This window comes from Notamacropus eugenii, chromosome 6, assembly GCF_028372415.1.
Source record: "Notamacropus eugenii isolate mMacEug1 chromosome 6, mMacEug1.pri_v2, whole genome shotgun sequence".
NCBI lineage: Eukaryota > Metazoa > Chordata > Mammalia > Diprotodontia > Macropodidae > Notamacropus > Notamacropus eugenii.
In genome coordinates, this window is record NC_092877.1 from 294866647 (window position 1) to 295120650 (window position 254004).

The 254004-nt window shown below is 38.1% G+C and overlaps 2 protein-coding genes and 1 non-coding gene across 13 annotated transcripts in view; 1 reads left to right on the plus strand and 2 right to left on the minus strand.

Annotated features, from left to right (window-relative positions):
• SERP2 (stress associated endoplasmic reticulum protein family member 2) overlaps positions 1 to 1706 on the plus strand; it is a 5188-nt gene extending 3482 nt beyond the window's left edge. The window contains exon 2 of the mRNA XM_072621509.1: positions 1605 to 1706. Coding sequence (XP_072477610.1) covers positions 1605 to 1706 — 102 coding nt within the window. The remainder of the gene's footprint in view (positions 1 to 1604) is intronic.
• A 154-nt stretch (positions 1707 to 1860) lies between these two features.
• LOC140513011 (U6 spliceosomal RNA) lies at positions 1861 to 1964 on the minus strand. The gene has a single exon (XR_011970054.1). It is a non-coding gene; the product is annotated as a U6 spliceosomal RNA (small nuclear RNA).
• Positions 1965 to 47940: 45976 nt separating this feature from the next.
• TSC22D1 (TSC22 domain family member 1) lies at positions 47941 to 205665 on the minus strand. 11 transcript variants are annotated; one of them, XM_072617171.1, is made up of 4 exons: positions 205539 to 205665; positions 202094 to 205126; positions 50028 to 50079; positions 47941 to 49131 (listed from the first exon to the last, which is right to left on the minus strand). In XM_072617171.1, the coding sequence occupies exons 2-4, from the start codon at positions 204877 to 204879 to the stop codon at positions 48874 to 48876; spliced, it is 3096 nt and encodes a 1031-aa protein (XP_072473272.1). In that variant the 5' UTR covers positions 204880 to 205126; positions 205539 to 205665; the 3' UTR covers positions 47941 to 48873. The 11 variants fall into 11 exon arrangements, 8 of the variants coding, with proteins under 8 accessions (XP_072473272.1, XP_072473279.1, XP_072473280.1 ...); XR_011968815.1 differs by lacking the exons at positions 47941 to 49131; positions 50028 to 50079 and adding exons at positions 145917 to 154111; positions 154974 to 155143; XM_072617173.1 differs by lacking the exons at positions 47941 to 49131; positions 50028 to 50079 and adding exons at positions 145917 to 154111; positions 154974 to 155130.
• Between the last annotated feature and the right edge of the window lie 48339 nt (positions 205666 to 254004).

The window sequence follows — 254004 nt, forward strand, 5'->3', positions numbered from 1 at the left end:
TGCTTCGGGTTTTATGCACTTTCAAATATTCAGTGAAATTATTGGTTAGGCCTGTATTTTTGCCGTGATGATGATGACAATGATGATGGCTGACATATACACTGTACTTTATGTACATTCTCTCTTTGTAATGTAACGGTGGCACTGTGAAATCTCCACTTAGAGTAATCATTTTCAGTTATTTAAGACAATATAAACTAAGATTCTTCCCTCACTATATGGGATCAAGAGCAATTGAGAGGATGATGGATAACTGCCCTATAAAGAAGGTACTAGAGGTATTATTATCCCCATTTTACAGATGAGGAAACTGAAGTGAGGAGAGGTTAAGTAATTTTTACCCAAGGGCATACAACTAATGTCAGAGGCAAGCTTAGAACCCAGGTCTTCCTTGACTCTTAGACAATCATGCTCATAGAGTATGATACCTCCAAGTACAAATGGGTTTGGAGATTCCCTGAGATGGATGAAATCTATGCGAGAAAGGAAAATTATTTTTATGAGGAAAGTTTGGAGGGAATTATTTCATGTAGAAACGTTTAGATTAAGCTTTCACAGATCATAGAATGTCAGAGCTAGAAGGTCCCTTAGAGATAATCTAGTCATTTTGCAGGTGAGAAAACTCCTGCTTGATGGCCTGAGGCCTTAGGAGGCAGAGCAACATGCCCAGGTCACACAGCTGCTTAATGACTGGAGCAGCGTTAGAAACCAAGCCTCCTGACTTCTAGTCCAGTTGTATCAAACGCTGTTTAGAATGCTGCTACTTTTCTTGAGTAAAAGATCCTAGGCTTGAGATATCCCATTCCCTCCTTGCAATCTGTGTGACCTTTGATAAAGTACGGACTTTCTCTAGGCCATGGTTCTCTCATGTGTAAAATGGCAGGGGCAGGGGGAGGGGGGAAGATATAGGTAAGAGCTGGACTTGATCAAGGGTTCTTGGCTTGGGGTCTATGACTTTTTAAAAAAATATTTTGATAGCTATATTTCAATATGGTTTCCTTTGTAATCAATGGTTTCCTTTGTAATCATATGAATTTTATTTAATACATTTAAAAACATTATTCTGAGAAAGGCTCCAGAAGCTTCTACAGACTCTGAAAGGAGCCCATGACACAAAAGATGGTGAAGAACCCCTAGGCTAGATCTTTAAATTCCTTTCCAACTCTAAAGGATATGATTCTATGGCATTGTAAGCCCCTCCAATTCAGGATTATTTTTATCAGGGTCTTTGCTTGTGCCCCTCCTCCATTGGTACACAAAAGAACATTGTGAGAAAGGAAAAAGAAATTAATTAACTTTCTCTCTCTCTTTCTCTCTCTCTCTCTCTCTCTCTCTCTCTCTCTCTCTCTCTCTCTCTCTCTCTCTCTCTCTCTCTCTCTTTGTGTGTGTTCCTTTCCTCTGTCTCTTCTCTCTCTCTTTTCTCTTCCTCCTTCTTCTTCTCTTAATACTGTTAACTGATACACTCCATCTATTCAGAAGTTGGAAGTGGATGTAAGTTAGCTTCAAGATCTGCCTTTGTAAAAATGTGAACTAAGAAGGCAAATTATTTTTTTAAAAAAACAAGGCAAATCTAATTCTCTTTTCTCTGGTCCCTTCTATTTTAGAGACCACAAGAAGAGAAATACCCTGTGGGCCCGTGGCTGCTGGCACTGTTTGTTTTTGTTGTCTGTGGATCAGGTATGGACACTGCCCCTGAGAACAAATGAAGGGTGTTTCAATGCTAGCCTTCACCTCCATGTTATTCTCTACCAGTGGAGCAGATGTGTTTTATTTGTAAGGACAACCTATTAGAAGCATTTCAGTTTCAGTTTCAGACTCATAGTAATTATTGCCTTGGTCTTGAGCTGATCCATTTTTTTTTTTAATATGGAATGTTTCACCAAATTGATGTCATCTTTGTGCAGGGGCCATCCCAATCTTCTCAGTATCATTCCAATTATACTATATGGGCTATCAAAGCTAGCATGAATTGATCCATTGTTAAAGGGGACCTAGGTCTCTCTTGCCCTGGTAAGCAAAGCTTACAGGAACCATGTGACATCTGTTCAGCCCTCTTCTGTCCCCTGCCACAGCAAAGAAATAACCGTAATGAAACCAACAAGATCAAAGATCAAATGGGATAAGCACGAAAAGAACATCATAAACTCTAACACATTAAATAAATGTTAGCTATTGATTTTATGGTTGTTTCTGTTACAGCAAATCAGAACAGCATAAAAATTAATATAATATATCATACCCAAGTGAACTGACTGAAGTAGATCGAATAATAGCAGCTAGCATTTATGTAGCACTTTAAGGTTTATAAAGAAAAAGCCATTTACAAGTATTATCTCATCATCATGACAATGCTCTGAGAGGGGAGCTATTATTATTCCCATTTTACAGACTAGGAAACTGAGGCAGACAAGTTAAGTAAGTTGTCCAGGGACACATAACTAGTAAAAGCCTGAGGCTGAATTTGAGTCTTCCTATTTTCTATTTGGTTTTCTATAGAAAGAACTACTTATTGAATCATCTTCCTGCCTAAACGTCTAAAATTTAACTTTTACTACAAACCCCCTATTCAAAGAAGAGTTAGAACTTCTTGGGGGAAGCCACAGTAAGGGTGCTTTTTCTGAGATAAGTAACACATTCTTCTCTAGTATTAATACCCTGGGTTTTCACATTGGATTGAGCCTTTGACCTATAGTTCATATGGTTATCTCAGACTTGAGAAACTATATATAAACCACAGGTTTCACTTTCACATTGATTTCCTCCCAAGATCACCCATGGTGAAAAAATACCCTGAGGAAGCATGAAACATTGGAGTTTTGTAACCTTTCAAATGACTATCAAGATTCCTGAAGTAAGAGATTTGAGCTGACCAATGGAGATATGGATCCCTGCTGTCCTGGTGACTGAAGTAAACAGGTTACCATATCTATTCAGTCCTTTTCTGTTCTCTACCCCAGCCAAAGAACTTTTTCTTCCTAGACTACTCTAATGACACCAGCAAGACATGCAAAAATACTGGATTTAGAGTTAGAAAGATCTGAGTTTCAAATTCCGCATCTGACCTATCACTGACTCTGTGACCATGAACAAGTAGCCTAATCTATCTGAGAGACAGTTTCCTCATATATTAAATTAAGGGTTCATTCCAGCTCTGACTCTATGATCCTATTCTCTATGCTCTTTGACAAGGTAAAAGCTATTGAGTAAACTATTTTCTTTTGACTCTTTAAAGTACTGGCTTCCCCCAAAAAGACCAAATCCCCTAGAAGGCAGAGGAAGGTATCAGTCCCAAGGTGCTGCTTGGTCTTCTATGGCTCAGAATAGTTTTTCCAATAGGATTTTGGTTTCTAGGACTATCTGCTAGAAATTCTTACCCAATCAAAAAAGCATTTATGAGTAAGGGAAGCAAATGAAAAACAAAATAGAAAGAGAAGAAAACCCTAAGAAGTACGGTAGGTGTAATAATAATAATAACAACATATAGAATTTTAAGGTTTACAGAGTGCTTTACAAATATTATCTCACTTTTTTCCCACAACAAACCCAGGAGGCAGATGGTCTTATTATTTCCATTTTATAGAAGAGGAAACTAAGGTAGAGATCAGGTGATTTTTTCCAAGGTCACACAGCTAATATATGTCTGAGGTATCATCTGAAACCTTCTGTTTAAGAAAAAATATATAGGTTTTATTTTTACATCACCTTCATTCCTGTGTATAGCCCTTCCACCTGCCCTATGCAATGAGCCATCCCTTATGCCAAAGAATGAAAAAGAAAGAAAGAAAAAAGTAATTCAACAAAACTAAGCAAAGCATCACTGAATTTGACAGTCTATACAGGGTTCCACACCCACCCATAGTCCCTCACCTTTGCAAGAGAGGGAATTTGTGATTGCAAAAGACTTCTATCCAGTCTCCCTTCATCCATTCCTTCCATCCCTATATGTCATTACCAGATTAATCTTCCTAATGCAAAATTCTGATCACTTCCTGTACTCAGAAACTTTCAGTAATTCTTCATTGCCTGATGAATGAAATTCGAAATCCCTGTCTTGTCATGGAAGGGCCCAGGGTTCTTGGAGAATGGAGGAATAAAAGGTTTCTTGGAAAAAAATGAAAGAAAACATTTAAGAGGAAGTCATGGAGGAAAAACAATCTGAAGGGACATGGATATTCCAAATCCAAACCTTTGTTAAAAGGCAGAGGTAGAAGGATATGATTCAGAAGTAAGGGAGGAAAGAGCTTCAAACCACTGGGGCTATGTAATAACTTAGTGGGAATGACATGGATGAAGCTTTGACCAGGAGCAGTGAGACAGATAGAAAGAAAACCAGGACAGAAGGGTATCCCAAAAACCTAGAGAAGAGAGAGTAGCCAAGGGGAGAGAGTGATCAACAGTGTCAAAGACTACAGAGAAGTCAAGAAGGATAAGGATTGAGAAAAGGTCATTAGATTTGGCAATTAAACCATCATTGGTAACTTTAGAAAGGGCAGATGGATGAGCCCAAAAATAAGGTAACAAAGGGTTAGAGGAGAGGAAATGAAGGCCCCAATTGTAGATGGTTTTCTCAGTGAGTTTAGTCAAGAAGAAGAGGAGAAATACTACATGTGATGTGGTCAAATTGGGCATGGTCAGATCAGACAAGGGTTTTTTTTAAGGATGGAAGAGAAATGAGTGTGTTTGTAGACAACAGGGAAAGAGCCAGTTGGTAGAGAGACGTTGAGGATTATAGAGAAGGGGTATGATAATAGAAGAAATCTGCTGGCAAAAAAATGGGAGTGATGGGATCAAGGGTTAATGTAGAGGAATTTGCCTTGACAAGAAGGGCCTCTTCTTCATTGAAGAGAGACCCCAAAAAGTATTGATGAGGTTTCTACTGAAGGGCCTCAGGGATGTATCTTTGACTTTGTTCTCATCTACGTTTTTATTAATCCTTTGGCTTAAAGAAAAGATGGAATTTTTGTACTTCCAAAGGACACAAAAGTGGGAGAAATAGACTACCATATTAGATGACAGAGTCATCATCCAAGAGGATTTTGATGATTGCAATAAGGGACTCATTTAACAAGATGAAGTTTAATAATGAATCTTACCCTTGGGTTCAAAAATTCAACTATCCAAGTATAAAAATAGAGACATGGTGCCAGATAACAGTTATTAAGAAGAAGACTTGAGAGTTTTAGTGACCCTCATAGCTTTGTGGGGCAGCTAAGTGGCCCAGTAGATAGAGTGCTGAACCTAGCATCAGGTAGACACATCTTCCTGAGTTCAAATCTGGCCTCAGATGCTTACTAGCTGTGTGACCCTAGGTAAGTCACTTGACCCTATCCACTTCAGTTTCCTCATCTGTAAAAAATGATCTGGAGAAGAAAATGGTAAACACTTCAGTTTCTTTGCCAAGAAAATCCCAAATAGGGTCATGAAGAATCAGACATGACATGAAGAATATAGTTTCATATGAGTTCAAAGTGTTACCTGGAAGCCAAACAAGCTTATGCTATTTTAGACCATAGTAACGAAGGCATAGTGTCCAGAACTGGAGAGTATCCACATAATTGTATTGTATGCTGTCATGATCATACCCATCTGACATGCCATGTTCTGTTCTGGGAACCACATTTTAGGGGGAAATGGTGACAAATTTCCAGGAAACAGTGATCAAGATGGGGACGAAATGTGATATAATACAAGAACATTAAAAATTTGATACAATGCAACAATAACCTTAAGAAACTTTGAATGTTTATCCTGCAGAAAAGAAGATATAGATGGCACATGGCTAATATCTTCAAATATTTTAAGGGTTGCTCTAGTTCAAGATAAACTAGAGATACTAATGCAAGGAGGAAAGTGGGTCCTTCTGGGTCTCACTGTAACTTTTTGAGATAAGGCAGTGACATAATTGCAGCTCTATAAAATGTTAGCTTTATTTGAAAGGAATAAGAGAAGAGGGGGAGAAGCACTGTAGTGTGTGTGTGTATGTGTGTGTGTATATGCATATATACACATTCATATATATGTACATGTGCATGTGTAACTATACACACATACACATCTCTGTGTGTAAAATTGTACATTTAAAAAGTAATATGACTTGGAAGGATAAACTTGGAGTGTAGAACAGCTGACTTTAAAATCTGCCTCTGACACTTAATAGTGGGGTGACCATGGACACATCCCCTCCCACTCTGGGCCACCCTTCTTCTTCTTCCTTCTAATAATACCTTTAGTAGCTATCACAAAAAGCTATTATAAGTTTTAAGTGAGCTAAAGTATGTAAATCACTGTGCAAGTTTTAAAGCACTTGGTTATTCCTTACCCTCTATTATATAGAGAATATAGAACTCATCAAGTGAAAATAATAAGAACTAAGAGTAGCAGTCTTGGGGATACTAGACATGGAATCCATACTGAGAATCTATATATCTAAAATTGAGCTAATTCAATCTTCCCTTTGGTTGTTTGGTCTATTGGTTGGTTGCTTGTTAGCCTGCATTCTTGAAGAGGACCCTAGTAACTATCGCTATGTTAGAGTCAAGTTTCAGTGTATTTGACTGTGGCTGATCAGATGAATACAAGCTTGGAATGCTCTATCATAGGTTGGGCACAAATAGCCCATGTGAACATCTGGGGTGGATTCTTGCATTTCTTTTGAACTACTTCAATTCTGCTTTGCTCATAGAGTACAGCACTTTCCTTGATGAGGTCATGCCATGTAGGCAGCCCTGTGTCAATGTCTCCCATGTCACACAATCAATTGCTAGTTATTACCATCATCATTGTAAGTATTATTACTATAATCATCTAGGATTGAAATGCCTTACATCAGGAGGAAGTGGGTTCCTGCTAGCTAGAAGTCATCCACCAAAGGTTTGATGACCACTTGGCAGGTATGTCGCAGAGTATATCCCTGTTCAAGTTCAGGTTGGGGCCAGTGGTCTCTCTGCTCCCTTCTGACTCCCACATTTACAAATGGAGCTGTCAGCAAAGAGCATGGGCTGCTTTAGAGGGATATTGATTTCCTTCTCACTGGAGGTCTTCAAACAAATGCCAGGTGACCCATTATTTGACTATATTTGAGGAATTCTGTAGAAGACATATATGTTTTAAATATAAATTAGGTTGGACATTCTCGAAGGTCCCTCCCAATTCTAATTTTTACTTCTGGCACTTTACCTCATGGAGAAAAATTAAGTGAAGAATAATTAGCCTTCCTCCCTTTTCCTTTTGGGGCAGCTGGGTGGTACAGTGGATAGAGTGCTGGGACTAGAGTCAGGAAGACCTGAGTTCAAATCCAGCCTCAGACATGCACTATCTGTGAATGAAGAACAAATAACAACAACCATGTGACCCTGAGCAAGTCACTTAACCCTGTCTGCCTCAGTTTCCTTATCTGTAAAATGAGGGGCAGAGGAAACAGCAAACTACTCCAGTATCTTTTCCAAGAAAATTCCAAATGGGGTCATGAAGAGTCCAATATGACTAAAAATGACTAAACAACAACCTTTCCTTGGAGAGGGGAAATAGGGGCTCCATTTTTTCCCTAAGAGCTGGGATCTAGATAGGCCTTCCTGGCTGATCCTGGGCTGGAACTGATACATCCAGTCATTGCTTCTGAAAGTTGTAGTCTCTGTGAGTCAATTGACCAACAGTGGCATTCTTCTCCTGGCTGTGGCCAGGAATTACCTCCTACCAGATACACATCTGGCTGGGTACCTCTACCTAGACCCCACATTCACCTTTCTGCTCCTGGAACTACTTTGTACACCTAAGAGGGCAGAAGACATACCTCTTAGAGCAGAGTGTCCATCTAAGTATCATGTATGAGTATTATAAAGTAGCATTTGTTTATTGTTCCAGTTCAAGTTCCCTTAATGGCTACCCTCACACTTGGCAAAACCAGCTTAAGAAGTCCAGCCATTAAGAATAATTATGGCATTTCCAAGGCTATTTCCTTTGGGAAACATCACTGCCTTTAGCATACCAACATACGTCACAGACAGAGGTTTGGTTTGGTTTTGTTTTCATAATCTCTCTAACCAGAACATGAGGCATGGGCTCTTTGGACCTCTTCTTAGTTCCACCAGGGTATCAGGATAAAGTTCATGAGGATAGTGTGCTGTTAAGATTCCTGGCTTTCACCTTTGGGTGTACCTTGATCTCTCCTATGGTCTCTAAATAAGAAAACAGTTGACATTATCTATTAAATACTTAGAGCACATGTCAGCATTTTTAATGATAACATGCTTCACATATAATAATATTTTTCCTTGTGATAAGGAATTGAAGAAAGTGTAGCAAGCTCTGAACCAAAGCCAGCCCTTGGTGGTTTGCGTGTTAGCCTGCTGGAGGTTGTTTAACAGTGAAAACAAAATGTGAATTTCACTTCCCCCCAAACAGTTCTAAAAACCAGTGGTTTGCGGTAGAAGTGTTTCTACCAAGATAAAGTGAGCTATCAGCAAGAGCTTTTGGTACAATATGTTTATTTCAAGGAATGAGAGGTTTTTTGTTCACTAAATTGGATAACTCAAGGTCTTTTCTTGTATCCTTTTTTTGCATTCATTTTTAGTTGACTTCTTAAAAATGTTCAAGCATGTCAGAAATCTGAACTGTTGCTAACTAAAATACCTTTTATGGCTCTTTCAAGACTAAACATTCTTCTCAATGTCTCAGAAACTTCCCATCTTCAAATCTTAAAATTAGCTCCTTGGGATCACAGATTTAGAGACCACCGACTCCAACCTTCCCAGATGAGGAAATTGAGGCTTGGAGGTTATGACTTTACCAAGGTCCTACTGCTTTAGGGTATCCTAAAATCTAGATTCAAGAAAGTTGAAGTTTATAGGAGTTGAGCACACCTCCCATCTTGACAGTTTGTCCTTGTTTCCTACCTTTTTCATAAAAACACTGTCTTCCATCTTTATGCCATGCCACCTGCTCTCTAGCTGTACCTCCATTCAGAACTAAAAGGACCACCCCTATGACTCCCTGGGTTTTCATTGATGAATCAGACTCAGTCTATGATGCTACTTCCCAGCCACCTCCATGTCATGTTTCTGGGCATGTACCCTAACCCCCTTTGAATGCTAGCTCTGAGAACAGTTATTAAATCCATGCTGCCATTCCTGGAAAGGATATGCCAATCATTCATCCAATCACCATTTATTAACACATACTTCTAGCCACTATTCCCCCATATGTGTTACCTTCCCCATTACAATGTCAGCTCATTAAAAGTAAATACTGTCTTATTTGCCTTTGTGTTTTGTTGTTGTTGTGGTTCAGTCATTTCAGTCATGTCTGACTCTTCATAAGACCATTTGGGTTTGTTTGTTTATTTGGCAAAGATCCTGGAGTGATTTGCATTTTCTTCTCCAGCTTATTTTACAGATGAAGAAACTGAGGCAAAGAGGGTTACATGACTTTGCCCAGGGTCACACAGCTAGGAAGTGTCTGAGGCCAGATTTGAACTCAAAAAGAGGAGTCTATCTGACCCCGAGACATTTGTATTTGTATTTCATTCCATCCTTTGCATATGGTCAGCTCACCCTGGTCCTCTTGAAAAAACCTGTGATTCAAAACATGGCACCATTTTGGAAGGATTTGGTAGCAAAACTAGGTCCAGAGTCTTTGCTTATTTTCACTGTCCACTCACAATTAGGATGTTGACTTCAATAGTCATATCAGGGCTGCTGCTTCACCTGGTGACTTTTGGTTAGGACTCATAACCCCACTCCATTGATAACTCCTATTTCTCTCATACTTATTCAGCATTCAGCCTCATTTTCCTTTGTTTCCAGATCATTGCTTGTTGGCAGAAAAAGGTATGAACATCTCTCTCTCTCTCTCTCTCTCTCTTTCTCTCTCTCTCTCTCTCTCTCTCTCTCTTTCTCCCCCTCTTTCCCTCCCTCTCTGCCCATCTGCCTGTCTGTCTCTCCGTATGTCTGTCTATCTCTATGTGTGTGTCTCTCTTTCTCCCCTTCCTTTCCTCTCTCCTTACCTTTTCTCTCTTCTCCCTCTTTCTTCTGTCTCTGCATCTCCTTCTCTCTGATTCTCTTCCTCTCCTTTCCTCTCTCCTCTCTTCTTTTCTCTTCACATTCTTTCCCTCTCTTCCTCTCTTTTTTCCTCTCCTCTCTCTTTCTCTCTCTTTCCTTTCCTTTCTTCTTTCCTCCTCCCTTCTCTCTTCCTCTCCTCTCTTCTCTCTCTGTCTCCTCTCCCCCATCACACACACACACACACACACACACACACACACACACACACACACACACACACACACACACACACACACATACCAAAGTGTTTCCTGGGTAGCTACTTTAGGTTTCTTCACCAGAATTTCTCCTGTATATTATGACTCTGATTAGTATCTTAGTTTTCTAGTCTATCGTATAATCAGTAGTCAGCTCATATAGTGTCTCCATCTCCCTCTGTTATTTTTATTTTTTTTACTTGGTTGATCCCCACTGGGCCTTGAGTTGACTGGGGAGTATACCCTTTTCATAGACCTCAGCTACTTTATATAGCTCTATGTATGTATCTGCTCTGTTCATCCTCCCCTACTAAGTTATATTTAATCCAGGGGTCATCTCCAGTTATTCTGATCTGTATCTTGCCACTGGACACAGATGGTTCTGGAGGAGACAGTGAGGCTGGTGATTTTACCCAGCCTTCCCTCATTTAAATCCAATTCACTTGCAAGTCATGGCATCACCTCCCTGATGTCATGGTCCTCTTTGACACTGAAGGGCAAACAGTAACAACATTTAACCCAGGATCACAGTTTAATTTACATCTTCCTTTGAATCACAGAAGAAAATATTTGAGTGTGTATTCCAGTTTCCTTCTCAGCACTCTTCCTCCCTCCAGTATTTCCAAACATGGCCCCATTTATGCCTCTTGTATGTATTACTGGTTTTGACATTTGACATTTGATTTTCATTGGTCACTATAACCTGTGTCTTATAACCTGTGTAAGCTCCTTAAGATCAAAGATTGTCTCCTTTTTGTCTTTCATCCATGAAGTGCCTCACTTGGTGTTATGTATACTATGGGCACTAATAAATGCTTGTTGAATTGAATTAAATATTTCCATTTAAGTGTAGTATCAAAAACTGGATCAGGGTCTATTTCTGATCATTTTTGTGTCATGATTTGACAATCTGGTAAAGACCCTTTCTCAGAATTATATTTTTTAAATGCATAAAATAGAAAGAATTGCAGAGAAAACCAGTTATACTGAAATGCAGTTAGCAAAACACATATATTTTTAAAGTTGTCAGGCCCTAGGTTAAGAACCCCTGCTCTAGATAAACTGGGCTTCATGGGAAGGAGAGAGTATTCAGAAAGGAGAGAAAAATTCCACCAGTACTCTCAGTCTACCTTTTTCATACCCCCAGCAAAGCCATACCTGTGGTGAAGGGATCTAAAGAGCATGGGGGTGGAACACAACAAGGCCCTGGAGGATAGAACACCAGCAGCCTGGCTTTACAAAGGGAGCCAGGTGATTGGGCCAGGCTATCTGCAGAACATTCTGGCAGCCCAGGCCCCAGCAGGTAGCACACATCTGTGCCCCTCTTACCTTCTAAACTAGTAATTATGTCTGGCATCTAGCTGACAATCAGCGTGCAATGAGTATGGTTCAGCGAAGCAAACCCTGGACTCTTTTGGCATGGCCAACTGTTAATAATCCAGCAATCTGTCCGCAGTGTTGTCTGCTTGGTCTAGGAGCTCTTTGGACTTTGCAGTTCCTTATGCACGCTTCAGGTATTCTCCCTAGGGGAGAGGTCAACCCAAGGACAAGTCTTTCCTTGGCTAGCCTTCCCAAGAGAAAGAATGAGAAGGGGTGATTGTCAGTCACATTTTTCTCTGGGGTGAATCAGGCAGCCTTGACTTCCCATACCACTAAGCCTCCTCTAGTTCTTTACTGCTTTCATTTTCAGACAGCCTTGATGCCTCAATTTAATGATGAGATCCCACGTCTCCCAGTTCCTAGGGCAGCTGACTCTTCCTGGGCCTATCTTTTCTCTCCTTTTTTTAATCCCCTTCCCCTTGTACTCTGGTTTTAAGGCTGGTCTGTCTTGGTCCAGTCTTAATGCTACATGCTGCAGGAGAAATGAAGCCAAGGTAAGGGGGACCCTTTCAACATTTCTGCTAGCCAGAAGGTTGCCTGAACAACCATTCAGTCATCTGACCATCCTCTCCTCTCTGCCTTCCCCAGCTGGTAACTCTCCTCTCCCAAGCGTGTACCACTCAAGGCTGCCTGACCTAACAAATCAGGAAGTTGTCATCGAACATATCCCAACAGCTAGAGAAAGTAGTGATGCTGGGATTTTCTTTTTCAGTCATTGGCAACCATCCTTAGTCTCCCAAGAATACTGAATAATTTGAGAGGAGTTAGAGTTTGTGTGTACACTTATAGAAGCAATATGGCAGCATAATGGATAAGGGTATCAGCCTTTGAGACGTGAAGACCTGGTTTCTAATCTGGTCTTAGATATGTACTGGCTGTGTGACCTTGGGCAAATTATGCTAACTTCTCTGTGCCCCAGGCAAGTCCTTAAATGATAAATTCCAGAGAAAATGAAATCTCCATTGGATGAAGATGTCCTTCACATACCACTAAAAACACAGATCTAATTCTCTTCCCTCCCTCACCCCAAATAAATATAACCCATAGACTTATGTATCACAGAACATAGTGGATAGTGAGTCAGTCTTGGAGCCAGGACGACTTGCATTCAAATTCTACCTCTGGCATATACTGACTGTGGGATCCTGGACAGGAAATTCTTAGCCCCCCAGAAAGCTCTCTAAAACTGTAGGGCAGTAGCCTATCTGCATTGATGGAGGGAGTCTCCTTACCTGCAGCTCTCCCACACCAATGAAATCACAGGTATAAGCCAAAAGAAAAAACAAAGTCAATTTGTGCATTTCCATCAACCCCTCCCTTTCTGCTCCTAGCAGCATCCTGGGTTTCCTGCCCAAGGTTTTCCAGTTGGTTTCTCTTCCTGTTTATTGGCTTGGAGTCAGGAAAATGAGTTCAAATCTGACCTCAGACACTTACAAGCTGAGTGATGCTGGACACGTCACTCAAGCCTGTTTGCCTCAGTTCCCTCCTCTGCAAAATGAGCTGAAGAAGGAAACAGCAACCACTCCAGTATCTTTGCTAAGAAAACCTCAAATGGGATCAAAAAGTCAGACGTGACTAGAGTAACTGAACAACAGACAAGAAGGGAAAAGATAACAATTGGACCCCTGGAGAGACTCAGTCCTCTTGCTGATCCTCTAGCAGTGAACCAAGTGAGACCACACACCTAGTGGGTCCTCCATAAATACCTTGGAAACTAATTTGTAGGAAGGTGAGGGAGGAGGGGGAGCAGAGAGAAGAGTAAGGCTCCAAGGCTGCATGAGTCACCCTTCAAACAGCCTTTCTACCTCCCAGTCTACCTGAATGACAGGTAAGGAGTCAGGTTTGAGAGCAAGATCAAAGCTGTTACCAGAATCCAAGGATGGCAGTGATTTCTCCTGCCAAAATCACTATTTTATATCATTAACTATTTACAGATCAACCCTTTGGGGATTTCTAAGGGGAAGTAGCAAAAAACAGAATAATTTAAAGGGAACAAATGCACATTTTCAAGTGGTTATTGATTGTAAGTTGCTGCAGCTAAGGAAACATTCTTCAACTTCCTTGCTAGAGAAAGGTCAGTTTTCCTAAGGTTCCAGGTGGGATTCTATCCCAGTGCTCTTGTGGTTTTTCTTTTCAAGACAAAGAAATTCCAGGTTCAGCCATATGCCCCTCCCTAGAGAGACAGAGCCCCACCCTCCCACACACACACACACACATCTCTTTTCTTGATGTTTGCTCCAGAATAGACTTGGATTTTTTAGGTCCATTCATTCAAACACTGCTAGGGCTTCTCTGCAGGCTCCAAGGTCTTTTCCAACATGATGAAATTCAGTGCAAGCCTCAACCCACAGACTGGCCAGTGGAAAGGTTGAGATGCTGCAGGAGGAGTCTTGGAGAAAATCTTCCATTTCACCACAGCCGAAAACTTCACTCTGTCTCAGGGCCTCTTTCTGAATGTCTGTCAAAGCAAATCTAGAAAATGTAGTTTTTAAGTCCTTCAGACTTCTCAAAGATTTGGAATTCATTTTTAAAGCCATCCGTTGTTTTCCTGACTGTCCCTCACCTCACAATCCTATGGCACTTGAGATGGAGTCAGGTCCTCACATTACTGAATTAAGAGCTGAACAGAACCTGAGTGACCATGCTTGCATCCAAGCACACAGGCAAAGGGATATTTATATTGCATGATGTTTGTGTCTCTGATGCCTCAGTGGAGGGCAGATGCCGTTGCCTTCTTTGCACAAGACCCAAATGATATTTACCAACTCTTTTTGAATCCTTTGGCTCCCTCTTTTTTTTTTTTTTTTTTTTTGATTCTCCTTTCCAATTCTTTGGTCAGTGGTCGCAGATGGCTTTCCTATTTTCTCATGTAGTGAGAAAAGGCTTTGAGATTATCGGTGCTGGTTCTTTACAGATCTCTAGGCTCCATCTCCTTGCAATTTTCCAGTTTTTCTGACTCCTCCTTAATTCTCTTTCTTAGACCATAAGTTTTTTGTTAACCATGCTAGACTTTTCCCACCATTCTCCTATTTTAATTAAAAATTCTATACGTTTGGGGATTTTCTTATTTTTACCCATAATTTCACCTTCTTTGCACTCTTTCTACCTTCTCTTTTCAGCATATCCTGTGGCCTCCCCATCGTTCTTCTTTCTCATTTTCTTGTTAACATTATCTGTCATGAAATAAAATTCTCTGGCAGGATTCTGACTTCTAGACTATCTCCTCTGGGACCAACTTGTTGAATTTTACTCCCACCTTCTCAGCTGAGAACCTTGTCTCATACTGAAAAAACAAAAAAACAAAAAACTGAGTTCATTATATGAGCTCCCTCTTTACCTCTCATCATCCGGATACCTTGAACATCTGCCTTCTCCTTCACCAGGTCTCACATGAAAAGAGGAGACCTCTCTACTTGCCAAGGTCAACCTATCTACAAGCACATATGACCTCAGTTCCATCCCACCTTCTCCAGTAGATTGTCCCCTCAATCATCCTCTCTCTCTCTCTCTCTCTCTCTTTCTCTGTCTCACTAATCTTCAATCTCTCCTTGTCTAGGCACCTGTCTAGGGATGCTTCCTTACTGCCTACAAACACATCCATATCTCCCTGTCCTCAAAAATCCTCCCTTGATCTCCACTAGCTATTGTCTCACAGGGAGGTAGTCTGCAATCCAGGTTTTCACTTTCATTTCTCTCCTTTCCTTCTTAATTCTCTGTCATCTGACTTCCAAGGCTATCATTCTACTCAAACTTCTCTCTCTAAAGTTATTAACAATCTTGTAATTGTCAAACCCAATAATGGCCTTTCCTCAATCCTCATTCTTCTTGACCTCTCTGCTATTTTTGACTGTCAATCACCCTCTTCTCCTTGACATTCTCTTCTCTCTAGGTTTTTCTGACATTATTTTCCCCTCATCCTCCTCCTATCTTTCTGACCATTCTTTCTTGGTCTACTTTGCTAGATCTTCATCCAGATATCACCCACTTATCATGGATGTCCCCTGAGTCTTTACCCTGGACCCCCTTCTATTCTCCCTTTATACCATTTCATTTGGCAATCTCATTAGCTCTTATTAACTCAATTATTATCTTTATGACGATGATTCTCAGGTCTATTTATTCAGCCCTGATATGTCTCTTGATCTCTAGTCTCTCATCTCTAACTGCTTGTTGAACATCTAAAACTAGATATTGCATAGACATCTTAAACCCAACATGTCCAAAGCTGAACTCATTATTATTGCTTCCATCCACCTTCCCTTCACTTCTAAACTTCCCAGTTACTGTCAAGGGCACCATTAGTCACCTGCTTCAGTTCTCTGTCTCCTGTTCTCATCTTCCACCCAGCTGTCAAATTGATCTTCCTAAAGCATAGGTCTGAACTTGTCAACACCTTATTCAATAAATTCTAAGGCCTTCCTATTACCTCCAAGATAAAATGAGAAATTTACTATTAAGTCCCCTTCATAAACTGACCTTTCCCTCCCTTTCCAGGATTCTTACACCTTACTCCCTCTTCCACATTTACTGTGATCCAATGACATTGGCCTCCTTGCAGTCTTTCAGATAAGACCTTCCATTTCCCCACTTGGGGCTCCTTCTCTGTGAACAGAGCTCCAACAGATTTGGCATCCTCAGGTATAAAATAAAGGGATCTTACCAGGTGACTACTAAGATCTGAGTTTGGGACTTTTATAAGATGACAGACCTTGAGTCAAAAGGGAGCTCAGAGACTATGGAATACAACCCTCACATTTAACAAGCAGATCCCTAGGAAGCTGAAGTGATTTGCCTAAGGTCATTCAAACAGACATCCTCAGGAGCAAGATTTGAAAACCAGGTACTCCTGTTCCAGAGACATTTGCTCATTCCATCCTGCCAAGCTGTATTTGTGCCTGATCCCAGGGTTTTAGGAAGCTGTAATTCTACTGTGGGTATACTGGAGATCCCTTTGAGCTCTGGTGGTTCCTTCTCCACCTAGATATCTGGGAGCTCTCCCCATAAAGCGCTCAGGGCCAGCTTCTCTGGAGTGATGCTTTCCTGCCTTACCTCACCTTTCCTGGGCCTCTTTCCTCTTGGCTTTGTCCTGCCTTTAACCCAGATCCTTTCCTGCAGTCTCCTCAGCTATTATTTTCTCAGCTTTGTTCACCCACTGTTAAGTTATTAACTTGTCAGGGTCTAGACTCCCCACTTCCGCTCTCTCTTTGAACTCTCTGTTGACTTTCTTCCTGCTCACTGCATCGGAAAGTCAGGGTTTGGGAGACAGAGGTTAGTAGACAGGTCAGCTGTGGCTTATATGCAGAATTAGATTCAGTATAATTGCCATAAAGTCATAAGCTTTCTAAGGATTTTTAAAGACAACTAGAAGGCAAACAAAAAACTCTACCATTTCTCCCCATTTTGGAGGAGTTGGTAAACCAAAATGACCCATTTTAAAAAAACAAAACCCTCCATTCCTTGCAATATTTTCTTAAAAGAATTCTTTTCAAATTGATCCCTCTATAAATACGCCTGAGAAAGAGAGATAGAGACAGAGAGACACGCAGAGAGAGTCAGGGAGAGAGACAGACAGAGAGATAGAGATACAGAATGTAATACGCTGCTACGTACACTCAGTTAGGATAAGGAATCACTTTTAGCAATATTAAAAAGAAATAAATGAGTTGTGTTAATTCAAGTTAATAAGATGAAGCTGATCCAGAGTGTTTTGATTAGAATTCTCTAAGGAAATGGTCAGTAGCTACCTAGAGTGAGCAGAGGTAATATTAATGTTTGCTCAAAGTTACCCAACGATAATTGGAGTCAATGAGCTGTGACCGGGACTCACTGATTGGACTTTTCCATTCATTGGGTCCTAACGGTATAGCTGAATCAGTCCTGAAAACAATGCCTAACATAAGACAAATAGAAATGTTTCTTGGGAAGGTAATTTTGAAAAGGTTTATTTCATTTATATTATTTCCCATACTTCTCCTTGGGGGAATATTGTAGAGTCCAGCTACTTCTGATTGATTTTATTGCAGCAAACCACCTCACCTATCTGGAATTCATGTTTAAAAAAAAAACACATCTCTCCAGAATACAACTGAGAACCAAAAGAAAGCCAAAAATGCCCAAGTATGGCCAAAAATCCACGCACCAAAGCTCATTCACTTTACTCATGGAGAGCCCCTCAAACTGAGTCCAACAGTTCTGGAGCAGAGTTTCACAAGCTTAGGTCTATGCTTTCCAAACCCAAAGCAGAGCAAATTAAAAACCAGGAGAAGGTCTGTTAAAAGCAGTAATGCCGACTAATGCAAGAAGGCACAAGGAAAAATCTGCAGAAGAGAAAAGGCAGAAAAAAATACAAAAAGTAGAAAAAATAATGCAAAAAACACAGTCATCTGAAGCCACTTGCCTTATGGGCTAATAGTTCTTGCCACCTCAGTAGTATCTGAACAGCAGAAAATAGATTTTATTGCTCATGGTTGGAGACCCTGAGGAACCAAGGAAGAGTTTAAATTTTACTCTGCTTAAGAAGGCAGGGAAGTTGCTGGGGGGAGAGGGAGGGACATATGAAAAACTTTTGCACTCAAATCATTTAAAATAAAAAATTTCAGTACCATTATCCAAGAAATTTATCCATCCACTGATCTTACTTTTGTCACCTGCTAGGCTAGTAGATAACTCCACAGAACCTTTTCAAAAAGACAAATCCTCTTTTGAATTCAGTCCTTTAATCATTCTAGAACTTGGGGCCACTCAAGGCTGATTATGTTGAACAGCTGAGGAAGATATAAGAAGAAATCTTTTTAAACTTTTGCTTCCTTGGACAGCCTACACATATAAAACCTATTTTAAAAAGCAAGCTTTCCAAGACGGTATTATAACCTCAGGTAAACAGGCAGAGGGCGGGGTCAAATTATCAGCTCTCAGCTAAAAGCCAGAAGCAGAGAGCAAAGGACTCTTTTCTCCCTGGAGCTATTTGTGAGTTGCTTTTCTGAGGCCCTGCCTTGTGGTATCAGCAGTCATAGTTCTAATTAAGACTTCTGGGAGTCCAGAGGCAGTGAGTAGAAAGACCAGTTTCTTAAAAAATCTTAAATGAAGGTTAAGTCTTCCTAGCCTCTGGAAGATTAGCACACATAACTAACCAATACAGTCCTAATTTTCAGCTGCATAATGAGCCAGCCCACATTTCAGAGGCTCCCAGACAGCCAGATGCCAAATTGTGATGGAAGTTATCAGTAACTGAACAGTGCCAGCAATCTTGGAGGTCAGACTGCTTTATCAGAGCATCTCCCTGCTGTCACCCAGCTGTCCTAACCAGCATGTGGGGCTGGGTTGTTCCGAAAGTAAGGTGAAGGCAGACAACAGCTATTCCCACAGATATGACTGTTTGCAGGACATCTGGTCAGGCCTTGCAGTATCTGGTACATTCGTATCTGTAACTCTCACTAGAATTAAGTGCAGGCTTCTGGACAAATCCCTCAGTCATCAGTGGGAAAAGCTGAAGGTCTACTTTTTAAAGTTCATTGAACTTTTGTTAGCATAACCCCTGAGGAGGAAACATTTAATCTGTTGCATGCTCACATGTCAAGTTTGGGAGGGGTCATTCTAAGGAGGACACCAGAAAATTGAGTTCCCGACCTCCTTCATGCTGACCAGCACCTGAATGAACCTATTCTTTTTTCTTCTTCAGCTATATTTCAGATCATCCAGAGTATAAGAATGGGTATGTAAAACGACCGAGACTTGACGCCCCTCTTCTTCCATCGGGAGGGTGGACTGGATCAGCATTTAGCTGATGCTCAAATGGAACAGACACAAAAAAACAAAAGCCACATGGGACCATGCCCTGCACGCATCGTCAAGGATGCCAAACCAAACTACCTCTTTATGTGATGTCTTGGTGCTTGCGTGTTCTCAACAGGAAAGGAAAGGACATTCTCTCTACTGGCTGGACAGGCTGTCCCAGCCTTGAGGAAGAGAGGCCCTGAACTGCATCGGTATCATTTCCCGTTTTCCCATCAGAGTGTTTGTAACCCTGGGAGTGATCTGCTGGTGTACCTTTGAGGTGTGTCATCTGTCATGAGCTGGAAACTGAGTTTAAAAATAAATACCAGTGCTCACCCCTGCACTATTTGTTGGCTATAGTCAGAAAGTCAAGCCCAAGAAAATATAGGCAAACTCCACTGACCTTAATTGAGAAGCCGTGGAGAGTAAAACATCACCAGGCAAAGCAATGTTGTTATCAGGGACTAAGTCCTAGGGGAGCAGGGTAGTAAAAGTGCCATCAGCCAGAATAGTATTAAAGTGGGGATTAGGGTCACCATAGAAGTGTCAGCTTCTACTGGACTAATATCACTATGGGATAGGGTGTTGATTGGGGTAATAGGAAGCACACTTTTATCTTACCATAAGAGAAAAGAACAGAAGTCAGAAAGTTTCTGCAGAAAGCATTGTGATTATGTGGTTGGAAGATAGTTGCAATGTACAGTAGCTTCATAATGCCTGAGTTATGTGCCATTTCAGCTACCTACTAGTTGTGTGACCATGGGCAAGTCATTTTACCAGTCTGGGCCTCAGTTTCTCTCTGCAAAAATTGGATTAGATGATTGATTGCTAAGGTCCCTTTCAGCCTTCTATCCTATGGCCTGGGGATTTGAGTTGGATGATACTAACTGGACTTTGAAACACACTTGAAGCGTAGCCTGCAGTTCCTCACTGTCAGGCCCACCACTTTTCCCATCTTCATTTCCTTTGTGTGGTGGTAGTTTTTTTCAGTCCATATAAGTAACATGTGAAAATCTATTGAAAATTATAAAGCACAATACACATGTATTTTGTACTCAGGACGAATCAGAAAGTGTTAGAGACCTTAGAAATTGTAGAAACCAATCTCATCATCTTGATGATTAAGAAATTGAGGCAGAGAAAAATTAAATGCTTTCCTTTCTTCCTGGTCTCATGGGGAGTAAGCAGAAGAGACAAAATCTGAACCTAAGTCTTCTGACTCTAAATTCAGTGCTCTTTCTTTCTTATTGAAATACCCCAAATCCTCTTTCTACAAATGAGAAACCTGAAAACTCAGTTGGTAAAATGATACCATTTATAGCCATCATCATCATTATTAAATGCAGTTGGCTGTTTGATTCTTTGAGTCTGAATGGGGAAACCATTTGAGCCTGGGAGCCATTCTACTGTTAATTTTGTGCTTGAGAAAAGTTGAGGTACAGTGAAAATATAGCTAGATTTGAGGCTAGGGAGCCCAGTGCTTCAAGTTACTACCTAGAGGTGGCTAGGTGTCATGGAAGAGAGAGCGCTGGACCTGGAGTAAGGAAGGTCTGAGTTCAAATCCCACCTCAGATACTTACAAGCTATGTGAGCCTGGGCAAATCACTTTGACTTCTCTTAATTTCAGTGTTCTCATATATAAAATGGAGGCAGTCATAGCACTTACTTCACTGTCATAGTCCTGTTGTGAGGATCTGTGCATCAAGCACTTTGCAACCCTTAATGCACTATGTATTATTATATATGTGAACTAGAGTCAGTTACGCTTTGGGCCCTGATTTCCTTACCTGTAAAATAAGGGAGATAGATTAGGTCCTTTTCAGTTCTAAATCTATGATCCTCATTGAGTAAGTCAAATGAATACGGCCATTTTATCAAATGAGACGTTGGTCATCCTTAGTTTTTGAAAAGAAACGATGACATCACAGGGTGATGTCTTGACTTCTGTATGAATTGGATTTAAGTGAGGCAAAGTTGCACAAAGTCGTCAGCCTCACTCTCTCTTCCACAGCCATCAAATCCAGAGGCAAAAAGTCAGGATGATTGGCAATGACTCAGGATGAAGGGGATGATCTTGGCATCTTTGATGTCAGACCAAGCTCTATCAAATGAGATGATGTCTGTGTAAAGGGATGGGGTTTGCCCGAAGACTTCTTAATCAACTTGATGAGATGACAGAACATAAATAAGCCTTTATTTGTATGCATTGGAGGGGCACTGACCCATAGAGCATGGGTATGGCCATTGCCACCTTACTCAGAGAACATGTGGAGCTCCTGATAACTGACTGACTGGGAGTCTACAAGGACAGACTTGTCCAATCAATCACTCCACTCCATGGTCTATAAAAGTTAACTGACAGACCAGCTCTTTCTTTCTCTTTTGGATTCCTTCACTGTTTTCCCTTGAGCCTCTCTGCTAAAAGGGTAGAGAGGGGATTACTCCCTTCTCCACTCCAACCCAACAACTCTGGCAACTTGCCACAGATGTACAATGTATTTAGGTGGCCTGAGAGGAGAATTCATGGACAATCTCTCTGACCACCAACTTCCTGTGGAGAGGAGGTAGATGCTTTCATCTCCTGGGCACCATGGTCTCAGAATCTAGAGGCTTCTAGCTACTAAAAAGAGATTTATTGGGTAGGTTTAGGGACAGACCTTTGAGAGTAATACCCAAATTCAGGAGTTCCTAAATTCAAAACTTAGACAATAGCCTTCTAGACTAGAGGAAAAAGATTTTTTCAACAGCATGCTTCATGGAGAAAGAAGAAAACATCTACAGAGTTCCTGAGCAGTCCTACTTGGAGAATAAAGCCAGTGTGTTATTTGGACAATGCAAGAAAGGGACTTCCTATTGAGAAATCCCCAAAGTATGTCTACATTTGGGGGGAAGAGTCTAACCATAGGGTAATGCTACGGATCTCAGGGAAGCTATATTGTTTTAGGAAAAGAGGGACTCACCAGACCACCTCAAACGGTTGCCCTGACAACCATCCCAAATTCCTTTCCCTATGGAGGGGGCTGATGGACTAGTTGAGTTCTGTATGTGTTTTCTCTGACTGTTGATGGGCTCCCATGAGTCCTTTGCACCTTCTGCATTTTCTGTGAGATAAAATAAAGGCTGTTCAATGCTCTGTTTGCATTTATTACCTTGAGCGTTCAAGAGATGGGGAATGCTATTACCCACATTTGGGGAATCCTAGAGAAAACTACACTTAGGCTATATTTGGAGATTTTTTTCCTGGAATAATTCTAGGTGGGAACAATGAACCAAAGAGAGGTACTAATTATCTTGGGGTCAGTCCCACTCCTTGGGAGCCCAGAGTCTTGAGGGGCCTTAGGTCCCGCATTTAAAATTCTTTTGAATGCTTAAAGTGCCTGTGATTATTATCCTCACCATTATCTAACTTTTAAATATTTTGTTGTGTGCTAGGTATATGTTATCTACTTGGGACAGTACAAGGAAGGGGATGCTCTTTTGCTTAGATAATTTAGAGCTGTGGAAGATTCTACCCATCTCCAAAACAGGAGGGTAACAAAAGCTTCCACCTAAGTGACCTATAGTTCATTCTAGGAGCAGCCAGATGACTCAGTGGAACCAGGACCTGAGTTCAAATCCAACCTCAGACACTTACTAGCTGTGTGACCCTGGGCAAGTCACTTAACTTCTGTTCGCCTTAATCCATTGGAAAAGGAAATGGCAAACCAGTAACATTGCCAAGAAAACCAAAGAGTTGGACATGACCAAATGACTGAACACCAACACAGTTCATTGCTTGGGGATTCCCTTTCTCTCTCTCCTTGTCTGTTGTGAGCTTTGCCCCAGAAGGGCTGTTGCTAAGGTCTTGGAGGCACTCCCTCCTCCCCCGTCCCCCGTTCTCACTCTTGGCCTCCTCAGCCCCCACGTTTAGAGCCAAACTGACTCATGAACAGCACTGCTGCTCTGTAATTAGCAGACCTTGGTTGCTCAAGACAGACTAGGAGCCCCACCCTTCCTCCAACTCTAAGCTGAAGGAGCAGTTTTCTTACAGTTCTGTGGACAGCAGACAATAGAGGTTGGGCACACCCATAGCCCCAGGCATCCTGTTTGGCCTCGCCAGGGCTGTACTATGTGCTATCAAAGATCAGACCCCAACTGCTGGCAGCCCCAGTCCAGGCTGAGCCCAGGGACCAGGAGAGCGTTCTGGCCTTAGTGAGAAGCTCTGCAAATGTGAAAGTACTGTATAGATGGGAGTGGCTGTTATCATTTTATCCTTAATCCTCACACACACACACACACACACACACACCACACATACCACACACACACACACACATACCATACACACACACACCACACACACCACATACACATATACCACACACATACCACACACACCACATACACACACACCACACACACCACACACATACCATACACACACACACCACACACACCACATACACATATACCACACACATACCACACACACCACATACACACACACCACACACATACCATACATACACACACACATCACACACCACACACACATACCACACACACACACACACACCACACACACACCACACACACACACACACACACACACACCACACACCACACACATACACACACACCAGTGGCCTGGGCTTGATTTGAATTCTCTGGGAAAGCATACCTCTCCTGGTCTCCCCTAATGTAAATGAAAGCACATTTATGGCTGCATAGTTAAGGGGCATCACCAGAGTGTAAGCTCCCTCACACTTTCTTCTCCATGGCTGTGATGTTTATCATTTCCTGGGGACTTTACTTTGAAGTCCTTTTCACTGGACTTCCTCCTGAAAACAACAGTGGGTTAGTTGATGCTGCTGTGATCCCATTTCTTAGGAGGGAAAACTAAGGCAGAGGACTTCTGTTTGGGGTTGGGCCTCATATCAGTGCAGCTGGGAGGTAGCAATAACAAAGCAAAAAGAAAAAGAAAAGGAAGGAAAATGTAAATGAAATCATTTAAGCATGCATGGAAGAGCATTGAGAAGGGGACAAAACAATTGGACATTTGTTACTAGCATGTTAAATTTAATAGATAATTTTTAAAAATTATGGTACAGAAGTTCACAGTTTCATGCAATCCTCTACTAAATTGGAAGGAAATGCTAAATTTCAGTTAGAGATTTGTGAAAATAAAGATTTTTTTCCCATCCAAGTTCATGGACCTTCCCCTCTGAATCTAGGAGCCCGTAGATCAGGGCTAGAGAACTGGCAGCCTTGAGGCAGGTCATAGGTTCCCCACCCCCGCTATAGACACAAGCTAAAGGTCCTCAAAATAAACTAAGCCCTTCATTTTATAGGAAAGGAAATTGGGGGCCAGGGAGGCAGAGTAATATGTCTATGGTTATAAAGCTGTGAGAACTAACATCATGTTTGGAAGGTGAGCTGGTGTAGTGAGAACCACATTGGACCCAGAAGACTTGGGTTTGATTCCAATGTCAATGCCATGTGACCTTGAGCAAGTCACTTCCTTTACCCCCCATAAGTCTTGGTTTCCTCATATATAAAATGAAAAGACTGGACTAGATGATTTCAAAGTTAATTCATGAGTCCACATTCTGTGACTGACAAGTTTCAAAGCTGAATTCAGATACTAGGTTTTCTGACCTTCTAGCCAGGGCCTTTTTTTTTCCTGTAAACCAGAAGCCCTGGCTAAATAAACAACAAAAATTAGCATTATGGGCATTTGAGCCTTGAGTCTCTGGTGGATGGTGAATTTAGCCTTCTGAGCCGGACTTCTTCCTGAAAAACTGCCTCTAGATGAAAGCTGTAAGGTGGATTTGGTCTTCCAGATTTTGGGTTCATCTATAAATTAGTCTTCTAAACATTTCTCAGCAGCTTTCAATTAAATATTTGTATATAACCATCATATCTCTGTAGTGAATTAATACTGGTAGCCCTTTGCAAGCAGAGGTTTGAACTGAAATAAATGTGTGTATAATGTATGTGTGCATATATGTATATGTATATATACAATTCAGGAAACGTTAGCCTCCTAATGATAAGGACATTAAGGAAAAAGCATCTGTGTTGGGGTTGTAATGCAGCCCTGAAGGTGAATCAAAGTCACCACTGGTCAGGGAGTGCTTCCCCAAATGGAATAGAAGAAGTAATTACAGTTGAAACTGGAAGTCTTAGTAGAACCCATAAAGAAAGCTGGTACTGGAACTTTGGTGCTTGGAGAGAGAACTCTGTCCCCTTGCTTTATCATCCACAGATTAGGCTGACACACAGGGAGAGACAGAGATGAAATTAATTTTGCTTGGTGGCCTTCAGTAGTTCATTTCATGCACACCTCAACTCCACAAATGTGTTAAGTAGCTCCTGCAAGCAAGGTATGGGGTTAGGCACTGGGATTATAAAGACAGAGGCACCATGGAGTCTATCCTCAAGGAGTTTATAATCTAAAGGGAACTGGAAGTCAGGAGGAAAATGTACACAGATAATTGATACAAAGGAGAATGTGGTAAGTGCCAGGGAGAGATCCAGGCAAAATGCTGTGAGAAACTTGATACCATCTCCAGGTGAGAGAGGAAGAAAGATCAGAGATTTCATGGAGGAAGTAGGACTTGAGCAGGTAGAGAGAAAGTGGATTCCATTCCTGGAATAAAAACTACATGAACAAAGATGGGAAGAGGCAGTACAGGAACAGAGGACAGAGAGTAACTTGGTTTCCCTTGAAATGAAAGCATCTGAAAGGGTGAAATAGCAGAAAAGATTGGAAAATTAGGTTAGACTTAGATTGTGGTGGGTTTTGAATACAGAATCAGGAGTTCAAACATTATTTGGTAGACAATGGAAAGCCATGTACCATCTACTCTCTCCTTCCTTCTGAGAGCGGTTCTTAGTCTCCTTGGCTTCTCACTTATACTTGTCTCCATCCCTGGGTCCTAATATTCTTCCTTTAATAGTAACTATTCACTAAGGCCCTATTCCTTGGTCACTTTTTCTCTCTGTATGGTCTCTCCAATGGCAAATCTTATTAACTCCTACAAGTTCAAGCCTTAACACTATGCAGATAACTCCTAAATCTATATCTCCAATCCTGGCTTTTGAGTTTCAAGTGGCACATCTCCAACTGAATTCAAGACAACTCAGACTGGATGTTCTTTCGGGACCTCAAACTCAAAGTAATTGATAGTACTTCTCAACCTTTTGATTCCATGGGCAATTCTGTAAAACAATTTGTAATAAAGTGGCTAAAATATCTATTCCCTTTTACTTCAAGATTCTATACAACATATACCCCAAGGAGGTCATTACAAAAAAAAAGTCAATATTTATAGCAGTACTTTTTTTGTTGAAACAAAAAACTGGAAACAAAATAAATGTCTATCAATTGAGAATGACTAAACAAATTGTGGTACATAAATATAATGGATTTTACTGTATTGTAATTACTGTATTGTAAAGTGCTGTAAGAAATGACAAACATGATGAATATGGAAAAGCTTAGAAAGATTTATATGAACTTGTGTAAAGTAAGTAAGCAGAGACAGGAAAACAATACACAGAATGATGACAACAACGTAAATGGAAAGAACATTCGATAAAATAATAAAAAAATGAATGATGCAAAAGTAGATTGTTTGGCAGAAAAGAAAAAATATAAAATGACACCTCCTATTTTGTTTTTAGAAGTGGAAAATCCATTGGGATGAAAGACTGAATTTGTCAGATTTTTTTTCTATGTATTGATAGACTTTGCTTTCTCTTTTTTCTCTTTTTTTTAAAAGTCTATCATAAGGGATAACTCTCTGGAAATAGGAAGGGAAGGAATACTGGGGGAAACCTAAGCAATTTGAAAACAAAAAAGATCAATAAAAATCTATTTTTTAAAGAGATTCTCTGGTTATCTATCCTTTTATTTGAGAAGTGGGGGACTACAGGCATAGAATATGGTTGATGAGCTAATAAAATTTTGGACATGTTAAATTCCAAGGGCCAGCAGGTTATCCAGGTAGAGATTCAAAGATTCATAGATCTTATAACTACTTAGAGATAGTCTAGTCCAATAATTCTTAAAGTATAGCCCAGAGACCCCTAGGAGTCCCTAAGATTTTTTTAAGGAAGGGAAGTACTCAAGGTCAAAACTATTTTATAATTAAATAAAGATGTTATTTGTCTATTAAAATGCTTTTCCCTTTTCCAACTACATATCTGCGTGATGTCAAATTTTCCTCATGTACTTTAATCAAAACAACATATCACAACAGATTAAATGCAGAAGGAGATATGAGAATCCAGCTATCCTGTGTTTTATTAATCTAAACATTAAAGAAATATGAAAAAATGTATAAAACAATGCCACCTTTCTCATTAATTATTTTTGTTTCGGAAAAATGGAGTTTTTTTATTTTAAATATTATTTATGTTGACATGTAATGGAATTTATTGTTATTTTTAAATGAACTAAAAATAAATATTTTAAATCATCAGTTTAATTTCAAATACAATGGAAATTGAATACAAAAAAATCTGCATCAGCAATAACTCTTTAGGCTCCTCCATCATTTTGTTGTTGCTTTCGTGAGGCAATCAGGGACAAGTCCTCTCTCATTTTTAAGGGTTTAAAGGAGTCCTGTGACCAAAAAGTTTGTGAACCATTGATTTCATTTAACTCCTTCACTTCACAGAGGAGCAGAAATATCCAAGGTCACATAGCTACTTAGTGGCAGCAGGCAGTTTAAAATACAAGGCTGGTGCTCTGGGTAGAAAAGTTGGAAGTTAAAATGAAGATTTGTCATTTACATAGAGGTGATTGGTGAAGGTATAGGAAAGTTTGAGCTCATCAAGGAAGGAGGAAATATAATGGAATTTTATCCTTTGCTCCCCTCAAGCCTTGATCATTTCATCAGAGGGCTATACCTCAGGGGCATTATATGATGATTCTACAAAGAAAGAAATGACAGGTAGTACTAGGATTTACCACTTATCCATTACCACATGTGAATCCTACTCATATGCCTCACTTCTACTCTGCTCTTATGTTTTCAACTCCCCCTCGCCACAGAAAATGTTATAGGATTTTTAGGGGAATGTTTTATGCCAACTGTTTTTCCTATACCATTTAAATAAATGCCTTGGCTAAAAGTTAACTTAGTCTACTAGCTGATTAGTAATAAGGAGCACACTAGTGGGCTCCTGTGAAGCTTCAGTAGTAGCAGAAATTACTCACAAAGCTAGAACCTGAGTTAAGAACTGTCCCTTAAATATCCAGCTAGCTAATTCCAGTTCAAGTTGGTAAGTAGCCTGGAGAAAATATTAAATAAACTTAAAGTAAACATTTTTCTTTCTTAGACTTTTAGATTGATTGCTTCAGCTGACTCATTTAAAGTGTCTTCTCCATATCAACAAAAATATCATATAACGAAGAAGCAATTTTAAATTTAAATTTAATCAATCAATTAATTACTTTAAAATTAATATTTCAAAATATATCTGATTTAAAATTTATCTGAGATAAGGCATTTTAGCCTCTTTTTCTTAACAGAGTATTTTTTACACTTGAATTTTTCTCTCTGTAGCTGATCTGAGCACAGTATTTACTGATTATTGTCATACTGAGCCATGCTGAATGCTGGATGCTCAGTTCCAGAGACTAGGATCTAAAGTTGAATCATCAGGTCACAGGAATGAGAAAATTGATCTCTACTCATGACCCATGAAGATACACTTCCACAAATCACTATATCTGGGAGCTGAGATGAGAGTTAGGACTGAATAGTGGAGATGAGACAGATGGCGAGGTTGAGTTACATTGGCAGAGCAGGGAGTTGGTCTTCAGGGAAGAGCCCACATTTGACCTTTCTGATGACTGTTCTGGGGGAAAACAGGGTGTTCTAACAGGGCTGCCAGCCTCTCTGTATTCTTTCTGTTCAGACATTTAAGGACCTTTAGCCCTGCATATTCGAAATGCCTTCATTTGTCATAATTGAGATACACACACAGTGCCGTTGTTCACTGGAGGTCTCAATGTTCTATGACATTCAGATTTGGATGCAACAAGCTTCATTTTCTTCTCTTTCTTTGTGAAGTACAAAAATCAAATCTGGCTTTCAGGATGTCATGAAATCTGATTCCACAGTTGAGATAGCTTTCTCCAGTGCTTCTCCAGTAGAGAACCATCCCTCCCCACCAAATAATAATATATAATCAGATATACAATGAGGTATTTACAACTAACTCATTTGCCTTTGGTGGGGCATGAATGTATCCTAAGAAACAAATTATTACTACAAGGAAGAAAAAGTCAAAATAAATATTTTGATGGGAGGGAAGAGAAATGGGCACCCTCATATAGATATGGCAATGACAGCTAGAAATGCCTAGCTCATGCTTGAGAGATAGTATATGCTGGGATGAGTACTGGATTTAGAATTAGAAAAACCAGATTCAATTTCCTGCTCTTTTGACCTGTTACATGTGATGCTAAGCAAATCATTTTCCCTCCCTGGGCCTCAGTTTCTCCATTTGTAAGAATAATAACTTGCATTGACATAGCATTTAAAGTTTGAAGGCATTGTACATAGTCTTTCCCATTTCATCTTTGTTTAATGAAGAGGTTGGATGACAGGGTTTCTCAGGTCCTTCCCAGTTCTAAATCCCATGACCTACGATTTGAAATTTGAGGTGGGATCCTTCCTACTGATTTCTTATAGTCCCTTACAGCTGTCTAATGAAGGTGATCAGGGTCCATATCCCCATCTCACTGAGATAGAGATGAAGTTGTCCAAGTGAATGTCAGCCAAAGATGCTTCCTTTGAAAATTTAGTGTAAATATGATCTGATCAATGTACATCTTTTCTTCAGAGGTAGCGATCACACAAAACCCATCCATGCCATCTGATCCAGGATGGCCCTGGCTTATGTCCTCCAGTAATTCCTTCCCAGGAGGGGTTCATCTAATGTCCCAGAGTCCTCTACTTCTCTTCATCCTTACACAGACACTAATAAGACAACGAGATAACCCTGTAGTTATCCTTCCTTCTCCTCTCTACGGGACTGAAAAACCATTCTTGGGGGTCATAACTCTCTCTCCAATCATTCTTTTTTATACCACTTCTGCACAACTCTTGGTTGTCAATAAGTCATGGCCTACTCCCATTCACTGGCTATGTTCTACTATTGGATGACTGGTAACAATCAGAATTAAAGCAAAAGCTTTGAACGCTAGGATTCCATGATTCACAGTCATTCAGCATTAGCAGATGGCAATAGGTTTTGTTTTTAGGAAGAAAAGAAATTATAATTTCCCAAAGGGAGTCCAGCCTTCTCTCTTCCTCTTTTTCAGTTCTTGGTCTAAAGGACTATCCTTCCATTATCCATACTCTATGACATGTATGCTAAAGGATAGATGAGCTTTACCTGTTGTCCATCCAACTGAATGTCATAGTCTGTAAAACAAGACTTTGTCATCCACTTGGTTTTTCCTGACTAGATAGTTAGGCTGAATTTTTCAAAAGAGTAGGCTATCTGGGCCAAAAGAATCAATCATTATTATCAATCAATATTATTATTATTAATCAATATCAATTATCAATCAATAATTATCAGTATTATATATCAACCAACCAATCATTAGAAATTATATGCTCCAAAGTTGGGCTCAAAATATAATCAACATAGCTATATGGCTCGGGGTGGGGAGGGGAGGTTCACAAGTTTCTCTGGGATTAGCATCAACCTGTTGGGTGGGTTGATATGTTTACTTCTGGGAGCTAGGGTGCAGGGCACATTATCATGGGTGGAATAGTCCATACTCCATAAAAATAAATCCTGTACCTGATAGTTCAGTCAAAGAGGGGAACCAAAGGACTAAATTACTATTATTAACTCTTATTAGCAAGAGCACACTTAGCAGAGCCATTTAGAGGGTGGTACAGCTTGTACTTTGCCCCAGGTGGCAACATCAGGAGGGCACACTTCCTACCCCCAATGGTAAATTGAGCACCATTCCCAGTCAGAGAAGAGGGAGGGGATTGGCTGGATTGGATTCTTGCTCCTACCAAGACTGTACCTAAGGTTAGACTGTCCTTTTCCCTATCCTTGTATGCACTTCATTCTAGGAGCATTCCACTGCATCTTCCCCAAGACCTGGGATTCCTATTTACAGCTCCAGTAGCTGGGACACCAGCTAGGAGTTGGAGGTGTAAACATGTCCATGAAGTCTACCATAACAAGTAGGATCAGGAACATTATAAGAACCCATGGACACCAGAAAGAGGGAAGAACAGTCACAACAGCACAAATGCAGACAAGCACTCAGGTCCAATAGCAAAGGCAAATGGCAAGCTATCAGCAGCCCTGTACTAGGCAGGGTAATGAAGTATGATGTAAAGAATAATGAACCGGAATAGGGAATTAGGGCAGTGGGGCTAAAGCCTGGCTCTGCCATGAGCTAGCTGGGTAAACTTGGGCAACTGGCATGCTGTTGGTTTCCATGTCTATAAAATGAGTAGGTTGGACTAGATTTCTACAAATAATGATAATATATACCTCCCAAGCTGGTTCTATTAAGACAAAAAAGAATGCTATATTCCATAATCAAGATATCCAGAATTATTTGCTTTTGGCCACATAGGTATCCAGGAGAGACAGGACATGGATATCTTCAAATAGTCCATCCCCACTGGTGTACAAATAACTTCAACACTGTGTGGATGAAAGTCAGTGGGCAGCACTTTTATGCATGATGAACAATACATATTTGATCATGTGGTCTCACCCTGAGAACGGAGTTTTGTGAAGAACTAAAAATTGAGTGAAGGATGGGAAAGGCTATTTTTGGTCTCAGGAGTTAGACTGGTACTCTGATCACTCTTAACTACATGTTTATGTTTAGCAAGTAGATGCTTGAGCAAGTGAGTTATTTTGACAAAAAATAAAGGTTGGAAATGGAAAAAAAATAGATTCACCTCTTCTACTCTTACTGTTGTTAATTTAGCAATTCTAGAGCGTTCTAGATGATGGAATTTTCTTGTCATAGAGCAGTTTACTTCTTAGAATTAAAAATAAGTACCAAGTTTGTTTTTCTTGGAAACAGTAGTGTAGACAGGGCACATCACACCTCATATTATGCAAGGCTGTTGCCATCCAACCAGAAAGAAGGGGAAGTGCCTTCAAAAGCAAAAGGAAAACTTGACTGCTTTGTGGATGAGTTTATACAGAGTGTGGTCCAATTTACAGCACTTTATTTCAAACCAGAAAAATTCCCATTTATCTCTATTCTGGCTATCACTTCAGTGAATTGGGTTCAGGTCTGCATTCAGTCAATACTTACTCAAAGCTGTCATAACCAACAAATGCCTTAGCTGCTGGCAAGGTGAGAGTTACAAATAACTATAAAACATAATGCCTGCCTTCAGGGAATTCACAGAGATATTAAGAAAACTAATTTATCATGTAAGAACCAATTCAATAAAGTATATACTCAAGCTCTCCTAATATTTACTATGTGAGAGCAAATCATTTAGCTGCTGTCTCAGTTTCCTAATTGTCAAATGGGGATAATAATATCACCCTACCTCCCGGGATTATTGTAGATAAAATGAAATAATATTTATGAAGTGCTTTGCAAACTTTAAAATGCTATATAAATGCTACTAGTATGATTACCACCACTGTCACCACTACCACCACTACTACCACTACCTGTGAGACCTGGGACAAATCGTCTCACCTGTGTAGCCCTTAGTTTGCTCATCGATAAATGAAAGGTTTGGGGTTCTTATTCTCAGTCTATGGATAGAATTCAAGGCATCTGAGAAGTAGGAAGGGGGGGAATATATCTTTATTTTCACTGAGCTCTAACTGAAAATTAGCATTTATTTGTATTATTTTAAAACATGATTCTGAGGAGGAGTCTATGGACTCACTAGATTGACAAAGATGTTCTGGACACACAAAAAAGGGTAAGTAGCTTTAGGTTAGATGGTGTAATGGAGAGCATTCTTGTCTTCCTGAGTTCAAATCCAGTCTCAGACTCTTACTAGCTGTGTGACCCTGGGCAAATCACTTTACCCTGTTTGCCTCAGTTTCCTCATCTGTAAAATGGGCTGGAGAAGGAAATGGCAAACCACTTCAGGATTTCTGCCAAGAAAATCCAAAGTGGGGTCATGAAGAGTCAGACACAGCTGAAAAGACTGAGCAACAGACTATCAGATGATCTCCAAAGGGTCCTTCTCCCCCGCCACCCAAATCTATGATCATCATCGTAAGTGCATGATATGAGACGACTAGAGGAAGAAGAGAGCAGTGTAAGCTGGAGTAAATGAGAGAGGGAGATAGAATATAGCCTGGGTTGCTTGGAAATTTATTAATAAAGAACCTTGGATTGTTTCCCCACTCAAAATCTCTCTGGGAAATCATAATCTGACTCATTTTAGCTCTTCTCTAGGGAATTAGGCTCCATTCCTGCAAATTAATCAAGGCTTCCAATCTGCCTTCAAACACAGAATATTTATTCAGAATAGTAATGAATATAAAAAAGGCTAACATCCCAATCCCTTTAGTGAAGCAATAGGAAATCGTTGTCATGCACCTACTTATGGATGATGGCAATTTCTCATTCCCCTCCCCCAGAGAATGATTTAGTCTTATCCCCCCCCCCCAAAAAAAAGAAATTAGAACTTTAGTTGGGAAAGTCTCAGGGAAATCCCAATACACTGGGAAACACTGCTGGATGAGTCATGGGATCTTAAATTAGAACTAGGAGGGACCATAGAAGTCATTTAGTCCAATCTCCTCATTTTATGGATGAGGAATTAAGGGAGAGACTGGATGACATGTGCTAGGATACAGTGAGATAGCTAGCTCGATGAATGGATGGGTGGATGGGCAGGCAGATTAGATGATAGATAGATAGACAGACAGACAGACAGATAGATCACCCAGGCTTACTGATAAAACATCACACTTACAACGTGATCTAAACGTGCATTGCCAGAACTGCAGACCAGATCCTGACTCCACATGAAGCAAAGATTTCCCATTGTCCCACTCTGTCCCTGTGTCCAGGGGTGTTATGGGGCCGCTGGAACTCTCTATAAATACCAGTTATTGCGATAGTTTTTCATCATCATTATTATTATTCGTCAGTCAAGTATGCCCTCAAAGTGTTTAGGGTAGGGAATGTTTATAACTGTGAAGTAAATATACCTTTCTAAGATCTAAGCTATATCAAGTGGCTTCAATGGAACTAGAATGTTTGTTATTCACTGATACCTAACAGTTGGGGAGAATATAAACATGGCGGGGTTTAAGAAAATGACAATAGAGAAGAGATGCCTCTGACCCCTCCAGCTTCCCTAGAACCATGATATAGCCAGGCTTTTTCTCTACAGGCATCCCCATTCCCGCAGACTCCTCTCACCCAATGCCCTCCTGCCTCCCTCCACTCACTAACCAAAAGGAGGGGATGGGGAGGAGGGGAAAAGATGGGAAGGCTCAGCCATCTGCCAGCTCTCATGCATGCCTGCTACAGAGGTATTTGGTAGATGTGGGATGAGGGATTATAAGAATACAACTTTAAAGGGAAAATCATCTGTCCAGAAAAAACATTCTCTATTCCCGGCCCAGTGGTGTAACACCCTTTATATTAGTGCACAATCTAATTTTCCTCATGAGGAGTTCCAAGACAAGGCCAGCCTGGAAAAGAGGTGGTCGCTCACATGATGGGTTTCTATGACAAACAGCACATCCCGCATGTGTACAATGGAAATAAATGCCTTGTGAGATTGACTTCGCCACCCCCTTCCCAGAAGGTTGTTTTAGGAAAAAAAAAAAAGAAAGAAAAAGGAGGGAGGTTGTTGACAGTGTTCATTGCTCTGCATAGGGGACTGTTATGTTTTTCCACCATGGAAATTGCTTTGGTTTGTCTCCCAGTCATCCTATTGTCAGACCTATTTTACCTGTATCTTTTATCATCTGGCTCATTCTTCAGACCAGGCAGAGGCTGGCCTCGGAATGCTCCCCGGTGAATGTGGGCCATTGTCTAAAGTTGCCAAACCTGTCTAACAAGAGATGTTTTCTCCCAGCACCAGTCTGTAAACCTGAAGAGAGGACCCACGGGTGCTATAAGGGAGCCCTGCTAGAAACACTAATTTTCTTTCAGGCAGAGAGAAATAAACAAGATATCTTTCCCAGTTTCTTCCCTCAGTGCTCCCACCTGAACTCATCATTTGTGCTGGAAAAGCTTCCTGCTGCTTTCCAACCTGATTTCCCTACCACTAGGGCCTAAGAGGCAAGAAGCCACTGACCTCTGAGCTGCCCTGGCTTGACCTGCCAAGAGTGATCCCAGGTGGAGCAAGGAGCTGGCCCAGCTCAGTGCTGATGGGCCGGAAATAAGTCCTAAATATTGCAAAAGAGTCCTCCTGGGAGCACTTGGACTGCTTCAATAGTCTCAGCTCTGGTTTTTGGTTTGAGGATCCATCCTTGACAACAAATGCTTCTACAATTGGAGGGAGAGGGGTGCACTTTGTAGCCTGGGCTTCAGTCTATTCCTTATGTGTGTGGATACTCTGGACTCCAAAATGCAACACAGACACCATGCCTAGGCTTTAAATCCCATTAACTCTATAGGTGCCATAAATTATGCTCACTAGAGACTTCTGAGAAGTTTCTTGATGCAGAGAACTGGACATCATCATGACCAGAGGCCTCTTTCTTCACTGGAATGAGCCTGGACCTCCATGTTGTGGTCTCTTCCATTTCCTTCAGCAGTTTTAATTACCTCTACATGCAAACCCAGGGACCTAGAGCAGTGGGGATGGTGAATGCGTACAGTTCTTTAGTTTGGTCACTCAGGCTTTTTCTTTAATATGTGTCCAAAGGATCAAGTAGAAACTCAGCTGGTAACAGGAGATATCTCCTCTTCTCCCTCCCACCATAAAGACAGCTCAGAGCTGTCAACTTATGCCTCAGGCTTTTTGGTGGTTTCCATGGACAACATACCAGGCTTCTCTCTACATTAAGAAACAAGAAAGCAAGTATCTGTTCAACACTGGAGATGGGGACCACCCTTGACAATGGCCAAGAGTTCATCAGCACAGTTAGAATTGAGAATGTGTGTCCTCATACCTTCTCTATCTTCTTCTCTGGACACAGTATTCATGATAGAGGAAAGAGGAATCAGAAGTGGGTTCAAATCCCCCCTCTTCCACTTACTGTCTGTGATTTTAGGCAAACCATTCAACTTTTGTGCAATAATAATAGCTAGAATTTGTATGGCTCTTTAATACTGGCAAGATGCTTTATGTAGATTATATCAATTGATAATCACAGCAACTGTGGGAGGCAGGTGCTGTTATTATCCCTATTTTGTAGATTGGGAATTTGAGGCAAACAAAAGTTAAATGACTCGTCCAGGATCACACAGCTAAGGAAACGTCTGAAGTAGGATTTGAACTTAAGTCTTCCTGACTTCAAGTCCTGTGCTCTACATACTTACATACTATATACCTATATACACTATATACCAAGCTGTCTATAAAATTAGTATATTGGATTAGATGCCCTCTAAGGTCTTTTAGGAGGCAACTAGGTACCACAGTGGATACAATGTTGGAGCTGGGTTCAGTGAAAGACCTTAGTTCAAATCTGACTTCGGACCCTTTTTGTGTGATTCTGGACTGCCTCATTTTCTTCAACTGTAAAATGGGGATAACATGAGTATCTTCCTCCCAAGTTTGTTGTGGATCAAATACGAAAATATTTGTAAAGCACTTACAGTGCTTGGCACATAATAGATATTTAATTAATAGATATTTAATAAACACGTTTCTTTCCTTCATTCTTTTCTCCCTCCCTCCCTCCCTTTAAATCTATGACTCTATCAATTTTCGTTCATGAACCTTCATGGGACAAGACCAGTGTCTGCATTACAAAGCTAAGTGCACTAGTAACAGGTTTCGGCTCTCCCCTTGTACTTCAGAAGACATGAGAGGAACCATCTGACTTCAGCCGATAACAAAGTGCAGAATCACAGCGCTCTCTGACATTCAGGAACGATGAGAGGTTTTTGTTTTTGCTTTGTTTTCATTCTTGGCTGTTTTCTCTTTCTTTCTCCAGTGCCTAGTGTAATGCGTGGTATACAGCAGGCACCTACTAAATGTTGTTAACTTTAATTCCTACCCATCTAGGAAGCACCCAGTTTCAAGTTGCCAAGATTTGCCTGCAGCCAGATGACTTAAGTGGTTTGGGGAATCCAATGCTGGGAGCTATAAGAAAGAAGCACCATTTGCTAGTGTACAGGTCTTAGGAAAACTCCTTTCTCTGCATCCTGGGTCAATAAGCATTTATTACCATGTGCCAAGCACTGAAGATGCAAATAAAAACAATCAGAAAGATAGTTCCTACCTTCATGGATCTTACCTAGTAATGGGAATATTCCACATAAAAGGGACAGGAAAAGGGGGTCAGGAGAAGGGTCCTATGATGCAGAAACAAGTCCAGACAGTCAGGATCAAGGTCCAGAAAGGAAAGAAGGAACAAACACATCTGGTTAGAGGGCTTGTCCTTCAAATGGAGGATCTGGGAGCATGGAACATATGTCCATGTCCATGAGCAACGGGACAAGTTATATGTTCAGGAAGCATGAAGGTGCTGGAGAAGATTTATTAAATGATCTTCCTTTACACTAGGAATTAGACTTTTTTTCATTGAACAATCAGTCTGGAGAAGCCACTGGGCTCCTTCTCAGAATCATGCTTTCAAATGCACAAAGTAAAAGACAAAGGAGGTACAAAACAACTCAATTATATTGAAATAAAAAGATCAAAGTATTTTCTATAATCAAGTTTAGATCTCAGATTAAGAAGCCCTGCTTTTACAGAGTGAATAGCATCCATTAGGAAGATTGTATGTAGGTAGGTATACGTATATATACATATACACACACACACATATATACACACATATATTATGTGTATATATGTAATTAATACACACAATACACATACATACACATGTATACATATATAGTGTGTACATACACACATACATATATACATATATTGTGTATGTATATATACATATGAACAGGCATACATACACATATGTGTGTATGATTCAAGATACAATCGGAATGGAAGGAGAAAGATAAGCATAACAGGAACATTAAAATACTTAGACAAAGGACCTTTGTTTATTTCTTGCCCCAGTATTCAACTTTGATTTTTAAAATTGTCTACAGTTGAAAATCAGCCAAGCTATTGCTTTTTAGCATGGTTTTCAATCCCAAATCCCAACCTCCACGTAAATAGGAAGAGATAGTCTTAGTAAAGCAGAATTTAAGTTCTTTGAGGACAACGATGTTTGTAATTTATGTCGCCGTTTCTTCAACAAAGTGCCCAGAACAAAGGAGGCGTTTAACAAACACTTGTGGAATTAAATTGAATGAGCCAAATTCAGTAAGTGAAGGAAGTGCCACTTGCCATCAGGGCAGCCTCGAGTAAGTCACTTCAACATGTAATGTTGCTGCTTCTCTTCTGTAAAATGAGGGGGCCAGACCAGATAATGCCTAAGGCCTCCTCCAGATAAAAAGGCCTGTGAACTCTACAGCTAATTCTGTTTGCTTGAGTGTCCAAGAGCCAGCTGCCCAGCTTCATGTGTCTTTGTACTACCCTTTGGAACATCAGTCTTACCATGGTGCTGAATTTGATTATATGCAATAAAAAAGTAAATAAGAATCTCTGAATCTTATGGTTATGCAAGAATGATAATGTCTGCCCAGGGGCACTGACATGACTCAGTGAATATCAACGAGGGCAACTATTCTTGGAAAGAGGTCACTGAGGCTAGGTCCTTGGGATCAACTCTATCCTCAGTCTTTCATTCCTCTCCAATCCCACTCATTCTTCTAGAAGAGGGAAGAGAATATATAAGTAAAAGAGAGGGGAGAGACCAGGAAGAAAAGGAAGACAGTTTCTCAGCCCCTTCTCTTGACTGACCATGTAGGGTACTAGGAAGAACTTCAGGAGATAATGCATCCTAGTCCTGGCTGTTCCACTAAACAAGAGTGGGGAATATATGGCCTCAGGGCCAAATGTTGCCTTTTAGGTTCTTGGGTGAAGATTTTTGGTTGAGTACAAGTTTTACAGAGTAAATCTTTTTATTAAGGGGATTTGCTCTGTGAAGCTTGGATTCAAAGGGCCAAACCTGAGGACCTACAGGGTCACATGCGGCATCAAGGTTGCAGGTTTCCTGCCCCAGAACTAGCCTGTGCCCTTGGGAAAAGTCTTATCACCAACTTCTGTTTTCTCAATTGTGAAATCAAAGAATTGAACTATATGACTGCAAGAGTGTGTTCTGGCTATAAAATGCTATGATACTAATATATATAATTCTGTAGTTCTTCCTTCCCCATTGTATACTTGACCTTGTCCACTTCCCCAGAATATGATCACAGGTGGATTACATGAATTTTTGGGCTTGTTTTCAAAATGTTTTTTTTTTTTTGCCTTTGCATCCTTTATATTGTATTCAATAAGTATTTAAAGAATACTTACTCTCTACCAGATCTAGGCCTCTACCTCAGGGAGAACAAAGAGGAAAAGTTCCATATATACAAAAGTATTTATAGCGCCTCTTTTTGTGATGGCAAAGTACTGGAAAGGCAGAGGGTGTTCCTCAACTGGAGAATGGCCAAACAATATGTGGTGTATAAATGTAATAGAATACTATTGTGCTGTGAGAAATGGAGAAAGTGATGGTTGCAGATAGACCAAAGCAGGTTAAAACAGATAGACCAGGAGAACAAGATCTTTTGTAATAGCAACATTGTAAAGATGAACACTTTTGAAATACTTAAGAACTCTGATCAATTCAATGATCAGTTATGATTCTACCCCATAAAGCATGCCACTCATCTTCTGAGACAGGTGAGAGACTCAGGGAGCAAAACAAAACATACATTTTTGGCTGTGATCAGTACAGGAATTTGTTTTGCTTGGCTACCTTATTGTTACAAGCATTTTTTTCTTTTGCTTTCCCCAAGGAGGAGGGAAGGAAAAAGATGCTTGGTAATTGAAAAAAATTAACTATAAAAATAGAATATCTATTCTGTGACAACACTGTGGAAGCTTTTTCAAGGTCATCATCTTCCTGGAAGTCAATAAATGAAAGGGCATATGAGTAAGAGCACTTGTATCAGTAATTCATTAAGCTAAAAAGTTTAGGAGACTGAAGGAAATAGTCAAGTTCTTTAAGAGAACCTGTTTTAGAGGAAAGATAATTTTATTTGGGGTCAGAATTAAAGTATTTTAGAGCTAGGAAAAAGTCCCTAGAACTTTTATAGTTTTCCAGGTTAAAAAGTGTTGAGTTACAGGGGAGGGAAAAAGGAGCTTTTTCAGTTATATGAAAATCACAACGTGAACTTTACCAATTTGTAAATCTGGTGCTATGAATAATGGTTCCATAGATGTATTCCAGTATGTTCAAAAAACCTGGTTTCTAGTCTTGATATATGCATGAAAATATTATCTACCTTACCTACCACATAGGGTTGTTGTGAAGGTGAACAGACATTGATGACAGATTGGAAAATGTTTTGAAAAATAAAGGTATTTTATAATTTTACAAGTTCAAGGTATTCAAATCTAAAACAACTCAGTAGGATGGATTTTCTTTCACAGCTTTTCATATACTCTGTCCTGTGGCAGATTGCCTTCACAATTATTCTCTCTCCCTCTAATCTTCAATCTCTCCTTAACTAATTCCTCATCCTTGCAAACATGCCCAGGTTCTCCCCACTTCTCAAAAAATTCTCCCTACATGCTATCATCTTCTCAACCTATTCCATATTTCTCCTCCTTTTACAGGCTAAACTTCTAGAAAAACCTATTTATACTCATTCCTTTCAAATCTTCTTTTCTTAATCACTTCACTTTTCCAATCAACTGAAACTTTTCTCTGCAGTTTTCTCTGCGGTTTTAATTGCCAAATCTCATGGCCATTTTCTCATTCTCCTCATTCTTCTTCACCACTCTGCAGACTTTGACACTGTTGATTACACACTCTCCTCCTACAAATTCTCACCACTAAAAAAAAAAAAAATTAAGTCATATTTTCTCTTGTTTTTCCTTATGCTTGTAAGAATCAGTCTTTTTTGCTGAATCATCATCTATATCCTGCTCCCTAAATGCAGGTATACTCTAAAACTCTGTTCTGAGCCTCTTTTCTCTCTATACTCTCTTGGTGGCCTTATTAATTATGTATTTAATCATCACATTTATAGAAAGGACTCTTAGATCTATAAATCCAGTCCTAGTCTCTCTCCTGAGCTCTAATTCCATATCCATATTAGGACATGCATGTCCCTTATGAACATCAAATTCAACTTATACAAAACGGAACTAATTTTTCTTTCCAAAATGCAAACTTCTTCTGAACTTTTCTATTTCTATTGAAGCTCCAAAGACCCAACCCTTCTGATCATTCAGGGTTGCAATCTCAGAGACATGCTTGACTCCTTACTCTGAATAGCTAGCCCTTTATTTGCCCACTCACATGGTCACAGTTCAGGTACTCAGCCTCTTTTATCTGGAGTATTGCAATGGCCTCCTCCTTAGACTTCCTGCTTGAAGTCTTTCCCCTTTCAAAGTCAACTTCTATACAACTGGCAAAGTGATATTCCTAAAGCTCAGGCCTCCCCTAATCAATAAATTCTGTAGCTCCCTAAACTTGGGACAAAACATGAACTACTACTTAAAGCCCTTCCCAATTTGGTTTTAACCTAATCTTCCAGGATGAAGCATTCTTTTCCTTTCAGGCATTTACTAGTGCAGAGAAAGTAGCTTTATTGATGTTCTTCACATGTGACATTCCATCCAGCTTAAACATTCCTGCACATGGTATCCCTTCGCTATGTCTGGAATGCACCCTCTCTTCACCACGGCTATTTAGAATTCCCCAGTTTCCTTCGAAGATCAGCTGAAATGCAGTCTGTTATATGAGCCGTCTCTTGATCCTTTCCCCTTTTGCAAGTGCATCTCGTCCCCTCCAAAGAATTACCTTGCATTTATTTGTGTATTTGGGAGGCAGTATGCAGTAGATAATAAAATATTAGACGAAGTCAAGAAGACATGTGAAATCCAATCCTGACTCAACAGACTTGTCAGCTGGGTAGCTCTGAGACATTTTTACAAGTGAAAGGAAAACTCATCTTCCTGAGTTCAAATCTGTCCTCAGGTGCTTACTAGCTGTGCCACCCTGGGCAAGTCACTTAACCTGCTTGCCTCAGTTTCTTCATTTGCAAAATAAGCTGGGAAAGGAAATGACAAACTGCTCTAGGATCTTTGCCAAGAAAACCCCAAGTGGGATCAGCAAGAGTCAGACATGCCTGAGATGACTGAACAATAAACAAACCTGTTAGTAGGTGTAATACCAGATATAGCATGGAAAGAGTATTGGTTTTGCAGTCGAGTGACTTTTATTCGATCCATCTCTGGAACTTACTAGATGTGTAACTGTATCATTCCATTCCTCTAATCCTTGGTTTCTTCAGTAAAACTAGGATACCTGCAGTGCCTGCATCTCACAGGCTTGTTACAAGAAGGTAAGACACATAATAAAACTTAAAGTGCTATGTTAAATGTCTGCCATTTTTCTGATTCATCTTAGGCACTGGGGACAGATTAGATAAAACAAGACTCATAATCCGTAGAGTTTATAATCTATTGAGTTAACCAGAAGGACTCAATACAGAAAGGATATATCATATACAAAAGCCTGACCCATGGTGGTGGTTGCAGATGATTCCATGTTTAGTTTACACAGTGTGCCTGAATACTTAATGGGAGTGAAGTGATGACTGAGGTAAACTCAAGAGCTGGGGAAGAGGTCCTTTGCTGAAGAGTGAATCCTCTTCCCAGCAACGCCAGACCAATCACTAGCTGAGGCATGGGGTCATCCTGTATACAGGGTAAAAATCTTTGACTACCCTGTAACCCCACTCTAATCTCTACTACTCAAGACACAGGCAAGCTACAGAGAAGAAAACACTTAGCTGGGAAAACAAACAAAGGAAGGTGAATATGTTAACCTATGAGAATAATACAAAGAATTCTCCTGGATGAGTCCTTCTGTGAAGGCATCTTACTAAGTACCCTCTGGTTCCCTGTGACTCTGTGCCCCAGATAAAGGACGGTTTTTAGAATTTGTGGCAGTAGCATTCATGGCAAAGAGAATATAGCAGTCATGACACTGGAAAGTGGACTACGGTGGAAACACGTAGAATATGACAGTGTTTCCAGTGGACTCAAAGTTACAGACAGGTAGGAAGCACATAGAGGCTCCCCCCAGTATCTTAAGACTTTTCTTGAGGTTTGAAATGGAAAACATATTCTAAAATCTTTTGGACTTGGGCTTACTATATTGTTTTCCTTTCCTTAACAAAATTTGCTTTTAATATATTATGACCAGCAAGTGGGAAATTGGCACCAAGTGTTTGGGTTGTCCATTGGGCAGATTTGCCCAGATTTCTACATGGGGGCTTTATTTAACACAACAAAGCATAATTATCACTTCTACTCCCCCAAGGTGTAAGCTGAATCCTTCATGGTGGGGAGGGGCACTGAAATTACAAGTTTATAAACATGAGATGATAATATTTGGATCATATACAATTCATCTAAATGCCTATTTGCAAAAACCTAAGACTATAGGTCATTCATTCCAGTCATATGGGGCTGTCTTTCCAGGTCTTTGAAAACTCGGCCATAGTGATACAGGTGCCTTTTCTTTGCTGCTTTTTAAACTTGGATCAAGACCCAACCATACCTTGGGTAGCAAGGTGGTACAGTGTGGACAGAGGGTCAGACCTGGACTTAGGAAGAGTCATGTTCAAAATTGCCTCCAAATCTGGCCTCAGACCCTAGACAAATCACTTAACCTTTGACTCAGTTTTCCCGTACCTAAAATGGGGCAAGATTGTTAAGAGGATCTACCAAGATATTTATGCCTGGAACGTGGGTGGTTTATATCAACTATTATGACTACCTATATTTATATTATAGACTCATATATTTATTTTATTTCCATTTTATATATTTTTATTTCATATGCTTATGTATACAATTTTACATTTATATTATATACCTATGTAGGTATAAACGTATACCTACCTGATCCTACTCACAGTGCCTTAGCACCAAGACATTCATCCTCTTAAAGTTCATGACGATGTGCTCATGTCTTTAGTTATTTCCACCTCCTGAGTTTCCTCCCATTGGTCTGATGACAGTTCTGTGCACACAGTGGGCCCATTCAACATGTTGATGCATGGGACTTGGTCTTCAGACTTTTCTTTTACTCATATATCAGCTCTCAGAATTACTTTGATTTCATTTTCCATAATGGAAGTTACAGAGTAAAGCAATCTGGGTTTAAATCTGTTACTGGGTTGCTTTGGGCACTTTGCCTCTCCATGCCTTGGTTTCCCTATGTATAAAGTGAAGGATTATGGATGTAAGCTTCAGTACAGATCAGTTTTTGTGACTTCTATTTGATTTTACTTTCACCAGTGAACTCTTTTCCCCCATTCCAGTAGTCTATAGAAGGACTGGTCACCATTTAGGGTGAAGGTCTGGCTCCAGAAAAGAAAACAGAAGATTCTGAAAACAGATTTAAACTGTTCTGTAACAGACAGGCATTCGTTCAATAAACACTTATTAGGGACATCCTGAGAGTCCTTTCACTTAAGTAAACTATAACCCCTTGGGAGAGGTAAGTTGGGCATAAATAACAACGTAGTTATTCTAATTTTCATTCTAGAGGGGGAGCATTAGTAGGAAGGAGTGAGTTCTAGTCTTCCCTCTGACATACATCATTTTGTGTGACCACGGACAGATTTCTTAACCTCTTGGAGCTCCAGGAAGTTACAGACAAGTCATCACTGCCCTAACAGCTGGAAAGGGAGTGTCCATATTGGCCAGTTCCCCTAATGACACAATCACAAGTCTAGAAGTTCTTGCTTCTCCTTATCACCTCATCCTCCAAAAAATACATATAAGAAGAGGTCCAAGGTAAAATGAGATTTAAAGGAAGATCCTTTCACTGATTTCCAATCTTCCCTGTTAAAAATTTTGCTGCTTTTTCTCAGCACTGAAATAACTGGTCAAACCTGTACCTGACATGGTACCCATTACCCTTCAGACTCAATTGAAATGGTTGCCTCCTAGGTTTTTACTTCTCTATTAAAGCAGAAAGGCCCTGCCTCACCTACTATTGTCCTCATTCTGAGACATCTTTCCCTTTCTGTGTACTGAACCATTCATTATAAAATAAAAACAATCCTTTGTAGTACCAAATACTAACCTGCTTTGAGAAAAGTTCAGTCTTGGCCTTATTCCTAATTTAAAATAAAAAAAAAAAACTTCCTGAAGCCATCTCAAACTATACCTTTCACTTTAGATCTATGAGCAATAGATTGCTATGCATTTTATCCACATCATTCCTAGTCCAAGGTGAAATATAACATAAAGCTAAGCTCAAGAGAAACCAAGCAAGCCCAGAGATCATAGAATTCTACCCCATTACAGCTGTAAGGAACCTTAGAGATCATCTAGCCCAATTCCCCTGCTTTTACACATACGCAAGTCGATATTTATATGGCAGGGGGAGAACAAAACATAAAAAGCTTAATTTGAAATAATCCCCATGGCTGATGGTGAGTGAGATTCTCTGTATTTCTTTGGTTCCCCTGGAGGAGGTACATACTGTCCTGCCCTACTCTAATTAATATACAATTTGTGTGGCCACTGCCCAAGGGCACAAAGGAGTCTGATGTAGATTTTTAACTTGACCTTCTGACCTAAGTGATTTCCTTCAAAAACAGTAAGCAAAATAAAGCAATTGAAAAAGTAGGGTCCACTATGGAATAAACAGCTCTTTTAAATCTGATTCATTTAGAAATTAAATTCATAATTGGTTAGGGCACTGCATATTTTCCCTGCTTACCATGCTGGGGAAATGTCTGAAGGAAAAAACATTCCCATTAAAAAGGGAAATCTCCTTGAAAAAAATTCAAGATTCAAATCACTAAATAATAAACAATGATTATTAAAACATACAATATGCGCGGGCTTTCATGGTAAACATTTAAATTAAAATTCCTTGTATGTTTTTCCTTTGATCACAAGCATTAGGGCATGTACTGCCACTAATGATGATGTCAGACACCCAGTGCTAATACAGCTTATTCCATTCTCCTTTCCAAGTGTGATAATCAATTATAAACTACCTAAAACAAACTTCAGACCTGAAGCCCTACTAAAGGACTGCACATAATAAAGCCTTTAGAAACTATGATCTTAGAAACAACACAGCGTTAACTGTCAGAACTAGCAGAACATTTAAAACTGGCAAGTCAGTCTTTGCTTTGGTTTTAAGCATTGGTGGGGTTGGATGACTTTTAAATGCCACTTATTTTAGCTGAGCTTTTTCTGCACAATTTTTGTGAATAATTTTATAAGCTCATAACTTAGCGATTGTAAACTTCAACATAAAATGTACTTTTAGGGGCAAAATAAACTGTTATTCTCTCAGTTGAATTTCTATGGACCTGCTCCGAACAAGTATTTGGTTGGGCCCTATAGCTAGCTAACTTGCAGTGTGTGCTCTGGGCTAGGTGCTGGGGGAGATTTGCCAATTACGTGAATGTTAATTTCAATAAGTATTTAAAAGTCTCATTTCCCACGCTCAATTCACGTACTACATGTAAAGTTGATTTTAAGTTTGTAACAATACAAAGGTCTAAAGAGTTCTACTATACATGACATAAGGTACTTTTTCCAGCATTTCAGGCACAGAGAAGGACGATGTTCTTGAAAGTCTCTGCCAATCAATTGCAGTTCTGTTGTGGTGGGTGTCTACCAAAAGCTTAAAAAAGGGCATATTTTTAAACAAATGCTGTACATTAATTTTTAAAATAAAAGCATTTCCTACTTCCCTTAAAACATGACCACAACAAAAAAACTCATCCATTTAGATGCATTTTGCAAAAGCTAGGTGATTTACCCTCCTTCGTTGGGCTATCTGGTAAGTGCGGAGGCATGATAGCCGGCGGACAAGGGAGCCAGGGCGTTGGGAGGTCCGCTCAGGCCCGGCTGGGGCGCCCTAGGGCTCGGGATGCCCGATCCACGTGAAGGGGCGGGGCTGGTTGCCGGGCGACTGCCTCTGCCCAAGGCTGCTTACCCAGCCGTGCTCCAGGTGCCCTCCCACCTCCCCTCGGCTTGCACGTGGGAAGGCAGGTCTCCGCAGCCTGATTCGCTTAGATAAGCTGCCACTCAGTTCTTTTTTTGAGGCTTAAGTTCTTCTGTTCCCACCACAGCAGAGGGTTGAGACAGGGACCACCACCTTGCCAACTTTCTCCAACAGCTCTGCCCTCCCCCTCCGTCTCACCTAGCAAAATATGGGGGGATCTTTTTGTTCTCACATGCTGACCTTCACACTTCAGTATTTAAACCGTGGAGGCTCCCGTCACTGTGAAAACCTTCAACATGCAAACATTTTGTTTATCAACACTGTATATGCTTTATTGAAAGTCGACAAGCGCCACAGTTAAATACAGGGACCGGTTACAACTGTTTAGAGAACATGCACAAAACATATGCACAGAACTACTATACAAGTAATATGCAAAAAACCCAGGCTGGCAGATTCATTTCCTTAGCTACAATCAGTCCTATTGGGGAGCATTTTACTCTGTCTTAACCAACAACTTTTGTGAACAGGGGCTTACGTCAATATTCATCAAGCAGCCCAGGGAATTTCAGAAATGACACAAACAGCATAAATCTTCTAAATTCCGAACATGTGCTTAGGTGCATTTTTCTTCATGTAGCATTTAATATATATAACATATAAAAAAAGACTACCCAAACTTCAGATCAGCCGATGAAACAACTAAATTTCAATCTGTACAGCCTAAGTGTAGTTACAGTCTTCTATTTTTACAAAATACTTACACTACGTACACAATATACATTAGGGAGAACAACCTTCATGGTAAATGAACCTCGGTCCCAGCTACCTGTCGCCGTCTCTGCTGACAGCTCAGTGCCATCCACGCTTCTTCAGCAGGCAGCACGGGCCCTGCGGGACGTGGCGATTCTGGGTGACAGCGGCCAGCTACCCACGGCCCCGTCCTCGAGGCGCCCTGCGCACCAGTCCTGCCTTCTCCCCTCCGGGGCTCGCGGGGTGCCCAGCGTCAGTCCTTGGGCTAGAGCGGCGGGGAGGGGCCCGGGGGCTGGCACGCCCTTCACAACCTAACAAGTGTCTTCAAGCCAAGAGCGCACGAGTGTTTAATACTGGAAAGAGAGGAGAGCGGCGTCTCGGTCCGTCTCCCGTCCGTGTCTCGCGCGCGGTGCGCGATGAAATGCTGACCGGGCAGGCGCCTGCGAGTTCGTCTGGGGCTCGGGCTCGCGGGGGGCCATGGCGGGCTACGCCGAGGGGCCGGAGCCCTGGGACGCGGGCTGGGCCGGGGGCTGCGTCGTGCCCTGGGGCTGCGAGGTGGCCGGCGGCGAGCCGGTCTGCAGCTGGGCCTGGAACTGGGCGAGCTGCTCGGGGCTGGCCAGGGTCTTCAGCAGGTTGTTCTCCTGCTCCAGCTGCGAGTTCTTCTCTATCAGCTCTTTGATCTGCTCTTTGAGGACCTCCACTTCCTCTCGGACCGCGTACATCAAATGGCTTTTCACCAGATCCTGGAACAAAGAACAGTCTCACGGTCAGGCCGGGCCGGGCCGTCCCCCACGGGTGACCTACTTGGGCCCGGTGGGCCGAGGCCCGGCATTACCCGGCATGCAGGCGGCCCGAGGGCGGGGGGAGGGAGGGGGTCCGGCCCGGGGTCCCAGCGCTCGCCCGCCCCGCCCCCAGGCCGGGCGGCGGCAGCCGGGCTTAGAGCCGCCACCGCCTCCTCCTCCTCCTCCTCCTCCGAGCAGCGCCGGCTGCAGCCAGTTCCAACAGAGCGTGTTGCCGCATTTCTCCCCGCCCCCTCCCGTTTCGTGACCAGGCCTGACGTCACAGAAACCTGGGCAGACTTCGGAGCCAATGGGAGCCCGAGATATTTATAGCTCCGAATTAAAGGTTCCGAGTTTGCCTAGCAACAGTGGGCAGAGAATCCCGTGAGAAGAGCTACAGGCGCTGCTCCAATAACAAAGAACAGCCAAGGCGGAAATAAAAAAATGGGAGAAAATCAGGCACAGGCTTGGAAAAGCAAACTTTTCTCCGACGCCCGCGTATGGAGCGGGGGGCACTTTCTAGGGGCGCCGCGCTTCACCAGGCCCCCCGCAGACCCCACAGCAGGGGGCCGAGAAAGGGGCCCCGCTCCAGCCCGGCCGTCTGGGGAACGCGCGCCCGGCCGGGGCGTATTAAAACCCCCCGTTACGTAAGGAGCCCAGGGCTCCATCTCCATCCACCCGCGGGCATGTGGGGCTAGGCGGGCAAAACCTGGATCTATTCTTTGCGTTTTTAATCGTTTGCCACACCACCGGGAAAAAACGGATGCACTGATTCAAGCCCCAAGATCTGTTTCTAGTGGAGTTTCCCCTATTTAAAAACCATTTTAGACGGCACTTAAAATAATCAGTACATTACATACCATAGCTTGTTCGATTTTGTTGTCAATAGCGACCACACTTGCGCCAGAAGAGCTAGAGAGAGAGGAAAAAAAGCCATCAGTAACTGCTTGATTTTCAAATACACACCAGAACCTCGCCACTCCACGACCTCGGCTCCCTGGCCAAGGCTCTTCCATACAGTGCACCGTAACCACCACCTCTTCCCAACACTTCCCTTTCAGTACACCACCAAGAGCTCAGTTACATAATGCGGGGAAGCATTTCCCCGAAGTCCAGGCCGTCCAAAGGGGCTCAGCGAGCAGCCCAGACCCCGTCACCGCAGCCCTCGGCATCCTCCGGAGCGACGGACAAAGGGCTCGGCCCGAGAACGTTCACCTGCCAACTCTAGGGGCCCAGCGCGGCCAACATTTACCTGCTGTCAAGTCTCACGGAGGCGTTTTCAGTGCCCAGCAAAGACGACAAGAAAGAGATCGAGAAATGTCTCAGCTGATAAACTCCTAGATCCATTGCCACTGGTCTACACCATTGGGCTTTCATGCAATTGCAGCCAAAAAACCCCCACGGAAAACAACGCCGCGCCAGGCTCCGCGCTCAAGCGGTGCGAAATCTTCTGGCTTTCCGCAGAAAAGACGGCGGCAAGTCTGCTCTTAAAGACCCTGGGCTGCGAGGCGCCGCGGTGCTGGAGAGAGCTGCCGATGCACCCACGACTCCGGCAGAGCTGCAGCTGCGCTCGGCTCCCTCTCTCCACTGAAGACCTGCCTGCCCAGCCTCGTGCATAATATATGCCGAGAACCGCAACGACCATTGGCTGGGAGAGCGCGGGGAACCGCCCTCCTCCAGCTCTCCCTCCCTCCTCCCGCTCCGGCCTCGGCCGCCCCACCCCCACTCCTCGGCAGTTCCTTAGGGATGGGTCCGCCTCTGGATCCCGCGACGGGGGTTTGGGGGGGTGGGGGGAATAGCCCGATACCCTAATTGTCCTCCGAATCTCTAAGAGACTGCCGAGTTCAGCCCCAAAGAGATGAGTATGGACGTTGAACGGCGGGATCGGGGGCGCCCATGTGCTTACGTTGAAGGCCGCGCAGGCTAGCCCGTCCAGCGCCGCGGGCCCGTCCGCCCAGGCCGCCTCTGTGCCCCCGCCCCTCCCCCCGCCTGCGAGCGCCCACTGAGCATGCTCAGCGCGGCGGCCGGCGTTCCGTTCGGGGGCGCCCGCTCGGAGAAGCGGCCCCTCGGCTGGACCCTGGGGGGCCGGCGTTGTAAAGTCTCCACAAAAAGCCCCCTCGGGCCCTGGGCAGCACTCCCCTTCCAAACACTTTTTCCCCATTACCTGCAAAATCCCAAATCCCTACGCCTTCCGGCGGAGCTCCTGAGGAGGGGGGTAGTGGGCAGCCGGACACAAAGGCCAGGGGGCAAGCGAGGCAGGGGCGCGGCCCTGGGGCGGGGGGAGGGGCTCGCCAAGACCGGAATCCCCAGCCCCTCCCCGCCTCCCCCCGGCCCCACGCCTACCCTAGACGGAGGAAGGGCAGGGAGTCTGAAGCAGGGTCTCCCCCCAGCCAGGAGCTACAGGGTTGGCCGTAGGATGGTCAAAGACGAGGCGGGCCGAGCCTAAGCTGCCTTATCCATTTAAAACGTCTGCCAACGCGCACCCCACGAGGAAACAATTTGGTTCATAGTGAAGTGTAAAGTTAGTTTGGAAATAGAAAAGGGTTCCCAACTCATCCGAAATGCAAGACGTTCAGAAGGACGGGTTTAACTTGACAACACTGCCCCCTGCCGGGGCAGGACTCCACGGGCCCGCCGCACGGTGAGGCCTCCCCGCCCCCCGCGGACTGCGGAGACCGCCCCAACGCTCGGGAGCCCGAGGCCTGCTGAAGTCCGTTCAGTCCGTGGGAAGACCAAGAACCACCTCCGAGTGCCCTCCCTGTTTGGCATCTGGGAGCTGGGGAACAGGAGGTCACCACTCTAGGTAGTACCATCCGCGGCGGAACCAGAACCTGCCAGCAGCATGGGCCACGAAGGATGGCAGGGTTCAAAGGGCTTAGCAGCGGAATCGCACCTTGACTATGCTACGGCGTGTCTTTGAGATCAGAGATACCTGGGTACAACAGACGTTTAATGTACTCCCGTCACAGGCTCATGGAGACACCTGCCAAGGGCCTTAGGGAGGTCGTCTACTACACTTTCTTTATTTCACAGATGAGGAAACTGAGGTGTCCACAAGTTAACAGGACAACCAAGCTAGAAGGATCCCATATTAAATGACCAATTTCTGTTGATCTCTTGACAAACCTGATGACCTTTCCTCAATCCTCAATCTCCTTGGCCTCTCTGCAGCGTTAGTCACTGTTGACCACCTCCAACCAAAGACTCTCCCTCTCTCTCTCCCTCCCTCCCTCCCTCTCTCTCCCTCTCTCCCTCTCCCCCTCTCCTTTCTCTTCTCACCTGTGCAACCACTCCGTCTCTTTTGCTGGATCAAAATGCATCTTTTCCCCCGCCCCAAAGGTGCGTGTACACCCCAAGGCTGCCCCGAGCCTCTCATTAGCTCCCAGGCTCTCCTTCTCCCCATGCTGATGACCAAACGTCCGGCCTCCGTCTCACTCCTGAGCTCGTCAAGCATCCTCAACTGTCTACTGACCATGCACAACAGGATGTTCCATCAGCATTTCCCATCTCCCCAACGCTGCATCACCCCACCTCCCAAACGCCTGGTCACCTTGATTCCAACCGGAGCGCGTCCCCACCAAGCCATCTTCCTAATGTGCAGGCCCTCCTCCCTGATCATTTCGGGGCCTCCCAGTTACCTCTGGAATTCCTTCTGGCCTTAGCACACCATCAGCCCCTCTCCATGACCACCCAGCCTACCCGGCTCTGGCCCTCTCCCATGTCAGCCTGCATTCCCTGTTCCTTTCTCCTCTTGAGACTCAACTCAAGCAGCACCATCTCATGGTGGCTACATGTGGACACGCTGTCTCCCCTAGAGAAGGGAAGGCTGAACACAGGAACTGCTTCACTTTATGTCCAGTGCCTGTCCAAAAACATGTATTTAACAAATGCTTATTGATTTCCTGGTTAAAATTTCTCAAATCATTTTTAAAAAGCATCTGGAGCTTTCAGGCCACATTAAGTCAAATCTGATGCAATCCTCAAGCTATAAAATCCCAATACCAACAAAACTTTTTCTTAGACACTAAGATAATGATGTTTTTAATATGAAAATTTCTAATACTGATGATTTGTCTTTAATACAAATTAAATGCTTTTTGAAACATATTTCAAAAATCTAGAAAATGCTGGTTTTGGGGGAGAAGGAAACAATTCTTACAGAGATTTAATTTTTGTTTCTTTGCATGTATTTGATCCCATATTAAGATTCTGGGATAAAAATATTATAAGGCAAAGGTTTTTTTTGTTTTTTGTTTTTTTTTTTGCTTAGCAATTACTAAACTGTGCCTATTACTATATATTCAAAACAAATGTCCAATCATGGAGGTGCTGAATATATTTAAAACAGCTGAAAATCTTGCTGATCTCTGTTGATAAGTATTTCTATTTTTAAAATGCAAATAATATTTATAAACCCTCAACTTGAAGAAGGAATCCTTACAATTCCTTTCCCCACTTCCCTAATTTTATGGGCTGTTTTTAAATAATCTTTCCCCTGTTTTTATGAAGGTGTTCACAGATGGAAACTATACAACATCACATTTCTACCCTCATGACGTTCTGCAGATAAAGTCAGGTTGCATGTATAAATGTTGAAAAATATAATTTGAAAATGGGAATAGTCTGGATAATCTCTTGAGGTTTCTTCCACCTATGAGTTTTAGAGAAATGAAGATGAGGCGATGAGGTAAACTACTTTAAGTTGCTGAACAATTTGGCTAAAGGATCAGAATCTCAAGGCCTAATCACTCATCCATTTACTTACTAAATCAGTTTGTTTAGTAGTCAAAACATCATGATACGATCTCTAGCTGGCATTTAAAAACCATTTAATCTCATAATTTATCAGAAACAAAAACTGTATGCAGAACTACATAAAGTTTAGAAGCCAATTTGGCGTATTTACAAATGTTACTCCTCCCCCCATCACTTAGGATTTTTTCTTTTTTTTTTAAGAGCTGACTTTTCCTTTTATGTATAAGAACTGAGCAAATTATTTCAAAGGAAGCTATTGTAAAGGTAGAGGCAGCATGGTTTTAAGTATTCCAGCATAAAGAGTCCAGTTCCCTTGCCCCCACCTACTAAAACATGTGATTCATAAAAAAGATTATACCTTTAAAATTGTGGTGCTACAGAATAGGGCTATAATTTATAACCTTAAAAAGCTTTTATTTTAAAAAGAATGTTAATATTAGATGGAAAAAGAGAAAAATGTACAGAAAGATGCAAAGATTCACAAGGTAGAAAATCATTGGTCAGGAAATCAGGGAACTTGGGATCTCATCCTGGCTCTCATCATACTAATTAATTCTGTGGCACCAGAGAATTTACTTAACCTCAGTTGGATTAAGGGCTCTCTATATATCTTTTCAATTCTAAAACTCTAAGACTGTGGGATTAAATTTGATTTCACATTCTCTAAGATTGTTTCAATTTTTAATTCCTAAAGTTAATTGCTTCAGTAGGGGGAAATCAAATTGTCTGATAAACAAACACCTAGTGACTAAGTTATTCAGGCAACCAAAAAGTTCAGAGAAGAGCTTTTCCCAGACAACTGTCATTGTGCAGTGATAAGCAGCCTGGCTGGGGAGCTGCTCAAGACAAACAGGTTCAAAGTGGCAGTCAGGACACAAATGTAGGCCCTCTGACTCCAAATCCAATACCCTTTGCACCCGTACTTAAAATTCTGGCAGAGGTTAAGTTTTAAGTTTCTTAAGTGAATCCTGAGTTTGACTTTAGGTTTTCATCATGTTTTTGTTATGCTTATCTCCAAATGACACTAATAAAAAATCACTACTACTAGAAAATTGCTATTTAAATCTTTATGTCCTAGAGTTTGCTCACTTCTATGAATGGCAGAAAACTTTTAAAAAACCAAACCTTTGTTAATCAGCAGTGCCCTGGGAATTAGACCACCTGGGTTCAAGCCCTCTCTTCCCACCTACTAGATAACCCACTTCACTGATTGAGGCTCATTTGCTTATCTTTAAAAATGCAGGGTTTGATTCATATTTCTCTAAGGTTACTTCCATTCGGATAATCTCTAAGTGTTAGGCACTGGGGACATAAAGGTACATAGTCAAAAAGCACAGAATTTTGGAGGCCATCTAGTTCAGTCTAGTTGCTTCTACTATACAATGTACCTGAAAGTGGTCATCCAGCTTTTGTCTGAAGCCTTCAAGTAAGGAGTAACGTAGTCTGGAGTAGGGAGAGGCAGTCTGACCAGACGAGAGTAACCTATCCTTTGATACTAGATGCTGTGCCTTTTTTTGTGGACCCTGAGATCAAGTTAGTGAGAGTTGCTATAACTCATAGCGGACTTGCAGTTTTCTAAACCCCCTAGATCTGATTCAGAGGAAGTGCTGCCTAGCTATTCCTTGCCCACTTCAGACATGTGAAAGTAATTTTTTGAACCCAAATATGAAATATTACATTGATTCCCTACTATACTTCATTTTATAGATTTCAGTCCAATGTCAAATTCTATCTGAGCTCTGACTGCCATCCAAGATATTACCAATTCCTCCTAGCTCTCGGCTATATACAGTCATCTGTGACCAGAGTTTATAGCTTCAAAAAAACAAAACAAAACAAAAAAGCCAAAGGCTGAACCTTATTAACATTTGGGGCAAAAAATTCCAAAAGTATGGCACTCTTCCTTGTGCCTCATCATAAGAGGGAAAGTGACCCTAGATTACTAGGTTATGTCAGCAAAGCAAAGTAAGTTCTAGCAGATTCCACCCCAAAGGTTTGGGAGTGGACTAGATGTTCACCATAGGAAGATTAGCCCTGACAAACGTGAACAGGTTCATCACCACCAGTTTGGCCACAGGAAGATAAATTTTTCAGTCCCAGTAACTACTGAAGACTATCAAAAAAGTTGTATCAGGATAGTGATCTGCCATAGTGGAGAGTGTACCTGGAATGAAATCACTGATTCTAAAGCATTTACTCCTTGAGGGCAAGAATCATATTCAGAAGAAGGCACTGACTACTTGTTAATAAGGCACACATAATGCTTCTGAGTAATCAGAGAAGGAATCACCCAGGCAGTTAAAGGGCATTTGTTTCTCCTCTCTTTTCTCATCGTTCATTCATTTGATTCCTTATTTTGCTTCTCTTTATCCAGCATCTCCACTGGGGAAATAGTAATACAAGAGAGGCTCCTCTGAAGATGTGACTGAAGCCACTGATGTGACAAAATCAACTGACCATTGAGTATTTACTTAGTGACCACTCCATAAGAGAGAGGGCTATAAGCACCTCCCTTGTACAGAATTGCTTTAGGGGGAAGAGAGAGATGATGTAGGAAATGGGAGAAGAGATGAGGGAAGGTAACTATTACTATTCCGAGGGAAAGTTGTGAAGTACGTAAAGGCTGCCTTTTTAAAAACTTTTTATCTCGAGTCATTTCACTCCAGACATTCTTGCCTGTTTCTGTGATGGTCCCTCTTTAAATCACCATGAAGTGGTCAGGACTCTTGCTTTCTTTCAGAAAAGGCTCAAAGACTTATTCACACTATAATGTAAATAACTAGTAAAAGCATAAAGTTATTCCTTTCAAGGACATTTACTTGTAAGTGGCGATACAATCCTTAAACTAAAGAAATGGAGCTCTCTAAAATTTCAGGTATCCTAAGTGTGGGAGGCGTGTGTGTGTGTGAGTGTGTGTATGTGTGTAGTTTTAAAAGGTACAATGCTTTACAGATCCAATCATAAGAATCATCTAGTCCAACCCCCTCATTTTAGAGATAAGAAAAAGTACAGTGAGTGGAAGTCACTTGCTCAGTCACACAGCTAGCAAGTAGCAGGGTGATGGATTTGAACTCCGGTCCTGTGACTCCAAATCTAGTGTCCTTTCTACTGTACCAAGAGTTCCCAGAGTCACAGTTGATATCTCTGGGTTGGTTGATATCTTGTGATGAAATCTGTTTTCCACATCTTCCAGAGGTCCACAACTATTTCCAGATACTTTATACATTACAAGAAAGTAATCTAGGAACTTCCCTTGTGCTCAAACCAGTAAATATAACTCTTCCAGCAGAAAATACAGCTCTTGTTAGAGATGCTGCCTAGATTTCAGCCCACATGTAAAGTCAAACAGATCCATAAAACAGAAGATTAGAACAGGCATTTCCTCTACTGACACATTCCTGTTTGACTAGGGGCCCATCGCTGCCAATCCTACGGGCAATGACTTACTTCACCCTTTCTGGGTATCTTTCCAATGGAAGATGGCAGCTACCCTCCCTCAAGCTTCCACACAGATAACAGGGTAAGGAGGACTACCAGCGACTCAGTTTTACTCCCAGAAGGCAAGGACAGTACATTTTGCAAATTCAGCATATTTCCCCTTTCTAAAGGGGTTGACCCTCCTTTTCAGGTGTTCCACAAGAGGGTTAAAACTACATTTAATAAAGGAATGCTTGAAGACACTACCCACAGAGGATAAAACAGTTTAGCAGTTGGCAAGGAATTTCTAAAGACACCTACATCTTCTTCCAGAGATTTCATATATTACAAGAAAGGAATCTAGGAACTCCTCTTCAGCTCTAACCAATGGATACAGCTTTTTCAAGAGAACAGACAGCTCTTGATATAACAGTGCTAGATCTCATTCAGATTTTGTCCTGCTAATTTACCCCCTCAGTCCCCTCTGTGATCATCTTACTGTCTCACTGAATTACGAATAATCTTTAACAAAGGGCTGAGTGATAACTGAGAAAGCTTAGATAAAAAACTCAATTTTTATAGTCCCTTTTCATTCCCAGTGGGATAATTACTGCTCTTTATGAAAGGCACTAAGTAAGTTTTATTCTCCCTTTTCCATTCCAGGGCTTATATTTGCAAATATGTCATTAAATCTGAGATCTGAAAAATATGAATATTCATGTAAGTGAAAGAATATTTAAATCTTCTCAGGGCTTACAAGATACGAACAATTTTCATAAGTTCTTGTCATTTAAAAACAAGTTCTTATCATTTTAAAACCTTATTCAGGCTATTCTCTATTACAGGTTTATAAAGATGGCTCCACTCTATTGACCTCTTGTGGTCAATCAGTTAACAGAATATTTACTGAACAGCTTCTGTGTGAAAGGGAATGTGTTTGTCTCTGAGGGATACAAGAGTAAAAGATAGAGAAATGTCATGGAGTTTACAGTCTAAACAGGATCACATATTTCTGAAAAGATAACTATTCAACATGGCAAATAGGTATCATATAAACAGTCACACTGCTATTAGAGTTCAGAGAAGGGACAAGGAGCTTTGCTGGGGGAGAAAGATTTCATAAAAGGGATGAAGTTCAGTTGAGCTTTAAAGAGTGGATAGATGGGGGAGGTGCACCAGGAACACCTGAATGGTTGGGGGCAAGTTGACTTGTGTAGGTAATCCGAAGTCAGCTGAGACTGAGTAGGAAACTGGCATAATGGACAACAGAAGGTTTGAGGAAGACTAAGCTGGAAGGCTTAGAAAAAGCCTGCTGGCAGGGGCCGCAGTTAGGAGGCAGCAGGAGTCAGGAGAAAGTCATCCTAAACCTGAGCATGTTAACAGAGACACCATGCCTGAACACTGGGAGGTAAGGGGAAGGAAGGAGCCCCAAAACAGCATCTCTTTCAACAAAAATAAGTGACTTTAAAAAAACAGGAACAAAACTGAACTAAAAAAACCAACCAACCAAACAAACCTAAAGCCCATATTTTAAGACTAAAAATGATTTGGTTAGAATTCAATTACAATATATGCCATTTTAAGCAAACCAGAAATAAAAATCCATCTTTACAAAGTACTAGCTCAGGGGTGAGTTTTGGCTTTACAAAAGGTATTTGTTTTATAAAAGGATTCTAGGATCCCTTTAAATAATGAAAGCCTCTAAAACATTAATGAATCAAAATTTGCAAAAACAAAAATAAAAAACCCTACAGATTTAATATTTCTAATAAAACAATTATTCAACATTTACTAACTGCCAATTGAGGAAGGTTTTTCAAATGAAAAAGTCAGTGTTGGTAATGTAACAAAAGAAGTACTCATCTTACTTGTAATAAAAAGATACAGAGTTCCAGAATTGTTATGGTCTCTCTGGACTCTTTACATTAAGCATTCAGTGTCTTTCAAAGTTGGTAGGCCTCTTCTGAGAAAAAATAGTTTTTAAAAATGGGACAATCTAGGACTTCTTACAAAAGTTATCAGTACTTGAAAATAAGCTCTGGAGGTCCCAGCAAATATAGAAATATTCCACAGGTTGAAAAAAAGACCTCAATTGCAGATCAAACTAAGTGTAAACAAAAGAAAATTCAACTGGTAGGATCTGTCAAGTATTAAAACACATTAATAAAAAGACAAGTCATAAAGGAGAAAGCAAAAGGCTATCAAATTTTGTTAGAAAATTTGTTAGAAAATGTTGAATAAATAAGATTCAGTAAATTCCTCAGTTCTTTCTCAGGCTTTACCCCCTGCAACAACTACTCTGTCTTCTCTTTCCCATCTTGACCTCTTGGTGAATCAGGTCAAGTCCACACTGACCTCTTCTTTGGTCCCTTGCCCATTATCATATCTTGGATCTCTCTGTGCTTCAGCCTTGGATCACTCCCACCCTATCCTGTCTTCTCTCCTATACACATGCTGGTTGGACAAAGCTGGATAAAAATCATGAAACTGCTGTCCAGGTTCACTACAAATTTTATACAACTTCAACCAGATTGTTCCTTCTATCATCCTTACTCTCTCACTTCTCTTCAGTCTCTACATGTCCGTTTTCATCCTCACAAAGGCCTCTCTTGACTTCTATGTCCCCTGCTAGTTATTGTGACAAATACTGACTCTCTTCTGTGGTTTAACTTCTTGAAAAGGCCATCTACAGTTAGCACCTCTACTTCTTACTGTGTGGCTTCCCACCTCATCCTTCACCCAAAACCCCCCTCTCCAAAGTTACTGAAGATCTCTTAAGTGCCAAATCCAATGAACTTTTCTCAGTTTTTATTTTTCTTGACTTTACATTGCTGATCACCGTTTTCTCTTTAATACACTCTTCTCTCCAGGATTTTGGGATATAATTTTTTCCCCAGTTCTCCAACTAACTTCTTTCTCAGTCTGCTGGATCTTCATCCAGGTCACACCTAGGCAATCTTCCTTCTTCCACCTCCATTACTTTGTTTGGTGACTTCATTAGCTTGGATAATTCTCAAATCTACTCTCCTGATCTCTTTTCTATTACTGCCTAGTGGACACCTCATACAGAATGTCTTAGCCATCTTAAACACAACATGTCCAAAACTGAACTCATTCCCCCCTGCCCACCCCAAACTGTCCCCTCTTCCTAACTTTCCTGTTATTGTGTATGATATCACCATCTTCCTCTCTGCTTCTTCTCAGCCCCCATATCAGAATTGTTGCCAGTTTCTGTTGAATTTACTTTTGTAGCATCTCTCCTCTATCTCCTTGTCTCCAATGACACCAGCACAGTTCAGGTCCTCATTACTTGATCTCTGGACAACTACAATAGCCTCTGGTTGGTCTCTCTGCCTCAGGACTCTCCCCACTCCAGTCTAGCCTTTCCTCAGCTGTCAAAGTGATCTTCCTAAAGCACAGGTTTAACCATTGTCAACCTCCTCAGTAAACTCCGGAGAGTCTTATCGCCTTTAGGACTAAATATAAACCCCTCTGTTTGGTGATCAAAGCCATTAATAACCTGGTTTCCCCTTACCACAACCCTCCCTTCCTTCACACTTTTCCTGTGTCCTTATACCTTATACCTCCATGCCCAACCCCCAAGGATATACTCTGGGATCCAGGACCACTGGCCTCCTTGCTGTTCCTCAAACAAGAAACTCCATCTCCTGACTCCAAAATTTTTTCCAGCTTCTCTGTCCCTGTGTCTACAATTCTATCACTTCTCATCTTTGCCTCCTAGCTTTCTTGGCTTCCTTCAAGTCCCACCTAAAATCTTACCTTCTACAGGAAATCTTTCTCAATCTTTCTTAGTTCTAGTACCTTCTCTGTGTTGATTATCTCCAAATTTATCTTGTATCTTATTTGTACAGAGTTGTTTGCATGTTCTCTCCCCCATTAGGCTGCGAGCTTCTTAAAAACAGGGGACTGTCTTCTCTTCTGCCTTTCGTTGTAGCCCTAGTACTTAGCATACCCAGTACCTAGCACATAGTAGGCATTTAATATATGCTTGTCAATTTACTGACTGGAAGATGATCTTGTCATCACATTATGTACCTGGTCTTTAATAAATGCTTAATCTACTGACGCACTCCTCTTGGTTCAGTCACTTCCCGTCATGAAACATCCTCCTAGGTAGCTAAATTTATTAGTTCTGAGAATCACACTTTTGTCCTTATTCACTAAACAAGATGAAAAAGCATGATGCTAAACATACAAAATGACCAGAAACTGAGTAAAGTGGTATTTGCAGCAATGTCCTAAAATTTAAAAGAAAAAGAGATACTCCTTCTATAGACAACTAGGTTACGGGACTGGGGAAGTTATTTCAGAAAGGCACACATGGAATTAGTCAAAAAATGTGAGCCAGGTAAGGTAAATCCTTTTGTGCAATTGCAAGGGCAAGGCATAACAAAAGCTGGTTCTCTAAGGGTAGAAATCCCAAGAACCTGTTTTTGTTGTTGTTATTAAAAAATAGATTGTTCTTTAATCATTCAGTTGTGTCAGACCCTTCATGACCCCATTTGGTGTTTTCTTGGCAAAGATACTAGAGTGGTTTGACATTTTCTTCTCCAGCTCATTTTATAGAAGACAAAACTAAAACAAATAAGGTTAAGAGACTTGTCCAGGGTCACACAGCTGTCTGAGGGCGTCTGAGGGCACATTAGAACTCAAGAAGTTGAGTGGTCCTGACTTTAGGCCCAGTACTCTATCCACTGCACCACCTCACTGCCCTAAAAAGCAGACATCACATACCAAATACAAAGGGTCAAATACCCTCAGATGAATTCCCAGAAAATGCATCACAGTGAGACGAACAGAAAATAGATCATTTCCCCCAGCATGCTATTTCTCTTAATTATATTTAAAGTTATCCTCTCTAGTAAGACAGAATGCTGGCCTGAATATATGTTTCTGGTTGTTTAGAGATGCCTGAGTCATTACAGAAACCGTGGAATGGGAAGTGAAGCCTGACTAGAAGAACAGGAGAGGTTCTGCTTAGAAATTTTCCAATAAGTGGATCAGCAAAACTTATGATAACAAAAAGCAAACACTCTTTTCACCTTGGCATTATAGTCTTATCAATTTCCTAATGTGCTGAATATTTCCATAATCATTACATTAGTAAGTTGTGAATGGAAACCTTAAAATCTAGGAAATATATTTTATCTCTTCCACCATCACCACTGTTCACCTGCTGCATGCCTAATCAACACCACAACCTCAATTAACTAATCCTTTAGAGGATAAAACATTTCTAGTAAAGTCACTTGAGACATGAAAGGTGTTAAAGGAAAGGACACTGTATTTGGAGTCAGATGATCTGGATCTAAGTCTCTTCTTAGTGCCTTTGAGACCTGAGGCAAATCACTTAACTACATGAGCCTCAGCTCCATCTCTGAAAAGACATGAGGTTGCATTAAATGCTCTCTTAAGTCAAGATTCTATGAACTAACGCTGGGTCCATGATGGCACTGGGGGCTTCTAAAGGTGTAGGCATCTCACAGTAGGAGAGAACCATAAGTATAAATTTTGGGCTAGAAGTGGCCTTAGAAGTTGTATCTAGTCCAAACCCTTCACTTTACAGAGAAAAATAAGGTCCAAATGTTAAGTGACTTGCCCAAGCGGCAAAGACAGTAGCAGAGCCATGATCCAACTTCAAGTCCTCTTACTCCCAATCTGGTTCCTTTTCTATCAGGCTTTGTGAATGGGGTGAGGCAGCGGCCTAGGACAGACAAGAACATATTGCTAGATGAGGAGGTTTTAACCTTTCCTGAGTCACGGACTTCTCTGGCAGTCTGGTGAAGCCTACGAATCCCTTCTCAGAATGGTTTTTTGAAGACACAATAAAGGAAACTACAGAGGATTAAAAGGAAACCAACTTGAAATAGTCATCAAATTGTTTTTTTGTAAATATTGATCATTTCAGGTTTAAAACATTTTAATTATCTAATGTTAAAAAATGTTAAAAGAAAAAAAGTGAATAGACCCTAGATTAAGATGCTCTGCTTGGATGGTGGGGTGAACTGAACTCCAGCCTGCCACATCTGAGAGGGCTGAAGTGAGGAATCTAGGTAGGTCCCAAGAGGAAGGGACAAAGATGGAAGGGATATCCTGAAATACAGCCTATGCCTTTCAGAGGTTAGTTCTGCCTTTGGTAATGGAGTTCTAGAGTCTAAAGGAGTAGGTGAAACAAATGCTTTATAACAGAGGTGATCATTAAAAGATCCTCCAAATATACAGGTGTTTCAGATTTTATTGAACGTGTCACTACTAACATTAATAACCAGAAATTTAGAACACTACAATTGTCAGGACACTGTTTTCTCCCCTTGTTTGCTTATGCAGTATATGGCTGCTATTCTCCATAGAAGATAATGGAAGGACAAATGTCTGCTGAACGTTAATGAACTTTTTGTTACGATTTTGTTCCCAAGGATCAGCATCAGATCTCTTCCCCTTACACCCTGAAGTGGCAAAAACAATGCTATTGTTTTCTTTCCTTAGTGCCAATATTAAAGAGCTGATTGTAAAACAAGATCCATGTAAGGTATTTTGTTAAGCAAAAACTGATAATACATTTTTTATTTTAAAGGCAGAGTAGATTTGAGATAGCACCTTATATAGCCCTCTTATTTACTTTTATTTCACTTTCATAATGATGAATAAATACTCTTATTTAATGCCACTAAAGTATATAATGGTAAGGAAGTGACCTTGAGTTTTCAAATGCTATTCATTCACTCAACAAATATCCATGCCAGCATAATTTAAGCTCTGACAGGTCTTTACTAAGTTGGAAAGGTGGAGTAATAAAATAAACTTTCATCTAAGGCTGTCAGTCTAGTTAAGTTCATCACCATAAGATGATTTTTGAGGCCACAGAAATGTAGGAAGCAGGAATTTTCTTGTAAAGGAAAAAAACTGTTAATTCAGTCATCCTATAATCATACAATATTTACAAATGAATTTGGGGAAAAGGATCAATAATATACATAAATACCCAAGAAAAGAACCAGCAATAAAATCTATAGTCTAGATGATTATAAACAAAGTGTGAGTAATAAAAAAGATAAGCCAGAAATCTTCATGCAAGGAGGCAAATTTAACCTTGTTATCACTGAGACTTGGTGGGACAGTATTCCAATGCTAGAATACGATTATCAGTCAATCAGCAAATACTCATTAGGTGCCTGCAAGTCCCAGGCACAGTGCTAAGTGCTAGGACCTAACATTCTACACTTGAAGGTTATAGAAAAAAAAAAAGGTAGCTGAATGAGGAGAGGGGGCATGTAATAGCTAGGGAAGGAGGAAGAGTCAGGAAGGACTCTACACAGAAAGTGGCAACAAAATTGAAATTTAAAGCAGATTTTAAAAGGGATTCTGGAGGTACATACACCTTATTCAAAAGAAATGGAATAAATGGAGTGGTGAAAGAGAATCATAAACTAAGAATGTATGTTCTTATGAGGACATCCATGATCCAGACCAGAGGAAGAGAAGAAGCCTGCTGAATTGGGAAAGGATAACCAGAGGGAGAAACAAAAGGGCAAATGTCATAGGAGTATCTGTACCACAGAGAACCTGGATGAGAGAGACAGAGAGAGACAGAGAGAGAAAAAGAGAGAGACAGAGAGACAGACAGAGAGAGAGTGAGTGAGTGTATGTGTGTGTGTGTCTGTAGGTCATGGTTTCTGGAGGGGAAATGGATTTCACTGAGTTCTTCGAATAACTAAGTAGGATTAAATTCTACAGTGGGACTGAAGCTCAAGAAATAGAAAGCTTTCAAAAATAGAATTCAAACCAAGACAAATAATTCTGATAAAAAATTAAAGCAAAGGAATTCAGCCAACAGGCAAGTGTTAAGTGCTTATGATGTGCTAGGCACTGTGTAGCAGCTTAGGTTTTTAGAAGACCTGTAGAGAAAATGGAAGCAAGGGTAGGTAACAGAAGTTTCCTAACCAAGGTTGGCAATAAATGAAAAGAATGACCAAAGAGGGTTTTTTTCTTTCAGACCTATACTATGGGCAAAAGATCAGAAAGGGATCGTGCTTTTGTGCATACTTATGAAATGGTAACAAGAGATGAAAGGTGTAATTAATCTTTATTTGATTTGTTTTTCCCCCTTATAAATATGCATAATCTTCAGACTAGGAAGGATAGTATAAAAATGATTCATAGGGAATGGAAACCATCCCAAAGTGGAAAGATGGTAAGATGTTAAAGTGATGGCAATTCATTGTGGCTATTAATGAATCTGGACAAACTGTAACCTAAGGTACTAGTAACATCCCATGAATATCATTGCTGAGTGGTGGTCAGGGATCTCTGGAAAAATTGTACAGAATGTAAGGGCTCCCCAAAGGAACAGAGACTAGCAAAAGAGGTCTGGATATTTAGAAAAGAATAAAAGACTAGGCCTGTCAGTTAGATTCCTGAAAAAATTCTAGAATGTACTATGACCACATCACTGAGATGGAAAGGACCTCACAGGCCATCTAGTCCAATGGACAGGTGAATAAGCATCTCTTGAATTGCATTTCCTCTCATCCAGCTCACATTCCTTCATATTTTCAATAAGAATAACCTGACACTTTATTACTGTGGCTTAGGTCAGACAAGACTGGGTTATTTCAGGATTACTAAAAGAGTATATCTGCCATAGTATGTCAGGATTTGAACAAACTGTATCTGTGGAAAAGACAGAGACATAAAACCTAGATGCCATTTTTATCCCCAGGAGGAAACTGAGGTACAGAGCAGTGAGTGACTTGCCAAAGAGCACACAGCTAGGAAGTATTTAAGATGTAATTTAAATTTAAATCTAGGTCTTCCAACTCTAAGCCCAATGCTCTATTTACCATGTCATTTAGGAAAGAGTTTTTGCAGTTATATGATTGAAAAATTATATGTAATATTGGGCTTAGAGGACAGAATTACATTAGTTTCTATCATAAAAATTTATGTGCAATAGGACAGAGATAAGAATTTTCTTCTCTATTTTCTATGAAAGAAAATCACTTCAGAAATGTTACAGAACAAATCTGATATTTCATTCATATGCATATGGTTCTCCGTCAGTTGATCTTGAGATTAACAAATAATCTCTTAGATGTGATAGCTGAAGCAATACGGTATTCAGGCTAACAATCAAAAAATGGAGATTACAAATTCAAATTAATTTGAAAGCATGAATGGTGAAGAACAAAAGAAACTTCTTTCTCTGTTGTAGGGCATATGGTGTATTTTGTAATGCAGTATTGTGTATACTTCAAGAATCCAAGATTTTTCTAGAGTGGGTACTGTCTTGAATGATACAGACTAGCCTTTTGTGAGTTTCCACGGCTAAAAAGATTTCCCATCTGGATAACCTTCTACTGAAGAGCCCACCTGAACTTAGTTCAGTGGGTTCTCAGGTGACAGAGAAGGTCTGTTAGTGGACCCATACTTGGAAGATTTTCCAATGGTAGGACCTGCCAAAATTTGGAAGAACACTGGGTCACCTCTATGATAAAGAAGATACTGGAGGAGGATTTTGGTGGAGGGGTATAGTAATTGGGTACTTTCACCACTGGATGACTGTGTTAATTCTGAACACGGAAGTTAGTCACTGAGGTCACATCCATGATATAATAAAGTGTTAACAGCAAGAAGTGTTGCATCTAATCTTAAGAAATTTCCTTAAAAGTATTTAGGGTACTGCCCTCATTTTCCCTCCGCCAGTGATGTAATAACCCTGAAATCCAATCCCAGTCCAACATATATACATAAACATACATACCACATGTAAGTACATACACATACACACATATATACATAAATATATATATACATATACACACACATATATATATATTCACACATACACACATATCCACTATGTACAAGGTATTGACACAATGACAAAAATGAAACTGTTCCTGACTTCAAGAAGCTTAAAGTCTACTTGCTAACAACTGAGGGTGGGAGGGGATATTCAGGAAAGAGTTCCCACAGAGCCCAGGGAGCACCTGATCTGAGCCTTGAAGAAATTAGGGAATTTACAAGGCAAATGAAGATTAAATATGTTGTAGGGATAGGGAACACCTTGTGCAAAGACAGATATGGAAAACAGAATGTCCCACTTGGGAAACAGCTAGTAGGCCAGTTTGGATATGCTCTCTAGGATGCCAGTTCCACAGTTAGCAAAGTTGTATCATCTTGAACATCATCCTTTCCTCCTCCTTCTAGGCGATCACTGAGACCTGGCTCCCTCCTTGTGGTACAGCATCCCTTCTCATGCCTTCCAGTTCTGGGTGCACTTTGACTCAGATGCTCAGATTCATAGCTCAAGGTGGGGGAGCTAGAATATTCCTCATTCTCCACTGCTACTTCCAGACTCTTCTTTTACTACCATCACTTAATAACTTTTTCTCCTCTGAGGTTCATTCAGTCCAAATTTATCACCCTATCAACATTTTGGTAGCTATTACCAACTGATCCCCTGGACACTCCCTTTCCTTCCACAATGAGTTCACAATCTTTCTCTCCACCTCAACTCCTGCCCTCACACTAGCAGACTTCTACATACTGATACGAAATTTGAACAAAGCCATTATCTGTGTGGAAAAGATGGAGACTTATAAGCTAAATCACAGTACTGCTGATTAAATGATCAGACTCAAAGAACAGTCATTAACAGTTTGATGCTACTTTAAAAAGAAGGTTCTCCAGTGCATTAATGGGCACATGCTAACTTATGGACATACCTGTCCTATTCCTTCAGCAGGTGACTGATGATTACCCCCTCTCCATTCTACCCACATCAGGACTTTGGTTCGGAGGTTCCCAGAGAATCTTAAGGGCAGCAGGTTCAAGTGCGGTGTGCTAAGGCCCCCCAGCCAATCAATCTGGAACTGAGTGAGCACCAAAGCTAAAGGAACAGTATGAGAAAACAGACCAGTGCTGGGTCTGCCGGAGACCACCAAGCATAACCCTCCTACTGAAATGCAGAAAGAAACCTTTCATGACTTTAAAGAAAATACACTGAATCAAATGGAAAATGTAACCATCCTTCCCAATGCCCCACCCCCCTAAATAGGCCAAGATGCTCATTATGAAAATATAGTTTTCTTAAATACATTCCCTGAAAATATTTTCTTCTCAATTACATGTATCTCTGGTTTTAAGATCTCATTCAATCCAGGTGCTGCTGAAAGTTGGCTGTATTTTTAGTAATACAAATAAGAAAATGACAGAAAATGTGAATATGATATTTTCTAAGTTACACAGAACCTCAATATTGGAAGAGACTTCAGCCACAACCTAGTCCAGCTGACACCCGACTTAAGAATCTCCTTTACCATGTATCTGACAAGTGACCTCGTGCAGCTTTGCCTGAAGATCTACCCACATTTAAACCCAACTAGGAAACCTTCCATAGCTACCATCTTAGCCCATCACACAGTTAATGACACACCTAATTTACTCTTCAGAGTAACAACACAACATTCATCCCTTCCACAAACATTTGTTAAGTAACTACTTGGGATGCACAAAGATAACGTAAAGATAAAGAATACAGTACTTATCAATCCGGTAAATAAGATGTGTACCCAAATAAACATAATGGAAACCAGAATACTGTAGGTACTAAAGGGAACAAACAAAGGCCTGTGAGTTCAGATGAAGGCAACAGGACTGTGGGGTATGAGGGAAAACAAGGGGACCTGAAGGATAAGTATGATGATAACAGACAGCTAGGAGGGGAGAGGACATTCTAGTCAATGGGCACAGGTACAAAACAAAGTACTAGATGACTGTGGGGGTGCCGAGTAGTCAAGTCAGCTACAGCATAAACTATGTGACTGGTGTTAAAATTCAGCACTGAAAATCATCTTCAGAGTTCACTCAGTTGTTTCCAGTGCCCCCCCACTGCAAATAGGAAAACCAAGGTAGAAAGGATATGACTTATCCAAAGTCACACTTTTATGTAGTAGCAGAGCAGGGATTTTAAACCCCTGACTCCAAATCAAGTGTTATTTCCATCAAATCACAGAGAAACAATATGAGAAGGGTGAAAAGTAAATAAGAAGCTAGGCTCTGGATATCGTGGTAAGGGGTATAGACTTTATTTGGATTGCTCTGCCAGTGAAGAAGGCTTTTTGATTAGTGAAATGGCACAACAAAATAAGCTTAATTTAAAAACTTATGATGCAATAGAAATATTATCACTTTAAAAAGCCTGTTATCAAGTTAGGAGTATATTTTTTAGCACAAACTGGAATTAAAGGATGTTACACAGTAATTGAAATACCATTGTGGAAAATGTTTTTTACAACTAGGAAGGGTTTTCCCTTTCTAAGTTATTATCCTAGAAAGGATTTCCTATTCTTCTTCTAGAAGGGAATTTAAAAAAAAAAAAAAGATAAACCTTATGATTGGGGGAAATTAGACACAGAGTTTTTTCCAAGCCCGAAAGCAAAAGGGCACTATTGACACCTCCTGGCTGTGGGCAGTCAGGGTTATGAATCCCTAAGGAGAAACAGGCCTTGAAACAAGTGAAACTTGGGTTAGCTTAATGAAAAGAAAAAGTCTAAAACTTTTAAGGAAAGGGCAAGATAAACTATAAAAATCCTGGAGGCTAGAAACTATCTTATTTCCTATTTGTTGTGTTTCTTGCATAGAATAGATGCTTAATGAATGCTTATTGAAGTGGGGAGAAAAGGTAGCATACATATTAGAGACATTTTGTTGCATCAGTTTTCCCTAAAGCGTGTTGTTGTAAAAACTGGGTTTTATGTAGAAGTCAGTTGTAGTTGTAGTCAGTTCTATGTAGAGGTTAGTTATTTTAAGGCTTATTATAGGGTAAAACAGGTTTTCTATTTTTGAAAGATGTAAATTTCATATAACTGAGGACTAAAGCCTGACTGAAATCATGACCCCACTGCCTTTTTGTGAATTCAAACATTAATTAAGTGCCTGTTATGTGCAAAGAAAGAAATGCAGGGGGGTACTCAGAATACAAAGATGAAAACCTGCCCCAGTCCCTGCCCTCAAGGAACATGTTCAGAAATAAACATTTCATAAGAAATAATGTGATATAATGCGCTGTCTTGGGGTGGGCAGAGGGGAGGGATGGGGAGAAAATCTGGAACCAAAAATCTTGTGGAAGTGAATGTTGAAAACTAAAAATAAATATTTTTAAAAAGAAAAAAAGAAATAATGTGATATAATCACATTATATCAGAGAGAACTATAATGTGCTATAAGAAATGTGAGGAGGGAAAAATCACTGTCAGCTGGGCATGGAAAGGCAGGAGTGGGATTGGATGGGGTAGGAAAGCAGCAGGGAGGCAGAGTCAAGGAGGACTTCATGAAGCAGAACTGCTGGCACCTGGCCTGGGATTTGTATTTTTTTCAAATGTTTTCCCATGAAATTCTCTCATGATTATCAAGCACTTGGAAAGGTTAGCAATTAAAATTTTGTGATATTAAGAGTTCTCTGCATATCAAACAAACAAAATGTCAGGTTAAACATTTGTCAGGGAATTTTTCAACTTTGCCTAATTACAAACTAATTTAGCATCTTTTGCTCAAAAATTTCATTAACTTGAAGGCTGAGATTAAGGCAGAAATTAGCAGTGTCTTAAGAATTTTATTTTTTTTAGAAAGAATCATCCACAAAGGAATGACCTTTTCATAATAGTGATGCTTAGAAGACCTGCAGAGCCCATGTACACACACTTTAAACGATGTATGTTGACAGTGAACAACAGTATTTTCATATTAGGTAAATGGCCTGTGCTTTAAAAATGGGTTAGAGAAGCACAAAAGAAAAGGGCCTGTGCCATACAAAATTTAAAAAGTAAAATATGAAGGCCCATTCTTGGTCTTTGCATTATTCAGAGGGGTGGAAGGCACAGTGCAATGAATACATTAAGTGTTGAATAATGAATGGTAGGGTCTTAGTAGCAATGAGCAAGAATAAATAACCTACTGCAATTACCTAAAAGCCTGTTTTGCAAACATTAGAGCAGAGGATCCCAGAAGGAGAGATGAGGGGGGAACCTTCGTGGCCATGTCATCTATTTTTCTCATTTTGTAGATGAGAAAACTGAGGCCCAAGTGACACAGGCAGCAAGCAGAAGAGATGGCTTTGAGCCCAGGTCATTTTTCTTCCCAAAGACAGTGAATCTCCTTAACACTGACCCAGATGTCTACCCAAGTAACCTGGGAGCTATCCTTTCATATTTGCTCCAGCAGCCTGCCCCACTGATCATTCTCTTTATTTCATCTTCAGCCTCTCCCTCATCTTTTCTTTTAAAAGCCTTCATTTAACCCAGTCAGTTACTCAAGCTATTATCCTCTTTATTCTCCCACTGTAAACTCTTAAAGAGTCCATCAAGATTTAGGCCCTCTACTTCCCTCCTGACTCACTTTACTTCTCAATCCCTTGCTTGCTGGCAATCCCACCACCTGACATTCTCTGACTGGCTAATCCCTCCATTCGCTGACCTTTTTTGGCCTATCCTTGACCCAACATTGGGGAACACCTGAGCTCTCCAGACTGTTCCTTCTGTTTCCTGTATCCATCACACCCTCTCTGCCAACCAAGGGCATTTCCCCCAAGATTCTGTCCTAAGTCCTTTCCTCTCCCTTTTATGTATATTTTCCTCTTGGTAATAATCTCATCTCTTTCCATGGGTTCAATTAGCATCTCTATGCAGATGACTCAAAAATCTATATATCTAGTTCTAATCCTTCTCCTGAGCTCCAACTGCCTGCTAAAACAGAGCTATTTATACTTCCCTTTCGCACCTCAAACTCGATACGCCTTCAATTTAACACATCATTTTCCCTGCTAAATCAACTCCTTCTATGAACTTTCTGTTGAAGGCTCCACCATCCCATCCTCCCAGTTACTAGTTCTCCTGGTTCTCATTGCTTTTTTCTATTTATATCATCTGGCCTTACAGCAGAAAAAAAAAAAAGACATTACATTAGATTTTATTTGTAAATTCAAATTTTAAATGTTATGGGGAATATTTTCTAAAAATTCGGAACAAAAATGTAACCAATCATTAATGAACTAAAGATTTTAATTGAAATAAAGACTTAGGTACAATTTCTCATTAATTCACAAGCGATTACGATCCCTAATATCTCTCTTCTATTTATGTCTTCTTCTTTGTTCTTTTCCCTCATGTCATAATAATTTGATTTTCTGCAAAAATTTCCACTTTCCTACTAATTCAAAATATAGATTTAAAGCTGAAATGAGCTTCTGAGGTCACCCAGTACAATTTCCTTATTTTTCAGATGAAGAAACTAAAGCTCAAAGAGACAATCTGACCTGTCCAAAGTCACGAGTAGTAGGTAGCAGTCAGGATCTGGACCAAGGGCCTCTGGTTCTAAGTCCAACACTCTTTGCTTTTCAATTATTTGATTAATTACTTGATTCAGTGTCAAAATTAAAGATAAAGTCCCTTTAAGCTTCACTAAAATTGAAATTGATACCTTATTTTTGGGTGAAGGTGAACCAAGGAACTCAAAAGCTATGCCAGATGGTTTCTGACATGAGTTTTTGGCAGGTCTGGCCAGGCTAGTCAGGCCTAGAGTTTGGGTCTGGCAATGATCTTGGGTCTAAAAGAGGTCCACCTGGCTAAGCTTGGAGAAGCTTACTCCCAGAAGGTTGTTCATTAAATCATTTATTTTTTCAGCCACAATAACTGAAGATTGTTGACTGAGGTGTGCAGGGTGCATGATAAGATGGCATCAGTTCCCACAGCGATGAAATCAGAGCCTTGAAGAGCTGGACATTCCTTTAGTTTCTTTCATAGCTCCAGACACGTTAGTAGTAGTGACTGAATGTTTACAGAGTGTTTTAAATATATGTCATTGGATACTATAACCGTGTTAAGTAACACAGACATTATCACCTCCATGTTACAGACGAGGTGTAGAACTTGAGTCCTGGACCCAGAGGTGGGATCTGAATGATCTCTTCTCATTCTGGGCCCAGGGCTCTTTCATCATTCTGAACAACCATTCTATTAGCTCATTTTCTTCCTCCTTCAGCAATCTGGTACAGAAATGGGATAGCAAGGTCTCAAAGAAGGGGAGGGGCAAAGGACATCTCTTCTCTTTTACCCCATGTGTCTGCTATTCTCTTCCTCTCTTCAACAGAAGAGAAACAGAAAAGGAAACAAACACCACCAATGTAACTCTTCTGTGAGTTCTTACTTCAGTAAGAGAAAAGGTAAGATTCCACCCTCCTATTAGGCAGAAATCTTCCAAAGCCTTCGCTGGAGGTGTTCCTTGAAATCTGCATACCATTGCTCCTCCTGATAACTAAGATTACTCCGAGCAGCCAACTCATGGGCTATATGCATTCTAATACAGTCAGTCTTCCAGTAACAAATTCAAAATTGCAGAAGAATTAAAAAGAACTTTCAATAGAACTTTTTACTTTTTTTTAGTCACAAATTTAAAGAGGTTTCATGCTGTCATCAAGGCAAGTTAAGGACAGAACCTGACATGCACATCCTTTTGCCAAGTTTTTTGTCCCACAAGAGATACACTGATAAACAGCAACCCTTCATATTTGTAGAGATTTGAATTTAAGATTCACAAGGCATTTTCCTCAAAACAATCGTAACCAGAACAAGTCCTATGCCTATTTTACAAGTGAGGAAACTGAGATGGAGAGAGATTAAGTCAACATTTCTTGTTGTTGAGTTGTTTTTCAGTCATGTCTGACTCTTCATGACCCCTTGTGAGGTTTTCTTGGCAATGATACTGAAGTGGTTTGCCATTTCCTTCTCCAGCTCATTTTACAGATGAGGAAACTGAGACAAACTGGGTTAAGTGACTCACCTACAGTCACAGTTAGTAAGCATCTGAGGCCAGATTTGAATTCAAGAAGAAGAGTCTTCCTGACTCCAGGCCTGGTGCTCTATCCACTGTGACACCAAACTGCCTTAAGGCAACATAGCCAGCCTTTTAATAAAGACTTTGTCTTTGTGATCATTTCATCATTAAGTCAAAAAGCTCTAATCTGGACCATATTACTTTCAGAGATTTTCATACCTGACTATGCATCTCTCTCTCCTCAGATGATTACAAAATTGGGAATAGCAGAACAGAAAAGTCTAGCAAAATATTGTGATTGGCACAACAAAAATGTTCCATCATTATCATTGAAAAATTATGACATAATTGCAAGATCCAGCATTAAGAAAGAGAAATATTATTTTGTTTCTATATCTTACATTGACCAAAATAGGGCTGAAGAAGCCTGAACCTCAAAGTGGCATCATACCTCTGCTTAACAGGGCTGACAACTGTTAGAAGAGCCACATGAAAGAAATTCTACAGTACAAACCTACCAGTTTTAACCAAAACAAATATGCACTGACATCTTGACTTTTAAAGGCCTTACACACCACTCATGATGAGCTTTGGTTAACAACAAAGGTCTGGTCTAAAATTCTCAAGCCCTATCCCACTTGATCCGTGTCTCAAAGCACTGAGTCCTCACTAGGGTATCATCACTTCGCCAGTCCTCTAGCAGTTGCCCCAGACTTTGCACTGGCCCCTCTTCTCCCCTAGGCCACCATGTTTCCAGCCCACTCTTATCTCCTCTATTCTTGTCCCATCCTTCAATGGATCAAGGCCAGCTTTTTATGGTGACAAATAACTGACCTTATTAAACTTATGATATTAATGAGAGAAGACTAGAATAACTCCCTGTAGTTCCTAAACCATATATAGGCCCTATCAGTGACCCACACAGATGAATTATGAAGATTATCCAGCATAATTCTTTTATTATATAAGGTGAGGAAACTGGGGCCTGAAAAATTAAGTGATTTTTCTCAAAGTCACAGAGCTTATTAGAGCCTCAGGGATGTGTCACCTATTAGTGTACTGTTCCACTCCTCATAAGTAGGAAGATTAGAGAACTTTATCACATGGCCATCAAGCTCTAGAACCTTCATAAGCTAGAATGATGGGCCAACTGTTAGGCTAAGAAATGGGGAGCACTGGGCTAGTGTAGCTCAGAGAAGGGAGGACCAATAAATAATTCAGGAGGGAGAAAAATGAATTTGAGTGTTCAGTGAGCTTCCTGTTCTTCACTGTCTCTTAAGTTTTAATGAGAGACACGTGAAAGTCCTATTTACTCTACTCTGTCCTAGTTAGGTCAAATCTGGAATCCTGGGTGTCACATTTGAAGGAACCTACTGAGAGTACCTGATTAACTGATAATAGGGAGCACATGCAGAAGAGGGTGGTGATCAAGATGGTAAAGGGACTGGGAACAAGTGATCAAAGAATAACATTCAAGAATGAAATGGGCTTTAGAATTCATCTAATCCAACTCTAATGTGGAACCTAGACAGGTCATGTAACTTGTCTGGGGATGCAAAGTAAGTGGCAGAGCCAGGCTTTAAAACCCAGATCCTCTGATCCTACCACACACTGCCTCCCAGTCACCTGGGAGAGACTGGGAGTATTTGTTTACCTTGGGGGAAAAAAGGGCTTATGACAGTGCTCTTCAAATCTATGAAGAGCTCTTATATGGAAAAGAGAATGGACCCTTCCACTTTATCTCAAAGGGCAGATACACCAAGGAAGTGCCAGAAAATCAGATATCAGCTCACTATAATTCTGAACAATTCAAGTCATCCAAAAGCTGTGTGAGCCACCTTTAAATTACTCTCATATTCACTGGAGCTCACTCCAAAGGGAGGCTGGCCACTGGTCATACTGTCAAGGGAATTTATGTTCCCCTGGGGTTGGACTAGATGGCCTCTGAGGACCATGACAGCTCAGATTCTGTATAGCTATAACCTATAGTAGTTATTGAGTCTCTGTTTCCAAATGATTAACTTGCACATCTTTCAATGCCCATATCTTAATAAGTGTGAAGTAAGGGCCAGAGGTGGTGGTCTGACAGTCCTGAAGGGTAACTTCCTCTGGAGAAGCTGACTCTACTTCCTCATAACCCTTAATACCTACAATGAGAACAAGATCCTCTTGTGCAAAGTCTCCATATTGAGCTCTCACCTCTTTATTACAATGGGTGGGAACAAAGCATTCCAGGAATCACGAACTCTTGATGTGTTTATCACTCTAGAGAGCAACATACTCAACTCCCTTTTAGGTTCCAGTTTAGACAGCCCCTTCATGTCACCTGGACTCTGTGGTACTTCAAAGTGGGGGAAGGATCCTGATTCTGACCTTATACTCAGCATGACATATGCTTTATCCAAGTCTAGTTATTCTCCTACCCCTAGTAGGAAAAAAGGTAAGCTTTCTTCTCCCAGAGTATCACAATTAAGCTCTTTAAGGACCTTCATTGTTACACTAAAAAAAATCTACAAAATAATATTAATTCTATTCCAAAATATGATTAAAGTAAAAACAAATGAAAAAGTCCTTACCTATATGGAAGGGAGGAATGTATAAGAAGGTATATCATAATTGTTGAAGAACACAATACCAAGCAGTACACCAAATCATGAAAGAAAAAGAAAAAAAAATTAATCATCTCCCACATACTTTACTCATGTGACCTATGAGCTTAATAATAACTGATATGGGTACGTGCTTTAAGGTTTGCAAAGCACTGTACATAATTAATTCTTGAAGGTAAAAGTTTTATAAATCCAGATAGAGCTAGAAAGGATTTTACGAGCATGCTATCCAACCCCCTCATTTTATGGATGAGAAAACTGAAGCTCTGAGAGGCAGTGACTTACCCAAGGTCACATGAACAGAAAACATCTCATGACACAGGAGGTATCATTCTCCCCATTTTACAATGAGGTAATTGAGGGATAAGTGACTTACTCAATGATACATAGCTTGTGACAGTATGATTTGAATCCAAGTCTCCCTGCCTTTCTGGTGATCTTACAGATTCCTCCGCTCCATGCCCGCTACACACTGTCTAGCCATATTGGCTTTCACTCCATCTCCTTTGCTCCTGCCTTGTACCAGCTGTCTTCCCTATACTGACCTCCAGGGATGGTTGTGAGAATAAAAAAAAGATCATATTTATATAATGCATTTTGCAAAACACCAAATAAATGCTACATTTTGTCTGAAATGCCCTCTCCTGGGGCTTTTAGAGTCCCTAGTTCCCTTCAAGACCCAACTCCAGCAATCCCTTCTGTATGAGACTTTTGCTGGTGCCCCCAAGACACCAGTGCCTCCCCCTCCAAGATTATTGTGAATCTGCTTTGTAGGTGTTTTGTGTACAGGCACCTATACAGACATTTGTTGTTTCCAGGGCAGAATGGAAGCTCCTTGGGGGCAAGACCTGTTTGGCTTCTTTCTTTGTATTGCTATCTTCTAACAGTGCCTAGGACATCGTAGGGGGGTTGATAAATGTTTGCTTGCTTGATATCCATTTATAGCTTTCAGGACTGTGAATTAAGAATATGAGAACTGTTTAGAAATATAAAGTTCTTTTTTTCTAGAGAAAACCAGAGTGTATAATTATTCCATTTCTGTGACATCATACACAGAAATAATTCAAATGAAATCATCGCATCAAACTGCAATCCCCCCAATATCCTTCATTATCCCTGATTTTCTTAGGAAATCTTTACCCAAATGAAAAGAGAACCATTGTTCAGATATTCTCTAACTTAGCTACAAAAGAAATCGAAGCTATTGAAAGCTATTTGCCTTCCTTAGATGAAACAGAATATTTCTTTAAGGAAAAGTATTAAAGATATATTAAGAAAGATAGATAAGAAAAAGTGACACCACTAACCCTTTCCAGGCAGCATTGCCTTTTTGAAAGCTGTATGCTCTACTTACTAACTGGGCCATCTATGTCCTATTTTTTCTCTCCAGTGATAATGACAAGAAACACTTGTCAAGAGGGTCAAAAGGAAATTAAAAAAGAAAAAACAACCAACTCAAGGTATTAGGTATATATGAGGTATATGAGAAAGAGCCCCAAAAAGTTTTAAAAACAAAAGCAACACCTCATATTATTCAGGGAGAAGTAAACACAAAATAAGAACTTGCTGAAGTACACGAATAGTTGCCTATTACTAAGGAAAGTTCAAAGAAGTGCTCCCCTAGGAAATGGTACAGTTGGAAAGTGGAAAGGGCAGGGAGGATGGAGCATCCAAACCATCAGCCTAGAAGCTTGGTTAATTGTCAGAAACAAGGCTGCTTCTGGCACCTCGTGCTGACACCTCTGACCAACCCCATCACCTAGATAAATGGCATCCTATCAGAGTCCTGTGGGGCTAACCCCACTTTAACCGAATCATTGAACTCAGGGATTTGTTTCTGCTGTGACCCACAATGGAAAGAACACCACATTTTGAACCAGAATATCTGGGTTTGAATCCTGGCTCCATCACTAATGGCTAATTCACTGGACACCTGGCTGAGAGCTCCTCACCTCTCTGGAGCATCCTGTGAATGTGAGGGGGTCCCTTCTAGCTCTAAACCCTGCAACCCTGTGTGTATGATGTCACTAGCTGAATGGACAGAGACTTTCCAGGTAGAAGATGGTACCAAAGACTTTTGTCTTCTTCCATAAGTAGACATTTTTTTTTAGGAATTTACATGTTTGCCTCCTTTCACACGCCCAAATTCTGATACTTGCTTCATGGTATCTTTGTGATGCAGATCTTTCTTTCCATTTTCACTGTCACAAATCAACATGTTCCTCACAGGCTACCTTCCTTAATCTATATTTCTTCCAGTTCACATTTTAGACCATTTCCAGATTAAGCTTCAAAAACAAAGCACTCCACTCCCTAATTCCTTCACTGGCTCCCTATTATCTACATGATGATCCCTAAAATTCTTAGTTTGGACTTCAAGGTCCTCTACAACCTGGCTGCTACCTGCCTTTTCTTATCTCAAGATCCTGTCCTATAACTAAGTTTTGTCTCTTGTTCAGTAAGTAGACTTGATCATTTCCTACTTCAGAGCTCTTCTCAGGCAATTCTCTCTCCTTGGAATGCCCTCCCTTTCTCACTTCTGTCTGCATCCTACCCATCTTGCAAAGCCCAATTCAAGTTTTAACCTCCTCTTGATGAGGCCTGTTCTTACCACTGTAGCCTGACGTAAGAGTTTGGTCTAGAGAATTTCCATAGAAGGAAGGAAGGAAGAAAGGAAGGAAGAAAACAAGTACTAAGTACCCACTACTTGCCTGGCACTGTGTTAAGTGCTTGACAAAGAGTATCTCATTTGAACCTCACCACAACTTTGGGAGGCGGGTATTGCTATTATCCCCACTTTACAGATGAGGAAACTGAGGCAAAGAGCAATTAAGTGACTTGCTGAGGGTCACACAGCTAGCAAGTGTCTGAGGCTGGATTTGAATTCAGGTCTTCCAAGCCCAGTGCTCTGTTCCATTGTGCCACCTTTTAGCCCACCCCTAGGACTAGAGGATGAGAACGGAGATGGGGGTGTTTACAACCAACTTATCATTTATTGTATAACAATGTAAGTCAACAGATAAAACTCAATTATATTGTAATCTCCTAAAAGACAGGAATCATATCTTATCCATTTCTTTACCCCTAATACCTTGCTTAGGGCCTACCACACCGGAAGTATCCAGATATCTGATGACCATGATTAGCAAGTAGTTTAGGCAGGTGCTTCCCACCAAAGTGTACTAAAGACTGGTAAAATGTTCCAATTTTTCCCAAAGAATCTGCCCTTCTTAGATTCACATATAGTTTTTGGTGAATAAGGGGAAGTAGATACAGGAAGAGGGGAGAAGGCAGATCGAAGAGGCCAGGGAATGGGAAGACCAAAACATAGGGAGCAGTAGGAAAAGGAGGCTTTTTCAGTTTATAGGTTTTTAGAAATAAAGAATTTTAGCCGTCAAGTTTTGCAGGTAGGTAAAAGAAATTGCTAGAGATAGTTACTACCATACTATATACATATATACATACATATATATACATACACACATCCACATGTATGTATGTACGTATAGTAGCTACTCTAGTTTTTATCTGATGGTGCAAACTACTTCCATCTGTTCCTGGTTGTACCAGTGAAGTCTTTAGCTCCATAGAAGAACTGTCTGTATAGTGGAACATTTGTGGCTCTTTAGGATGATTGTGTTACATCCCCATAAGGGAAGACACTGATTGTGATGAACCTTTGTTGTCTCTGAGACAACATAGTCTCAGTATCACTTTTCCCTCATAAGCTTAATTTAAATGAGCAAAGGATTCTCTCCTATAGAGTTGCCAAATGGTACTCTAATAAATGATCTACTTTAGAACTAGAATTGAAAACTGCTAGCAAGTTTGGTTACAACACTTACCACCTAGCAAGTAAATAGAGGTAAAATCCACATTTCCTATTATAAGCTACACCTCTCGGTAGGCAACGCTTGTGCTCTTTGGAGGCAGATGAGACAGGCTTTTCTTCCCCCTGCTGTCCTGGAGCTGCAGCAAATTGTGCCACTGCTTGGAATGGTCCCCTCCCCATCCCCCAAGTTCCTTACTCTCAGCCCCAATCTCGAGTGTCTCAGTAGCCCCCAGGGACCACAGGGTGGGCAGGGCTGCCCCAGCTCTGGGAGCATCAGTAGGTGGGCCAATGAAAGAGACAAAGGGGAGTAGTGGGAATAAGGGGAGAGTCAAGGAGGGGAATGTAAAAGGGAATCTACTTCAAAGGAAAATCCTGGCAGACATTCTTCCCACCCTGACCCCAAGGTTTATCCACTCAGTAGTGATGAAAAATATGAGGGAGAAGGGGGATGAGGGGAAAACATCTGGTATGAAGGAGAAGAAAATGGTGACTGGAAAGATAAATACAAAGGAGAAAAGGCTTAGAAGAGCAGGAAGTCAGGAGAGGCAAAAATTATCTACTGTATTTTCTTACCAACTACCCTCCTCAAAATCCCAGGATCCCCAGTCTGCCATTTCTCAAATAACTGAGATTTCTCCTCTGCTCCCAGGTTTACCCCTTGCTCCTAACCCTCACTTCAACTCCTTAATGCCCCTCATCTCCTGGAGTGGACCCTGGCCTATGCCTCTGCTGTGTGTTATCTACCACCAAGGGGGCACAGGAGAGGGAGTCTTGCTCCTCCATACCTAAAATTAGAGATATAGAAGGAAGAGGAGTTACGTGTTACATGTACATATAGAATGTGTAACCTATTCCAGAAAAATCTCCATCAAATATAGGGAAATATGGTTTGATCTATAAAAATTTGGTTGATATGCTGATTTTTCAATATATCAGTTGTATAAGTGAAGTGTGAACAAAAGTAATTCCATTTTTTCCCTTGAAATAGAACCTTATGAAATCTTGCAGCCAACAATTAAGAGGACAGAATCAACTGTTAAAAATCTTCAGTGAAAGAATTATATATAATTACAACAATGATGAAAGATTAGAAATGTATAGATGTTCATAGCTTTCCTAGATAAGGGGAACTTGGCAAGATGACACTTATGTCTTTGATTTCTCTCCTCCTTTCAGTTCCTGCACTGTACTCTTCTTTAGACCTTACGACCTGCTGACTCTTTCAATCAGTCTGGATTAGTACAGCCAGGTGTCTTTCAAAATGTCACTCCCCTCCTCAAAAGCATTCAGTGGATGTTCATTACTGCTATATTGGGAGTCTACAACAAAGTTTAGTATTTAAATATTCATCCTACGAAGTTTCATTGATACACATGAAATTGCATTTACCTTAGATTCAAAGTCCAGAAACTCCAAACTCCTTAACGTGCCATTCAAGGCCCTTCTTAATCTAGCGCAACCTATCAGTCTCAGGTCCCACAATTAAATACACACCAGCACTCCTCTGTAAGCAGGCTGCTCCACCCCCTATTCCCTGGGAACGTTCCTTAGCTTTCTCAGTTCTCTGCACACAATTCTCTCTGGCTAAGCCACTGTTGAAATTCTAACCATTCTCCCAGGGGTGCAGTTCAGCTCCTCTTTCTTCAGTGAAGCGTTTCCTGACCACAACATCCCAAAGTGATCTCTCCCTTAATGCCAATAACACTAATTATCTACTATTGTGATTTGGCAGATGAAATATATGCCAAACACCTTACGTACTTTAAAGAAAAGCACCCTCTCTGTGGGCAAGCTCATTCATCTTGGTGTAGCGAAGAATTCTTTTCCTTTATTTTTCCTAATAGTACCTAGCTCCCAGAAGGCTTACCACTTGTTTATGTACCCATGGAGTACCATACAGCTTAGTGCTTCACAGTTACTGTGGAATTGTATTTACCTTCATGTGTTAAAATGTCCAAGTCTTATTCCAATGTCTTATTTCAACACAGAGATGACCTTGGGTTTTAAAAAGCAACATCAGAGGAATGGAAACTGGTAGCCAGCCCCAAGCTGCAAAGATTGGAAGTTTAAATATGAGCTAAGTTCAGAGGCTCATTACAATAAAGTTGGCCACCAGGTAATGACTGCCTACTAAGGTATAGAAAGCTGAAGATCTGCATTGCTAGAAGGACAGACCTATGCTGGAAGAGAAACTACTCATTTAGAGTACTGAAGCAAAAAGCTGAAATATCGAGTTGATTTATCACCCACATTCTATGCCATGTCTGTTGACATCTGAGGCCATAAGTATTTCAGATAAACACAGAGAACATTTTAAAGTCCCAAACTTTCAGATCGTTTAGGAGCTATAGATAAATGAAAATGCATTTCAAAAGTGAAAAAAAATTTCCTTTTAAAAACAAACATAGAAGAGATATCATTGACCATAAAATGTGCTCTAAAATAAAAATGAAGAAAAAGAAATTTAAGTTGGGTATGTTAATTTTTAAAGTTCTTTAAACAGATTCTAGTCACCTCCAAGTTAGCATTTCACTAGTATGGCACTATTTCAACCAATCTGCTTTTGCCAACTGTTCTTAAATTATTTGTGCAACCACCAGAGATGTTCTTAACTGAAGGGTAGCTCTTGAATTTATTCTTTCAGATAAACTTAAGGTACAAGTTAATTTAACTTCAGAATATAAAGAAACAGAAAATTTTTACCTAACTTACAACATGAATTCTGGGAGTAATTATAAAATTTTTAACTCTTTTGATATTTTTGATGCCAGTGAGCCAATTTTGATTAAAATTACACTTAAAAAATTTAAATATGTTGGATGTAAATTTACATATGTATATACAGTTATACATTTAAATATGGTGAAAAAAGTATATATATTATAAAATAAAAACAATGCAAAGAAGGGAAATCTACACATACTTATATCAACCAAGAACATACTGACATTCAGCCCTTTGTGGATAGTGGAAAGCTTATTGTCTGAGTGGTACTTGACAGTTTTCCAAGTATTTTCACGAAACAGTTAGAATGTCCATACATCCATCCTACTGTTAGCTGTATCCCCCAAAGAAGTCAAAGATATAAAGTAAAGCTACATACATACCAACATATGCATAGCAAACACTTTCTGTCATAGCAAAGATCAGGAAACAAAGTGGATGTCCATCCAATAGTTAAACAAGTTATGATATGCAAATGTAACATTAAAGTGCCATAAGAAATGATGACTATGAAGAATTCAGAGAAGCCTGGAAACACTTACATGAACTGATGGAGAACCAGGAAAAGAACATGGTAATATGAATGGAAAGAATGACAAAAAACTGAATGTTGTCAAGTTATGATGACCAAGCTTGGAGCCAAGAAAGAGATGAGAGAGAGGAGACAGTGCACCTCCTTTGCAGTACAAGACAGACTGTCAGACTCCATGGATGGATTGATCAGTTTTGTGGAACTACTTCTCCCCACCACTTTTTGTATTATTAATGACAGGAGATGGCTATCTGGGTCAAGGGAGAGAAGGACAGAGGGGGTTAAGAGGAATAAAGACAGAGATCTGGAAGTGAAGGTGATGTAAAAAAAGATATCCGTAGCATTTCACAAAGTTCTCCACAGACGTAACAACACCTGAAGTTTAAAAGCACCTCGCAAGGTCAATGAGGCATTGTTATCATTTCTGAGGGAAGGCCACCTCTCAAGGTCATCAAGGAAATCATCTGGCTTCACAGGGAAGGGAGCCCAGTTTTTTTACCTCCGTGCCTACAGCTACTAACTTGAATCCTCAGTGCTTCTGCTGCAGTGATCATTGGAGCACAGGAGCCACATAGGCAGGTGGCTTCTCCTCTGGCTGTTGTAGAGGTCACATGAATGTTTCCAACTGCCACAGAGTGGGGTAGAATGTAGAGGGAGACAAAGAATCGGGTGATAGCCAGAGAAACTCAGGCCTGGAAACACAGGCTGGGGGAAACTAGCAGGTTTGTGAAAATCTTGAATTGGGGGTTGAAACCACATTCTTCCTCCTTTCCCCCGACCTGTTTAAAATCAGTTTTATCTTCTTTTTCATTCTGAATCCTCTCCCTCCCTCTCCCCCACCCAAGGAGAAAAGTAGGAAAAACAAAACCGTTACAACTACGTAGAGTCAAGCAAAACCAAACCATACATTCACCACATTTGCTCCCCCTACCAATTTAGAAGAGTTGTCCCTAATTAGGGGTGGAGAATAGCCTCTGGACAGTGATTTCACTGGCAGAAGAAACTAACTTCCTGTGAAGAAATGCCCTCTACCAAAGCAAGTGGGCCTTCTAGGCAACGTATAATTTAGGATTAGAGTTGCTTGAGATTCAGAGAAATTAAGTGATTTGCCAAAGGTCACATAGTTTATATAAGAGGAGGCACTACCCACTAATTCATCCTGGAATTCAATGAAACAAGTTTTTACACAAGAAAGTTTTTTAAAGGCAGTATAAAAAGTTGAGTAAGAAAGAAATAAAAAAACACAATATATGTCTAATAACTACATTTACACGGCACTTAGGTTCACAGTCCACACTTTATATTATCTCATTTGATTCTCACAACATCCCTGTGACATAAGTGGTAGATGTTATTATTATCCTCATTTTACAGAGGAGGAAATCGAAGCTTAGAAAGGTTTAATAAAGGCTGAATTGCCCAGGATCTTATAGCCAGTGAGTGTCAAAGGTCAAATCTGAACCTAGATCATCCCGACTTGAAGCCCTGCAATCTGTCCACTATTGTGGAACCTTAGCTATATACAGCCCGGCTTTCTAGAATCTTCAGTTTTCAAGGATGCTTGAGACCTGAAGTGATGGGGCAACTCCTATGGCAGCAAGAAACACTCAACACCTAACAACAATTAACTCAGCAGAAAGGAATCAAAGATGGTATGGAGAAATCCGATTTGCTCATTATAGGATGTAAAAGGTGCTTTAATTAGTTGGCAATGGCCTTTTCCCTTGAAAGGCAAGAGGCATGGCAGAAGCAATAGTCAAACCACAGTAGTGATGAGGACCATGAGGGAAGAAAACCAATGAAAATGAGAAGATAGCAATTCTCTGGGGGATGGGAGATAAAAAGAAGCGATGACTCCATTTCAGAAGCCTCCTAGAATATCAGGGTGCTCCATTTGGGTTATGGTAATCACAGGAGGCCAAGAGCACTTTAAATCTTAGGAAATCCCAACTTAATATATCCAAAACAGAACCCCAAACCTGGCACCCCCTTTCAGTCACCCAAATTTGTGACCTTGGGGACCTCAACTCTTTACCCTCCATCATGAAAAAGAGTCAGTCTCTTACCAGTTCTGGTGAAGTCTGGTTCAGACCCTGGGCTATCATAAGAACTTTCTTATTTGTCAGTCTCCCTGCTTCTGGAGTCTCCCTGCTCTAGTCTGTCCTTTGAACAGCTGACAATAATCTTTGAAAACATAGGAGAAGGAAGGTATCACTGTATTATGCTAAAGGTCCTTTACATCAGAGGCAAATATTTTATCAGTGATAATCTACACAGCTCATCTAAGTAGTAGGATTTGTGTTTCTTCATGTTTTCATCATTACTCCTGAAATTACTTCATTAATGGAGCTCACAGCTCAATATGGGGTTCAGCAAATGTATTCATATAAGATGCTCAGTTAAAAGATTTCCTAAGACTTAGTTTCATTATAGCACTCAATCTGCAATTTATGATGTTGTGTATATTGGGAATTCTAGAAGTTAAATGTTAAGGAGGGCTTAGAGAAAACTCTGATTCCATCATGTTTATAAAATATGTATCATCAAAAAATGTGAAAGCTTCTCCAGCATCAGTTCTGAAAATAACAAGGGGTATTCTTCACAAGCCATTAGCGAACTTAGTGGGGTCCACTGTAGTAGCAAGAAAAAAACACATAAATGTTTCAATATTGTACAGACAAGAGCGATAATGTCACAAGGAACAAAAGACAGTAAATCACTTTGAAAAAGGCTGCTTCCAGTGGGCTTTAATTTCCCAATCAATTGTGCAGAAAGGTATTGTGCACATTATATTACTATCCAGGAAGCCATGCCCTTCACTCTACCTTTATAATAGGTACACGATTAAACAGTAATATATCATGAGTGGGCCTGGGCCCTCTCTCTCTGTCTCTGTCTGTCTGTCTCTGTTTCTGTCTCTCCCCAATTTCTAGAAGCATGACTTGCATCTGTACTCATTTAGCTCTACAGTTCACATATTATCTGTATCTGTAGCTACATTAAAAACCTATTATACTAGCTGACATTTATAATGCTCATCCTGAGACTTCAAGAAATGGTTTATTTAGACTTATCATATTCTGTTTTCTGTAGTAATTCCCTACTCTGATGCTTAATCTGATGTGGAGATGAACCTGAGTTCTCTTAGACTTTTCAGAGCACAAATCTGGAAATATCCCATTGAACCAGAAGGACTATAAGCCCTGTCCTGATACCAGACCAGGCTAAGGAGTTTGGAGAAGCCCATCATCAATTACGTGCCCTCATGAAACACCTCCTAAGCAGTCCAGGGGTCTTTCTCATTGGGGCAAATATATCCCTATAACGTCATAAATGTATTCTGCTTTAGAAGGCAGGGAAGCATAGGGCATATATTATAGAGACTTACATGAAAAGAAATTAAAAAGAATTAAAGTCTAAGTCTCAGAGCAAAAAAGTATTAAAGAAAACCAAGTGAAGTTTTATTAGCTCCATTTGCAATAATATTGTCCTGCCACCTTGTGGTACAGTAAAGAAAATCAATTTATTATCGTTCAACTTGGAAATTACATAGTAATTTCTTACAAAACGATACAGGCCTCATGCTGGAAATGTATTAATACTGCATAACTCAAAAGATTTATTCATCTTCTCCTTATATATGCCACTTAAAAATTACAATTTTGTCAAAAAGGTATCCTCAAATTCTGAAAACAACCAAATTTGGCTTCCTGAAGTTATTCCTTAGTTTTCAGACACCTCTCCTGTCGCATGTACAGGGTATAATTGCAATTAGAAAGGAATTTTGAGAAGGTTAGTCATGCAGAAATGCACCGAAAATGCCAAAAGCTATTAGGCAAAGCGTTATCAGGTTAAATCAATCTAGCTGTCAAGTTTATATTGTCCACCAGATGGCAGTACTTGACCAATTTATAAACTATATGACCAGTTGAGATGGAAAATTTCTGCCATCTTATTTCATTTTATAATTTAAAAATCTTATTCTTCAGACACCCCAGTGAAGACTGATTTTTTTGAACATCCTAAATTAAAAGAAATTAATCTTTTTTAAAAGGCTAAAAGCACATCTCTAACTTAAAGAGTATCATGAACTTTGAATTAGGATTCACTTTGTCCATCTGGCAAATGTAGAACACAGAAAACACTGTAAGATACACTGTTGCAAGTATACTTTCAAGTACTTTTTGGCACATAAAGAATATTAGCAAGCTTGAGAGCTTTCCTGTGAGTATTTGATTTCAGGAAGGGATAGAAATAAAAGAAACAAATAGAAATAAACTTCACCCATTTACTAACTTAAGGTTCTGCAAAATAATTCAATTTAGCCCTTCAGGATGCTTATCATCAGAAAGAACAGAGTTACACAAGGAATCAAAGGTCACCTTGTCTAACTCAAACTTCAGCAGTAATCCCCTGCACAACCTCCCTGACAAGTGGCCAGCCGACCTCTACTTAGATCTGCCAGGACTGGGAGCCCACTACTTCCTGAGGCAGGCAGTGACGCTTTTAGAAAGTGCCATTAGGATGTTTTTCCTTATACTGAACCGAAATGTGCCCTTGTGCAAACGACTTCTCCAGTTCTGCCTTCTGTGGATGAGTAAAACCAGTCTACACCATCTTCCACCACATCAGAGGCCTTCAAATACTTGGTAATGACTCTGCCTACCTTTTTCCTAACCCCAAGTCTTTTCTTCTCAACACTCATTATCCTCAGCTGCTTCAGTTGGTTCCTGTATAGTATGGTTTGCAGGCCCTTTCCAACCTGGCCATCCTCTTTGGACCAGTGCTTTTTAAAAATGTGGTATCAAGTATAGAAGCCAAATCCTTAAAAATTCAGATCACATCTCACCTCTGGCAAGAGTACTTTCCTGGTTCCCCCAGTGGCTAATTTCTCCCTCTCTGGATTACTACATACCTACTCTGTACATATCTTCTATGTGCCTAATTGTGTAGATGTTGTCTGTCCCATTAGAATGTAGGGCTCTTTGTATCCCTAGTGCTTAGCATAATTTCTGGAATATATAAGTGCTTAATAAATGCTCACTGACTGACAAAAAAAGTATAGAAGCCAAAGCTCTGCGACTCATATTAAATCTGCAGGAAAAGAAGAAAAACAAGGATCTTGTTTGTACCACTTGACTGTTGCTGCCTAGTCATGCCTGCCCCATATTTTACACTGGTGAAGTTTGTTATCTGACCCCAAGGACAGAACCTTAGATTTATCCCTTTTAAATTTCATCTCAGTAGATTTGGTTCATTTGACAAGCTATTTTAGGGCCCCGACTGTCCTCCCCATAGAAACCGATCCATAAATCATTCTTGGGCCTAGTCACTCCAAGAGCTTCAAATCCACATCTCTCCATCCTATCTGGATCATCCTGAAGGAATTTTGTCTATGTCTCATGAAGTCTAACATATTAAATTGAGAGCATATAGAGCTACCAAGCTAATAACACTGTGAATAAGAATGAAGATGGTTTGGCTTACAAGCCTAGGCCTTAAAATTTATACCTTTTTTTTTTTTTTTTTGAAAATTGGGACAAGATGTCCCTTTCTCAAGTTCTGCCTCATATCCTCAATGTCTTTGATTACATAAGTGCCAGGACTCTCACTTCATTACTAAGGGGGCATCTAGGGGATATATCCAATTATGCTTGCCTTTACCCTTCACATCAATCATTGATTCTAAGATAGAAAGGTCACTTTCTCCCACTGTTCTCATCACTTTGACTTGAGCAATGAACTTCTCTTTATCAGAATTGGGTTGAGAATAGCAGTTCTCATTTAAAGGTTTTTACATTTCTGATCAATATGGTGACAAAAATGATAACAAAGCATGACTCACTTCTCTTTAGAGATGGTAGACTACAGGTACAAAATAAGGAATACCGTGTCCAACAAGACAAGTGTTCATCTCTTATGCTTACGTCTTCCATGTCTTTGTTACAAGACATTTCTTTTTGGGGGAGGGAAGAGAACATCATTGGAAAGTGACAGTGATATTTTTAAAAAGCATCAATAAAACATTAAAAAAAGTCAGCTGTCACTCCATTTTTTGAAGAATGAAATAAATCAAGTTTCAGTGTTGCTCTATTTCTAGCAGATAAATTAAATTCTACCAAAAGTATCTAATTGAAGTCCTCTGTCACTGTTATGTCCAACTTCCAATGCCAGGCTTATGATGTATCCCAAATTCACAAAGACATTTTTCTCCTTCAAGCCAAGTGTCTGCATACTTATTCCTCGATATTGCTTTAGTTGTTTGTTTTTTCTCCCCCTGATCTTTACCCAGCAAGTCTTTACCCAGCTTTCCACATCCAGTTCCTGAATTCTCTCACTTGAGTACATTTTTGCTATTAAATACTAGTGCACCACCCCCTTTCATCTGTTCCTTCCAAAGTCAAAGGCATCATCTCATCTAGTCTTAGTACTAGCTATGAAGTTGAATTCAGCTACTTGTGATAAGATTTCTAGTTTATTTGATGTCTTATGTATGCTTCTAGGAGCTTATATTTAGATATCTCTAGCCAAGGATTTAATGACTTTTTCATAGAGATTGACTTCTATGAATTGCTGACCCTTTATACTGATAGCCTCCTTATATCATACCTGTTACTATGATATCTTGGTGGAAGTATGAGCAGTTTTCTTCCTCTCCTATTTTCAGTTTAAAGTCCTCTCAATTCCCAAGTCTTCGGGCAAATATGTTTTGTCAGTCCTCATTAGAAGCACTATATCCCTAAGACCATCATTCCATTACCTTACTGTATGGTTCAGAAGTCTAAATTGTTCACAGGTACCATCTTCTTAAAGCTCTGCTACTAATATGGATGTAACTTTGAGCAAGTCACAACCTTTCTGGGCCTCAGACTTCTCAACTGAAAAATGAGAGGCCTAGCTTAGAGACTGTTTTCATATTCATTCTACGTTCGACATTCCTAGAATCAGAAAAATGTAACAAAAGGTAAACTAGGGATCTTGAGGCAAATAAGCAAACTTGACCTCACAGGTATTCCTGAGACTTGAGGCTTGTGACTGGAAGATGTATACCTTATTCAAATGGGGGGAGGTGGGGGAGAAGGAAAGGAAGCCTGTAGCACTGAATGTATATTCAGAAGAAATATCAAGTGAGAAAATCCAGGAACTGAAGAGGAGAAGCTTAGTGGAGAGTATTTGGGTTAAGTTCAGAAAATGAGAAACATCACTGTGTTGAGGCCTATATAACACAGCGCCAGGAGACTTCAATTATCTGGAAATTCTCTTTTTCTCATCTTTGCAAAGGTGGAAGACACATCAAGGGGAACTGCTATTTATTCCATGACTGATTTTCACCACCAACAAGGAACTGATCATTGAAGGAGAGCTGGAGGGAGCCATGGGAAGGGAAGAAGTGGTTGCTCCAACTTTTTGTGATAGAGGAAAATCCAGGAATAAACAGACATACACTTGAGATTTTGGAAGAGTAGCTTTCAAAGTGCTCAAAGATGGGGACAGGAAGTATCCCATGGCTTAACATGTTATACTGAGAATCAGCAAAGGTGGTACAGGAAGCTCTCCTGAAAACATGAAAATAATTCTGAGGGCAAAGAAAAGGGAATGAGTTTTCTTAAAAAAAAAAAAAGTATACACATAAGGAATTAACTGAACAACCTAGGTTTAAAAGAGATTTTCACAAGAGGGAAGCAATGAATGCTAATAGAAGATGTGAAAGAATGGCATGGTTCTTTAAGAACAGTGTCAGAAGGGCTCAAGCACAGAACAAGCTGACTCTGGCAAATAAAAGACAACCAAATCAAAAAATGAGAAGGATCAAAGAAGGGATAGGTCACATGGGATGATAACAGCTAAGAAAAGGCTGAATTACTCTTAATTCTGTTTTCTCTGCCAAGGAGAATGACTTTCAGACTGGAATGGAGAGGACAAAAATGCCTAATAGGAAACTGAAACCCAAGATAAGTCACAAGATGGTAAGAGAGCACTGTGTTCAAATCAGCAGATTCAGATGAACTATGTTCTTGGATACTGAAAGAACTGGTGAAAATGATTACTGAACCAGTCAGGGATCTTCAAAAGTTTTTAGAGAAGAACAGAGAGAGGTGGCACAGGACTGACGAATGGCAAATATTATTCCAATTTTTTTTAAACAGAAAAAAGTTATGCCCGTAAACGGTCAGTTGACTTGTCACTAATTCCTGGCAAAATCCTAGAAGGAGTCAGTAAGGGGATGGTAAGTGAACATCTAGAGAAAGAAGCAGTTATCATAAAGAGTCAGATTCACCAAGTATCTCTCATGCTATCTTTGTGGACAGGAAATTAGGTGGTCTCAGAACTGGATGAATGGCCAAGTCCAATAGAAGTAGGTCTCTGGTGGAGTGACCAGAGAGCTGGATTTGACTCTGACTGGTTAATAAATTTATTAATGGCTTGGATAAAAGCACAGATGGCATGCTGATCAAAACTGCAGATATGAACGCAGAAGGGACAACTAACGTGAAATGAAGGAGTTAGAATCCAAAAAGGGTTCTGATGGGCTAGAATATCAGGTAAAAATGAAGAGGAACTTGGGGTTTAAAAAATCAACTTCACAACAATAAGGGGTAAACAGAGCATTTGAAACAGGTCAGCTGGGGGTTTTCATGAATCGTAACCTTGCTCTTAATCAAAGGTATAGTACATCCACCAAATAATCTAAAATAACCTTAAACAGTATTAAAGGAGTCCTACTATCCTGAACAAATATGAGATCACAGGTCCACGGTATTCTGATGGGGCAACTCTGCTTCATTCTGATCACAACATTTTAAGAAGGACATTGATAAAGTGAAGTGTGTCCAGAGGAGGGCAATCAACATGATAGAGTCCCAAAAATATGTCACTGGAGGAGCAGTTGAAGGAATCTGGAATGTTTAGACTGCAGAAGAGATGATATCCTTCAAGTATTTAAAGGGCTACCATGTGTAATGGAGATGAGACTTGTTCCTGGGTCCAGAGAACAAAGCTAAGAGTAATGGCTGGAGGTTACAGAGAGGCAGATGTAGGCTTACTGTAAAGCAAAATCCCTTGTAACAATTAAGAGCTGTCCAGCATCTGAATAGTCCAGCTCAAGTGGCAGTGGAATCCCCATCCAGTAGAGTTCTTCAGAGGCCAAGGCCAGAACCATTTCCATCTCCCTATCACTCTTGAGTGAGCAAGAGCATAGCAAGAGGAGTGGAGCTATGTCCCAATCACAGGAACTTGCTTCTTCAGGCTCATATGGCATTAATTCAGATACTTAAATTTACATGAAGGCAACGAGAAAAAAATTAAACTACTCAAGAAGAGTCTGAAAAAAACAAAAAGGTGGGAGAAATTTCTAGAGAGGTAGCTTCTTGCAAACAAAGTAGCAGCAGTGATGATAATGTTCCAGATTAGCCAAATGATTATGCTTTCTCAGCATTCTGTGATTTTAAAGGGAAAGTCCTAATGGATATTAGAGAACACTGGATGGATCAGGAAAATGAAAGGAAACCTGGCAGAAAAGGTATTTTTTTCAATCCAGAACAGTGGAGTTGCCAAAGGAACAGACTTTTAAAATTGCTGATAAAGTAAGAAAGCTCTAAAATGGAAGTTAATATAAAAACCCATCCTGCTCTAGCTGCTTCAGTCAGTCTCTTTTTTTGTAACACTGGCTTTTGTCTTAATTTGTAAGGTAAATATTTTTTAAACATAAGCATTAAAAGTGTATTCTGAGTGAAGCTCATTGTCTAGATTTCATTAAGAAAGAATACTTTGTACCTACCACTAAAAGAAATTAAGGAACAAAATCGTAAATTAAAAATCCAAGCCTGGAAGATCTCTTCTCAAGTATGTTATGCAAGTTAATTATTCTTTAGTTATAGGCTGAGTTAGTTGGGACTTTAAGTTCTTTTCCAATTGTTGAGATTTTGTGACATGACAGTATGCTGTCAAGGAGCTAACAACAAATGGAGAAATGGAGAAATTATCTCAGGAAGTGTGCTGAACCAATCCACAAACATTTGTCAATGCATGATGAGTGCAAAGGAGGACTATGGAAAGACTTTTATAAGAAATTTGGGGAGGGATGGTTTTACTTTCATGTGGGAGAGTTAGAAAAGACTTTTTCTGAGGAGGAGTCCAGTTCAACAGGCTGATTAGGGGAAGGGGAAAGGCACAAGGTATGAAGTCCATTCTCTGGCTAGGGGACAGCATGAGCAAAGTCACAGAAGAGAGAGATGAGAAGAGAGTAACCCTGGTCACCTAGAAAGCTGAGTATGTGTGAAGGGGGATGGGGATAGATAAGCCTGACAAAGCAGAGTGGAATGAGAAGGTGAAGGCTCTCAAATGTTAGGATCAGGAGTATATACTTCATCCAGGAAGCAGTTAGAAGACATGCTATCATCAGAGCAGTGCTCTGGGCAGAAAACTCAGGTGGCAAGGAGAGGATAAAACAGAGGTAATTACAACAGTCTCATCCACAACAGAGGAGGCCTGAATTCAACTAGGCCCACCACAAAAGAAGTCCAAAGTTAGGGCTGCCAGGCATGAGAGATCATTAAAAGAACTAGGTGACCAATTGGGGCAAGGAGGGGGACGGGGGGAGTGAAGATAAAGGAGAGGGCACAGTCTAAGATGAGTCTGGAGTTGGAATCTGAGTGAGGAGGGTAGAATTTCATTAAGAGAAATACAGAAGTTGAGCTGAAGGGCATGTTTCGGGGTAAATACAAGACATTTTATTTTGAACTTGAGGCTGAAGTACTGATGGAATTTCTAATGCAGATAAACAATAGGGTCTGGAGCTATAGATCCAAATTAAATTTAACCACATTTGTTTATTTTGCCCCCATTCCAAAATGTGAATAACCAGTGAAAAATTTAAAAAAAAGATCAGGAAGGAAGAAAAGGAAAGGATTAACAATTCTCAAACTATGAAATGAGATCATAGACTGCCTAGGGAACACTATATCTGGAACATTCATGGTGCTTAGCAGAGTGGATGGAGAGTGGAACGTGGAGTCTGAGGAGCTGAATTCAAGCCCTGCCTTGGACATAGACTCTTTGACTTTAGACAAATCACTCTGATGAGTTGGTGTTGATCTTCGATGGTAGAGAGACCTTTCTGTTGCCAATTAAATCACAGGTTCAGTACAAAAAAAAAAAAAAAGCCTTATAACCCCAATAAATTGGCCTAATGATTCCCTATAATAACTTTTCTTCTGAAGATGATATACTGCTTCCTAAGTTTTTACTTACCAACCATCAAGGATTTATTAAGTGCCTACTATGTGCCAGGCACTATACTAAGCTAGGAAAATATTCAGGAAGAATAAATTTAAAAACTCTTTTACAACACATTTCCTGACTCGGTGTATTAGATGCCAAGTAGTAAAACACAGAAATAGGTTCCAGAACCACTCATGAGGTCTGTCCTCTAAATTAATCTCCCAAAACAAACATAGGAAGAGGAGAGCAAGCTTAATTTAGAAAGACTGCTGAGATGGTGCTCAGGTGAGCAGTATACAAGACTGCCATGCTCTTTTCACATGTCTAAGGTACTTCTGGATAAATTAAAAAGAATACTTGAAGGGAAGTTCAAAAGTTAAAAAGGAGAATATAAAGAAATTTTTCAGGTGTATGGGACACAAAACAAAATAAAATGTTTTAACCAAAGACCAAATCAACAAACTATAACTGTACTGGTCTAAAGAGGTTCATACTTTTCCTCCAAATCTCACTTTTCAAAGACTAAATGACCTATAAAGAATTTTTATTTGAACGGAAAGAATTAAAAATATTTCCTGTAATTTTAAAAATTGTCATACCCTATTTTTCTCCTTTAGGATATAGCTCATGATCTGGAGCCAACATTCAGACCACCATAATGTGCCAAGCTCTGTATCAGATAGTGTGGAGTCAAAGAAAGAGTTTACAATATAATAGGGTTAGTCATTTCACAATTTTCAATGTAGGAGTTACAAGTTCACCTCCACTAACCACCTCAGTATCCTGCAAGATTTCAGATGGGTGAAGGGAAGAAAAGACATCCCAGAATAACCACAATTCTTCAGTCATTAGTTGTCAGATGTAGCCATTGTGAATAATACACATGCCCACCTAGAATTTCCCAAAGAATTGTTAAGGAAACCATGAAAGAAATTGACTAGGAAAAGGAAACGTAGGAACCATCAAGATGTGAAGAGTTACCTTTAAGAATACTGTATCCTCTTTTACAGATATTGGATGTTTATCATCTACCAAACAATGAAGCAGTATTTCTGACCTAGTGAGGGTGTAAAGAGACAAGAAAAAATATCTAGTTGCTTTAAACAAATTTCAAGATTCAAAAGGATCTTGAAAGGCTGGAACAATAACTTGAAATCTAAATGAAATCAGATAAATGCAAACTCCTATACTTAAGATTTTTAAAAAAGCAATTGTATATACAATATGGAATAAGAGCAGTGAGGTGGCCTAGGGATAAAGAGGCAGGCCTGGAGTCAGGAAGACTCATCTTCCTGGGTTCAAATCTGGCTCTAGACACTTACTAGCTGTGCAATCCTGAGCACCTCAGTTTCCTCATCTATAAAAATGCGCTAGAGAAGGAAATGACAAACCACTCCAGCACCTTTGCCAAGAAAACTACAAATGGGGTCACGAATAGTTGGATACAACTTAACAACAAAATATATGGGATAGATATGTATTTTGCATGAAAATCAAGTAGCCACAGACTCAATATGAACCAACAGTGTCATATAGCTACTTGAAAAAAAAAAAAAACCACTGCAATTTTACTATGCATTAACAAAAAGTCAGGGGAGGAAATAAACTGACTGCACTTTATACTGATCAGACCACAGGGAACCACATTTTAATGGCAACTGATAAACTAGAGCACCCCAAGAAGAGGGCTAATAAGTTGGTGAAAAGCCTATAAAACGGGGACTGTGCCACATAAAGGAGTTCTGATAGGCACTTTCTTCCATTTAAAAGGGGTATCAATCATGTGCAAACAATGTAGGCATTTGTGTAGCTCCACAGGATAGAACTGTATTAAGTACAAGTAACAGGTAGATTTGGTTCAATGTAAGAAAGAACCTGCTAATAACTAGGGAATTGGTTGTCCTCATGAAATTAGAAAGGTCTCAACAATGAAGTATTTCAACAGTTAACAACTGACATCTACATAGCACTTCTGAGGTTTTCAAAGCACGTCACATCCATCTTATCTGGACTGGTCCTCTTAACAGTACTGTTAACCAAGTAGTATAGATATTAACCCCATTTTGGACAAAGAAACTGAGTCTCTGAAAAGTTAGGTGATTTGTCTATGGTCAGACACAGAGTGAATATCAAAGGGAAAATCTGAACTTAGGTTTCTCCTGACTAAAACCCCTCTTTCTACAACATCACACCATAACAAGTACCTGTGACTGGTGACCACTGTATGATAATATTATTAATAATACATAATCTAGCATTTATATATAGTACTTACTATGTTCAAGGCACTGTACTAAGCACTTACAGCCGTGGGAGGTAAGTACTATTACTATCCCCATTTTACAGCTGAGGAAATTGAGTCACAGAGCTAGTAAGTGGCTACGGCTGGATTTGAACTCTGGTCTTCCTGATGTCAGGCCCAGTACTCCATCCACTATAGCGCCCTGAAATACTGTATTTTTCTCTAATATTAGGAATATTACAGAAAGAATTCTTTAACTAGATGGGTGTTTTTTGTTTTTTTTTTTTTTGACTTCACTATTTGAGGCTGCTTCATCACCATTTACCCAGTCCCCTTCATTTTGCAACCTTGGAACTCTGTCCTTTGTTGAGAGACCTGCCTCTTTTACCTTCTATTTCTTTCAAATCTGTTTCCTCTTCTCTAGCTCTCAGTTGTCACCTTCTTAGAATCAACTCTCATTTTCATCTTTTCAGACAATTCCAGGAGCTTCTTAATAAGTGATGACTGAACTATTTTCTCTTGATTCCAATTCAGACCCACACGGCTGTCGGAATCATTTTTCTTAGGCACAGATCTGGTTAAGTCATCTCTGATGCTCACTAAATAAAGCTCGGATATTTAAGCTTGATATTTAAGGTTCTCCACAATCTGGCAGCAAAAGTGAAAAGAGAGAGAAGAGCCTACCTAGCCTTGCATTGGTGGAGGGACTGCACACACCTGTGATTTCACTGCCCAGGGAACTCTCAGGTGAGGAATCTCTACCAATCAGTGCTAGCCAGCCACTCAGGGACTTAAGTCTTCTAATATTGCCTAGGACATTCGGGGGTTAAATGACTGGTCCAGGGTCACATAACCAATATATGTTAGAGGTAAGATTTAAACCCAGGTGCTCCTGGTTCCTACACCATGGAACCACCATAATCTGGCACCACTCTACTTTTCCAGTATTTTTATATATTCCTTCCCACCATGCACTTTACATTACAAACCAGACTGGTCTCTCTGCTCCAAACATATCCTCTACTCCTCCATCACTGCTTTTGCCTTGACTGAAATGTGCTTCTTCCCCCCACCCCATCACACCCCATTCCTCTCCACCTGCTCAATTTCTAGACATCTTTTAAAACTCAACTCAAATGCCACCTGTTTCATGAAGCCTTCTCTGATTCCCCAATTCTAACCACTTTCTCTCTTGTACCTCACATAGCACCTCTACAATTCTAATGCGTTTATGGTTAGAATGAACCCCAATAAAACCTAGGTTCAGAATAGGCACTTAACAAAGGTTGGACTAGAAATCAGAGGTCGGATGAAGCATCTCTTCCAGCACTGGTTATAACCAAAAGTATTCAAGGAAGATTGTTTCTCAAATCATCAGGCAACATTTAAAACTCTGTCACTTCATGGCATTTTGGTCTCAATTATTTAGCAACTAAAGCTTTTCATAATTTTAACACTAAATTGTACTAGACTGAATTGTTCAAAAGCCCTCCATATATTTTCTTATTCATCAGCAAGCATGCAACTGTAGCTCGTAATAAGTTCTATTTTAAACTGTCTTGAACAAAAACTCCTGATTATCTATTACTGTAAACTATTAAAATCTAAATGGTATTTTGAAATACTAAGAAATAACCGTTGCCATATTACTCTTCTATTAGGAGAAAACTACCATTTTCCTACCCTCAACATCATTAACAGGGAATCTATGCAGGTACTTTCCAGCTCTAAAAATCTGTTGATTATAGAAATGGCATACCTCACATACTGCTAGCATAACATTTTGATATAGTAACATTCATATATTACAAACAAATCCCACTGCAGTAGTCAGTTGTCTACATTGGACTCTATAATACTTTCAACTGAACTGTCACATATTTAAAGAGTCAATTAACATTAAGTGGTGATGCACTTTTTTCTAGCATATATTTTCTGTATTTCAACAGAAAAAAAGTATAAAAGTCACAAAGAATAAAAATCGTATTAATCAAGGATATTGGTTGCTTTTTTTTCTTTTTACTGAGGAAAATACAAAGGTTTTTGGAATTGTGTTTCAAAGAGAAGAGATAATTTTAGGAAAAAAATTCAATCTCTTTTTAAAAGATTCTTAAACACTTTCCTGTTGGGATAAAATTATATTTCTTACATAATTTCATGTACATAATAAGAAAAAACTCTCAAAACTACAACTACTTATGAATTTAGAGAAATTACCAAACTGATTTAAGAATTCATTATTCTACAATTTTTTTGATCATTTCCCTTCATATATGGATTACAAAATACCTTCCACAGCATTACTACAAAACTCTTGGAATCAGTATATTTCAGTTTTTAAAAACATTGAAAGTTTGAACTTAAATGAATTTAAATTTCTAATAAAAGACCATAAATATTAAATCAAATGCGTAAGTACTCACTCGATTTACTATGGTAGGATTGTTACTGTCCCTTATATAAAATACAAATTTGAAACAAGTGCTTTTCTAGGATCGAAACACATGTATGATCTATATTGCCTACTGGTTTCCTATTTCAACAAGCATTTATGAAACTTAAAATATTCCAGAAGACTTAATACACAAATGATGCCTTAAAACTAAATTTAGAGGTACCTGTTTCTAAACATACACTTAAATAAAATTACAAACTAAGTGCTTAAGTCATGAACCCAATATTTTCTTTTGTACATTCTTAATATGTAATTTTGAAACATTTATGGTTTCACACCAGTTGTTAGTTGGTTCAGTTAAGGAATCTAATCCAAAGCCAACTCATTAAAAAATGTTAGAAGCAAAACAGAAAGGATAGTCCTCACAAGGTTATCTCAAAAGCACCTATCTGTAACATTCTTTTATGTATCACTTGAAGGAAAAGCAGTTGTTTTTGAGATAAGAATACATTTTAGAAAATGGAAAAAAAATCTGTGGTCAAGAGTTGTTCTTATTTCATCATCAAAAGTGAGCTTTAGAAATGAACAGCTTTCTAGGACAACCCCCTAACAACTCCTCAGCTGACCATCTGATAAGTCTGAACAGGCCCATGGACTCTTCTGATCAAAATGGCAATCGCACCACTAAGCTACAGGAAAGGAAAACAGGCCATGAACCCCACAAGCAGGGGCCTCCCTCCTCCAGCTCTCACTTGTTCACATCCAGGCCCAACGGACGCTCCAGGTGGCCAGGGGACCTTCTGGAAGGTGCTGCAGCCACCGTTCTACCAGTTCTTCGGAAGGACAGTTTCTATTTAAAGGGACGGTGATCCAATTTCTTTTGTCACCAAGATTACTGTTGTGGTCCCAACCACTATGACTGGAACCATGCTTGACTTGTTTAAAAACCAATAGCAAATCTCTGCTTTGAGTGAGACTCAGCAAAGTCCAAAAAAGCTGTACTGGCCACAGAAGACGCCCCCAAGGTCTCACAGCAAATCTGAATCCAATCACACAATGCCTTTGCTGAGAACTTCCCCATGGCCAATGGACTTTTCAAAGGCAGGAAGAATTACAAAAGTGAGAATTGAAGCAGCTAGGTGGTGCAGTGAATAGAGCAGCGACCCTGGAGTGAGGAGGACCTGAGTTCAAATTTGGCCTTAGGCCCTTCACACTAACTAGCTGTGTGACCTTGCACAAGTCACTTAATCTAAACTGCCTTGCCTTCACCTCTCCAAACAAAAAAAAAAAAAAAAAGATGAGAATTATACAATTGTACACAGAACAAAACATTCCTTATTTCCTGTCTTCAGATAACCATGATACATATTTGGGGAAATACTCTGTAAGGTACTACGGGGAAGACTGTATAACTTAACAAGGGTTCAGGAAAGGCTTTAAAGAAGTGTCTTTGAATTTTAAAGGACAGATAGGAATTCAATCAGGCAAGAAAGTGGGGTCATTTTAATCAATGGGAATCAGAACAAGAGTGAACCAAGGCATGGAGAAAGCTGTGCAGTGTGACTGGGAGGGGAAGAACAGGCTACAGAGGCAGTGCTCTGCAGGGTTAGGGAGGGTCTTGGATGTCAGGCAAAAGAACTTAAATTTTACTCAGGAATCAACAGGGAGCCACTGGAGATTTTGAAGCAAAGGAAAAGACTAGATTTACACCAACCACCATCTCAGTAGAATGTGAAACGAGAGTAATAGCACCTACCTCAGAAAGTTGTGAGCTCCGATAAAATGTGTGTGTGTATGTATACACATTTTACAAACCCCAGATGTGCTACATAAAGATGAAGCAACCTAAGCTAGAAAACAGTGCAGTGACATGGATTATGAAGGCAGCTGAATGGCTGTCCCAAGAGTCATCAGTGTGGGCTTCATGCTGCCACGGGGCTTGGTCCCAGGCTGAGTGCTTCTATATAACTTGGGGTTGGTCTTAAAATATTTAATGTGGATAAAGGTAAATTGGCATGCTAAAATACTGGCCAGAATTTAATAGGATTAAGTGCAGAGGGACAAATGTAAAGTCTTATGGTTGGATTCAAAAAGTCAGCTTCCTAAGACTGTGTGGTTCATCTGAACAAGATAAGGGAGTTAAAGGATGGTGGACTATGGGCAATCAAAGAAAGCTAACTTAATTTTAGGCAGTGTGAAGACAGGCATAAGGCCTATCACTAGAGAGTCACTGCTTATTCTCGAGGTACTTTTCCCATATCAGATCCCATCTGGACAGGGCACACAGTGCTGGAAGTCACCTTTTAGGAAGACATATCAGGCCTATTCCAATTGGCCCCAGCAAACCAACCTCGAAGTGAAGGACAGACACTGCACAGAGGCAGATTCCTGTCATGGAATGAGTGGCTCTTGGAGACAGTGAATGCCCTGTCACAAGGCCTTCAGCAAAGCCTGGAAGACAATGGTCAGGCACGCCGCAGGGAGATGCTTGGTTTGGAGGACCTCTGAGATCCCTCCTAACCCAGTGAGTCTGTGCCAGAATGTGGTCAGGCTGGTGCATGGCCCACTGGGACAGCTGAGTAATCACAGGGTCAGGATGAACATTAAAGAGGATAACTGACAGCTGGAGGCCCTGAAACCTATGGAAGTCACTAGACATTTACTTTCTACTTACATTCTTTGAGCCCAGTCTCATTTGGCTATTTCTTAATTCCCAGTTAACACAATCATTAACATTCAGTGTAGGACTATTTCATTAAGTAATTTTCTCAAGACACTGGTGGTCCAAGACCTAGATTGACATAATTTGTATTCTGTTATCAAGTTCATTCAGGGTTTAATGTTAGGGCAAAAATGACAGATTTTTCTTTTATTGCGATCAGGACATTTTCTACACACCCTCAATAAAGGGAGGGGGTGGGGGAGTGGGAATTCTGCCATAACTTAAGATGTGGATTTCTCTCCTATAAGCAGGAAGTTTTCAGTCAAGAACTAAGATAACAAGTCTGGTTTCACTTAGATACCAGGACATTCAGATGGAGACGTTAAATTGACTTCACTATGATCAATGTAATATAATAAAATATGATATGATATTCTATTAGAGAATCTGTAATGCTGAAGTAAACAACATGAAAACCTTCCTACATTTACTTAATGATCTGGATTTTGGCAAACAGTAACTACATCCCTTTTATAACTTGTTGGTGTTTAACCAAGACAGGAAAATAACTGGTAAGTTATTTTTTAAAACAATGAGTCCTAGGATTGGTTTTATAACATCCTAGGGTTTTTCTTAATATGGCATAAAAATTTTCAGAAAATGTTTAAAAGAAAGTTGACTTTAATTTAATTTGAAAAAAAATTCTCTCCCTTTTCTCTCCAACAGATTATGAGAAAGCATACAGAGAATAACATGATATGAGAGAAGTCCCATGTTTTATATCTGATGAGGTCACTAATTTAATATGACCTCAGCCAAGTTCCTTCATCTTTTAGGGCCTTGGTTTCCTCTTTTGTAAAATGATCCAATTAGCCTAGATGCTCTAAGGTTCATTTGAGCCTTAACATTCTGTGAAAGGTTATCACAACTCTAAGAAGATCGGGGTGATCGCTGCTTCAGAGTAATAGGAACCATAATACAGTCCCACCCTCCCTATGCTTAATTGATTCAGGGGGAACATGAGATCAGCTGAAAGAACAGTCGAGGGAGCAGTTGTTTCCTTAGGAGCAATGTTGTACACAAGCAACTCACCAACTGACACTGGAGTTGAGTTTTGAGATGACAATGTTGTTTACAAATAATGTATTTATGACACTGTTGCCAAATTAAGCTGGTCAGAGTAACTCTACTTTGCACATGCTGATAAATAGAGAGGCCAAACAACAAAAAAAGCTCAGCTCGAGGAAAACTGAAAGAATTTTCCTCACTATGGCAGTACATCAAAAGCAAAATGTCTTTATAACTGTAAATTATTTTCTTTGGGAATCTCTACTAGAAACCAATGCTAGAAGAAAGCATATAACTAAAAAGAGATGCTCCATGATGCACGCAGCTCGTAGGAGAAACTAGCAGTGAAAAGTCAGCATCTGTCTAATCTGAACATTTAACACTCAAAAATTAAACTTAGTGTCACATGGAAAAAAAACTATAGTACCTTCAATGCCCTTCAATTTGACCAACACTTTTGAAGTCTCTTAAGTGCTGGGATTTCAGACACGGAAACAAAAATAGTTCCTGTCTTTAAAGAACTCCTATTCCATGGAGGGATATAATATGTACAGAGATAGGTAAACAGAACACCATCTGAAAGAGAGCGCATTTGGGATAATATTCATAACCATAAATTATTCACTTATCTGTTTTCCAGTATAGAAAATGTTAATGAAATATGAAGTTCTATGGGCATATATACAGGGCAAGGCATAAAAGGAGGGAGAAACACAGACATATATCCCATACCCTATATCTTGCAGATTTGGTGCTTACCACTCATCACCAAGAATAAACCATTGCTTTATTTGCCTGTGTGAAGTTACATCTGCATCTGTTCTTATCAATCTCATGTCCTCTCTAGTCACCTCCTTAGAAGTCTGCTCCCATGAAATTAAGTATTTCCCCTTCCCCAAAGCATTCTGACTTCAGGCCTACACCCCTATTCATACAATAAAGCATGCTCTCCTTTTACGCTGTCATAGGAATAGTCAGAGAAGTTTAAAAAAAAACACTGAAGAAAACATGAATTATAAACCCAGTGCATGGCACCATCCACATGGGGCACCACTAGGTGCCAACTCCTTGGCAAGCTCTAACAACACAAATCAGTACTGAGACCTGAAGCTGGAGGTCGGGGAGAGGTCAGAAGTCAATGCCACAGCTGTGTATCCATAAATGAAGTAGAGTGGGGAGGTACCGTAGTGGGGTCTGCCATCAAAGTCAGTGATAATCCAAAAATCACTGGTGTAGGCTTCAATATTTGCTCTTATATTTTTCTACTGAGGTAGAAAACTTCACAAATGAGGCGGCTGATCCTTTTTTAAAGAACATTTTATGCAGAATTACAATTAGATAGGATTTTATATCTTAGCTATTATTAAGAGTCAAATAGGGAATATTAGGACTTTTCAGCAAAACTGTTCCTACATACGTATGTGAGCTCCTTGAGAAGAGGTTCGGTGTCTTTCCTCTCTATATCCCGAAGTACAAGGGGACTTAATAAATGATTTTCCATTTATTCATTCAAATAGGCTAATACTCATAAGTTATTTTGTGAAAATGTCAAAATAATCTGATCATATTTAAACAAAGGCAAGATGGTAGTTGTGAAGCCTAGAAAAGGAGAAATTAGAAATGCAAATTTCTCAGTAACTATTTAGTTCTGTACAAGGAAAACAGCGCCCTGACGATGAAACATGAATAATCTATCTCTGATCAATTTACTAGAAATCTCAGGCCAAGACTGAGGTGCAGTATAAATTAAGCTTTCAAGGACAAAGGAAGTTAACAAACTTTTGAACTCTTGAATCGATAATTTATCCAATCTAACAACTTTCTGTTTTCTTTTTTTTATTATTATTATTATTTTTTAATGTTTAACAATCACTGCCACACAATTGAGATTTTATCCCCCCCACACCTACCCCCTACTAACCCCCTCCCTCCCCACGACTGCATACAATTCTGTATGGGTTCTACATATACTTTCCTACTGAGTATATTTTCACTATAGTCATGCTATGTAGTCAGACTAAAATAAATGAAAGAAATCCTATAACAAATCAAAACATGATACACAAAAACATACACATACACAAACATGATCTGCTACATTTTGCGAATGACTTCCATATTTCTTTCTCTGAGTGTGGAAGGCATTTTGCCTTGAGAACCACCATTGGGATTTTTTTTTTTTAAGAAGTTCTTGCGTTATTACGAAATTCCAAGTCTACCAGAAAAAACTCTCACACACTGTGGTCGTTGCTGTGCACAAAGTTCTCCTGGTTCTGCTCCTTTCACTCAGCATCAGGTCATGTAAGTCCTTCCAGGCCTCCCTGAAGTCTTCTTGTTCATCATTTCTTATAGTGCAGTAGTACTCCATTACATTCATACACCATAATTTATTCAGCCATTCCCCAATTGATGGACATCCCCTTGACTTCCAGTTTTTGGCAACTACAAAGAGTACTGCTATAAATATTTTTGTACATGTGGGACCCTTTCCCATTTTTATGATCTCTTGGGGATATAGTCCTAGTAGCGATATTGCTGGGTCAAAGGGTATGCACATTTTTGTAGCCCTTTGGGCATAGTTCCAAATTGCTCTCCAGAATGGTTGGATGCGCTCGCAGCTCCACCAACAATGAATTAGTGTTCCAACTCTCCCACATCCTCTCCAGCATTTATCATTTTCTTGTTCTGTCATGTTTGCCAATCTTATAGGTGTGATGTGGTACCTCAGAGTTGTTTTGATTTGCATCTCTCTAATCAATAGTGATTTAGAGCATTTTTTCATATGATTATAGATATCTTTAATTTCTTCCTCTGAAAATTGCCTGTTCATATCCTTTGACCATTTATCAATTGTGGAATGACTTGTATGATTATACATTTTAGTCAGTTCTCTATATATTCTAGAAATAAGGCCTTTATCCCCGAGCTTAGCTGTAAAAATTCTTTCCCAATTTACTACATCCCTCCGGATTTTGGTTGCATTGGGTTTGGTTGTGCAAAAACTTCTCAGTTTAATGTAATCAAAGTTATCCAACTTTCTGTTTTCTATAACCATGCTTCTAATTTATAGAAACTGAGGGTTTGACCTAAGCAGGCAAAATTATTTCACTTCTACTGCCCTTTATTTTTCCAAATAGGAGATATTCAAGCAACTTCAGGTAGCTATTTTTGTCCCTGTTTGTAAGAAAAGTGATTTAATTTTCATGTAAAGTTCTGTTCAAAAATGTTCTGTTTCATGATAAGGAAAGCTACTCTTTCATTTTTCTGAGGCAGTTTGTAGAGAAGCCAGCAAAGAGGAAAACTGCTAAGGGAATCAAGCAAATGGCTAATAAGATAACCAGAAACTATTATACAGGAAGATTAAAGAAAACAGACTTTGCCTGTGAGAGCTAAATGGAAAAGGGGAAGAATAGGGAGAGGAGGCTGGAAGTACATGTCAAAAAGGAAAGCAGAGAAAAACCTAGGATTGCCTAGAGGAACACTGGGAGGGAGCTTTATTGCTTACAGTGGAAAAGATTCTGTGGAGGACAATTCGTGGGTAATATAAAAGATGTAGCTTTGGGCTAGGAAGCAGGGTTGACCAGGAAAAACAAAAGAGGAAGAAGCCAGTAGATTATCTTCTTCTTAGGTTTGCTTTGGCAGTGAATCTGCCAAAGTTGTGAAGAGAAAGTTTGTTCCTGTTAACAAATAAAGTGAAATCATGAAAACCAGACTATACAGAGAAAGCCATAATTTTCCCTAGAAAATTGTTTTGAGGCAATGTGTCTTTTCATTTAGAAATACTATAAATAGTGCAGAGTAAGGATAAACCTCTAAGACAACACAGTCTTAAACTCTTCTTTTCAGGAACTACCTAAATAGGTCGTTGAGCAGGTCTAGACCAGAGCCAGAATGTATTTCTATTAAAAAAAAAACAAAAACAAAAACCTGTATCATTGAATTCATGGCTAATAAAGTTAACTGGAATATATATACATATACATACATATATACACACATATATGTATGTAAAACATTAAGAAAACATTGCCAACATACAACCCTACTTGATATTTGTCTATTAACTCTGAGTGAGAAAAGTGAAAAAGTAAAAAAAAAACTGTCAACTTGGATATGCTGAGAAGGAAAGACAGGGCTGAGGGACATGAACTCTACTTTGATCTCTTGTTCTAGGTCTTGGGCTTGCAACCTTTTTCAGTCCCTGTACCTCTTGACTTTCAGTAGCCTTCAACACCAGCTGTTCAATATGAAAGAAAATCTATTCTAGAGTTTACTATGTATGCGCACAGAAGCAATATCTTCCTTTAATACCAATTCCATATGTAAGGAACTAAATCCTGTTACTTATACAAGCTCATCCTACCGCCAAAGAAGTATATGTGCCCCTGGGGAGGAACCCCATTTCCAGAGGAAGACTGTGAATGGAAATGAAAAGGAATTGGCTTGCTAGACTCAGGCTTATGATACTAGAATCATGGGTTCCAGACAAGGGATCGAAGTCTTCTCATGAAGTCTTGGGACATTACATTTGGTCAAGGTTTGCTACAAAGTTCAAATAGCATTTAAACTAAAATTCAAGTATGAGGAAAGCAGGTATACAGATTATACTAAAAATAATCAACACTATAGATGGAAAGCAACTGTTAAGACAGAAAACAAAGCAGTGTGGAGAAGGAATCTGGTAATGATTAGAAAAAAAATTTAAGGGAGTTTTGGGGGGTAAAAAAAAACCCAAACAGCACTTTTCCTCAAATATTGGGATAAGCAACTATTCTAATTTTCCAAAAAGGAAATAGTAGATTCCAAAAACTCTGACCTAGTGAGCTTAATTTTGATCTCTAGCAACATTCTAGAAATTCACAAATAACTCCAAGAGCACAGTAAAACAGACCACTGAGAGCCAGAAATTGCAATGTGCTCATCATAGGATTGTGCTCATCCTTCATTGCTGAAGAAGACCATGCCACCAGAGAAATGATGACTTACACTTGACTTTGTTTTGAGTGAGGGAGGGCTGTGCAGGTCACCAGTCTCACTTCTCCTCCAGAGCCATCTGAATCCAGTGACCAGATATTCATCAGGATGACTAGGGATGGCCCAGGATGCACTGGGAGACCTTGGGCCCTTTAGACCAAGGTCTTTGCAGGCACTCACTTAGGGTGAGGCAACACCCATTCATTGAACAGGCTTGTTTAAGAAGTAGCCAGGGCATGGCCCCTTTAATGAGGCCAAGAAAAAGAAAGACATCAGGCTGGGAGGGAAACAGCAACACTATTGATAATCACTGTAAAGCTAGGAGGGTCCAGAAGCAGCCTTAGGCAGGGGCCCATTGGCATCCCAGCTTCAGAGTGCAGTAGGTTTAAGGTTTTGGGAAAGGACAGGACAGGACAGGACAGAACAGAGGAAGGGAAGGGGAGGGGAGGAGAGGGGAGGAAAAGAAAGAATGAAAACAGAACTAATAACACAATGTGTAGAAATTGCAGCTTTTGAGAGTCTTTAAACAAGAGTTTGATTAAGGGAACTACATAGTGTCCAATGGTGCACCACCAGGCTCTATCCTGTTCAACATTTTATCACCAACTCAGACGAAAGCATCAGTCGGCTGGTCAGTTTTGCTGATGACACAAAATTGAAAGGAACTGCTAATTTGATATATGACAGTCAAATTTCTCTCTCAGAATAGAGTAATATCTGTCTTCTGTAAACTATGGAAGAAGAAGTCTTTCAGTGTAAGATTACAAATAATTATCATAAAAGACTCCTTCCCATAATCAAGGGAAATGTACATCGTAGAAATACACGAAACTAAAAGGGCCTTACAAGATTTTCTCATCTCTGCCTTTCATTTCCTTTAAGAAATAGTCTGTTCTTAAAGTATTCTGGATAGACATCCCAAAATAACAAAATTCTGATGATTTGTTACAAATTACCCAATTTGTATGGCTCATGTTATTGTGTCTAATATCTTATAATATGAAAGTTTCCACAAAAGAATATTTGAACCCTTCTGATGGATGTTATTTACTGCAGTTTTTACCATAGCAGTTAAGAGGAAAATCTGGAATAGTGACACTGTAGAGTTAGCTATCACTTTCCTTATTTAGCATAAGATTTTAAGAAAAATAAAATACACTGCCTTATGAAATTAATACCAAAATCTGATTCAACTCTGCAGTACATTTTTCAAAAAGTAATTTCCAGATTAAATTTTTCTCTGTGTTCAAAAGCGATTTCATATTATTTGGTATGTAGTAGGGTATCAAAAATGATATGAAGAGCTCATATTATATAATACATCCAGAGAAAATATAATATGTTAATAAACCAAGGAGAGGGAATCCAACCCAGTATCTAGACACAAGGCTCCACACTTTGCAGCTTTGTCTCATCACATACTCTATGTTCCAGGAAAATGGAATTATTTATGAACACATACTTTGAACCTCTGCTCACATGAGTGGAATGAGTGAGTGCCCATCTTCACATGCTGAAACCCTATTCATCTCTCAAGATTAAACTCAAAAGCCATTTTTTTTCCTGAAGCCTTAATTGACGTCCACAGTCAGAAGTGATGTCCTTTCAGTACTATCATAGTTTCCTATTATGGTGACTTGTGGAACTCTTGCCTTATCTCTTTCCTACTTCCCCACTGAAAACTTCAAGGGAAGGAGTTATCCTTTATTATTACATCTCCTTTATACAGTCATTCTTCTTGTAAATTAAAATCTTTCAAAGGTTGAAAATGAAATAAAGTAGGAAGTCATGCCAAATCATTTGTCTATGGATCTACATGTGAAAATAGCAGACAATCATGATCATAAGTCTTTTAAGTGATCTTAAATCACTTAAAATATCTACACTTATACTTGGAATGAACAGAAATGAACTTTCCACTAAAAAAACAGAATATGCAGTAGCAATAAGTTCAATATATTATTTCAAAAGTACCATGGCATTATCTATGGGTAGCCCCCAAGGCTCAGTGAACGAAGTACAAATCCCAGCTCAGACAGTAGCTACATGACCCTCGGCAAGGGCACTCTGTTTGTCTCAGTTTCTTCACTTGTAAAATGGGGATAATACAGGACCTAGCACAATATCTGGCATATAGCAGGTATGTAAATATAAATTTATTATTCCTTTCTCCCTTCCCATGTCTCTTCTTTTTACTCTATACATTCTAGCTTGATATTTTATCAGTTTCCATGGGTTCAATTATGATCCCTACACAGATAATTTCCAGGTTTACATATTGAGCTCTGATCTCTGTCTTGAGCTCAACTGCCACATCAACAACTGCTTTTTGGAAATCTTAATTTTCATATCCTGTATGTACCTCAACCTGAACAGGTCCCAATTACAACTCATTATCTACCTCCTCCCACCCAACCCAGCCCTTTTCTCAAATTTCTTATCACTGTCAAGAATATCATCATCCTACCCGTTGCCAGGCTGGTTTCATCCTCAACTACTCACACTCACTCATCCTACATGTTCAGCCCATTGACAAATCTTGTCATTTCTACCTTCATAACATCTCTTAGATGTGTTTTGTTCTTTTACCCATAAAAACATCAGACCTTCATCACTTCTTATCTTCTCGGTCTCCCTGCCTCACATCTATCTATTCCAATCCATCCTTCATTCAGCTGTCTATATGAGTAATGCTCTCACTTTGTCACCCCCTGCAAATAACCTTCAGTGTCTTGCCACTATATCCAGGATCAAATATAAGCACCTTTGTTTTACATGTAAAGCTCATAATTAGTTTCAATGATTGGGAGGACAGTGGTGCCCTCAACAGCAAGAGGGAAGTTAGAAAGGTAGAGGGATAGTTGGGGGAAAACCATGAGTTCTGTTTTGGACTTGTTGAGTTTAATATGTCAGTTAGGATAGCCAGCTCAAGATGTTCAAAAGGGAGGTGGAAATGACAGTCTAAAGATCAGCAGAGAGGTTAGGGTTGAAAAGCAGAATTAAGAATCATCAGCATAGAGAGGATAACTGAATCCATGGGAGCTAATGAGATTATCAAGTTGAAATAGTGTGGCAGGAAAAGAGAAGAGAGGCCAGAACCCTGTGGGAATTACAAAAGGAACACCTTGGTCCAGATGAATTTACATGACATTTTTATCAAACTTTTAAAAATAATTAATACCTATACTACATTAAATTCTCAAAAATTATTAAGTCATTCTATTTAATTCCATATATGAGACAAATTTAGTCTGAAAACCTAAGCCTTGGGGGAAAAAAGTAGAGAAAAAATATTAGAGAACGCAAAAAGAATACTTCAATTTATCCAAAAAATAATCTACTATGAGCACGTTGGATTTATACCAGGTGCGTCAGGATGGCTCTACTTTGAGAAAATAATTAACCTAATTATGTTAAAAATAAAAACATAAAAACATCCCAAACCACATTATATCAATAGAAGTCCAAAAAGTCTTCAACAAAGTTCAAGATTCATTATGATAAAAGTATCTATCTAAAACCAAAAGATGGCATTAAATACAATCGGGAAACATTAGAAGCTTCCTCCAAAAGCTTACCCCCTCACAAAAGTCAAAGAACCATGCTTCCTTTCTCAGCTATTATTTGACATAGTTCTGGAAAGGTTAACAAGACAGCCAGACAAGAAAAGGCAATTAACAGCATAGGAATTTTTGGTTTCTTTGCATATTTGCTAATAACTGATTGATTCACTTAGAAAGTCTTAGGGAAACTGAGAAAATAGCTTCTGCACAGCAGGGGATTACAAAAAAAAATCCACAAAATTCAAAAACATGTCTATCTAGCAAAATCAAAAAAGGGTAGAATAGAAAGAGAAGTCTCATTCAAAATAACTAGAAAATGAATAAAACATCTGGGAGTCATTTAAATTCAGGCACTGTGTTAAGCGCTAGGAATAGAAGACAAAACAAAAACAAAAAACAAAAAGAGGCAAAGGGAAGCCCCTGAGACCAAGGAACTCACAATCTAATGGAGGAGAAAACACACAAACAACGGTGTGCAAACAAAATATATATCAAATGAACAGGAAATAATCAACAGCCTGGGAAAGGCTACTGGTAGCTGGCACCTGAAGGAAGCCAGGGAAGCCAGGAGGTAGCACTGAGAAGGAAAGCATTCTAGGCAAGTGGGACAGCAGGAGAAAATGCCCATAGCCAAAAGAGAGAGGGTCTTATCTGGGGAACAGGCAGAGAGGCTGGTGCTTCTGTACTGGAGTACCTGGGAGGATGAAAGCTATAGCAAGACTGGAAAGCCGGGGAAAGGCTACGACTGTGGATAAGGGATGTGAAGGATTTTGAAGGCTATAAAGAATTTAGGGGGCAGTTTTTAGCATGGTCAGACCAGAATGACTCTGCCAAAGTGCATCCGATGACTGTATAAATATAATTACAAGATATTCTTAAAGAAATAAATAACTTAAATAACTTGAGGGACAGTCAGTGCTTATGGTTAATGCCACAATCAATAGTACTCCCAAATTAATCTAGAGATTAATGAAGAAATCTGGAAGAACAAACGATCCAAATTATCCAAAGAAGTAATGGGGGTGGGGAGGATTAAGAACAAAAAGAGACTAGCACAATACCACTCTGGTTAAAAAAACAAAGTAGATCAATGGAAAAAAAAAAGCCAAAGACAAACCAGAAATGACTGAATCCAATTATTCAATGTTTGATAAATTCTAATTTAAATTACCTAGGAAAGAACTTTTTTCATAAAAATTGCTCAGAAAACTGAAAAGCAATATGGCAGAGGTTACGTACAGCCCAACATTTTATAATATATGCCCCCCCCCATGAACTCAAAATAGATTTACAACTTGAATATTAAGTATTGCCCAAATAAAGTGAGAGAGAAGAGTCAAATCAGGGACTTTTCAAAGACAGGCATGGGTAAATTCTTAAGCAAACAAGGATTAGCTGAATATAAAAGATAAAATAATTTCAATTACATGAAATTAAGAGACTTTTGCAGGAGGAAAACTATTACAACTAGAGTAAGAAGGGAAGAGATTGCACAGGAGAAAACAGTTAAATAGCTTTGAAAAGGGCCTGGTATCCAAGATATATAGATATTTAATAGAAATACATGAGACCAAAAACCACTCCCCAACAGATAAGGGATTAAAGAACATAAACAACTGTCCAAAGAAGAATTGAACACTATTACTACTATGAAAGAATGTTCCAAATCGCTAAGAAAAACATAAATCAAAACAAGTCTGAGGTTTCATGGCATTGGTCTAACCATTCTAGAAAGCAATTTGTAAATATCTTTCCACTTGGACCCAGATTTTCTTCTCCTAGGTATCTACGTATGCCCTAAAGATATTAATGACTAAAAGAAATGTTTGATATATGCAAAAATATTTGTAGAAACTTTTTTTTATAGAATAGCAAGAAATGAAAACAAAGTACATGCCCATTTCTTGGGGAACAAATAAATAAACTAAGGCACATCAACTGAATGTAGAATTCCTGTGCTAATGAATTTACTGAGTCTTCTAGAATTGAGTAGCTTCAGAGTCCAAGTTCCACTAAATGAAAATGAAAAAACTCAATCATTTACTATATTTTGATCATCATAACTATGTGCAATGACATAAGGCTGTTTTTTCTGATTTTTTTTTTTGGTGAAGCATGCTTTTTAGTCAAGAAAATATGACTATCCCCCTCCCCAAATATATTTTTAAAAATCTTAACTACAATGGTCTTTTGAAAAGTAAGTACTCAATAAAGAGTTGTTCTTCTTAGAAACACCATGAAGAACTGTCCAACTAGCACTGTAATTTGCATAGCCTCTATAAATAGGCATGCTCCATCTATCACTGGCTTCTGAGAAAACACTCTATTAGATTAAACAGTATTACAGGAAGAAGTTGGTTCTATAGGAAAGAGGTTACAAATAGAAATGTAAACAGACTGATTTGTCAGGGTGCTGATATGACAAAACCAAGCTCTGGATTGGAATGTTACTGACGATCCAGTTTGCATTTTAGGAAAAGCAGCTGAACTACTTAGCAGGAGGACTTCATAATGGTACAGCGGAGTTTGCTTATGCTGTATTAATTATGTTATTTTAAAATCACAGCAGATCTACAAAGGGGTAATAATGATATGGTAAGTGCTGAACACGATTTAGTAGACATATCATGCCAATGATCACATCAAAACATCTTATAAAGATTATAGCTACCCCCTTATGCCAACCTCCACAGCTTCTCACATCCCTCCCCTCCCTGGCCACATCACACTGAACTTCCGGCCTCTGAGTCTCTTCCTTCTCTATTTCATCCCTCACACTGCTTCCAAAAGCTTCCTAAAGCATGAATTTGATGTTACTCACTGTTCAAAACCCCCAAGTAATTCCCCTTTACCTACAGGGTAAAACACAAACGTCTCACATGGAGATTTAACATCCAACCTACCTACCTGATGCTAGGCGAATGTTCCATTAGTCCTTTCTATGGATTCTGTATTCAGAATACTAACAGTTATTCCCTGATCTTGTGGTACATCCTAAGGTCCCCATGCCTGGAATACATTTCCTTTTCAGAGGTTAATTTTGAAATTCTTCTCTTCTGTAAAGGTCCCCCAGAAAAGACACCAGGACATGTAACTAAGGTAACAAAGATAAATTCTTTCTAATTCGCAGTAAATTTGATGCAGCAAGATAACTTTGCCAGGTTCCCTTGGTAAAAAGAGGATAAAACCTAAGAATTTTAGCCATTATTGAATTATTTTAATGACTAAACTGTGGTATTTCCTATTATATTTCAGAAGATTACAGAAATATTTTAAGTTTGAAAAAACATCTATAGTCATTGTTGTCAATACTTTAGGTATTTTGCTACAAGGACAAAATAATAAATGTACAAATGAGGATGGTAAAGGTGTCAATGGCTTGAGATGAGAATCAAGCAAAATCATTTTGGAGAATGACTTTTAAATTTGTGCTCGGTATAGATTTTTTTTCCTGGTCAAGGAGAAGTATTTTTAATCCAACTCTAAATGAGAGGTTTGCTGTTGTTTTAAACCAGTCTTATTACATTTCATGCACACCGTGCAGAATCTTCCAGCACAGAGCTAATTTTATCTCAGACCCCACTCAGCTGGCTTCACTTCACACAGCCTGCCAAAGCAGCTAGTCTGGCACCACACAAAATGCTACTTGGTGGGAGCTCCCAGCATGCCTGCTACTATCAGTGTTGGTAGTCCTACCAGAGCACTACGAGAAACAGCAACCTCCACTACTGGACCAAATGGGAAGATGAGTAAACTGAACTCTACATGTGAGGAGTTTGCATTTTTTAAGGATTATTTTAATTAAGAAAACATTCTATTTCTCAATAAAACTCTTGTCCAGTGCTTCCTCTTGGCATAAATGTGGTTCTTGATTTCTTTCTGAGACTTTCTGCAAGGTGCTAGGTCTGGCAAGTTTTTAGGAGCTGGGAAGGCTTTGACCATAGACTTACCAATGAACTAAGTATGCAAAGGCTTATTCCTGAGGAGCTGACTACCAGGTGATGAATGCTTTTAAAATGAAACCAAGAGCTAAAAGAAAATTCAACTAAATGAAATGCTAGCTCATAGGTTTCCCCAAACAAAGGAGCTGACATCTTTATGCATAAAATTTTTAAAAACTACTCAACAGGACAGTTGGTCACTTCTTTGTTACACTCAACATGAGGACATTCAAACAGACCATCAGAAGGATAATTATAATTTATGTACCACCATCCATCTCAATGAATGGAGGGCAGATATTCTATGCTAAACTTGACAATATCCTTCCAAGCTAAGTTAACATATACCTTGATGTTTGGTGACTGATGAAGACATCAAGATTATGCTTAAAAATACTGGCTCATGATCAAAGTATGGAAGAGATGACTCAGAAGACTCTACTACAACAGAAATACTTAAGGAAGAACATTAGAAGGTGAGGGATATGGCAAGCAAACATTTAACTCTGTTCAATGGATTATAGTCTGGCTGGATCACAAGAAGAGGGAGGAGAGAATAGGAAAAGAAAAGAAGGGAAGGGGAAGAGAGGAAGAAAAAAGAGAAGAATTTATTATCTACTATGTATTGTGCTAAACCTTTTACAAATATCCCATCTTTTCCTCACAATAACTCTTGTTGGGAGGGAAGTGCTATTATTCTCTTTTCATGCAGAAACTGAGGCAGACAGAGGTTAAGTGACTTTCTCAGGGTCACACAGCTAGTACGTATCTGAGACTGGTTTTGAACTCAGGTCTTCCTCACCTTACCACCTAGCAGCTTCTTAAGCAATTAAAAGCCTAAACATCTCAGTTCTTTATCCATAAAATGAAGTTGAACTAGGTGATCTCTAAGGTCCCTTCCAATTCCAAATAAAGTCTTTGAGTCTATCTGAATTCTCAGACAATGGTACATTCAATGACACAAACTAAGGAACGGGCAATTGTTAAACTACGCTGTTCAAAATCAATTAAAACCATAATGTGATAACAGAAAAAAAATACTAAGAATACAGAGATGAAGGGAAAAAACACTGATCAAAGGTAACATTTCTTAGTCCAGTTCAAGTTTCAGGAAAGCCTGAACTGGCCAAAGGGGCCAGGAGTGGGAAGAGAGGAGGAAAGGGCCATTCCGCAGTTGCATGTTATCTTAAAGGCAGCTCTATGGATCTCCACATGAAGAAAAACACCCAGTCCTAACGATGATTCAGGAGTTTTGGATCTGAATGGAAAAGGGAGTCCTCACGATTCTGAGTAAACAGAAAAACTTACACTCGGGCTACAACACTCAGCACCAAAAAGTCGATAGCCTTGTAGCAAGGGGAGAGAGAGGAAAATTAAACAAATAAATGAATTACAGAAGGATCATAAATGCAGCAAGCTAGATAATGCTGGACTTGGAATCACAAAGAAATGGCTTTGAAACCTGCAAGTCATTTAAAACTTCCTGTGCTGCAAAGTGAGGCCTGCCTCACTCCATCATGTACCTCACAACATTGTAAGGCAAGCAGCAACATGAACTATTATACACACAGGAAATGTCAACAAAATATACAGTTTACATGTTGATATTTTTCCACTAGAAACAATGCAATTTATATTAACATGTGATAAGAATTCTGATAAGACAACTCCCATTGGATGTGGTCCAACTATAAATAGCACTGATTCAACGGAAAGGTGGGCAGTATGACAAGTATACAAAGAAAGATGAACTACTCGAGTATATTCCACAATCCCAATATTCTCAAAAACACAGGACAGTGAATTCCATCAATGTCTGCATCTTGAAGTGGAAATAATCTATCAGCACAGGTTATTGGAGTCCTTACACATTTTGCTGAAAATGCCATGCACAGTTTTTTCTGGTTTTGCCTCAGTATGTATGTAGGTATGTGTAATGCATGTGTGTGCACACACAGCTGTTAGTTGTATGATACTTGTTTGCTTAATTCTCTTACGCTGTCTCTAGATAAATCACGTTTACTACTCGAAACATTTTCTAACTCATCATGATGCCAAATAGTGATGAGAATATCTGATTCTCCTTGATGATGATTATACATATTTCTATACTTTATCTGTACTCACCAAAACAGATCAAAACCATTCTGTTCCTTAGCAAATATGCTGTTTAAATTATGTCTGCCCTATCTCTTCCCACCTTTTCTCCCCTCCCACCAATGAAGTGACCACTGATTGAATTACTAATGAAAATATTCTCTAAGAGTTTGTCTTCTTTTGTTTCATGTTTTAAAATAAAGTTATATTATGTTTTAAAATGTTAAACCCATTCTTAGCTCAGGGAAGTATAGAAAAATGCAGTGGACCAAAGGCTCACATGGCACAGTTTGCTGACTCCTAATAGTAAAGCATATTAAGGAAGGGGAGGGGTCCACAAACTGAACAATTAAAATTACATTAATTTTCCATTATTCTCTTCCTAAGTGATTACACTACATGCATCAGAAAAAGGACAAGGATAAGGTTTGAATGAAAATGTTGAGTTAGTTCACAACTGATCAGCTTCATCAAAAATTCTGATCTGGTAAGATGACTGGAGGAAACCTGTCTTTACAAGTAAGCTATATTGCTAAAGAATTACAAAATGTCTTCTAAAATCATCTCACCAATAAATTCATTATGGTAGAGGAGATGATTCTGGATTTTTGAAAGTGGTGTCAAAATGAGGATTCTGGTAGGTTTTCCTCAAGTTCAAAGTCTTTAAACATGCACCCTGCAAGAATAGCCATCAGCCAGTTTGACCTTTTCTTTTTGGCCACAACAACTCATGAAATGGTCTACTAGAATGGAGAAAGGCTGCCATCTACACAAGGACCTCAGGATCTCATATGTGGATGGATTATCCATACCAATGATATCACAAGTGTTTTGAAATATTGAAAAATAATGTGGAGAGTATATTACTCAAGCAGCCTGAAACAACCAGTTATTGCTGAAAAATCAAAAATCAAACAGCAGAGATGGTTTTCTTGGAATACAGCACTGTCCAAATGAATTGAGCACCAAAAAAAGGGACACTAATCAAATATTGCCCTATCTAGATTTCCTTTCCCCCCATTTAATGAGACTACTCATCTTTTCATTCAAGCTTGCTATTCAGAGAAACAGGATATTTATCTTCTAATTTAATGTTATCTTCAACAAAGTAATTCCCTCAGTAGTTTGAAGTTGATTTGCCTATTTGAACTGTGGTTTCCCTGACTCCTGGTCCACTGTTCTCATCCAAGAAATCTCTGACTTAAAAACATCCAACTTGTCACTTCTCTTCTAGGACTAACCTTGCCACAGGAAGGAAAAAAAATAAAAACCCTTGGAGCTTTTAAAAGAATCTGGAGGTTTCCATGGGAAGGGAAGCAGCTTGAAAAGATCTCAGGACAGAAATTCAGGCCAAGATGGCCTGCCCAGAGGAATTTATTCTGGCTTAATTTTTTTTACTTTGCTTAGATAGAATTTCAGGCAATGTATGGATTGGAAATTCACTTGGATTAACATAGTTTTTGAAATCCAAATACCTTCACAGGGACTATCAGCCATTCACAACTTGGTGTTAATTAGATGAACTGCATAGATGAACTGCATCTGTTGCAAAAACATTTATAAAGCTCCTACTATGCACAAGGCAGTAGGTAGAATGGAATAAAAACAACAGTCCTTCTAGGCTCAAGAAGCCTACACTCTACCATGTTTGCTTAGGAATGACAAGGCACAATCCCATCTAGGAGAAGGAAGAAATAAGAAATCAACAGACTGGAAAAAAGATAACAGACAACTTAAATACTCAAATCTATAAATATCAAGGCAGTACTAGGTTATGATGCAGACAGCACTAAGTGACTTCTTGAGTGTGAAGGATCATTCAAGGATCATTCTTCCTTTTATCTACTGTTAAGCTAAGACCAGATGGATAATAGTAATGGTTGACGCCCTGGCCGATGATACCTTTACACATGAGCTTTGCAGAATGCTTTATGATCTGAAGCTGAATTATAATTTGAAGCTGATGGGGTGGGGGTAGGGGAAAGGGAAGAGATAGATAATTTAGGAATATGAATCACTTAGAGAGATAGGCAGGTCTCATAGGGAATTTAGGAAAGCCTAAAGAGAACAAAGACAAAGAACAGTGGCAAGATACCAGTGGAAAATTTGGTTAGAAAAAAAGTAGTTTTAGGGCTGGCCCTGAGGTCAAGGAAAAGGGAAAGACAGTCTTTCTCCTCCCTCTTCCACTGCAATTATTATTACTATAGTTTCCTAAGGTCAAGAGCTAAACAGCCTTTTAGGAACTAAAATCACAACCTAACACACAGTGTTTTTATGGGAGAATGAATTCCAAGTTCTGAACAAATTTTATAACCAAACTTTTAACTTATAACTTCTAACCAAATTTTGAGACCACAGTTGCTTTGAGTGAAACTGCCTGGACTAGTCCTTTGTAACCGTCGCATATCCCCCACAGGAAATAAGATTTTCAAGGACTTGTCCACATGGCTTCCAATGCTGCAAGCAGTTAACTCTCTAAATCTATTATTGTGCTGCTGCCAACAATACAACCACAGAAGAAAAACAGGAGGTTACTGCAATCAGAGCACAGGTATCACCAAAATAAAAAACAGTGCGCCCCCAACACCAGTCTCAACAACCTTATATAAGATTTGTTTGCATAAGCAGAATGAGGGAATTTTATAGAAAGCAGAAGGGAAAATTAATGATTTATACAAGGAGCAGACGGCAGAGAGGGAACATCTACACTGGAGCAATAATGTATCTCAAGCTTGAATTTGCAGACAGGTAGGGCAGAAACAGGCTAACACCTGGGTTACAGCTGAGCTGATGTGTCAGCTTGATTCTGCAGAGTCTAGCTAGTAAGATGAGCTGCTCATCTTAAGTGAATGGCAGTAAGAAAGGTAAGCAAGAAATTCTCGTATGACATCTCTAAGAACATGAAATAATTTCATTAACGAACTTGCTTAACTGCAATGTCGTTGTCAATGATGTAATTATCATCTGACAAGGTGCAATTTTTTTCTCCGCTGCAATTAGCTTTGCTGTCAAGATGCTAGAGTCCAGGATTCTAATTCACCTATTGACATAAGGAGCCAAAAATCTCCAACTAGCATCTAAGTAATTGTAGCAGAGACAGTAAGACAATGCATAGGTGCGTAAATTTAGAGCAGGAAATGGTCCTCCTCTATTAGTACAATCTTCTCATTTTACAGCTGAAGAAACTAAAGTCCTGAGGAATCACATAATTTGCCCAAGGTCATTCAGGTGATAAGTAGCAGAGTTGGGATGTAACCTCAAAGTTTTCTGATTCCAAACCCTACACTCATTCCACTGTACTGCCCACTGCCTGGCAAGAACACATTATCTAGTCATCGTTCTATGATCTAGTAAAAAACTGAAAAATCAGTAAGGAGACCATACAGGACCTTAATAGATGAAGAGACAGATTGTGTATAAACAAAAATTACTAAAGACAGTTTTTAAAGGCTGAAGATAAGTAGGCTAGATTCCAAGTTTAGAAATCTGTTACTGAGAAAAAGGGAAGGAAAAAGCACTCATGTATTTTGAAGCTTAAAACGATTCAACTATTTAAATTTCTAAGTTCTAAATTTTATTATGAAAATACAGTTATCTCATATGTAGCCCAACTGGGGTCAAAGAATTTAAACTAAGGGGAAAAAATTAATATATTCACATTCAAAGTCCTACTCAAAAAAAAAAAGAGTATACCACAAAGTTGGTACTTAGAACACCTGGAAACTCTAATTCCTTACATGAAATTGGAATTTAAAAGCTGGAAAGGACATTTAAAGCCATCTTACATTACCGACACCCCTATTCCCCTTCCCCTTCCTTATTCTGCATGATAGTAAACTGAGCACCAGACTGGCTAAATGACTAAAAGCTGCTAGTTCATAATTAGGGGCTAAATCTTCTCTGAAAATAGTGTGGAAACAAACTACTTCTTATCTGACTTTACTTTCACATTTTAACTTTTTTCTTTTGTTCTACACTTGTTTCAAACAGTTTTACCAAAACAACAACAAAAACTTCACTATAAAAATTTGTGATAAAAGTATAATACCCCAAATCTATCAGAATCTCAATTTATGAGTACAAGCCAATCCCCAAGCGATCCCCAAGTGAACAAAGAAACACAGATTCCTCATGATCATCTTTACAAAGCTTAAACTCTCTAAATAATCAGAAAAAACCAACAACAAATTAAAACAACCCAGATACGTAGAACTCATCAAACTGCCTAAGAGAGTTAAAAAACAATCTAGTTCCACAGTACTACACGGTTGGTGAAACTGTGAATGGTGCAGACTTTTTTTGAAAAGTAATACAGCATCATGTAATAAGAAGCTCAGAACTGTCAATATCCTTTGATATCCTTGTGACCCCAATCTCATGACTCCACCCTAAGGATAACAGTGACACTGGGATGTAAGGGGAAAAGATCTCTATATCAACATTCCTAGCGGTATTATTCATAATTGTAAAACAACAGGAAAGACATCCAATGACTGAGGAACTGCTGAACAAATTGTGATGTATGACTACAATAACATATGATTATGCCATATGAAAGGATACGTGAAAAACTCAAAGAAATACAGAGAAACTCAAGGAGTAATTCAGAGTGATGAGAGAAAAACCAAAAAGACTATACAGTGACTCTAATTATTCAAATAATAACTAGCACAAAATCCAGAAAAATATAAAGAAGAAAAAAAACTCATAGGGATGTAGAAACAAATGGCATCTGGTTATCTGGTTAAGGTTATAGACCTTTTTCTACTTAAGCTGTAAATAATGGTTATTTACAATCATTTAAAAAATTCCTGATCATGTATTTAAATGTCTGAATGTTGGTTACTAAGCTTATAATTACTGCTTTAATCTTTCTGTCCATTATTTACATACACATTCCACTTTACATATATTTCTTACAGTGCACATTTTAGTGATCTTTAACTTCCCCTCAGATGTTTATTGTTTAACTTATCTTATTCATTAGCTAATTTGTAAATGCCTTTAAATGCTAGAGTTGGAGGCATAACAAATTAATAGAACTATCCCATAAATGAATAATATTATACAGTTATATGACTATATTAGTCCAAGGGAGATAAAATGAAAATTATAAAAACTATTATTATTCAAAATTAATGAGTCTTACGTAAGACTATTATCACAAATCCAGCCACATTCAACTCCTATTCTGTTGGCATAATAAATTCTTGACTGAGTATTATCCATTCTAAAGCTTCCCAACAATAAGATTTCTGAATGAAAAGAAAAGGAAATGACTTCGTATCATTTTAAGTTATCAGGCACAAGCGATGCCTGAATCTTTTCTGCAAAACATTCCTTTGGTGTTCAGTTAAATTTCATATTCCTTCTCTTTTTAAACATAAATTTTTCCTTCCTTCATGCTCTTAATATGCTGCGCTTTCTACTGTTAGGACATTCCAAACTATTGTTTTTCTAATACCATGCTATTTATTTCCCTTAGGATTATGTTCAATATTCACCTATTCTGCAAAAGCTCTAAATAAACCAAAACAATTGCCTTTTGGAAAGTACTGAAACAGTCATAGGTCCTCTTCAAAGTGAGAATACCTGCTTAGGATCACCCACATGTAGACTGTTATGCTTGACTCCCAGCCAGCCCCAAGTCACTCCAGGCAACTTTCAAGAGTCTGAGGAAAACTGATGGATCCATTCATCAATATTTCAATTATTCCTCTATAGGAGGATCATGTACCTTTTCATACTTCATTCTAATAAGGTAGTCTGTCAACTTACTAGTGGATATCTGAAAGGGCCCGTATTTATTTGGTGAAATTCTTAAATTTTCCTGTTTCGATTTTTTCCCCCCAAGATAACTGATTCTATCACACTTAATTTACCATGGAATTTCCATTCACAGAGATTACATGCTCAGTAACAACTTTACACTAGTATGGCTATTTCTAATATAGAACATTACCCTCAAAGTAGTTGTTCTTTGCTTTTCCAATAGAATTTGTGTTCTCAAAATATCAGTCTACTGATTAAACCCATTCCACCAAACCTGTGAGATGCATTCTAAGTATTTTTAGATAAAATAAAAAAAATACATTTTTTTAAGCTTCCAGCATTTGAATAAAAGATTCACATGCACTGTTGACTGCTTGGGTCCATCATGCAACAGTACATCCATTGATCTCATGGCATAAATACACCAGTATGACAGTTCTCCTTAGTTTTTCCTGACCACTGCATTTAAGCCTTAATTAATCTAAAACTTGTGCTCATATGCTTTCCTTTAATTTTTAATTTTAATTATTACTATCACAATTTTTCCCCATTTAGTGCCAGGAAGCTGATCTAGGTAGAGCCTAGCCTAGTTATATATAATTCTAGAAAATAACCCTCCTCACATTACTCCCATGCAGTCCCAAACCTATTCATCCACAATTTTCATGTCTGCTGTTTATCTTTCAGGACATGAACATAATATATCTTTGCTCATATTCACATCATGCCAGGCACTGGAGAAGACACAAAGACAATTACCCACCCCCCCACCCCAGGAAATTTACAAGTTAGCAAGAGAGGTACGGGGAGAAAAAGATATCTATATTTGTGTGTGTGTGTGTGTGTGTGTATACACACACACACACACACACATATATATATATATATGCAATGCTATACATCAAATGTTCAACAATTATACAATACCAAATTACAAACTGCTTTGGGAAGGATGTGCTTTTTTTTCTTTGTACTCCTAGGACCTATTGTAGTCTTATATGTGCACTTATATATAAGTACTTAATAGATGCATTTAATATGAATTTAATCCAGTTTCCTCAAAGGGTTCTTATGAGAATCAAATGTAATAGCATATGTACATAAAAGAACTTTGAAACCTTAAGGCATCATATAAATGTTGCCTATTAACTGACCTATCCTCTATCACATGAATAGTGAGAGTACAGAATAAAGTAGAAAAATTGTCAGACAGGCACCATCAATTTTGGGACAGCAGATTTTAAAGGGTTCAGAGAAAGGAAAACTAGAATCTCACGATCTAAAATTCTAAGGGGAAAGCCAGTCTAAGAAGAATGGGAAGTTTTTAAGAATGAAACTCTAAAAACACAAATATAATTCTATTACAGAGGAAAAGGGGTCATTGTCTCTACAGTGCCAATACACAAGATACATGTAAACTTAGAGATGTAAGTAATGAAGAATAATTACAAAAGTGGCATATATCATGCACGCTGAAGCTCAGGACAACAACAAATGCTTTCTTTTGTTTTGAGCTATTGTGGAGAAAAGCTGAATATCAAATATCCATTGCTTGGGACAGGTGAGTAGTATGGATGGTTCTGGGCAGACATTAAATTGCGACATTATTTGAGCTATATCAGAAAGACAGAACCTCTCAGTTATGGTTTTGTTGTTCTGCCCACCAAGGAGGATCACTTTTGAACCAGAAATTGAAGAATACAAAGAAAAAGCTGATAAGGAGTTGCTACCCAAGGTAAACAGAGAGTAGCAAGAAAGCAAGCACCATGCTGCTACTGACAGGTCCACGTCCTATACGGATCCTGAACATACTGGAGGTGTGCTTACTGAATCCATTAGCGATCACTTGAAGATTATGCTGAATAAGAAGTATCACTGGCCTGTGCTGTTTTGTGTCCCCAGACCTTAGCACACAGTAGGTTTTTAATAAGTGTTTGCCAGATGGAATCAATCAAAGGGTAAACTTGCTGGATTGTTTTTTTTTTTTTAAAGGAAGAACAGATTCAACAAAACTATAGGCTCGTGAGTCTGACGTTCATTCTAGGACAAACTCTAGAACATGTTCTTGAAAAGATGGTTACTGAGTAAACAGGTGAGGAAGCCATCATGGCTACTAGACTATTAAATGAGATGAATGATTTACTTGGTTCTCAGCAAAGCATCTGACAAAGTCTCTCATGCTATTCTTGTACAAAAGACAGTGGCGTAAGCTACAGAGCAGCACGGTCAGAAGGGTTCAAAACCCAGACGAACAGCGACACCTCAAGAGTAGTCATTGTTGGCTTGATGCCAATTTGGAATCAGCTAGAGCCAGCTAGTTCAGCCCTGTGTTAACATTCTTATCAATGATTTACCTCAAAACATAAATGGTTTATTAAATCTGGAGATGACACATGGCTTGGAAGGATAATGAAGAAGATAGAATGGAGATAAAAATCTTCCAGTATTTGAAAGGTTGTCACATAGAGAGATGAGACTTGTCCAGTTTGGCCTTGAGAGTGCATAAGTAGGAAGCAATGTGTACAAGTTTTTCAAAAAGGCAAATTTGGGCTTGATGCTAGGAAAAACTTAACAATCAGAACTATCCAAAAGGGGAACAGGGAGTCTAAGGTTATCAGGAGTTCTCTCCCCCTCACGGAATGTCTTATAACCCTGGGTATTTATGGTAGAGATCAGGAGTCCCCTATCAACCTGGAGATCTAATGATTCTGGGGCATGAAAAAGCAAAGCCACCAACAGTCAATGACTCAACGAGCAGTAGCTTCAACTACAAATGGACAGAGGATGTTTACCGGGAATGGAGTGCATCTGCATGGAGTGCAGAAAGGCTGTCGTTTTCATTAAGTCTCAGTATAGAACAATGAACAAATTCTTGTTCTTTAGTTCCCACGGTTAATGGTGAAAGTAAAGTCTTCAGTAAATACAGAGCTGACAATGTGCTGGCTTTGCTGTGTTTATTCTCTGTTGCTAGGGTCTCTGTGTCGACTGAAGCTGTCAGTTTATTTACCGAACTGTACCTCTTGAAACAATTGCTAGATTGATCAAATTAAAATGTACTTACTGAAATGCAAACATGTTTTCATGAACTTAAAGAATATTATAAAAACAGAATCCCTTAAATAATTAGACTAGAGAAGCCTAAATCAGAATATTTCATGAATGTCTCCCTTAGTGGAACACCAAGTTACAGGCATACAATTATCATCACTTCCTCCTTATCCCCCAAGACCTTCTCTACATTTTCAGTTCCCTCTCACATCTTTCTGAGAATTTTTAGAAGGACTCTCGGTTCTTTATCTCCTTTTTAAAAGATTCTCATAGCAGAATTTACCACCTGAAAGGGTTCTGATAACTAGAGAATACAGGTAAGCCCTCGATGACATTCTCAATGACAATTTCTATCAAAAGGAGTACTCGAAAAAGTCTTATAAATTGCATAGCAATTTGACTTATGTACAGGCTAGAAACTGTGACATGGCATCATTATTAAAAGGTGCTACATTCTAACTCTTATTGTGAAGAGTCCAAATCCACTTTAACCCACTTGCTTACACCGAGAGATTTCACATATAGGAAGAAAACAAGATTCATCAAATCTCCTTTCCTCACAATCAACTTAATTTTCCTGGCATTATTACTGATCATGTGTTCTAAACTCAAATTAGCCTGTAAACTTCTAGAAACCATAATCAACTTTCATGCAATTCTTTCATACATAATTTAGCAGGAGGGAGTTTTTGAATGATTAAGAAATTGCAGAACATTTCCTCTCAAATGTCTCATCAGAACCTCAAATTCTGCATGTCAAAATCCAAACTCATCTTTCTTGCATACTTTAGCAAGTGGTACCATCCTAGGTTAGAAACTGTAGAGTCATGCTTAATTCCTCCCCAACTATCCCCAATCTCTGTTGATTCTACTCATAAAATATAATTCAGCTTTTCTCAACTCTCATTGATACATTTGCACAGACCTTCATCAGGGCTCATGTTTCCAGTCTCTGATTTCCAGCTCACAGTGAATATTATTTTAAGTCTTACCTTCCCAAGACACTGTTTCTGAGTTATTTATCTACTTAAGCATCTAGAAGGGCTTCCTGCTGCCTGTTAATATCAAGTTTTAATTCCTTTTTTGCTTAGATTTCAAAAACCTCTGTACCTGCCAAATTCTACATATCCATTCTTACAAACTTAAACATGAAACAGTCATTTTTCTCAGGCTAGTCTCCTCATCATCCTCCAAAATATGGTGGTGCAGAGTGACCAGAGTCAGGCTGCACTGTTTCCGATGACCTATGCATACAAAAACGTAGGGAGAGAGATTAAGGAAATGAGTGACCAGAAATAGGATCTGGGCCAGTGACAGACAAGAATTTGAGTCTGATACTCATACCTACAAAATGTAAAAACATCAGTGAAAGGTCTACCACACATTGCTGAGATCTTCTAGAACAAGGATTCTCAACTATCTTCACAGTACCCTACACCTTGGCTTTTCATACTTCTTCCCCTGCCTCTAGTAGATATGAAAGGAAATTAATTCTAGAGTTTTCCATGCATATGGATACAAGATAAAAGTTTTAAAAAAAGAAAATATGCTTTTCCAAAGGCAACTAAAAATGTTTAACTTCACTAACTGAAAATCAACTTTAAAAAATAGAAATCAAGATATACCCATACCAACTTGACAAGTTTCTCACATACCCAAAGTTGAAAACCCCAGGTCTACAGGATGGCTATATATGTGCGTGTGTGTGTACACACATATACACACACGCACACATATACATACATGTGTATATGTATATATACACATCACATACAAAATTTCTTCAACATAAATTTATGCAAAACACTTGGGAATACAAAGGCAACATAATAAACAGTTGCTTATATCAAGGAGCTTACATTCTACTGAAAGAATATGTACAAGAATCAACCAGAATCGAATATATCACAGCACATGTGGTCTTACAGGACAAAGTACAGCAGGACAGGCAACTTCCCTCCCAGGGACACTACAATTCAGTACAATCTAAGAGTGGTCACATTAGCTCTTTTAAGCTGCCAGGTGGCACAGTGGAGAATGCTGGACTTGGAGTCAAGACCATTTCCTTATCACTAAAGTGGGAGGTGATAATACCTCCCTGACTAGGTCTTTGTGAGGATGAGATAATATTTACAGTTTTGAAAAGTGCTAGGTAAATGCTACTATTATCATTGAAGTTATTATTATTTACTTCATGGAGGTAACTCAGATGGAGTTTGCATTTCACAACTTCCCTCTCTCCCTTTGCCCCACCCCAATATTTGTCAGGATATGGCAAGTGTTCTTACTATGTTTCCCTATTCATCCTGAGAATCACCTTTAGGTTATTAATTTTTCCCCATTTCCTGCGCAAAGATCATTTTCCTTAGCAAAGAATACAAAAGCTCTGTTAAAATTGAGAGCATGCCTAGAACATCCTCACCAAGCAGCAATCTTGGGTCCCTTTCAGCACAGCTTTGAAAAACAAATCTTCTCCCGTTGTCCAGTCTCAGATCATTCAGAGTTTGAGTGAGCCCAAGGCTAATCATAAGGAACCACACTTATTTTATTCTTGTCACCCTCCCTTGCTACCTTCTGTGAATGTTTTTATAATCTAGCTTGATCAGTTACAACCTGATATATCTCTGCCAGTATGTTTAAACAACTCTCCAGCTTTCTCTTAACTGGACATTTTTTTCTTTGTTTCTTTAGTACTTCATCGAGAATTTTCCATCGTTTTTGGTCTGACTTTCTCTTTATAATTTTAGTCCAGAGCAACATAACTACTCCTTATCCGAAATCTTTGAAACCTGCTTTCTCAAAATAATTAATCTTCCTCTAACCTTCTCTCTCACAAATTCTAAGGTAGATTGGTCATCTCCCCTAAATTGCCTATTGTATCCATCCTAGTAAAGAGGAAGCGCCTGCCCTTGCTGTTGACAGGAATAGCCAAAATGAAGATAATTTGTTCTTGAATTTTAGTTCCTTCCAACCTAGTTTCACACAAAATTAGATTCTTCGTGGAATGAAATAAGAGGAAAAGGGTCAAGTTGAAAGACTCTACAAGTTTCTTTTGAGATCCTATTTGAGAACATACTAATACAGAATCATACTGACACAGGATGACAGCTTCTCTTAGCTACTTTGGTTTCACCAGCCTTAACCATTCTGCCATTGCTAGGAGGATCCAGAATAATCTACTTGGCTTAAATTTTTTCTTCAATTCAGAATAAAAAATTTAACACAGAATACATAAAGGATTTATTATCTTCATAACTCAAAAGTGATTGTAAAGTGACAAGGGCTACCCATGAATAAGTCATTAAACTCTGGAACCCCTCTCCATAGCCATTTTTAAAAAGGAAAACATTTACCGACCCTAGAAGGACATGAATTGGATAAAAAAGATAAATGAAAGTAAAAGTGGAACACAAAAAATACTCTGAAGACAAAAGTAAAATCATTATATAAATACAATGTTTTTTATTATTAATATTTTCTGGTCTATGATAGTTTGAGTTCTGGTCAAAAAGTAGATGTCTTTAAGGCATTTCTTCAAGAAGGAACTTTTAAAAATGTACAATCTATAGCTAGGGCCATTACTATAAGGGGATCTTTCAGATTTAAAAATTTATTCCATAAAAATACTAAAGAGTACATTTTAGTTAAATAACACTTTCTTTTTAAAAAATTCAAAGTTCCTTTATGTGAAAAGAAAACATTGCGACAAATGTAACTTACGTATCAACATGGGGGGATGTGAGGAACAGGCATTTATTAAGTGCCTACTATGTGCCAGGCAGTACACTAAAGGCTTTATAAACATCACAAATGATCCCACTTGATAATATTATACTATACACAAATACTCTAAAACAAAAACACTGAAAAGAAAAATGTAATAAAACACTACAAACGCTTGCAAATACAATAGCATGTTTCAATGACAAATTCTTGAGCTAAAAAGAATTTTAGAGATTATATAATCCTACCTCACCTTACAGATGAGGAAATCAAGGCCAATACTAGTTAAGACATTAGCCCAAGGTCACTAAGTTAATGGTAAATCAAAGTTAATGGTAAATCAAAACCTAGATGTGAACCCAGGTCCCCTGACTCCAAATAATGGGCTCTTTCAACTATCTCCTCTATATTATTATATGCAAAATTTACCATCAGCCTCAATTTACAAATGAGGACATAAAAGGTTCAGAATCACTGTGTGAATTGCCCCTAATCACAGACAATATAAGAAATGGAATTCAAATCTGACTCCAAGTCCAACATTGTATCTACTGCAGCCCAATGGTATTAAACTCAAATGGAAATGGCTCCCTGTGGGCCTGAATTGTCTAGAAAATCTCAAATTAACATCATTTATGTTCATCTATGTTGTATCATGTTTTTACTTATCTTGTTCAATATTTCCCAACTATTTCCATGGTTCAGTCCAAGTTTGACACCTCTACTTTACACCATGCTGTCTACCACCTGACTGCCCCACCCAGTATTCCCAGAACAACCCACTGATAAGAATTTTTCCTAGATTCAATAAATCTAACTTTGGTAAAATAATAGAAATCTAAGCTTAGGCATTAGAAATCTTAGGAGGCAGAGGTGGGTAAGAACGGGTGTAGATACAATCTGCTAATTTATTGAGCCTGGTAAAACTATTTATAGACAACAGTGAGCCACTGAAGGTGAGGGACTAGAAAGAAGTCAGGAAAACCAGTCAGAAGGTCATTACAAAAATCTGGATGTGAAGAGACAAGGTCTTGAATTAATGCTGGTTATATTTAGAAAAGCTGCAACAAAAGCGATAGAGGCTAGAAACAATAGGACTGAGCTGTCACTGGCTGGAGGGTGGAGAAAAAGAGAAAGCCAAAGCTGACTCCAGGCAAGGTTTTTGGCCTGGGTGACTAGGAGGATGATGACAACATCTACAATTCAAGTTAACTCAAAAAACATTAAGCCCATGCTATGTGCAGCGATGCGCTGTGATAGACACTAGGGATTCAAAGACAAAGTTCCCACTGTCAAAGAGTTTAACATTCTAGTGAAGGAAGCAACAGTGTAAGGTGAACACAGGCTGTGGAGTCATAGCACATGGGTTCAGTCCTGCATCTTATCCTACCTCTATGGCCTTGAGCAAATTCCCTAAACCCCCAGGGGTTCAGCACCTCAATCCATAAGATGAGGGGGCTTTGTTTGCCTCAGAGGTCCTGTCCAGCTCCACATCCACAATCTTAGGCACACAGATAAGTTATTAAAGAAAGCACCAACAACTGGGATGGGTTTAACAAGGGCTTTGTAAAAGGTGGTTCCTGAGCAGAGCCTTGAAGAGTTGGTGATTGTAAGGGTGTAGAGTTGAGGAGAGAAAGCATCCCAGATGTACACAAAGAAAACACAAAGGGCAGAGAGACTGCAATAGATGGGAAATCACAAGTAAAATAGTTTGGCTGGAATGTCAACTACAAGAGGTATGCAATGGGAAATGTCTGGTAAGATAGTTTAGAGTCAGATTGTTCAAAGCTTTAAACATAAAATAAAGGAACTGGCATTTTATTCTAGAGGCAATAGATAGTTACTAGCGATTCTCAAGTCTGGGAGGGGCTATGACTAACAGCTGTGCTGCAGGAACCTAAATTTCATGGATGTGTGGAGGGTGAATTAAGAGAGGCCAGGACCTAAGTAGGCAGGGAAAACCAAAGGGTACTGCAGTAATACAGAAAGTGGTGAGTGACTCAGGCTTGGACTAGGGAGGTGGTCATGTGATTGGAAAGATGACTGACTGAAAAGAGGGATCATTCTAGAGGCAAAACAGACAATACCTGGCAACTTACTGAAAAGGCTGGGTTTGGCAGAGTGAAGTCAGAAACATGAGATGAAAGAGGAGATTTTGGGTGAGGAAATTTGAAGTTTAGTGTGACATAAGAGAGGAACAAAACAGTGTCAGTTGGAAGATGGAGATTTTTTTAAAAGAAGTTTTCTTTTTTAGTTACTTTCAAGTATGTATAACTGAATTTAGACTAACACTAAAGGTATTGCTTTAAAGAGCAGATTGAAAGTAATATGTAACTGGCATATCAAAGTATTAGTCAAAGCAATATTGATCTTTGTTTATTAGACTTAAAACATATATTGAAATTAGATAATTAGTTTTGAAAGTAGTTTGTTTTTGTAAATAGTAAATATTCCCCTTCTTATTTTGTTTAGACTATCACTTTCATGGCAAACATATTCTTTTCAGACTAAGTACAAAGATAAAAAACTACACTGATGAAGTTTCAGTATATTCCATTACAAAGCATATGAAAGTTACTGTTAAGATCATTTATATAAAGTCAATTGCATACTAATACTTAATACTTTTAAATGCACCTAAAATAACTGGATTAAAGATTGGGCAGTAAATCTCCAAAAATCTTAAATATCTTCTTATCAAATAAGAACTGTGATTTACCACTTTTAATCCTAAATGCCTTAAATAGGCCAGTGAAAGAATCAGTTATTAAGCAAACATAACTACTACCACCATTCCTCAGAAGCACTATCACAACAAAACCCTATTTTTATTCTTTCCTGCAGAGAGCATGCTGAAACTACATAATTAAGAGTCATGGATGGGTGTGAAAACTCCACATAAACAATTAGAAGCAGTCTGGGTAAAGGCAACCAAGACTGGACTTAAAAGCATGACTAAAACAGAGCATAAAATAAATTTAGTGAAACACTTGTGGAAGCATACTTTGATCATATTTCATAGCAATAAAGAATTAATAATCTTGGTAGACATGTAATGAACATATGCCAGTACATTTGACCATCACTTATGTTTTTTTAATGCCATCATCTTCAGAGCACTAAAAGCATATGATGAAAACTAACAGGATTCCCTCTAGATGGTAAGGAGCTAATTTCTCAGAAAAAAAAATCAAAGTTTAATAAACGATCTTCCAGTTATCTCAAAAACCAGCAGCATTCCCATGAACATAATCTTAAACCATCCATAAGACTTGGTTAGCTATGTACCTGTGTGCCAGGTTCAATGCATATAGCATGAGACACCAGTACAAAAGTGAAAGACTTCCTACCCTCAAATAGCTTCAGTGTCTTCACTAATCAATTCCAGAAGCAATTAGTAATTACCCGTCATTTTCAAGGAACTGTTCTGGGCCCTGGGAATACAGAAACTGAAAAGTTCCCTGGAAAAGCCTACATTTTACTGAGACATAGAAGAGTCAACAGTTAAGTAAACAAAATGTAATCTGATGAAGAAGAGCATGCCAATAGCTAGGGAAATTAGAAAGATTTCTCCTAGGAAACAGTCCATAAACTGAACAAGCCTTAAAGGAAGGTAGGGATTCTAAGAGGTAAGGACGAAGAGAGATGTTCCAGTCAGCAGGCACTTTGTGCAAAGTCCAGATGTGAGATTCCAAACCACTTTCTAACAAAAAAGCTCTAAATTTACTGGAAATGGGTAAGCAGAATAGGAAATAGCCCAACATTCAAAACTGTAAAGGGAATCAACCTCCATTAATGAAAATACTAATATGCATCCATTTGTAATTACTGATCTATTACATCTTAGCATACCCCTATAATAGCTACATAGCCATTTGTTATTTAGTTATAAAACTTCTGTACCATCAGTGAAAATGAACAAATAGTTCATTTTCAAATTCTGTCACCTTGAAAAATGTTTTTGAGCTTTAGAAACTTATACTATTTCATGAAGGGGCTCTGGATTACCCAGAAATCACCTCTCTCTAAACCCTAAAGGTCCTATAAATTTACTCATGTATCAAAATTACTCCAAGAGACTTCTGGAAAGAACTTCAGAAGGCCAAGACACATGCTACATAATTGGCAGTTAGAAGTTCCTAGTGATACAGCAACCATTGGATTTGACAAGGCATTTCATAATGCACATGTTTGGGGACACAATAGATGGGAAAGCTAATTATTACATATTTTCTCACAGATGGAATTACAGCAGAAACAACAAAAAACAGCATTAGTTAATTCAAGAACGTAAATAAGAGGGAACAAAGAATTTTTCAGTGATATATCCTCTAACTTCAAAAGTTTACAAAGACTTATCTAACGTCATTATTTTCCCATTTAATTCTCTCCTTCAACACAGATATAATGTTCCCACTTACAAGATTACTCTTTTCTTGTTCTTGCTAGCTCAGAAATAGCCAGTTATTGGTCAAGGTATCCATCCTCATTTGGCGCCACTCTAGTTTGTCCCACCTCATCCTGACTACAGCCTAATTGATCTCCATACAGCCCTTACCTCCATCTTACACAATGTTTATTTTAATCTTCCAAAATCAGAGCTTCAAGCATGTCACATCCATATTCAAAAGCCTTCAAGAAATCCCCATGCTCTAACCACGACCTGTTTCTCCAGCACTGTCTTCCACTCCTATCCTACATGCACAGGCTCCATACAAAATGGAGCCCTAAGCACATCATTTTCCTCATTTCATTTCTTACTTCCCCTGTCCTTGCCTCCACCTTTCAAAACTGTATACTTTCCTCAGAGAAGTCTCAAACTCAGTATTTATTGCCTTTAAGTATATATAAAATTGGTTGAAATACATTCCCTGCACCCAAAGAGTTTATAAATAGGTAGATTATGCTCATACACATCCCCCTACATTCTTAAATTGGACGACCTCTCCTTTGTCTCAACTCCAATAGCATTTGGCTTTTCTCATGGCAATACTATGCTTTGCGTTAAATTTTTCTGTAAGCTTATCACTCCCAAAGAAACTAAGGTTCTTGAGGGCAAGGACCTTACCCTATTTTTTTTTCTATCTACTACGAAGAGAAGTCTTCCTTCAGTAGAGAGCTGCTCTAGGTAAGGAAGACTTGTATTCAAGGATTGCCTCTGACATATACTGGCTGTGTGACCTGGGACAAATCACTTAACTTAGTATTCCGATACAACTCTCAAGACTAATTTGAAGTTGGCAATCTGCATGGGTGAGGAATTTCCATTAAGGGCTCCCTTCAGGGAAGAAATCACTGAACTAATCCAAAAAAAAGTTTGCAACAGTGCCAAGCATAGTTGTTACTCCAGTATTTGTTAACCAGAATTTAATGTTTAAATCTAAATCAGTGAACAACGTGAGGAAAGAAGGAAAAAGAAAAGTAGTTGGTTAATTCTTCCTCTGATTGAAGGTGTTTAAGTCACAAATTTTAAGATTCAAGATGCAAAATTAACTCCACAAACTCCAATATCCAAATCTAGCAAAGTAAAAGTAAAGAAGGATAAATTAAAAATCTGATGTTTTAGATTAAAAACCAATTTCACAAATATACTGTGAAATGTATATATTTTGAAAAAACATCTGGAGGTTTTAATGTAACACAAAAACTTAATGGGTCAATTGTAGTGTGAAATCAGTATGCATTAAGAGAAGCATAGTATTATTCTACAGTACTGGGAAAGTGACAGTTTGACTGTACTCTGCCCTGACTCCAACATGTTACATATCACATTTGGGGATGGTGTCACATTTTAGGAAGGCCACATCTAAGTTGAAAAGCATTTAGGAGAGAACAGTAAGTCAAGAGTGATCTTGTCATATGAAGAGAAGTTGAATGACAGATGTCTTTAGCTATCTTAAGAACTATCAAAAGGCATATAACCAGAGTTTATATAAAGCTTAAAGGTTTTCAAAGGGCTTTGTGAATATCTCATTTTATCCACATTTATAAATGAAGGAAACTGAAACAGTTTTAGTGACTTGCAGAATGTCATACCCTTAGCATTTGAGCACCAGGTCTTTGTTTCCAGGTCCAGCACAACAAACTAAGCAAGCTAAACTTGGCAGACGCAGCTCTAGAGAGTAAAAGTAAGCACCAATGGTTAAAGATGGAGAAAGGCAGATTTAGGAGGGGAAGAGGGTAGGGAGGAATCTAACAATGAGAGAGAATCAAACGAAAAATTTGCTTTGGGAGGAATTTTGTTCAGGTAAGGTTGGACTATGTTATTTCTGAGATACCTGATTCTGTGAACTTTTAAATACACAGGCATGAAGTCCTTTTGAAAGCACTCTTCTGCCCTAAATATCACTTTTTAGGAATGCAATAAGTTGTTGATTTATATTTGGTAATCTAGAGTAATTTTGCAACTGACTGGAATATAACAGGCAATCACCACTCTTAACTAAGTAAGGGCAAAAACATTAAGATTAGTTCAAATTGTAGGCAGGAGGGAATTTTGAACAAGTACATAGTTTCTAACTTCTCTAGTTAAGAATTAAAACAGTCAGTGTAGAATTTTAAAAAGACAAAGGCCAAAGTTGAATAAAAATAACTGATTAGAGCAATTTTTAATCAATTCTCATGTATTTCATCTTAAATTTTTTTATTACAAGATTCTTTGTTTTTTTTAAATAGATATGAGATCTAAAAGCTTCATGAAATTTCAAGGGAAAAATTGTTCTATTGAATCTTTAAAAGCACTGAGTTCAACAGAATATCACACTAACCTCTTATGAGATGTAGGTCAAAGGCAAGATTAAACAAAAAAAGTGAGAGGTACTTGCAAAAACAAGTTTGTAGTAATAAGCATGAGTCCAAAAAGCAAAAATAAAATGCCAACTATATTCTTTTATGATAAAGAGATGCAATTGTTACATTTGAGGAATCTGGAACTGGACTTTATATACATACCCTCATTTTTCCTAGAGTAGCTGATATGTGCTCAAACTAGTCCTTTAAATGCATTATATTTCCAGGGGAAATAAATCTACCGTCCTTTGGGAAAAAAATGTGAAAAAGCAAATATTTAAAAGCAACTTCCACTTAATATATCAGTGGACTAACCTTTTATCTTCCTATAATTAGATCAATAAACATTTACTGAGTACCTACTATGTACCAGGCACTGGAGATAAAAAATTTACAAGGACAATACCTTCTTTAAGGAGCTTACTTTCCACTGATTTCTTCTCCCAACTGTCCTATTTTGATTAAAAGGACCTTCCAGCCACCCCAATCTTTAATTCTGGTGCCAACCTTCATTCCTCTCTCTTATGTCCTACATCTAGTAAGCTACCAAAAACTGCCAATTCTACTGCTACATCTTTTGTAGCTGTTCCCTTCTTTTCTCCAATCATCACATTAATTCTGCAATAATCTAACTGGTCTCCTTAATTTCAGTTTCTTCCCTCTCCTTTCCATTCTCCACAGCCAACAAAATAATCTTCCTTAGACACAGGTATGATCATGCCACTACTCTACCCAAAATTCTTTTGGGGTTCCCTTTTACCAAAAAGATACCTGGCAGTCAAGGCCCTCCTCAATATCCCTAAGTACCTTTACATCTTTATGTAATCAGCACATCTTTGAAACTAAGATGGATATATATTTACATATATACACACATACATATATATACATACACACATATATGTACATATGTGATGGTTTCATTTACAATCCTTTTTCTGTCTCCATGGAAGAGCTTATGTTTTTGTCAAGCATAGGAAAAAAAATGTTTATCTCCATATAATTCCATGTCCCTGTCAAGCTGGATTAGACATTCTCTGCACTTGCCATCCCTCCTCTGTGATTCATATGTACAATCCAACATAACCAGAAGTACTCCCTTCTCATGTCCACATGAGATCCTTTATCTAAGGTAGGTTAGCTTGAGTCAATTCCTGTGGTAAGCTACTTCTCTACTCATCACTAATGCTCTCCTCAGATTACTCTACTCTAATAGCTACATTGAATCAAAGAAAATAAATAGGTCAGACTTTATGAAACCAAATTCTAATATTTTGGAAGAGCTTTGAATGTTTTACATTTTAAGGGATTCCTGCACTAGCTGATCCTTAACTTAACAACTACTAATCTAATATTCAAAATGGCAGCAGAAACAGACTGGGTTACTTATGTCGACAACTCAACTTTAATTTAAAGGTACAATGCAACTTTTAAGTAGAGTTCATTAAAGAGTTTATCTAATTAAAGCAACTTCATCTGAAAGATTAGTAGGCTTTTTAAAAAACTGATATACATAGGAATCTGTAGTCCTATATCCCAGTTGTCATCTGCTAAATAAAACACATCTCCAGCTTTTAAGTCTTATGACTAAGAATTAGGTATCTTAGAATAACTGTTTTAAATTTTTTTTTACTTTAAAGAAAGACCTATCCCTCAAATACAGGCATCAACACCTGAAACTCTGGGCAAATCAGTTTTGTGACATGTAACAAATTCAAACTCGCTTCTTTGTTTCATTTACTCCTGTCTATTAATAACCTTAAATAGAACATCTTAATATCAAAAGCATATTTTCACAAAGCTATGTGACTGTCCTACCCCAGTCCACGTATCACAGAATTACAGTTTGGGTTGAGTAATCTAGCCTAAACCTGTCCTTTTACAGAGCAAGCAGACTGAAACCAGAGAGTAAGCCAAATAGGTTCAGAAAAAGAAGCCATCAGGACTGAAACTCAGCTCCTGATTCCAAATTCAGAGCTCCACCACCTTGTTTCATCTTAAGATAATCTAGAATGAACATTCTTGCAATTAAAACAAAAATAATTTCTCAATTAAAAAAAAAAACCCAACACCCTGAAATCTAGATTTCATGACACTTAGGTAAACTAGAATACCAGGAATTTCCCCTACTTTCTCTACTGTACATTTTATTTGGTTAAATAAAAAATTCATTTTATAATTCCTTAAGTGCTTCCTGACTCCCTTGAGGAATCATCTTAACCACATTCAATTTATAGGACTCAGTGTCCCTACCTTGGTTCCCTTCAGTTTATGCTTACACTGTGATTTGGAGCTCATCTTTTTTTCCCGTTTTTAAGTGCACTTTTCATTCACCATGGGTACTCGAACTGAGCCTCAAAACATTTTACATGTCATTTCCATGTCTTACATGAGTAAAAATCAAAGATATCTCTTTGATAAAGCTCATTTCATAGGCTCCCATCACATCCAATTTTCATCATAATCTTCACTTGAGACCACGTATTTCACTAAGGTTATTGTCTTTAAACAGTGTGGGTATTCCCCTAAAAACCACAGGTCACAATTTAGTAGATGGTGATGGTCTTAAAGAACTGTTTGACAAAAGACTGTCAAACTAATCAAAGTATAGTGGTTAATAAATGATTTTGATTTTGCAATCAGCGTGCCCATCACAGTATTTAATACTGCAAATAAATCAAAATAAGCTAACAAGATTATATAAGATTAATATTTCCAAGTAAAAACATTGTCCTCCATTTCCTAAGACCCATCCAGCAAAAAATAAGTACAGGATTTCTCTAAATCAAAGGCTTAATACTATATTCTGACCAAGAAGTGAATATTTAACTTAAACATTTTAGTTTATCAACATTTTAATAAGATATACAAAATTTCTGAATATGTCAGCAAGATTCAAAACTACCTGTTCAAACAGCTTAGGAGGAATCCTGTTTGAAAATGAAACTAATATTGGTTACTTCACAAAAATGGGTATTTTTAAAAATCAAATTCACCAAAAAAAAGTGAAATTAAATTTAACACGTTCAGCATTTCAATGCTCAACTGAATTTCATCCACGTTTTAGTCAATTTTGTTGATTTCACTTGCTATGAATGAGAACCAGTAGCATTTTATATCAAAGTTTTTACCACGTGCACTTATTTAATAATTAAAATCTATTCATCTATATTTAGTTCAGGGTTATGGGAAGATGAGATCATTTGGGAGAAGTTGAAGGCTATTACTGGTCACAAATGATTTATAATACATTTTTAATATTATAAGCTGCTTTAAATTTCATGAGTCTATAAAAAAGAACAAATATGTATCCTAACAAATGATACATTCTCATTGCTATAAAATGTTCTTCAAGTTACTCAGTCTTCTCAAATAAGACTGAATAAAGGTAAACAAAAATAACAATTTAAATTATCAAGGAGTCAAATATGGGTAAACTTTTTATTTTTTTTAAAGATTAATGGTTTATTTTTAAACTATAAAACTTTTCACTGGAATTTAAACACTTAGTTCACAAGTTCATTCCTGCTAATTGTAGTCTTTATGCCATAGCACATAAAGCATTTTTCCCAATCATGCTTTATTTCTGAAAGTGAGGTTATTCCATTCCAAAAGTTACTTTGTCTATTCTAATGGGTAATCTAATACAAATTTTAAGTTTTGATGGACTGGAATAAAGAGAAAGGGCGGCCTATATGTATCAATGTTATTGACATTATTAATAAATTAGGAACTAATAACAGATTAATATAATCAGATAATATAAAGAGACTTTTGAACAAGTCCCAAAGAGCTTCTACATAAAATTTCTATGGTTATTCTTAATAGCCATAATTTTTACAATCAAATGAACAAGTCAAGTTCATGGTCTAGCAAGAACAAGTGTTTTGATTTTTGGTGGAGGCACAGGGTGGCTAGTTTTTAAATACACTAAGGGTATTTTGATGTCTTTTGCTGGATGGTTTAGAAGTTCAGAAAGAAATCAGCTGAACTGCTGAAAGCTGTTGAAAACAGAATGAAAACAGAATGAAGCAAATTGTTTTAATGTCTTTATTAACATTAAACATCAACACTTAATATTAAAAAGCATAACAGTTCAGTTTTATCAAGCAATACTTCTCTGAGGAAAGATTTATAACGTATTTAACAAGGAAACTCCCAGGTGGATGGTGAAGCATGGCCAACAGCAAATACCAAGACTCCATTATTTTCGCAGGCCCCAGAAGGGCAAGAAATGTCAAGTATCCCTTCCAACTATAGTGGAGTTGGTAAATTCAGATTAAAAATATTTAAGCTTTGCTGGCCTATCTACCACAGTGCCTGATCCACAGTTGGCTCATTAAATTCCTGTTGATTCATCTGTGAGCTCATAGATGTGGGTTTTTCCTCCAATAATTCATCCAAGTCCAGGTTAAAAAGCTCTAAAATTTAGCACTGGCCTCTTTAAAAATTGAGCTCTGTGAAAAATCTAAAACAGATTACATACTTAAAATATTTAATAAGAAGTTTAAAAATATAATGGTTATTGTATGCAATCCCTGGGAGATTTCAGGTAGCACTTAAATGTAGAAATCTACAGTGAGATTTTCATTTCTGGTATGGAGATTCAAGATCATAATAAAATTATTTTAATATAATTTTATAAATAAAATCAACTTTTAAATACACAGAAATGAAGATAATTCTCCATTTCTCAAAGGAACGTAATTTTGTTCATTAAGGCATAATTTTTAACTGTGGTAGAATCATTTTAAAATATTTTAAAATAAAATATCTATAAATATTAACTATCCATTCCTTGAATAGATTCAAATTCTGAATTTTACATAAGGAAATTATCTGTCCTTCAGAACGTTACTGGATCAAACCAAATCAGTTTAAATATATGCTTACCTATTCTGGCTGCCACACCAGTGCAAATATAGCAGAACTGTTCTATATCATATTCTTAGGCCAACTTAAAATCATATCATAGAAATACTTCTTAATGTAAAAGATTTGCAACATACCCTAACATAACTCATTACTATTATACAGTGTAGGGTTGGGCTGACAATGTCAGACAACTCAAGCTGGAAAAATGAATAAAACCCATTCATGAATGATGAAATTAAAACTTCCCCCCCTCCACACTGTTTTTGCACAACTTGTGTCATGGCAGAAAATAAACCTGATATTTAAATGAGAATCTTACTTCCAAGCAGGATAAAAACAAAGTGGCCACATTTGATACTGAGCAGATGGTTTGTCCTCCTGAGCTGTGAGGTCTGAAAGCATTAAATATGAGAGCATATTGTGCTCTGAGAATAATATATTAGGATCTTAAAAACCCAGATGAAAACAGCATGCAAAAAAAGACATTTGGAACTTTTTTCAAACAGGAGCCAGAGAGCTATCTGTTCATGTCTTCATTTTTCCCTTAAGTCCAGTCAGATTTCTTAGAGAGAAATAGAAGAATAAAGAAGTGTTTTCACAAAAGAAACAGAAAGAGGGTAATGGGAAAAATTCAAATCACTTATTTCTTATGTCTTTTTTGAGTCATCTGCCCCATTCCCCAAGAAAAGCATATTCAGAAACTAAAAAACATGACAAAGTATCCCTTCACCTGAAAGCTGCAAGTCTAAATCACTTAAGAGGTAAAGGGACAAAAAATAGATCTTGATTAAATATAAACATGATGTATTCTCAAGTAATAAGTACTGTGAATTTTCTAATTTTTTAAAAGAAAGGTTAACCCATAAAACCTCTATGTAAATCTGAGATGAAAATATTTACAAAATTTATGAATTCATTAATTTCTTAAATTACTTCTCTGACAAATAAAGGATGGTAAAATACTTCTCTTTTCCTCAAGGATATGGAGGATAATGATAGCAACAATTCATATTCTATGGATTCTTTAAAGTTTCAGAATAGGGAATTGCCTCAGGCTCACTCATCCAACAAGCAACGTCATCAAGTGCCAGGGTGCCAGACATTTTACTGAGCTCTGAGAAAGACAAAGACCAAAAAATAGGCAAAGCACTTGTCCTCAAGGAACTTATACTCACTCTGTTGCCAGGGTAACAAGATACACAGAGAAATCAAAGAACATTATCTTGACAGGAGGAAGTCTCATCCTTGTATCCCAGTGCTTAGTACAATGTCTGACACGTAGTAAGCACTTATTAAATGTTTAAATTTAATACAAAATATATGTCAAGTAATAATGGGGAGAGAAGAGGGGTTTTAAAAGGTGGTTATTATTGTGAATTTTATCAGTGCAAATAGTAAAAGGTACACATTTAACCAAAACTGACGTCATCATACTTTAAATTTGCTTATCTTAACAAATTCATGATATAAACTTGTGAAGTGGAGGAGAGAAGGGGGACATTAAGGTAGAATCCAATTAACTGCAGTATTTCAGTCAATTTAACTTTTATTGTGAATTCAGTATTAGTGTTGCCTCATACACTATGGTGAACTTCTCTAACATATTTAACTACAATGCAGAGATTTATATATTATGGCCCCATGCTTTATTCTGCTACTAAAAAACTAAATATCATGAGGAAACAGATCCTGAACTCTCCACTGATTTCACCCAGTGCCTAGTACTGTTACTCTGCAATGCACTGGTCACTGAAAACAAAACAAACCAACACAAAAAAACCTGGCATTTTTATCAAGTTTAGAGTACTTTACATGTTTATTGAGGCAATGTGACCAAACTGATTGAATGCTGGACTTGGAAACAGAAAGATCTGAATTCAAATAGCTCCTCAATTATCAATGTAATCTTGGGCAAATTATTTACTATCTGGACCTCAGATTCCTGGTAAAACAGGGATAACAGCACCTACCTCAGTAGTATAAGCATCAAATGAGATAAATGAAAAGCCATCAGCAAAATTTAAAACTGTATATAGTCAGTCACATATGCTGAATTGTACGTCAATATCTTGTACAAGTGGGCAAACAGGTGGTAGAGTGGATAGAGCTCAAGGCCTGGAATCAGGAAGACTCATCTTCCTGAGATCGAATCTGGCCTCCAATACTTACTAGGTGTATGACCATGGCAAGTCACTTAACTGTTTGCCTCCATTTCCTCATCTATAAAATGAGCTGGAGAAGGAAATGGCAAACCATTCCAGTATCATGGCAAGAAAAACCCAAATGGGGTCAGGAAGAGTCGGACACAACTGAAAAGTGGCTGCACGATAATCTTGTATAAATGGTGCTGATTAGGAAACAGGTGTGCCTCACTTTAAATATAACAAACATTTTTAATGTAACATTTAAAGACAGCTAAATTAGGGGAATTCACTATATGAAAGCTGACCATTTTCTCTGTGTGGTTTATCTAACATTTAAAAGTATTTCATAAACATCTGATTTACCTATTATGCTATAAGCACTGCCAATAACATCACAAAGGTAGGAAAGAACACTTAACGTAATGAAAATGCACAGCAAATTCCTACCATATATTGCTGCTTCCTCCTTTTTTTTTTTTTCTAAATCCCCTTAGAACCAATAATAAGACAGTTATTCCCCTACGCTACAGTTCTCACACTGGCAACATTATGTTGCCTCTGTAGCTATTGCTACTTTAATTCATTTCCGAACTTGCAATGGCAACCATGCAATATTAAAATAATTGGCAGACTCTTCATAAACGTTTCAAGAGGGGCTGGACTAAATGACTAAAATACCTTCCAGCTCTGAACCTCTGAAACCTAAGTAACACTCAGTAACACAGATATGTGGGGCATACATAATTTCTATTACATGAAGGTACAGGAGGATTATTATACTTTAACCAAGTTTCCTAAAGGATGGATATAGAGTTCCATTGCAAGACTATGAACAAGCATGCTATGTTCTTACAATCTGAAAATGTCATGAGTCTGAGATGACATGACTACCTCGAAGCATATAGTTTACTTTGGGAGAGCAAAGTGGTTACCACAAAAGCATCTAACTCACAAAGTAAAATTTTAAATAGCTATCAGGAAATTTTTACCATAATTAGCCTTCGCTGCTGAATGGGTATCAGTAGAGGGTGACATTTCCCCTCCTCCCCTAAAAAGTATCTATCCTGATATGCCATTTGTTAGTGTATAATTTTCATGCAAACATAAGGATTTTAAAAATGCATATACTATCACTATAAAATATTAACAGCAGAAATTTACACAGAAATATATCGCATAGAAAACAAGAATAGAGGTCAGAATCTTACCCTTTCCTCTAAGTTATTGTTTTACTTTAAATACTTATAAAGTCCAAACTTAACAAATGCTACAGAGTCCCAGCTCTGTAAATGTAAAGCTTAAGGACTGAGCAAACCACAAACTTCCCAAGCCTCAGTTTCCTGACCTATCAAAGAGAGATAAAGATAAGGTGATCTGAGATCGAGCATTCTGAATCTATAAGTAGATTTTTTTCATTAAGATGAAATGTTTTTACAATTCTGGTAACTTTAAATAAAGATGAAGGTGATGGAAAGACATCTAGTCTTAAGGCAGGTTCTTACTATTGATGTCTATATTCTTAAAAAAAAAAAAAAACCCAGCTATTTCCCCAGTGCCTAAAGCACAAAGCTGATAATATTCAATTTAAATTGGATTTCACTTTTAAAAAAATATTTTGGTACAGAGAGCTACAATCTATCATTGCTTTTAGGATGTTCTATTCAGTATTTATCAACTTAATAATTAACTTAATTTAAAGCAAATTATCAAGTCACTCTCATCCAGAAAAATAGAATATTTCTGGCTTTCCTGACTCAAGTTTCGTTAGAATGGCCTCTCAGAAGGCTTCTGAAGCCCTTAAATTGATTTAATGATAAAAATCCATAATTTATAGAGGTGAAATTTAGAAAAATCTTATTCAGCATCCTTGGTGAAAATGTTGACTATTCTCTACTTTGTACTCTGTTGAATAAAAATGCTCAACACACACTTTCTCCTCTTAAAGTCAAATAGATTGGCACAGATTTGTCAGATCTTGTCAGAATTTGAATAAAGCCTCCTTGAGAATAAATGATTTACAACATATAGATTATATGGAATTAATGTGAGTGAACTAAGTCAAGATAAATTTGGATACATCTCATTTAGTATAGCTACTCATGGTTTTTTTTTTTTATTTTAGCTGTAAAATGAAGTTATTTTGTATGTAGCTAAAATGTCCCAAGCTGTTACTTGCCAAATTTTCTCCCCATCAAAATGTACACATTGGTATTACACCTATTCTATAAATTCAGAATTATAATTTGTATGAATTTTGGAAACAAATTTTTCTTATCACTGCATTACTTCCCTAAATGGAATTTTATGTGGTTTATCAATGCCTTGGAAAAGAGAAATAACATGCTTATCAAATGCTTGGGACAAAGCTAGGAGTAGTTCAGAGGTTGGAGAATGAAATCAATACACAAATACCTCCACAGGTTTATAAAAAAAAAAAATCTCAACCACACAAATATAGGAGAGATCACTAAGTAACCATACACATGGTAAAATTATTAAAGACTTTAGTTGACTATAAAGTCAACGAGTCAATAAAGTGATTCTTGCCATTAACTGCCCAAAAAGCCAACGTGATCTTAGGCTGATAAAATAAAAATATTTTATTTAGAATAAAAGAGGCTATGGTCTTGGCTTAAATCAGAAAGCAACTAGAGCCCTATAATTTAATCTTGTGCACCATTTTTTTGAGAGACACACTAACAAAATGAAGCATGTCCAAAAATAAAAAGGAAAACAAAATGGCAAATCGACTGGAAATGAGGTCATATACTAAGATTTATATAGCACCAAAGTTTTAAAAAGTGCTTTCTGCATTACATATGTTATCTCTTTAGTCCTCACAACAACCATGTGAAGATGCTATTATCCTCATATTACAGATGAGTAAACTATGGCTAAGCCATTAAATGATTTGCCCAAGATCACACTACTAGCATCTGAGATGACATTTGATACTAGGTCTGACTCCAAGCTCAACACCCTAGAAAGTTATATTTGAAGGGCATTTTTGCCTACAAAACAGAATATTTGGGGGAAATGTGATAAACCTTCAAATATTTAAAAATAGTTCCCATCTTGAAGAGGAATTATTGCTATACTTTGTTGCCCCAGAGGATAGAACTAGAACCAATTAATTGAAAATACAGAGAGATTTTGGCTCAATAGAAGGAAAATAGCTTGGAATCAGGGGACCTGGGTTGCAGTTTTCAGCTTTGCAATGTCATTTAGTCTCCTCATACCCCAAGGCTTCAGTATCTTTACCTGTAAAATGGAATTGCAGGAAGAAGGGAAGATGTATTGGCCTAGATGATATGTAAGTATCCTTCTGGCTCTACCACTATACGATTTAAATGCCTAAAAACAAGGGACTCCCTGATTAACTAGAGATCTGGTGCTCACTGCAGCTATTTAAGCAGAAGCTAGATAAATACCTATTCATGGCTGCTATACTACAGTCATGTCATACTCAGAAAGGAGAGGATCACTACATAAGAATCCCTGAAGATCACATACTGACTTAATTTTAAAATATATTGTACTTTTATTTATTTTTGTCTTGTATTTCCCCAGTTATATTTTAATTTGGTTCAGGGTGCATTTGAGTGTTGCCTGCCATGTATGGGTTGCGTTTGCACCTATGCTGCAGAATGTAGGTTATTAAATACAGGTATTCTGAATAAAATGTTCTTTCATGTCCCTTCCAAATCAAATTATGATGAAAAAAGTAAATATACTGTATTAGAGATATAAGATAGAATTGATGTAGAGTAAGAATTCACAAATAACTCATATACATTTATATACACCCATATTCCATTTTCAGAGGTTCTTAGCTTCTGCACCACGGACCCTTTTGGAAGTTCGGTGAACCCTATGAACCCATTCTCAGAATGGGTTATTTAAAATAAAATACTTAGAATTGTAAAAGAAACCAATTATGAAATAGTTATCAAAATATATTTTTAATTAAGTTCATGGCACCTGAGTTAAGGATCCCTTCAATAAAATATTTGCTTACAGAAAAATATATAACAGAGGTTAGATATTGGTATGATATGATAAAGTGAAATTTAAAACTAAAATATTAGATATCCCTGACAAAGTTCAATCAAAAACAGACATGATCTCTCTAAAATAACAAATCAATGGCAAAATATTATCCAATTTATGAAAATTCACTTTTTATCCAAGATTTCAGTAACATTAATCCATTGTGTATTCAATTAGGTATACATGACTAATAGCTGACATTTTAAGGTTTGCAAAGAAAGGGCTTTACAGGTTATCCTATTTAATCCTCCCAATAAACCTATGACAGGGTTGTATTATGATCCCCATTTTTAGAGAGGAAAAAGAGGCTGACTTTGCCAGGGTCACACAGTAAGTATCTGAGGCAGGATTAGGATTCAGATCTTCCTGATTCCAAGTCCAACCCTCTCCACTGCTTCTGCTGCCTTGCTGCCAAGTGAGTTACACCAGCAAGAGAATCTTCAATAACCAAAGAGTAACTTACTTTTCAGATTAGTATCCCCTAATTCTGGAAATTAGACAATATCTGTCATGCTATAAGACAAAAGCCCTTTAACCTAATCGAATCCCTCAGAGAATCAGTTTAAATACAAAATATTGACCAAATGATCCATTATAAATGATCTTTATCATTTAATACAACAAACAAGTGAATCTGTTTCAGTTTTGCCTATAAAAATGTATGAAAATATTTTCTTTCTTCTTCAATCTGAATGTCTGAAGATAAATAATACATGAAAAGCATCATGAATACCTCAGAACAAAGATCACTGGATTCAGTAATTATGTTTTACATATTTCTATATAGGTCTAATAACATAAATAGGAATATCTACTCAAACTGAAACAACTGAACTTTCTGGGCCATGTGGTCAATGAATATTTAATGTCAACTAACAAGAGAAAAATGAACATGAATAAATCTTCTCTTATTAAAGTTTTTAGTAACAGTCAATTCTTGTTACTCTGAAGAAGAATGATTGTCAGTGACACAAGGCTTTCCCCAACCTATTAATCAGCTGGGACCCAGGTAGCATGCCCCTCACTGGTTGAAGTATAAAGATGCAGTATCAGTATCTCTGTATATGAGATCTGTGAATGCATTCCAAAAACACAATCATTTTCCAATTTTTTAATTATTGTCTTCCATCCATTTGAACCAATGACCAAAAGTTGAATGTTGTTTAATTAGGTAAATTAATTAGACCAGACAAATTGCAAAAGTTTTTTTAAAAAATCAAAACGGAAGGTCAATTTTTGTTGAAAAAAAATTAATCATTTTAAATCAACGTTTAATACTTGGCTGTCTTTTCCTTACCTACCTCTTTCAGGGATACTTTTGAACAGAACTCCTAAAAACCATTCTGAAAACTTCAGTTACCCTTTAAAAGTTTTCTGTCTTTTTATTATAAATGATTTCCTCACAAGGATCTTGAATGTTAATGTATTTGTTTAAAAAAAAAGTATTTTCTTAAATGTAGATGTATTTTTTTTTAAAAAAGGTATTTATTAGACACCTATGTGTCTAATTTTTTTAAAATTAAAATCATTCCAATTTCAGGAATAGACACTTATTTAAAATGTTAATTTTGCCATGGCTAACTGTGAAAACTGCACCTTGTAAATGAAGGTATTACATACACAGAGAAGAAAGTAAAGAAACTATAATTTGACACCTTAAAATTTTGGCAGCATGGCAAGAGTAGATAGAGTTGGAAAAACTACAGTTTCAGTACTGCTTCAGGGCAATACAGGCTATAAATTATATACAAATTGCTCATTAGCACAGGTAGCTCTCACACTGAGAGCCATCCACTTAAAATTACAGGCTTAAAAAAAGTTTTGGCATTTCCCTTACTCTATTATACCGCCTTAAAAAAAAGCATAGAAAACATGTAACCTGTATTTGAGGCAGTGTGTTTTATAGTGTTAAAACGAAGAAGATTAATTTTATAAGGAAAATAAGTCTATTTCATTACTTTATAGGCATGACATGCATTAATTTTCCTTTTGTGAGAATATACAAATATCAATTTGGTTTCAATATTAGAAGACTTTCTTAAAAGTACAGCATTTACCCCCATTTTGGTGGAAGTAGGGTAGACATTATAAGGGGAAAATCACACTTATTTTTAATCAAGTTAGTCATATATGTCCAAGACTATGCCTTGAGGATATAAAATTAAGCCAACTTTGGTATTCTATAAGGTTTAGTTTAGAATCACTCTTCCCTCTATCCCTCACTAGACCTTCTGAACAAAATGGCCATCAGTTCAATTTAGTATTGAATTCCTTTCAACTCTTAAGTGGGATTTTTTTTTTTTTTGGAGGCAATCAGGGTCACACAGCTAGTAAGTGTCAAAGGGAAAACTTGAACTCAGGTCCTCCTAACTTCAGGGGCTGGTGATGTAACCCCCATCGATGGTTAAGTATTAAAAGAAAGAAAAGGTTTTTTTCATTGTGCCAATAAGTGGAATACATATTAGGCCACAATTTTTGTTCTTTTAATAAACAGTAATATATAAACAATAATTAGGTTATGCCAACTGCCTCTACCCAAAACTAAGTTTTGATGCCTTCATTGTTATAACAAACAAAAATGATTTTACGGGCATAGTCAAGAATAATGCTGTATTTGGTTGGAAAGTCATTTCAAAATTTAAGTTGGCATTTGTTTCCCTTTATTAACAAGCAAAAACTTACCATACCCTTTTGTATAAAGTATGTAGATGCAATAGTATATAGATGCTACATAGCTCTCAGTTTTATCAAGAATTCTTTAAAGTCTAATTTCAAAAATGTGTTCAGCCTACATCATCTTTACTAGCCTCTACCAACACACTTACCAGAAGGAAACCACCCAACAGTAATGAGCCTGAAAACATTCAGTATAAATATATTTTTTAAATTTTTTATTCTGCTTATAAAACCATTATTTCATTTCAGGTCAACCTAATTTATTTTGGACCCCAGCAAATTGTTAATTTAACTTGAAATTTCTTGCCTAAAACTCTATCTCAATCCTATTCTGAATCTGCACAGTCCATTTCTTGTGAAATTCCTCTTCACATTCCAGAGATAAATCCATGTGCTTCTAGTGGACTCTGCACAGAAAAGATACACTCTTCCATCTGATCCAATTACGTTGATGTCTCCAAAAAGACCTAACTCTTACTCAATACCACATATCCTCTTTTCCCGTGCTGCCTCTCACTGGAGCATACTGCTAACAGTAACAATAATGATGATAAAAATGTGCATTCACATAGTGCTTTAGGATTTGCAAAGCACATGTCACCTCATCTGAACCAAGCCAAGACTTCCAGGCTGTTATTAACTGCCGAGAGTTAAGTAATAGTGAGAGTTCTCTTTCCATATCTATGAGCCGAGGCAGAGTCTAAAATATAACACTCTCCTCTTCAACAACTTTTGTCAATTGTGAGTAAACCTGATTTTCTCAACATAGGCTATCATCTTCAAATGTCAGGATTTTTTTCAACTGTTTTAATCAGTCCAGCTTTTAAGTAATAGTCATTTAAATTATGTCATACTATAGAGATTCACAGAAAAATGTAAATGTTAAACACTATTTTACAGATTGCCAGATTCTTTTAACTTCTGAAGGCTAAAAAAAAATGCCATATTTTGGAATGTTTATTTGTACCACAAGGAATCTCATTTTCTGATGATAAAATATCTTCAAAATAAATTACTCTGGAGAAAAATAGCAAAGATTAAGCTAATTTAAAAATGTAGACAAGTAGAGTAAATAAAATCACTTCTTTCAAATATGCTAACTATGCAAAGAACAGTTTTCATTTAAATCCATTTCACTTTTAAAATAGAATCACCCTCCAAATGAACAAAAATCAATTAAATAGTATATCATAGTCAGAAATGTCTAGAGAAAATACAAATTTTTTAATCCATTTTTAAACTGTTGTTTTCAATGTCTATTCCTGAAATAAAAATAGTCATTTATAAATAAGCACATTTTTCATGCAGAAAATATTTATTTACATAAAATAATCATATGTACAAATATTCAAAAATATTAATCATACTAAGAAAAATATCAGCTTTGTCTTGATGGTCATATAAAAAAACACTGAAAAATAGTGCTATACACAATCTATTGTCCTATTGACACCAGATATTCAAAAATTTGTCAAGAAAATGTAAAGTTTAGGTAAACAAAGTAGAATTTAAATAAATTCACATAAAAATACAAGTTTAATTTTAAAAAATCTCTTTAGGCACTAGCTATAAAGTCAGACACTTAAAAACAATAAACTTCGAGGAATTACTGGGATTTAATGTAAGAAATTAAGAGACTGTTCATTCCAAAACTGCAATAACTAACCAACAATAAAAAATACAGTTAAGTCTCAAATTGAAAGTTGGTTTTGGCTTGTGTCATGGTTTATGGAGTTTACTTGATTTTCAAGAAAATTATTTTTTTCCTGAACTTTTAAATTTCTATTTCTGTAAAATTCTTCATGACTATAAATCATTTTAGTATGCGTTTAGGAAATAAAATTAGGAATAAATTGAAATGATACACTTTATGGGAATTCAAACCTTTTAAGAGATAATTCTGTTCAAAGCTAAGTGTATCTTTTACATATCTTCCTCTGTTAAGAAATTATAAGTATAATAATTTCTTTCAATAAAAATAAAAATTTAAAGGAATTTGGAAATTTGGGGCAAGGGAAAAGGGAGGGATGGGTGGGAACCAGCTGCAAAACCTTCCATGTTAATCTTAACAACTCTGAAACTACATTTTTGATTTTTAAAAAGTGCAACGCCGCACTTTAATCAAATATAAGTCAGTCATATATCAACATCTAAATAAGCACTTCCCTTCATTAATATGAGTTTAGACTAACTAATGTTTAGCAAAGCTCCATCACATAATTAAAAAGGGCTGCCTTGGAGCTTTCTGAAATTGAAGTGTGCATCCCTGTTAGGCACGCCTTCTTGCAGTACCATACCTCAAGTTAAACAAGGTATATACCACATTAGAAGACAGACCAAGTTGGACTAAGAATATACTCACAGTGTAGCCTCTTGACTACTAAAATGGAGTTTCTGTAGATAGATTTGATGAATGTGATGGTAGTAAGGCCCAAGATTAGAAAATAGTTAGGATTTCAGATCACAACAGTTCCCTGTACTAAATACAAATATGAATAGCTAGAAAATTAAACTCTCTCAATTGTGTTAAGAATATTTCATCCAATTTAGATTCCCTACATCACGGCAGAAAAATGTGCTCCATCTGTTTCACTGCTAAAGCCAAAGGGTGCAGAGACTTCTCTAGAACTGCTTTTAAAGAGAATAGTGTTTGGAACTTCCTGCAGCTCAGTCTTCTGAAAAGAATTATTTTCATGGTCACGTAAACATAACTCCAATCTGAAATGGTTAGTTCATTATATAAAAGCCTTTCCATTTCCAGCACCAACAGGTCATCAGATAAAGCCAGAAAGCAAATTTTAAAGTTTTTAATGGAAAGAACAGGTGATTCTCTCATCCTTGTGTCTTCTAGATATTTTACACTGGTCCATTCACCACTGCCTTCCAAACTGCTGGTGTTGGCATATGTGACAGACATCATCCATGAAGACTGCTAGAGAAATTCCTTTTGCTGAAGTAGTATGATGTTTACCAGTTGAAAGAAATCTGGTCAATTAGAGAAGAAATAAACCAGTCTCCCATTAACCCATTATCAAGATACCTGAAGTCACGGTAGGAGTCTACCATGGAGAAATGTAAACTGTCCAAAGGCACTTTGTTCAAAGGACTACCCATCATAGATGACAAGAACTTCCAAAACTAAGAAAAATCTAAGTCAAAGTTCTTTTGACACAAATAGCATTTTTCAGGATAAGGAAAACTACCCTTGGGTATATTTAAAATCAGCTTCAACAGATATTATTTCCTGATGTTTAAATTAATTTGTATTTATATTACAGAATGAAGCCTATACTAAAGCTATCATAGTATTATTATAGCATCTTCTAAAGAAATAACTTGTATTAAGTCCTCAAGTTTGGGTAAGATGTGGACCAATTTGGTAACAATTTCAATCCTATAGCTCTAACTTGCAGGACAGAATAATATCTGAACATCTAGTTGTGTAGAATACAAGCATTCAGATATCCAGACTGCTCAAAAGTGAAACATAAACTTTTTGAGCCGCTGGGACATAGAGCATCATTTGTCCACCAATACAAAATTAAGTGCTAAAATAGCCTTAGCTTCTATCTTGAAATGCCTATAAGCTACTGATGCATTCACCATTCATTCATGTCCCCATCACTCAATACTTTCATAAATGGGAAAAGGAGGTGAGGGGAAGGTGGAATTAATTCTAGTTCCTTTTTTTTGGAAATCGGAACCAGATAAATAGCTAATATTCTTTGAAAAACCAATTGCAACATGATTTGGTTCTTGCATGAACCCAGTGAAATCACTGGTATCACTAAATGGAAGAACACTCAGATCTATAAAGAAACCCAAGTAAATAATGGAAAGCACCCACTTGTTTATTATTCTTTCCCACTCTCTCCAGAAGCTGGATATTCTGCCTCCAATGGTTCAGTGGAGAAAGTGGACCCCTGACGTCAAAAGCTCTCCGTGGTCTTGGCTGTATCTGTGGTTCTAGGATCATTCCTTGCACCTCTGGTAGGGGAGAAGCACTGAAATAGAGAGCTGAATATAGATTTAAGAAAAAAACTCTTATTAAGAAATTACAATCTCTGATCATTTGAGTTTGTAATGGCTTATTCTCAGGGTAAAAAGAAGCTGTTTTTCTGTATAATTTCTTTAGTGCCTTAACAATCTCCAAAAATGTTACAACCACAAATGATAAATTCTTTGGTCACTGTTGAGAAATGACCTGTTTGAGTCTAATACTATCCTTTTAACATAATATTGTAGTCCATAATATACTATATGCAAATCAACTTAGTCTCAAAGTTGAGTGTTTACTTTCAAACTGTACAGCACAAGATAGGAAACTGAGATAAGATTAAAAGACAAATATGAAACAAGAGTGAATTTATTTCAGAGGGGACAGTGAAAGCTAATTCTCTATATATAAAGTCAAAAGGGAGTCCCACTGCAGTTAATCCTAATGTCAAAAACAAAAGGATGGCTTTCAAAGAGTAAGCCATAACAAAACTAATAAGACTTGTCTAGTAACCTTGGTAATATCCTAAGAGATTGAATTTGTCCTTAGTCTTTAAGTCATTATCAACACAAAGAAGCAACACCAAGCTGCAAGTTTCAGTCCCTCCCTTCTAAGAGTCTGACTATAACTAGACATAAAATTATTCGAGACTTCTGAAAAGGCACTGATAAAAAGGCATTCCTCTAACATTCAGGATAAGAAAGAAAACTGCCTGGGTGGGAAAGAATGGAGTGTTTGATGTATGTTAGGTATAGAATCAAGGTGAATACTACAGGACAGGGTGACCATTTGGCATTCAGCACAGTGTCAAAGATAGAGAAGTTATTGCTAACGATTACAGTGCAGAAAATAAAACTTGGAAATGTGTTCAACTAATAGACAATAAAGATACACAAGAGAAAACTCTTATTATGGGAAGTAGAAAAGAAAAAAATGTGTAAAGATCCTAGTTTCCAATCAAGTACACACTGAGATATAGAGATGCAGAGGTCATAGAGATATAAGTGACAAGAATTAAGGGGGGGGTGAAGGATTTATTGTTGGTCTCCTGAGCTTTCTATAAGAAAGAAAACACTATGAAGAACTCCAGATTTAGTGCTGGATTTGAAGATGCCTTTGATGGTCTTGTTTTTTAGCCAGCTAGTTACTATTAATTTATAGATGAACTTGGGGGATGAACAAAAGAAGATAAATAAATCTGACATGAAATAGTCTCTCTCCAATTTGCTATTTAAAAGGTCTCTTACCTGTGAGTGGCTAAAAGCCTGTGTTCCTGATAACTATCAAACAATCAACAAGTATTATAGAATGCTTACTCTGTTACCCTGTACTTAGGTGCGTTGCAACAACCAAAGTATACTGTTACAATGCTCTCAGTTCACCTTTTTGACCCACCTCCTGGCTCTGCTCACCAATTTGGAATTGTCCTGAGCTGAAAAGGAATGGTTATTTCATAATCTAACTGAACAAGTGAAATAAATCTGAACTAACATAACCTTGTGTCTTAAGAAGAACTCTTTGTTTTCCAAAGAAAAAGCAATGGTAATCAGAAAAAATGCTTAACTGCCATTGTAAAAAAAACTTGACATATAAATGAGAAAAGAAAAACAGTAACAACCATCAATATTAAAATTCTATCCCTATCAGAAAAAAAACAAACAAACCTGAAAATGAAACCTGAAAGTAGGTGACCGAGGGAGAGAACATAATTTAGCCAAAAGATATTGGTATAGAAACCAAGTCAATTTTTATAAGTGTCTATTCATTAGCACATAAGTGAATAATAAACTCTAATAGATGTATTTAAAGTCCTAAATTTGCTTTCAAAGAGAATATACCATTAGATCAGCAGACTACTAAAATACCTTATTAAAAAATTCACTAATTTCTTGGGACAGCAAGGACTGGAACAAGGAAACAAGTTTAAATGAAGTTTGAACAAATAAAGCAATAAGGTTTTCTTCATTATAGAAAAGTTTTTTAAAAAAAGAAATGCAGTTTTAATTATTTTCATTGTTTATAAATTATATGTATGTACATACATACGTATTTGTAATTCATTAAGTGTCATTTAGCAAGAGTCTTTAGCGAACAACTTTAATGAACTGAAAAAAAAAGTTTTAATTAGTATGCTTTTAAAAGTTCCAGCAGTATACTTGTTTCCATGATAGCTAATATTTTAGTTTTTCAACTGTCCGAAAACTATTTCTCCTAGCCAGTAAACATTGTTCATACAGTTGTATTTCCACAATCTGCTTAATTTTGCTTTAATTTTGAAAGGTAAACATCCTAGGTCATAAGAACAAACTCCAAACTAGTGAAATTTGAGTTAGCAGTACTTTGCTATATTTGATTTATTACCCAGTAGACTAGTTAAAGACTAGTCTTTCTCTCCTACTATTGCCCTTCATACCCACCAAGAATGAATAAGAAATTAATTTGAAATACATGTGTATCCTCTCATTTCTTAAGCTCCCACAAAAGAATCGGAGCACGTTTAGGGTTAGAATCGGACCCTAAATTCACGAACATGGGTAAAGGGCAGAGAATAGACTCACGACATTTCATTGCTGTAAGAAACTAAGGGAGAGAGAGGACATTTCTTCTCTTTCACTGAACACTGAGAACATCTTTGTACCTTATAGTCTTAAAAAGGTGCTGAGGGCTGAGAGGTTCAGTGTTTTGCTGAGGTTCAAAAAACTAGGCTGTATCAAAGGCAAACCTCTAAGATCAACTCTTCAGCCACTACTGCACCCTGCTGCTGTAATTGTGGCTATGTTTAAAGTCCTGGAGTCCAATCTAGATGTAGAATAGAAATGGCTTCCAGTACAGCTTCTTTTTGAAAAAAAAATTTTCAGGCCCACCTAATCAAAAGTAATTATAGTTAACTTTCAAGCAGTTACAATCAACTGTTCAAGTACACATTATCCAAATAATAGCAAACCTTCCTCAAATTCATGTTGGCTTCTGTTTAACACAGCTTCAATTCCATAGGAAAATTCAAAAGGCCTCATATTTAAAGAAAGAAGTCTTTATTTCTCAGATTTTATGAAAATATTTTACTTAAAGTTTATTATTTTATTTTTTGAAAGTTAATAAAACAAAACAGTAACTTTTGGGTTAGAAAGATATTGGTAGAAATTGAATAGATATAGAACAATTTTTAAACTCCTCCCAATTCAGGTTAGTATCTTTTATTTTGAAAGCTAGAATTTCCAGAGCAAATATATTCAAATTAAAAAAAAAAAAGAAGACTGCAAAGCAATATGTAAAGGATTTTAGAAACATTTAAGAGAAATAGTAATTCCATTTCCCCAGGACATAATAAGCAATCTAAGGATTTGAGGCCATGACCAATATGATGAATATCTTACAGAAGCAAGTTCATAAGAAATACAGATTAGCAACAACTGATTTTAACAGGAATCATCTCTTTAAGTTGTCCTTTAAGAAAGGAAGAAGCAAAAAAGCGTATGTACTCCAACTTGTAGAGAACAAACCCCTAATTAAGTTAATTGGCCAAAATGGGTTCTTATAGACTTACTTTTTGCAAATCTGATCAAGAAATATTAAGTCATATCCCAGGATAAGATGACTGTGAACAGAACCTATATTAAAGTTCTTTTTAAAGTACTTAATGTAAAAGACTAGTTATATACAAACCAAGGGTGCTGTATTCTGGACATAAATTCCTTTCTGTTAAATTTTCTGAAATGTGTAACCAACAAGCCACATGTAAATTCACTTTTTAAACTGGTTTTGTTTTATGTGACTTGGATAATTTTCAATAATTTAATTCTAACAAAATTAAATGTCTATGATATCTAAGGTACCTGTGCTAAGAGCCATGGAAAATGCAAAAATAAAATAAAACAGGATGCAAGCTAACAAAGGTACTTACCATCCAGCAGAAGAAAACATGGCGTCCTAATAGAAGTACACAGTACTGTACTAATTCAAAGTGAAGAGAACACTTTTAGCCAGGGGGAAAGAGAATTTAGAAGCATCGGAGCTGGGCATCAGAGGACAAGTAAAATCTTGAGCAAAAGATGAAGGAAGGAAGCCATTCCAAACAGTGAAAATGGTGCAGAGGTAAGGGGGCAAGAAAATACAGAGTATGTGTTTGGGAAAGAACAGATAGTAGAGTTCAGCTAAAGAATAAGGATGCATGAAGGGCAACAGCAGGAGATAAAGACTAGAAAAATTGGTAACAGGTATTTACAAAAGAAATCCTCAACCTCATATGCTAAATTTAGACTTTATTCTGTGGGAAATGGCAAGTGATATGATCAAAACTCTCTTTAGGGCTTTGCTTTTGGAAATAGTTTCTAAGATGGTCTGGGGAAGAAAATATTGGGAGGGTAGAGCAGGTCTAAATATCTAACTCAAAAGTCAAAGCAATGAGAGCCTGAAATATGACAGTGATAGGGAGAACATAAAGGTGAAGTCAGATGTAAGAAATACTAAGGAAGTAAAACTAACAGACATAATGATTGATTCAACATTGGGGACAAGTAAAGGAGCTTTCATTCCAAGCTTTCAAGTATAGGTAAATGAGAAGACAGTGATGACATTTACAGAAATAAGCAAGTCAAGGGAAACAAGCCAATTTGGAGAAAAACTTTAGCTTTGGATATGTTGAATTTCAGATACTGGTAGAAGACATTCTGATGAAAAGATCCAATAAACAACTGGGAACATTGGTCTGAATGCTGATAAAGGTCAGCATGAGGAAAAACAGATTTAAGAATCAGCTGCAATGAAATGAGAAGTGGAAGAAAAAGAAAAGAGATGAACCCAGCAAGTAAGGGTTTGAAGAAAAAAAGGATACAGCCACAACCTTGAGGGAATGCCTTCATTTGGAGGTGGGAAGAGACAACATCAAATGTGCTGTTAGAGGTTCAGAAAGAAAACCAAGAAAATGGAAAAAAGGAAGAAGTCAACAATCTGATATGGCATAAAGACAAAGGAAGGAAAAGAATGAGAAAAAGCCACTAGGTTTAGAGATGAAAAGTTAACAGCGATCTTTGAGAGAAGTACTGAATAGGGAAATGGAAAAGAAAGAACCAAGACTTGAGGCAGCAGAAGCCAAAGTTTTGTGGGTTTCATTACTGCTGGGTAGAATTTTTAAAAAGTACAAGTAATAAGGATCAAAGGAACCAAAGAGAGGTCAAGACTGAAGAGACAAAAGACAAAGGAGTATCTCAGTGCTGCAGGAATGGGACAGAACAGCTTTAGGACAACTAACAACAATTTACATTTGCATGACACTTTATGGTCATGAAGCATTTCTTTCCATGGGAAGAAGGCTGGATTTAGAGTGAGAGGACCCAAGTTTGAATCCTAGGTTTTGAATCTCTTAAGTGACTCTAGGCAAGTCACAACTTCTCTATTAGACCCCAGTTTTATCTCTATAATAATGAGGCAGGGTTACATGACTTCTAAGTTACCTTCCCTTTCTGAATCTGTGTCTAATAGAATTCGGAGTCCTTAAAAGGAGGGCTTCTTGTTCTGTTTGTACCCTTGGACTTAATATAGGGTCTGATATTTAACAAGTACTGACTGATGATAATTCTACTACACAACGTATTTGGGACTTGAAACAATCCAGGAAGGTAGCAGCATTATTTTACACTTATTTTATAGACAAAGAAAGCCAGGTGAAACAGTAAAGTCATACAGCAATCATGGAAGATCTGACTCCAGATCTTTTGACCAAATCTTTGTTTTTCCCACTACATCATAGTTAGCTTTAGAACTTTAAAATAAGAAGAAAAAATGAAAGGAGGAATGAAGATACAGAGAAATTTCCATATGGAAGAAAATTGAAGAAATTCATTAAAACAGAGTAATTCTTCTCCAAGCAGGAACCATAATCATATGCTCAAAGTAAGATGATGTGAGCAGCTGTTTGATGGAGTGAGCTAGGGAATTAACAGAATAAACCAACAAGCACCTACTAGGAACCTGTCCTTAAAGCTTACATTCTATATAAAGAGGAAATATGCATAGAAATATACACAAAATGAAAACAAGATGAGTTGGGGGAGGGAGGGGAAAAGCAGTGAGCAGATCAAGAACAGCTTGTACAAAGAAAATGTAGACAATGTCATTTAAGAGAGTTTTGAATAAAACAAGAGGTTTTAAGGTTTAAAGGTAAGAATGCTTTCCAAGGAGTTGGAGGGGAAAGAGGAGGAGAGGAGGAATTTTATGTGTGAGGAACATCAAAATGGACAGTTTGACTAGACCACAGAGTTCGGAAAGAAGAGCAATGTATAATGAACACCGAGAGCACAAATTTATATGGTAGAATCAACTGTTGCTGCTTCATGACTTCTCCCCACCCCTAAATGTTCCACAATATGAGAACAGAAGTTAAGGGGAATAGTGACGGTGCAATCTAAGGTTCAGCTTACCAGAACAAACATAATAGAAAAAAGTCAAGGAGTAAAGTGGCCCAGGATGCTAGCAAGAACATACTGGAAGTAGCTGACAATGGATGGGGTTCAGACTGAGCAGAGATCAGATGGTCTAGGATAATACGTAATAAACAGGCAAGGTACCTAATCCCTCTGTGCCTGTTCTCTCATCTGCAAAATGAGGGGTTTGTAATCCAAGGACCCTTCCAGCTTAAACCTATGATCTTAAGGTTCAATGAACTGCAAATTAGTATCAAGGTACAGAAGGGTAATAAGAGAGGAGAAAAGATAGAAGATGTAGTTGAAAAACAGACATTTCAGAATCTAAGAATCTTAATGTAAAATAGTTCAGTGATTCTTTTCTTTTGCCAAATTATATTATCAAAGATTTCTCCAAGTGACTCAAGTGTAAACTGAGCACAAAATAAATCAGGTTTAAAATTTCCTAAGTAATTTCATACTTTCCATTCTACAGGTTCTTTAAGGATAATTTGTCTTTTAATATCTAAATGCATGCCTTTATTTTGAAAAGTTATTAAAAACAGAGGCTCTTCTGATAAATTTGGTGTGGTTAAATACAAACAAGAAATTACTTTGTAGAATTAGATAAAAGAGTATCTAAAAAATGCTGCCTGGAGATGAAACTGGAGTAAATTTTCTCATCTTTCTCAACATGAATCATCTCATTCTATATAAATGGTTAAAATGGTTAAAGAGTCTTTTCTCCCTATAACAGATAACACAGTTCAACTACATGCATGTTTTGGTAAACACTTATCTTCTTATAGGTATAGATGCCCATATATTTTCGTGGGTGGCCAAAGTAAATGAAGGTCACTTACAATGCTATAGAGGGACTGAGACACAGAAGATTATATTATGCCAACAGGGCTTAAAGAAAATAATCAAGTCATCTAGAAAGGAGGAAGTATCTTGCACTCAAACAACAGTTGTAGAGAATGAAGTAACTGTACTACAAGTGTACTTCATAAGTTGTCTCACAGAAAGAACATGCTTTGGAAGTACCAATGAAGTAAAGAGTACTCATACACTTCTCTTTTGCCCTGTGTGTGGAAAAGAACAGAAGACTGAAATAGAAAGGGCTGAGAAAGACATGTCATCTGGAATAAGCCAAGCATCAGTTAAAGTAAGAAGCTGGATGGAGTATTTGTGGAAAAAGTAAAGGCTAGAGGGAAGTTTATTTATCATAGAACAAGGATTCCATACAGTAGAGTAGGAAGGTTGGTTTAAAAAGAAAAAAGGACAGATGTGGAATGATCCTAGGACATGACTAGTCTGGATTGGAATATGAGGAAGGGGTTTCAAACAGGTCAGTAACTGAGCAACAGAAATGAAGAGTTGAAGAAAGCAAGATCTTGAATAGGTTGGGAGGATATTTGAGTGATAGGAGTAGAAGGGGAGAAAGAGATAGGAGAGCAGGACTGAAAAGATACATGTATTCACCACATTATCCTATTCCCAAGGGAGAAGAAAGAGTACTAATTCTTTAAACAATATAACAACAATGTAAGCAACATACTATGTGGTAAAGATATCACCACTTTAAATCATTTGCATATGTGACTGTGATTATCTGAACCTGAACTTGCCAATTCTGCCATATCATTTACAAATCTGGATGATCAAACCTAAGTTCCGAAGCAGATAAGACATCATTTCCCCCCTTGAATACTGTTAAGAACTAAGCTATCACTCAATCCGTATTGGTTCACCTAGGAAAACTCTCTCAAATTGTCAAGAGAAATGGACATTGAGCTCCATGAAAGGAAAAGAAAAGTAAACAAAGGAAGAAGTCCATCGATGATCAAGACACAGATGGAATAAGAAAAAAGGGGAAAGTTTAACGTCTTTGCCATCAAGCATTTTGTCAAGTATTTGGTAATCTAAAACACAACTAAAATGTTGATAAGCTTCTTTGTCATAAAGGGAAAGAAAACATTAACATTTACTAACGTCTTAGCCTTTAGGGTATAGAGTAAAAACTCTTCCAAGAGACTTCCCCTTAGATGATGCAAGTTTTTTGCCAAATACAAAATAAACTTGGCTTTAAATTACTTAATTGTACTTCCCATTTTGACAGTTTAAAAGATGCTTCACCTTTAATATCTTAAAAGAATTATCTTTCTTTGAATAATTTATCTAACAGATTCTCCTGGTAAATTTAGTGAGGCGAAATACAAATTAATGATATCTGCAGAGAACAGCAACCCACCAAAAAAACTAAAATCTGCAAGGGAAAAACCACAGGGTTACTTCTTATTAACACTGGCTGTCTACACATGAACTATTTTATTTTATAAAAATCACTAAAAGAGATTGTCCTGTTTCTATACACAGTATAGCTAGGGCTCTGCTTTGGTTCATTTTGATCTGCTTATTAGGTGGGTAGGTTCCAACAGTGAAATGAAAAGCAATAGGTCAGAAGCAAACATTCCCCTATATAAAATTCTGTCTAGTCCACTCAGAACTACATTATTTATAGTTACAGCTTTCAATGTGAAGGAGAAATAGCCCATGGATACTTTGGACTAAAAAAAAAAAAAAAAAAAAAAAGTAAATTTATTTTTTCTTTGCTTTTATGCTTGTGTATGGGTTTTAAAGTGGAACTTCTTATACATCCAGTTTCTCAAAAAGCAACACAATTTTTAACATGAGCTGAAACTACATACTCTCAAACTGTATTGCAAAATGTGAAGACATTTTTGAAGGAAAAACTCATTAAATTAACATTTATCACTAACATGTAAGTGTAAAGTCAGAAAACTTGGATTTCAGGAAAAATCTTTTCCAAGTCTACTAGTGACTCCCCCCCCATTCTGTAAACTCACACATGAAAAACTTCAAAAGCAACACACACACACACACACACACACACTGCTTCATGAGTCTATTTACTGAACACTCTCCTAAAGTAAAAGTTTTTGGTGGCTTTATCTATTAGAGCAATTTAAGGGGTTCAGTGACTAAACTAGTCTACAGTGATTCCAAGATTATGGAATATCAGCTTTTTTGAAAGATTTTTCTTCATCTTCTAAGGAAATTCCCATGAAAAAAAGATTAGAGGATAAAAGGATCATCAAAGGAAAATCATTTCCCTAGTTATCTAACAATTAATGTCAAGTCTTACAATAACTATTAGCTAAGGTACAATGAAAACACTGCTACTTAGACCTCAAAGATGACCATCTCCATTCTACTGCTCTGACTGACAGAACAAAGTACAAATGGAGAAGGAAAACAGTTTAAAATAGACGCATAAAACCAAGCCTGTGTTAAGTAGCAGAAAAGACAAAAATCCAGCCATAAAAATGAAAAAGCTCTCGCTACCTTTTTAACAGATGATGTGAACTATAAGCACCAGAATAACTGAAACTACAAAAACTTTATAGTTTACTTGCACCAAACCACCTATGAATAATAAAATTGGCAAATCTATGCAGTCACAATTAAATGAAAAGAATCCCATGAATACAACTTTAAGTAGAATGAGCATCCTTGAATTCAGCCAAGCAAACTGCTTTCATGGCATTTCTTAATTCTAATTAACTTAGCCAACTGTTCATGATTATTCTGTTTCTTCTCCTTTTTCACTTTTTTTGCTGTGACTTTGATTTGCTTTGCTCTTATAGTTTAATGAATGTTGTCCTATTATAAATTATTCAAAGTAAAGTAACATGTATAACATGTGTAACTATAGTTACACAATAAATCTGTTCAGTCACACTTTAAACCTTCAGAGGTCTGTGATTTTGCAGACATGGGCATTCCTTGCTGCTCCTGAAGAGAACAAGACCACTAGGAGTTGGCCAATGACTGATGAGAGCTGTTGCAGGCAAGAATGTCCCTGCCACATCAATGAGGTCAGCTGGTCTCTCTGACAGACGTAGAGGCCATGAGTAAAGCTTCCAGAGCTTACACTCCACTGGCAGAGCAGTTAGGGACTCATGGTCACCTTTCTATAGCAATAAGCCTCATATGAAAAGGAAAAGTGCATCCCTATTCTTCTTTCAAAAAAAATAACCAAAATATTGGTTTCAAGTCATCCTCTATACTACAATCACAAAAGCAATCACACTGGAATGGACCTGTGTTTTCCTTTCTACCACATATATGATAAGACAGTTTGTTTGCAGAGTATATACTAAGCTTTGATCTATAAGAACCTAACTGGTTCAAGTGAGGAATCAAAGAAAAGTGAATGCTTTATGCCACACATATTAAGACTGGACTGTGCTGTTGTGCAAATACTTTGACATTTAACTCTAGTTATTAAATATATTAAAGGATGTAGTTGAAAAAGCAAAATACTTTAAAACTAAACTCACCAATCAGAAAATTTTAACCAATAAAAATGTATAACTCATACCCATTTCCCCAACAGAAACTTGAACCAGAATTTTTTCTGCATAATTTTTTCCTTAAAAACCCACCACTATGAAACCACTTTTAAAAAAGAACTTTTCAGTATTCATACAAATAAGCCTAATGCATGGTCATTAAACTGAATAGTACTGTGAATACTACAATAATCACAATTCACTCTAACATCTTAGAAATATCATTCACATGTTAGAATGTGCTAAAAAACATATAATTTAACAGACTGGAATTTTTAACATAATTTAATCACTTTTTACCAACTAAATTTCTGTTATCAACATGTGAAAGTTTGACAGCATGTAATAAAATTTAAAGAATTTGAAAGCAGCACTCTCATATCAAGTACTGTATGAAAAGTTCCTGCTGAGCCTGAAAACCTGTATCTAAAAAATATTTTGAAATAGAAATGAGAAACCTTCTGTACCTCTAGTCTTGCAAAATCTCTTGATTTTACATGAAGACATCAAGTTGAAAAGCCGAGACAAATCAATATGTGTGTTAGTTCTCCTCAACTAAAGGCTAACAATTCACAAATCAGAGGACTGGAAGGAACCTCAAAGTCCATCCAGCCCAGAGGCCCAAGGGGGTTCATATAACTTTCACTCGAAGGCATCCAGGCAGGGAAAAGTCAATACCTTTGGGGCAGCCTTATACAACTTTAGGACTGTTAGTCCTAGATGTTAGTCAACTTTCTTTCCATTAAATTCTAAATGGCTTTCTTTGCAACTTCAGTAATGCTCTTGGGCAAGCAGAAACCTTTCCAATAGTCAACATGTCCTCCATCTTTGAAGTCAAAAAGAGAAAATCATTGAACATATGAAGACAGTCATCATATCCCTGTCTTCAGAGTCCCATCACAGTTTTCTAACTTTTTTTTTACATAAACCTTAACAACTGTATGTAGAAATAATCTATAAATGCATCTGAAGAAAATGAAATCTTCTCCCAAATAAGGACATCGATTTGCCATCAATAGGACACTGTTTACCTTTTCACTTACGGTATCCATTTTTCATTTGTCACAGAATCTGAAATAAAAATACACTGTATACAACTGTGTAATGTACTCATTCTATCTTTTAAAAATAAAATTAAAGATAACTGTTGTCATGCCATAACCTGTCATTAAATTTTAGGAAAAGCACAAAGACTTAATTATACATGATTTCTTCCCCTTAATTCTTACAGAAGTACTCAAAAGCAATATCAAGGCCATTTGTTTATTACCCATAAATAATATAACGATGCCATATAACTGCAAGTCATGCAACACCATGATTTCAAAAGGATGAAAATTACTCAAGGGTAACAGAAAGACATATGAGGATTAAGGTTTGCCATCTAGAAGCATGTCACCAACAATAATTTGCCTGTAAGAAGTGGCATAAAATATATTGCCTGAGATCAAAAAGAAATGGGCCAGTCACATAGCTAGAATGAGATAACAGACAACTTGAGTATTAACCAATACTTACGAGTCATTAAAAGAATTATAAGGGAGGCTCAACAGATACATGGAGCTTCCACAGAGGATTTATGTAAAGAGACACTTAAGAATCACATGGGGTGGTGTTGTGCAAGATGACATGAGGCAGACTGTGATTTACAGATAAAAAAAATCCACAATGATAAAGCCACAGATGCAAAATACCAATGTTACTTAAAATTATTTTAAACAAATCACTCTCATTTCATATCCAAAGGATATGCGTATGATTCACTCGTTTAAAAATGTTTTGGTCAGACACTTCTTAGCATCCATTAATATGACAATAGTTTTAAGAATGAAAAGCTGTATGTTTATGTGTGTGTGTACACACACATACATATATGTGTGTGTATGTCCATCTGTTAAAGTGAAAAATGTTTTAACCAATGATCTTGACTTCCAAGTTCCTAAAGAATAATCTAAGGTTAACTGCTCCATGCACAGAATCAATTCCCTGTATAAAAGGGTCACCCCAAGTGGGGTTTGCAGAACCTTTCGATCAGGCCTGTGTGCCACCAAGCCAGATCGCTTACAGAAAAACTGGCCAAACTAATTTGGGTAAGTTGATAAATTCTAATTCTGGTGGTTCTTAAACCACCAAAATCACACCTACTTCCATTATTATTTTGACATAGTGAAGTCAGTATCTGGAAGTTAAAACATATCTGAAGGGGAGAAGGAATGAGGATATTATTAACATGAATGTCTAAAGATAATATGACATGTGATGAAGGAGGTGTAGTAATCATAGTCTGGGCTTGACCACAGAAATAAACTTTGTAAATCCATTACAGCCTTCAGGGTAATGCATAAAAAAGCCCTTGAAATTAAAACAAAACCTAATTAGACTATCTTTTTGGATAAACAAGAAACAATTTTTCAAGGCTTATAAGCAATTGAAGAGGTACGAGAAGGCTAAGAATCAAAATCTGAGGTAAATAACAATACTAGCCATTTTAATTTCTACCTTGTTTTACTATCTTTTATTTGAAAACAAGGAAGTATAGAGAATGGGAAAACTAATATGGTCTACTTTTTTCCTCAAATTACCTATATTTCAGTGTGATACACAAGGTAGAACTCAAATATTTAAATTTAAAATGCTCAGCAACACAAGTTGTTTTTTTTTCATTTCATGACTGTCTCCAAAACTGTCCATAATTCAATTATCTGCAAATTTAATCACTTTAAATGCACTGGATCTTATTATTTAAAGATATCAAATACTAAGTAAAATAATGTCTAAAATTATTGCCCTACAATCTGAGTTTTTTATTTTCAGACTGAATTTATTTTAAGATATTCTTATAATACAAGCACAAAAAGAATCTAAAATTTCAACCATTTAGCGAGGTAAATGATATCAGATATCAAACTTGTTTCCACAAACTGACCTGGTCTAGCACTGGAATATCTAAAACACAGAATCACTAGTTTCAAGGACCATATTAATATGAAGTGACCTAAGTTTTTAATTATAAATCTTCATTTAGAAAAAGAAAATAAATGGTGGTAATACTTTTGTACTCCAGTTGTCAATACAGGACAGAAAAAGTTTTCACCATTCCCTCAAATATATACTATGAAGTATACATAAAAATATGTTGCAAAGTCTGAAAAAGTAGGTATATTTCTTGAAAGAAATGAAAACCTTAAATATCTGAAATCCGTGGTTCTCAAAATATGGCTTATTGAGTGTTTCCCAGACGGTTTACTAGGCAGTCTTTTTTTAAAGTTTATACTTCTGTATTTGTAATTAATAATTCAAGCATACTATACTTAGGAAAGGCTATGCTACCACTCTTAAGGTCTATAACTTAAACCTATTTCTGCCATTATATGACTACATGACTCTGAGCAAAGGTTCTTTTCTCAGATTCCAGATCCAAGAAAGAAGAAAGGTGAAAAATGATCCAAAAGTCCTTCCTTAAGTTCCACTTTACAGAGCAATGATACAGTATCAACACAATGTTATTTCACTGAAAATAGCCTGATTCTCTACATATATATATTCCCATGAGATTTTTTGCATTCACAAATAGGATTTAAGTACATAACATGATCTATCCATAAATGTCTTTTAGAACTTTTGTTTTAGCACAATGATCTCAATCTAGTTGAGACTACTTTGTTCTTTTACTTTAAGTCTTGTATTTTATCCTTCTCTACAAGACAAATCAAAATTGCTTCTTTTCACACTTCTAATGTCCTATGTTTACATTCAGAAATACAATGAAAATAAAAACAGAAAGCAACATGATGCAGTCATGAGTCAGAATAGTGTTAATTTTCATCATGACTGTTAGTAATTTGCTACATGACTAAGGGCAAATTATTTCCACTCTCTGGGTCAAAGTTTCCCTCCAGTAAAATGGATGGGATGAACCCAATGACTTCTAAATTCCTCCTAAGTCCCTTAACATTCATTACACCTATAGCATTTTTAATTTCCTATAACTTACACAAAATCTGCTTACACAATTTATAATCTCTGGCCTGATGTCAAGTGATTAAAGTGACATTTCAATAGAAAATCTCCACATTTAATCAATAGTGGATTAGCCAATGACTCAAAATCTGAAGGTGGGGCCATAAATGAGTGCTATTACTAATTTACATAGAAATTAATTTATAAAGGCAGACTGCTTTAATAAACCATTCATATAAGAAGCATTACTAGAGATAATCCTTCAAATAGTCTATATACATGCATTTTCTATATAAATGAAACTTATACTTTTAATTAGAAAAGCTTTAGATGATTTATTTTTCTGAAAATGTCTTCCATACTTGCTTGTTTTCTTAAACATCATGTTTAAAACAATTTAACTTTTTGTTCACAACTTAGGACCAACATTTCATCTAATATCACAACACAGAATGGGACCTCAGAAGCTAACTCATAACTCAAACTGACTCATAAGAGTTTACGCCTTGGCTTAAAGTCCAGGGGGGAATGACGAGGTTCAACTACTTCTTAAGGCAGCCCATTCTACCCTGAAGTAACTGATACTAAGGAAGACTGCCTGACATCAAAAGCAAAAAATTGCCCCTTTGCAATTTCTATCCTTTGATCTAAATTCTACCCTCTGAAACAGCAGAACATATCTAATCTCTGCTTCCACAAAACAGCCCTTCAAATACTTGAAAATTGCTCTCATCCACCTTAAGCTTAATTTTCTCCATGCTCCATTCCTTTAAGCAATCATCACTTGTCAGGAATTTAAAACCATTAACTACCCTGTTATCCTCTGAAATCCAACTAAGCAATATCTTTCCTAAAATGAAGTGCCCAGAATGCAATACTCCAGATGACAGTCTGACCTGAAAAGAGCACAGTAGCTATAGAACCACCCTAAAGCCGAAAACTATCCTCTTAACAGAGCCAAAGATCTATGAGACTGTGAGTCTACACTTTCCACTAAATCTCAAAATATCTTTTTCATGTGACCAGTTGTCTGGTCAACACCTTTGAATCTTGTACTAGGGGAGCTGATTTTTTAAAACCCAACAAAAGACTTTATATTTATTCTTACTACATTTCAGCTTATTTAATTCAGGCCAATGCTTCAACCCATCAAGATTTTAATGACCTTTGCCCTCCTACCTTTGTGTCCCCTCCACCTTAATAAACATACCACCTCTGCATCCAAGTCATTGATAAAAATATTAAATAATGAAGCCAAGCACAGTCCCCTGAGACATCACACTTGAGAGTAAGGCAAATTGGTATCAAGCCAATCAATAACTGGGTTTGTTGAGAATCCAGTTAACTGTACTGTTCAGTCCACAATGCTTCAACTTTTCCACAGTAACAGCCTATAAAGGATTTTGTCACATGCTTTACTGAAAACTGATGTGGCAGCCTAACCCCATCAAAAGAAGAATTAATTTATTCTGGCACGACCTTTTCTTGACGAAGTCGTGCTGGGTCTTTTTAATTACTATTTCTTTTTTTAAAAAAAATCTATGTAATAAGCATCTCTTTAATAATACATTCAAAAATTTTTCTAGTAATCATTCAAACTTACTGAATTACAGTTTCCAGTTCAATTTTCTTTCTGCATAAAAAAATTTTTCCCAGCCTTTGTACCCCTTTTCCACTTTCCATGCTCTATCAAAGATAACCTAACAATGGTGAAGCAATCTCCTTGGCCATAGGTCACAGCTGAAAGGGACATTAGAGGTTATCTAGTCCAACCTTCTCATTTAAAAAACTAGGAACTGAGACCCCAGGATGAAACATCTTGACAAAATCAGCGAGTAAGTAGCAGAGAAAACATATGAACTGAGTTGAAATAGAACATTCCTTCCAGTGTGCCATGTATCCATCATCTTTTCACAAGCATGGTACGGAGTATATATGGACCTCCATTTCACATATCCAATTAGTTATCCAAGTCTTGTCAATTGTACCTCTGTGTTTGGTTTCCACGTTTGCCTCTCACAAGGCCAGCACCCTAGTTCAGGTCCTCATCACCTCTGCTCGATTGCAACTGCCTCTTAATTGGTCTTTCCACCCCAAGTCTCTCCCATTTCCTCTACATTCATTCACCACACAGCTACCAATGAAATATTCTTAAAGCACAGATATGACCACGTCACTAGACTGGCTCTCTATTCCTTTGAAAGCAAATCCAAACTCGCTGCTATTTAAAGCCTTTCACACCTTTATTATACATAACTCCCCTTCCCCGTCTCAGTTCAGACCAAAGAGCTCTCTTGACATTCCTCACACACAACATTCTATCTCCTATCTGTGCCTCTGTGCAAGTTTGTCACCCATGTCTGACATATACTCGTTTCTCATCTCCCCATCTTTATATCCCTATTTCTCTTCAAAGCCCAAAACAAGTATCACCTTTTTGAAGCAATCTTTCCATATGCTCCTCTCCTCCCCAAGTTACCAGTATCTTACCCATAAAATTACCCTGTATTTATTTTGTACATATTTTGTATACAAATTATATTTGCATATGTTATCTCCTCCTATACAATGTAAGCTGATAGCAGGAATGGAATCATTTTTGTCTGTACTTATCAGGACCTGGCAGTGCCTGACACAGAGAAGGAACTTGATTTTTGCTCACCGGCTGATTGATTTTTCTCACCGGCTGATTGATTTTTCTCACCGTCATCTATATCTAACTCCCTATTTGGCTTTCTTTATTCTGTCTTTTCTGGTCTAATCAATTTCTCTGGCAGAGATGACTAAAGTAGAAGAAGCTTTACATTCTCTCCACTATTAATCAGCCATGATTCCATCCCTTTCCACAAGGTACCTTAAAAATTATTTATATGGTCTTAGCTTTTCTTACCAGCCTCAACTCGGTTCCTGCCCAGGTTAGGATTGCTAACATGGTTCTTTCAAGCCCATGACAGACTTTGCCATCCTTCATCTCTCCCCAATACAGCAATCCTCATAGAGGCTAATACATAGGACCGTACTGTCCCCAAACTAAGAGTCCCCTACACTACAGATTATTTTTGGTTCTGACTTGTTCCTTTCAGTTTTTTTCTGCTTCCCTCATCTCTCACTTCTTACAATGGCCAGATAGCCTCTTAGCCTCCTCCTATTTTGTTGTTTCTCATCAGCTGAGAACAGGGAAATAAGCAATCTTCTTACCACAGTGTCCAAATAAAAATATTTAAGTTGTATCAAAGGCCTGAAGTTCTAGCCCTTAAAATACAAGAGCATTTTAGTGCACAGGTTTTTGGGACTTAGGGACCTTTCATAGTATAATCCCATTCTGTAGATTTAACAGAGTAACTTCTATTCGAAGTGTCACAATCAAGTGTGAGAAAAATGAAAAAAAGATTAAAATTCTCTCTTATTGTGTACTATAAGGAGGCCTAAAATAAAATAACAATAGAAATGCATTATGGACCTAGGCCCTTGCAGGAATCTACCAATATTAAATTGTATTCTCAACTCAGGCTCAACTCAGCATTTACATTCTTCAGTCAAACATTTCCTCAGCATGCCAGTTTTTTCTTTGCCAATTCTAAGTACTGGAAACTGAAGAAATATCATCTAATTTCAAAGCAGGAAAGTCAATAAGGATAACTAGAATGGTATTTATCATTTTAACAAGATACTGATAAAAGACAATTTCTGGATTAATTATTATCCACAATACCAACTGTGCATCTCCATAAATTATATATTAGGTTTACAACACAAAGATATAGAATAGGGAGAATCATAGCATCATAAATAGAGAGATGAAAGGGACTTTAAACCTCATCCTTTTACAGATGAGGAAATTTAAGCCAAGACAGCCTAAGTGGTTTGTCCCAAATCACTTAGGTAGTGGAATCAAGATTTGAACACAAATCTTTTAGCTCCAAAAACCAAAGATCTTTTCACTGCACCAATTCTTTTACTGCACATGTGGCATGAAGTAATTCAAAACCTATAACCTCCAAATATTTGACTTTATAAAAATATTCAACATCATTTGCAGACTTGGAATCTAACAGCTACTAAATTGTGATCACCCTGAAAATATCCAAATTTCCAGGATTATCACACTAACAGAATTATGTTAATAATGACATAATCCCTTACTAATCACAGATATTGCCATTCTCTGTGATCAATGTGGTAAAACAATTTTTAATAACTGAAATATAATAAAATCTGATCTATGCAGCCAGTATGGCTGGACCATAGAGTACATATAGGGAATAAAATCTAAGATTTGAAAAGTAGTAAGGGTCCAGGTTGTAGAGCTTTAAATCGCTTTATATCTGAGACTAGAAGAAATAAGGAGCCACAGGAGTGATATAATCAGACCTATACAGATAGAAAAATCACTTTAGCACCCGTGTGGAAAATGGTTGAGAACGCAAAACACTTGAGGCAGGAAGACCAACTGGGAAGCTATCGAAATGGTCCAATGAAAAGGTGATAAGGGCCCAAATGTGGTGGTTGTGTGAGTGTAAAGAAATCATAAGATTTGATCCCTGACAAAATGGAAAATGCCCTGGATTTGGAATCAACTATTACTAGCTGTGCAATTCTAATGTCATTTAACCTTTCCAGGTCTCTGTTTCCCATCAATAAGACAGGGATAAAACTACATAAATGATAATAATTATGGATCACTATGCTAAGCATGGATCACTATGCTGAGTAAAATTATATAAATTTTTGTGTGTCTGTGTGTGTAAATCACATATACTTGTAAGCTTGAAATGAGCTTAGATACCAATTACTCATACCCAATTATTTTAGTTAGAAATAAAGAACTGAAAACTGCCACAAAATTTTGCTACTTAGACAAAATGCTAATAGTCTCTTAACTAAACAAGAAAGTAGGAGCTAAATTTAGTCTGTTCTTTGAAAACTAGCAAAAAGGAAGAGATTCATATGTAATCAAATTCTAGGGAAATTTAACAATCTGCAAGCCAAAACCTAGACTTTTTAAGGACACTCTCCATCACCGATTCCCTCCCTACCCCCTCTTCCTACAGCTAATCTGTTCCAGTGTCACTTAACCCAAAATCAGTACATACAGTCTAATAAAAGCTATTCCTTTGGCAAAGACTCAAAGTATGCTTTCTTTTCTTGAAATTAGGACTCAGAAATTCTGAAATAAGCAGTTCCCATAATTATAAGCCTGACTGAAAATTCAATTTCATGACATTAGTACCAAAGGGAAGTGAAGGAAATATATGGACACTAGAGAACAAGGGAGAGGGGAGGAAGACTTATTTTAAAATGTTTGAAGCACTTTTTTTAAATGTAAGGTAATCATGGACCAATAGGAAAACAACAAGAGATAGATGTCTCATATCAAGCAATCAGGGTAAGAAGAGCAACTGAATCAAATCATCTGCCTTTGTCACATTAAATCTAAGTACTTGATTTTGATTAATGTGACTGAATTCTACAAATTTTACATTTCATATTAGAGAAAACTAATAAATTTTTTTTTAACATTTATAGTGCTAATCAACTCTCAACTTCAAGAACACAAATGTACAAAATATAAATAGAAGCACAATTCATCACTTTTTTAACATAAATTATAATTTGGAGATCTATACTCAGATCTGTGTCATAGCATCCTATGCTAACAGATTTGGAATTGGAAGGAATATTAGAGAATAAGATCAACCCTCTCATATTTTTTCAGGAGATGAAGCTGAAATCCATTTACGTTAATGGCTCTAAGTGACATCTTAAGTAGCAGAAGCAGGGATTCAAACCCATATCCTTTAACTCCAAATTTAGAACAAAACCATCCATGCCACAAAAATCACCAACTATTACTACTGCTAGTTGGTGCTACTATGTACAGCTTTCTCCATCATGCCAGGATTATACCTTGATTTACTACTAGCAGAAGGCATTGCTGTTTAAAAATCTGCCTTTTTTCTTCCTAACTCAACGTGGCCCTTTGTATCTAATCTAAAAGAGAAGATATGAAGTAATGACACTGCCTTAACATTCTAGAATAAACTGGAACACGTTAGTTTAACTGTTTTTTAGAGACCTTAGGTATCTACACACTCATTCTAATGCTTCTGTTAGTCTTCAAAACCATTTTTTGGAACTCCAACATTTTTGGAGTTGATTTCAGAAGCAATCCATGGACACAAGAAAATTCTCATTTCTTTATAGTCACAACTATTTTAGCCACAAAACAAATTTAAAAATCTATTACCCAGCTTGATCATTTAAATCACCAAATCTGGCTTCTTTATTGTCACAGGGCCTACTTGAAACCTTGCTGATTTCCTAAAAAACCCTACAAAGTCATTAAAAACAATTACCAGCTTAATAACAAGGAGGTTTTTGTTTGTTTTTTAAAGGAGTTCAAAACTTCTCTGGCAGAATTGTTAACACAGGTATAAAATAATTCCTGCTCACTGTGATTAAATTAATTACAGTCATTAATTAGGCAATGTAAAATATCAAATGATGAGAAGTAATTAAGATGCAAATAGTTTAAAATCATTTTAAAACTTGTATTTATCTTCTTGCTACAATACCTATTATAAATCACATTATATTAGGCTTCTGAAGTGGAAATGGATAGACTGCTTCCAAAGTTACTCTGACAGCACTTAACACCACTTTTCATTCTTTTTCATATTATTTTACTAAAAAAGTAGAATGGTAGAATGAATAGAGGGCTAGCCATGGTTTCAGGAAGACTTGGTTGCTCGTAGACAGAGTGCAGGACCTAGACTCAGGGAGTCCAGAGTTCCAGTCAGGCTTCTGGACCAAGTCACTTCTAACTGAGTTTTCTCAACTGTACAAATGAAAATCATAGTATGACCACCTTTACAGGGTTGTTTTTTGTGAGGATCAAATGGGATAATATTTGTAAGTGCTTAGTGCAGTGCCAGATACACAGTAAGTGGTCAATAAAAGTCAAGTTTCCCCAAAGGAGATACCCAAATTGTGTTACATGTATATATACAGAATATATAAATATATGTATGTATGCATATGTATACATATATGAATGTATATGTGTATATATATATGCACACATTAGATATAACATAACTGAATATTACTGCACCTCTAGAAATTGTATGTGTGATGAATAAAGAAAAACATGTAAAGATTGCCAACTGGTAACTCAAAAGAAGACAAGTTCAAGGTAACTCCTTAACAAGAGTTACATGAACTGATGCAAAGTGAAGTGAGTAGGGTCAAGAAAACACTATACATCAGTAACTACAACAAGGTAAATGGAAAGAACTACAAACCAAAAAAATCAAAAGTATATGTAATAAAATTATAAAGACCAAACATTCTTCTTCAATGAAGAAATATATAAGAAGATGCTCCCAATCTGGCCCTTCATGGAAGTATTACTTCTACAACTGTCATACACTACACGTTTTCATACTTTTTCAATCCTCTCTAAAAGTATACTATTTGTCATATAGGATGACTCTTTGGGAGGAAGAAGGGAGGAATACTATGGTTATGTAAGAAATAGAAAATATCAATAAGAAGTTATTTTTTAAAATGCTAGCTTCCTTTCTTTCCCTCATGACCTGCCTCTGATATATATTAGCTATGTAACCATGGGCAAGACATACCCTTACAGTGACCCAACCAATTAAAAAAGACTAAGTGACAAAAATTGTATTTTGATTTGCATTGGTGGGGAATAAGTTTATAAAACAAAGTTCCTCACATGGTAAAAAAAAAAAAAAAAAAAAAAAGAAATCAGTTTTAAAAAAAATATTTTTCCTTAGTTTTCCTCATTGATAGTGGTTTCTACTGGTAAGTATTATGACTGATGCATCTTTTTAAAGAACCATGGCTGCCCATCTGTCAATGATATTTACAGTCGAGTGGATTAACATGCACCCTGCTGAAAGAGTCTAAGCAGTACAAAACTGATCTGTGCTATACCTGAATTCAACGTTCCAAGAATTAGTTTCATAGATAAACACTGATCTTTTTCATGCACTTAAAAAAAAAATCAGACATAATGTGATTCATAGGTAACTATATTAAAAAGAAACTTTAAACATAACTTTAAAATTTTTACAATAAAACATTCCCTTACATGTTTACAGTTTTTAAAATTTTATAAAATTTTTGATTTTTTGCCAATTCATGCCCAATGATTACCCAATGATTAAACTATTCTGTTTAAAGTTATCCGAAGTTAGTTCTATGTTGAAAATATGTTTCTTAGATGATAAGTAAAATGAAAGACATCATACCAGCTCCATTTAGTATTCAAAAATCAAAATGTTGCCCTTTCCATGAGGATAAAGTAGAAAACACTAGACTTAGGAGTCAGACCTATTCCATCCCCATGCTCACTATATCAGTTCAAGCAAGTCATTCAGTGCCCAAGAACCTCAATTTCCTCATCTGCCAACTAAGTACTTTCCTCATGGATTTGTTGTGAAGGTCAAATATGATCAAATACTTCAAAAGCCTTAAAGCATGAAATAAACATAAGTTGTTATTTTCTTGATTATGCCTATTAGTTAAAAAAGTCATACAAAGTGAGAATTTTATAGTTTTAACTAAATCATTTTTCAAATGAAAAATGTAAGTTTCATGTTATCATAAACATTAGTAATATTTAATACTACTTCATTTTTGCTTAAAAGGGCCTTGATTTTTTTGTAATTTAGCATTCCTTACAATTCTAGACAGCAGGTTGAATAGTCTTCTCCTTTTTGCAGCTATATAAAGCAGATTACAGCAAGGTTTGCAGATTTGTTGTAGTCCTCAAAGCAAGTCAGGGGGGAAAAAAATTGCATTATATTTCACTTTTCATATTTTTTAGACTACTGACCACCTCTCTCACTGTCACTAAAACCAGTTACTGTTTTTGATAATCAGTGAGCAGTTTCATGTATTTTTTAATTTCTCTAATAAATGAAATCCCAACACAAATGCTTCCCTACCTGAAGCTAACATTTACTTTATTTTTTCATTCATTTAAAATAAAACTGCATACTCTGGGTCTATAATGATCTAACAGGCAATAAAGTGGATCATTATTGAGCTATTAAAACACATGCTTTGCTAGCCTCTGTCCAGTCTAATATTTAAAGCAGCAGTCTTTCTCATCTTTCTCAAAATGCTTTAAAAATAACCTCTTAAAATTTACTTTTAGCAAAATGTTTCATCTTAAATTCAACGGTAATTTAATTTCCAATACAATATGTTGCTTACCGTAGTGTTATCTTTGGTATAATGATTTTCCCCTATAGGGTGGTACATATACATGAAATGATGTTCTACATAATGTTCCAAAAGAGCAAAGCACCACCAATGGTAATGATGTCAGAACCAGCTGCTTTGGAGTGTGCTCCCCATGAGAAACAACAATGTACATACCAGAGTGTGTTCATGCTCTGCCCTTCTTAGAGATAATAAAAGTAGTAACATAAATCTGATACCATTTATGTATGAAGAACTACAATGGATGCAGGAACATGATGTAATAACAAGAACAAAGTAGCTCCAGGTCAGAAGACTCACTTGTGGATCTCAGCTGTGAGATTTGTCTGTCAGTCTCTCTGGACCTGTTTCCTTGAGTGACACCAGTGTCCTTCCAAAAATTAAATGAAATTGTGTGCAACAGTGTGCTTTACAAAACACAATAAGATTTCAATATTGCAATATTCTTTAGAATATGCAAATGCCTAATACAACTTGTAGGTGAACATACTAAGTGTCATTACTGTAATCATTTTATGATTTCTCAATGAACTCTCTATCCAAGTTACATTTTAGTAGCCTCTATAACCCTATGTCATAAATATCTATAGCTGATCAGTCCCAAGCTTGGCCACTAACTAGTTCTATGATTTTGACAAGTCATTTCATTAAAACTCAATTCTAAGCCATAAAAAAGTCAGATGACCATTTGTAGGCTATTCTAGAAAGGGGTTTCTTACTCAAGTTTGCATTCAATTAGATGGCCTATGGGATCCTTTCCACCTCTAGCTCTCTCAAGTCCCTTTCCAGATGTAAAACTGTCTGCCTCCATAAGGTTAACTTAGAAAACCAAAGATTTATAATAATAGACAATATTTCAAATAAGGAATAAAGTTAGACATTTGACATTTTGATGAAGCTTGGCAACTATTTCTTAGGCTTAAAAAGTTATTATGCAAAAATGTAGCCAGAAAAGCAGACATGGAATGAAAGGTGGCTTTCTGATGAATAACACCAATTGTATCCACTCATATGTAAGCTCCTTGAAGGCAGGGATTTTGAGTTTCCGTATCCTCAGGGACTAACCCAATTACTTAGATATAATCTGGACCTTGAGAAACACTGAGTGAAATGAAATGAATTTGTTTATTTCTTGGCTTAGATCTCTTTGTTGAGATTTTCTAAAAGCCTCCCCTCCAAAGCTGTATTTCTTCCTTCCTGACTATATTATAAATCTTATGAATTAAAAAAATTAGCAAAACTTATAGAAATCAACATAGAATTGAAATTCGGTGCTTTACCCAACTGATAAATGGTCAAAGGATGTGAACAGGCAGTTTTCAGAGGAAGAAATTAAAGCTATCTATAATCATATGAAAAAATGCTCTAAATCACTACTGATTAGAGAGATGCAAATCAAAACAACTCTGATACCACATCACACCTATCAGATTGGCTAACATGACAGAACAGGAAGATGATAAATGTTGGAGAAGATGAGGGAGAGCTGGAACGCTAATTCATTGCTGGTGGATCTGAGAGCTGATCCAACCATTCTGGAGGGCAATTTGGAACTATGCCCAAAGGGCTACAAAAATGTGCATACCCTTTGACCCAGAAATACCACTTCTAGGGCTGTGTCCCCAAGAGATCATAAAAATGGGAAAGGGTCCCACATGTAGAAAAATATTTATAGCAGCACTCTTTGTGGTGGCCAAAAACTGGAAATGAAGGGGATGCCCATCAATTGGGGAATGGATGAATAAATTATGGTATATGAATGTAATGGAGTACTACTGCACTATAAGAAATGATGAACAAGAAGACTTCAGGGAGGCCTGGAAAGACATATATGATCTGATGCTGAGTGAAAGGAACAGAACCAGAAGAACTTAAAATCTAGGTTGTACGGTAGTGATTGTAGAACAATGAAAAGAAATAAATAAATTTTTAAAAAATTTTAAAAATAAAAAAATTCAGTGCTTTAAAATGACAGCAAGAATGACTACTATGAAAAAGAATGTTTACAAAGCAATTTTAATATGTGAGTTAATTGTAAACTGTTATCTCTAGTTCTGTACTGAAGTCTAACTTATAGTATATGCTTTGTTATGAAGGCAATTCTGAATTCTCAAGGATATTCCAATGGAGAGGAGGGTTTGTCAGGTCTTAACAAGCTGGAAAACCAGAGAATGAGCTGGTGACAGATTTCTTAGAAATGATCCTAAACCCAAAGCTGGCCCACAGGGTGATATAGGGAATGTATGGACATGCTGCAATTTTGCACTGATGAAAGTACCCTAGTACATTATACAACTCTGAAGGACTGAAGCACAGGTATTAACCCAATGGATATATTTCAATGGAATTCACTTTAATCATAAGTTGTATAACCCATGATAGAAATACAGAATTCATAATGACAATTTAAAAGCATTAGAAAAGGATTATAGAATGAAAATACCATATTAACTAAAAACAGATTACCAGATATAAGGTCTTTAACATGGAAAGAAACATCTTGCCTATTATGGAGGCTTCAAGCACTGACTGACTCAACAAAAAGCTAGGTTATATTCGTTACCCTCCCAGTCTTGAATTCTCCCATCTTGAGCTTATTACTTAAGAATTCAGGTAAGCTCCAAATAATGCACCAACCAGCAGTATGAATTCTTATCTTGGTCCTTCCCCTAGGAAAAATCAATATTGAGAAGAGCAAAGTAGATACCACTTTTCCCCAACTCCTCCAAGAAATGAGGCTTCTTCAAAAGAGGCAAACAGAAAAGGAAACAAGAACATGATAAAGAAAAGCAGCTACCTCTTTTTCTGTCTTCTATTACAAGTACAAAGCTGTTGGCACAGCAATGAAAACCTGTCAACACCAAAAAAGTGGACAAAACAGCAGCTATGACCAAGAACTTCCTTTTAACTTCCACACACATTAAGTAGCAAAGATTATTAGCTTTGTGGTGAAGAATACAAAAGATTCATTAACTTAAAAGACAGAACATATAATCACTGGATTTTAGAGCTGGGAGAAGAAAACTAAAGCCTAGAGAAGTTAGTGTTCTGCCCAAAGTTGTAGAAATTTGTGGCAGAACTGGGTATAGCAGCCACCAACAGCTGGCTGCTGGTTCATCTCTTTTACCACTGCACCATATAACAAGCCATTCATTTTGAAACAGATAAAACCTAGTGCTTAGCAGTGTATTACTACACACAGCATACAGCAGAGAACAATAAAGTTCATTTAAACGGGATGGTGAAGGAACAGCACAGTATCAGTTTTGCTCACAACCAAAAGTTGATTTACTAAAAAGCACACAACATCGTGGACATAACATATACTTTGCTAGACTTTGTAACACATTTAAATGGGGACAAGGAGAAAGGAGAAGATTTGGTTGCTATTTACAAAATAATCATATTTTATTATGCTGCCTAGGAAAAGTAGTTAACTAAAATTGTATTTCAAAAAAGTAAATGAAACAAAGTTGCCTTAAAAATTTTACCAAAAAGGGAAAAGAATTCTTAACTAAAGGTACAATTCTAATATTCTATGAAATCCATATGATGTGGCAGCATAGTAGTGCAAAAAGAACACAGAACTTGGTTCCAAGAAATCTTGGCTTGAATCTCACTTTCCAAATTCCTGACTTGTTTTATACCTTGAAGAAATCAAAAACTCTCTAAGCCTCAGTTTCTTCTTTTTTCTGAGACTAAGTCCCCACCATCTTGCCCACAATGGAAGTTGCCACACAGCCTTTCATGGGCCTCATCCCAATACTGACTGGCATGGGAACCTTGATCTGTTCCAAGTGGTCTCCCATTCCCAGGTGCTCACCATACTGGTGCGACACTTGGTGTGTATATCTGACTGGCTAAGCCCATTGCAGGTCAGAAGTTTCTTGCTTCTCCAATAGCAAGGATTACAGGTTTGTGCTACCATGCCCATCCAGTTTGTTCATCTTTAGATGAGAATAGTACCTGTGAGCACATACTTTACAGGGTTATTATGATGAGATGAGGTTATGTAAGACATTCTTCATTTCCACGAAAAATTTTTTAAAAAACTTAATTGTGAAGTGTGTTTGTTCTGACATTTTTAGTTACTAAAGTTTTCTGCGATTTCTGTACACAGATTTTATTTTCTTGCTTATGGTACACAGAATTCTACCAGCAAAAAACAAATAACCTTACTAACCCTAGAAGATAAGGTGAGGGGACTTCCTTATGGTAATAGATGAAAAATGGACATAAGACCATAATGTCACTTCTAAGTGATTTAGAGATGCAAAAGACTGGAATCATCATGCTCAATCTTTCAATACCTATCCAAAGCTCTGGAACTAATAAATATCATTTTCATTGTATATTAAATAACTTAAACGTTAAACAAACTTGCCACAGAAAACGAAAAACAAAAATATTAGAGGAATACACAAAATCTAGTCAAATGCTTTAAGGTGTTGACAAAAAAATTTAAATGATTCTGACATAGTAATGCCTTATTTAAGCATTGTGTTATATGTAACTGAATTTTCCAGATTACTAAAGTTTTCAAGTTTCCAACTTTGGAAAAGTTCTGATTGAAATCTTTCAAAAAGTACAGTTACTCACAAGGTGCCACAACCAAAAGATAACCTCATCCAGTAGCAGCATTCTGGGGTAAGTTTCTGAATATTCCAGAGAGGCTGGTCTTCAGCTGAGAGCACAGCTACCAGCCTATCACTCACAAGCTTTTTAATTTGATAGGAACTGCCAGAAGTTTGACTGTCACTCCAAAAGGATGAGAAAGAGGACTTTAGTGGAAGAAAAAGGGGATCAAAAAAATAATTGAAAGCTTTTTTAATAATGCACAGTCATCACTATGCAAAATTAACTATTGTATTCTACAGCACTGCACTTTTTGGCTTTTGCTTCCTCCCTCCATGCCCAGCTAAGCTGACTCTCTACTGCTATCCCTGAGCCTACTTCTTCACGTCTGTTACTTTTCCATCCCTAACTCCCTCATAGTTTAGAAAAACAGTAAAGATTTTAATGTCAACATGAGTCTTCATTCCTTCCTCAGTTAAACCTGAGTTCAAGCCTCTGCCAGGTAGAAAACAGGAAAATAATTTGAAAGTATGAGAAAAGCCATTACACTTTGTATCCTTTGACTCATCAATCCAATTATAGTGCAAATACTCAAAGGAAGATAAAGTCAGAAAGGTCTGATATACCTAAAATACTCATGGCAGCACTTTTTGGGGTACGGAAAATAAACCAAATAAACAGAAACAAGGTGGGTGTTCATCAACTGAAAAATGGTTGAACCAACTGTAGAATTTATGAATTAAATGGAGTATTATAGCAAAATGATCAATATGAGAAATTCAGATTACCATGGCAAAACTCATAACAACTGACACAGAGTAAGGTAAACAGAACCCAGAGTAAAATTTTATACAAATTCAACAATGTAAATGAAAACAACACTAAAACACAGTCAAATAAATTAACTGCAAAGACAAATAATTCAACACAATCCTACCTTCTTTAGAGCTGAAGAATGGTGGACTAAAGGACATGAATACTGCACATAATGTGAAATGGGATCCTTCCAGGAATGAGTTCTGCTTAACTCATTTTTGGTTTTCTGCTTTTCGTATGAGGAAAAGCTCAAAGCGTAGTGGGGTAACATACAGGAGGAAATAGTCAAAGAAACTAGTACTTTTTTTAAAAATGAGGTTTCTAAAAACAGCTCGTAGGACTTAAACCTGACCATATACCTGGATCATGGCTTGTCACCAAGGCTTTAAAAAAGCAAGACTGATTTTTCAGCCACAAGTCTTGAAAACCACTCAGCACAGATCCTTCACTAATAAAAGAAAAGTTTATGAGTCCAAACGGATGACTATGGAACAGAGCACAGGGCTTCACTGGAAGGGCTCTACGATGACTCTTTCCAATGTGTGAAGCTCTGGTTTCCTAGGCTGAGTTCCTGAGTTTAGACAACCCAAAGCTTGATCTTAGGGTAACTGGGACATCACTTCAAGTCCAGCTCCCCTCCCAAAAATCCACAGCCACAGACTAAATCCTTAACTCTAGTGATTCAAATAATAAGAGTAGCTCATATTCTTGTAGTACTTCAGATAAAAAACACTACTTACAAACACATATATACACATGTATGTATGTAAAAAAAAAAATAAAATTTATCCTTCACAATCCAGGGAATTGGGCAGAAGCATTATCCCATCTTATAGATAAGGACACTGAGGCTCTGATATTAACAAGTCAAGCTCATACCTGAAACATGAACACCTTTCAATACATTATTAAATATCCAAAAAATAGTTATCTTGTACTTGAAAATCTCCAATTATATAGAACTCAATTACTCGAGGTTGAGCATTTCATTTAGGGGCAGCTTTAATAATCACAAAATTTTCCTTTCATTTTGAGGACAAATTTGCTTCCTGGTAGCATCCATTCAATCATCCTAACTCTGCTTCCCACAGACAAGCTAAACAAAACAAATTCACCTTCCACATGACAACTCTTCAAACACTCAGATACAGTGAGTATATTCTCTTCTAAGTCTTCACAGGCTTAGAGGTACAGCAAGTCTTCACATGATATAGTTTCAAGTGTCTTTGCTATCTGGATTAAACTCCAGCTTTGCAATACCTTTCAACAAATGGCAATGTCCAGAACTAAATATAACATTCTAGAAAGACTGTGATGACAAAGGACCCTATACATTTATTAATAGAGCTTAAGATTGTGTTTGCCTTTTTGATTAAATTATCAAACTGCTGGTTCACATTGAGCTTGAAATTCATTAAAAAACCAGGTCTTTTTGACTTTAGCTTTCTAGTCACATCTGCCCCCTTCAGGTTTAAGAAAAAACTGCACAAAGGCTAGTCTTTACATTTCCACTGAATTTCACATTACCTTTTGACCATCATTTCACATCACTGAAATCGTTTTGGATATTAATTGTCATCTGACAAAATAAGTCACTGTTCAAAGTACTGCACAAGAACAGGACCAAGGACAGAGCAAAGAAAGGATTCATTATAGACCTCACACCAGGTTGATATCTAATGTCTTGCCCACTGGTCACCAAAAAAAAAAGAAAAAAGATCAGGCTAGGGAGATAAGGTGGAACAAAGACACAAGCCTCACTGGTTTTTGGAAAACAACTATACTACTAATAATAAATACTTTGATATCAGATTGCTTGTTAATGTGGCTTCTCTGTCCAAAACACCAATGGAATGCACAGACTTTTGATCAGTAATCCATCTGTTACTGTGTTCCCTAGTACTTAGCACAGTGCTTGGCACACAATATGGTCTTACTAAATGTTTACTGATTGACAGGTCAATCTCCTTAAGTCTTTTATGACAGTACTTTCTGACTAATTTTTCGTTGATAAGATATTGCAGTAATACCAACCATCTCCTTTTGGGTGACCTGCAACTTCTAATTCTTTAGAAACTAAGAATTCTATACTTCATAGCCACATACAGTAAAAGAATACTGGTGCTTAAAAAGATAGACTTTTGTTACAGGGAATAGCCTGGGATTATTAAAAGCAAAGAGAAATTTCTCAAATGCAATTCAGCCTATTTTCCTCCTCCTATTTAATTCTGTACCCACTTCACTATCCTATATGAAGCATCTGTCCAAAATATATTTACTGATGGATCACCTCTACTTTATGAATAACAGAATAATGACAATACCTGATATTTAAGTATGGTATTTTAATATCTAAGCATTTTGCTTTTCTGATCCCACATGATCACAGCAACCCACTGAAGTAGATGATTACAAGCAGTAATGTATTGTACAGATGAGGAAATAAAGCTCTGAGAGGTTAAGTTACTTACCCATGGTCATGAAGCTACTTAAGTAAAGGAGGCAGGATCTGAACTTGGGCCTCTCCTGCCTCCTGTCAGCACTCATTCCACTACATGACACTGCCTATCAATTCAGAAGCACATGCTCTCTTGTCACCTAGTCAATGTTGCAAACAAAAGAAAACATACATAATCACGTGCAGGGACAGCTAGGTGACACAGTGGATAGAACACCAGCCCTGGAGTCAGGAGGATCTGAGTTCAAATCCAGTCTCGGAAGACACTGGACCCTTTTAACCCTCACTACCTTATAAATAAAATGTGCCAAGTAACTTAAAAGGCCTGATGTTTCTTCTCTGTGAACTTAAGACTACATGATGACTTGTATGAGCTTCTATGAGCCAAGTACATCAAACAACAGAGATTAAATCTGTGTGGATCTTTTAAGCTACTGATAACTGGATATGAAAATGATTGCTAGTACAAGGTTACTGAAACCATGAATCAATTATTCCTTTAAGATAAGAGGAATTAAGTTATCACAGTCTACATAGGAAATATATGGAAGTCCAAAGTTAATACTTTGAGATGCTACAGAGCCTCTTCTGTACAGAAGGCTTTATAAGCCAAAACATTAATTTATGTATTATATTCCTGGTAACCTAAGATCTTATAATTTAAAAATAGATATCCTTCCCCCAAAACAATTGATTGTTTTATGGCCATTCAAATGTCAGTGAATGTTTATACTATCAGTTACATATCTGAGTCAGAGGCAACTTTTTTTTTGACAGGGACAACTGATAGAGACACTGAAGTCTAGAGCTATGCTCTGGGCAACGCTCACACTGCAAAGCATGAGCCCCACTATTGCCAAGCTAAAAGATGCATCTGCATAATACTAACAAAAAGATATGTTCCTATTTTTTTTTTTAATGTTAACATGCCTTCTAAGGACATCAAATGTCCTCGAGTATAGGACATATGGCCCTCTACTGAAATGTGCACAACTCCACTTCCATCTACAGCACAGATTCCTAAAATTGCCTAGGAAACAAAAGACAGGGAAACAGAGAGAGAATGTGTATGTGTGAGTCCTGGTAGAAGAACCTACAGTGACAAGGAAATCAGTTACATAGGCCTACATAGGAAGCCATCTACATGTATCAGTGACAAAAACTAAAGAGCACATTTATAAGCATTATTCCTCAGAAACCTATATACTTAACACTAGTGAAGGACAAGGGGAAGGAGGAAATAAACATATCAACTATATTTTGCTACTACATTTGTTTAGAAGCTAAACATGTTTTTATTTTTAAAACTAAGTACATGAGTTTATGTATGTATTTTATTCACATAACATGGCATTGGGTCCTTTTTGCTGATGTAGAATCATGCCACCCTAAGGAACATTATACCCAGGGAGAAGGAGAAAGCAAATCTTCCATGCTGCTAGTTGCTAGACAGTCTATTGGGGAGATGATTCTGCCAGCTGGTGCTAAAAACAAAAACAAAAACAAACCCAGACATGACTCACACTAAATTCAAACATCTTATTATGACCAAGGCAAAACAGGCAAAAACATGACTTTTTACAAGAGTGCTAGACCTAGAGTCAGAAAGACCCGAGTTCAAATCCAGCTTTAGACATTTAGGAGTGCATGCCCCTGGCAAATCACTTAACTTCTGTTTGCCTGTTTTGTTGTCTGTAAAATGGGGAAAACACCACCATATACATCAGAGTTGCTGTGAAGGTCAAATGAGATATTTGTAAAGCGCTTAGCAGAATACCTGGCATACGGTTAAGTAATTAACAAAAGTCTGCTCCACTCCTCCCTTTTCTTACTGGATTTCGTGTATCCTTACATATGTACATATTTTCTCCCTCAATAGAATTGAAGGTCTTGAAGACAGGGACTCTTTCTCTTCTGTCTCTGAGTCACCAGTTACTGGCACCAAGGCACTTAGTAAACACTTATTTGGATTGATTACTACACTGTTAAGTTAAGCCATATATTGCCCTTTTGAAACTCTTGGCTGCCCTTCAAATTCAATTTAAGCAGATTTCACTTGTATCAAAAACACTGCCTTCGTTTTGTGTGGGTTGTAAATTGATTTGCCCTGGGCTCTGGCAAGCCAAAAAAAATGATTTTACACCTACCAAAACAATATACCTGTTTAGTTAAACTTCAAAGACATTAACACCACGAAATGTTTCCTTAACCCATGAAAAACTAGAGGTTTGTTAAAGGAAAAGTCACCTATTGGCCTCTTAAATTATCACTGTTGTGGTATTAAGGAATCAGAAAAGTCTGAATTAAGTGGCTAGCAAATCCAAGGGGCATTTCCGCTCAGTGAAATCTGGTGAATAATGATGTCACTGAGTGGTCAGGTAGCTGCTTCAATGTTCAAGTCTCATAATGACAAAAATAATTCTCAATAAAATAGAAAGCAAATTTGTATTATATTTAAGTACATGTTTCCTTTTAACTAAATGTCCATGGATCATATGGATTGACTGAACACTTGGCTAATCTTAGATCTGCTGCTATAAGAAAAACCAAAAGAAAAGAGGCTACGCATGAATAAAGCCAAAAGCAAAAGTCTTCCTCGAAACAGTATCTGGGATTCTTACATGTGACTTTTCTTACAACTTCCTTTCTAAAAACTTTCTTCTTTGTGAGAATATTTCAGCAGATCCGTGGTTTCATCAATGGGGCGAGTGAGTCCCTTCACTGATTCAGATCACAACTCCTCCACACCTGAGTAGATGATTTCATGAGTTGCTGTGGCCAAAGACTTCTCACCTGCTGCCCCACGTTTTGGTGCTGAGTCTCTCCAAACTTAGCCAGGTGGGTCCTCAGAGGACAGTCCCGTCGTACTAGAAGCTTTTCCAGACCTGACAGGGCTTGCACTCTGCTGGCATAGCCTTCAGGAACTCAGGGTCTCTTCCACCTGCCATGAGTCCATTAAAAGCCTAGTCCTTTAGTGGACTTTTGTCGGAACTCACCTCTGAAATCATAATGGAAATCAATGGGGAAATAATTCAGTATGCAAATTTTAAGCTTTATACACTTTTCAGGAACATCTCTGCATACAAGGTCCTCCTTATCTAGTTTCTTGACGTTGCCACTAATCAGCTACATGTCTACATGACACCCATATATCCTGAAGAAACTGAAAAATTTAAGCAAATTCCTGAGTGTTTTATCTACTCACTGCTAAATGTCTTGATATTTTAAACATCTATCTGGTTTAATTGTTCAATTTTCATATGAACAATTACTATCATCAATGTAAACTTATTCTGTATTTTTAAAAAATTAATAATGTGCATTTACATCTTAAGTATCTGAGGTATTAACATATAGTGGACAGAAAAAAAAAATTTGGTCTAGAATAGACCTCAGAAGCTAGTCATCTGTATGCCCCTAGGTTATTAACTCTCTGGGCCTTAAGTTTCCTCTGCTGTAAAATGAGGCAGGTGGACTCAATTTCTTCCCAGCTCTGTTATGCAATTACTAGAATAAGAAAGGTAGAATAGGTGCATGTCACTGCTCTTATTTCCATTTACTGGATATTACTCTTTATATGTAGACTTAAATAGAAAGCTTATTTTTCTCAACCTCTTATTTGAAGAAAAACTTCACTTAATTACTCAGACTGTTATCTTAGCTTTCTCTCCCTAAAAATTGGTATGGCAGCTGTCGACTAACAAGCAAAAATAACAATAATAACAATAATAATAATCTCCCTTTAAACTATCGTAGAGTCATAGATCTGAAGCTAAAAGGGACAACAAACCCAAGCCTCCTATTTTACAGAGAAGCCCAGGTAAATTAATCTCATCTAATGTCACACAGGGCAAGAGCAGAGTTAGGATTTGAACGTAGAGTCTCTGACTCCAGATCATAAACCATCTAGGTCAACTTTCTTCAGATGTTTGTGAAAGGAAGCAAAGATGCTTTATTTTAAAAAGAAACCTACAGAATTCTGCAGACTCAAAACTAGAAACTAAAATGTATTTAATGTTATCACATGACAGTACCTTTAGAGACACTAAATACAAAAGCATTAATACCTGTATTTGGAATGTGATATACAAGTGATCATCTATTCCTACTACATGATACATACACTAAGTATTTTCTTTAGAACTGGTTCCTTTGGCAGCACAAATAGGAGTTCATAACTATAAGATTTTAATTGTCCTGCACACATCTCCACATTTTACAAAAACCACCTTTAACACTAAGACAAGTCCCAGTCACTTTAAGGGGCTGCATCTGAATGCCATTCAAAAGACTCTGATGAATAAAGGCTAGTGCATTTATAACTATGGCATATGCTCTTATAATAAACTGCCACACAGGACAAGGATTTAAATGTACAACTCTTGTCAGAATATTGATATTCTTTGTTCCCTATTAGAGCTTCTGACAAGAAGACAAGGGAAAGAGACATTTCTAAGTATAAAAATCACTTTGCTGGAGTAGGTTCCTCTTTAACCAAAATTCTGTTATTTAAATGAACAAATGTAAATCCTCTACTTCTGATCTGGGTGAATTTACCATGCTCTTTTTACAAACAAAACATAAAAACAAACCATTTCATGAAATTAGTCTCATTTAGGATCTCACAGGTAATGATATCTGAGATTTTTTTCAAATATTTTATACAGATGAAACTCACCTTTTGTAACAAATTTAGTACTAAATAGTCACATGAATCAAAACATTGTCAAATCATATTTTATATATTCCTATCTTCTCCCCTTTTGCACAGATGTAACTGCTTACCATAGGGGTAGAAAATTATGCGGTAACATTGTGCTGATTATGTTAACCAGGGAATATGATCTTTCTTTGGGGTGTCAAGCAGCAAATAGCCTTTACATTAAAAGGACAGAGAATCATTTCAACATAATGATCTTACGTGAAATTCCTGTGGGCAAGTCTTTCTGTTAGGCATAATGGAAAGAGCACTAGATTTGCAGAGACTTTGAAACCCATGCAACACTCACTAGCTGTATGACCATAAGAAGGTCACAGCCTCGTTTATTCTGCCTTAGGTCCCTCAACTATAAAATGAGGATAATATGACCTGTGACATCCCCTGAACAAGAATGTCATGAAGACAATGTTTGTGAAGTTCTTTGTAAAACCTTAAGTATTACAGAAGATAATGCTACTTGGCCCTGTAATTTAGCCGGCATTGGAAACTGGCATGAGGACAGCTAGCACCTTCATCAGAGCCCAGAGAAGTGAAGTGACTTCACCAGGACTCCAGGTGGTATGCCCAAGAGGAGATGAGAGCTCAACTCTTCTACCATGCTGTCTCTCCCAAGAGTCAAATATTAAATCACAACTTCTCTTGCCATTTCTTATTGCTAAATGCTACCCTCCTATATCTCCTCTCCATCCTGGAGAGTCAACATAGGGTAATAATAAGTAAAAATAATGGACTATGACCCAGGAACCAGGGTTCTCAGTCTCAGCTTTGTCACAACTGTGACCATCAATAAATCATAGTATCCCTCTGGTCCTCAGTTTCCTAAACTGTAAAATGGGCATTTTCAACATGGCATATAATAAAACTTTTTCATAGTGTTGTTGTGAGGAATGCTTTGTGGATTAAATAGCATTTTCTCTATAAATATAGTGGTCATCAGTTGTCTCCCCTAGCTCTAAGACTAGGGCTCTTAACCCTTCTAGAGTCATGGACCTTTCAGCAATCTGATAGAGTATATGGACCACTTTTCATAACCATGTTTTTAATTACCTAAAATTATGAAAAAAAAAACAAACAAGCCACTAATTATATTGAAATCCAGCCACAATTTTTTTTTTTTAAAGTTCACAGGCTTCAAGACCATCTCAGGAGACACAGAAAAATAGCATCGCTATCTTAACTTCCAGGTCAAAACTGGAATACTACCTATATTTCCCAAACTTAACATTTCCCACCTCAATAGCTTTGAACAATTAGTTCCTCCCTCCCCCAAAATGGATTCCTTCCTAATCTCTACTGAACAGAGGCTATGACTTTCCTCCAGGTTCAATTCAGATATCATGTTCCGTTAGAAGCCTTTCTGATCTCTCCCAACTCACTAAACTGTCGATGCTCATTTACCTCACATTACTTTCTATTTGCTTATCTGTGTACATGTTGTGTCCTCAGCAAAATGAAAACACTCTGAAGAAAAGGACTTCTATTTCTATCTTCGAAACACCAGTCCTTAGCACAAAGTCGTATCAGATACTTACTAGGTTTCTGAGTAATTAAGTTGAAGACAAATATTATGAAGACAAAGGGATCAATAAATTCCTTCAATTCCTCTTCATGCAGATAAACTGACAATAGCCAGTACAAGTACAATGGTACTCATCAGTATGATCTTGTCTCTGAACAAGTCAATAAGTCACATCACAGGGTGCATTAATGAAGCTAAATTGACCAATTTGGAGTCTCCTCCCAAAAAAGATTATGCGTGGGTGTGGGAGTGGGAGTGGGTAAGAGAATGACAGATTATTGAGTTCCCGGTAAATCTAACAAATTTTAAAAGAGCAGGTGCTCATTTCAGAGTTAGAAGGAAACTTCAGTAGACTACATCTAGTACATTATGAGTCAGCATGGATAAGAACAAATCAAACCAAATGAAGTTCATTTCCCCTGCTGACACAATTACTAGACTAAAACATGAGAATGTCTTGGATTCACCAAGAAATTTGACAAAAAGGTGATATACAGTCAGGTGGGTTTAGACCTGACCAACAAAGCTCTAAAACTATTCATTAATGGACTGCTATCAACCTAAGGGGAAGGTCTCCAGTAGAACACTAGAGGACTCTGTCCTTGGTCATATTATTTGACATTTTTATCAATGACTTAAGGTAAAGGATCATCAAATTAGCAAATGCCAAGAAGCTAGGACAAATAGTGGAACTGAGATCCAAAAAACTTATCAACAATCTATAATTGCTGATTGCCCAAAAAAGTATTCAACTGTATGATACCTCTAAAACTACATAGTTTAAGATAAAGCACACATCTGAAACCAACCATGAACACAGGTCATAAAATCTCAGTGTGTCAATAGGACCTCTGAGGCCATCAAACCCAAGCCATAAGAGAAAAAGAATATTTTTTTCAACATATCCAAAAGCAGGCACACAGATTTTGCTTAAAAACCCTTCAGTGAACGGAAACTCACTATCTGTCAAGGCAGCCCCTTCCAATTTAGCTCTAATTATTAGAAGATGTTTCCCTACATTAAGCTTAAATTCCTTCTCTGAAAGTGCCTTCACTTTACACTCTAGAGGCAAGTGGAACAAGTCTCATCTCTCTTCCATGTGTCAGTCCTTCAAATACTTGAAGACAGATAACATATGGTTTCATTCTCTACACACTGCCCCCAAGGACTAGTAGTCTTTTCTTCTCCAGTCTACTTAACTAAATCTTTCAACCAAACTTCCAATGTAATCAAGGCCCTTCAGTATTCAGACTGCCCTCATCTTGACACTCTCCAGTTTACTTATGTCCTTCCTAAAATGTGGTACATAGAAGCACGGCTATCAGCAACCCTAGACTTAGATCAACAGTCCTCAAAGTGTGGTCCGTTTATCCCAGGAGTCTCTGAGACACATTTAGGGGGACCTACATAGTCAAAACCATTTTCAAAATAATAGTAAGATGATATTTAAAATATTCACTTTTCCAACTATATACCTGTGTAAGGCCAGATTTTTTTTCTGCATACTTCAAAACAAAACAACATATACACAACAAATTGAATGCAGCAGCTGATATGAGAATCCACCTATCTTCCATTAGGTCAGACATTAAAGATTTTTGCAGAAATATATAAAATAATGCCAATCAGTAAATATTTTGTTGGAAAGTTGTCATTTTTTCATAAAAAATGTTACTTAACATGTAGAGAGTTTATTTTTAAAATTTATTTGATATTTACTTCCTAATACATTAAATCTTCTCAGACATAACCCACATAAGCAAAAGCTATCTGTATAAATGTTTTCTTTAAGAATATAAAGGGGTCCTGAGACTAAAATGTTTAAGAATCGCTGACCTAGCCAATCTTCATCTTAAAACACTGCAAAAGACCAAGTGAGCTTTTTTGGCTGCAGTACAACATTGCTGACTAATTCTGTGTCTATTTTTTTTTCTCTTCAGATTCACCGGGAGTTCTACCCCTCTCATCTTGATTTGTGAAGTTTAATTTTTTAACCCAACCATAAAACTTTACATTTATTTCATTAAAATGCTATCTTGTATTCAGCCCAATATTAGATGCAGTCTTATTTGATGCTGATTGTCATGAATATCCTTTTCATAATGGCTTAAGGCCAATCCCTGATACAGCTGAAATAAGTATCAACAAAGTGTCCACATGCAGTGCCAGAGATCCAAAGGCACTAACAGTCCAGGAAAGGTAAATGGCCACAGAATAAAAACTGCAGAGGTCCTGTGAGTCCACTAAGCCCAGTCTCTTCATTCTGTACCTAAGGAATCTTAAACTCAAGAGAAGGTAAGTCACAGCATCAGGGACCAGAGGGTAAGATAAAAAGAAGACCTGTTGTTTTTTTTCCATTTCTGAATGATTCCCTTGGTTTCTGTTTTGAGGCCAGGTCCTTCAACTCCAAATTCAGCATTCTGTACATCAGACCATGCTGCAAGGCTAGCAAACTCACATTTCAAAAGTACCTACATCTGGTCTAAAACAAAATACTGGTAATTCATTCTGAATCAAAATTGGTGAGTAAGTGTGAAGGCTTTATTTTTCTTTCAGCTTTATTCTTTTTTCAAACAATCACAAGTATAAAATAACTTCAAGTCATTTAACTTCTCCAGTCCCATTTTATTCATGAAGAAAATGGAACTGTACCACATACTATGACTCCCAAGTTCCTTTTAATCCTAACACCATATGATTCTATCAAAGTAGTCCCAGTGAGAACACTACACCTACTCCAGTGGTGTTACCTACTGAGGAACCACACAAGAAAAGGAATGTGGCCAAGAGAACAATTTACACAGTGACCATAATAATTTAAAAGGAAAAAAACTTTGAAAGACTCACGAACTCCTGAATCGTGCCTTCAAAAGATTGATAATGATGCATACCTACTATCTCCTTTTGGCAGAATGAGGCATTCATTTTCATACATGGGCTGCTTTGTTTTACTTCATTATATCTATTTGTTACAAGAGACGATTTCTATGGGGGAATGAAGGAGAGTTTTCTAGGTAGTGATCAAGATTACAAAAACAAAGCATCAATAAATGATTTTTTTTAAAAATACACAGAAGAAAAAAGGTTCAGAAGTTACAAACATTGTAACTAACTACTACATTAAATTTAATACACATTTCAAAAACTATGTAACAAGAGTTCATGATTTCATATATAATTCTTTTTGTTCTCTGTACAATGAAATATGATTGAATATTTACACTTTTTTAATTTAAAAAACATTAATAATATACAACACATGAAGCAAAAGAAAAAACCAAGTCAGCTGAAGGCTTCATTGAAGGCCTTTAAATGGAGATTGCATGGCCACTCATCTGGAATATGGTTCTGGGAATTCTTACCCAGGTACCAACTGCACTGGGCAGCCTCCTAGCATCCTTTCCAGGTCTGAGATTCTGTAATTAATTCATTTGTACCTCTTTTTAAAATCCTAAATCTAGAGCTAGAAAGGTCCCTAGAAAGCCAGGGGCTCCAGTCCCCTCATTTGACAGAGAAGGCAATGGAGGCTCACAGAATTCAAGTGATCTGCCCAAGGTCATACAACCAATGAGCATCCGAAAATTTGAAATCAGGTGTTCCTGACTTTAAGTAATACACTCTGTCCATTACTTCCACACCCACCTTATTCACTCTACTCTGACATTTTAACCTTTTTCTAAAAATTAAATACACTCTCAAAGAATGAAAACTAGCCACCATAGAGGATGTTCAAAAGAATGTGCCACAGACTGTAAAAACAATTTCAAAAATAATCTTCAAAAAAGCATTAAGCAATATCAGCATCTCTGAAATAAGCATACAGCCTAAGAAGATTGTCCGGAAGGGAATGTTCATTTAGATGCTGAAATTGATATTTCTCTCAAAAGTTAGTTATAGTTTCAAAATTTATCATGGACACATATTTCCGAGTCCCCTTAATGGCCTCCCAGAAAAAAAATTTGTATTAGAAAAATTAAAAAGGCAAATTTAGCAAGTTATTACTTAAAATAAAGGTAATTGCAAAACACATTTTAAATACTACGAACATGTTCATAGGTATTACAAAGAACATGGATAGGCTTTTAAGATTTTAAGTTCTATTTCTAACTTACTCAGTTAATCACTCTAAGCAAAAAATCCCTCAGAATATATATAATTTTTTTCTCAAAGTTCACTGTTTAAGGAAGATTATCAGACCAAAAAAAACCAACAACAAAACCAAACAGGAAATGGCTAATTCTGATGCCATACAAAACATTTAAACAAAAGCAACTAGCAACCAGACTTCATTACTCCATATTTAACTAGAATATGGAAAGTAAAACTGGGAGAAGGCAAGGATGGCAGAGCAGCAAGTAAAAGGAGTCACTCCTGATTACAAATACATTACGTCTAGGTGGAGGGTGGGGGTAAAGAACAAAAGGGAAAGTACAGCTTCAACTTTCAGGAACAGCAACGTGACCTTCAGCATGACCGACTCTGGAAACATAAGAGGAGCTTCCTATTCCACTTTACTAAAGGAAAATCCTGGATACGGTTTATTTCACTTTAGTACACAAATGTTTGTCTATATTGACAATGTTTCTCACAAATGCAATACAAAACTACCATTACATACTAATGTACTTAAACACAGTATTGCCATGATAGCTGCACTTGACCATAGTACCCTATGTAATTCACATTTACATGAAATTCTTTCTTTGTAATGACCATGAGGGCAAGTAGTGATAATTATTATTCCCATTTTACAGATGAAGAGGTTAAATGACTTGGCTAAGATTAATTAAATAATCCCTTATGATACACCAAAACCAACAATAAAAATGGATGAATGAAAAAGCATTTATCAGGCACTCACATGCTGATCACCGTAAGGAATTCAGAAATAGCTTACTATTAGACAATTTAATAAAGTAGCTGGTAAGTGGAAAAAGGAAGGATTAGTATATAGATTCCTCAATTCTTTCGTTCATTTAACACTTATTTATTGAGCACCTACTACCTAAAAGGCATCAGACAGACATGGAGACAAATTAAAGACAATCCCTGGCTTCTGAGAGTTTACAAACTGAGAGATGAGAGGAATACAACTATAATACAATGCAGAATATAAAACAAATAATAAAATGTTCCAACAAATAATCCCCAAGTCAATGCATATTATATTGGGATTTAAATCAATCATGAATGTTTTTGCCATGTGTTTAAAATGAGGTAGTAATCAAATTTTTTAAATCAAGAAAAAAAAACTGACCATGCACACAGCACATAAAAATGTAACAGAAAGTAGTTAACATCCATTTTGCTATTCTGTGATGGTGCCAAGTACTTCTCACAAACTCTGGTGAGTAGAAACCATACCTACCAAGTCTGAATACTTGCCACTGATTCCCTACTCTGCCAGCTTTCACACCAAGAACTTCCTCACACTACTAGCAGTCCTTCACCTACATCTACAACTGCCTAGTCTAAATTCAACCACTTGCAGAAAAGAACATAACTTGCAGATAACTGGTTGATCATATATAGTATTTAACATCAAAATTCAAGCCCCATTCAAGGTATACCACCATAGAAAAATTCCAACACACCACCTGTAGTATCAGTCCCATTTAAAATTTTAGCAAAAAAAAAAAAAAAAGGCAATTTTATCAACTACAGATGAAAGAAACACTAAAGTCATTTGATAGATTTAGCCTCTACTCTAAACATTCTACTCTAATACAGTTTAGTCCACTCTGCTGCTACAAGAATGGGGCAGGGACAGGAACTAGACTAGATGATCTTTTCAGATCTTCTTCATAGCTGATTTTTTTTTAACTTCCTTACCCCCATGCACCAATGTGCTCATGTATGTATATACACACAGGTGCATGCACATACAGACATTAAACTGCATATAATTTCCAAAAAGATATTTAGAACCATCTGCCTCTATGGTCTCTTCCAGTGACATACTTTCCTAATGTCTAAACCTACATTTTTTCCATCTAAGGCTCTCAAATCATTTGTCTTTTATACAATCACATTCAGAAATAACTATTTTTCATTTGTATTACCACTACAAACATTTATATATCGTGAGGTTTACATCACTTTATGCCTTTATCAATATAACATACCCCCATAACCTTTTTTCCATCATAGCAAGGAAATCAAGTCCCACTTACTGCCACTGATCAAAGCAATATAACAGAAGCAAATACAGAAAGAAATATGCAAAGAACATTTTTTTAAAGACAGAAGATCATTCCTCTAATTGGACAAGTTCCCTTCCAAGGGCAAATTTAGTCAACATACATCCTAATCGTAGAGAAATGAGAGAAACAAGTTGTAGCAAATTACTGTACATGAGATTCAATGTCAACCTCATCTACATCTAGTCCTCCTCCCTTCTGGACCATTTACAAAGAGGTATTTGGAAGTGAAACATTTTGGCTGTTGGTTTTCTGGCGTTTTTGGGGGGGAGGAGGGGTGGAACAAAGAGAGAGGGAAATCAGGAATTTTAGCAGTGACAATTCAGGTTTCAAAGGGAGTGTCAAGAAGATAGTAATAAATTAAAAAACAGGGACTTGATCTGTGAAGATCCTAGCCAACCAAAATAACCTAAGAACAGAATCTCTTCTTCCATCAAAAGAAACATTTGCTCTTTTTTTCCCCGGTATCTCCTTTCTGTAGCACCCAGACCTTTCCAGATTAAATCTACCTTAAGGTCATACTGTGCCTGCATTTCCACTCCCTTGTTTCTTTGCTACCATCAGAAAAAGTGACCTCCACACAAAATTTTTTTGTAGCCCCAACACTACATTTGCATAGCCTCAACTGGTAGGATATGTTTTGGTAACAAGTAAAAATGGCTTTGTCATTCATTTGTCTAATCCAGAAAACTGGAAAGATGTACTTCACTACCAGAAGGAAAAAGAGGACAAAACTCCATCTAAAATACTTGAGACCATAAAAGGTCATTAACAATCAGGATAGATTCACATGTAGATTAAGAGTATGTGGTTTTCATTTGCAAGTTCCATTTACTTATCTTGATTTCATTACTCTGAGGCTTTCATAAAATATATCAAGTTAAAGAAGCTTGAGGACTTACCTCATATAAGTTTGACTATTAAATTATTACTACCACTAAGGATTTACAGTACACTTAAGACTAACAGCTTTTTTAGGTAGAGAACTACATGTGAGCCTTAGGTAGGTAAAAATTATGGATAAGTTAAAAGGACTAATAATAATTATAATGGGACTTCCTCCACTACCACAATGATGGAAACCACCTTTTAGGATGCAGTTTTACTAGACAAAAAGAAAAAATCCAATTATACAATTTCCATTACCAAAATTTTAAAATTATCCTGTTAGAATTTGAAACTAATAACAAATATAGTTTTAACATTAAAAAATAATTAGCACAGAAGTATTTTCAACTACCTACAGATCTCTCATCCATATCTGGAACACCACCTTCAATAGGGCATGAGACCCTCACTTGGACTGAGTTTTCTCTAGATTGCTGATTTTATCATCTTCTCAGTCTGCAACGTAGTCATACAATAACTGCACATAAGTTGAAATCACACAAATTGTCTTAAAAATTCAAACTTGAAAGGAACTCAGGTTGTAAGCTTCTTCAACCCACACTGAATTAGTGTCCCACCCCCCCATCTTATTCACAAACTTACAAACCCATGCTGTACATGAATGAAAATTCTCCAAAAATCAACTTATATTTTGACCTATATCAAAAACTATCAAAGAAGAACTTCAACTTTTTCACCTCAATTAGTCTCCAATCTGATCCCATGATATCAGCTATGCATGTGCACCATTACCCATCCATGAGAGAACACTAGTTTAAGAATATTTTTGGCTTTCTGTATTTTTTTGTGTGGCAAGAGGGACCATGTGGAAGTAAAGAAGTATGGGGAAGGAATTCTTTGTCATCACATCTCCATACCTCTGGAGTTTCTATCAAACCCAATACCTTATTCTAAAATGGCTGCCACCATGGCCTACTCCTGGGCAAAGAGAAGAAAAAAAGAAGAAACCTTAATGGAAATTAATATGAAGCAATACTACAAAAACTTAAAAACCTAATATATCTGAAACTAAACATCGATTTATTAAAAATGTTACTTTTTTGATAAAATGTGCAGAAATAACAACATGAAAAATGTTTCCATTCCTTTAACTATGAAAGGTTTGATAAAGTCAGTTGAAAATCAAAATGTTAAAGAAGTTAATAAGGTTCACAGAAGTACTAGAGCATTAGGAAATTTAACTCAGATTACATAACCTTTCCCTACAATCTCAATGTGATAGCAATTGGTAACACTATCTTCCACAGGCTATAAAATCAAATGCCTTTAGAACTGGTGGAATGAGAGCTTAACGGGGATATTTAGTTTTTCTAATATAGGAAAACATTTTGCCCACAGTAGCTGATAATATAGCCAAAGAGTTTCAAAATCCCTTGAAGAAAAGGCATTACTAAGATGAAGATTAAAGGACTGAATTTTTTAGAATTAAGCTCCTATTCACTACTTTTGCTAATAAATTGTTTCAATAAGGCAAAACAGTTATGTCCAACTTACTAATCTCTAATGGTGAATAATCCCAAACAACTGTGCTAACGGTAATTAATGTTCAAAAATATTAAACTCAGACTTCACGTGTACGCTGAAACCATTCAGTATTACTCATTCTTATTCTGAAAAAAAAACACTATTACCCTGAAAATGATTTTCAAAGAAAAAAATGTGAGTTAAGGTTATAGCTACTGAAATGCTGCAACAGAACTACATATGCATAAAAAGCTATGTAAAACATTAGCTGAAAATCTGCTGTATGTATCTGCAGACACAGGGCATGGTCTTACCTCTCATCCTCACCATCAACGAGGGGTGTGGTCAATGGCAGCACCTTCAACGGGAAGAGGGAAGCTGAAGCTGCTCCGGTGCCTCCACTCCCATCAGAGACGGAGGCCAGGACCCCGCTGCTTTCCCCAGCGACAGTCTGAGGTACGCCAACTACTGACTGCTCCACAGGATGCCTGGCTTCTTCACTCTGGCTTCCAACGGACTGAGTTAGTGACTGTGTGGGGAACTGAGTAGAACTTAAAGGGATCTGCTGCGTCACAGGCAAATTGATGTTAGCTGCTATCAAGGGAGGCTGACTAACACTCTGAACCACATTCCCATTTTGTATAGCTGAAGTTTGTGCTATATTCTGAGGCGGACCCAAGTTTGCAGAAGCAACTGGTATTGCAGGAGGGAGAACAGAACCAACTTGATTTGCAGCAGGGACATTGCTAGCAGAAGGTAATGGACTCACTGGAGGCAACTGCTGGCTTATTATTCCTTGAGCCACAGATTCTGCTCCTTGAGCCACAGATTCTGCTCCTTGAGCCTGGGGCTGTACAGTTATCAAGCTGCTTTGAGGTGCAACGACCAGCTGTGGAGGAAGGTTTGAAGCACTGGCTTGAATTCCCTGAATGATCCCAGGCTGAGAAGGCGGAGGTGTCACCTGGGTGACGGTGGCCGGCTGCTGCAGCACAGCTGGGATGTTCACTTGCTGACCAACATTCACAACTTGACCACTAGCAGCTACAGGAGGCATTGCTGGCTGGCCATGTCCAACAGCCCCTGCAGGCTGTGCCTGGGCTGTGGTGGATTGCACTGAAGGCTGAATGCTCTGTGAATGAGCAACAGGCATCGCTGAGGCTGCTGCCACTCCTGCAGAATTTGGTGGGACAGGGGGCACTGGTGTCTGGAGAACTTGCTGATGCTGAACATACTCTGGCATAGTTGCAGCGATGGGATTTTGATTTACTGGCTGGATGTGGCCCGGAGCCACCTGTGTGGCCACAGTTTGTTGCTGCTGTCCGTATTGTAACTGCGGCGGTGCTACAACTGGCAAAGGGGTCTGAGAATAGGACGACTGGGACGGAGCCAAGCTGGAAACGGGAGGCTGTTGGCCTAACGATGGTGCTACACCAACCAGATTCACTGGGGGCGACTGAATGCCAGCCGCAGCACTTCTACTGGCCTGCAGAGGAGGCTGACTTCCCTGCTTTTGCGAAGCATAGGTCAGCTCTTGAGAATGCAACTGCACCGGGGCAATCTGAGACTGAGAAATACTCTGTGGTAGACTAGTTGCTGATACACCCTGTGCACCAGGACCACTACTGAAATCCACGGGCTGTGGGGCCACACCTGGGAGGGCTGGCTGCTGCTGGCCCACAACGGGGGCCCCCATCTCTCCACTCCCCACACTCTCTGTGTAGTGACTCAATGTGCTCACATTACTGCTAACTGAACTCCCACTAGTGCTCTCCCTTTCAGAGGTCGCTTCAACTGGGTTTTGTTTTACAGTCTCCACCACTTTGTTTACCGCTACTCCTTCTGTAACTGCTATGGGATTTTCTTTTTCATAGAATTCTGTGCAAGTCCATCTCCCCTTTTTAAAGGGTTCAGAACTAGAATCTAATTTCACAACTCTAAACCTTGATGTGCCAGCCGCTGGTTGTTGCTGCTGAGCTGAAACAGATCCCGCAGCCATTCCTGCAGCTGGGGTAGGAACATTGTTAACAGAAGAATTAGTACCATTGCCCATGCCACTTAGGATATTCACATTAACACTGGTGCTAGCTCCGGGCACAGCATTTACACTAGCAGTACTTGGGACGTTACTGGAAGGTACGTTAACATTACCAGGCATGCTGTTCGTCATGTTAGGATTAACACTACCCATTGCAGTAACGTTAACATTATTTATTGTGTTAGTGCCCGTAACAGAATTTATACCTAGACTGCCAGGAGCATTCGTATTGCGGACATTAGTCATTAGAGATGCAGGTGTGCCAGTGGATGATACAGCAGAAGGTGGTGCAGCTGGTAAAACACTGTCTGAACTTCCAGCTGTGGAGAGTTTTCTAGACACCGGACTTGGGGGTGGCCCTCCAGGAACAGCCGTGCTGACACCAGCATGGGATGGATGGTGGTGCCCATGGTGAAGGTGGTGCCCGTGGTGGTGGTGGTGATGATGGAGATGGTGTGGATGAACACTGCCATTGATCACGACATTCTGGGGTGGATGGTGAGGTAAATGGTGCTGAGGAAGGTGGGGCTGGTTGGGAGAGACCGCCCCAGGGGTCTCGGCCTCCTGGAAGTTATTCAAAGTCTCCTCGGAGGAGCTCCGCTCCGGCTCCCCCAAGTCAGTGGCCCTGGAAAGGGACACGTCCAGGATCTCGGAGGAGGACAGGTCCTCCGTGTGGGACTCGTCCAGGTCGTCGTAGCTCTCCGTGTCCTCGGCGATGCTGTTGTTGGAGCTGATGCTGGCCGAGATCTGGGCCGGCGTCACGCTCGTGATCTGGAAGCCGCTCTTCTTCTTCATCTGCGCCCCGCCGGGCGCGGCGGGGAGCTGCGGGGCCTGCGGGAGGAGGTGCAGGCTCTGCGGGGGCGGCGGCGGCGCCGGCCCCGGCCCAGCGGCCGCCGCCCCGGGCAGCGGCGCGGGAGGCGCGTAGTCCTCGGCCGAGGGGCCCGCGGGGCCGCCGCCGCTGCTGCTGCCCCTCCGAGGGACCGCGGCGGCCGGGTGCGCCATCTTCCGAGCCCCGAGGTCTGCGGCGGCGGCGGCGGCGGCCGTGGCCTCGGGCGGCTGGTGCATTGTGTCTGCACCGCACGGGGAGCTTTGTGTTCACAGCGCAGGGGCCGGAGGCACCGTCCCCGCTGCGCCGCCGGGGCCTTCTGCGCTCAGCAGGCGGAGGACGGCGGGGGGGACAAGGCAAGAATGGGGGGCACTACCGGTCCTCGGCCATTCACTTTTCCTTCTGGTCCTCTCCACCCCCTTTTATACAGTCCGCTTCACTAGGGGAGGAGGGGGTGGGGGGAGGTAGAGGAAGGAGGCAGGCAGACTGAAGAAGAGGAGAGGGGGGAGAGAGAGAAATGCCCACGTTATCCGGCCAACTTGGAAACCACCGCTGCCCCCGCCGCCCCTACCCCCGCCGCCGCCCCCGCCCCCTCCGCCACCCCCGCCGCGGTGCCGCGGCGGCGGCCACCCCTCCACCCGCCCCAACCCCAAAGGGCTGCCCCGGGAAAGGCACGCCCGGAGGCCAGGCCGGAGCAGCTAAAAGCCCGGTGCCTCCCCCTCCCCCCGCCCCCTCCCCCACCGCTAGGCTGGAAGCTGCTCCGGGGGCGCCGCCGCCGCGGCGGCTCAGCCGGGAACCCAGCGGAGCCGGGGCCGCTGGGCCGGCCGGGGAGGGCCGAGGGGGCGGCGGCGGCTGCAGCTGGGGGGAGGCCGGTAAGGGGGGAGGGAGAGATACGTACGATCCTCGCACCCAGCCGGGGGGCGGCGGCGGCGGCGGCAGGAGCAGCGGCGGCCGGGCGGGCGGGGGCGGGGGGAGCGCAGGGACCGCTCCATCACTGGCAGCCGCGGAGCCCCAACATCTTCCTCCCTCCGGGCCAGCAGCCCGGCGGCTCCGGTCCTCGGCCCTCGGGGAGGAGGCGGGCGGGCAGGCAGGCAGCAGCCAGGGGGCGTGAGGCTTCTCTCCGCGGCGGCGGCTTCGCCGGGCCGGGACTACCCACGGACGGACGGGCGCCGCTGAATGGAGCAGGAGGTGGGGGCGGCCAGGGGAGGGGCAGGGAGCGGGATGGGGGCAGGGTGTCGGGTGCGCCCGGGGGTTGGGGAGGGGGCGGCTGGGGGGGGGCTGGTTACGAGAGCTCTCCTTAGGCTGCCCCGGCTACGCCGTCTTCCCCACTGTCTCTCACGGCATTGGAAGAGGAGGGACGGGCTCCCGAGCCCGGGCGCAGGAGGAGGAGGAGCGTCCGGCGGTAAGAAGAGGAGGAGGAGGAGGAGGCAGCGGCGGCCGGGGGAGGGGGCCGAGGAAGATGGCGTCTGCGCAGGCGCTCTGGCGCCGCAGACATAAAGCCTCGCCTGGCGAGGAGAAGGGGCGGGGCCGGACGAGGCGGGAGGGGGCGGGGAGGGTAGAGGAGAGACGGTGTTCGGGGACTCGAAGACCCGCCGAGGCGGCAGCCGAGCTCGGGTGCTCTTGACGGAAACTACCGAAGGCCAGAGTCGGATGCCCAGGCGCCGGCGCGGTGGGGGCGGGGACTTGGAGATCGGGGAGCGAATCCGGGGCGGACAGCGTGATGCTGCCAGTATGGGGTGGGGTGGGGCATGAAGTGAGAGGGGGGCGCGGGCGCGAGCGGCCGAGGTGTGTCCTCGCTCCCTTCGCGCTTGGGGCGTGTGTGCGCGTGCACGCGCCCCGGCGAGGGGGGAGGGGGGCCCTCTGCAGTGCAGGGGGGAGGGGAGGGGCGGGGCGGGGCGGGCCGCCGGGCCATGTGCCTGGAGCGGGCCCGTGGCAGAATGGGGTTCTTCTCTGCAGCGCGGCGCAGCGGGCGCATCACGAGTTCTGCTTCCCAGGAGTCCCCAAGCCACCACATGAGTCAGGCTTTTCTCCCTCCTCTGCCACCTTCCCCGTGTGGAGGATGCCCACGCCTGCATGGCCCCCCCTCTACGCACACACGCGCGCGCGCGCACTCGGATCCTCCTTCACGCCCCTGGCGTGACGGGCGACACCTGGCCCCCGAGCTCCCGCCAAGGGGTCCCCTTTGTGTGGGCCAGAGCGCAGCTGCCATGCGGTCCCTTCTGCGGGCGGGCAGCGTGCGGAGGGAGGCGCATCGACACCTCCGCAGGTGGAGCCCCGTCTCCTGCAGTGCGGGGCCAGGACGACCGCGATGAGGACTGTTACTCGTCTGGTCTCTACAACGGGCGTTACACTGTAACTCCACACTTAACTGTAACTTAACCCTGTTACCCACATTCAGTGCGGTTAGGTTGGCCGCTCTCCTCAGCGTCAGACCAGCAAACCCTCCCGCGGTTACCAGACGAATTCAGAGGTGTCCTAGGATCGAGCGATCCCACCGGACAGGAGGAGGGCAGCGGGGCCAGGAAGCGCTTCCTGCCCACGTTAAGAACCCCAGTGTAGACGAGAACACGTGAGGGATGCCTTGAGGAATGACTGAGGGTCTCGTCAGAAAAATCCCAGATTTCGCCCGTCTGGGAAGCCCTTGCCTCGGTGGTCTGGGCATTTGGAAACGAAGCAGCTTCCCAGAAAGCCCCAGCCCAGGTGGGAATGTCAGGGACCCAAACCAAAGCCTGCCTCCCCAGACTTCCTCGTTTTAGAGCCGGTCCTCTCCCTTCCCTGGCCCAGAAAGGGCAGGACTGGGTGACCTCTGAGAGGAGATATTTGTTTAGTAACTGAGGCTAAAAGCATGTGGAGGGGCGGTGGGAGCCCGAAGAACGTGGAAGGTAGACTTAGGACCGAGACATCCGGGTAGAACAGTTAAGCTTTCTAGACCTCCGTTCAGTTTCATACGAGGTAACAATGTAACTCCTTTGCAGGAGCTGCATTTTCGAAGTGTAAGTTGAAATGCACCGCCCCATGAGCTCAGTTGTCTTTTGAGGTGCTTATTCCTGACTTTGGACTGATCTTTGTCAGCCTATTTTTTTCTGATTCTTTCTGCCCCACCCCATAGCTTGAAGGGCTGACCAAATGGAAATATCACATGAACAAAGATTGTATTTTTGTATTCACTATCCATGTCTCTGGGTGTATTTTTACTTAAAAAAAAAAAAGCTCATCCTTTTTTTTTTCCCTCAAAGCCTTTGCAAATGATACTCTTAGTTAATGGCCTTGCTATCAATTTTTGAAATGCAAATTTCCATCATGTTTTTTCAACAGTTTTCAAATGGGAAATGGAAACTATCTTAACTGATGGAAACTCCTTGTGGAATGCAGATAGGCCAAATACAGTTTCTCCAGGGCTTGAGAGAAAATATTCTTGCAGTCACAAAACATGATTTAGAGCTGTTTTATATGTTATTCAAAACAGAACAGTTTCACATCACCTGGGGCCCTCTTAACATCGTCCTAATATTTGGTCTAAGACAAAAAAGGTCATATAAGACTAAATTAAATTGTAACCCAAAGTTCATAGTGGAAAAGAGCTATTTAAGTATCCAAGAGAGAGCATCTACTCCTCTGACACTAATAAAACACTAATAAACAAATATACTAGTAAAAAGTGGGAGGATATTACAAGTGCCATTTCTTTAAAAATTGGTTTTCAAACTTCACTGCATGGAAGTCTTGGGTTCTATGAAGCAAACAGAGCTTTCCAAAAAGTAGAGTAGCATATAAGTAGGTAGGCTGAATCTAAATGCAAGGTTTCATGACCACTTATATGGTGTTATATATAACATTTAGTTATGGATAGGAATGAATGACTTCTGAGGACACTTTCAATTTTGCATTGCTGTGATTCTGATTCAGTCGGTTCTTGTTCTTGTTAAATTCTTGTTAAAATATGGTCTCTAAGCCAGGGGTCCCAGAACTCAAGGTCTCAGGACTTAAGCAAAAAGATCTACAGCCTCAAAAATACAAATACCCTATGTTTTCCAGCTGTCATTATAGTGTCTATGAATAATAACCCTTAAAAAGGAAAGGAACAACCAGAAAACAAAATGCTTAAATCTTGAACTTAACCTCTCAACACATACCTAAGCTTTTTTTTGCAAATATGTCCATGTTTTTATGTTAAAAGTTGTTTCCCTAGGAAAATGTTAAAATTTCACTGTTTTTATCACGAGTGTCTAAATTTGTTCTGTAGCTTTAATTTCTAGTCGTATATCAAAGTATTTAATGTAATCAAAAAATTAGAACACATTATTGAATCTAAACATTGGGAGTCTTTTTTTTTTTTTTTGGTTATGCCTTTTAAAGGACTGTTTATGTTAGAAGTCTTTCTAGTTCCAGAGCTTGGTACACAATAGCTATTGAATCACCTTTCTATCATATAAAAGATTAATCTTTATTAGACCAGGTAGAGTAATTGTTACCATTATTTTATAGATGAAGAAAGGGAAACCGAGAAGGGAATCATATGACTTCATCTAATATCACGTGACTCTCCAGGTCTTGTGTCTCCCCAGTTCATGCTCTTTCTATACTGCCTTTATGATCAATTGTAGCTGTAGTTTTTGTCTTATCACAAGACTACTCAAGGAACAAAATTTCCTGGGTGTCATAAAGTGTGGGTCCACTTTGACAAAGAAAATAAGACATTGTATAATATTTAACTAATTGTATATACATATGCTAAGAGCCAAATAGATATTTTTTTTGCACCTAGAATGTCTGCAAGGATATCCATTTATCCAACAAAAAGTTACTACTTTGTTCCAATAATATATATTGAGAACATATATTCATTAGCAATATTCATGCCAAAGTGTTTGAGAACTTGTTGCTACAACAATCCTGCATTACACCTGAATATTCTAAGGAAAAGTTATCATTTGAATACTATTTTGAGTGTTTCATATGGAAAATACTACAATAAATGATAGTTTCTTGTCTTTAGAAAGGACTTGTATTTCTAAAACAGGGAAAGAAAGCAATTTTTAAAATACTTGAGTTGAGACTATGCAACAAAAAAAAAGACTGCTTTTGCAATGAACAGAACTGAATTATATTATTTTGACTAATAAGGAATACATCAAATAGGAAATGAACCCATGTTTGCATGATGGAATAGAAATAGCTTAAGATTTAAAGTTAGGAGACTCAGGTTCCAATCCTAGCTCTTAACCAGCTCTACCGTCATGAACAAGTCTTTTAGCCTCCTAAAGTCTTAATATTTTCTGGAAAATGGAAAAATACTTTCCCTTCCTCCCTCAAAAAGCTACTCTGAAGAAACGCACTGTGTAAAATCTAAATTATTATGTGTTGATGTGAACAATATTAGCCATTCTTTTGTTCTACTTGCTTACTTTATGACTATGCAAATGTGAGTGACTATGTCACAATATCATAGAACTCTAAATATAGGAACATAGATTTAACTTAAAGAGACCTTAAAGGTCAATGAGTCCAAACCTCTATTTTATAGACAAGAACCTGAGGCCAAAAGAAGTTAAATAATTTGTCCAAGTTCACATAGCTAGTAAATTTCCAAGTTGAAAGCATACTCTGTATTCAGCCTATTAAATTTCAGATGTAAATTCATCTCTATTAACTAGGCATTTAATATATTGAAAGAGTGGAATTTAGGACCTACCTATGGTCTAGAATGCCTATTACATATCTCATCAGATATATTAATAGAGCTTCATGATAAACAAGAAAATCTTTGGAAAAACAGAAAAGGACATAAAGAAATGTCACAGATTTTCTGAAAAAGCATTGTAAACCACAAAGATGGAATATTTTCGTGTTTCTGATGTAAGTAACTAATAATGCATTTAGGTCATTTGTACATTAAGGAGAACTTGATGTAATCATGACGGGAGTCTTACTCCCCCTGGCTTGTTTTGAGTTCTCAAAGGCAGCAAGGTATAAGTCCAATAAGGTACAAACTCTGCCTAGAAATGCTTTGATTTGGGACCTGGTAGTAAACTATCCAGGAGATATCCTTTGCTAAGTACTGAGAGGCTCAACAGAAACCTGACTTGTAAAGGTCAGAAGGGAGAAGGACTCGATGTCGGTAAGAGTATCACCAATGAAAGGTAAATGTAAAGAAATTCAGTCCTTTTGTGGTACCCTTCTGCTTCGACAGTGACAGCGACAGTGAGAGAGTGGCAGAAATGAGAGCATAATGCACTGACAATCTCAGGTCATCTACAAATGGTAATTTATCTGTTGATACTCAAGGTACCATGTCTGTCCAGCAACTAACACATTAGTGGAAGATCTGAACCACATCCTGAAAGCATCAATAAGTATAGCTTACTGCAAGGACTACTCTCAGTCAAATAAAGAAATTGACATAATTGGCTTCAACAGGGCAACAGAATACTTTGGCTTGATCATTACTTGGTGATTCTTCTTTAATGTATTTATGGGCATAAGCAAAGAGACCACCATGAAGGTAATTTCAGCTTATGCACTTGTATCTGTTACAGAGATTAATTCCAGAAAGAACTTGACAAGAGCCTCTCTTTTCATCTTCAGTAAATTCAAGGCAAAGGCAGCCACAGAAAACTACAACAACAATGAGGTTGGAAACCGTGTTTCAGAAATTCTAATAATGTACACAGAAGGAAAAGATTTCCCAACAGTTGTACAAAAGTGAAAAAGTCTATAACCACACTCTTTGTCATTTAACTAACTAACTAGTTAAAGCTTAAGATTTTTAATTTTTTTAATATTATAAAATAATTAAATATGGTGTAGGTCCTATTTCACCACTCCTAATAATTTCTCATCTGGCTGTACTACTTTAGAATTTCTCTGAATTCTCAAGCAAACAACAGGAAGTTCATTATGGGGAAAATTCATCACCCAGCAAGATCTCATTAGACTTGCGACTGACTCTACCTCACCCCTACCCTGTTTCCCTCTGATTGGAAGAGAGAGCCAAACCTCCACAACATCTCATTTCTCACCTAGCTGCATTACTTTCCAACTTCTCTGAGTTTTCCATGGTGCCTCCACTTGGGGATCCTCCCTGCCTCCCCCTACATTTTTCATCTTTCCTTTAGATTGTACAAGCTCCTTGAGGCTAGTTGTCCTGCTCTGCATCAGGTCACTGGACCCAGAGGTCTCTGGAGGAGAAAGTGAGGCTGGTGGTGACCTTTCACAGCCCTCCCTCTCTTAAATCCAATTCTCGTGCCAGCTTTGGCGTCATCACCTTCCTGAAGTGGAGATCCTCTTTGTGAAGGATGAACAAACATCAACAACCACAGTCCGAGAGAGCAGGGATTGCCTTTTTTTGCATTTGTATTCCCAACGCTTAACCCCCTCTCCAGGCACACAATAAATCCTCAATGAATGTTTATTTATTGACTGATTGGCCAATCTAAGGTGCTACTCCTATCGGGTTCTTGAAGGATGTTTCCCCATGCTCATGAGTGCAAATAAATTGGAAAGGCTTCGGTTACTGCTTAGTAATATGTAGTTACTTGGGGTGTATGGGGTGTTCAGGGAGGACTAGCACCTCCGCGGTGAGAGTTTGCCTAGCTTTTTTTTCAGGACTGCCCGTCTACCTTTGGTGTCCATCTCTCACCCAACTCTCACCTGTGGCTCCAAGAAGCTGTAGCATGTACAGGGGCCACATCCTGGTAAAACTGTCTGACACTGGCTGAACCAGGTTGAGGGTAACTGACGGGCCTCAAACCCTTCCAGAGTTCAGGGGGATGTCTACCTCGAGCATGTGAAGACTATCCCTGAAACAATGGGAGGATGAGAACAATTTATTCCAACAGCTATGAAGGCAGCTGAAGCAGGTCAAAGTCAAATCTGAAAAGTAAAGATGAGAGGATAGTGTATTAATTACAACAGTTCCAAGAATCAGATGTTGATTCTGAAAAAAATTCTGTCAGTGTTTCTTAGAGAAACAACCAATGCATATATACAAGAAGGCTGAAATAATCCAGAAACCCCCTTAGCCAGCAAATAGTTAAACTTTTTGGCAAACTGAGACTCAGGAAAGTGAAAGACAGTACTCTTTTAGAGTAAAAGGCCATTTGCAAGTATTACAGAAGAGGATAACAGAAGGTCTTCACAAAGAGGCAAAAAGCAATTAAGTGGAGAAATATACCAGTAAATAACTCAATAGAATACCCACCTAAGTCAGATGATTATCCTGAGAGGATTTGTATATGAAACTAGAGGAAGGGGACAACAAGTAACTGTGAAATGGAACAGATTTCTCTTTCTAGAGTATGTTTTTATAAGTGATCTTTTTTCATCAGTTACAGTAATGGAACTGCCACATTTGGTTTCTCATTTCAGGACCCAACACACACACACATATCCCGAAAGAAGTGGTTAAGAAAAACATCAGAGTATACTTAGTTTCTCATTTCTAGGAAATCTTCTTGGGAATAATCTAAGATATACTTGATAAAAACCCAAAAGGAAAACAAGCAGTCTTGCACAGTCAGAATTAAACAGGTTGGGTTGCATTTAGAAATCTTCACAGCACTTTAAGTGGTTCTAAGTTTTGTTTTGTTTTTTTCTGGACTTATACACACAGCATAATGAAAGACTCTGAGAAACACTTCGCACATGAATCTTCCATGGAGGATTTGCAGAAAAACACAAGATGAAAAGGTATCAAGCATCCACACCAATGAAATCACAAATAATAATAGACAATCACTAAGTTTTATAATGCTTTAAGGTTTTCAAAATATGTACATATATTATCTCATTTGATCCTCACTGATCCTCTGTTTAGTAGTTAACAGTTATCATTATTTAATAGCTGAAGTAACTGAAGTTGGAAGAGGTTAAATGGCTTCCAGGAAGTATTTGAGGAAGAATTTGAACTCAGATTTTCTTGGTTCTAACCCCAGTATGCTGCTATGCAATTTTTTTTCCTTCAGTCCATCCAAGTATCAAAGTAAGTTTCTGCAAACAGCAATTTTTTTATATGAAGTGTAAAAACTTCTATTTTTTTCTTGTTTGAATTAATGTCATGAATTTTTCACAGATCAGATTTCCAGACTAATCTTTTTTTTTTAATGTGATTGGTCTTTTCCTGCTTTGAGAAAAAATGACTTCTATCTAAACTTTGAGGAATTTCAGAAGTGTGAGAAAATGAAATAAGAATATAAACTGAAAAAATAATGATTTGGGCATAAAATTCCCATAATCTCACAACATTCCAAATCTGACTTTACTTCTGTGGACAGTTGTAAGTTGGTTTAACACCAGCCAGTTTATTGCCTTCTGATTTTGCTGTGCTGCATAACCCTTTGGAATCTTTGGAATTCCATAGGCAAATGACCTGTATTGAACCTATGAGCACCCTTTTTTTTTTTCTTGATCCACACAGTTCAAAGAGAAAATGTAAATCTGAGAAAAATCAATGATTCAACTAGTACAATAGTCTATCTCTGACCATATGCTTGGTGCCATATGCTTGGAAAAAGGCATTAACTCTATATATCACACCTAATTGAAAAAATGCTCTGAGGGAAAAAAATGTTTCCACTTTAGTTATGTAGCTCATTCCTAGAATATAAAGCTTTACCAGTAACAGTCTCATCTTTCTCACCAGTATGATCTGAAGACAACTTGTTATTTGAACATTATTTTGAACGTGTCAAATAAAAAGTGCTCCATAAAATCACAGACTCTTAGAGTTAGAAATGACCTCAGAGGTCATGTAGTCTAGTTCTATATTTGTACTATATATTTCATGATTCTAGTAAGATAGCTGTCATGAATGTAATGGAATGCTATTGTGCTATAAGAAATGATGAGCAGGCAAACTTCAGAATAACCTGGAAAGACTCATATGAACGAATGCTGAGTGAGGGGAGCAGAACCAGGAAAACATTGCACATAGTAATAGCCACATTATACAATGACTGACTTTGATAGACTTACCTCTTCTCAGCAATTCAACTCCAAAGACTCACGACAGAAAATACTATCTACATCCAGAGAAAGAACTTTGAAGTCTGAATGCAGATTGAAGCATACTATTTGCTCTCCTTTTCTTTTGTTGTTTTGTTTCTTCTTTCTTGTGGTTCCTCCCATTAGTTCTAATTCTTCTGTACATCATGACTAATGTGAAAATATATTTAACATGACTGTGTAAGTAGAGCCTATATCAGATTGCTTGTTGTCTTGGGAAGGGAGAAGGAGCGGGGGGAGAAAATTTAAAACTCAAATTTTATGAAAGTGAATGCTGAAAACTAAATATAAATAAATAAATAATGGACACATACATGTAGATAGATAGACAGACAGACAGATAGATGGATAGATAAATAGCTCTCATTACTCTGTAGCAGCTAAATCACCAAGATCGGCAATTCACTGAGACAACAAATATTACTATATATTTTATGAAGTGTGGGATAGTATAGTAGGAAGGGCGTCTGACAACCTAGACTCCCTTTTCTGCCTCTTCCACGTACTGTCTTCTCTAAGTCATTTCACTTGTAAGAACCTCAGTTTCCCTCATCAATATGATAGAAGTCTGTGTTCGTCCTTCGTTTTCGAAGAAGACCATGACATCAGAGAAATGATGACATGACTTGCACTTGACTTTGTTTTGAGGGAGGGAGAGCTGTGCAAGGTCACCAGCCTCACTTTGTATTACCTAGCTCACATGACTGTTGGGAGGAGTATTCTATAAATTGTAACAAATATAAATGCTAGCTATTGTTATTAAATTCACCAAAACCTAGATAACCAAAAGTTTCCAAGTTTGGGGGGAAATAGTCTATTGAAGTCTTTCTCAAGTGTGGAATTGATTATCCTTTGTCAGAGCCATTTTTAGCCCATTCCCACTGATAAAGCTCATAGTTAAGATAAGAAAGATATACATTTTTAATAGTTTAGTATTTAAATGATCATTTCTAATTTTCAATTACTATCCCCACCAGAAGAAAATAATCCTAGTCAGGAGGCTTCAAGGCCAAGAGGTAAAGTACATATTCTTTTCAGATCCCAACCACATCTAACAAAATGAAGTGGATGACTTCATAAGGAATACAGCTATCTAAATCATTGCTCTGTGAATAAATATAGACCAAATATGAGTGGCAAGCATAAAAGAATCAAGAAAAATAGATCTCAAAAGGCATGTTGCTGCACAGTATTACACAGAGCACACACATACACAAGTACTTGTCCAAATCAAAGCCAAGGGTTTTGGTACATCCTTGTACTCTATGCCACAGTCTTATGATTGACTCAGCCTCCTCACAGAGTTAAATTTCGTGTTTATTGCCAAGCTGCCAAAAAAGTTTCCATCTGAAAGTGGAAGAAAAAGCACAGGTGCTTTCTTACTCCCACTGTTTATAGATGGGAAAGAGAACACATGTGATGCTGACTCAGTATTTTGTGTTTGAGGTATGGAAGAATTTCTTACCATCCCTTTCTTTAATTCAAGGTTTACATTGGTATGCAGTAGACATCTCTAGTCACTTTATATTCTGAATAAAATATAAGAAGCTATGTGAAATGCATCTTTGAAAATTATATCATTCTATCTTGTTATATAGATTATCTCAAATTATTCATATTTGTATATTTTATGAGAAATTAACTTAGGGAAGTTAACTAAAATACATGCTGCTTGAGGGCAAAAATGATACTTCATGCACCTTTCTTTTCCAGAATCTGATATAATGCTAAATTCAGGGTAGTTACCATTAGGTAATACCTAAAAAAATGCTTTTTGACTTTTTGACTTGCTTTTAGAAAAATTCTTATAATCCCACATTATTTGGGGATATTGTCAACACTAATTTCCTGTGATTTCTTTTAACAAAATTATATGAATGCTTCTTTTTGAGATGCTTCTGATGAATAGGAATACGTGGTGGATTTCAGAAAATTTTGGAGAGAAATGTAAAGATTTTGGCTGATTTATCAACATCTATATTCTATGCACTCAACCTGGTTAATGCAACTCATGTAAATTTTCAATAGAACTTCATGTCCAAAACATTTTTTGGGAACAAAAACAAAACTGTTTTTACATTTTTTAAAATTTTCAATATGGAAGAAAAGGTGAGCTGGGGTGGGGGAGAAATGGAAGCTGACAGAAATAAAATCTTTTCAACTGCCAGTAAACTTTTCCCCCCTTTCCTAATCCTAAATAGCCTTGTGTCCTGTCCTGATAGACAGCTGAAGTTTTGTTTAGAGACTTTCAGAGATTTCATCATGCATTTTGTTAAATACCATGGGGGAAAATAAGTAAATCCTATGAGGAATCAGAGCTCTTTAATTGTCATGGAATCCTGGGATTGCATCATTTAAATCCTGGCTTTAGGACATGAAAGCGTTCCTGTTCCTGAGTGATAGGCTAGATGCTTTCTGTTGGACTCATGACTATTTTTCTGGGAACTCCATGTTGGCAACCTTTGGCATAGCTCAACATGTCGCAGATCATGCTGTATAATGAAGAGACTAATTTCAGAGGATTGCATTGACCCTTCTTTAAGAGGTTACTGTACTCAATTTAAGACTAAAAATTGACTTGCTATAACCATTTGCTATTCTGCTGTAGAGTGTTTTTCTCTAAAACTAAAAAGTGTTTTGCTGTCATTTGTGACTTTCAGCATTGTCAAATTGTTGTTCTTAAATTCCATGTAAGCCAGATACTTATTTCAGTAAATTTTGTTTGATAATCATAGGACTGTAGATTTAGAACTAGCAAGGATTCCGAGGTTGTCTTCTCCAACATCCTCATTTTACAAAGGAAGAAACCAGAGAGGGAGGGAGGGAGGGAAAGAAGGGAGAAAGAGAGGAAGGAGGGAGCAAGGGATAAAAGAAAGAAGAGAGGGAAGGTCGGGGGGAGGAAAGATGAAAGAAGGGAGGGAAGGAAGGAAAGAAGGAAGGAGGGAGTGAAGGATAGAGGAGAGAAGGAAGGAAGGAAACAAGGAAGAAAGAAAGGAAGGAAATAGAGGGAAGGAGAATGGGAAGAAAGGAAGGAAGAGGGATGGAGGCAGAGAGGAATTGTTGTTGTATTCGTCCTTCGTTGCCGAAGAAGACCATACCATCAGAGAAATGTTAACACGACTTGCACCTGACTTTGTTTTGAGTGAAAGAGAGCTGTGCAAGAGAAGGAAGGAGGGTAAGAAAAAAGGGAGAAGGAGGGAGGGGAGCAGAGAGGGAAAGAAAGAAGAAAAAAAGGAACAAGGGAGGAAAAGAAAGGAAAAAAGGAAAAAAAATTATTAAGTGCCTATTATGTGCCAGGTCCTATGCTAAACTCTCTACAAATACCTCATTTGACCCTCACAAACTACCTAGTGAGGTAGATTCTATTATTATTCCCATTTTATAATTGAAGAAAGTGAGGCAAACAGAGGTACTGTCTTTGGATGTGAACTCGGTGGGCCTAGTGCTGAGTAGGAACTGGGCTAAATTTGAACCTACTCCTCCTCAGAGATCCAGGTATTATAGGAAAGAGTTTGCTTCATGGTATGAGGGAAAATGTTTGTACTTTGTTGTTGCTGTATAAAGATTTTGCTGTAGGCATAAAGGCTCAATGACTAGCAATCATTCAAGAAGCATTTTCTAGCCTATTGACTAGAAGCAAAACTTGTTTATATTGGTCATGGGACCTCCTCACCAAATACAATTAGGGACTCTCAAAAACTGCTAGTATTCAAACTGCAGGATGGTTTTTCACCTCAAAGCCTTCTGGGAACTATAGGGAGAATCCAGAGAACTCCCAGGCCACCTCTTGCCCTAGCAAGATGATTAAAATGTTCAGAGCATAGTTAGCCTTTTCCAATCATTCCACTCTAATAGGATATAAACTAATAATGCCTGACACATCACTCCTAGCACCCTATAATTTAGTTTTGATAAAGTCTGAGATCCAGACTTTGGCATAATGTTGGTGATTTTCCCCTTCTCACCCCAGAATAAAAATTCAACTATAATCCCCACTTTTGTGTACTCCAAAAATAGCAATATTTCACTTTCTGCTTCTCTGAGTGGTAATTGCGAAGCACCACTTAACTAATAACACCATTCACTCTTCTGTACCTCCCATGTGCATAAGTTCTTGTTTCATGAATAGCTTTGCTGCCCAGAACCAAACCCAAACAAAAGGGATGGGCTGACTATTGCTTGACTTGTAGAAAAAAAAAATCGACATTTCACGGATCCACAACATTGACAACAAGCCCTGGTTTTTATCTGAGTCACATTTCAGGATTCTTTCACCCTGTTGTATCAAAATACTCTGACCGATTTGTACACACGGTTATCTTTGGGAAGGTGCTTCAGAAGGAAGGAACAAAGATGTTGAAGTGCCCATTTGTGTTGCTTTGGAACAAGATGAGGAAGGACTGGAAGGCTGGGCACATGGAGCTTTAGCTGAGAAACCAGGAAGGCAAGTGAGAATTCAGCCTTAGTTCCACTCAAACCAGCAAAACAATTTTGAAGCAATTACTATGTGCCAGATGCTATGCTCAGCTGGAGGGAAAAAAAGACAAGAAGGAAGAAGTCCCTGCCCTCAAGAGGTTTATTCTCACAGGAGGGGAGGGAGCCTACTAATTCTTCTGCTGCTTCTGGTAGGAAGAAAACATGGTGTTTCACACACCAATGGTCTAAGCATAAAAGACCACCTCTTGTTAAAGATAGAACACTTGGTGACAATTTTTCTTATCTCCTCATTTTTTATTGATCTACCCTACCGTCCCCTTCCCCTAGATTACTTCACACACACACTATCTTGCTCTCTCTGTCCCCCCCCCCGTATATATGTATGCATATATGTATACGTGTATATATACGTATATAGTGTATAGGTGTATATATACACATACATCTGTGTCTATACATACACACACATATATAGACACTCACACATATAGAGGAGCTTTGTTTAGTCAATATTTTACAAGGAGGTAGTTCATTTGTAGACTTTTTGCTCTTTGAGTTACCAGAAGCAAAGATAGATTCGAATAATTACAAATACATTTTAATCAAACAATTGCACGTTGGTATGTTTTACCTCTTGCTTTTGGGAAAAGAATGATTAAAATTATTTTAAAATATGTAACTATTACAACCACATAGTTAAGAAACCATGGGAATAAATTCTTATGGAGTCATTTAGCAATCCCAGTTATCAGTGAGAAAGTATATGACTACTGACTGGTGTAGGTGGGCCATCAGGTATCGATCTGAGAACTACAATTGCTCCTCCTCAAGAAAAGCTAACTAAATAAGAATCATCACAGTAACTTGTTTTTAAATAGTGTTTTCCCAATTACATGTAAAGACAAATTTTAATATTCATTTTATGTAAAATTTTTAGTTCAAAATTTTCTCCCTTCCTCCTATCCCCCTTCCCTAAGATGGTAAGCCATTTGATATAGATTATATATGTGCAATCATGTAAAACATATATCCGTATTAGTTATATTGTGAAAGAAGAAACAGAACAAAAGGGAAAAAACACAAAAAATTAAAGTGAAAACAATATGCTTCAATCTGTATTCAGACTTAATCAATTTTTTCTCTGGATGCAACACAGTAGTTTGGAGGAAAAAAAATAATACAAATCCTAGATTCCCAAAGAAACACACCACTAAGTTTTCCATGTCCCTAGAGCATGGAAATATGATGAATGTCACTGATAAAATCAAACAGATTACAAAGGGAAAAGAAGCAGAAAATCGAATGCACTCATTGAATCTGTTTACCCCCTAATAAGAACATGGTGGCAGTCAAAGAAAAATGAAATGTTTTCTCTCTTTTTCATGTGTTTTAATATCCACCATTTCATATCATGGCATGACTAATTAGATCATGCCAAACTATCCTATAAGAAAAAACTAGAATTACTGAAATGTAGATATTGCATTACAGAAAAAAAGCAACATTAATTAATGATCAATCTGAAATACACTGAAAACAACTTGTCTTGCACACAAATGATGTATTCGGTTCTCAGCTTAGAACCAACAGCTTACTTGGTCCACAAGATCAAACTTCCTACTTTGTCCTCTGCAAGAAAGGTCACTATTCCATCAGATAAAGCTATTATTCTCATGGCAAGCCAGCACTCAAGAAGTCGTTTAGTCTACCCTATACTTGCAGATGACTGGACCTAAGTCACAAGGACCCTGACACGTGATTGATTGGCTTGAATGAAAGACAGAGGTGAAACTCTTCTGTAATGAGGTTGTGACCAGCTGGACACAATGACTTAATTTCAGTAAAATCCTCAAAGTATTTTAGCAATATGGTGGAAATGATGAAGCATAAACTCAGTGATACAGAACATTAAATTAATCAATAAATCAAATAATATACAGTTCATATAGCTAATATCTTGTATAAAACATCAGGGTTCATTTTTCTAAGCTACATTATTATACATAAAATAAAATTCCATAGGACCAAAGGACATCAGATTGAATGGTACTCAACTCAACTCATCCAATCCATCATTTTATAAATAATAAAACTAAGTCCTAAGGAGGTGAGGTGATTTACCCAAACTCACATTGGTTGTATCAGAGACAAGATTTCAACACAGATATTTTAGCTTTGGAGGCAGCTAGGTGGTCCAGTGGTTAGAGTGCCAGGCCTGGAGTCAGAAAGATCTGAGTCCAAAAATGAACTCAGACACCAGCTGTATGACACTGGGCAAGTCATTTCACCTTGTTTGTCTCACTTTCCTCATCTGTAAAATGATCTGGAGAAGGAAATGGCAAACCACTCCAGTATCTTTGTCAAGAAAACCCCAAAATGGAGTCACAAAGAGTTGAACACAACTGACACAACAATTTTAGCTCCAAATCTTGTTGTTGTTTTTTTACTGTATTCCTACGATAACTAGTATTTTTCAATCCCCTTGCTTTGCCATTTGCAAATAATACTAATTTTGTAATTATTAATTTTTTTAAACTACAAAACTTCACTAGTTTAGGCCCCACTGATTTGGAGTTGTGAATATTCAAATAGAAGATGATATCTAGTTTACTTTTTCAATATCTACAAAGAAAGAGCTCTTAGGGGTTCTCAATAATTTTTAATGGAATAAAGGGGTCTTGAGACCAAAAAGTTTGAGAACTGCTAGTGTAACTAATATACTAGTGGTAGATTTATCAATCAGTTCAATTGATCTGGAAAACTATTTGAAATTATGGAAGAAAATGACTAAACTATATATCCTTTGATGCCAAAAGTGTCAAAGACAGAAAGGCCCCACATGCACAAAAATATTCATAGCAGCAATTTCTATAGTAGCAAAGAACCAGAAACAAAGTGAGTCATGACTGAAGAAGACATCGTATATAAACACAATGGAATATTATTTTACAATTGGACATGATCAATATCAGGACTTCAGAAAAATATCAGAAAATTTGTATGAACTGATACATAAATGAAATATTTTATAAAATAATGAGAATTAGAAACATGATATATATTATGTACGTGAAACAATCACTAAAAGCAAAGCTTGAGTATTATTTTGTCTTTGTACCTGAGAACACTTAATGAAACACATCTTCTTTTTTAGGAGAGAAAAAGAAAGACAGAGAGAGACAGAGTGAGGGAGAGAGAGAGAGAGAGAGAGAGAGAGAAAGAGAGAGAGAGAGAGAGAGTCAGTCACATGCTTTATATCCCATCTCTCCATCCATCCTGGCCATCTACAGTGTCACTATGGTCTCCAGACCTCTTGACGCTACCTATGCTCTAGTTTTGGAACAGCCATCTTAAGGCAGTGCTGCTATGTTGATCAGTGACTCAGCTCATCAAAATGCATATTGTGTGTGAGAACTAGCTAACCTCAGATCACTACTCTTCTCCCCTCTCCTACAGTCTTAACTTGGAAACAATCAAACTAATACCATTGTTGCTTCTGGAAGAGAGTTTTCATACTCTTCATTGTCCCTGTGACTTTCCAAACTGAAACATGTCTCCCTGACTACCACTCCTTTATGTCCCTCTGCTACAGGATAAGCTCCATGAAGGCAGAAACTCTTTCGTCTTTGTGGTTCTTATCACAGTTGCTCACTACAGGCTTCATACATAGTAAGCACTTAATACATACTTTTCATTCATTTATTTATATCGTACTGAGTGTTTTTGCTTAACTGGTTTTTTTTTTGTAATTAAAGCCAGGAGCATGGAATATCCAGCAATGACTGTGATATAAGAACAAAAGGAATCAATACAAATTTCTTTGTTTTTTTCAAAAAGAAGAAAATTAAGGGTATATGCAAGGTTTTAAGGATGCTTTAAAATATGTAGAGCAAAATAGCATACTCAAGCATTTTAAAAGAACTTGTTTACATAAAATCAGAATGCTAGTTATAAGTCATTCTTAGGTATTAATTATTCAGGTTCTAAGACCCTACTGGCCAGCATTTTGTTAGTTTATATCTAGCTACCATATGGACTTGAATCGAAAACAACAACAATAATTTTCCTTTAGAAAAATTCTACAAATTAGATCTTTTATTACTGCAAACTGGACTTTTCCTTGGTTAATCTGATTTAGTATAGTTTTATTATAAAGTAATGAAAATTCCAGTAAGAATTTTGAGACTATATAGGATATTTGATACATCATTCCAATACCATTTTTCCATCTGTCATATGTTCCTCTGTCATTAAAGTTTTCTCCCTTGAAATTCTTTTAATCAGAATCTTAAAAATGAACATATGTGATTGCTTCATATACTGCCTTGTAGCTTATCTTACTTGATCTTTAAAGCAAAATTTCTGCCATATATTATGACGTAAATGAGGTTAGCAAAATTCATATTTAATGTATCTATTATGCAATAAAAGTCATAGAATCAAGTGCCAAATGGGTTCTTCAGAGGCAGTTCATACTGAACCCTAATGAATTACCCCTTATGGAAGAGTACATCTTATTGTTAACTGTGGGTAGAGAAGGAGATTCTATAGGCTTATTCCAAATCATAAGAACAGATTCTTACTTTGGAATAGGAATGCAGATGATTACTTATTTTTTTGCATTTACATACATAAGATCATTTATGTTTATGAACTAACCATCTTTTAGGGAATACTGCCACACATGACATCTCATGCCTAAGGCTAGGCATCCTTCTCTGGGGACAGTGTTATGGAAAGAACACTTGATTTAGAGCCCAGGCACCTGGGTTCCTACCCCAGTTAGGCTATTTACTACCTTTGTGACCTTGGACAATTTGCTTTAATCTCTCTGAGTTTTGATTCCCTAACTTATAAAATGGGAATGGGTCAGGCATGGAACCAAGTGAATCCTCTTTCCATTTTGGAGCTATGAAATCTGGAGTAAGTTTAACTGAAATAATTCAGATAGGCAGTCGGCTGGTTATGAACCAGAGATTCACCATCACTTATTTCCCTAAGTCTGATATAGTCTCTGGACCCACAAATGACACAGATATTCATGAACAACTCAACCCATCATAAAAACAATTTGAGGGATCAATACCCAAGACCAAACATGACAGGTGCTTTAACCACACTGTATCTTCTAACTTCACCCACCAGTGTCTTTGCTGTCCTTATTAAACACTTTCTCACCTCCCATTATAGGCAGATTAGGTCAGAAATGCATCAGTTTTTCTCCCATTATCTGGGCTTCATTCATTGTCCCAACAGAAGAGCTGTTACAATCAGCTGTCACTTGATTCTGCTGTTTCCTACAGTCCTAATGGGAATGGGGGTGGAGTGAAGGGGGAGAAGGACATCCCAGGTGAATCTCCTATACACAGTGGAAGGCACCACCTGCTCCCTTCTGCCTCTGTGTCTGCCTCTATTTTCTCCCTGTTATTCTGGCAGATACTAAGTAAGCTATAGCCAATAACAGAAATTAATGTGTCAATTAAAATTTTAAAATCTTAATTTAAAATTAGTTTCACCAATTTTTGTTAAGCACTAATTTATATATCATATACACAAAACAGTAAGCCACGGAATCATGACCTATGCCAGGCTGTGTATAACAGGGATATATATGGAGATAGAATCTGTAATGCCCTCTTCCATGTCCCCAAAGGAGACGGTAATTTCTGCCTTTCTGAAAAGAGAATACCCAAGACTAGGCAATCACTTTTTTGCTCTCCTGTCTTCAAGGGGGTTATTGGGTTAGAATAATATCTATATTACATCAAATATATCAGATAGTTGCTTTCTAAGGATGTTCTTTTAAGGGTTCTGAATGAAAGCCCATTTCCCTTGTTTTTCAGGATGGGAAATTGTCCTACCCTAGACCAGAAAGAGTAATAGTTTCATCTTGGCCAGCTCATATCTTCTCCCACCAAATATTCATTACATAACAGATGACTAGTGAGCAAACATATCAAAGCAAGCAACAAGAGGTAAATTAGGGGAAGTCATACAGATAAGTTTAAGATATAGTGTACCCAAGAAGAAAGGGGCTCTGCAACTTGAGAGTGAAATGAAAAATCCGCTGACCCAAGTACAGAATTATTCCACCTGAGAAATAGACACTTAACAGTCTCTGGGGGACAGACAGTTGGAATCAAACGACATGTTGTATGCTGGCTCCTCCCACATGCTTATGACTCTGGGGGCTTCCTGTGGATCATTCAGAAGTCCACTTCTCATCCTATTTCTTCCTCTGTCTCTGTTTCTTTTTCTGTCTCAGAAGTCTCTCAGCCAGTCTGCAGTCACATCTCATGCAGCATCACAGGGATGTCCTTCAGGGAACCGCCTAAGCCCACCTCAGCCAGCTGGGGTTACAGACATGTGATGTCACATTTGCAGAATGGGATTCTAACCTCAATTTCCTGTTATGTAGTTAGATTCCGTTTTCCTGTTTGTTGCTATTATTTTTACCCTTCCATACGGTGTTCTCTTATATTTCTCTTTCTCCACTTAATGATTTAGTATTTTTTAAATGTAATTGAAGTCTCACAGAATTATAACTTCTATGTTTAAAATGCTTTTACATTGTCCCAATTTACTGATATATCCTTCCTTTTTACCACCCAGATAGTCATTCCTTGTCTCAAAAAAAAAAAAAAAAAAGCAAGTCGTTCACCCAAACTAGCCAATGCATCATCTGAGACTAATAGTATCCAGGGACAGGGAACCTACAGCCTCAAGGCCACCTGTGGCTCTCTAGGTCCTCAATTGCAGTCCTTTGACTGAATCCAAACTTCACAGAACAAATTTGTTCTGTAAAACTTGTATGCTGTCAGAAGCTGAATCCAAGGACCTAGAAGGTCACATGTGAAGAGACGGAGGTATTTTGCTAGTTTCCCAAATAAGGAGACATCCCTGGGCTCATTTTGTTTTTATTCAGTCATTTCAGTCATATCCAACTCTCTGCAATCCCATTTGAGGTTTTCTTGACAAAAATACTGGAATGGTTTGTCATTTCCTTCTCCTACCAGTTTTGCAGATAAGGAAACTGAGGCAAACAGGGGTGAGTGACTTGCTCAGGGTCACTGAGCTAGTAAGTATCTGAGGCTGAATTTGAACTCACAAAGATGAGATCTTCTTGCCCCCAAGCTCAGCGCTCTATCCTCTCTGCCACCTATTTGTCTAACTTTAGCCTCTGAGGCCTGAAGGTGTACCATACTCCTTGACTGCAGCAGAGGCTGAGGACCTGGGCCCTATTATGATTACCTGCAACTCAACTTCAGAAGATCTTTAAAGTTTTTTCTGCCTTCCTTTACAACAATGGGTTGAGTTGTTTACTGTCACCCCTACATGCTCAAGATTATCTCAAGGGAGTTGGTCTGTGAAAAGTGTCATTTCAATACTCATGGCTAGGCTTTGCTTTGATCTTGTTAATCACATCCTGCCTGCTGATAATCAGTGAGGTTAGGAAACAGCATTGATGCAACTATTCATGGATCTGCATGTGGCTACTAATTAGTATTAGGATTCATAAAGAAAAGGCACAAATAGCTGAATGTCATAATCAAAAGGGACCAAAGAGACTTGGGCAAGGTGAAGAAGATTCAGAAGTAGAGGGAGACATTGAATAAGCCCAGTCGCTAGCAGTTTGTCTCTTGGGAGCCAGAAAAGATGGCAAATACAAACACCCATTTTTGCAAGAAGATAAAAGTAAACATCACCAACTCTATGCCTCTATTCCATGACACTGTTCTCTCTCTGTCTTCCCAAGTATTTGCAGCATTTTCCAGTGAAGTAGGATATGCAAATGGAATTTGTATCCTCCTGAGTTAAAAGATGTTCAATGGCTATGAATAATGAAGTGTTATAGTCTCAGAAGAATTAAGCAGGAGTATGACCCACAGGGCAATGAATAGAGAAATCTGTGGTTTTACAAGAAGGCCATGACAACACATTGTCGGTGAAAAACTGTTCAAAGGAAGGTTCACAAAGACTCCCTAAAACAGATTTTGACTGGAAAGAAGGTAGAGTCATGCTGTAAGAGGAAGGGGTAACCAATGGATAACCCTCGTGCTGTGTGGTTTTTATGAAATATAAAGCAATCTAGAGTAAGTCTCCTAGAATGATGAGCGGATATCCTGTATAGGATTTAGGGGAAAAGAGTTTCACAAGATGGACAAGAATTGATGGGTTTCAATTAGCATCACTAGAGGAGTACCCAAATTAGTGAAATCACAAAGTCATCACCAACATATACAAATCCATAAACTTACCCTTTATCTCTTCCTCTGTGTCATGTATTCTTAACTTTTTTGTCCATCACCGATGCCTTTGGCAGGCAGTCTGGTGAAGCCTATGGAGCGTTTCTTAGAATAATGTTTTTAAATTCATAAACTAAAATACAGAGGATTAAAAATTAATCAATAAACATTTATTAAGTACGTACTGTATGCCAGGTGGTGTGTTAATTATGATGAGACAGTTATTAAAACCTTTTTTGCTATTTCTTTTTTTAAAATGAATTTATTTATTTTTAGTTTTCAACATTCACTTCCATAAGATTTTGAGTTTTAAATTTTATCCCCCTCCCTAAGATGGCATACAATCTGATATAAGCTCTGCTTATATATTCATATTAAACATATTTTCACACTAGTCAAGATGTAAAGAAGAATTAGGAGGAAGCACAAGAAAGAAGAAACAAAACAAAACAACAAAAGAAAAGGAGAGAAAACTATGCTTCTTTCTGCATTCAGACTCTATATTTCTTTCTCTGGATGTAGATAGCATTTCCCATGGTGAGTCTTTTGGAGTTGTCCTAGATCCTTGCATTACTGAGAAGAGCTAAGTCTATCAAAGGTAGTCATTGCACAACGTGGCTGTTACAGTGTACAAAGTTCTCCTGATTCTTCTCACTTCACTCAGCATCAGTTCATATAAGTCTTTCCTGGTTTTTCTGAAGTCTTCCTGCTCATTATTTCTTACAGCACAATGGTGTTCCATTACATTCATAAACCACAACTGGTTCAGACATTCCCCAACTGATGAGTATTCCCTCAGTTTCCAATTCTTGGCCACCACAAAAAGAGCTGCTATAAATATTTTTGTACATGTGGGTCCTTTTCCCATTTTTATGATCTCTTTGGGATACAGGCCTAGAAGTGGTATTACTGGTATACACAATTAAAGGTATACACAATTTTATAGTCCTTTGGGCATAGTTATTGAAACATTTCCAAATAAGTTCACATATCGCAGATTAAGAATTTTTGCTTCAAGTCAATAATGAAGCTGTCAGAAGTGACAAAGTCTAATGGCGACCCCAGTAGCTCAAACCACCTTTAAAACTCTTTGTAATCATGAACCTTCTTTGTTCATAACTTTGAAACTTAATTTTTTTATTTAAAAAATAGCATATGTGACAAGATTCCTGTTCTTAAGTCATGATAATTCTGTTATTAAAATTTGGATAGGCACATAAATTGTTTTCCTTGTATCATATATATTAAATATATATTATACACATATGTATAATATTATATTAAAACTCTATTGAGGGTCATTTATCCTTTTTCCTGTTTAAATAGTAGACATTCCTCTAGCACTTCAAAGTTTGCAAAGCACTTTGCACACGGTATCTCATTTCAGAATAACCTCTAGAGTGGGTACTGTAAGGGATTATTATCCTCATTTTATAGCGTTGGAAACTGGATTTCAGGAGGTTACATGATTTGTCCATGGCCACAAAGCTAGTCTCAATAGAAGGGTCCAACCCAGGTCTCTCTTGACTCTAGTTCAAGCATTTATTCCACTGTGTTGCCTCTATCTCTTAAAATTGCTTCATTTATCTCATCCTAGCCCCTAAAGATGTTCTTTCTTCCGCCCCTCCACACCACCATTTACTTGAGGCTACACCAGTCATTAGAGGACTGGGGACAGCTAGTTCTAAACCTGGTTCCCCTTAGCTGGCAATATACTATTTAGTAACAATAACAATAATGATAGAAGCTAACATCTACATAGTGAATTAAAGTTATGAAACTGTACATATTTTATCTCATTTCTTTCTCATAACAAACCCTGTTTGCCTCAGTTTCATTATCTGTAAAATGACCCGGAATAGGAAATGACAAACTACTCTGGTGTCTTTGCCAAGAAAAATGGGATCACAAAGAGTCAGACACGACTGAAAAATGACTGAACAACAACAAGGTGCTAGTTGGTAACAACGCCACATTTTGCAAATGAAGAAACTGAGGCAGACAGAGGTTAAGTGGCTTGACCAGAGTCACACAGCTAGTAAGTATCTGAGAGGGAATTTGAACTCAGGGCTTCCTGGCTACAAGTCTAGCACTCTATCCACCATGCTAATAATTTACTGGGTAAATTATTTGACATCTTTTGGCCTCAATTTCCTCAACTCCATATTTTGACTTGTTCTAGAATCATTGTATTGATCCACTACTTCCCTAAGGTTTGCTAAGGACTCTGGAATTAATGTTTTCAAAGCACTTTGCTACTCTAGCTTTATCCACTAAACTGTGTTGTTTTTCTAGGTTATAGCAAAGTCTTAGGGGGAAGGGAGAAAGGAGAGGGTTGCATATATGTGCACACTCTTGTTTTTCTTTTAATTGTGTGGGTTTTAGTACTTCTGCAGCTCTCTGGAAGAAATGCAGTCATGAGGTCTTATTTGACTGTCCTAAAAAGTATTCTTAAAATCCATCCCAGGTGACCAGATACAGTCTTAGATCAGAGGCATAACTGATGTGACTGTATGCCTGAGAGAGTGGCTCATTCATCAAGTATTAAGGAGTCATTTAATGAAAAGACCATCCCAGTCATTTTTCAATAAGGCAATTACAGTCAAGGCCAAGAACTACCACAGATTTGCCAATTCTATTGTTGTGAAGGGTCACTGAACTATTATGGTCACTGAATACAGTGACTCAGGTGAATTTCCACTCAGCTAAATTTTCCCACACTTAGAAGAAAACAATGTCATTTCTCATGATAGACAAACATAAAGATTTCAGAGGGAACAGCCTATCAGGTTACGATGCCTGTAAGCTAGCTGTTTGTTCACTGTATCATATTCTTCCTCAAATCCAGCCCCAGGATCTCTTGAAATCCTTGGAATAGAGCTCCTGGCTAAAGTTGAGACAAATTATGCTCATGAAGTTCTTAGATTCCTTATTACCACATCTGACTTTAGTTTGCTATAACCCCATGCTGGAATTGCCAGGATATAGAATTGATTTTGCACCTGATAAAAAATATTATAAAATAGCACATATCTACCAATGCCAAAGTCATAGCTTAGTACGAGAACTAAGGGATATATTCAAAAAGTTCAGATCTTTAAGGTACGAATTTCATCTTAGTGTTTATAAATAAGATGATGGACTTAGAATAAGAAGGTATTCTCATTTAATCTTCTCATTTAACAAATGAGGAAACTGAGTAGAGAGGGATAGTGAACTCTTCAAGGTTACATAGGAAGTAAGCCTCAGAGGTAGGTTTTGAACATAGATCCTATGACCCTAGAGCCAGTGTTTTTGAGCCAGAGTGACCCAGGGACAGATTCTAGTTTTGTCTTCTATCTTTTCGTGTCATCCACTCACCTGGAATTGATCCAGTTGGAAATTGCCAAAGGTGGGAAATTCTCCTGGTTGGTGGTATCATCTTTGATGGGGAAGAAAGAAAAAGGCTAAGAAAAAAGAAAGGAGTGGAAATAGTTATTAACATGCACAGTCATGGTCATCCTGCCCTTTCTTGGCACTTGTTTAAAGACATGATAATGATACCTTACCAGGTTGCATGTGTAGTTTTTCAATACCTTCATTTTTTTTTTTTTTTGCTCTTGTGACTGTAAGATAGCTTTTCTTTAAGGCACCACCCTTTTACATGGAGTAGTTTATTGCTGAGTTAAGAGCTTTGCTCGGGATCCTAAGACAAATGAGTTGGGGTTCCAAAGCAGTTGTCTTCTGAATATGAAAGATATGAACCACAGAGTTATTTTATGATTATAAGATGGAATATAATCTATCAGGTCATGGAAAGAAAATGAGAATTTGGTTGCTAACTGTAAACTCAGGTGGGATCATTTGTGGGGAGAATTCAGAACCTGAACTCAGAAAAATAAGAGAGATAAAAAGACAGATTTCAGAACTGAATTAACTAAGCTTGAAGATGAAAGTGATGAATATTAGTTGCTGTTAATGAGTAAACCCAGCTAAACTTAGGAACAGCTTGGACGCAAAGAATCAGAGAAGTCACCTAGTACATCACCTAGTTTGGCTGAAATGTTGTCCCCAGGATAGTGTTAGTCAAGCACAGGATGTTGTTGTGCCAAGCACCAACCAGCTTACTAGTGAAGCAGCTGTTTAACATAGATGCTATATTCATCAAGAAATTTTTGTGAAATGTTCCTGAAGTTTACAGTTCCAGATCTGAGCACATGGCCCATGGGTTTTCCTCTCTCATGTATTTCCTTACTAGGTTTATATATACATCCTACTTGCCTCCTTTCGCTGATACTGAGTGCATTCATGGAAGAATAGCACTCAGATTTATTTGTACATTTTGATAATTTTTTTATTCTTTGCATTTGTTTTGCTATCTTGAGTAATATAATTATCATTTTTTTTGCCTTATTGCCCCATGGTTGAGTAATTAACTGTTTGAGATCTAAAAGTGTTGTTATTGTGAGGGCAATCAGTTTTGTGCAATTGGAAGTATTTCAGGAGAAAACATGGTAAATAGGGGGACTGTATTCTCCCATAATAGATTATCTCTAGGACTTTGAAAGGATTTGACTATAACCAAGTGGTAATGGTCTTCCTCTGGAAACCTAGATCTGACAATATTATGAGAACATGTTCTGGTCTATCTGCAAGATAGACTGCAGAGTAAGTAGGTGTCCATATGTCTTGTATATAAGGTATGAGGTGCTATAATATGAATATCCACCTCTTATACTAGTTACATAACATTGACTAAATCATATATTTTATTCCGGTGTATATGTATAATAAACTTGAATTCTCTTGAAAAACTTTATTTATTAAACTATTTTGGTCACCTAGGCAATCAGCTGATGTCAGTCATCCATCTCTTATAAAACTATTTTAAGTTTTTTAAATATGCAAAAATTTATAATCTCAAAGGAAAAGAAAATCATTTTAATCCTATGCAAATGATTCCACTTAGATGACAAAAATTAAGCAACTGAATAGTTTATACTTTACACGTAGTTTACACTTCAGGGAGCCAAGATGGTGGAGTAAGCAATAAATCATCATAACTTTTCCGTATTCATCTCTCAAAACTCATAAAATAGCACACCCAAACAAATCCTGGAACAGCAGAACTATCAAAAAGATGGGGTGAGCCCAAGAAACTTGAAAGATTGGCAAGAAAAGTCTTTCTCTCTGAGGTAAAAGGGGAACGCAGTCCTGGACAAGAAGCATTCTAGTAAGCCAGCACAAAGCCCCACCTCAGCAAACCAGTAGTAGATCACAAGCCCGAGTGCAGTGGAGCAGGCAAATGCCAACACCAGAATCTGCCACATGCCTCAGCACCAGAGACTCCATCTCTGAGAACTACCAAGTGCTTCAGCATAGCCCTGGGCAAACAGGCAGTCACCAGCAGCCAAAATAGGCATTGAAAGAATCTACTGAGCAACCCAGGAAAGAGATCCCCAAATAAAAACTCCAAGGAATATTACAGCCAAATTTCAGAACTATCAGTTTAAGAAAAAAAAATACTGCAAGTGACCAGAAAGAAACAATTCAAATATTGGGGAGTCACAGTCAGGATTACACAGGACTTAGCAGCTGCCACATTAAAAGATCAGAGGTCATGGAACATGATATTCTGGAAGGCAAAGGAGCTAGGACTACAACCAAGAATCACTTACCTGGCAAAATTAAGCATAATACATCAAGGGAAAAAATGGTCATTCAATAAAATAGAAGGATTTCAAGTTTTCATAAGAAGATCAGAATTAAACCAAAAATCTGATCTCTAATATTAAGACCCAAGAGAAACATAAACAGGTAAAAAGGGAAAAGAAAACATAAGGGATTCAATAGAACTAAACTGTTTACATCCCTAAATGGGAAGATGATACTTATAATTTTAAAATATTCTATCACTAATAGAACAGTTACAAGGAATATATATAGACAGAGGGCACAGATATAAGATAAATTTGAGGGAATGACATAGAAAATAATGAATGGGAAAGAAGGATACGCTGGGTGCAGAAGGAAGGGAGAGGTAAAATGGAGTAAATTATTTTACATGAAGTGGGGCAAAAGACCTATTACAGAGGAGGGGGAGGATGGGCAGGTGGGCGATAACCACTGCTTAAACCTTACTCTCATCAGTATTGGTTCAAAGAGGGAATAATATACACAATTAGCTGGTTATAGAACTCTATCTTACCCAACAAGGAGGTAGAAGTGGAGGAGATTAAGTAAAGTGGGGGAACAATAGAAGGGAGGGCAGCTTGGGGGAGGTGGGAGACAAAAGCACAGCAATGATGAGGAGGGAAAGGGTGAAAGAGAGAGAACAAACTGGAGGAAAAATAGGATAAAGGGAAATACACAGTGAAAGTGAATGGGATGAAATCTAACATAAAATGGAAGTGGATAGCAGAATGAATCAAAAACAAGAATCCTACAATTCGTGGTTTATAAGAAACACATTTGAAGCAGGAAAAACACACAAAGAGTAAAGGTAAGGGGCTGGAACAGAATCCATTATCAACATAATTGACCATATCAATAAAAAACCAACAAAAATCATATGATTTATCTGAATAGTTACTGGAAAAGTTTTATTTATTTTTCAATTTATTTATTTATTTATTTTTATTTTTTAACATTCATTTCCAAAAGATTTTGAGATTCAAATTTTCTCTGCATCTCTCCCCTTCCCCCACCCCATAACACCTTGCATTCTGATTACCCCTTCCCTCAATATACTCTCCCTTCTACCATACCCTTCCCTTCCCTTATCCATATCTTCTCTTTTTTTTTGTAGGGCAAGATAGATTTCTATACCCCATTATCTATATTTCTTATTTCCCAGTTACATGCAAAACCAATTCTCAACATTCATTCCTAAAGCTTTGAGATCTAATTTCTCTCCCTTCCTCCCCCCACCCATCCACACTGAGAAGGTAAGCAATTCAATATAGGCTATATATGTGTAGTTTTGCTAAAGACTTCCATAATAGTCACGTTGTGAAAGATTATCTATATTTCCCTCCATCCTATTATGGCCCCCCCATTTGTTCTCTTCTCTCATTTGATCTTATCCCTCCCCAAAAGTGTTTACTTTTAATTACCCCCTCCTCTCACTTGCCTTCCCTTCTATCATCCCCCCACACTCCACTCATCCCCTTCTTCCCTACTTTCCTGTAGTGTATGATAGATTTTCATACCAAATTGAGTGTGCATGTTATTCCCTCCTTAAGCCAAATATGATAAGAGTAAGCTTCACTTTTTCCCTCTCATCTCCCCCTTTTCTCCTCCATTAAAAATCTTTTCCAAATAGTTAGAAAAGTTTCAAGAGTTACAAATATTATCTTTCCATGTAGGAATGTAAACAGTTCAGCTTTAGTAAGTCCCTTATGATTTTTCTTTCCTGTTTACCTTTTCATGCTTCTCTTGATTCTTTTGTTTGAAAGTTAAATTTTCTATTCAGCTCTGGTCTTTTCATCAAGAATGCTTACAAGTCCTCTATTTCACTTAAAGACCATTTTTTCCCTTGAAGTATTATACTCAGTTTTTCTGGGTAGGTGATTCTTGGTTTTAGTCCTAGTTCTTTTCACTTTTGGAATATCATATTGCACACCCTTCAATCCCTTAATGTAGAAACTGCCAGATCCTGTGTTATCCTGATTGTATTTCCACAATACTCAAATTGTTTTTTCTGGATACTTGTAATATTTTCTCTTTGACCCAGGAACTCTGACATTTGGCTACAATATTCCTAAGAGTTTTTCTTTTTGGATCTCTTTCAAGAGGTGATTGATGAATTCTTTCAATATTTTACCCTCGGGTTCCAGAACATCAGGGCAGTTTTCCTTGATAATTTCATGAAAGATGATGTCTAGGCTCTTTTTTTGATCATAGCTTTCAGGTAGTCCTATAATTTTAAAATTGTCTCTCCTGGATCTATTTTCCAGGTCAGTTATTTTTCCAATGAGATATCTCACATTGTCTTCTGTTTTTTCATTCTTTTGGTTTTGTTTGTAATTTCTTGGTTTCTCATAAAGTCATTAGCCTCCATCTGTTCCATTCTAATTTTTAAAGAACTATTTTCTTCAGTGAGCTTTTGAACCTCATTTTCATTTGGCTAATTCTGCTCTTTAAAGCATTCTTCTTATTGGCTTTTTGGGTCTCTTTTGCCATTTGAGTTGGTCTATTTTTAAAGGTGTTAATTTCTTCAGCATTTTTTGGGCCTCCTTTAGCAAGCTGTTGACTTGCTTTTCATGATTTTCTTGCATTGCTCTCATTTCTCTTCCCAATTTTTTCCTCTACCTCTCTTACTTGATTTTCAAAATCCTTTTTGAGCTCTTCCATGGCCTGAGACCATTCCATATTTATTTTGGAGGTTTTGGATGCAGATGCCTTGACTTTTAGGTTTTCCTCTCATGGTATGCATTGTTCCTCCTTATCCAAAATAATGGAAGAACATGCCTGCTCACCAAGAAAGTAACCTTCTATTGTCTTATTCTTTTTTCCCTTTTTTGGGCATTTTCCCAGTGAGTTACTCTAATTTTGAGTCCTTTGTCAAGGGGAGGGTATAGTCTGGGGACCTGTAAGTTCTCAGTTCCTCCAAGGTGCCACAATCAAGGGAGAGGAGTTTATTCCTCTCTTAGCCTGTGCTCTAGTCTATGAGCAGGATTCCCTCTCCAGAGCCTCCACCAGCTCCATCACATCAACACTCCTCATCACCCCATCATTCAGAGCTGAGATGCAGATCAGCTGCTCAATTACCCCAGGGGCTTTAGGCCAGAGCTCCAACAATGGAAGTTGCTGTTGCTTGGGGCCAGGTCTAGACTGCTGAGTTCCCTTCTCATGCAGGTGAAAGAACTTTATCACTGACCTTTGAAGCTTTCTTTGGCATTTGTGAATTGAGGAATCTGGGACCAGCAGCTGCTGCCAGTGGTGCCTTGGACTGCTCCAGTCCAGTCCTTACTGCTCTGTGGCATGATAGACCTTTGCTGTTGGCCTTCTAGGCTGCCTTGGGCTGAAAATCTCTATCACTCTATTGTTTTGTGGCTTCTATTGCTCTAGAATTTGTTTAGAGTCATTTTTTACAAGTATTTTATGGATTGTGGGAGGAGAACTTCTAGAGGTGTGTCCTTCTACTCCTCTGTCTTGGCTCCACCCCCTAAAAAAGTTTTTGAGAAAATACAACATCCATTTCTATTAAAAACAATAGAGAGTACAGGAATAAAGGGAGTATTCCTTAAACTGATAAACAATATCTATTTAAAACCATAAGCAAGCATTACCTGTAATGGAGATAAGCTAGAAGCCTTCCAGAAAGATTAGGAGTGAAGCAAAGATGTCTATTATCATCACTATTATTCAATATGGTACTAAAAATGTTAGCTATAGCAATCAGAGCAAAAACAACAGAAATTGAAAGAATTAGAATAGACAACGAAAAACAAAGTTATCACTCTTTATAGATGATATGATGGTATACTTAGAGAACCCTAGAGAATCAATTAAAAGCTGTTTGAAATAATGAACAACTTTAGTTAGTAAAGTTGCAGAATACAAAATAAACCCACATAAATAATTAGCATTCATATTTAACACTAACTATACATAATAACTGCATAATACCAACTCTGGTCTAGCAGGACAAGATAGAGAAATTCCATTTTAAATATCTGTAAACAGTATAAAATACTTGAGAGTCTACCTGCCAAGACAAACTCAGGTACTACTATATGAACACAATTACAAAACATTTTTCACACAAATAAAATCAGATCTAAACAACTGGAAAAATATTAATTGCTCATGTGTAAGCCAAGACAATGTAATAAAAATGACAATTCTGCCAAAACTAATTTATTTATTCAGTGTCATACCAACCAAATACCAAAAATTATGTGATAGATCTCGAAAAAATAGCAACAAAATTCATCAGGAAAAAACAAAAGGTCAAGAGTATCAAGGGAATTAATGGGGGAAAATGTATAAAATAATGTGGCCTAGTAATGCCAGATCTCAATATTATAAAGCCATAATCATCAAAACTAGCTGGTACTGGATAAGAAATAGAGTGGTGGATCAGTGGAATAAATACGTAGCTAAGACACAATGGTCAATACCATAGTAACCTAGTGTTTGATAAACCCAAAGACCCAAGACTTTGGGATAAGAACTCACTATTTGACAAAAACTGTTGGGAAAAGAGGAAGACAATTGGACACAAACTATGTATAGACAATGCATACCAAGATAAGATCAAAATGGGTGCCTGATTTAGACATAAACTGGTACCAAGAGCAAACTAGAAGAGCTAAGAATAGTCTACTTGTCAAAGCTACAGGGAAGGAAAGAATTCATGACCAAACCAGAGACAGAGAGTATTACAAAATGTAAAATATATAATTTTAATTATATTAAAATAAAAAGTTTTTGTATAAACAAAACCAATGCAACCAAGATTAAAAGGAAAACAGAAAGCTGGGAAACAATCTTTATAGCAAGTGTCTCTGATAAAGGCTTAATTTTTCAAATGTATAGAGAACTAAGTCAAATTTATAAGAATATAAGTCATTCCCCCTCTTTTTCTTTTCTATTTTTGTCCTTATTTTTAAAATTCCATCTTTCCTTCTTTTACTTTCCCATTCTCCTTCCTTGTTCTTGTTTCTAGGATAAAATAGAAACTCTTCCATTTGACTTTTAAATCCTTTTGCAGCTTGGCTCCAGCCTGTCTTTCCAGCCTTATTGTATATTATTCTCCTTCACATGCTTCCAGCCATCTTACTTGTTTTTCTCCATATATGACTTTGACTATAACATAGTGATGGAAACTTACTTCTTCTAGAGTTTCCCATATGTTGCATGCTATCACTGTACATTTACCAAAGTTATCTCCAGTGGCTGGAATTTGCTCCCTCCTCATTTCTACTTCAAGAGACCAAAAACACCCTTCAAAGCTCAATTTAGTTCCACATCCTATGGGGAACCCATATTAGTTCCCAGGTCATTAATGTTCTTTCTCCACACCAAAATTACTTTGTATATGATTTGCATTTTAATGGAAAGGGAAGGGGAATTGGTCAATGAGAACCTATTCTTATTCTTTACCTTATTCTTTTGATACTGTTGCTTCTAAAAGTACAAGATGATTCATAATAGAAGGGTCTGACAAAGCTTATCTACATCCCTTTCTCATCCTGATGGCCAAATTTATAAGAACAACTCCCTGACTTTATGAGGTCTGATGGGATGGGGTGCTCTTCACCCCACTAGACCACCTGGAGTAGTGTCTTCTGTTCTTTGTTGCAGACTCTTGGAAGACCTTAAAAAGTCAGAAGAGTCACCAGAGATCCAGCAGCTGGATCCAGGAAAGAACTAACCCTGAGGACTGAGGAGTGACCTGCTTGACCCAGCCTTAGAGCCAAGGCACTATGCCTTATAAACAATGGAGTGATTTGTTTATGGGCTACATTGAACCTGGAAGTGAATTTGGTTTTGAAAGTGGCACTTGTTTGAGCCCAATTACCCCAGGAAATGAGAGAGTGAAGGGAAGAAGATGTCTCCAGTTTGGGAGATTTACAGTAACAAAAATCTCAGGTGGAGAATTTCTCTTTTGAGTACTCACAAATGCAAACGGTGTAATATTTATCTAGGATAATCCCCAACATGTAAATTTATAGATTCTAGAAATTCTTATCCCAGATCCCACTTGAATTAGCAGATCTAGTCCCCAGAAAGTGGCTATATTTCCCACTCATGGTTCTAGAGGTACATCTGAAGGGCTGAAATGTTTTTGTTTGAATCCCCAGTCCAGTAGCTTCCTCCAATATCAGTTGCCTATGAATAGTGCTTCAATATCAACTAACCACTTGATATCTTCTCAATATCACTGATAAGCAATTGACATCACTTATCTTTTATTTTTTAAAAAAAAATATTGATTTATTTTTGTTTTTTCACTACAAATATTTACAAATTATTTCCACTTCACAAAAGGTCTCTTGTAGCAAAGTAAAACAGCTAAATAAAACTGATACAACGAGCTCATCCAAAAGTATATTTAACATTTTATATCTGTATCATCCCCTCATCTTTCTATCTGAAAAAATTAACAGGAATCTATTTTCTCTCTTTCTTATCCCTCACACCATTGGAAAAAAAGAAAAAAAATTCATGTAACAAATATATGTTTGTAGTCAAGAAAAACAAATTCCCTCGATGGTTCTATAAAAAAACCCCAACACATCTCATTCTGTAAAGTCTGTCGGGTCTTTCTAATGGATAGAGTATTTCATTGGTCTTTTGGAACCATGAATGGTAACTGTATTGATCATAAATGGCTTAATTCTGAAGAATTCTTGAATCATAGAACAAATCATAGAAATAATAATTTCATTAAGCATGATGATAAGGCAATATTCCAAAATTTGGGGGATGTAGTCAAAGCAGGCCTTGGGAAAAGTTTATATCACTAAAAATTTTTATTAGCAAAAAAGAAAAGATCAATTTAATATAATATAATTAAGATTATTATAAACCACTAAATTTTAAAGCTTCAATTAACTACCATAATAGAAACCCTAAAAACCCAAGAAGAAATTAATAAAATTGAAATAAAAATAATAAATAAAAATAAAATGAAAACAAAAATTATGGTGTTCAAACTATAATTTAATTAAAAAGAAGGAAAAAGAAAATAAAATTACTAGTATCAAAAAAAATTCACAAGAAAGAAAAAAAAGAAGTTATTAAAAACATTTTTGGCAACTACACGCAAACATAACCAAAAAATTACAAATAAAAAGTAAATAAACATTTGCAAAAATATAAAATACTCAAATTAGCAAAACAAGAAATAGGGAATTTAAATAACCTAATTTTCAGAGAACAAGCATTCAAATATCAATTCCAAGGTTATATAAATTATTTGAAAAAATAGTAAAGAAAGAAATCTTATCAATACCTTCTCTGACACAGATATGACATAATATATAAACCAAGGAAAATCAAAACAGAAGAAGAAAATTATAGACCAATGAACATAGATGTAAAAATTTTAAATAAAATATTGGGAAAGATACTAAGATCAATACAATGAACTTTTACAAAGGGATATTTGCTTAAAACATACCAAGAACCAAAATACAAAAACATGCCCTTGAACCTGAGCACACTCTCTCCTCTGACACCTTAATCCCTGGGAAAGAATACTTAAGGTAGTAATTAAAACCCTTTTGGCAAATAGGCTAAACCAGGTTGAGGATAACCAAGGAGTCTCAAACCCATTGGTGAGTTAGGGAGGGTATCTACCCCAAGCATGTGAAGACTTTCTCTGGCAGAACGGGAGGATGGGAACAATTTGTTCTAACTTCCATGAAGGCAGCTGAAGTAAGTGCTGTGGAGCACTTAGAGCTTGGTTATGTATCAAAGACACCAAGGTCATCCATTGCATTCTGAGCTGTCACTAGTCATCTTAACTTTATAATGTCTAGGCACTGGACTCCAATGATTCTAGCAGAGAGAGTGAGGCCAAAGACTTTGTGCAACTCTGCCTTACTCAAATCCAAGTTATTCAGAAGTCAAAAAACATCACCCATGACATTTTTACCTACCTCACAGTCCTGTGGCAATAGGCAAGTGATGAAGCAGCAAGTGTGGATACAATAGAAGCAGTTGTTACAATCTTGCACACAGGTGGCCCAAGCCATAGGGTTGTCTTCTCACTCGACTGAAGCAGCATTAGTTTTCAGCAGCCTCCTGGATAAATGAGCAGCCTTTTTGTAGGACTACGCTGCTCATCATATGTGTGAGGAAGGGGCTGGAAAAGGTGCCCTAAAAATAGTCTGTTTCACCCAATCCTGACCTACTCACATGGTAGGCAGGGATTCTACCATGTGGCTGAAACAAAAAAAAATCTACAAAAACTTTTGCAAAGATGAGCTCATTCATGATCAGTACATGGACTATGTACACATTTATGAGCAACATGAAACTCAATATATGTGAAAAATGAACAGCTCTTGTTGTGAGAGAACTCAATAGGTATCACATCCAAATAGCAGCCCTGAGTGAAACAAGGCTGGCAAATGAAGGACAGCTTACCAAAGTTGGAGCTGGATACACACTTTTTTGGAGTGGCTGAAGTGAAGGGGAGTACCATGAAACTGGTGTAGGCTTTGCAATATAAACTAACCTAGTCAACAACTTTGTATGCCTCCCCAAAGGAATGTATGACAGGCTCATGATAATGTTATTTCTGCTTGCAGGAAAGTGTCATGCTACCATCATCAGTGTATATGTTCCCACCATGACAAACACTGAGGAAGTTAAAGAAAAATTTTAGGAAGACCTGGAGACCCTCACCACCAATGTACCAAAAGAGGACAAGTTTGCAATTCTAGTAACTTTAACACCAGAGTAGGCACAGACTATCGGATATAGCAGGGAGTCCTTGGGAGGAATGGCGTTAGAAATGGCAAGAGTAGTGATCATTTACTACTGAAGACTAGTGCATCTCATGACCTTTTTATCACCAATGCTGTCCTCCATTTGCCTAAATGCAATAAAACTTTGTGTATGTATCCTTGCAGCAAACATTGGCATTTAATAGCATGTCATTGTAAAAAGACAGGATGTCAGAGTGATGAAGACAATGTATGGCGCAGAGGACTGAACTGATCATAGATGTATCCTCTCCAAGCTAAGCATTCATATTCAACAAAAGTGGCAGCCCCAAGAAAAGATGACTATCAGAAGACTTAATGTCAACAGATTAGAGTGCTTCTCTGAATGTGAACAGTTCATTGCTAACTTGAATGGAAAGTTGAGCTAGTACACAATTGGCAACAGTCAAGCAGAAAAGAAGTGGACAGCTTTCAGAGATCTGGTATATAGCATCACATTTATTTATCTGTGTCAGAACACTTTGCAAACACCAAGACTGCTTTGATGAAAATGATGAGAAAGTTTAGAAGCTTCTTCACAAAAATGAGAACTTCACAGGGTTTGCCACTGGGATAGTTCGTCCATTTCTAAGAAGGCAACATTTAATTCCATCAAAAGTAAAGTGAAATCTGTCAGATTGGCTAATGTGAAAAAACAGGAAAATTATAAATGCTGGAGAAGAAATAGGAAAATTGGAACACTAATGCCTTGTTGATACAGTTGTAAACTGATCCAGCCATTTTGGAAAGCAATTTGGAACTATGCCCAAAGGGTTATAAAATGTGCCTACCCTTTGACCCAGCAATACCACTTCTAGGGCTATATCCCAAAGAGATCATACAAATAGGAAAAGGACCCACATGTACAAAAATACTTACAGCAGCTCTTATCATGGTGGCCAAGAATAGGAAACTGAGGGGATACCCATCAACTGGGGAATGACTGAACAAACTGTGATATATGAATGTAATGGAATACTACTGTGCTATAAGAAATGATGAGCAGACAGACTTCAGAAAAGTCTTTTATGAACTGATGCTGAGTGAGGGGAGCAGAACTAGGAAAACGTTGTACATAGTTACAGGTACATTGTACAATAACTAACTTTGATAGACTTGGCTCTTCTCAGCAATGCAATGACCAAGAGCTGTAGCAGCCTGAACAGTCTGTAGGTACTGAATTTAATAGGCCATTAAAGAAAGAAGACCTGTGAAGGTAAAAATTAATAATTAGGTAGACTGATAAATAGATAAATAGATTGATACATAAATAGGTAGATTCATTAAATTTTACTTTTTGCTAGGTACTGGAATAGAAATACAAGAAAACAAGATGGTCTCTATTCTCATGAATCTACATTCTAATAGGGGAAGAAAATGCATAAAAGAAAGCTAGAAAAGTGAGCAGATGTGGGGGATAAATTTGTGACCTCTCAAGAAATAACAGTCCTAACAGGGAACTCACCAATCAGAAGAGTAGTTTCTAGGCTATTGCACTTCCAAGGAGGAAGTGAAGAGGCTAAAGATTCAATGATGATAAGAGTTCCCCGGAATTGTAGAAAGGATAGGAAAAGAACTCTCAACAACTTCAGCATCAACAATCAAGGTAGGATTGTGCAATCATGGGATTTTGAGCATGAAAGCACCTTAAAGATCATCCAGACCAAGTCCTCCATTTTATAGATAAGAAAATTGAGATTGTGGCTAAATAAATCTTGGCACATGAAAGAAACTATACTATAAGAAATGATGAGTATGATGAAGATAGAAAAGCATAGAAGGAGCTTTATAACTGATGCAGAGTGAAGTAAACAGAACCAAGAAAACAATATACACGATGATGACAATGATATAAATTGAATGAACAACAACCACAAAATAATAGAAGATGAAGATTGCAAAATTACAAAGAACAAGCTTGACCCCAAAAGAGACTTGTTCCTTCCACTCCATTGTGAAGATATGTGTGTGTGTGTGTGTGTGTGTGTGTGTGTGTGTGTGTGTGTATGTATGGTGGTAGAGGTCCCGTGATAATGTTAGACTTTTTCAATGTGTTGATCAAATGTTCTGAATATTGTTGTTCCTGCTTTCCTCCTCCTTCTCCTCCTCCTCTTCCTTCTTTTTCAGTTATTGTTATAATAAGGAATAGTTCTGCGTGAATGGGTCGGGGAACCAATACAAGGGAAATTTAGGCAATATAAAAACAAGAAATATCAATTAAATGTTCTTTTTTAAATGAATGAGAAAAAGAAAAATGAGTTTTAGAGAAATAAATTAACCTAGGGTCATAGATCAAGAGTTGGAAGAGACCTCAGAGGCAGTATTGTCCAAATCCCTCATTTTACAGATGAAGAAAGAGCTGGGGAGGTTAAGTGAGTTGTATGCCCTGGTTCCTAAGACTCCTCAAAGTAGTTAAGAGAAAACTCTAATCTCCTCACTCTTTACTCCGTTCCCCTCCTAGGGTATTAAACTTGCTGCAGACTCCTGATTGTGCCAGAACCAGATTAAAATCTAATTGAGAAATGTTGAACAAAATAAATAAGAATACAGTCCAGATAATGTTATGTTTGTGTTTTTTCTAGGGCAATAAGTGTCTTGTAGTGATTCATTTTCTTATATCTGTCTCCCTTAAGAGTAGGGGAGTTCCCTCCCTCCAGAGAAACATAATGAAGACCCCAAGAGACCATGTGCTCACTATATGTGCTCTAGAACTGAAGGTGCCTACCTTCCCCTGGACCAAGTCACATAATGAATGCATGTTTCCTAGAGCCTTTGTTATATATCTCTGGAGGTAAATGGCTACTGTCCCTGAGGATAACAACATGAGTCATCTCCCATTTGAGTCTTCTTTTCCTTCAGATAGGGTTTTGGGAGACTTCAAAATGTTGGGGAAGTTGATGTCCAGTGGCCCATTTCAGAGTTTGCCCACTGCCAAGCTCAGTGTGCTAGGGCAGCTCTAAGGAGCAAACTTCTCAATGCAACCCAGTAGTGGATCAAAATGGTAGCCAAGACAATGCAACCGGCATCAAGGAAGCAACTCTCACAGAAGAGAACCTAGTAGGATAAATGCTTAATAGCATCAACTTTAAATTTGATCTCATTCTCCTGCGGGACCAACTTGGTAGAGAGGATATTGTGATCCTGGTTTGGGGAGATGTGTTTGTGCTTCTGTTTTTGCTATAATCTCATTGGAAATATTCCTTTGTAAAATCTAATTAATTGCTTACCAATGACACCTGGGAGATATCAACTGGTTAAAGTGATAGTGTGGCAATGATATTAGAGATATTATTTGCTGATTGATATTGGGGGAACATACCAGAATGGAAATATGAGACAGTATCATTTTATTTTATTAGTTTATTGCAAGGCAATTGGGATTAAGTGACTTGTCCAGGGTCACACAGGAAGTAAATATCTAGTGTCTGAGGCCAGATTTGAACTCAGGTCCTCTTGACTCAAGGGCTGGCACTGACAATATCATTTTAAATATGTCTCCAACTCCTACAATCTAGGAGTAGAAGTAGCTGTCCTTATCAGGACCCATCTTGATAATCAAGATAAGGATTCCTAAAATCTATTAGACTAAAAATATTTTCCTGATCATAAAGTTCTTTCTTTGACATCTGATCTCTGCTCTACAATCAGCTATCTTTGTTTTTTTTTTCCTTACCAGGGATTGAACTCAAAGGGGAAAAGATTTTTGTGGAAATAAAATCAGAGGACCTTGAGACACATATAAAAGTTCAACCCCATTTCCCCGATAGTTTAGGACAACTATAGATACTGTGCAGGTCAGAGCTCTCTCCTAAAATATTGAATTTCACTTTGAAAATATTGCCTCTGAAGTTTTTTGTTTCAGAACCCTAGCTTGCAGATTCCTGTTTGTTAATCCCTATTACTCATTAATCCTAGCAACAATAACATGGATATTCATCTTGATATGCCTCTGCAGAAAGAACAGAATTAAATCAGAAAGAGGGCAGTCACAGGATGGTGGCAGGGAGTTAGAAAGGATCAAAATGAATTCTTCACAAACTCTACTTCTCTTTCTAGTTATATTTTAGGAGCACAATATAACTTCCATACATATTTCCACTTGACACCCTTACTGCATCACTGGTCATATGATATGGCACTGTTGCTATTTGCTTATTTCCTTGTCCCCTCAAATCATGATTCTATACAAGATTAGTAAATCATATCATTCGATTCTGCCAACTTCAAATGTTTTAATTATTTTTTGGTACATCTAAGTAAAATAGTTTGAATATATATGTGTGTGTGTATACACACAAATACATGCATATACATATATACATACATACATACATATATATATACATACACATGTATTTGGTGGAGGGAGAAGAATTGTCCTTTAATCTGTGTTTCAAGGTGAATACTCCCTCTTGAGCTCCTTTTCCAATGTTCTTTTTTGTCAGGTAGAGAAATTTTTAAGCCTTTGGATACAAAAAGTTTATTTAATATCTGAAAAATACTATAAAAACTGGAAATTTCAGTATATATAATGCATAGAATGCTGATAATATCTTAGATTTAAAGCTAGAAGGGATGACTTCAGAAGTTGTCTAGTTCATCCTTTATTTTATAGGTGTGGGAACTGAGGCTCAGGGAAGTGAAATGATTTGCTCATGATTACGTACTTAGTTAAAGGCTTAGAGGTGAGATTTGAGCCCAAATTCTATGCCTCCAGAACTACAAGTCTACTGTACTGCAGATTTGCCTCAATTAGCTCTATAGATGACCTGATATGGTGGAGTAAATCAGGTTTGAACCTGTGTTCTAATCCCAGTTGTGGCACTTAACTTAGCTTTGTGTACTATGGTAGGTCACCCTGAGCCTCATTTTTCTCCTGCTGACCTGCATCACAGGGCTGTAAAAGGATAAAATTAAATGACCTATATGCGGTGCTGTATAAATGTGAATTATTATTACCTGTCTCTCTTAATTAAAGAAAGAGTGCTAAGAGAAGTTGCCAAAAGCCGAACATGAAAGGTGATGGAATTGAAGAATCAAACCTAGTCATCAATTAATCAACCACAGTTAGTGAACAATAGTCATTGAATACCTACTGTGCATAAATAAAGCACTACATGAGGCACTGTTGCCCATTGGATTGTTGTTATTGTGTTCGTCCTTCCTGTCCGAAGAAGACCATGCCATCAGAGAAAAGATGACATGACTTGCACTTGACTTTGTTTTGAGTGAGTGAGGGCTGTGCAAGATCACCAGCCTCATTTTCTCCTCCCGAGCCATCTGGATCCAGCAACCAGATAGATATTTATCAGGATGACTGGACATGGCCCAGGATGCAATGGGAGACCTTGACCTGCCCATTAGATAGTGTCCTGTGGAGAACAAATATAACACATACACAGTTTGCTTTAGAAAAAAAAAATGTGGGAATCAAATGCATTTGAGGTAACCCTGCATGAGAACACTTAAAATATTGTAAAAATCAGGATCACTAAAGACTTTTTAAATACATGCCATGAGCATGGAACAGTACGAGGCATTTTCTCATTCTTACATATAGGGTTAGAATCGATGATCTCTGGTTCTCATGGGATGTTCTGAGTCTCTTGTCATGTTTATTTCCTTTTGTTGTCTTCTTTCCAGAAGACTCTAGTAGGCTTCTCCTATCATGTGGATTTTCTCCTCTTGTTTGTGGTTTATTTATATAAGGTGGGGGTTGATTGAATCAAACAACCTATCACCCCATTTCACTTAAAGTAACCACCTTAATATGATAGAAATACTTTTACTGAATCAATCAATCAAGAGCATTAAATTAGGTATGAAAAGTTCTTAAGCAATCTGGAAGGAATGAAAACCATTGGATTAAATGGCTAAATAGGAAGTATATTGAAATTAGATGAAGAAACTTGGTCAAATTCTATGGGTTTGGAAAATAAACATGATAGTTTGGAACCAGCCCAATAGTGAGAACAATCTAGCCAAGTCCCTGAAAGAGAATTGCGTGAGGGAAAGAGGAGAAGGAAGGACAGAGAAAATCCTTTATCTCCTTCTATCACCTTGAATAAAGGATAATCTTAGGAATTTCTTAAGATTGGAAGATTTTTGAACATTTCATAGACATCATAGAACTGTCTCAGCTTATAGAAGTAGTTGAGAATCAAATACAAAAAAGGAAAAACTATATTCCCTTCCACCCCTACCTCATTAAGGCAGACTCAAACCCTACAAAGAGTCCAGTTCTTTTTGTACTTAAGGGAAGCCTCATTACTGAGAGTGGAGAGGACTCCCAGAACTGAGCGATACCTCCTTTGCTACATGTCTTTTAAGACTGACCCCACTTTCCCTTGAATTCTGTGGAACAGAGTACCCTTGTTTTAGGAGGGGTGTGCATGTATTTTGTACCAAATATTCTTACTATTCCACCTTAATAAATATCCTTTTTAAACATGAATTATGTATATCTGACTAACTGATAACCAATGGTGACCTCATAGCATTGAATGCTTTTAAACTAGAGTAACAGAGAGTCCTTTCTAGTCCCAAAGGGTCTTTTAGGACCCTGAGAGGAGAAGTAGCAATCATTTTCTGGAAACTTATCTAACAGTGCAAGTGGGGGTTGGGAGAGCAGCGCCAGAGCCAGGAAATGTGCTATATTTACTTTAAGTTTATCGATACATTTTGTTTTGGCACAACACTTTCCAACAAAAGCACAAATAGCCTTTTCTGCCTCAAAATCATTGCCACCTAATAGCCTGACACAGTTGACTTTCCACTTTTTCAGTTCATCCATTATTAACAAAAATGAAGGATATATTCATTCTTTGATGGTATGGTACATTGATCTTTGTGTCAGATGTGAGTTTTGTTGCTTCTTAGTCTTGGATCTTGTCCTCTTGCTGTCCTCCCCCTGCTTTGATTTCTCTGAATCTTTCCATCCAGCTCAGATGTTAACGTCATCATTAATGAATCAAATATATTATCCATTAGTAGACTAGCCACTTGAGTGCTACCCAATTTCTGAGTAGCTTCTTCAAACAAAGAGTTGGAAGTTATTGTATTGTATAGCACAGTACTGGTGTCACTGAAGACTACAGATGTGGTTTTAAAATGTGTTCTTCTGTATAACGTTCATGTTTAATCACTGATGTCAAGGACATGCTGAAACTCCCTAGGTAGGTTGCTCTCTGGTCCTTTGGAACTTTGATTTTCTCATTCTTAGTAATAATAATCCACTAGAGCCTGACCTGTAGTTGTTGATACTGGTCTTTCTTTGGCAGCGTATCCTTGTCTGTTATCCAAGATTTATGTGTGATGAAGTTTAAATCTCCAAGGCATTTGATAATATGCAAAAGAATAGAACTAGCATTCATTAGTGGCCCTGGGTCAATGCCCAGTAAATTTCAGTGCTGGACTTGAAGGCTAGTGGTCAGTATATGTCAGGAGAACAACAGAGCAAGCCTGTGCCAGTTCAGGAAAGCCTTATGTTAAATTTTCAGTGTGGGCATTTACATCTTGAGAATCTGTAAATGATACAAATCAGGGGTGGATTGTTTTGTTTTGTTGATTGCCCAGACTTAAAGTGATGAATAAAATTTCAGTAAAATTCAGGTTAAATTTAATGTGTCTAGCACAATTTGGGGGCGGGGGGAGTGAGCCGGTTGTTAAACATTTACCAGCACACCACTGGTATACATCATTGTGGAAGAAGGTACTACTCACTGGAAAGTGGAGGAGAACTTTATGAACTACCATGAAAGTCCTTTGTATTATTTTATTTTATTTCTTTTGTGGAATAAAGGTTGTGCTGCAACTAATAGGTATTACTATCTTGAACATTTGCACAAAAATTGAGGGCCCTGATATTCTCGGAAAAAATGCTGGATGAGAGATAAAACAAGTCACAGAGATGTAATTTAGGGGTGATCCCCCAAAATTGAATCTGATCTGTGTAAACCTAGAATTTAGGGCCCTGGGTCATTGATTACATTATCTAAAACAGAGTTGTGGCATATGATGCTGAAGGACTGTGGATAACAGGTCACAAAAATAGCATATAGTGTAGTAGAGAGAACATGAAAAAAGACAGAGAATGATTAAAACACTGCTATTAGAGGCCCTTTCTTCATTTAACATGTTTTTCCTCTTTGCCTTTTCTTTCTTTACAAAAAACTGGAAAAAATGCAGTGTTGGGAACTGTATTTGGGGCAGATCTTCAAAAATGAGAAACCTGAAATTTCTTTAGTTGTTTAGTTCCTATATTAAATAGGCTCATCTATCATACTATTGTAGAAATATAAAACATAAAAATATAGAAATAGAATTTGCAACCTACACATAAAAATTCTCTGTTGGTTGTAAACCAGGTCATAGATATTGTAAAAGACTATATAGAATCCAAACAACATAAATCTCACAGCAGCTATTTCAGTGACGTGTACATATGGAGGAAGGGATGTAGAAAAGTACTCAACAAATATTTCCAAAATGGCAACAGTAATGCTGGCAGTGAGGATGGCAATGGTGACTTTGCTCATGTGAATTAGACAGATATCATCTTCAAATGGTTGTTGATGGGAAGATAGTTACACTTTCACATTACCTTACTGTACTTTAAAAATAATTTTCTGTAATAAATTCTATTTTTGCTGATTTTAATTAATGGAAAAGCAGTTACTATTTTTTCACTTTACTATTTAATTGTTGTGTAGTCAGAGGCCTAATGCCTCTAAGAAGTTTGGAAACTCTTAAGAAGCATTCCATGAAAACTTAAATCACTTTTGATGTTATCAGTTAATAGGTAGTTGGGAAAACAGTAACAATAACAGATGTATGAGGATGACTGTGAAAGTGACAAAAGGTAATTGCTTATAAAACATAGGTGTGATTGCTTTTGAAGCCCAGAATTCACCTTATTGAGAAGCTGCAGTACCCTAGAATAAAACCCAGACTCCCCTCTTTAACATTTAAAGGCTTCACAATCTGGTTCTAATCTATCTTTCCAGGCTGGTTATACATTATCCCTCCTCATTCCATCCACATTCCTGCCAAACGGGTCAAATTGTTGTTCCCTGTACCTAGCAGTCTTTCCATTTCCATGCCTTTGCACTGTCCTTCAAAGCCTGGAATGCTCTTCCCCCTTATCTGTGTTCCTGGGAACCCATACATTCCTTCCAGGCACAGCTCAAGGATCACTAGCTGCCAGAATCCTTTCCTGATTCCCGTGGTTGAGGCTCCTCCTTCCCTCTGATAGTACTTTGTATTTATCTCAGGTATATTTTATGTCTGTCTCATAATGTGGAGTGGATAGAGAATATACATTGGAGTTGAGTTCAAGTGCTACTTCAGACACATACTAGCTATGTCTGTCAGTCAGTCAGTCAACAAACATTTATTAAGCATCTCTTGTATGCCAGGTGCTAGAGCTATAAAGGCAAACAAAAAACAAAAAAAAGTGTTTGCCTTCAAGGAGGTCAGTCTAATGGGAGAGAAAATAGGCAAACAGCTATGCAGAGATAATATACATATGTGTATATATATGTATGTTTGTATGGAGCCATATATAGATATATGTATTATATATATATATATATACATGAATATATATACTTACACACACATATATGATAAATAGAAGATAATCAACTGGCTTAAGGCACTAGTATTAAAGGGGATCAGGAAAGCCTCATTATAGAAGATGGAGTTCCAGGGGCACTTGAAGGAAATGGGAACTCAGGAGGCAGAGATTAAGAGGGAGAGAATTTCAGGCATGGGGGACAACTGGCCAAAAGGCCAAAGTCAGGAAATGAATGTTTTGTTAGAGACCAGTGTCACTGGGCGGTGGTAGTACAAGGTGTAGGAAAACTGGGAAAGGGGAGGGGATCAGGTTATGACAGGCTTAGAACACAATATAGATTATATAATTTGATCCCTGAGGTGATAGAGAAGCCCAGGAATTTATTGAGTAGGGGGGTGGGGGATAACTTGGCCAGATCTACGCTTTTGGAAGGTCACTTTGACAACTGAGCTAAGCAAATCCCTTAATCTCTCAGTGCCTCCAGGCAACTCTGTAAAACTGTAAATTCAAGACAGTTGCTGCTCTACATTACTAGGAGTGAGAATTCCCCAGAATTGAGTCTTTCAAAATTTTGATCATGCAAATTTCTCAGTAAAGTATGTTAAAAGAATCCAATATGTCTATATCTTTATAAATTATATGAATGTACTATTGTAGGAATATATTGTATATAATACAAAATCTAAAAAAAGGACATTTAAGAATAAAACAGGAAATATACTTTAACATTTTAATTACTAATAGTACAAAAAACCTCTTTGTTCCCACTAAAACGTTACCATTAATAATCATATTTTGCAGTGAAGCCAATGTGAATGTATATGCCTCACTGTTTTTGAAAATCTTGTTTTAACACCTTGTGATGCAGCTTCTAGTTTTTTACAAGTTCTTCAGAGTGTGACTAAATCCTTCATTCAGTTGAAGCAGACTTTCTGTTGCACCTAACTAAAATGTCTTTGATTCAAGAAGCATTAAGGACCCTTTCCACACCTACTTCTGTTTGACTGTTTCAATCAAGAAGTCTTCTCAGGTGTAAAGGTAAGCTTTTAGGTGGAATAGGCCACCACCTTGACACAGTGTCTGTAAATAAGACCGGAACTACATATAGGGAAAGCAGATAAATACCCACCCACCTGTAAACACTTGTAATATGAAAGGCAGCCTAAGTTCTTTCCCATTCCAAAATGTATGGTCTGTTACTATCTGCCATGATGCTGCCAATGTGGGTTGAAATTCTTTATTGGACAGTATGAAGGTATTATCTCTAAAATGAAATTATTAAAGCCACTGAAGATATGGCTTTTTCCTTTCCTGGCCAGATACAACAATATGGTGTAAAAAAGACAATAGAGCTTATTCATTCATTAGTTCATTCATCAGACAATCAGATACTGAGAGTCTACTTTTCTGCTCATAGCTGTGCAAGGCACAAGGCATAAAGAAAGCTCTCAAACAGTTTAGTCATGTTGAGAAGATCAAACATTCATGAATGAAATACAAAATGACAGTATGAAACAATAAATGTGTAGAAAGATCAGCCTCTGATGTGTTGCAGGGGAAAGTGGCACAGAGTTCAACTGCCTTTCAGAATTCTCTAACTAGCACAGGTACTGCTATCTTACAAAGAAAAGAGGAGCAGTTGGGGTGAAGTTAAAACAGTTTCTCTATCAGACTGTCTTTCAATTTCTTTTCTGTTTCAAGAAGTTGAGCCCTGGAGATACCTATCTTCCTATTTGTTTATTTATTTTTCCTCTTTTCTGGTCCTTCATTTATGGAAATATTCATGTTTCTTGATATTTGTCAAGCTCTTAACAAGAAGGATTTTTTTTTCATTTTCAACATTCACTCCCATAAGATTGTGAGTTCTAAATTTTCTCCCTTTCCTTCCCTCCTCCCTCCCCAAGATGGTGTGCAATCTGATGTAGGATATATACATGTATACACACATATTTATGTATGTATGTATACATATTCTTATTACATTAGTTATGTGGTAAAGAATTATTAGAACCAATGGGAGGAACCACAAGAAATGGAACAACAATGGAAAAGAGAGAGCAAATAATATACTTGGTTCTGCATTCAGACTCTGTAGTTCTTTCTCTGGATGTGGACAGCATTTTTCATCATGAGTCTTTTGTACTTGTCTTAGATTCTTGCATTGCTGAGAAGAGTTAAGTCTATTAAAGTTAGTCATGGCACAATGTTGCTGTTACTGTATACAGTGTTCTCCTGGTTCTGCTCACTTCACTCAGCATCAGTTTATGTAGCTCTTTCCAGGTTTTTCTGAAGTCTGCCTGTTCATTTCTTATGGAACAATGATATTCCATCACGTTTGTATACCACTACCTTTTTAGCCATTCCCCAATTGATTGGAAATTGAATATATGTCCATTAATTGGGGAATTACTGAACAAGTTGTGGTATATGAATGTGAGGAGATACTTATTTCAACTGGGGAATATAATAAAAACTAAGATAGGTTTCTGACTTTGGTAGATGGTAACTGAATTGAGAGCCGTAGTGGAGATAGCAGATGAGAATAGTTAAAATAAGTTCAGAGAAGAAGTTAGCAGAAGAATTCTAAAACATCTGTACCTTCTTATGCAGGCTGGGTAAGGAGAACTTCAAAGTCATTGGTTGAAAAAGCTGACTTGAAGCCTGCATAGGTTTTTA

Excerpts from the sequence above, each read along its gene's own strand:
- TSC22D1 (XM_072617171.1), bottom strand. The coding sequence starts at position 204,879 with ATGCACCAGCCGCCCGAGGCCACGGCCGCCGCCGCCGCCGCCGCAGAC. Across the intron at positions 50,080-202,093 it reads GTTGATGGTGAGGATGAGAG|CTCTTCTGGCGCAAGTGTGG; the intron begins GTAAGACCATGC and ends CTCTCTCTCTAG. Across the intron at positions 49,132-50,027 it reads ACAAAATCGAACAAGCTATG|GATCTGGTGAAAAGCCATTT; the intron begins GTATGTAATGTA and ends TCTTTGTTCCAG.